The sequence below is a fragment of the Pelophylax lessonae genome, assembly GCF_965119305.1.
Source record: "Pelophylax lessonae genome assembly, chromosome: 7".
NCBI lineage: Eukaryota > Metazoa > Chordata > Amphibia > Anura > Ranidae > Pelophylax > Pelophylax lessonae.
This window is the reverse complement of record NC_138774.1, coordinates 56,161,191-56,449,548: the sequence shown is the minus strand read 5'-3', so window position 1 is coordinate 56,449,548 and position 288,358 is coordinate 56,161,191. Positions and strand designations below refer to the sequence as shown.

At 44.7% G+C, this 288,358-nt stretch overlaps 2 protein-coding genes across 4 annotated transcripts; one reads left to right on the top strand and one right to left on the bottom strand.

The window, feature by feature from the left end:
• Positions 1-97,734: 97,734 nt before the first annotated feature.
• Positions 97,735-243,110, top strand: MAP3K10 (mitogen-activated protein kinase kinase kinase 10). Of its 3 annotated transcripts, none has more exons than XM_082263621.1 (12): positions 97,735-97,857; positions 97,955-98,039; positions 100,801-101,881; positions 164,978-165,158; positions 173,032-173,180; positions 180,749-180,924; positions 183,034-183,274; positions 206,290-206,412; positions 210,126-210,264; positions 225,650-225,762; positions 235,696-236,418; positions 242,198-243,110. In XM_082263621.1, exons 3-12 carry the CDS (start codon positions 101,140-101,142, stop codon positions 242,590-242,592), a joined length of 2,982 nt encoding a protein of 993 aa, XP_082119747.1. In that variant the 5' UTR covers positions 97,735-97,857; positions 97,955-98,039; positions 100,801-101,139; the 3' UTR covers positions 242,593-243,110. The 3 variants fall into 3 exon arrangements, with proteins under 3 accessions (XP_082119747.1, XP_082119746.1, XP_082119748.1); XM_082263622.1 differs by having other exon boundaries at positions 97,785-97,811; XM_082263620.1 differs by having other exon boundaries at positions 97,744-98,039.
• A 15,277-nt stretch (positions 243,111-258,387) lies between these two features.
• On the bottom strand, positions 258,388-280,930 carry TTC9B (tetratricopeptide repeat domain 9B). The gene is made up of 3 exons (XM_082262504.1): positions 280,347-280,930; positions 269,826-270,008; positions 258,388-259,369 (listed from the first exon to the last, which is right to left on the bottom strand). Exons 1-3 carry the CDS (start codon positions 280,705-280,707, stop codon positions 259,275-259,277), a joined length of 639 nt encoding a protein of 212 aa, XP_082118630.1. The 5' UTR covers positions 280,708-280,930; the 3' UTR covers positions 258,388-259,274.
• Positions 280,931-288,358: the final 7,428 nt, after the last annotated feature.

The window sequence follows — 288,358 nt, the reverse complement described above, 5'->3', positions numbered from 1 at the left end:
TAGCTCTTGAGCCTACTACCATCTATCATCTGCACTGCTGCATAGATTGCTAGCTCTCCTGTCTACTACTATCTATCCTTGCACTGGGTTAGTCTATCCTGTAATTGTCATCTGCTGTCCTCACCACCTGTTAGCATACTCGATACTAACCTATCTGCATTCCTAAATACCATCTTGAACTCTCCTATACAAACCTATCAAGTGATTACCATCCTTGTCACTGTTCACACCTGTCCCTTCAGCACATCACCTTCATACTATCATATACATCCTATCACTCCAGGAACATCTCATTGAGTGTATATATATCTGTATGTTGAAGCTGACAGGCCCACGGTGATGAGTCCTGGAGAGTTGGATCTGGTATTCAACACATCTCTACATGACTACTGAGTGGAGATTTTGCAGCTGCAAATCCAGCCTATACTAAAAACGCAGGAGCGTTACAAGATGTCGGAGTATAGGCTACCTACTACTAGAGCTAGATCAGAGGACATTTCTGCCAGAACACATGTACTCTGGTACAGGTTACCTATTATTAGAGCTAGAACAGAGACCCTTTCTGCAAGAACAGGTGTAGTGTACAGGCTACCTACTACTAGAGTTAGAACAGTATACCCTGCTTGGAATCTGAGGACTAGACATTTATCCTCTATGCTCAAAAACTGGTGATTTACCACAATCATCACCTATGAGGTTCTCTAGCTAGAAGCCCCACTATATCATCCATATTGAGGACTACATGTTCCAGACCTGTATTAAGGCCAAGGGTTGGCTCTCTAAGGTCTTAGTGCTACCTGCTCCCTCCATATAGGTGGCGTTCTCTCCTCTTTTATGCCTCTGAAACATAATGATATTGCACATTATGATATGATGGGCAAGATTACAGATTCTTTCAAACTTTGTTTTTCACTGAAACATGGCATTTCTACATACAACACCACTTGATTGACTATATGATACTCCTCATACCCCTGATGAAGGAGACGTGAACTCTCTGAAACACGTTGGGTGGAGGAAGATTCATCATATTTTTATACATTTCACTGCTAGTGTATTAGTAGCCTAGTTAGCCATGTCTCTTCTTTTTATATGTTGATGTACCAATAAATTATGTTTTTACGCATTCCATTTCTCATATATATTTTTGTAATTCAAGTGCCTTAAAAGTCCCCAAAAAATAGGGGAATTTCTCTGTCTGTATAGAGTTAGAACAGAGGCCGTTTCTGCCAGAACAGACATTGAGGTACAGGTCACTTGCTACTAGAACTAGAATAAAAGCCATTTCTACCAGAACACATTCAGGAGTACAGGCTACTTAGTACTAGAGCTAGAACCTAGACCATGGCTGCCAGAACAGATGTCAGAATACAGGCTACCTACTACTAGAGTAAAAGCAGAGGCAGTTTTTGCCAGAACACATGTCAGAGTACAAGTTACCTACTACCAGAGCTAGAACAGAGGTAATTTCTGCCATAGCAGTTCTCCTTACAATATCCAGGAAATATAGGACCTCGAGTAATGCTTTCAGCCGCAGAATTCCTGGGACTATAAAGAATAGATGATAAGAAGGTAGACGGTCTTGAGCTGCGCCATGGTAGAAAAACCTTAGTGCAACCATTCTCAATCAGGACTCTATGAAACGTTAGGATTTCTCCAGAGCTTGTTGGGGGATCCTTGATCTGTGGATGTTTGGCCTCCCAGTTGATGGTACCTGCATAGGAACGTCAATCAGCAGTATGACACCATTGTTTTTTTTCTATCTGGAAGGGTGTCTTTTTGACGACTAATGTAAGGCAGACTACCCACCTAAGGCCAACTGACCACCAATGTAAGAGTCATTTTTCCTATTGACCCTTAAAGAATTGGTTTTCCCTGAGACCTGGAAATTATTTCAAGGGTCCTGTAGGGTAAAAAGGTTGAGAAAGGCTGATTTAGAGCGTTGTTTTTTATCCCAGTCACCAGCTGAGAGTTTTAACATTTAGAGGGAATCCTAGTATAGCCTGTAGGGCAGTTGTTAATGAAATAAAAAGAATTCAAAACATGAAACCACATGTTCCAAACCTTAATCCAGAGAATGGTGCGGTCTGTGAGTACTATAAAAGGCCTATTCAAAGTGTCACTGACAGCCTATTCATGCAAAGAACTCCCAGCCACCATGATGAGCAAAGAAATGATTCAATGGAATGCAAAGGTAAGCTATTTCTTTACAAGTAGGGCATTTTAATATATGATTTACTAACACGTTCATTGTGGTCCTTAAAAAAAAAACTATGGCTAAAATATTTTTCTAGTTTTTGATAGTGTGGGGAAGCATTAGAACCTCTGCCATGTTCCTATAGTTGTTTGTGCAAGAGTCACAACAGGAAGAGAGAGGAAAGATCCACAAACCAAGGGGAAATCTCATACTTGTGTCAAGTGGACAATAATCCCTATTGGGAGATTTTCACTCTTATCTTCTTTAAGAATGAACTGTAACACATTTAGATCTTGCTTCACTTTCTGTCCCTTGATAGTAATGTAAATCACAGAACCCCCTGATTACTAATGGGGTTACTTCAGCCAGAGGACCAATAGAGACAGTTTAAAGTTGAATTCCAGGAATTATATTTTTGCATACCTACGTTGGGCCAGCTTGGATACATACCCATAAATATCCTTATCTGGGGAGCTGCTGGGGATACTGAAAATCACTCTAGTAGTCTACTGAGAGCTCTGATCTTCTGATCTTGGTCCTGATCTGGGCTGGCTTCTGGGCGAGAGGCTTTCCCCTGCACCACGACCACAGGGGTGGGGGCACTCGCTCAGTACCTACACCATTAATAGAACGCATTTTGTTTTTTTTAATCAATACAAGGTATTTACTGATTGGCCGAGTTGGAGATGAAGAGTGGTGACATCGCGATCCCTACTTTCTCCAGTCAGAGAACGTATTGTGCTCATTGACAAAATACTGTACAAGACGCTATAGGAATGGCAAAGGTGCTGAGTGAGTGGCAGAGGGGAAGCTGCTCACAGAGAACCTAGAAGATCAGGCTACTACAATAATTTACAATATTCTGGTCTTCTGGTAGTCAGATATGCATATTTGCATGGAGCCATGCTGGCCCAATGTAATTATGCAAAAAATATTATTCCTAGGGCTTCAGCTTAAAAGTGGAAGAAAAGGCCTAATCTATTTATTCTTAAATATCTTTCCTACCCCCTCCTTGTACCTATCCTGCCTAAACTGTATTAAAAAGATTATTTATTATTTTTATACAGGTTGGGTGGGATAGGTAGGTGAAGGGGGAAAGAACATTTTTAAGAATAGTTAGATTTGGGCTTTTCTTCCACTTTAAGAAGGTCATAGGGTAGTGGCTGTCAGGTAGGTGCACACTTGATGTCATACTGTGTGCAATGGAATGCTTCATAAGCTGGGTGGCAGTTCATGAGGCAGGGCCTTGAGAATCCTGCTTTACAACAGGCAGGGCATCTCTTAGAAATCAGTCTACGGCCCCTCCGAAAATTATATTTTTCGCTAAAATGCACATGGGGAGGGGGCCCAAACAGCAGGGGGTGTTGGTGTAGATGCTGATCCTTGTATAAAAGGGTAAATCACAAGAGTAGGCAATAAGGCAGTACAGCTGGCCCTCCTGCTCGGCCCTTTTTGAACTAACCAGTACAGGAGGGCTGACTGTACTGCCTTATCAGTGGCCCTGACAACAGTGTGAAACTTTGCCTCTGTGCAGGAACTTCCTGTAATGAAGACTGGTCACTGCTGCTCTCTCTCCTTGTGCAGAGTGACTGATTATGTCTCCACCCCCTTCTGTAGTTTTCTGCAGGCCGCCTGTAGTGGTTGGGGCTGTTGGATCCCTTCCACAGCTTTGTTTTCTGCACAGGCTATGAACAGCCCAGTAAGAATGTCACTGCTACTTTCACAAGGGAATATCTAGTGTTTCAAAGGCATTTGGTGCACGCAAAGTAGATTTTTATCCTTTGTGGCTATTGAGGGATAATCACCAATCAGCCATAACATTATGATGACCCACCTATAATTGAGGAGATCCCCTTTTGTTGCCAAAACAGCCCCTTTTGCCACCAAAACAACCCTGACCCCTCATGGCATGGATGCCACCATACCTCTTAATGTATGCTGTGGTATCTGGTGCCAAGCAGTCCCTTTATGTCCTGTAAGTTGCGACGTGGCGCCTCCATGGATCCGACCTGTTTTTCAAGCACATTCCACAGATGCTTAATTGGATTTAGATCTGGAAAAATTGAAGGCCAGGTCAACACCTCAAACTCATTGTTGTGTTCCTCAAACCATTCTTGAACCATTTTTGCAGTGTGGCAGGGCACAATATCCTATTGAAAGAGGCCACTGCCATCAGGGAATACCGCTCCCATGAAGGGGTATACTTGGGTTGCAACAATGTTTAGGTAGGTGGCATGTGCCAAGTAACATCCACATGAATAGCAGGACCAAAGGTTTCCCGGCAGGAACAAAGCTTTCCCAGCAGAACATTGCCCAAAGCATCACACTGCCTCCACTGGCTTATCTTCTTCCCATACTGCTTCCTGGAACTATCTCTTCTCCAGCTAAATGATGCACACGCACCCGGACATCCCTATGATGTACAAAAGAAAACATAATTCATCAGACCAGGCCACCTTCTTCCATGAATCCATGGTCCAGCCCAGATGTTCACATGCCCATTGTAGGTGTGAACACAGGTCAGCATGGGCACCCTGACTGCTCTGCGGCTATGTGCCATCATTTGAAACAAACTGTGATGCCCATTTTTTTCTGCTTTCAACACATCAGTTTCGTGGACAGCATGATCACTTGCTGCCTAATATATCACGCCAACTTTCATATGCCACTGTAACGAAATAATCAATGGTATTCACTTTACCTGACAATGACCTTAAAGTTATGGCTGATTGCTGTATATTTACCTTTATTTTTTGAATACTGTATATACTGTATAGTGATTTGGGTTTCTCAAGCGATATGTAGCACAGGACAAGATAGATGCTAACTAGCAAAGTACTCCTACAAACTACTTTCAAAATGTTGGCAACTAAGTATAGTGTGGTTGGGAGTGTTTAGGGGGCTTTTGTAGGCTTATTCTCCTTTGTCTGCACATGAAGAACAGAGAAATGAACACTGGGCATTTGGCAACCACACTTGGCAGCTGTGTTTTTCTATGTGATCTTTCTTTGTCTCACTTGGTTTGCAGAATTTTGTAACTATAATTGTGAAGGATGGCCCAATTCTCACATGAAGTATTTTTAAATGTTGGAATGAACTGTATAACAGCTGCGAATAAAACAATACAATGTTGCCCTAAAACCTATCAAGCACCAGTTCTTTTTCTGTTCGGTTTTGTCGGTTCAAGACTATTTTTACCAAGAGCATCGCAAAGGATAAAGAACGGTTTAAAGAATTCGGCTTGCAAAAAAATCATTTTACTGATTAACCCCTTCATGCCGACGTAATGCAAATATGCGGCCTTCTGCTTCAAGGGGATGTACCAGGGTGATGCCTGCAGCTGCAGGCATCACCCCGGTACCATTTTTTTTGAGCCGACGGTCGGCTTTCTCGTAATAACAATCGATGCTGCTAATCAGCCGCTCGGTTGTTATAACAAGCAGCAAGAGGGGACGTCCCCTCCCTCCCGCCACCTGCCGCGGCTCACCTGGCTTCTCCTATCCCACTGGGACGCCCGAGCGACCAGCCGACATGCCCACCGGCTGGCTGGAGACCCGAACAAAGCCAGAATCATCTTTGATCGAGTCTTAGATCTAGTAACCTGGAAGCGATGTCATGACATCACTTCTGGTTAACTGGAGCCTTGAAGGCGGCAGATTTGAAAACATACATAAGTTGCGCCCGCAAATGTAAACGGTGTTCAGGCCACACATGTGAGGTTTCGCCACATTCGTTAGAGTGAGAGCAATAATTCTAGCACTAGATCTTTAAACTCGTAACCATTCAAAGTTTTTTGAAGATTTGTAAGTATCGTAGTTCGTCGCCATTCCACCAGTGTGTGCAATTTTAAATCATGACATGTTAGGTATCTTTTTACTCAGCCTAACATCATCTTTTACATTATCCAAAAAAATTTAGCAACTTTTTCTGTTTTTTTTTTTAAATTCAGGAAAGTATATTTTTTCCCAAATAAATTTAATTTGAAAGATCGTTGCGCAAATACAGTGTGACATGATATATTGCAACAACCACCATTTTATTCTCTAGTGTCTCTGCTAAAAAAAATGTATATAATGTTTGGGGGTTCTGAGTGATTTACTAGCGAAAAATACTGATTTTAACTTGTAAGCAACACGTATCAGAAAAAGGCTTAGTCTTCTAGAGGTTAAAATACATAACTGCTAAAATAGGAGGGATTTGCACTCTAGTTCATTTAGTAAATACTAAATAAGCCCAAAGTAAGCCTTTGGATATTGAAAGTACAACACACACCCAAAGAAACTTCGTCAAAGTGCTCTGTGTGTATATAGTATGCCCTCTCCTTCTAGCACTTGCTGGCAATTATCAAATATGAATTACAGCCCGGAGTTGCTGTGTGGATACATCTGCCGTAAAAGCTGCTGCTGCCAAAAAACAGTCCGTTTTAACACTTTTTTTTTAAATACAAACAGTTTAGACACAAAATAACATTGGTACATTTTCAGCCATTCTTTTTCATTCAGCTGCAGATCAAAGGGATGTTTCGATCTGCATATTTCAGTTAAAGCAACCTAACAAGTCACAGTTAGACATGTGCAATTCGTTTCGGTCCGAATGTAAATTTGGACCAATTTTTGGTTATTCAGAGATTTGGATGTATCCGAATCTCTGAATGAAATAGTAATGCATTTCGTGGAAGTTCGTTTAATTTCATTTATTTTATTTGTCTTCTAATGAATTCCAAATTTTTGAACCATTCGAATTCAGATTGGTCGAAAGATGATCTACCAATTCCAATTCTGTGTGAAGATTAGCTGGTTGTTAAGGAGTGGGTTGGGAAGTGAGCCGCTGTGTCCTTAACAACCGATGATTCATCAGCTGTCAGCGGGCTTCCACACAGAGAGCTGAAATGTAAACAAAAAAATGCCGGCACTAGAAAATTTGTAAAAAAAAAAGGGGGGTCCCCCCAAAATCCATACCAGCCCCTTATCCAAGCATGCAGCCCGGCAGGTCAGGAAAGGGGGGGAACAAGGACAGTCCGCCCTCCAGAACCATACCAGGCCACATTCCACTTGCCCTCAACATAGGGGAGTGCTTTGGGGCAGGAAGGCTAAAGCACCTTGTCCTATGTTAATGGGGACAAGGGCCTCTTCCCCACAACCCTGGGAAGTGGTTGTGGGGGTCTGCGAGTGGGGGGCTTATTGGAATCTGAAAGCCCACTTTAACAAGGGGGCCCCAGATCCCAGCCCCCTATGTGAATGAGTAGGGGGTACCCCTACCCATTTACCAAAAAAAGTGTAAAGAGTGAATAAAGACAAGTTTTTGACAATACCTTTATTAAAAAAAGAAAAATGTCAATCACATTGCCCACTGCACCGCCAGACCCAAAAAAAGAAAAAGAAACCCTCTGGCCTCGTTAAACGCTCCCGCCGACTACCTGCTCCTCCTGCTGACATTTCTTAAATAGCGAAGGTGCGAAGTCATCCGATGATGTCATCGGATGACTCCGTCCCCTTGTGACATCATTGCCCCGGTCAGTGATGTTACCAAGAGCCCCCCTCTGCCCCAGAGCACCTCCCCCATGTTGCCATGGGGGCATGTGGCCTAGTATGGTTCAGGAGGGGGGGTTGCTCGCTCATCCCCTCCCTTTCCTGACCTGCCAGGCTGCATGCTCAGATAAGGGTCTAGTATGGATTTTGGGGGGATCCCACAACGTTTGTTTTTTTTTTTTTAATTTTGGCATGGGGTTCTCATTATGGTTCAGGAGATGGGGGGCCCCTCACTCGTCCCCCCTCCTTTCCTGACCTGCCAGGCTGCATGCTCGGATAAGGGCCTGGTATGGATTGGGGGGACCCTACGCTGTTTAATTTTTTTGTTTTTTCTATGGCTGACATTCTTTTGCTTACATTTCAGCTCTCAGCGGGGAAGCCCGCTGACAGCTGATGAGTCATCAATTGCTAAGGATGCGGCGGTAGGCTTCCTGGCCCGCTCCTTAACAACTAGCTATTTTTTATGCAGAATTTGAATCAGTTGATAATTTTTTGACGGATCCGAATTCCAAAAATGTGAAATTTGTTAGAAAACAAATAAACGAAATAAAACAAAACAAAGCGAAAACTAAACTAATCCTGAAATGAATCAATTAACTAAAACGGAAAATTCCTATCATACTTACCGTAATTTTCCTTTCCTGGCAGTCTCCATGGCAGCCTACGTGTGGGTTAACCCCGCCTCCTCTCCAATGGTATAGGACCCCCCTCTATAAATTTCAGCTTGCAGGCACAGCCAGTGTTCCATATCTTAGCCGAATCCAAGACCAGAGGGTGGGAACTCCGGCTGCCATGGAGACCACCAGGAAAGGAAAATTACGGTAAGTATGATAGGAATTTTCCGTTTTCCTGGCAGTCTCCATGGCAGCCTACGTGTGGGAAATAACTAGCCCAAACCACACGGGTGGGAATGTTTCAAATCAAATTTTACTTCAAATTATTAGCAGACAAAACAGTCAAGCCAAAATTAACTGAAGATAAGGAGGCTGGCTCCACACAATAATGTGTCATGAACGTATTTACAGAAGACCATGAAGCTGCTCTGCAGACTACTTCTGGTGCAACATGATGTGAAGCCGCCCAGGACGTTGAGATGCTTCTCGTCGAGTGGGCTGTCACCGCCTCCGGAGGAGCCAAACCCTCTACACAGTAAGCTCGCTGAATGGCAGACACAATCCAGGCCGCAATGGACCTTGACGAGGCCCGTTTCCCTCTATTCTTGCCTGAGAAAAGGACGAAGAGATTATCCGATTGTCTGAAAGAAGACGTTGACTGGAGATATTCCATAAGAGTTTTCCCTACATCCAAGGGATGAGGTTCATTATCCTCTGAAGAACGAAAGGTAGGAAGTACAATCTCCTGGTTCTCATGAAAAACCGATGATACCTTCGGATTGGAATTGAGCATCGGAATTAGGACTACTCGGTCCGGGAAAAACGTGAGAAAAGGTTCTTTATAACCAAGAGAACTGATCTCAGAAACTCTTTTAGCTGAAGTGATTGCTACTAAAAGGGCTGTTTTAATGGTAAAATCTTTAATGGAGTCCGACAAACTAGATCTTGAAAGAACGTTAAGGACAAGGGGAAGGTCCCATTTTGGGAACCTTGGCTTCCTCTGAGGTCTGAGTCTGACCGCACCTTTGAAGAATTGTTGTATGAGTATATGCTTGGCCCAGGAGAACCCTGAGAACACCGATAAGGCTGATATTTGCACCCTGAGAGTCCCAACTGATAGGGACTTATCCAGACCTGCTTGAAGGAACTTCAGGACTTCTTGAACTCCGAAATTCAGGGAATGATTTCCCTCCGGGTACGTGAATTCCAAGAATCTAGACCAGACTCTACAGTAAACTCTGTTCGTGCTAGGTCTCCTAGAGTTCATTAAAGTAGGGATTGCCCCAGGAGGGCATCCGAGTGACTCCAACCTCTCCCTCTCAAGAACCAGACCGTTAACCTGAGCAAGGCGGGGCAGGGGTGTAATGTTGTTCCCTGCGAGAGAAGGTCTGGTTTGATGGGCAGGGGAATCGGGCTCCGATAGCTGAGTTGCAGGAGAAGTGGGAACCAGGGCCTGTTCGGCCAGTGAGGGGCTACCATGACGATCTCCACATCTTCCGCTTGGAGTCTCTGAAGAAATCTGAGGATGATGGGAAATGGGGGAAAAGCATATGCCCTGCTGAATTCCCATCTGTCGGTCAGAGCATCCGTTCCGCATGCTTGGTGACACTTGCTGCGTGTGAAGTACCGGACTAGCTTGTGGTTGCATGGAGATGCAAACAGGTCTACTTCTGGTGAGACCCCTAGGGACAGAATCCACTTGAATGAGTCTATGTGGAGAGACCACTCGTTGTGATTCAACTGAACTCTGGAAAGGAAATCTGCCTGAACATTCTGTGGCCCCGGAATGTAGGCCGCCGAGATGTTGGACAGATGGGCTTGGGCCCATGTCATGATTGGGTCTACTTCTTGAAGAAGGGAGAGACTCCTGGTACCGCCCTGTCTTTTCACATAAGCCACTGCCGTGGTGTTGTCCATTCGAAGAAGTACGGATTTGCCTTCTATTAGATGATGGAAAGCTTGAAGAGCTAGAAAAGCCGCACGAAGCTCCAGGACGTTGGAAACCGGGGAGTGGGCTTGCGGGGGCCATTTCCCTTGAGCCACCTCTGTCATGCAATGGGCTCCCCAGCCAGAGTTGCTGGCGTTGGTTGTAAGGATGACCCATGTGATGGGGACTAGAGAATGGCAATTGAGCAGGTTTTTGCGTTGGAGCCACCAAAATAAGCTGCTCCTCATGCTGTGGGAAATAAAGATATGCTGATCGTGATCTTCCGGATTCCACTGCCGAAGGAAGCCCCTCTGAAAGGGCCGCATTCGCCACAGTGACCATAGGGGCCGTCGAGACCATTGTGCCGATGATCTTGAGACACTGGGATGCCGTCAGAAAAGAGGATGAGAGGGCTGGAAGGATCCTCTCCCGAACCACCGGGATTTTCTCTAGAGGCAGAGAAAGTGTATTCTGAACGGTGTTGAATTGAGCCCCTAGATAGACCAGATGTTGAGAGGGCTCCAGATGACTTTTTTGAAGATTCAACAACCATCCGAACTCCATGAGAGTTGTAGTGACCAGGTCCCTGTGGAACAAAAGTTGATCCCGGTCTTGTGACAACAGTAGAAGATCGTCCAAGTAGTGATGTAGACGTACACCCTTTGTTCTGATTAGAGCCACCACAGCTAGAAGGACCTTGGAAAACACCCTTGGGGATGTGGACAGGCCAAAAGGAAGGCAGATGAACTGGAAGTGTTGATGTTCTACCGCGAAACGAAGGTACTTGTGGAAGTTTACTGCTATAGGCACATGGAAATACGCGTCTTTGAGATCTATTGACACTAGCCAGTCTCCTGGAAGTACTGCTTTCTGGATAGTAGATAAGGTTTCCATTTTGAACTTTTCGTTCTTGATGAACCTGTTGAGATAGGTGAGATCTATCACAGGGCGCCAGGATCCATTCTTCTTCTGTACTAGAAAGAGGGGCGAGTACACGCCTTGGAATCTTTCCTGCACGGGCGCCGGAATTATTGCGCCCTGAGCTACCAAAGTGCTTACATAGTCGAGCAAAACGTTTCTTTTCTCGTCCTGAGAAGGCAAGCGAGTGGGAATAAATCTGGACACGGGATCTGTTGAGAAAGTCCATGTGTGTCCTGTGGACACTGTCCTGATGGTCCAGAAGTCTGAGATTGAGGCCGCCCAGACACGCTGAAAGTGGAGCAGGCGTGCCCCCACCTGGCATGTCTGAACGGGCCCAATCTCAAAAGGACTTCGAGGTTTCTTGACCGGAAGGTGCTGAGCCTCTGACCGGCTTACGAGAGGATGCTTGGCTGCTCTTCCAATTTCTCCTGTAATCTCGCCCAGGCCTATATGAGCGGGCATCCTTTGATCGCTCTGCAAACTGCTTTCTTGGTTGCTGCTTCTTAGGGCCAAAGAGGCGCCTATCTTGGGGAAGGAGACCTGACTTTCCACCCGTCACTTTAGTAATCGCATTATCCAATTTGTTTCCAAATAAAGAGGAACCTTCAAAAGGGATTTTGCACCAAGCCTGTTTAGAGGCTGGGTCTGCCAGCCAGGGACGCAACCACAGGGCCCGTTTGGCTGTGACAGAAGCCAACATGGATCTGGATAAGAGACGTAACACATCAATGGATGCTTCTCCAAGAAACACAGAAGCTAACTTCAGTTCCTGAACAGGAGAGTTCTCTACTGCATCTTCAGACACACTTCTTAATTTTAGTTCAACATCAGAAACCCAGGTTTCCATGGCCTTAGACATGGCTGCTAGTGCTAGCACAGGTTTACAAGCCGCACCGGCTGTGACATAAATTCTTTTTAAATCCAAGTCCATCTTCCTATCCAGAGGGTCTTTAAAGGACACTGCATTATCCAGCGGGAGTGTAACGTGTTTAGCCAGTCTGGAAACTGCAGCATCAACCAGAGGAGCTGATTCCAGGTGACTGACTTCTTCCGATTTAAAAGGATACAACTTGGACAGTTTGGAGGATAAGGAGGTCTTGCTGTCCCCTTTACTCCACTCTTCTAGGATGACATCCTTCAATTCTGACAGGAGCGGAAAGTTTAGCCGCTCTTTCCCCAAATGTTTGAAAAACCTTCTCTGTTTTACCTGTGGGGTACTGGGATCTTCCCATTTCAGAGCCTCTTTGACTGCTCTTATGAGAGGTGCAACAAGGGCAAAATCAAAACCCCCAACTGCACCTTCCTCTTCTTCCGAATCGCTCTCTGAGGATTTCCCGGAAGTGAAGCTTGGCTGAGAGGGACCTTGCTCTTCAGGAGCATCAGCAGGAGAGCTGGGAGTAGCAGATCCAGGTGTGGGACTAGCATTCCACTCCTTCATGGATTGTTGGACAATCCGTTTCACCAGGGATTCCAATCTCTGATCTTCAGACTCTCTTTCACCAGCTGCACGAGCGAAACAGGGCTCGCAAAGGGACTTGTCCTCCGGGACATGCGCCCCACAACCCCAACAGGCTCTCTGGGCCGTATGGCTACTGTGGCGGTGTGTGCGGTGTCTGGAGGAGGAATGTGAGCGTCTCCTCTCATGTCTGCTCCCTGATGGAGACTCACGGCGTCTTGACCTTGAAGATGATTCTCTTCGTGGCCTGACAGGGTCTCTTTCTTGACCAGACCTGGAGGAGCTGGGAGAAAGAGAAATCCAGGGAGACACAGGATTTAGCCATGAATCATGAGCCAGCATCCCTCCCTTCATATCCCTCTAAATGTACCAGCACTCACCTGTTGTGAGAGGGCTGGCCACAAGAGGGCGGTGAAGCAGGATCCATGTTTCAGGCAAAACCACAAACTCACTAGGAAGTAGAGCATACAGGGATCACTACAAAGCAATAAGGAACATTCAGGTGTTGTCCTAATATGCATCCAACCGCTCTCCCCCCCCCCCTGCATACCACAAAAAGGTATGCAGCATCCGGTCCCCACATACCTGGTAAACAAACGGACAAGGTACCGGGAAGACGTCGCTATGCCCACAGTGCATTCCCAAATGCTCTGGAGCTGACAGGCGTTTAAATTTTCGCGCCAGGATGACGTCAGCGATGGCCGGCCGTGATCGCAAGTGCGCATGCGCGGACCAGGCCTCGCTTCCGATCGCGGCGAAGTGCGCATGCGCAGGCAGCGAGCGGAGCTCCATTACCACACAGCGCATGCGTCCGCCGGACTGAGCGGAGGGGAAGCAGGAAGGAGATGGCTGGAACGCACGGAGCGTTCCAGCCGCCATTGGGCCACCAGGGATAGCAAAGAAAGATAGTTTGGAGACAAACAAACATAACAAAAACACTGCCATGGAGGAGACAAATCTTCAGACCCTGTCAGGATATCCGTCGGCCATCCGAAGCACCGCACAGTTATCAGCCAAAGGGGATTTTGAAATGTCACTCACCCGCCCGTGGCTGGGCCCTGGACATAGACACCGACTTTTCATTCTGAGGTAAGCCGACCAAATTCCAACAGGAAATAATCCAAATAGTTGATCCTTGGAGGAGGACAAAAAAGGAACACTGGCTGTGCCTGCAAGCTGAAATTTATAGAGGGGGGTCCTATACCATTGGAGAGGAGGCGGGGTTAACCCACACGTAGGCTGCCATGGAGACTGCCAGGAAATAAGTATTATTTTAACAAAAAATAATTCTGCATGTCTAATCACAATATATATTTTTTAATTAACATTTGTTTCTATTCAATCACATATGTGCATCATCAATGTGTATCATCAATGCTTCCTCAGGATCCACTTGCCACTATTTCAGAAGGATATGGTACACGATACATCATCTATATTGAATAACACATGTGATACAACACCAACAATTGTAATTTTACATCATTGCAAAACATGCATCACAGGAGGAAATGGACTGATGAACGTTGTAATGTTGTGCTTTATCATCCGATTGTCTATATGGGATCATCCCCACCCTTTGTAATGTATGTCCATGTCACCGTTCCTGGTTTTGTGCCGTCCTCCATTTTCCTTATAAGGCAATATTCATGATTGTATGGACATGTACATTTGTAATACTTGTCTAACATACGGTAGCTTTGTCTCTTTGTGGTTATTGTCTGTATTTTTTATCATGTGAAAAACGAATAAACACATATTTACCTCTTAAATTATACACAATCTCAAGGCACCCCATCCTAAAATGTAAAAGAAATAAACTATTATTTTTACTTAATGCAGTGGTATCAACACACATAGGACACCCAACAATAAAGATGATTTATTTTTAGAAATATACCTCTGTATACTAGTACTGACTAGTATTCCAGTGTTTCTTCTCTCTCTCAGTCTCTCTGCCTCATTCAGGTAATGTGACCCCAGTGCCGATGGAGAGTGGCAAACAAGGACGTTCTAAGATGCCCGATGTCCACCTTATCCACCTATGGAATAATTTGTTGTTATGCCAGCAGCCAGCCCGCACAGTGCCTATGGTTGTACAGCTGCACCAATAAAACCTGTGGCTTTGCGTAACATAAAATGGCAGGTTTGATCCACCCGGTGGCTTGCTAACAATTTTTTGGACAATTTGGGGCAATTTTTGGGCATTTTTTTGCAAAGACACCTCTGAAGAACCCAGAAGGCAGCCCAGGGTGGTTAAAAAAGGATAAAGGTCTGATATAATTAGGGGAATCTGGGAGCTGCAATTTAGTTTTTTTGTAATTCTTTATTGTATATTTCTAACAGTTGACAATAATGAAAATAAAAAGGAAAATCAAATAAAGAAACATCTGTTACAAAATGTTATCGGTGTCCTTGAAAATAATTGTTGCTATGGTAGGCTGTAGAGACAGTTGTAAAGGACGGGTCAGGAAGTCATTCGGTAAGAAGGCATTTTGTTTTGTACAGAACACAACATAAGTGTCAATAAAGTCCAAACATAAATAAAAAGAGTAATAGGACCCGTAGGACAGCAAGTATCAGCAACTTTTTACAAGAGGATTTTTCAGGGTCCAGATAACATTGTAATATATTTGTCAGTAGAGTGGGTACTAACTACCCATGGAGTTAAGTAGTTAGGAGGAGAGAAAAAAAGAAAAGGAACTGTAATTTGACAGCAATTTAACCAGTTTAGGACCACCCATATATACTGCAGCAGGGTGGCCCTGCTGCGCAAAATCACGTACATGTACGTAATTTTGTGCATGAGATGTAGGGGGCGCCTGCGTGCCGCCGGAGTGCCACTCCTGCTGTGATTGGACACAGCGGAGGCAATCAGCGGGTCCGATTGCCGTGATGGCTGCCGGGACCCGCCGATCATTCGGCTGAATGACAGAATGGCGATCTGCCTATGTAAACAAGGCAGACTACTCTTCTGTCAGGGAGTAAAAGAGAGAGAGCACACTTAACCCCTTGATCGCCCCTCGTGTTAACCTCTTCATTGCCAGTGTAATTTATACAGTGACAGTGCATTTTTTTTAGCACAGATCACTGTATTGGTGTCACTGGTGCCCAAAAAGTGTTGTCACTTAGTGTCAGATTTGTCCTCCGCAATGTTGCAGTGCTGCGGAAAATTGCTGATCACCGCCATTACTAGTAAAAACAATAAAAAATAAAAAGTCTATAAATCTATCCCCTAGTTTGTAGACGCGATAACTTTTGCGCAAACCAATCAATATACAGTTATTCAAATTTTTCACCACAAATATGTAGCAGAATACATATTGGCCTAAATTGATTAAAAAAATTAGATTTTTTAAAAATGTTATTGGATATGTTTTATAGCAGAAAGTAAAATATATTGTTTTTTTTTTTTTAATTGTTCTTTTTGCTCATTCAAAAAATGCAAATACAACAGTTCACAGGAAGGGTCAAAGCACGGTATTTAAAAAATAAACATATACAGTATACTCACCTCTATGCTGCAGCTATCCACTGTGGCTGGGGATTTGGATTTTACCGCCACCCCCACCTGGCGTCCTAAGGCAGCTGCCTGAGCAGCCTTATGCTGGTGCTGGCCCTGTGTGCTCACTCAGTTTGCGGTCTTAGAGGCGGCGCCAGCATAAGGCTGCTCAGGCAGCTGCCTTAGGATGCAAGGAGGGGGTTGCGGTAAAATCCAAATCCCCAGCCACTTGCTGGGGATTTAGACGGGACCACTGATAACTGGGTAGCACCTGTACTAGCCTGGGGAACTGATCCCCTGTGTGTCTTTCCCTGCAACAACTGACAGTTTCTCCTCCTTTCCCTCCTGCTGGCTTTCAGTGGCTGCAGGGAGAGAAATACAGGGGATTGGTTCTGTAATTACCCTCCCGTTGCACCAATCACCCTCTCTGTGCAAAACACACCTTCACCTGTGTAGACAGAAATCCTTGCACCGACCCTACGATCACATGACCGCTGATCACTCAGTTCTCGGTCTTCTCAGAGCAGAGAGTGGTGACTGTTAGTCATCAATTCTTGCTCTACTGCTCACTGGAGTGGTCCAGGTGCAGATGGTTCTCAGCTGCCCATTGAGAAGCGGAGCCAGCTGTCAATCAGGCAGCTGGGTGGATCGCGACAAAATTGTTGGGATCTTTCCAGAGCCTAGAGCACCTCCACCGAGTCAGCTGACAGCAGGCTATACCCACTGTTGGCTGATTCTGGGTCACAGAATAGCAAAGCTAAGTGCACTCCTGTGACCAACAAGAGAAGTATGACCAAAAAAAAGCTTTGACCATACTTTCCTTTCAATGCAACTCTGCATTGCTAGTGTTTTACTTTAGGCATTGCTAAAATTGTTACTCCCCGCAAAACTGAATTTTAGAAAAAACATTTCTGCTCTGGCCCATGTCCATTAGCACAGTGCCCCCCCCCCCCCTTCAATTAATTTGACAATCCCTAGAATATTCGCTTACAAAATGGCCATTACTGTTTTTTAACATTCTGCTCCTATTGACTTCAGTGGGGATTCAGATTCGCCAACCAAACTTTAGATGTGTTTGCCAAACCTGCCTGAACTGAACCCAGGTACATTCAACTCATCACTGTCTGAGACCTATTTTAAATTGCAGGTCAGTGCAATTTCAGGTGCTACTTGAAAGGCATCTGTGTGGCTTCATGCACAGATGTCTATTGAAGTTGCACCGGAAATCGGCAAAAGTAGTGCAGAAACTACTTCTGCAAATTGGTGCGTTACCGCAAAGTCAGCATCGCACCGATTGGAACTATAACATTCCCCGGAATAGGCTACGACTTGTCATGCAGTTTTACCTGTCAAATCACATGACAAATCGCTCCAAAGTGAACAAGGGCTTACAGCCACTTTAATTGCATGTGTTTTTTCAATCACTGTCTATTCTGACTCCAACTGTTGTAATAGTGACTTATCCCTTGCTGAGACCTCTATGTCTGGCCTGTATAAGCAGATATAATCACCGCAGACAGTCGTTATCAGATAGCTGAACTCACCAAAACACATCTTTTTCAATCCACGTAGGTTTTATTGACCACAGCATTTACAGCAGACAACAAGATGCAGTAGATGATTGAAAGACAGTATTTCCCAGGTCAAAACATGGTAATGTGTTCCCGGATGCGAGCAGATTGCATGAGGCCTATACAGAAGTGGCCATCATCATCCCCACAAGGAAGAACATCACAGGCGGGAGGGAACACAGAAGAGAAAGGCAGAAAGGGCAGGTACAACAACCAAAACAACCACAAGATGGCAGTATAATAACCAATAATATAGACATTACCATAACATATATTATATCTTACACATAAGTGTAGCAGCACACTTTCATTTAAAACACACAAACCAGGCAGATTCACCTGCAGTGAATGATTGTTGAATGCCAGATCCACTTGCTATAAAATGTTGCTCTGGTTAAGGTAGGTATAAAACAATAGTATTTCTTGGAAAAAGCTCTTTAAAGATGCCATGTACTGGTTAAAAGTGTTGCATAAACATCTTCAGCAAAATGATTAGCATGAAATTACAAACTATTTAAACCCCTATAACATACAAATATAAACTGTTAACTTAAAAGGGGCTTTTGTAAGACAATGGGATCCTAAATAATACAGCCCAGACTTCCACCATTTCATTTTCAGAACCGTGAACAATCATTTTATTTTGCAATGTCTTACTTTTTTGTGTACTAAAAACCTGAATAGGACTACACAATTCTGCTGAACAGAATATGGGTTTATTAAAGTTCAGTCCGCAAAACAGAGAATATGTGCACATAGACTTATTTAGAACTCCAAATTTTACTATGCTAAGCCATGAAAGATGGTAGGTATATTTCCAGAACACATATGGAATTAATAAATGAAGACTGTCTACCTTTTAATTAGTAGGGACACAGGAGTGCCTGGTGCAGTTCCCCGGTTCGGACAAGAGGTGTCACCATAGCTAGTTATAGGAGTAAGTTCAGGGACCCCTTGGTGCAAGTAGGCAGTGTAGTCACCTAGATAGCCACTAGAGGTCCCCAGAGTAGTAATTGTGGGTGATGCTAGGAAGTCCTGCCCCTAATCAGTTTTCTTTTTGTCATCTCTATCCCATTGGGGATATCTTCCTTCACTTCCTGTCCCATAGCCAAACAGGAAGTGAGAGAAAATCCCTCCAAAGTGAGGGAATCCCTGGAACAACTGTGCCCATTGGAATATTTCCCCTCTATTTCTGTTACAGTGACAACCCACAATTTGGGATATTCTTTCACTTTTCCCTCTCTGTGATAACAGTAAACAGGACAAATAGGGTGAATCACCCTAATGTGGGCCAAGACAGCAATAGAAACCTGGCAGAGGTTTTAATCTATCTCTACCCCATCCAAAACAAGAAAAAAAAAAAAAACTTGCCTTTAGTTATATTTAAAGAGGAAGTAAACCCTCCTCGGACACTTTTACCTATAGGTAAGCCTATAATAAGGCTTACCTATAGGTACTGTAAATATCTCCTAAACATGCACAGTTTAGGAGATATTTACCTTACATGCAGCCAGTGACGTCACTGGCGCATGCGCTCTGAAGGAACGGCCACTGGTGCCGTTCCTTCAGACCCCCGTGCCGTGACTGTCGGCTCCCACGCGTATGCGCGGGAGTGACGTCACCGCGGCTCCGGCCAATCAGATGGCCGGATGCCGCGATCCCGGAAGACGGGCGACTGGACATGTCGCCCGTCATACAGGTAAGCGGGCGGCACGGCGGGGGCTCGTTCTGAGGTAAGTATTGCATAATGAGCTAGTATGCGATGCATACTAGCTCATTATGGGTTTCTCTTACAGGTAGCCAAAAAAAAAAGTCGGACGGGTTTACAACCTCTTTAATTACACAAATTAGCAATGAATTTATTTGATGGCACTGCAATATTAAAAAATGGACAGCAGGTGTCAGTATTATACTGCTCACAGAATCTGACAAATCCTCCTAGGGATATACAGAATCAGATATTAGGTTGTGTATTATGGTAATTCTTAAATTGCAGGAAAAAGTAGAATATTTTAAAAACACTGAGATTTTTTTAATTGCAGATCTGTAATAAAGATAAATAACTTGGAACAATCATAATAACAATTATTTTTTTCAGTAGCAGGAGACGCGCAGGGATCTAAGCTAGAAGTTTATGGTGTTAAAGGGAAGCTGTCAGGATAGAAATATAGCACTGCTGTGTCAGTATTCAATTATTCCCTGAACTGGTCTTGCTTAGCCTGAATCCCAAATCCCATAAACCTGACTATTTCCATGCCAAGCTCTTGATTCTTCCATACTGAGTATTAAGACGCATCTTCTCTATAATAGAATAGTGTCTTGAAATTCATTGTCAAGCTGTGCTACATATTATGTATTCTTAGCACAATTATCACACATATCACAAGGTATGGTCCTATTGGTTGTGTGCCCTATTTAGAAGAATTACAGGATAATCTGCTTGATAAGATTTGTATGAGCCCTTAAGGTTTTGTTTTAGCCCAAGACTTTGCAGTGAATAATTTTCCCTTTGCTGATGTGAAAATACTTCAGCTGGATTCTCAAATCTATACAAAAGTTCAAGTATAACTAACCACAAACTTTTTATGTTTGTTTTGGAGAGGGACTAGAACACCTGTCAGGATTTTCTTGCTGTCTGTGCCATCTGTGTCCCATTGGGGACACCTCGCTTCACTTCCTGTCCCATAGCCAAAACAGGAAATGAGAGAAAATCCCTCTAAAGTGAGGGAATCCCTGGAACAAGTGTTCATTATTACAAAATGGGTGAAATACAAGCATATGAAATAATCTCATATATGTGAATGCACAGTAGTGCAATAATATCACCAAATCAAATCAGTGATCTAACTATACAAAAATTTATAGTGTGAAAACAAAATGAAGAAGTCCCATAACTGTCCTCTTTGAAAAATAATAATTCCATATGGAAAAAATAGACCCCCAGTGAAATCCGGTTAGGATAGGTCACCAAAAAACTCCATCACCGCTGTGTGTAATTTCCGACCCACTCCCATCAAATGGCAACTCACCAAATATTATTGCCCCCCATTCTCATGGTTGGGCAAATAAGCTAGACAAATCGACTGATGAAAGATTCCTTGGTAAGCCAATCCACTTCTCCACCCCTCTTGCAGTAGATATACAGTGGGTACGGAAAGTATTCAGACCCCTTTAAATTTTTCACTCTTTGTTGTATTGCAGCCATTTGCTAAAATCATTTAAGTTCATTCTTCTTCCTCATGAATGTACACATAGCACCCCATACTGACAGAAAAACACAGAATTGTTGACATTGTTGCAGATTTATTAAAAAAGAAAAACTGAAATATCACATGGTCCTAAGTATTCAGACCCTTTGCTCAGTATTTAGTAGAAGCCCCCTTTTGATCTAATACAGCCAGGAGTCTTTTTGGGAAAGATGCAACAAGTCTTTCACACCTGGATTTGGGGATCCTCTGCCATTCCTCCTTGCAGATCCTCTCCAGTTCTGTCAGGTTGGATGGTAAACGTTGGTGGACAGCCATTTTTAGGTCTCTCCAGAGATGCTCAATTGGGTTTAAGTCAGGGCTCTGGCTGGCCATTCAAGAACAGTCACGGAGTTGTTGTGAAGCCACTCCTTCGTTATTTTAGCTGTGTGCTTAGGGTCATTGTCTTGTTGGAAGGTAAACCTTCGGCCCAGTCTGAGGTCCAGAGCACTCTGGAGAAGGTTTTTGTCCAGGATATCCCTGTACTTGGCCGCATTCATCGTTCCCTCGATTGCAACCAGTCGTCCTGTCCCTGCAGCTGAAAAACACCCCCACAGCATGATGCTGCCACCACCATGCTTCACTGTTGGGACTGTATTGGACAGGTGATGAGCAGTGCCTGGTTTTCTCCACACATACCGCTTAGAATTAAGGCCAAAAAGTTCTATTTTGGTCTCATCAGACCAGAGAATCTTATTTCTCACCATCTTGGAGTCCTTCAGGTGTTTTTTAGCAAACTCCATGCGGGCTTTCATGTGTCTTACACTGAGGAGAGGCTTCCGTCGGGCCACTCTGCCATAAAGCCCCGACTGGTGGAGGGCTGCAGTGATGGTTGACTTTCTACAACTTTCTTCCATCTCCTGACTGCATCTCTGGAGCTCAGCCACAGTGATCTTTGGGTTCTTCTTTACCTCTCTCACCAAGGCTCTTCTCCCCCGATAGCTCAGTTTGGCCGGACGGCCAGCTCTAGGAAGGGTTCTGGTCGTCCCAAACGTCTTCCATTTGAGGATTATGGAGGCCACTGTGCTCTTAGGAACCTTAAGTGCAGCAGAAATCTTTTTGTAACCTTGGCCAGATCCGTGCCTTGCCACAATTCTGTCTCTGAGCTCTTCAGGCAGTTCCTTTGACCTCATGATTCTCATTTGCTCTGACATGCATTGTGATCTGGAAGGTCTTATATAGACAGGTGTGTGGCTTTCCTAATCAAGTCCAATCAGTATAATCAAACACAGCTGGACTCAAATGAAGGTGTAGAACCATCTCAAGGATGATCAGAAGAAATGGAAAGCACCTGAGTTAAATATATGAGTGTCACAGCAAAGGGTCTGAATACTTAGGACCATGTGATATTTCAGTTTTTCTTTTTTAATAAATCTGCAACAATGTCAACAATTCTGTGTTTTTCTGTCAGTATGGGGTGCTATGTGTACATTCATGAGGAAGAAGAATGAACTTAAATGATTTTAGCAAATGGCTGCAATATAACAAAGAGTGAAGAATTTAAGGGGGTCTGAAAACTTTCCGTACCCACTGTACACAGTGGATATAAAAAGTCTATACACCCCTGTTAAAACGTCAGGTTTCTGTGAAAAAAAAATGAGAAAAAGATAAATCATTTCAGAACTTTTTCTACCTTTAATGTGACCTATAAATCTTACAACTCAGTTGAACACCAAACAAAATCTTTTAGGTGGAGGGAAGTAAAAACCAAAAACTAAAATAATATGGTTGCATAAGTATGCACACCCTTATACTAATACTTTGTTGAAGCACCTTTTTATTTTACTGCAGCACTTAGTCTATTCCTGTTCCAGTGACAACCCACAATTTTTATATATTCTTTCACTTTTCCCTCTCGGTAATAACAGTAAACAGGACAAACAGGGTGAATCACCCTAATGGGGGCCAAGACAGCAATAGAAACCTGGCAGAGGTTCTAATCTATCTCTGACCCATCCAAAACTAAAAAAAAAAAAAAAAAAAAAAAAAAAAGTCTTACTTTTAGTTGTATTAAAAAAAATCTCTAAAATAATATGGTTGCAAAAGTGTGCACACCCTTATACTAATACTTTGTTGAAGCACCTTTTTATTTTACTGCAGCCCTTAGTCCTTTTGGGTATGAGTCTATCAGCATAGCACATCTTGACTTAGCCATATTTGCATACTTTTCTTTGTAAAAACACTCCAAATCTGTGAGATTTGCGAGGACAACTCCTGTGCGCAGCCCTCTTCAGATCAACCAACAGATTTTCAATGGGATTCAGGTCTGGGCTCTGGCTGGGCCATTATAAAACTTTAATCCTCTTCTGGTGAAGCCATTCCTTTGTTGATTTGGATGTATGCTTTGGGTCGTTGTCATGCTAAAAGACTGTACATCTATGGGTATACTTAAAATAGAAAGGCTCCACTTGTGTAATATTGTCAAAGCTCAATCTTTTATTAGAAACAACATCCAATCCACTCACGTTAAAAACTTGTATCAAACATTGTAATGCTCATGACATAATCAGACGATTGTGGGGAGTGACTGTACGGCAGCCGTAATCATCGTGCTACCATAGTGAGAGCGAGTGGCGCTCCCCGAATGGTAATAAGCCAGCATGGAGGAGGTGAGACTAATGGGAATCCTCTGATTATGTCATGAGCATTACAATGTTTGATACAAGTTTTTACCTTGCGAGTGGATTGGATTGGTTGTTTTTAGTAAAAGATTGAGCTTTAACAATATTACACTAGTGGAGCCTTGCTCTTTTATGTATACCCACGGATGTATATACTGTATCTACTGCAAGAGGGGTGGAGAAGTGGATTGGCTTACTAGGGAATCTTTCATCAGTCGATTTGTCTAGCTTATTTGCCCAACTATGAGAATGGGGGGCAATAATATTTGGTGAGTTGCCACCTGATAGGAGTGGGTTGGAAATGACACACAGCGGTGGCGGAGTTTTTTGGGGACCAACTTAACTGGATTTCACTGGGGTCTATTTTTTCCATTTGGAATTATTATTTTTCAAAGAGGACAGTTATGGGACTTCTTCAGTTTTTTTTTCCGCTGTAAATTTTTGTATATTTAGATCACTGATTATATTTGATGATATTATTGTGCTACTGTGGATTCACATGGATGATATTATTTCAGTAGCAGCATTTGTTGTACTATTGTTTCACAATTTACTTTGATTATTTTCAGAGCACGGGTGATTTTAATTTTAATATAAGTGTTCATTATTATTAGGAAGATTCACCCTCTCTATATGTCCCAGTGTCCGCTAGCATCATCATCTCAATTGTGGGTTGTCACCAAAACAGGGATAGAGGGGGCATCTTCCAATGGGGATGCTAGTTCTGTAGATAACCAGAGATTCAATCACTTTTTAAGGGTTTCCTCTCACTTCCTGTTTTGGCTATGGGACAGGAAGTGAAGGTAAATCTCAATGGGACACAGATGGCAAAAAAACCTGACAGGGGTTATAACCAATGTTCCCTCTAATTTTTTACTGTGCTGAGCAAAAAAAAAATTTCTGAGCGCAAAGCTTTAGACTGAGCAATTTCATCAAAAATCTCCCAATCAATGCAGAGTGCCCACAGCATTGCCCCCAATCAATGCAGAGTGCCCACAGCATTGCCCCCAATCAATGCAGAGTGCCCACAGCATTGCCCCCAATCAATGCAGAGTGCCCATAGCATTGCCCCCAATCAATGCAGAGTGCCCACAGCATTGCCCCCAATCAATGCAGAGTGCCAGCGTTCCCCCTGCGAGACCCCCCCCCCAGCGAGACCCGTGCACTTACCTCACGGCAGCTTCTCTTCGGTCCCCGCGTCCCCCAGTCTCTTCAGTCCTCCCGCCTCCTCCTCAGCCAATGGCATGGGGTTTGCCTTTTGGCCAATCAGGAAGCGGGAGTACCCGCTCCCTGATTAGCCAGGAGGAGGATCCGTGTGACAATAGCGAATTGTCACACAATGGGCGGGCTCGGGGCGCACTGCTCTGTTCCCCGGCCGCCACAGTAAAATAATGTAAAGTTCCTCGTGGCTGCGCGGTCTGAATTTTTGTGCTGCGCGGGACCTTTAATTAGACTGTGCGTCCGCGCATGCGCGCAGCTTAACCACTTTACCACCGGAGGATTTTGCTGTCTTCCGTCCAGGCCACTTTTTGCGATTCGGCGCTGTGCGACTTCAACTGACAATTGCGCGGTCGTGCGACGCCGTACCCAAACAAAATTTACGTCCTTTTTTTCCCACAAACAGAGCTTTCTTTTGGTGGTATTTGATCACCTGTGCGATTTTTACTTTTTGCGCTATAAACAAAAAAAGAGCGTTTATTTTGAAAAAATAACAATATTTTTAACATTTTTTTATATGAAATTCCCCCCAAAAAAGATGTAAAAACCAATTTTTTTTAAAATTTTTGGCCAATTTGTTTTATGTTACATATGTTTGGTAAAAAAAATCGCAATAAGCGTATTTTGATTGGTTTGCGCAAAAGTTATTGCGTTTACTAACAAAGGGAAAGATTTCTGTCATTTTTGGTGTTTTTTTTTTAACGCGTAATGGCGGCGATCTGCGATTTTTTTTGCGGGACTGCGACATTGCGGCGGACAGATCGGACCCTTGACTGACATTTTTGACACTTTTGGGGCTACCAGTGACATTACTGCAGTAATCAGTGCTATATATATGCACTGTTACTGTAAAAATGACACTGGCAGGGAAGGGGTTAATTTTATTGGAGAGGGAGGGGTTAATGTATGCCTGGTGCTTACTGACGTGTAGGGGGGGAGGTGACTGTGTGAGTCATGGACAGATCGGATGTCCAGCTATGCTGAACAGTCCGATCTGTCACTCCCTGTCACTATGGAGATCCGCCCCCTGTGTTTACACACAGCGGGCGGATCTCCAGACTCGATCCCCGACGATCGGGTAAGAGCAGCGGCGATCGCCGCTGCTCCTCCCCTGGCCCGACTCCCGCTGTGAATGAAAACAGCGGGAGCGAGCCTCCGGCGGCGCGCAAGCGCCGCCCAGAAGGGGGAGTGTCCAACGACGTTAATACTACGTCGCTGGACGATAACGAACCACTCTGCCGCAGTAGTATTACTGTGAGCGGTTCTAAAGTGGTTAAAGGGAACATTGGTTATAACCCTCCTTTACTCTATCCAAAATGAAAAAATATGTTTTGCCTTTAGTTCTACTTTCAGGCTCCCACAAAAAAAGCAAAATGGTTAATCCATCATCAGCATACCAAGCTGGCCCCTAGTGTGTACCTGTTTATAGGCCTTAATTATAATCTCCTCCGGAACATGGACTGATATGAATTGACTATATTTGTAAATCACTTTGGAATTCTTCATTGCAATATAAATGAATAATATACACACTGCAGTATTTTTGGCTTTTTTTTGGGGGGGTGCTTGACTGTACGTTTTGGTCTTTGCCAAATGCTCTGCATATACAGGGTCTAAAAGTGTATACAGAACCAAATGTCTTGATTCAAAAACATTACAGTGGTGAGGCATTGCAGTCTAAATGCTCTCTTCCGCCTAAGTACTATTTGTTCGGGATCTGCTGGTGGACAACTGTGATGGGAGGGCCGTCCAGCCATGGTCAGAATGCTGCCCAAAAAAAAAGCCATGTGTGACTGCCCTGAGATTAAGTAATATTAGCTAAAGATCATTGACATGATTAAGAAAATAATGGAATGCACATTGGGTTGGGACTCCTCTATATTTCTCCAGGGCATGGTGGACAATGTCAATAATCATAAATCCATAGCCTTTTCTTTTTATCTTTTTCTCTGCATGTTATGCAAGTAAAAATTATTCCTTTGTTGCAAACTTTCCAACCCTCTAAAGATTTCAGCGTGGAAGACACGTATTAATAAAACCTTATCTGACACAAACTCACCTATATGGGCTATAATTGTGCAGACAAGTTTGGAAAAAAAACTGATCAGGCTGATAGGTGAACAAATCAGACATATTTACCTTCCCTCCCTGGGACAAAGATGGTGGACTTGCCTGTTCCATAAAACAAAAAATACAATAAAACAATATAAGAACACGGTAGTGCCTTATTTAATAAATGTGGCAAAAAGGGCAATACTAAAAAAGTGGCTAGACCCTGAATGTCCTACGACGAAGGAATGGTTAAAAATAATAGAATATATTCCCAAAATGGAATATCTGAGAAGCAGTAGAAAAGAGCAGACAGAAAAATGTTTCACTGTATAGGAAAGATGGGGAGAATTCAAGAAAACGAGGAAATATGCAGAGGTATGTAAGGAACACGACATGAAGGGGGGAGACAGAGAAAAGAGAAGAAGGAATTGAATAAAGGGGCAAAATATGGGAAATGGGGGGGGGGGGGGATAAAGAGGGTTATATGTAAATGTGTAACTATAAGATATATGTAATATTTATTAACCTTTTTGTATATGGAAAATTAGATAAAGGAAAAGTAAATAAAAATCAGACATAATTAATCCCTCTTAGAATATGGTCTTATCCAGCCTTTCCCAACCATGGTTCCTCCAGAGGTTGTTAGGGGTTCCTTGAGCAATTCATAATCTCTGACTCTCAGAAAAGTGACCACTGACACCAATTATACCTTTAGTTTTCTAAAGGAGGGAATTCTTCCTACTGACTACTAGTTTATTGTGGTTCTTCTCCCAATGACCACTAGTGTAGGTTGATTCTTCTCCCAATGACCACCGGTGTAAGGTGATTCTTCCACCTGTGGAGGAAGATGTGTGCAGAGGTGGGGGGATCCTGAACTCTGTACTGTGTACGTAACGCACTCCTGATCCCTGCACTCTGTATGTAGCGCACTCCTGAACCCTGCATTGTGTACGTAACACACTCCTGATCCCTGAACTCTGTACATAGCGCACTCCTGAACCCTGCACTGTGTACGTAACGCACTCCTGAACTCAGAACGTAATGCACTTCTGAACTCTGTACTTAATGCACTCCCGATCCCTGCATTGTGTACGTAGCGCACTCCTGATCCCTGCACTCAGTACGTAGCGCACTCCTGATCTCCACACTCTGTACATAGCGCACTCCTGATTCCTGCACTCTGTATGTAGTACACTCCTGATTCCTGCACTCTCTACATAGGGCACTTCTGATCCCTTCACACTGTATGTAGCGCACTCCTGAATTAAATGCAGAGAAAATTATTTATGATAATAAAGAGTAGAAACATAGTCCTACAGATACAATCGGCCATTTGAGGGCAACCATACTGCTGATGCGGCCCCCGATGAATTTGAGTTTGACACCCCTGCACTACACCTTATCCTTGCTCTCCAAAAAGAATCCAAACACATCCAATACTTATAGGTCGTGTAATCTATTTATCATTAAATCATTTCTTACTGTAATTTTCTGCCTCCTTGTAATGTTCTCCATGATCTTCAGAACCTCTCCTTTTTACTCTCAATTCTGTTTGTTTGGAATGGTCAGTGCCCATCAGTTTCAGTCATGTGCACTGCCCTATGCACAACACAAATCCCATAGTCCATAGTCCATCTTAGGAGTGAGCAAGAGAAGTTGGCTATGTTCCTATATACTGTACATTGAGACCATGGAAAGCAAACGTAGCTACCCCCTAACAGGAAGTCAGATCACAGCAAAAAGCAAAAAAAGGAATTTGGAGATTTGGAGGCGGCTGAGAGCAATAGAAGGGACTTTTCTGAGTTAAGAATACATACTTGAATAGAATTTTTCTTTTATAACCACTTGCTGACATCGCTATAACCGAAAGACGTGCTACAGTGCGGTCGTCCAGTTCTGGGAGGGTATCAATAGACATTCTCCTAGAAGCCCGCCCCCTGCGCCTCCTGCGGCATGAATCAGGTGCACTCTGTGACCGCTGTGCCTTTTGGACACAGCTGATCACAAATCGGGGTAAAGGTCCAATTTACATCTGATCACATGTAAACAGAGTTGCCTGTTATCAGCAGCCCTTTCCCCCCACACTATGTTTGTGGGAGGAAAGGAGAGCTGTCACCCGGCAAGCCTATCAACACATTGTTTACACTGATAATCAGGGCCCTGATTATCAGTGCAGCCCCATCAGTACCAATTAGTGCCCATCAGTGCAACCTATAAGTGCCCATCAGTGCCCCCTCATCAATTCTGCCTATCAGTGCCCATCAGTGCAACCATTTAGTGCCCAACAGTCCCACCTATCAGTGCTGGCTATCAGTGCCCATCAGTGCTGCCTTTTAGTGCATCATCATTAGTGCCTTCTCATCAGTGCCCATCAGTGCCACCTATCAGTGCCGCCTAACATTGCAGCCTCAACAGTGCCTCCTCATTAGTGCCACCTCTTCAGTGCTGCCTCATCAGTGCCACCTATTAGTGCCCATCAGTGCTGCCTATCAGTGCAGCCTCATCAGTTCCTCCTCATCAGTGCCCCTCAGTACTGTCTATCATTGCAGCCCCATCAGTGCCACCTCATGAGTGCTCATCAGTGCCGCCTCATCAGTTCCCATCAGTGCAGCCTATTCGTGCCCATCAGTACAGCCTATCAGTGCAGTCTCATCAGCGCACATCAGTAAAGAAGAAAAATTACTTATTTGCAAAATTTTATAACAGAAACTAGGAAAACGTACGTTTACATGCATCTAATAGCTGAGAATATACCTTCCATCTTTGCAGCCAACCTATTCAGAAGCTGGACAACTCACTGTAGATATCTTTGAAGCCAACTTATTCTGACTAGTTGCTGAAGAATAGGATGGAAAGAGCAGAAATGTGGGTGTTCTGAAATCTTCAACAAGTATCATTAAATATACCTGGAGAAGTAATGGGTGAATGAGGAATATGGGGGTTTTAGGCATGATGAACATTTGTCAGAAGAAGTCACTAATAAAGTAGAGTAGTGTTCTCCAAACTGTGGCCGCTGGCTGGGTGTGGCCCTTTGCTTGCCTTTATCTGGCCCTTGGGGCACTATTTCACCAACTGACACCATTGATGGAGCACCATTCTCCTTCTAGGGATACTGACACCATCAATGGGGTACTATTCTCACTGATATCAACAAAGGGGACTATTTTTCCCATTAGAACCAATAATGAGGCACTGATGCCAGGGCATTTTCTAGTCCCACTGGCAGGGCCGGTTTTAGATAAAGTGTGGCCCTGGGCAAACCTAAAAGTGGGGCCCCAAATTTTTTTATATTCTACCAAAAATATAGGCGCATTTAATCATTTAGCCAAATAAAACATACAACTACATGAAAATATGCTTTAATTAAATAACATTAAATAGAATAAATAAGAAATCAAGTGAGCTTTGCGCACCTTCACAAATCAGATCACCCCAATTCCTGCACCTTCACACCTCAGACCACCCCAATTTCTGCACCTTCACACCTCAGGCCACTCCAATTTCTGCACCTTCACACCTCAGGCCACCCCAATTTCTGCACCTTCACACCTCAGATCACCCCAATTTCTGCACCTTCACACCTCAGACCACCCCAATTCCTGCACCTTCACACCTCAGACCACCCCAATTCCTGCACCTTCACACCTCAGACCACCCCAATTCCTGCACCTTCACACCTCAGACCACCCCAATTCCTGCACCTTCACACCTCAGACCACCCCAATTCCTGCACCTTCACACCTCAGACCACCCCAATTCCTGCACCTTCACACCTCAGGTCACCCCAATTTCTGCACCTTCACACCTCAGGTCACCCCAATTTCTGCACCTTCACACCTCAGGTCACCCCAATTTCTGCACCTTCACACCTCAGACCACCCCAATTCCTGCACCTTCACACCTCAGACCACCCCAATTCCTGCACCTTCACACCTCAGACCACCCCAATTTCTGCACCTTCACACCTCAGATCACCCCAATTCCTGCACCTTCACACCTCAGGCCACCCCAATTTCTGCACCTTCACACCTCAGATCACCCCAATTTCTGCACCTTCACACCTCAGACCACCCCAATTCCTGCACCTTCACACCTCAGACCACCCCAATTCCTGCACCTTCACACCTCAGGTCACCCCAATTTCTGCACCTTCACACCTCAGACCACCCCAATTTCTGCACCTTCACACCTCAGACCACCCCAATTTCTGCACCTTCACACCTCAGACCACCCCAATTTCTGCACCTTCACACCTCAGACCACCCCAATTTCTGCACCTTCACACCTCAGACCACCCCAATTTCTGCACCTTCACACCTCAGGCCACCCCAATTTCTGCACCTTCACACCTCAGGCCACCCCAATTTCTGCACCTTCACACCTCAGGCCACCCCAATTTCTGCACCTTCACACCTCAGGCCACCCCAATTTCTGCACCTTCACACCTCAGGCCACCCCAATTTCTGCACCTTCACACCTCAGGTCACCCCAATTTCTGCACCTTCACACATCAGACCACCCCAATTTCTGCACCTTCACACCTCAGGTCACCCCAATTTCTGCACCTTCACACCTCAGACCACCCCAATTTCTGCACCTTCACACCTCAGATCAGCCCCTGGTAGGCTGGCACTGGCAGCAACAATTTTATTCAAATCAGGATTTCTTCTGCAAATAGGCTGGCATCAAAGTCAGACAATTACCAAAACCAATGTCATCATGACACATGATCAAAAAAATGAGGAAAAATAAGGATGTCTTCTGCAAATAGCCTGGCAGTGACATCATCAGATCAGACAAGGCACTGGCAGGCATTGTACTAGACTAGTACTATGCCTGGCTGCCAGTACCAGGCCAGCCTATTTGCAAAAGAAATCCTGATTTGAATTAAATTGTTGCTGCCAGTGCCAGTATATTTGCAGAAGAAATCCTGATTTCTTTGAATAAAATTGTTGCTGCCAGTGCCAGCCCAGCCTATTTGCAAAATAAATCCCCAAGTAGAAGTCACTCCTCTCTCCAGTCCTCCACTTACCTTGGGTGTGCTGTGTGGTGTGGCTGCAGAGTGTTCCCGCTGGACATAGTACAGGAGATGGTCAGAGACTGCAAACATGATACAAGAGATGGTCAGAGACTACGGACCTGATACAAGAGATGGTCAGAGACTGAGGACATGATACAGGAGATGGTCAGAGACTGAGGACATGATACAGGAGATGGTCAGAGACTGAGGACATGATACAGGAGATGGTCAGAGACTGAGGACATGATACAGGAGATGGTCAGAGACTGAGGACATGATACAGGAGATGGTCAGAGACTGAGGACATGATACAGGAGATGGTCAGAGACTGAGGACATGATACAGGAGATGGTCAGAGACTGAGGACATGATACAGGAGATGGTCAGAGACTGAGGACATGATACAGGAGATGGTCAGAGACTGAGGACATGATACAGGAGATGGTCAGAGACTGAGGACATGATACAGGAGATGGTCAGAGACTGAGGACATGATACAGGAGATGGTCAGAGACTGAGGACATGATACAGGAGATGGTCAGAGACTGAGGACATGATACAGGAGATGGTCAGAGACTGAGGACATGATACAGGAGATGGTCAGAGACTGAGGGCATGATACAGGAGATGGTCAGAGACTGAGGGCATGATACAGGAGATGGTCAGAGACTGAGGACATGATACAGGAGATGGTCAGAGACTGAGGACATGATACAGGAGATGGTCAGAGACTGAGGACATGATACAGGAGATGGTCAGAGACTGAGGGCATGATACAGGAGATGGCCAGAGACTGAGGGCATGATACAGGAGAAGGCCAGAGACTGCGGGCATGATACAGGAGATGGTCAGAGACTGAGGGCATGATACAGGAGATGGTCAGAGACTGAGGGCATGATACAGGAGATGGTCAGAGACTGAGGGCATGATACAGGAGATGGTCAGAGACTGAGGGCATGATACAGGAGATGGTCAGAGACTGAGGGCATGATACAGGAGATGGTCAGAGACTGAGGGCATGATACAGGAGATGGTCAGAGACTGAGGGCATGATACAGGAGATGGTCAGAGACTGAGGGCACGATACAGGAGATGGTCAGAGACTGAGGGCACGATACAGGAGATGGTCAGAGACTGAGGGCACGATACAGGAGATGGTCAGAGACTGAGGGCACGATACAGGAGATGGTCAGAGACTGAGGGCACGATACAGGAGATGGTCAGAGACTGAGGGCACGATACAGGAGATGGTCAGAGACTGAGGGCACAATACAGGAGATGGTCAGAGACTGAGGGCACGATACAGGAGATGGTCAGAGACTGAGGGCACGATACAGGAGATGGTCAGAGACTGAGGGCACGATACAGGAGATGGCCAGAGACTGAGGGCATGATACAGGAGAAGGCCAGAGACTACGGGCATGATACAGGAGATGGTCAGAGACTGAGGGCACGATACAGGAGATGGTCAGAGACTGAGGGCATGATACAGGAGATGGTCAGAGACTGAGGGCATGATACAGGAGATGGTCAGAGACTGAGGGCATGATACAGGAGATGGTCAGAGACTGAGGGCATGATACAGGAGATGGTCAGAGACTGAGGGCATGATACAGGAGATGGCCAGAGACTGAGGGCATGATACAGGAGAAGGCCAGAGACTGCGGGCATGATACAGGAGATGGTCAGAGACTGAGGGCATGATACAGGAGATGGTCAGAGACTGAGGGCATGATACAGGAGATGGTCAGAGACTGAGGGCATGATACAGGAGATGGTCAGAGACTGAGGGCATGATACAGGAGATGGTCAGAGACTGAGGGCATGATACAGGAGATGGTCAGAGACTGAGGGCATGATACAGGAGATGGTCAGAGACTGAGGGCACGATACAGTAGACGGTCAGAGAGTGCAGACGTGATACAGTAGATGGTCAGAGACTGCAGACATGATACAGGAGATGGTCAGAGACTGCAGACGTGATACAAGAACTGGTCAGAGACTGCAGACGTGATACAAGCGATGGTCAGAGACTGCAGACATAGTACAGGAGATGGTCCAGAGACTGCGGATGTGATACAAGAGAAGGTCAGAGACTGCAGACATGATAGAATATAGAAGGACACTAGGGGGGCTGGAGAGCACAGGGAAAGCAGATAGCACTGGAGGAGCTGAAGGGCAAGGGGGGGGGGGAACTGGAGAGAATTAAGGGGGGGTTTGGAAAGCATTGCAGGGGGGTTGGAAGGCGCAGGGTGTGGATAGCACTGGGGGGGGGGTTGGTGGGCAGGGAAAACCAGGGGGATGGAAAGCATGGGGGGGACTGGAAATCACTTAGGGGGGAGCCAGGGAGCACAGGGGGGTGGAGAGCACTGGGGGAGCTGAAAAGCACTGTGGGGACTTGAAGAGCACGGGGGGCTAAAGAGTACAGGGGGTTTAAGAGCACTGGGGATGGGGGCTACGATCACTGGGGACGGGGGCTACGATCACTGGGGACGGGGGCTACGATCACTGGGGACGGGGGCTACGATCACTGGGGACGGGGGCTACGATCACAACACTGGGGGGGGGGGCTAAGAACATGGGGGAGCTAAGATCACTGTGGGGGGCAGTAAAAGAAGTTGAATAGGAGGGGGATGGGACAGCTCAGCTGCATATAGAGAAATTGATATTTCCATATCTCTCCTGCAGCCGCAGAAGGGAGGAGAAGAATCCATCCATCCAGCGGCATAAGGAGACATCAAATCCTCTCTATATGCAGCCGAGCCGCCCCACCCCCCTCCTATTCAGCACAGGCTGCAGTGGCAGTCACTTACCTTCTCTCCCCGCAGCCGCCCCCCCCCCCCCCCCCCGAGCAGCCCGAAGTCGGGCTGAAGGAGCTCCCATCTACTGAGGCTTCAGTGATCATCGGCGGCCGCGCGGGAAGGAACACACAGACACACACTGACTACTTGACTTCCGGACCGGCTCCGCGGCCAATCAGCCTTCTGCTCAGGGGGGGGTGTGACCCACACCCCCCCTGAACAGAAGGCTGATTGGCCGCGGAGCCGGTGTAGCTGGCAAGTACACCGGGAATGTCTTCTAGTGTCTGTGAGTGAATCTGATGACTCAGCGCTGTCATCAGATTCTGCCCGGTCCGGCCCTGGCTGACAGTGACACGGGGCCCCTGGACATTCGGGGGCCCTGGGCATTTGCCCAGTTTGCCCCCCCCCTAACGCCGGCCCTGCCCACTGGCCAGAGTCCAGCTCCTCTAAAGCCTGAAGGACAATAAACTGATCCTTTGCTTAGAAAGTTTGGAGACCCCTGAATTAGAGGAAGTGGTGCTGATGAGTGGATGGAGTTCTGCTTGCAATAGATATGAAAGTGAAGTGATGAAATAAGCTAGGGAATACTAAAGAGTTCCAGACTAGGTGTTTTTTTAATTTATTTTGTAATTGGTGAGTATTTAAAGCATTTATTCCGGCTGCATAATGGGAGAAGTCTCGGATGTAGGGGTAGAAAGTAGTAATAACAAGGGAGGATGACGGACGCAGATCATTTGCAGATCTGAAATCATGATATGCTATGGGATCTGGCAATTTATCCACTATCCAGTGATTCTACCACTCATTTCCACTTCTGCTTGACTGAAATGTAAGAGATGGCTTGTGGCAGCTTAGTGCAAGCATGTGCTGCAAGGTTTTGGACAGAGAGATACAAGACAAATACAAGAGCCTGTTCTACAGCAACGGGAAGCCAACTTTGCTGATTTGCATTTACACAAAATGAAGGGGAGTTTTACATTGCTATCCTCCAGCATGACAAAGAGCTCTCTGTCATAGGAACAATGCAAACTTTAGTGTATTCTTCATTTAAGAAAGACACTGAAGATGATCGGTAGAATTTCATGGCGAGCCCATAGAGGAGTAGGCCTCCTATATCAAAGTATCAAAGTAATGGAAATATGAACTGTCTGCACTAGCTCAAAGAAACTAATCACATGCTTCCTTTCATTTTCCACATGATCTTTCTGATTTCTATGGAGTAACTTTTTTCCAGGCATCCTGATCAATGAGGTTCCTTGTTCTTAGTACAAGCTGTATAAAGCTAACATGTAGGCAGGTGCAGTCTATTTTCCCCACTGCAGGTGGTGCTCAACTGCAGCGGCATTGCAGAGGGAGAGGAAGTCAAGAGAAACCTAGTTTCTCTATGGTTTCCTGGGTCGAGCGGGCAGCTATTTGATTGCATGCTAGTGCCCCATATGACTTTGTTGGCCATCTTGGGTCGGGCAGAGTCTGCTTAAGACCATGGCTCCCGGGCTTGGCACACATTTTGTGTGTAACTAGAGTAGGGACATATCTCCCGGGTGTCAGGGAGAGTGTCTAGCATCAGGGAAAAGTTCCAGAGGAGTAGGGAACCTACGCTCCTGGAAGACTCCCCATTTGGGTACAAACCAGCCAGGCCGCATTCCGCTCCTTGAGACAGATGCTGTTGGCATTCCTGAGACCTTCTGCTACTAATACATCACTGTTACATCCTGGGATTGCTCCTTAATTACAATATATTCCCTTTACTCTGCACCTGGACTCTGAGTGTTTTCTGTCATCGCACCCCACTGCACCTACCCTCACTTGGCGTTGTCGGCAGGATTTGAACCTGCATGGGGCAACACCTATGGATTTCTATTTTATAGCATTCAAAACTGTAAGGTATAATTAACAATATGATCTGGCTTCAGGATGCTGAAATCAGGTTTTGCAAGAAAGTCAACCCATTGAGCAGTTTTTGTGACAATGGGTGAAACTCAGTCCACGGACAGTAGAGGTTTTCTAGGGGACCATAATATTTCTAAGCCTTGGAGGCCCTTAGGACCCGTATTGTTTCAGCAAATTGGATCTTGGTAAAATCAGATGCCAATCTTTCTATTTAGAAAGGGAACAAGAGTGCCTTCTTAAGTGCACCACATATACCATGTTGTGTAGAAAACCATGATGGATCCCAAACCAGTCGAGGTTGGATATGAGTCCACCACTTGTCGATGCCTAGTGCTATTAGGCACATTATAACTTTCCTATCTGCTGCAAGTTAGTTGATGTGACTGATCATGAATCTAACTTGTGCTAATAGGATCAGTAATCAGACCTGTGTTTCCTTTCTTCAAGAATATTATACATAGGATATATGGAACATCAAGAAGGAAGAGACAAGATCATTATGATGATAGGTACTAACACAGAGCAGATAATGAACACATAAACATTAAAAAAAATCTCTTTATACCAAGCTATTATTAGAGCTAGGGATGAGGATGTTAAACAACGTTTTGTACAAATGATAATAGTTGTACATTTGTATTGTCACCCTCCTAGGTAGGTGCTAGAGAGAGAATATAGTTTTGGATCTTTTCTGCTTACCAGAGAGATTGCCAGGTAAATCTATATTGCTCTCTGCCTAGCAGAGAGCAGGATCTGTTAGTGAGGTCTGTTAATGGTACTCAGGTGCAGCTCAGTCTGTCTGAAGTGTTTCACACTGGTCCAATAGGGAGGCATATTGGACAGTGGAATGAAACATGACAAATGAGTGCACAGGCATTTAGTATAGCCCTGGTGATTGGCAGAGCAAATTGCCTTGGTGCATGCTGAGATACTGTTTAAATAACAAGAGCACATATTTCAGTTGGGGAGTGGGGTCCCGGAGTGAGGGGTGGCTGTCCCTCCTCTGTAGAAGTAGCCATGTGGCCTCAAGTGGTCGACCTGAGGGCCGAAGAGTCAGAGAGGAGCTGAACTCGGAGGTCCTGCAGAGCTGACTGGAAGGGAGACACTGGAAAGGCTCTGATTCTGCATATAGTGAGTAAAGATCTGTGTCACGGGGCCTGTCCTGAGAGGGCAATCCCTTCAGCGAGAAGAGTCAGTGAACGGGTGTCAGTCAAAGGGATGCTAGTAGAGATTGTCCTGAAGATAAAATAGTTGCAACAAGTCTGCTGCTAGAGAGAGCAAGAAGCCTTAATTCCTCCATACTAGTGGCAGTATGGTTAAAGCAGTGTGTCTGCTTCCACAAATAACCTGATGAGGCCAAGTGAGAGTTGTCCTTATCGACTGTAGATAGTTCCAGTTGGAATATCCCACTATTCCCTTCCCCCATCCAAGTCCCACAATAAATATAAAACTAAAACCCCTGGGCTGTTTATTGAGTAAGGAGCCATTGGGAGTAAGGATGGGTGTGTGAACTGTCCCTAAGTGACTGTCCGCAGGTAATCAGAGGAGGCCCAAGAAGTCATCATACAGCAAACCCTATGGGGACAATACTACATCAATAAAAAATAACCATAAGAAAATAGAATAATGAAAAGCAAGGAAAATACATGTAAGGGGTAGAGACATGAAGAAGGAGAAGAGATGGAGAAGAAGAGGACAAAGAAAAAGGAGAGCACAAAGAGAAGGACCAGAGGACAAAGAGAAAACAAAGAGATGGAGTAGGAAAAGACAAAGAGGTGTAGTAGGAAAGGATATAGAGACAAAACTAAAGGACAAAAATACAGCGCCGTGGAAAAGTATTTTCCCCTTCCTGATTTTTTAAGTTTTTGCATATTTGTCACACTTAAATTATTCAGATCATCAAATAATTACCCTCCCCCCTTGCTAAATCATGAATGAACTGTGATTAAGCACATTTTTTGGAAAGCGGAGTTAAATTTCCCTTGCCATGCCCAGGCCTGATTACTTTCAGACCTGTTGAATCAAGAAATCACTTAAAGAGAAGCTGTCTGACAAAGTGAAGCACGCTAAGATCTTAAAAAGCAACACATCATGTCGCCATCTAAAGGAATAAAAAACCAGAGTAATTGACATGTATCAGCCTGTAAAGGGTTACAAAGCCATTTCTAATGCTTTGGGACTCCAGTTAACTTTGGTGAGAGACATTATTCACAAATGGAGAAAACTTGGAACAGCAATGAACCTTCCTAGGAGTGGCCTACCAAAATTACTCCAAGAGCACAATGACAACTCAACCAGGAAATCATTAACTTATTATTATTGTATTTGAACATTCCTACTCTTGAGTGCATTTCTAGAGTCTTATTGCTATAGCCCCTCTTGATTTGTAACCCCGAAGTTTGTGTTCTGTTTTTGGTTGGATGTACCTTGATTTTTAGGTCACGGCATACTGACGTCATCGGATTGCGACCGGAGAGTGCGGACGAGCAGAGCCGTCCGGCCGGCGGCTGCTATCCTTTGCTCTCACATTCCTGGTCTCTTGTAAGTTTATTTGCTTTTATTCAATAAATATTTTAAATGGTTTTACGCTATGGGAGCCTTTCTCTTTTTATGTTGGTGAACACCCTTACTATCTTTGGAAACATCTGAGATACAGCACTACAGATCAAGGGTCAGTTCCCTGGATGTTTGGTGTACCTTACAGGCTTGATTAATACCTCTATGCGGTAAGAGGCGACCCCTACCGGTGTGAACTGGTACTGGCCCTTGAGTGGTACACTGGATTGTGTTTGGCACACTTTGGCTAGCCTTTTATCTCCATATGGTAAGAGGCGAATCCAGCTGGTGGTGGTTCAGCACGCAACATTCACATTATCGTCTTTTCTTTCACTTAGGCTACCAATTTATTTTTGCTTGGTAAGAGGCGACTCTAGCTGGTGCACGACTTATTTTATTTACGGTGTTAACCCCTATCATACATTGGTAAGGGGTATTTATCACATAAATCTCTCTCTTTTTTGCATGGTTTTTAACTTTTATAATAACTTCAACCGTTGTTAGTGAGCAATCACACTGGTGGAGGTCATTTTACACTCAAACCCTTCATTCAACGAACACAGAGGTGTTTTAGTCACTATAATTTTTGTGTGTTGGGTTTTACGCTATTGCGTTCTTTATTTTACTTTCATGATCCAACGACCATTGAGGTAATCGATCACATGGGTCTGGATCTACTGTCAAGGTGACAAGATTTTACCTAGAGAGTCTGCCTTTATCTTACCTCATTTTGGTAAGCATATACCCTTAAGGGAGTCTGGTCCTGGAATATATTCTCATTCACTGTTTGGACTTTATGGACTTTACATCTCCATTGTTCACATTATAGCGCGACTTGATTTACAAATATTTATTAGGGTGTGGTCACACTTGAAGTTGCTGCTGCATATTTCTGTTTCCTTTAGCGCGGTTATTATTCCTTTATATACCTTGATTTTTGTATTTCCTTTGTTTTGCAAATAAATAAAAACTTTTCTGTTAAAAAAAAAAAAAGAACTGCAGGCCTCACTTGCCTCAGTTAAAGTCAGTGTTCATGATTCAACAATAAGAAAAGGACTGGGCAAAAATGGCATCTATGGGAGAGTTCCAAAGCCAAAGCCATGGCTGATCAAAAAGAATACAAAGGCTCATTTCACATTTGCCAAAAAACTTCTTGATTATCTCCAAGACTTTTGGGCAAATCTTCTGCAGATTGATAAGAAAAAAGTTGAACTTTTTGGAAGGTGTGCATCCCGTTACATCTGGTGTAAAACTAACACAGCATTTCATAAAAAGAACATACTGTAATAGCAACAGTGAAACATGGTGGTGGTAGTGTGATGGTCTGGGGTTGCTTTGCCGCTTCAGGACCTGCATGACTTGCATAATTTATGCAACCTTGAATTCTGCACTCTATCAGAAAATCCTGATGGGGGAATTTCCGGCCATCAGTTCGTGACCTCAAGCTCAAGCGCACTTGGGTTATGCAGCAGGATAATGATCTGAAACACAACAGCAAGTTCACCTCTGAAAGGCTCAAAAAAAAAAAAAAATGTGGGTTTTGGAGTGGTTTAGTCAATGTCCGGACTCAAATCTGATAGAGTTGTGGCATGACCTTAAACAGGCCTTTCATGCTTGTAAACCTTCCAATGTGGCTGAATTAAAACAATTCTGCAAACAAGAGTGAGCCAAAGTTCCTCCACAGCGATGTGAAAGACTCATTGCCAGTTATCGCAAACACTTGATTGCAGTTGTTGCCGCCAAGTGTGGCACAACCAGGTATTAGGTTTAGGGGACAAATACTTTTTTAACACAGAGCCAGGCAGCTTTTTTCCCCGTAATAAATGTAATCATCATTTAAAAATTGCATTTTGTATTTACACAGCTTATCTTTGTGTAGTATTAAATGTGTTTGATGATCTGAATCATATAAGCAGACTTGTATAAAGTACTCTAAATTTCTACTTGAGTAAAAGTACAAGTGCTCGATCAAAAAATTACTTGAGTAGAAGTAGAAGTGCTCGCAGAAAAAGTTACTTAAGTAGAAGTACTAAAGTATTCAGCATTTTTTTTACTTAAGTATTGCAAGTAGTTTTTTCAAAAAATTTGCTACTTAAGTACTAAAAGTAAAAAGTACCAGTAGTTATAAAAAAAAAATGCTACTCAAGTACTGAAAGTAGAAGTACAAGTACTGTGTTATGTAGTTATTAAAGAAAGAAGTCAAAAGTATGAACATCATATTGTTTTTATTATTTCAAATGATTTATTCAAATGATTAACCTGTGTTTGTTAGTAGTTTCTTGATGCACTTTAAGCGCTGTAGCACCATTTATTTGTTTGTTTCATATTTTCTTTTTATTGGAAAGATTTGGTATAGCAGCTTTTATTATACACAGCCTTCATTTTTGTATGCGCTGATTTACAAATGACATTATACACATTTTTTTGAGCTTTATGCAACCTGCCATCTACTGTTCTGGCAGTGGTAATTTTTTTAAAAGTAACGAGTAACTATGCAGCACAAAAAAAAATACTTGAGTAGAAGTATTGAAATCATAGAAAAAATGTAGTGAAGTAAAAGTAGAAGTAGGAGAAAAAAATTCTACTCTAGGAAAGTACAGATACCGCATTTCGGTACTTAAGTACAGTACTTAAGTAGTTCTACTTCGTTACTATACATCTCTGCATATAAGTGTGACAAATATGCAAGAAAACAAAATCAGGAAGGGGCAAATACATGTTTTTTTTACAGCACTGTGTGTAGTAGGAGATAACACAACAAAGGAAGAGAAAAGAACACATAAAAGGAGGAGAGGAAGGCAAACAATTTGGAGTATAGGATAAATAGAATGCAGAGGAGAGATGAGGCAGAAAGAGAGGAGGAAAGGAAGGCGGAGAAGGTAGAAGGGATAAGTGAAAGAGTAGGAGACAAGAAAAAATGGCGAAGGAGAGAGCCAAGAGAAGGAGGTGAAGCAGAAAAAGAGATGGAACAGAAAATGAGGAAGGAGGAAAAGACAAAGAAAAAAAGTAGCAGAAGACAAAGAGATGGAAGGAGTGGGGGAAAGGGGAGAGCAGTAGATGGAGGAAAAGACAAAAAGAAGGAGAGGACAAAAAGGAGGGGGAGATGACAAAGAGAAAGAAAGACAAGGAAGGTGGAATCAGGGCTGGCCCAAGACATTGTGCTGCCTGGGTCCAAAAATGAAATTCTGCCCCCCACCCCCTCAAAAAAAAAAAAACACGCCCACCAAAAAGCCCCCACATCCATTTTTTTTATATAAATATAAAATGTTGAAAATATTATATATACTGTTAACTTCTTATACATACCTCACCACCGAACCGGTCCACCAAACACCTGCTGTCTGTCCTCAGTCCTCCTGTCACTCCTGTGTCTGGCGTAGTCACCGCCTAAGAAGTTCCAACCTACCTTGATTGAGATGGAGTGCACTGATGTCTGACGTAATTGCGCACACCACGATTACGCAAGGGACATTCCCTGGAGGAGACGCTCCCCCTCCTCATACTCATCAGTTTGAACTACAGGCAGCAGTATGAGAAGGGGAATAGCCACCCATAATGCGCTGCAAACTGATGACACACAAAACTGCTGGAAACAAAATATTGGACGTCAATTTGATGCCCATCTCAAAGTGCTGCCTGGGTCCAATGGACCCAGCGGGACCCATTGTAGGGCTGGCCCTGGCTGGAATGAAGGAGGAGAGAAGAAGAGGGAGAAAACAAAAGAAGGAGGAAAAGTTGAGAACAAATTGGAGAAGGGGAAGAAGAGGACAAAATGAGGGAGGAGAAGAAAACAAAGAACAGATGAGAGGAGGAAAGGAAGCAAGAAAACAAAAATACAAAAAAAAAAAAAATGAGAAGAGGATAAAGAGGAGGAGGAAATAGCAAAGAGAATGAAAGATCAAAGGAGATGCAAGGAAGGTGGAGAGAAGGAGAAGAGAAGGAGTGGGAGAGAAAAAAGGAGGCTAGGACAAAGGGAAGGCAGAGGAGAGATGAAGCAAGGAGAGCGGAGAGGAGGAAGAAAGGGAGGAGAAGGTAGAGGGGATAAGTGAAGGATGAGGAGACAAGAAGGAGTGAAGAAGGAGAGAGTCATAAGAAAGAGGCGAAGAATAGAAAGAGATGTAACAGAAAATGAAGAAGTAGAAGACAAAGAGAAGACAAGGAGAAGGAGGAGCAGAAGACAAAGAGAGAGAGAAGGAGAGGAAAGAGGATAGAGGTAGATGTAGGCGATAGCAAAAAGAAGGTGAGGATAAAGAGGAGGATGAGATGATAAAGAGAAGGAAAGGCAAGGAAGGTGGAGTGAAGGGGGAAAGAAAGAGAGAGCGAGAACAAAATAGAAAAGTAGAGAACAAAGAGAAGGAGATGAAGAGGACAAAGGGAGGAAGAAGGAGAAGAGGCCAAAGATAATAAAAAGATAAAGTACTGTTCTAGCTGTTATATGAACCATGATCCAGAGAATTTATTTATTTTTTTAACCCAAGGCAGTGCAAATCCTGAAAGAAATAAACCTGTAAGTGAACACAAGAAAGTGCACTTAGGGGTGTGCTTTGTTCCCCCCAAAGGCGCAGGACCTCTACCCTGATCCCCTAGGTCACAAGGCTCCTGACAGGGATAAAGGGTTTCCAATGGTCTGCCTAGCTAGAAGGCTTGGCAGACCCTGTTCATCTAGGTCAGCCGAAGTCAGCCATCGCATACTTCGCTGAGGGGCTCTCCCAAAGAGAGAACCGCCAGGGGCAGAGGAGGAAGGAGCCTGAGGGCCACACATCCTCCCCCTAAACTTCAGGGCAAGCCCGAGGACTCACCCCCTCCATCTTAGTGAGAAAAAAAACTCACACATACAGTAAGTGATAGTGACAAAACGGGGGAGAAAATAAATAAAAATAAATAAGTGGCCATGCATGCTGCACTGGCTGGGCCCTGAGGCCTGGTAACAAAAATTTCCCCGGACTTTAGCCAAAAGGCCCAGCCCCAAAAGGCACAGTGCAGTGTTTGGAGCTGTGAACATGTGTTGGTTCACCCATTGGGGTCCCACACCCAAGTGTTACTAAGAGCCCCACTGGGGTGACCACTCCCAGAGGGCTCAGACACCGTAAACTCTCTGCCTTACCAGCCCATGGCCAGACACGGTAGGCCGCTCAAACCAGCAGGTAATGGACCCTTCCAGCTATCTCGGGGAGAATTTACTCCCGGCCCACGAATACCTATGGGTGCTCCAGTTTCAATGCCTGCCAGTAATAACTTTCTAGGTCTCCATCACTCCAGCAGGTTTGCAAAGCCACCACCCAACCTAAGTCAGGTTAGACGATAGCACAGCGCCCCCACTGGATCACTGATAAGAACAGATACTACACTTGATCCCCAGTGAAGGGAACTCTTAAGGCGTCAGCATACCAAGACATTTAGGACAATTTCATGCCCCCATCCTTAGTGATGAACTAGAGCAGAGACTGCGAGCCAGGCCTTCTTGTCCAACATCAGTGCCTGACCTCACAAATGCTCTTCTGGAAGAATGGTCAAACATTCCCATAGACACACTCCTAAACCTTGTGGACAGCCTTCCCAGAAGAGTTGAAGCTGTTATAGCTGCAAAGGTTGGACCAACCCAATATTGAACCCTACGGACTAAGACTGGGATGCCATTAAAGTTCATGTGCGTGTAAAGGCAGGCGTCCCAATACTTTTGACAATATAGCCTATCTCCTTAGTCCCAGACTGTCTATGCAGTACAGTCATCTGCTGATTTGGCACCATACACAGGCAGCTTAACTCTTCAATACGAAAGAGAAGTTGAATCCAACACAATTTTACTTCAGCTATTTGCAGTATAGAGGAAGTTTTAAAGTCTTTTGAAGTGTAAGAAGACAATTGACCTTCCTAAAGTGATTATAAAGGCTCCATTTATTTAAAATTAAAATAACAAACATGTAAAACTTACCTGCTCTGTACAATGTTTTTGCACAGAAGCAGCCCCGATCCTCTTGTTCTTGGGTCCCCCGCCGGCGCTCCTGGATACTTACTCCCACTGAGTGCCCCAAAAGCAACCCGCTTGCTAAGGGGGCACTCCTACGTGCTTGCTCCCTAACCCCGCTCTGTGTGTTTATTGACACACAGAGCACAGTTGGCCCCGTCCACCACTCCTCACTGGCTGTGACTGGCAGCAGCAGGAGCCAATGGCTGCCACAGCTGTGTCTGAGCCAATAAGGAGGGAGAAAGCCGAGATCAGCTCATGTAAGTATAGGGGGGGGGGGGGGGCTGGGAGGGGAGCTGCATGCAGAAAGTTTTTTACCTTCATGCAGAGAACCTTCTGCCTTTACAACCACTTAAAATTCCTTCCCTGTGAATACCTAACATTGACTGAGGAAACAAAAAGAAATGGGGACGGTCTAGCTAGGAGTAAACTAACTAGCACTAAACAGGAGGGGGGAAGGAGAAAGATACCAACATCATATTAGTAAACAAATTCCAGTGTCCCGGTTCACACTAGAGCGACTAGGGCGACTTGGTCACCTGACAAGTCGCGGTGGGTCGCCTGCCATAGATTAGCACAGGACCCGTTCTAATAGGAGCAACACAAGTCGCTCCGACTTAGAAAAAGCGTCCTGTACTACTTTGGAGCGACCTGGAGGCGACCTGCATAGACTTCAATGATATGAAGTCCGTGCATGTCGCACCGAGGTCGCGGTGCACAGATCGCCCCAGCAAGTAGCGTCGCCCCTATGTGAACGGGGTCTAAATGTCAGCAAACTGCAGAAAACTGATAACCTATTGAGGTTTAATACAAGACATAAAAAAATTACATAAAATGGGGCAGAACAAATACTACTTCTATTACTACTATTTCACAGCTCAGCTTTGCAGTATTTAATTTGTCACCTAGGTGGGGTTACATTCATCAGAGTCAGAGAAATTATATATAAAGATGAGTAGCGCAACCCACGTAGGACCCGCAGAAGAAATGGTATCCCCCCACCCTGCACAGCCAGGCACATCGAATTTCCACAGGCACACTAGAGACAGGAAACAGTCCAGTACTTGTTTTTGTATTTTTATTGAGGGGACAAAGCTTGGATGGGGAGTAGGGGTATTATGGGATGTCCACTTGACTTCAGAAAACTTCAGGGACAACTCCCCTTTAGGCTCTGTTCACATCTTGACATCCCGGATCCCGAAACACCCGGAAATCGCAGGACGCCCATGCGATTCCCGTCACTTCCAATGGCACCCCAAACGCGGTGCGATTTGTCGCCCGATGAATCCCACAAACAGAATCGCGGGACGCCTGTCGTCCAAAAAAAGTACTTGTTTTGGGCGACAGGCGTCCCGCAATTTTGTTTGCGCAATTTTACCCCGATTTGTCGAGCGACAAGCGTGGCAAGATCGCACCACATTTGGAGTGCTATTGGAAGTGACGGGAAATGCACTGGTGTCCCGCGATTTGCTGTGATTTGGGATTGCGGGCAGAATCCCTGCGATTCTGCCTGTGATCCCAAATCGCGGCAAATCACAATCCGGGACGCCAAGATGTGAACGGAGCCTATTTATTTTTTGCGCTATAAACAAAAAAAGAGTGACACTTTTGAAAAAATAACAATATTTTTCACATATTTTTATATGAAATTCTCAAAAAAAAATCAAAAAATCTAAATTTTTTAAAGTTTTAGGCCAATTTGTTTTCTGTTACATATTTTTGGTAAAAAAAATCGCAATAAGCGTATTTTGATTGGTTTGCGCAAAATGTATTGCGTTTAATAACTACGGGAAAGAGTTATGTCATTTTTATTGTTTTTTTTTAACGAGTAATGGCGGCGATCTGCGATTTTTTTGCGGCACTGCGACATTGCGGCGGACAGATCGGACCCCTGACTGACATTTTTGACACTTTTGGGAGTACCAGTGACATTACTACAGTAATCAGTGCTATATATATGCACTGTTACTGTAAAAATGACACAGGCAGGGAAGGGGTTAACTTTATTGATGATCAGTGGGTTAAATGTATCCCTAGGGGCGTGATTCTAACTGTGGGGGGGGGCGTGGCTTGTGATGTAACCACAGAGACATACGATCCTACATAGCAGGATCGTATGATCTCTGCAGTTACACCAGGGAGAATGACAGGCAGCTTTGTTTACATCAGCCGTCTGCCTTTCTCCCTCTCCAGCGGGAGATCGCGAGTGGCCGGCAGACATCGGAGGCGCCAGTCACTCGCGCAGGGATGTCAGGGAACGAGCGGGGGCGGGAGCGCGCCCCCCGCGGCACGCGCTCGCCCCCTACAGGCTCCTGGACGAGCAACGTAGTACTACGTCGGTTTGCCCAGGAGGACCAGACTGCCGCAGTAAATGTACTTGCGGCGGTCGGCAAGTGGTTAAGAGGTGCCCACCCCCTGCCAGCCCACCTGGGCACCAATGCTCCAAGCAGCTCCTCCTAAACTCCCTCCTCTACTTCTGGAAGCTTCCCCAAGGTTCCAGAGAGCATAGAGTGACCCTGATTCAACCCACGCCATACTCTCAGCCAAGCCAATTTACCTACACTAACAACTATATATATCTAGCACACTAGAGGATGCTACAGATCTATATATACACTTGCTCAGCAGAGGCTTTCCAATAATGCTATTTTGGTGTGGTGTGGATTCAATACACCTTAACGTGTCATTATGCCATGACGTCCTGCCACCTGGCTTGCTATGCAATGTGTGGAATGTCAGATTGTGTTGGTATGTGGTTTATTGCAGTCTTGTCTTATGACGGGAAGGTGTGGCTCTGGACCTGAAGAGGTTTGAACTGGAATTATGAGATTGCAGAAAAGCCTGAAATTGTAGTTTCATCTTGCAATAAAGGGACTTTTTGAGAATTATTTTTTTTTCTGTCTACCAGCTATGGATCCCTGACATTCACAAGATGTTGACATATGGGCCTTACTGGCCATATACAACAGAAGAGAGCAACCAAAGTAAGAAACACACCTTGCACCCACCTGACTGCATTGGGTGGACAAGCAGCCAAACCCTCAAGTTAGAGCACTGTCATGTGGGAGGTAGGAAAGTGAGTCACATGGTCTAGGCAGCTGAGGGGAACAGTGGGGAAGTAAAGGAAAGGTGCATGTTTGAAGATGGAATGGCTGGATGTTGGGAAGCTAATACTTGCCCTGGATGGGCAAGGCATTGGTTGACCTAAAACCTTACATTAGTAAGCACCTGCTGTAGTTTCTCAGTTTGGTCACTAGATGGCCACATTACTAATCAGTGAATCTTGCCTATCAGAGCTGCTTGAATTAAAGCGGAGTTCCGGCTACAAAATCGACATAATCGATTTTGGGCCATCCGCTTGCTATTGGTCACCTGAAAAAGAAATGGATAGTTAATTTTTATTTTTTTTTGTTTACTTACCTTGTTATTGAAGAAAAATATACTCACCTTTCTTCCACTTCCTCCCTCTGCGGCCGCGGCCCGCGCCGTCACTTCCTCTTTGCATTGATTCCTAGGAGCTGAACGTCATCGCTCCCAGGAATCAATGCACCTGCATCGGCCCCCGCTCGTCACTTCTGGTGAGGGCGCTCATTCCCTGCTAAATAGCTTCTGGACATGCCCAGAAGCTGTGGAGGGATGACGCGCCTGCACCGGAAGTGACGAGCGGGGCCGCTGCCGGCGCATTCTGGGAGAAGAGGACATGGAAGAGGACGCAGAAGAGGACGCGCTGGCTTCAGCTGCCCACACCCGAGATGGAGAAGAAATTTTCAAGGTAATTATTTCTTCTAAAAGGTAAGTGCAACCCAGGACAGTACAGAGGCTACTCATTGTGGAATGTACTAGCCCTGACTGTCCCGGGGGTATTTTTATTGAAAAAAAAATGTTATGGCCGGAACTCTGCTTTAAAGCAGTTCTTCAGCCCCCCCCCCCCCAAAAAAAAAAATAAATAAAAAAAAATAAAAGTCAGCAACTACGAATACTGTACTTTAAGTAAAAGAACACTTACCTATCCAGGTATCCTGCGCTGTCCTTACCCGGGCTGTTTCTTCACCGGTGTTCAGGACCCTGGTGATCTCAGGGAAGCCAACTTTGACTCCTTGCAGCTTCACAGCAAGTTTCCCACCACGCTGTGAAAGGCCGCACAGCTTTCTGGGACCGGTGATGTGTCCTAAGAGGCTGTGGGCAGATAGGAGGGGGAGCAACTTGCATAACCTAGGCGATCCACGCAGAAGTGGGAGCGGGTGCCTGTCAAAACCATGTACCCACTCCACCCCCGACAAAAAGTAAATATCCAGAAGTTTAAAAGGAGGTAGTGGGGGAACATAAAAGCGGAACTCTCTTTTTTGGGGGAAGTTGCTCTTTAAAGTGGGTATATACTCAAATGGTGATTTTAAAGTCTTGTTTTATTCTATGAAAATAATATTCATGCTATACTTACCTGCACTGCTGCAGTGGATTTCCACAGAGCAGCCTGGATCCTCCTCTTCTCAGGCTCCTTTCCGGTACTCATGGCCCCTCCCTCCTACTGAGTGCCCCCAAAGCGAGCAGCTTGCCATGGGGGCACCCGAGCCGAGCTGTAGCTCTGTGTATCCATTTAGACATGGAGCTGCGCTTCAGTCCCACCACCTCTTTCCTCATTGGCTAACTGATTGACAGCAGCGGAAGCCAATGGCTGTGTCTCAGCCAATCAGGAGGGAGAGTCCCGGACAGCCTAGACACTCGTGGACATCGCTGGATAGAGAGGGGGCTCACGTAAGTATTAGTGGGTTCTGGGGGGCTGCTGCACACAGATGGCGTAGTATCTTAATGCATAGAATGCATTAAGATAAAAAAACCTTCTGCCTTTAGAACCACTTTAATGCATTCTCTGCATCTGGGTAAAAAACTTTCAAATATCTGTTCCCCCCACTTCCCTTCCTAAAACTTACCTCTCTTAATCCAGTGCTGTCCCTATCTTTCAGCATCTCTGTGCCTTGTTCCTAGTGTATCACACCCCCTAAGGAGCCACAAGTAGAAAGGGATCCCCCACCCGGCACACCACATTTTCACAGCACACTTGAGTCAAAGAACAGGTCAATGCTTTATTTTAATGAGGGGAATAAACTTGGATAGGGATTAGGGTATTATGGGATGCCCACTTGACTTTCAGCAAAGAACTCTTTAAGGATACAACTTTATACAGTCCATATATACTATATACAGTATTTCTCCTCTGCCTCCTGCACACAGCTTGATTGCAGAACTACAACTCCCAGGACCAGCTGGGACACTATTGGGTGATCTGACAAAAAGGCTCAGTTAGATTGGTAGCAAAAGCCCTTTCCAGGCAGGGACCGCGGGCCTCTTCTTTTTATAGCAAATTTCTAGTGCCCAGCTGTCCTCCTGTGGCTACTTATACCAGCACCACCTCTTCAGGTATTGCCAGCCCACCTGGCTGCAGCTGCCCTTTTCTCTAGCCCTCTTGGCTAAGCTTCCACAGTCCTCCCAGACTGACTCTGCATTCATCCCAAACTGCTCTCACCCAGTCCTCTTAGGCATGCCTCTCAGTCCTCTCTGACTGTATCACTCATCAGCTCACCTGGTTGACTCCCTCCCTGGAAATTTGCCCGCCAGTGTTCTCCTGCGTGTTCTCCTGCTGTCCTCCATCTGCTCCTGTGCCTCTGGTCAGAACATCTCTGTGTCACGAAGAGGGTCCCTTCCACACCCGAGCCCAGGCTTGAGTTAACCCCCCGCAGACTAGGGGGCTACCCTCAAGTGCCACTGACAGCCTAACACTCCATCTCCAACTCCCACCCGCACTCCACTGCCCCAGCTGGGCTGACCCGAAGTATTTGAGGGGCCTGCCCCCTGCCAACCCATCTGTTGGGGATTGGTTAGGGCCCCCATGAATACTCCAGACAGCCCCTCTTTACCTTCACTCTCATCCTTCTAGAATCTTCTTAAAGTTTCCAGAAGTAGTGAAAGGTCAGAAGTTCAGCCTGTGAGTCATCCAGCCCTCTCTGAGCCACTTACCTGACCAGATTAATAAAATAACAAGCCTGACAATTTTCCTACACTAACAAAACCAATTCTAGCACACTAGAGGGTGCTACACTAGTCTTATAGGTGACTCCCATTGCTGTCATTTAAATCCTATGAGGAAGGAATGGGGGACGGGGTTGAGCCACACTTATTGTGTCTATGGACGCACACAGCCCGGCTCGGGACAGCACCCGCACAGGTGTCACCATAGCACAGGGAAGGAGGAGCAGAGGGTGTCAGCAGGGGAATCCAGATGAGGAGGTAGGCAGACATGGGAGTAAGTCACACATGTGCAAGTCACAAGCAAGTCTCAAGTCTTAACCTTCAAGTCTCAAGCAAGTCCCAAGTTACTGTGGCGAAAAGCAAGCAAGTCAAGTCGAGTCCCTGCTAGAAGTCAAGCAAGTCAAGTCATTTATTTTGGTCAAGTCCCAAATCAAGTCAAAACACTGATCTACCCCAATTTCCACCTTTAAATCAGTTAAGTCAGTGGTCAGGAAAGCTTTTGTTTTATTTTCAACATTAACAAAACTGCTTAGTGCTTTATTCTTGGTATATTAAAGAAACACTTTGAATGGCCAAACAGCTCAAAATCCTCCGTCCGGTCATGTTTCAACACCACAGTAACTAAAAACATGTTAATTATTTCCATTGTTAAACAGCCAGTGTCCTAAAAATCAGAACACACTGAGGTGTTTTAAGTGACTGTGGTGTCAGAAACATAACAGGCACATTAATTTTGCTTTAACAAATCTTCACAAAATGCAAATATTTAATAATTTAAAAAATTAAAGTCATTTCGAGTCATATGTCTCAAGTCAAAGTCAAGTCTCAAGTCGAGTCTTTTATTAATTTTAATCAAGCAAGTTTTAAGTCCTCAAGTTGGTGACTTAATTCTGACTTAAGTCAAGTCATGTGATTCAAGTTCCCCACCTCTGGAGGTAGGTACTGCTCTGTGCAATACCATTCCTCAGAGCAGATAAGTATAACTTCTCTTTATTTTAATTAAAAAGAAAAATAGCCTGTACAACAACTTGAAGTGCCCCTGCCCCGCCATCAGTAAGATACTTTGGGAATGAAAGATGATATACAGCTTGGGAGAGGCCCCAGGAGAGCAGAGTATAGGTGTGTAGACAGGTGCAGTTAACTTGTCTGCCACTAGTTGGTTCTGTCCCCATTGTACCATGGTAAAGGGAAAAGTTATAAGCAGATGTTAGCTCCTCTTTTTTTAGAGAAGTTCTTCCTCTGGTCTGGGGTATGAGAGCAAGATCCCCCAGAGCTGCTAAGATGTAGTCTCCTGCAGAGTTGAACTAAAGGGCCCTTTGCGGAGCTGAAATCTCAGGCAAGGTGGAACAGAACACAGAAGGAAGGCTATAGTCACCCTGACTCTTTGTGTGAGGTAGGTTTTGAGCAGGATGTAAAAGGTCTTTTAGGCCAGGCCAGAGGTCCCTGATGTGAGTAGTTGTGAAGCCTGGAAATGATTGTGCCATCTGGGAGCATGCCTGGCTGGGTAGAGCTATGGAAGTGACACTGGGAGAGACTGGTATACGGCTCCTTGATCTTACTTGGTGAAGGAAGCTGAATACTGTGGACCTAGTATACATAGGGAAGTTGTCCCAAATCTGTGGTGCTCCCAAGGAAAGGAGTTGTTATGGGAAGATGGTTTACAGATTATGTGCTGGCAATCCGCACCTAAATGACAGCTGCAGAATGTCTGCTTCTGTGTTTGGTGTTCTGTGCCAAAGAATTCTATTACTATGTCAAATGTGATGTCAGATGTCACACCTGTCTTCGGGAAGTTACAGTAGAGTGCGGAAAATGTATTTCATGTGTTGGTATTCCTTTATTCTTGAATATTTAGGTCAACGGCCATGGATGTTGTGAGTGGGTCTATAGCCAGGAGTTGACGCAACATGGCAGAGGGTACCATCAGCAGAAGATGGGAAGATGTTTTATACAAGAAGAAGCGAGGCGGGGACTTGAACCGTTTGGTACCAACAGTCAGTCAATCACAAGCTCCCTCACAAGTTGCCAATGAGTGGGACAGCATCCTGTGTTCTTATGTCTGGAGGCCTAGAGACATAACACCATGTAAGCAAGAAGCCATCTTCATTCTAGCTTCCCTGTAGGGGGAAAGCCAAAGGACTTTTTTTTTTGAAAATGTGACTGTTAGCATCCCTTGAGGGAGTGTTGGGAGTATGGACATTCCTCCTTCGCTGGTAGCAGGTCTCTTGGTTCTCAGCTTTTCTCTACATTTGAACCGTTTAACTTAGTAAAAAAGCAAAAGAGGTTTGATGTGTGGACTACTTCCTTCATCTAACCTATATAGGGACATCTCCTAGAAATGGCCCTATACAATGGGGTCATGGCGGGATCTGTTGATGGCTAACCTTGGAACTGGTATAGAAGGACTCCAGGGAGTACTGGTTAGACCAGGTTGGATTGCTCTGCAGGCATTCCATAAAGTTATAAGCAATGGGATCCTTTGGGCCCCATTGGATCAGGGTAACCACCCAAGCGCTGGGCAGAAATAGGTTAAAGAGTCAATGTGTTTAGAAAATATACCAAAGGGTATATTCCCCGCGCCTAATGGAGTGTGGGGATGATAGTATAATCGTATAAATTTAAAATGAGAAGCAGCAGCTATAGAAATGGAGATGGAGAAATATCAGTAATAAGCTTCTATCAAGGCTACCTACGGCGCTTGCTATTGTTAATACCGCCCTTAAACCTTATACAATGTAAACAATAATATGACTTATTTCAAAAATAAATAATATTCGTGAATGTATACACATCTAGTTCACCAAAGGGTTAAATAATAATACTCCAATATAGTATACACATCTAATACATCAATGGGTTGAATAATAGTACTCCAATATAATAGTGCAGATGAATATTGGGAGTCTGGTATGTAATAAAAATAAAAATAAAAAGGGTACCAACTTTTTTTGATAATAGTGCAGATAGTGGATAAATTAATATATCAACTGTGATGCCTTAATGAAAAAATGCACGTGACTTAAATGGTTAAATCAAGTCCATATAAAGTGACTGTAGTGACAGAGTTTCAAAAAATATTCCTCCTGCAAATATGCTCATCCAATATATTCAAGGTGCAGGTGCTCAGTGTGGGTGTCAGGAAAGGAATCACCATTCAGCAGCAATAGATCGCCGGATGCAGAGCAGGTGTGTCACCACGCCCATCTCCCCAGCCCTGGCCCTATATAAGACGCTCTTCCGGTGTGCTCAGTGCTGGTTTATCGTCAGCTCCTGTACCCGTGACCTGTCCGTTTACCTGTGTTCCTGTTTTGACCCGGCTTGCTTCTTTGACCTGTCTGCATCTTCTCCCTTGATCGACCTTGGCTTGCCTGACCACTCTTTGCTCTGACACCCCTGCTGGATCTCCTGTGTACCGACCTTGGCTTGGATCTCACGGACTCTCTCTTGTCTTGCCCCTTTGCTACCTTCCACTTGGCTCATTACTTCCGGACTGATTAACTGTGTATGACCCTCGGCCTGGCATTAACCTTGTGTCTTTTTCCACTGAGCACCTTTAGATCTCCTGGAAGCGGTCCTGGGTGTCCATACCATACCATCCATCCATCCGGATTTCACCAGCATCCAGTGCTCCTTGGGACGTGTCATCTCCTGTCTCACCTCCAGGGGTGATCCGCACCGAGCTGCAAGGGAAGCCCTCTCAGCACTTCGGCCTCAACCAAGGTACCTGACAGCATAAACCAGCCATGTCAGAGGCCGACAGAGGTGCTTCCCCACTCGAGGCTTTATGCCAACAGGTTTCAGCCCTAACCCAAGCCGTACAAAGACTGCAAGATGGCTACTTCCAACTGGAAGGTCGGGTAGTAAACCTAGCCGGCTCATCTCTTCCGAATGATCCTAATCAGCCTGCCACTAGCTCTTTACCGGCTCCTTCTCAACCGGATCAAGCTAGCTCCGCCCATTCAGCTTCAGCTCCGCCACCAGAGCCACGGGTGCCCACGCCTGAACGCTTCCGTGGGGAGCGAAGGAAATTTAGGGCTTTCAAAAATGCCTGTTTATTATATTTGGCTCTTCAGCCCAGGACCTTCTCCTCGGAATCCATTAAAGTGGGGTTTATAATCTCCTTATTAGCTGAAGAACCCCAGACTTGGGCACACAACCTCCTTGAACAGAAGAGTCCTACCTTGAACTCAGTAAGCTCCTTTTTTGAGGCCATGGCCCAGCTATATGAAGATCCTCAGCGCACGGTCACAGCAGAGTCTGCTTTACATGCCTTACAGCAGAATAAACGCCCGGCCGAGGACTACACTGTAGACTTCCGTAGATGGGCAGCCGACACGGACTGGAATGAGGCGGCATTGAAATACCAGTACCGTCATGGCCTCTCTGAAGCTCTAAAAGATGAGCTTGCTCGGATAGAGACACCTGCATCCCTGGAAGACTTGATCTCTCTAGCCATCCAAATGGACAGGCGTCTGTGGGAACGACGCTCAGAACGCCTCCAGGGGGCCCGAGCTTCTTGGGTGATGCCTAAGGTCCCGTTTGCCGCCTCTCCTCCCCCTGCACCAGCTATGAATGCCTCTGCGGACGGTGAACCCATGCAGATTGGACTAATTCGTTCCTCCCTAACACCCGAAGAGAGACAACGTCGCTGCCAGGCTAACCTCTGTCTATACTGTGGAGCCTCCGGCCACTTCCTCCGCAACTGCCCCGTGAGGCCCAGTAAGTGCTATTCACGGTCTGTCTTGAACTGTCAGGTCTCTGAGCCATCCCCTGCTCACCTTATCCTTCCTATCTCCTTACAGGTAGCAGAAGAGAAGATCCAGCTCACGGCAATTGTTGACTCCGGAGCTTGCAGTTGTTTTCTGGATTGTACACTAGCAAGGAAACTGGGGGTCCCCCTACAAATTAAGGAGCAACGGCTTCAAGTCTTTCTGGCCGACGGGTCCCTGCCTAGTTCCGGACCTGTGACAAGAGAAACCTATCCGGTACTCACTACCACAAACTCGGGCCATCAAGAGCTCCTCCGCTTTGATGTCTTGTCCTCTCCCTTATTCCCGGTTATCCTAGGCCTTCCATGGCTCCAGGCTCATAACCCACAAATTGACTGGGTGAAGAAGAGGATTTCCTTCTCGTCCAAATATTGCCTGGACCATTGCTTTCCCCCTGGACCCAACGCTCCTGCCACATGTCTGGCCGTTCAGCCAGCCCTAGACCTTCCTGAAGACATTCCCGCAGCCTATCAGGACTTTAGGGATGTATTCGACAAAAAAAAGGCTGATGCTCTACCCCCTCACAGGCCCTACGACTGCCCCATTGAGCTTCTTCCAGGAGCCGAGATCCCTTTTGGAAGAATATTTCCCTTATCTGAGAAGGAATTAGAAACTCTTCGGACTTATGTCAACGAGAACCTGGAAAAGGGGTTCATCCGGCCCTCGTCCTCCCCAGCTGGCGCTGGAATCTTCTTTGTTGAGAAAAAAGATGGCACGTTAAGACCCTGTGTTGATTACCGGGAACTCAACAAAGTTACCATCAAAAATCGTTATCCTCTCCCCTTGATTCCAGAATTGTTCCAGCGCTTCCGGTCTGCCCGGGTCTTTACCAAATTAGACCTCCGAGGAGCGTACAACCTTATTCGCATCCGAGAAGGGGATGAGTGGAAAACGGCGTTTAGAACCCGTTTCGGCCACTTCGAATATCTGGTCATGCCCTTCGGGCTATGTAATGCCCCGGCCACATTTCAACATCTAGTCAATGACATTTTTCGAGAGTTCCTGGACAACTTTTTAATCGTGTACCTAGATGACATCTTGGTCTTCTCCTCCACTCTGGAACTCCACCGGATTCATGTCAAAAAAGTATTAACCACCTTAAGGAAACATGGGCTCTATGTGAAACTGGAAAAATGTGAATTTGAGAGGAAGTCCATCCAGTTCCTAGGGCTTATTATTTCAACTGAGGGTGTCTCTATGGATCCACAAAAAGTAAAAGCCATTTTGGAGTGGCCAGCCCCCACTGATAAGAAGGGAGTTCAGCGATTTGTGGGCTTCGCTAACTTCTACAGAAGATTCATAAAGGGATTCTCAACAATTATCGCACCCATCACCCAACTAACGCGCCAGCAGATTCGCTTCCGCTGGTCACCGGAGGCTCAGTCAGCTTTTGATAAATTAAAAAGCCTGTTTGTGACCGCACCTATTCTTCAACACCCCGACCCGGTCTTACCTTATATTCTCGAAGTGGATGCTTCGGAAGTAGCCACAGGGGCTATTCTGTCCCAGCGACAAGGCCCGAAGACCCTGCTACACCCAGTAGCTTTCTTCTCTCGGAAAATGTCACCCCCAGAGAAGAACTACGATGTGGGGGATCGGGAACTTCTGGCTATTAAATGTGCTCTAGAAGAATGGAGGTACCTGCTTGAAGGCGCGGCACACCCTATCATGATATTCACGGATCACAAGAATCTAGAGTATCTCAGGACTGCTAGACGCCTAAGACCTCGGCAAGCCCGGTGGGCTCTATTCTTTTCACGCTTTAATTTCCATATTACCTACAGACCAGGATCTAAGAATGGAAAGGCGGACGCCCTGTCCCGAATGTTTCCGGATACTCCCAGCACAACGGAGCCCAATACCATCCTATCAGCTCAAAACTTTTTTCTAATTCACACTGACCTACAGTCCACAATTCAGCAAGCCTCTACTCAATGTACTGAACTCGAAGCCGGTTCTCTAAATAAACGGGAAGGATTCCTCTGGCACCAGGGAAAAATTTTTGTTCCTACACAAGTGAGATTGTTGGTCCTTAAAACCTTTCACGACCACAAACTCGCTGGACATTTCGGGGTAAAAAAGACCTATGAACTTATCCAACGCCGCTTCTGGTGGCCTAAGCTACATCAGGACTGCAGAAGCTATGTAAATTCCTGCATCACGTGCCAACGTAACAAAGGGGCTAAAGTCAAATCATGGGGCCTGTTAAGACCATTGCCGATTCCCGAGCAGCCCTGGAAAGGTCTGTCTATGGACTTTATAGTTGAGCTACCACCCTCAGAGGGGTTTTCCACCATCTTGGTAGTCGTGGACCGACTCTCAAAAATGGCTCACTTCTTGCCCATGAGGGGCACTCCCTCCGCCCTGGAAACAGCCAACACATTTATCAAAGAGGTGGTCAGGCTACATGGACTTCCAAATAATATAGTGTCAGACCGAGGTGTTCAATTCACCTCTAGATTTTGGAAGGAGCTCTGCAAGTCCTTGTCGGTTGAAGTGTCCCTGTCATCTGCTTACCATCCACAAAGTAATGGGCAAACAGAGAGAACCAATCAAACCCTGGAACAGTACCTCCGATGTTTTTGCACCAGCTCTCAGGACGACTGGACCTCCCTGCTTCCATGCGCAGAATTTGCCTACAATAATTCCATACACGCCGCAACCAACCAAACCCCGTTTTGGGCTAATTATGGCTTTCATCCTTCTTTTTTGCCTAACTTGGATCAGGAAATAACGGTTCCCGCAGTCCATGATCGGCTAGCAGCCATTAAAACTAATTTCCAGTTGTTACGAGACAATATTCATAAAGCACAACAGGACTATAAGAAATTCTTTGACCTCAAACGGAGGGAGAACCCAGTGTACAAAGTTGGAGATCGAGTTTGGCTCTCTTCAATTAATTTGAAATTATCCTGCCCGTCCAAGAAATTGGGGCCAAGATTCATCGGTCCTTTTCAGGTCAAGAGAGTGGTGAATCCTGTGGCCTTTGAATTGGCCTTGCCCGGCTCTTTCAAAATTCATCCAGTATTTCATGCCTCGCTACTTAAGCCAGCGGTACCAAGCCCCTTCCCGGGAAGAGAAGAGGTACCACCTCCTCCAGTTTCAGTAGAAGGGGAGCCTGAATTTGAGGTTGAGAATATCTTGGATTGTCGACAAAGAGGCAACCGTACTCAATACTTGATTAAATGGAAAGGATATCCTCCGGAGGACAATTCATGGGAACCATTGAGTAACATCCACGCCCCTAAACTTTTGAGAGAATTTCACAAAAAATTTCCAGAAAAACATGGTCGTTGGGCATCCAGAGGCTGCCCCTCAGGGGGGGGCACTGTCAGGAAAGGAATCACCATTCAGCAGCAATAGATCGCCGGATGCAGAGCAGGTGTGTCACCACGCCCATCTCCCCAGCCCTGGCCCTATATAAGACGCTCTTCCGGTGTGCTCAGTGCTGGTTTATCGTCAGCTCCTGTACCCGTGACCTGTCCGTTTACCTGTGTTCCTGTTTTGACCCGGCTTGCTTCTTTGACCTGTCTGCATCTTCTCCCTTGATCGACCTTGGCTTGCCTGACCACTCTTTGCTCTGACACCCCTGCTGGATCTCCTGTGTACCGACCTTGGCTTGGATCTCACGGACTCTCTCTTGTCTTGCCCCTTTGCTACCTTCCACTTGGCTCATTACTTCCGGACTGATTAACTGTGTATGACCCTCGGCCTGGCATTAACCTTGTGTCTTTTTCCACTGAGCACCTTTAGATCTCCTGGAAGCGGTCCTGGGTGTCCATACCATACCATCCATCCATCCGGATTTCACCAGCATCCAGTGCTCCTTGGGACGTGTCATCTCCTGTCTCACCTCCAGGGGTGATCCGCACCGAGCTGCAAGGGAAGCCCTCTCAGCACTTCGGCCTCAACCAAGGTACCTGACAGTGGGTAATATCCAGTCCGCTTTGTGACATAAATGTGTCTCAATTTCCTCTCCACCGCGGTAGGATAAGGTTGGGTAACTTACCAAATAGAGTGGGTTTCGTATGCTTTATAGCACCAAGACCACTTATGCTTATGTAGCCCCCCAGGCCAATATAAATCCTCCCGTGGCTCTCCAATAGTGGGATGGATGGGGTGGTATGCGATTCCTCCTCTCCTCTTACCGCATCACATGTGGGGCCAGGGTACAAGAAAAAGCTCCGGATAGTGTAGTATTTAAAACACTTTTATTCCCATTCCATGGGTAAAATGGCAAAACTGAATTAATAACACAAGCAGTTAAAGGCATTATAAACCTTCCAACCTGCCTTTTGTGTTTTTCAACTGCATGACATGTGCATTGATCATGTTGTTTCATGGTGCCATTTGTTGGCCTGTACACACAACCTATAGCAGAGTAAATCTTCACATTTCAGTGTCAGAAGTTCTGTTTGTGTTCAAACATGAGGCATGCAGCATGGCACTGCAAAGCTTAACTCATGACCTTTGTCTGTAGTCTGAGAACTTACACTTCCTGTGAAGATACTATACTGTATATCCCACAATCCCTGGGCCTCTGGATCTACTGTTCTTCAGGTGAGAACTAAACAGTAATTAATTAGATATGACATGCAGGCAGAGTAATGAAGGATTGAGATGTGTTTCATCACATTAGTAGTCCCACATTTGTAAAGAAACAAAATTTTTAGGCGTTGATCGAACGCTGTGTGACCAGGAGCAAGAAGTTGCCTGTCCATTTAGAAAATAGGGACAAGCTAGGTGAACGAATACATGGACATGAGGAATCGATCAGCCACAGCACTACAAACTGCAGCTCATCATTACAAGGTAAGGCAAACAAAAGACGCAGGGAACAAAGCTACATTAATACCTACAGTAGTTTAACCACTTGCCGTCTGCTCACTTGAGCACTAATGCGGCAAAGTGGTTCGTTATCATCTGGCGACGTAGACCTACGTCGCCAGACCCTCCCCTTTCTCGCGCCGCCGGAGGCTCGCTCCCGCTGTATTCAGTCACAGCGGGAGTCGGGCCAGGGGAGGAGCAGCGGCGATCGCCGCTGCTCTTCCCCAATCGTCGGGGAATCGAGTGTGGAGATCCGCCTGCTTGTGTAAACACAAGCGGGCGGATCTCCTAAGTGACAGGCAGGGTCAGATTGCAGGGTTCAGCATAGCTGAACCCTCAATCTGTCCTTGTGTCACTCAGTCACCTCCCCCCACACACGTCAGTAAGCACCAGGCATACATTAACCCCTCCCTCTCCAGTAAAATTAACCCCTTCCCTGCCAGTGTAATTTTTACAGTAACATAAGTAAGTGCATATATATAGCACTGATTACTGCAGTAATGTCACTGGTACCCCCAAAAGTGTCAAAAATGTCAGTCAAGGGTCCGATCTGTCCGCCGCAATGTCGCAGTCCCGCAAAAAAAATCGCAGATCGCCGCCATTACTCGTTAAAAAAAAAACACCAAAAATTACAGAAATCTTTCCCTTAGTTAGTAAACGCAATAACTTTTGGGCAAACCTATCAAAATACGCTTATTGTGATTTTTTACCAAACATAGGTAGCAGAAAACAAATTGGCCAAAAATTTAAAAAAATTTTGATTTTTACATTTTTTTTGGGGGAATTTCATATAAAAAAATGTGAAAAATATTGTTATTTTTTCAAAATTTACGTTCTATTTTTGTTTATAGCGCAAAAAGTAAAAATCGCACAGGTGATCAAATACCACCAAAAGAAAGCTCTGTTTGTGGGAAAAAAAGGACGTCAATTTAGTTTAGGTATAGCGTCGCATGACCGCGCAATTGTCCGTTAAAGTCACGCAGTGCCGAATCGCAAAATAGGGCCTGGTCTTTGAGCAGCCAAATCCTACATTTTGTTTGGGTACGGCGTCGCACGACCGCGCAATTGTCAGTTAAAGTCGCACAGTGCCGAATCACAAAAAGTGGCCCAGACGTAAGACAGCAAAATCTTCCAGTGGTAAAGTGGTTAAACAACAAAGACATTTAAAAGTGTACAATGCCTTTAAATTATATATATAAAAAAAACTCTTGCAAGTGTACTACTATTTCTTGTATTCTATTTTGATTGATGCTAAATAAAACTCAACATTAAATTAAATACAACTGAACACATGTCATAAGTGCCTGCAGACAGCCTAAACATCTGCTTACATCAATTCTGGGCATTCACATAGCTTACGGATATGTGGATCTAGACAACTTGTTGTTTGCATTTAAAGACCAATCACTCCGTACAAAGGGCTCAAATAACCCTACATGACAGTGAACTCCAGGTACATGCCTTTAATTTTCTCTGAATGCTCTAAATTACTGCAATGCATAGAAGCTGTTATTGAGTTGTATTCTACACATGTTTTATTGTAATCCATGAAGTGCACTTAAAGGGCATCAAGAAAAAAGTCAAAACCTTGATAGAGCCCATATAAACTGTATAATCTTTATATTAAAGTGGATATATGTTCTAATATCCTTAGCCCATCCTGCCCTTCTTGGCACTGTTAATATCATATATGAGGTGTGACAATTTAATTCTCAGAATGCCTTGGTATAGCATTATGGTGGGGAGTAACACGGGCATTTGTGCTCAAGCATGTTCTGACATTTTTTAACCTGCACTCGTCTGGGTCACAGAACCAGTTGACCCAGTCTTTATGGAGTAGGAGAAGAAAAAACATGTGTGTTTGCATTGCGCTGTTGAGGGAAAATGAGTGACAGGAATCTGGAGCAGCGGATTAACTTTTTAAAGTAAATTTTTGCGTGAAAATTGGCAAAGGTGTGAGTGAAACTTTAAAACAGAAGTATGGGAATTTTTTTTTTTTTTTTTAGAATAATACTTACCTAGGTGGATGCAGCATCGGTCCAATGCTGCATTTGTCCCCTACCAGCTGTAAGACTGAGAACCGAGCGATCAAACACAGCTGATCGCTCGGTTCTCAGAGCTCCCTGAGCAGAGAGCTGATGGCTGTCAGTTACCGCTGTCTGCTCTTCCCCTTCTGCACTCACTGGAGCGCTAGGCTGTGAAGGGGGCGGGAGCAGCTGGCTCAGGCTTTCAGCAGCTCAGTGAGAGGCTGAGCCAGGTGCCGATCCAGGGTTGTGGGCAGATCATGATCATATTGTCGTGACCTTGCCCAAACCTGGACCAGCTCTGTGACATCAGCCAACAGCGAGCTTCAGCTGAAAGCTGTCTGCTGAAAACAGATCACAGGAGTGTAGAACGAACTGCACTCCTGTGATCCACAGGAGAAGTACAGCCAAATAAGCTTTGGCTGTACTACTTTAACTTTGTTAAAACAGGCCTATGGTGAACATTCCATGAAGAAATCAAGTATTTTTGAATGGTATAGGCGATTTAGGGTAGGGCAGCCAGGAACTTAAGTCCATAATAACGTAAGTGGATAGTGGATAGCCAAAAATGCAAAGGACCGATGAAAATGTGGACAGAGTGTGAATGGGAATCTGTTCGGGGGAAAGGACCAGAACTCTGGGCTGACAAGTAGAGTTTAAACCACGATAATGCTCCTGCACATGACGCGTTAAGTTTTCGCGAGTTCCTGGCCCAGAAATCCATTTAGAAACTTAATCAACCACCTTATTTTCCTGACTTAGCTCCCTGCCACATTTGGCTGTTTCCAAATGTAAAAAATGCATTAAAAGGACACAGATTTAATGACATTCTGGACATACATAGTGCCGTAACAAAGATACTGTGCAGCATTCGGGAAAACGAATACCAGGCATGATTCTGGCAATGGTCATCTAGAAAAGTGCATCACTTAATAAGGGGACTACTTTGAAGGTGACAACAGTCACACTAGTGTATAGGTAACCAAACATTTTTTTTACAGGCCATTCACACCTCATACAAATGGCAATGGAGCAACCTAAAAACCTATCTGAAGTCATTCACACCTCATACATATGGCAATGGAGCAACCTAAAAACCTATCTGAAGTTGGCTGGCTGAAGTGACTGCTATGGAATTCCTCAATTATCAATCAGAGGACTAGATGCCAAGGTTTTGGTCACATGGACTCAAGGTAAGTCACGGAGGAAACAAATTATTCAGAAACTCAGAGCACTAATTCTCATCTCCTAGCTTTTATTGATTACACATATTGACACTTGTTCACATGATTGCATTGAAGGGATCTTTTTGAGGCAAGTATTTAAGCTGCTTTTTTGCCATATACACACTTTTCTTTGTGCACTGGTGCACAGTTATGTTGGAACAGGAAGGACCATCCCCAAACTCTTCTTACAAAGTTGGGAGCATGAAATTGTCCAAAATGTTTTGGTATGCTGACACCTTAAGAGTTCCTTTCACTGGAACTAAGGGGCCAAGCCTAACCCCTGAAAGACAACCCCACACCATAATCCCCCTTTCACTAAATGATTTGGACCAGTACCCAAAGCATGGTCCACAAAGACATGGATGAGCGAGCTTGGGGTGTAGGAACTTGACTGGCCTGCACAGAGTCCTGACCTCAATCCGATAGAACACCTTTGGAATGAAGTAGAGCATAGATTGCGAGCCAGGCATTCTCATCCACATCAGTGCCTGTACTCACAAATACGCTTCTGGAAGAATGGTCAAACATTCCCATAGACACACTCCTAAACCTTGTGGACAGGCTTCCCAGAAGAGTTTAAGCTAATATAGCTGCAAAGGCCAACTCAATATTGAACTCTACGAACAAAGACTGGGATGCCTTTAAAGTTCATGGGGTATACTTATAGTAAAGGTTCAATGGTAGTAAATAGAAAGTTAAATGTAAGGGTCACCTACCCTCATTGGCACTCTCACAGTTGCACCCCTTGCTAAGCTCTTTAAGCCTACCTTCACATTGGTCTGATTTGACATGCGATTTGACATGTCAAATTGCATGTCAAATCGGAGGCAATTGCCGGCAATAGCACTGTCACAATCAGTGCGACGCTGGCTTTGCGGAGCCGCACCGATTCTCAAAAGTAGCTTCTGTACTACTTTTGGCAATTTGTGGGGGCAAATTCCATAGACTTCTGTAAAGGAACCCGCACAGATGTCTGTGAAATCGCCCGCAAAGTCGAACTGAAATGCCGACTTGAAATTTCAAAACGGCCCCAGTGTGAACCTGGGCTAAAACGTATTAGCTCGAAGGCACTTTTAGGCACAATAACTACTGGCAAATTGAAAGCAACATTTTGTGCAACAAAACAACAATTTTCTCAGACTTAGTGCTGATTTAAAAATATTTGTCAATATTATTAATTCATAAATTGATCAATTTATTTGGTTTGTGGAAGGGAGAAGTCAGAAGAGGGCAGTTGAAAGATTTTAACAGCATGTTTAAAGTATTGATTTATCGATATCAGTTTTTCGTTGCCGATACCGATATTTTGGCCATTGCTGGCTTGCTGGAACACTGTGGTGGGTGGCTGGCTTGGGGTCACCCTGTTGTGTTGGTGGCTGGCTTAGTGTCACTCACCTTGGCCTTTTGTGGGTGGCTGGCTTGCTGAAACACTGTGTGGTGGCTGCTGGCTGGCTTGGTGTCACCTGGGTGGCTGGTTTGCTCGCTGGAACCCTGTTGTAGGGTGGCTGGCTGGCTGCTGGCACCTTGTTGTGGGGTGGGTGGATAGATGCTGGCCTGGCACCCTGTTGTTATGTTAAAGTTACCAGAAAAAAGTCCCATCTATCGAACAAAAAACTAATAATAGTAGCGCAGATAGTTCAAATGGCAATCCTCCACACAGAAGAAATAAATGTCCCTTTAAATTTTCTTATGCAGAGTCTCTTAAATTTCTCTCCACCAAATGGGAATACTAGTGAGTTTACGGGGTCACCACACCACACATCCTCCACCTTGGTGCTAAATAAGGGGGGTGGCAACTCACCAGACAGCGTAGCCCACCTATTCTCATAGGATAGGCAATAAGGCAAAGAACACAAATCTCCTCCGATCAAATTAAGGCAGCCGACTGTGTCTTTCCCTGTAGCTTGTCTTTTAAGGCGATACCTTCTCCTTACAGCAATCCTCCCATTCATCACAGTTGGAAAGATAAGAAAATGGAAACCGCACTAGCGTAATATTGTCTAAAATCCACACGTTTATTCACCAAAATCAAATCAAAATGTACTCACAAACAAAGTGCATAAATAAGCCTTCAATCTCTTGTGGACAGTATCACGGATACACCGATCGGTGCTGTAGGTCTGGCTCACCCTCTCCACGCTGATGCTCCGGACCACGCCAGCCTCCGTAGGTGTCACCGATCACTTCCTGGTCGCCGTTCCTGGCACCCTGTTGTTGTGGGTTGGATGGCTGGCGGCTGGCACCCTTTGGTGGGTGGCTGAGGTCAGGGTCTGTGGGTGGATGGCAGGCACTGTGACCAGACTTCAGCTGGCTGCACAGTGCACATGAGGCTGTCCGAGGTGTGGGAGGCAGTCTTACAAGGCAGAACGTGTGCAGCGCAACATACGCAGTGACGTCACTAAAATATCGGCAATATCGGTAACTTCAGAGGCCTATTCCGATATATCGGGGAAAATGTATATCGGCCCCCGATATATCGGTGTTGCAGATAATCGGTCGATCTCTAGTTTAAAGCATGCAGATTAGTCTTGCTTAACCAGGGTTACTCCAGAGATTGCTAGGAATTCCTTGAGCAATGGGCAATTTCTGCCTCTCAGATAAGGAACCATTGACAACACTGATCTTTTTTAGCTAACTGCAAGGGAGCATTTCTCCCACTGACTACCAATGTAAGGAGCAACTTACCCACTGACCATCAATGGAACGAGCATTTGTCCCAGTGACCAACAATATAAGTAACAGCTTACCCACTAACCACCAGTGTGAGGAGAGTTCTTCTCAGTGACCATCACACCAATGCACAAAGAGTGCTTAACCTTGTGCAGCAAACACAAAGAAAAACAAAAACTGAACACCAGGTGGGAGGTTTCCAGGAGCCAAAATCAAATTTTGTTGTGTGCACCCCTAGGCCACAAGCTTTGAATGTTAATAGCTCCAACAAATGTAATAAGATAAACACATGTATAATATATACTACATACTCACATGTTGATCTTAAAGGGAATAGGACAACGGTTAATAGACTACCAGTATTTTTCTGAAGGAGGCCAGCAACGGCAATGTCTGTACTTCTCTTGTGACCAAGGCTGAATTTAACATTAGGCACAGTAGGCCTGTGTTTATAGGTTGAAAAGGCTACATAATGTTTCCCCTCATCTTTAGAATAGAGTCATCTCATATATGTAGCACTGTCCTCGTAGGGCTTGCTGTATGATGACTTGTTGGGCCTCCTCTCATTACCTGCACAGTCACTTAGGGTACAGTTCACACATTCATCCTTACTCCCAATGGCTTGTTACTCAATTAACAGTCCAGGGTTTTTTTTTTGTATTTATTGTGGAACTCAGAGGGGAGAAGGGAATAGTGGGATACTAAAACTGGAACTATTTTATAGTTGATAAGGACAACTCTCACTTGGCCTCACCAGTCACACTGCTTTGACCATACTGCCAAGTGTATGGAAATGGTTAGGTCCCCTTGCTCTCTCTCCAGCAACAGACTTGATGAACTACATTATCTTCAGGATACTCTCCAGCATCCCCTTTACTGAAACCCGTCCACTGACTCTTCTAGCTTCAGGCCCCCCTCAGGACAGGCCCCTTGACACAGATCTATACTCACTGTATGTAGAATCAGATCCTTCCAGTGTCTCCCTTCCAGTCAGCTTTGCAGAACCTCCGGGTTCAGTTCCTCTCTAGCTTTTAAGCCCTCAGGTCGACTACCTGAGGCCGCATGGCAACTTCTACAGAGGAAAAGGGAGCCGTCCCCTCCCTCCGGGACTCTGCTCTCCAGCTGAAAGACCCCAAGCACATGTGCCCTAGGCATTTATACAATATGACAGCATGCACCGAGGCACTTTCCTCTGCGAATCACCAGGGCTGTACTAAATACCTGTGCACTCATTTGTCAGGTTTCCTCTCACTGTCCAATATGCCTCCCTACTGGACCAATGTGAAACACTTCAGACAAACTGAGCTGCACCTTAGCACCATGAGCAGACCTCACTAGCAGATCCTACTCTAGGCAGATAACAATATAGATTTCCCTGGCAATCCTTCTGGTAAGCAGAAAGGATCCAAAGCTATACTCTCTCTCTCTAGCATCTACCTGGCAGGGTGCTACATATAGGTTTATTACATATAGTCACAATATTCTAAGCCAGGTTAGGACCAATAAAACAATAAAATGCTCTGTGTAAAAGATATGATCGTAGAAGAAGAATTAGCGTTGCTTCAGGCACCAAAGGTGTGTCTACAAGCTACAGTGAAGAAAACCCACTTAGTCTCCACTCATGACAAATGTATTTTAAATCTCATATGCTTATACTGATGGAAGGACAGCAGTTCAGGGGAAGATTATATTGTACCTTATGGAGTGGGTCATGGTGGAGGTCCCATTGCCTTATAAGCACAACCAGTTCCAAGACAGAACACATCTCTCCAGGATCCACACTGACATACCTTACCCATAACTACCACTGATTCTGGGAGTTGGGCAACTGTAACCTCCAATACTGGGCAGGAGTGTTAAATGTACCAGGTAGCAGCTGACTGGCTTCCTTTTCAGTTGTACATTTACATAGCTACATAGGAATGAAATGTGATAAAATAGTCAAATAGCCTGCTGCCTTTTTGAAACTTTGCTAGCCTAGGCTTTACCTTGCTTACCTTTTACCTAGATCTGGATGCCAGCCATATTGAAGGTAAGGGAGAGACACATGTGACTTCTGTGACCAGAGCATATAGTGGGGGGCCTGATGGGATGGTCCAAAAGAAGGGTGGGTAAGGTGTGTGTTTAATTTTCTTATTTCTGTTCCAGCTGAAAGATCTTCAGATACCTACATCGAGACAGTTTTTCAATTGGTCGCAGCCATCATCCATTCATTCAAACACTCACCTGTTCATCTAGACTTGGTGACAATCTGTCATTGACCAGGTTTAGGTATTCTTCTGCTGTCCCTGGGGCTGTGCCTTTAAATAACTGAAGCTAAGATGTTACTGCAGCTTTTTTAGCCCACCTTACAGCAGACTGACCCTCCCTACCACCATGCAATTTTTATATTTAAGCATTTGTTGCAGTCGTATTATTAGGGATGGTAAAAAAGTGTAAAGCTTAAGAGACGAGTTGAAATAATTTGGTTCTTTGAATGTTGAGCCTGTGCTGTTATATCTGGGCTGACATCTGGTGGTTATAATATGATGCAGTTATAAACGAAGTGGGTAACCCCATAATAAACACTGTTTGGTTCAATCTATGGTTGTGCTTTATTTATGCACAATGATTATGTTGTTTAATATTTTCATATCATGTGACATCCTTTGAGCCATTGAATGTATTGATAAAAGTAGATATGGAGCCAACCTGAAGAGCTGTAAAGGAATACACAGGACAACTTGTAGGCAGGTGCAATCTACTTTTTCCACTGCAGGTGGCGCACAACTGCAGCAGCATTGCAGGGGGAGAGGAAGTCAAGAGGAACATGGTTCCCCTATGGTTTCCTGGGTCACTGGGGGAGCTATCTGGTTGGATGATGCCACCCCATGTGCTTCTGGTGGCCATCTTTGGTCAGGCAGAGTCCCTGGCTTCTGGGCTTGGCATGCATTTCGCGTATGGGTAATGTAGGGACAGGTCATCCACCTGACAGGGACAGTGATTAGTAGCAGGGAGAGGTTCCAGATGGATAGGGAAAGGATAGGGACACGCCATTCTTCCTGGACACCTCCCCTTTTGGGTATGGACCAGCCTGGCCACATTGTGCCCCTAAAGAAAGGTGCTGTTGGCACATCTGAGACCTGCTGCACTACATATCACTGTTATATACCGTGATTGTTCCTGGTGGAGTTCTTTCCTGCTGTGTTTGTTGTGAATGACTTGATTCTACATTATTGCAAGTTCTGTTCTCTGCAACTGGACTCTGAGTGTGTCACATACCAGGTGTGAGGCCAAGGTGCTGAGAGGGCTCCGCTTGCAGCTAAGGGCAGCGCACCCCTGAAGGTGGTACAGGGAATGCAGTGTCCAAACAATGATTTGCCAGTTACTGTGGTCTAATGAACTGCTCACCGGAAGGTGGCTGGAACAGGCAGGATGCACTGTAGGGCAGGTGTGCTTGAGTTGCACTAGGTGTATTTGTCAGTAGAGCAGACCGGGAACAGAACCAGTAGCTAGGCCAGGGGTCATACACAGGAGATCAGTCAGTAGCAGATTCAGATAGCATAACTGGAACAAGCTGGGGTCAAACACGGGTATACGGGTAGTAGCAGAGTTGGTGAGGCAAGCTGGGATCAAACAAAATGGAGCAGGCAGGAGCAGAGTCAGAAGTACAAGCCAGAGGTCAAACCAGGAGATTAGGATAAGCAGGTCAAGGCAAGCCAGGTCAGTAGTGGGAGGTCCAAAACTCAGGATATATAGGAGCACAGAAAACACAGGGGAGCTGACGATAATCCAGCAATGGGCGGGGGAGGGGTTTTAGGCTCCTGATCATGTGATCACTGTGACAGCCAATTGTGGTATTCAATGTGATCAGCTGACCTATTTTGATTCAGCTTAAGGGACGCAGGGATTGGCCGAAAAGGGGATAAGAAGAGATTTGCGATTTTGAGAGAGGAGGTGTCTAGGAATGAGATAGTGAAAAGAAGCTGGGGAAGATGAAGGTCTGTACTAAAAAGTCCAGGTTTTTAATTCTCCCTTGTACATGATTGGGTATTTAAAGTGGTTGTAAAGCCTCAAGATTTTTCACCTTCTATTCTATGCATTAAGGTGAAAAACTGTCTGTGCTGCAGCTCCCCCAGAACCCCCCCCCCTTTTTCTTACATGAGCCCGATCCGATCCAGCGGTGTGCATGAGCACAGAGGTTCCAGATGTTATCTCTCTCCTCATTGGACAGATTGGCCATTGGCTCCCACTGCTGTCAATTAAATCCAGTGATGCGAGGGGGCAGGGCTGAGTCTCGCTGTCTGTGTCAATGGACGCAGCAGCAGGACTCGGGAGTGAGCCCGCACGGGTGCCCCCAAGGAACGCAGCTTTCGGTTGGGGCACCTGATGAAGAGGAGGGGCCTGGAGCGCCGGCGGGGCACCCCAGAAGAAGAGGATCAGGGCTGTTCTGTGCAAATTGATTGCACAGAGCAGGTAAGTATAGGCATGTTTGTTATTTTTATTAAAAAAAAAAAACAAGTGTTTTCAAAAAGAACATAGCTTCACCTTTTTTACTAAGCTTAGAGAACATTTACTTAAAAAAATTAAAAATACCCTTTTTATTGTAAAGATTCAGAGTATTTCTTTAGTAAATCAGCCTCACTTACTCCACCATGAAGCTATCTTTTTAAACAATCTGTTCACTGGAATTATTTGTTTTCCAATTACTATTATTACATATTACATGTTTTTTTTTTTTTGTATATGATGCATTTTGTAGGTATAGAATGCCAGCTTTGTCCACTTGTAGAAAAAATAGCTAGTTAGGTGCTCCGGACTGGGGGCTAGAGTTAACTTCATTTCCGGGGTTTTTCTTTTGGTGGGATCTTTGGATCCAACCCTCTGCTCCTATGGTTATAAAAAGGGATAGTGGTCCAGGGCCCACAGAGAGTTCCCCTGAGAGGGTTTCCTTGAGGGAGTCTGAGAGCCTCTGAGAGATATGAAACCCACACACCAACCTTGGGATTTGCCCGAAGAAACATGCTGCTAAAAAATGCCACTAATGGACCCTGTATTACACATGGACTTTACATTTGCAGGTATGCAGGGGGCAGCACATAGCCTGAGTAGGTGTACTGATTAGGGTTCTAGGAAGAGACTGCTTCCATCTGTTAGACCCTGCAATGTTTTTGCCCTTTCATCCAGTAAATTGTTGGACTTTGCCTTCTGCCTGGTCTGAAGTTATTATAAGGAGTACTATACAAATAATCAGCAAATTTCTGTAGTTTTGAGTCATTACCATATTGGGGTATTGTAACAGATCCCCAATACTTGGACCAAGTATTTCTGTCTTAGGTCTCCATAATCTCACGTGATGCAGTGACCTGGCCCCTCAATTCCCCCCCAAACATCAGCCTAAGCTTGATGAAGGGTAAAATAAAAAACACTTTATTCACCAACTCACTTCCAATATATACAGTCTCATGAGTTTGATTTCATTATCATATGCAAATGTAATTATATACAGAACATAGTTAACATACCTTGGCCTTCTGGAAAGAGACAATAGGTGAATGAAACTGCAACATTATCATAATAATTTCAACAAACAACAAGCCCAAAACATAGCCGAATACACATTCCTAGAAGTGTGAACACACTTCACCTCTAAACAGATGAAAGCAGAAGACATAGGCTCTCAGACTGCCCGTCTCCATTTTCAACACACCTTATTATAACTATCAATACACATCTTCACAGTAGACGTCATTAGCATCTCTTTAGTCTCTCAATGTGTGGAGAAGTCCTCTGCTGCAACAGGCAGCTTTAGGCCTGTAACATTGATCCCAGTCGGAGTCTGTATCTTGGGGTGACATGGATTTGAGTCCAAAGCAACACTACTCCCATGGTCCTCCAGGATATACCCCCACACAGAGGTGCACTCCCCTACAAACCAGGGCCCGTAGTCTGTGGTCAGGAGGCTGGCCTCCACACTCCTCCAGTAGCCCCTGGCGAATGTCCCAGCAAATGGGCGTTCGTCACAGGTATGAAGAGACAGAACTTAAGAGTCACCCTGGTGCAGTACAGCAAGTGGTTACCAAGGGTAATGGAAGTCAAAAGTCATTTACTGCAGCCTGATGATACGTGTACGTGTTACTGGTGGAATGACCTCTAGCAGTGAGGGAGATGTCGCCACTCTCTACGCCATGTTCTTTCTCCCATAGCAATGGGAATGGAACTGCACTGCAGAATTATCCATCCTGTACAGAGGTACGGAAGTTCAAGAGTCAAGTGAACATATAGGTACATGGCGATGCCCTATTCCGCTTCTGGAAACGCTAGTGGAAAACATTGGGCAGGTGGATGTGGACAAAGCTCAGTGTTTCCCTCCTATTTGCAAGTCTACAGTGAGAGTGTACATTGTCACGGGGACCTGAGGGTTAACTGGAGAACAGGTATGATGCAAATGTCCATTGTGTACGTTTATCTCGAAAAGTGGAGACCCGCCTTAAGGTTGGGTATTCCCCAATGGCAGCCTCAGCCTTGTCCCAGGGCAGTGCTAGAAACAGCACACAGTAAAGGTACCCCACATGTGAAGTAAAGATCCTGTTACAGAGGCTTTGCATAGCCCAGAAGAACCCACCCCAGAGTAGGCCTTCTATGTGACCCACACTTGGCACCCAACGAGGAGGGAAATATGGAGGAGGTACCACTTGCCTACCCCACAAGCTCAGTTCAGCAGGAAATCCATGAAGATGTTTCCTGCTGAAGTAGAGCAGATTGGGGCAGATGTTACTTTTGTCACATGTGTACCTGTTTAGTTTTTGTCTACACTTGTAGACCTTTCTGGGCCCATGTTAAATCTATGGGCGGCCAGATGAAAATGAACTTGCATCTACGTACATCAGGCTACCTTTAGATCCATCATGTTTAGATATGGAAAAACAGAAAAGGATGCATAATAACAGAAAAAAATCCTCTTCCTTTTTTTGTTTGACCTGGATGGACTCAGAAGCTCCATAAGCATAGGCTTACCTGGAGCTTCGATTCAAATGCACCTGTCTTTTTTTCTCCCATGTGAAAGGACCCCTAACATTGGTAAAGTTTGCTGCAAAAATGTGTGTTGTGCCTCCCTTCTGGCTGTAATAACTCAATTAAAGAGCACTCCATAGGAGAAAGCTAAGTATCTGATGGCACTGCTGAACAGGTAGGCTGGGTTTAGTAATTTTACCGTCTGCTCACAGAAGAGTTAATAATACGTAGAAGTGCTTGGGTGTAGCTATAGTGACCTGAAGACTGGCGGAATGTGGAGGAACCTGCTCCTACCAATAGCGACAGAGTAAAGTTTCTGTCTGACCGAAACTAGGTCCCTTTAACGTGGAACTGAGCATGACAAAAATACTTTGCAACGTGGCAGAGGATTAAGAAGTCTACTGTTGCCCTTTCCTGGGCTAGATAAGCTGTGGGAAAAAATAAGCCTCTGTGGAATTTGTTTATGTTGTTTAGTCACATGTGTAAAATAGGTTACAGTATCCTTACTATTTATTAGAAAAGAATATCTTAAAGGGGACTGAACATGAAATATATTTTAAAAGTGGGCCGAGCATCAGATAGATAATTTTTTATTTTAAATTGGACCTAGCATGAAATACAGTGGCAAGTAAAAGTATGTGAACCCATTGGAATTAATGGGTCACAGCAATAGACAAACGCTACCCTTCGCATCGAAGTAAATCCACCGCAGACTGACTTCAGAAAAAAGAAAATGCGCCTTGTAGAGTGGCCCAGTCAGAGCCCAGACCTCAACCCCATATCAATGCTGTGGAATGACCTCAAGAGAGCCGTGCACACCAGAAATCCTACAAATGTGTCTGAGCTGAAGCAGTTTTGTGAAGAGGACTCGTCCTCCTGAACGCTGTGCAGGTCTGATCCAGAGCTACCGAAAGCGCTTGCTTGAAGTCACTGCTGTCAAAGGAGGTTCAACCAGCTATTAACACTATGGGTTAACTTACTTTTTCCTCCAGCACTGTAAATGTTTAATGGGCACGTTCAATAAAGACACAAGAAATTAGAATTGTTTGTGTGTGTTATCAGCTTAAGCACATTGGGGTTGATTTACTAAAGGCAAATAGACCGTGCAATTGCTCCAGAGCTTAGTAAATAAGGGGGAGCTCTGCTCACTTCCATCATCCAATCATGTGCAGGCCAAAATGCCATTTTTAAATTTTCCTTGCATCTGATTGGATATTCCTTTTAAAATGAAGCTTTGCCAACCCGTGCCAATCAGTGCTGCCTGTCAGTGCCCAACAGTGCTGCCTGTCAGTGCCTATCAATGACCATCAGTTCCACCTATTAGTGTCCATCAGTGCCGCCTATCAATGACCGTCAATGCCGCCTATCAGTGCCCGTCAGTGCCGCCAATCAGTGTCCATCAGTTCCGCCTATCAATGCTGATCAGTCCCGCCTATCAGTGCAGCCTCATCAGTACCCATAAGTGCAGCCTATCAGTGCCCATCAGTGAAGGAAACAAATTACTTATTAACAAACTTTTATAACAGAAACTAAGAAAAACATTTTTTTTTTCAAAATGTTTGGTCTTTTTTCGTTTGTTTAGCAAAAAATAAAAGATCCTATGGTGCTTAAAAACAACCTAAAGAAAGCTCTATCTGTCTCAAAAAACATTAACATTTTCGTTTGGGTACAGTGTTGCATGACCGCGCAATTGTCATTCAAAGTGTGACAGTGCTGAAAGCTGAAAATTGGCCTTGACAGGAAGGGGGTAAAAGTGCCCAGTAGATGGATGCCTCTGTTCTGTAGGTGAGGGGAATATGTATACTGTGTATATGTATAAATGTTCCACTTGAAGGTCAGTTTAAAATGTTTTTTTTTTTTTGCGTAGGCCAGAGGTTCATATTTCCAGTTTGAAGGCCACAATGTATATTTTACAAAAATTTGCAGGCCAAAAAAAAATATATCAGTTTGTATAAATGAATAAGTCCCCTCTTACATCAGAGTCCCTCTTCTATCACAGTCTCCCCTTACATCAAGGTCCCCATCAGAGTCTTCCTAACACCAGAGTCCCCCTTACATCAGAGCCCCCATCGAAGTCCTCCTTACATCAGGGCCCCTTCATACATCAGTGTCCCCCCTTACATCTGAGTACCCCTTACCACTTTTAGGCTTACAGCTTGACTGTAGCAGCAGGGTGGGAGGCGGGGAGCAGAGCAGGTCTGGACGGATATGATCTCAGTTCAATTGAGAGGGAGGCCTGTGCAGTGGAGGGGGAATTTTGGGGTTGGGGGTAGAAGCAGAGACCATTGGCAACCTTTGCTGACCTGAATCCTCAATCTGCACATATTGAGGACACACCACTGACCCTAGCTGACGGCCAGGTTAAATCTCTTAGTGGACCAGATGACATCCACAGAGGCTCGATTCACACCTATGCATGTTGCTTTTGAGCGTTTCAGCAGTGCTTTTTGCTGTGCTTGCCACATTTTTGGACACGCATTTTTGATTATTTCTTTCTTTTTATTTGGCCAATTTGTTCTTGGGCAGATTAAATTATGCAAAAACGCATCAAAAACGCGCTAAAAACACACTACATGCTATTCTGCTGCTTCTCCGTTGAAGTCTATTGAAACAAAACAAGTAGCATTTTGTATTTAAAGAAGTCCCTGACCCTTTCCAAAAACACAAAGGCAAAAAAAAAAAAAAATGCATTGATGTGAATGTGTTCCATAGGACCGTGTTAAAAATAATGTCCTGCGTTTCTGCAAAAAGCATAAAAAAAGCATTAGTGTGAACCGAGCCTAACACTTGAGTCCATTCAGGTCCCGAAAAAAAATTGGGAAAGGTCTGCATCCTTTTCTGTTTTTCCAGACCTAAATGTGACAGATCGGAGGTAACATCCAACCACCCATAGAGCCAACCTGGGTCTGGAAAGCTCCAGTATTAAAATGCAGAAAAAAAGCGGATGGGCACCGGTGTCACAAATGTGACACTTGTCCTGTTCTGCTCCAATTCATTAGGATATGTGTTCAGAGATCCCCCTGCTGATCGGACCTGATGGTACCCTGTTTAAAGGGGCCTAAATTTACAGATCTGCATGAAGAAATTCCTAAATCTGCATCAGTCCAGGTATTCGATTTTGGCTTGGGTGATATCTGAAGATAGATGGCTCCATCCATACAGGAGGAAAAGATGAAGGCATTGTCAGGGGGAGTACTGTGATCTCTCTGAGAAGTAAAAAATACGGAGTGCTAGGGGATTATTTATTTAAACTGAAGCGTGCAAATTCTGGTGAAGCTCTGCACAGAAACCAATCAGTTTCCAGATTTTATTGCCAAAGCTTAATTGAACAAGCTGAAGTTAGAAGCTGATTGGTTACCATGCACAGCTGCACCAGATTCTGAGTTCTCCAGTTATAGTAAATCAAACCCTTATGCCCCGTACACACATGCAGATTATCTGAAGACTTTTGTCTGCAGACTTACCAAAACCATATAATATGAAGTCAAACCTAAACACTTTCAATTTGTATGCAATCCGGCAGGCCCTTGCACTACATAGAAAAGGTAAAGCCCCGTACACACGTACCGATGGTCGGCTTACAAATGTTCCTCTTTTCTCCCCGGGATGTCGGTGTCTGCTGAAAAGTGCAAAGACAGCACAAGGACAGCACAAGAATTTTGTCCGCCGACTGCAGAAGTGATGTCATGTAATGGTTAACTTTCCCTGTGTTTTCTATTTTCTGAGCATGCCCAGTCTTGCAAATCTGCGGTCTGTCGGCCGAATTGTGTACTGACAGGCGAACAATCGTCCGTTCTGGTGTCGGCATACAAATATTTTCATGTTTGCACGAAAGACTTTTGTCCGCGGATTGTGCGCAGACATCTGTCGGAGGCACCATACTAACACGCGTACAATCGGCAGATCCTTCGTCCACCGACGTTTGTATGCCGACGATCGGTACGTGTGTACGGGCCTTTAGTCTGCAGACAAAAGTCTTCAGATAATCTGCACGTGTGTATGGGGCATTAGGCCCCTTTCACACAGGGAGTCTGTCAGGCAGACTCCGTTATTCTCAACGGGGGATCGATCTGCCATAACCCCTGCTGAGCAGGATGGCAGCTGTGTCTCCTGCATATTTTTAGCACTGATTACTGTAGTAATGTCACTGGTCCCCCCAAAAGTGTCAAAAATGTAAGTTAGGGGATCTGTCCGCCGCAATGTCGCAGATCGCCGCCATTACTAGTAAAAAAAAAAAAAAACCAATAAAAATGACATAAATCTTTCACATAGTTAGTAGACACGATAACTTTTGTGCAAACAAATCAAAATGCGCTTATTGCGATTTTTTTTACCAAAAATATGTAGCAGAAAACAAATTGGCCTAAAATGTTAAAAAATTTAGATTTTTACACTTTTTTTTAGAAAAATATTGTTTTTTTTTTTTTTTCAAAATTGTCGCTCTTTTTTTGTTTATAGTGCAAAAAATAAAAATTGCAGAGGTGATCAAATACCACCAAAAGAAAGCTCTATTTATGGGAAAAAAGGACGTAAATTTCGTTTGGGTACAGCGTTGCACGACCGCATAATTGTCCATAAAATTAACGCAGTGCCAAATCACAAAACCTGGTCATTAAGGGGGCAAATCCTTCCGGTCTTAAAGTGGTTAAAAATGTACAGTGGCAAGAAAGAGAGAATCCCCTAGAAATAACTGGATTTCTGCAGTGATTTGCCATAAAATGTCAAAAGAATCAGATCCTCATCTAAATCCCAAAAGACAAACACAATGGGGTTGATTTACTAAAGGTAGGTAAGTAGACTGTGCACTTTGCAAGTGCAGTTGCTCCAGACCTTAGAAATGGGGTGAAGCTTCTCTTTGCAAAGAATACCCAATCACATGGAAGGAAAATGAAAAAAAAAATTGCTTCTCCTCATTTACTAAGCTCTGGAGCAACTGCACTTTCAAAGTGCATAATCTACTTGCCTTGCCTTTCCTTGTTTTTTCTTCATTTTCCAAAATAAATGAGAGCTGCAAAATACTCACCATGCATCTTAGCAAATACCCTGGGGTGTCTACTTTTTGAAAAGTGGTCATTTGGGGGGGTTGTGCTATCTTGGCATTTCATGGCCTTCAAAACTGTGATAGGTAGTGAGGAGTGAAATCAACAATTTACGCCCTTAGAAAGCCTGAAGATGGGGATTGGTTTTCGGGGTTCTGTACGCGGCTAGACTGCCAAAAAGTCTCACACATGGGGTATCCTTGTACTCAGGAGAAGCAGCAGAATGTATTTTGGGGTTTCATTTCACATATACCCATGGCATGTGTGAGCAATATATCATTAAGTGACAACTTTGTGTAAAAAAACAAAAAAATAATTTTCCCAAAACTTGTGGCAAAATATAAAATATTCCATGGACTCACCATGCCTCTCAGCAAATAGCTTGGAGTGTCTACTTTGCAAAATGGAGTCATTTGTGGGGGTTTGGTGCTATCTTGAAATTTCAGGGCCTCTGAAACTGTGACAGGTAGTGCGGAGGTAAAAAAAAAGCAATTTACGCCATTAGAAAACCTGAAGGTGGTGATTAGCTTTCGGGGTCCCGTACACAGCTAGGGTCCCAAAAAGTCACACACATGTGGTATCCCTAAAGCATCAGAATGTATTTTGGGGTGTCATTTCACATATACCCATGGCATGCCTGAGCAATATATCATTTAGTGACAATTTGTGTAAAAAAACAAACAAAAAAAAAACCAAAATGTCACCTTCCCAAAACTTAGGGCAAAATATAAAATACTCCATGGACACAATATGCCTCTCAGCAAATAGCTTTGGGTGTCTACTTTCCAAAAAGGGGTAATTTGGGGGGTGTTTGAACAGTCCTGGCATTTTATGCTCAATCTTAGCCACACATCACCCATTCTTCTAACCATTTGAAAACCAAGCCTTTTCTGTGACTTTTTGTTTACATGAAAAAATATTTTTTTTTACTAGAAAATTACTTTGAACCCCCAAACATTATATATTTTTTTAAAGCAGAGGCCCTACAGAACAAAATGATGGATGTTGCAAATTTTTTTGTCACACGGTATTTGCGCAAAGATTTTCCAAACGCAATTTCTGCGAAAAAAAAAAATGTTTTTTAAAATTGAATGCACAAATACACTATATAATTCCTAATTGTTTGGTAAAATTTAAAAGATGATCTTATGCCGAGTACATAGATACCAAACATGACATACTTTAAAAATTGTGCTTGCCCGTGCAGCGGCAACAAACTACGTACATTTTTAAAAGCCTTTAAAAGTCTTTACAGGTTACCACTTTGGACTTACAGAGGAAGTCTACTGCAAGAATTACTGCCCTCAAGCTGGCGTTCGTGGCGATACCTCACATGCATGCTGCAATTGCGGTTTACATATGACACTAGACCAAAGCTTGCGTGCGCCTTTGCGCGCAAGCATGGGGGGACAGGGGGGCTTGATTTTTTTATTTTTTTCAATTTTATTTTGCTTTTTTTATGTTATTTTGACACCTTTCCTTTCAATTTTTTTTTTAATAATTTTTATTGTTATCACAGTGAATATAAATATTCCCTATGATAGCAATCTGTAGTGACAGGTACTCTTTTTTTAAAAAAAATTGGGGTCTTTTAGACTCTAGATCTCTCCTCTGACCTAAAAGCATCTGACCACACCAAGATTGATGTGATAAGATGCCTTCCCAATGGCGCTGTTTATTTCTGGCGAAACAGAAGTCATAAAATGCTCGTAGCTTCCGGTATCTTAGGCTATAGAGATGATTGGAGCCATTCTCGTCTCCAATCAGCTCTATGGTTAGATAATTGAACCACCAGCTGCACTCTCGGGTTAACCGGTGGGACAGGAGAGCCCGATAAAAAATGCGAAAGGAGACGGGAGGGGTCTAGTGGCTAATTATCTGCTAGGATCACTTTTACATGTAAGCCGACTGCTGGCTATATAAAAACGATACCAAGATGATGCCTAAATCTGCAGGCATCATCCTGGTATAACCACTCAAAGTCCAGCAATGTACCAGTACATTGCTGGTCCTTGTTTGGCATATATTGTAGTTTTTTTTTTTTTTTTTTTTCATGCAGCCTGTGGGCTGAACGAAAAAAAGAGAACCTAACATAAATCTCTGCAAGAAAATTGTGTAGTATACCCACCAAAACATCCAAACCCACTTTCTAATGATGGGTATACATGACAAATTTCATGTATACCTCATTTTTTTTTAACTGCGGTGGGGAAATCACCTCCTACAGCGCTGCCATCAGAGGTGTCCATATATGCTGAGCGCAAACGCTGTTTGTGTCAGAATATATAAAATCAGTGTGGCAGCTGATGAGTGTACCTGCAAAGCAAACTGGTTAACAAAAGAATAGAAAGAATAGATTACATTGGTACCTGAAAATTAAAAAATGGTTACCAATGAAAAACAGTAACAAAGTACAGTAAAAGTAAAGTAGGAAGAGTAGAAGTAGAAGAGCAGAGTAAGAACAGAAAAATAACTCAAACGACAACTATTTTTGGCTTTTTTATTTGTAATTTTTTTTGTAATTTTTTTATTTACACTTTTTTTTTCTTAAACGGAACTGCAACATTCCAGGTTAGGGTCTCTCAAAATGACGATAGCCATCGAAAACATCTTTCGAGACCCTGTGTTAGTGTGCCCTACACTGTGTCGTGCTGTACCCTACGCTAATAATCCACTAGTGTGTGGTAGCGACGGAAACAGTCTCCGATGCAAAGACCATGTTGGTCAGGACAGTCGGGACAATAATAGCGGGTGTCACGCCTAAATCCGCGCGTGCTAAAGAACCCCCCATCTTATTTGGGGGTTTCTTTTGGTAGGGTTACGTGGGAGGACTTGTGGAAAGTGCCTCTCATGCAGCCGTCTCACTGCATCTGGTAGGGGAAGTTGGGCAGGAGCACCTCCTAGATACAGGTAGCCTCTGATGATCTCTTCCTGGAATTCTAGGAAGGATCCAGTTCGTCCTGAAGCTTTGTATAGCACAAAGGCGTTCAGCATAGCCAATTGGAATAAATAAACAGACACTTTTTTGTACCAGCGTCTGGCTTTACGGGCAACTAAGTACGGCGCTAAAAGCTGGTCTTTAAGGTCCACCCCTCCCATATTAATGTTATAGTCGTGGACACAGAGGGGTTTTTCCAAAACACCAGTTGCCGTATGAATTTGGACGATCGTGTCTGCGTGAAGGGAGGACAGAAGGAAAACATTCCGTGTATCCCTCCCCTTCACTGCAAGCAATTTGTCCATTTTCAAGCAGGCTCTCTCCCCCCGACTAAGACGGGACTCTACAAGCCGTTGGGGGAAGCCCCGGCGATTAGGTCGCACGGTGCCACATGCGCCAATTTGTAATTCGAGCAGGTGACTAAATAGTGGCACGCTTGAATAAAAATTGTCCATGTACAAATGGTACCCCTTTCCGAATAAGGGTGACACCAAGTCCCAAACTATCTTGCCGCTGCTCCCTATGTAGTCTGGGCAGTTGGGGAGCTCTACAGTGCTATCTTTTCCCTCATAGACCCGGAAACTAATTGTATAGCCTGTGAACCTGTCACACAGCTTATACAGCTTGACCCCATACCTGGAACACTTGCTGGAGAGATACTGCTTGATAGAAAGGCGGCCAGTAAACTTAATCAGGGACTCATCAACGCAGACAACTTGTTGGGGGGTAAACAAGGCTGCAAACCGCTGATTGAAGTGGTTTACGAGGGGCTGAATTTTGTGGAGCCAGTCATATCCAGGGTCTCCCCGAGGACGACAGAGTTCATTGTCGTTGAATTGCAAGAACTGCAGAATTTGCTCGTATCTCGTCCTGGACATGAAAGTAGAGAACACGCGCATATGGTGAATTAGGTTAGTGGACCAATATAACCACAACTCGCTCCTTTTGGTTATGCCCATGTTAAGGGAAAGGTTCAGAAAGGTTTTAAGCTCGGAAACCGTTATAGGTTTCCAGCCAAATTGTCTGGCAAGGGACGAATTTGGGTTGACGGCGATGAATTGACCAGCATATAAATTGCTTTGGTTCACAATAGATCTGAAAAGATCTTCCGTGAAAAACAGCTCATAAAATTCAGGGGAGTAAAATTGGCTGTTTCCACATGGATTCCAGGTTGGGCAGTGAATGGGGGAAGTACGGGCACTGCAGAATCAGTGGACTGCCAATTAGGATATGCCAGCGCATCAGGGCCCTAGGGCACTATGGGCTCTATGGGCCTGTCTTTGAATTTGCGGTGGCTGCGGGCCACTACTTGTGCTAGCCACCGCACCAGCTTGAACTGCACTTATGGGACTCGCCATGTCACCAAGTGTTACTGCGGTGCTAGTATGTCTAGGTCCAGGGTGTACTAGGCCGCTGGTGCTTGCCAGTTCACCAGAAGTGTGAGCGGCACTAGTACCGACACTCTGCTCCATACGAGCATCCTGCAATTCCTGCACCTCAGCAACTCCAGAATGAGTCGGGTACGCCTGGTTCTAACAGGGACCCATCTGTCGTCGGAGCTATCTGTCAGGGAGCCACTGCTGTCTACATGCTTGTATACTGACCCTGATTGTGCCAGTGAAGCTTCCCCATCGCTCTCATCTGACATGGTCAGTATGCTGTAGGCCTCTTCACTAGTGTACCTTCGTTTGGACATTTTAGCAACTAAATTTACAGGTACAGTAGTGTGACTCACAGGTAAAAAACACATGGTTGTCAAGGACTATTTGGTCGCTACAAAAAAAACTGCTAGTGCTAGCAGAGATCAGGCCTGACTCTGCTAACGCAGCGTTTTTTTGTGTTGTGTTTTTTGGAAGTGACAGTAATCTATTGATTACTGCACTTGCCTGGGTGGAGTGGGCTGGGCAGAGGGGCTAAACGCAGATGCTGGCAGGTGTCGTGACCGATCCTGCTAACGCTGCGTTTTGAGAACCGTAAACTATTGGAACGCTAGTATAGTTCTGATCAGATCAAAGATATTGATCCGTTCAGATACTATACTATTGATGGAGGTGTATGTGTGTGTGTGTGTGTGTGTATGTGGTAATCAAGGGGTTAACTAGTATTTCTAACTATGCGGCGGGGATATGCGCTGTCCTAGACTGACACTAACGCTAACTAATGTCACCTGTGACACTAATAATAGTGATCAGAAAAAAACTGTACACTATAAAAGTGACACTGTGACAGGGCAATGAAGGGGTTAACTGTGGGTGATCAGGGGGTTAAATCTTTATTGGGGGTGGCAGGTATCCTAAGCCTAAAAGTAACGGTCGCAAGCGCTAAACCAAGTCACAAGTCACACTAATACAGAAATATAGACAGATGCTATATACTGTCTATAGTGTGCAATGTGACAGGGGGTGTAGGGGTTAACTGGGGGTGAACAGGGGGTTAAATCTTTATTGGGGGTGGCTGGGACCCTAAACCTACTTGGGACAGAAACTCACTAGCTAACGCTAACTGAAGTCACAATCACACTAATACAGAAATACAGAAAACCACTATATTACCTGTATATAGTGTGCAATGTGACAGGGGGAAGGGGTTAGATAAAGCGCATCAAACAAGACATGTGCAAGCATTTACTTTTGAGATCTATGTGTGTGTGTAAAGGTTACTTTTTTTTTTTAGCAGTAGGCATTTGGGTTCTTATGTATCAATGGGGGAGATTTACTAAGACTCTGGTGCAGAATCTGGTGCAGCTCTGCATAGTAACCAATGAGCTTCCAGGTTTTATGAGCTTAACCCCTTGCCTACTGGGCACTTTTACCCCCTCCCTGCCCAGGCCAATTTTCTGCTTTCAGGGCTCTCACACTTTGAATGACAATTGCACGGTCATGCAACACTGTACCCGTAAGAATATTTTTTATCATTTTTTTTTTCACACAAATAGAGCTTTTATTTGATGGTATTTAATCACCACTGGGGGTTTTTTTTACTAAATAAACAAATAAAGAGTGAAAATTAAAAAAAAAAACGTTTTTTTATAGTTAAAAAAGTTTGCAAACAGGAAATTTTCTCCTTCACTGATGTGCGCTGATGAGGCTGCACTGATGGGCACTGAGGAAGAGGCACTAATGAGGCTGCACTGATAGTCGGCACTGATAGGTGGCACTGATAGGTGACACTGATGAAGAGGTACTGGTGAGCACTGATTTGCAGCACTGGTGGACACTGATTGGCAGCACTGGTGGGCATTGATTGGCAGCACTGGTGGGCACAGATTGGTGGCACTGGTGGGACGTCACAGATAATCAGTACACTGATCATCAATGTACATGTCCCTTTTACACAAGTCAGTTATCGGCTCTCTTCCCCTCTCCTTATGCGGTCAGTGTGAGGAAAGGAATGCCGATAACCAGTTTCTGTGTACATCCGTGATCAGCTGTGATTGGACATAGCTAATCACGTGGTAAAGAGCTGCTGATTGGTGGAGGATACTGCCATCACAGAGCACAATGCCCTGCCTCCCAGCAATAGCCAGCTGCGCTGTAGCTATAATTGGGCTATAGCACGGTCAGCAAGTGGGTAATTGAACAAGCTGAAGTTAGAAGCTGATACTATGCACAGCTACACCAGATTCTGTGTGCTCCAGTTGCTCCAGTTTTAGTAATTCCCCCCCCCCCCCCAATATGCGTTTCCTTTGACATATATTTTTTTCCTTTGACATATATTTTTCACCTAAAATTTGCAGTGCAGAGAGTTAACCGCCATTAACCAAGGCTTGTTAAAGCGTAATTACCTTCTCAAAAATGCTCATCTCCTCATTCCTGCGATGCGGCGGTTAATCCCTTTCTGGCCGCTGTTATCTTCTCCCCAGCTACTTCTGGGGGCCAGGTTTTCGGCCTCTTGATTGGCCAGCCAGAGAATGCTGTTATCCTGTGCATATACACGGGAGTCCTTATTTCCAGCACAGCCCGAGTGTGTTGGGAATGTACACAGAGCTGTGCATGCACAGCTCAGTGTGCATTCAATAGAGGACTGTGGGAGTGCTATTAATTGTTAATGGCACCTCCTCACATGGGAAACTGTGGCGCAGTTTTGAATATGCAAAACCGCATAATGGCGAACACCATGCGGTTATGTATGGCCGTGTTTTAAAAAACAGGGTAAGGGACAGTTTTCCTGCTAAAAACTAAATGGGCTGCTGTAAATGTGCAAATTGATGTGAATGTACAATATCTATGTAAAGCACTGCGTAAATTGACAGCGCTATATAAGTACCTGTAATAAATCAATAAAAAAATGTGAGCAGCACCATCTGCAATAGTGTGAACCAACCTAATACATGTTGCCAAATTTGCAATGCATTTTGATCTGCTTCTATAGACTTCTATGGGCCTCCCAACGCATTAAACAAAAGAACAAAACTGGTATGATGTGTTTTTCAAAATGCACTGCACTGCCGCACTGAGATGGGAACAGGCACTATTTTTTTTTTTTTATAGGGATTTGGACACGTGTTTTAGCATCCTGCAACACATGTATTGAAACGCAACAGTGTAAATGATTCTGAAAGCAATTTCAGCATTTATTGTGATTTCTCTGTTTAAAAAAGCTACAATAAAAATATCAATAAAAATATCAATAATAATAATAAGAATAATTATTAATAGGAAGAATGATTAATATTATTCTACAATAAAAATAACAATAATCAAAATAATAATAATAATTAGTATTCCACTGATTTCTTTTTGTTTAACTACTTACCAACCGCCCGCCGTGTATTTACTGCGGCAGTTTGGCTCTATTGCGCGAAACGACGTACCTGTATGTCGCTTTGTTCAATAGCCACTAGATGGCGCGATTGGCTAGAGGGGATGTCAATCAGCTGGTCCTGCGGACTCAACGTCTGCCGGCCACCTGCGATCATTCCCGGGAGAGGCATGTAAACAAGGCAGATCACCGTTCTGCATTCTAAGCTAGGTAGGAACTCTGATCTCTGTCTTCCCCCAATCAGTGCAACCCCCCCCCCCCCACAGTTAGTATTCACCTCCTAGGGACACATTTAACCCTTTGTTTGCCACTGATGTTAATTTCCCTGCCAGTGTCATTAGTACAGTGACAGTGCATTTTTATTTAGCACAGATCACTGTATTGGTGTCACTGGTCCACAAAAAGTGTCAAAAGCATCAGTTAGATGTTCGATTTGTCTGGCCCTTTAAAAATTGCTGATCGCATAGTTAAAAAAAAAATCCATAAAAATATTCCATCGTTTGTAGACGCTCTAATTTTTGATCAAACCAATCAATTTATAAATAAATTAGATTTTTTACATTTTTTTTTTAATTGGATATGTTTTATAGCAGAAAGTAAAAAATATATATATATTTTTTTAAATTGTCGGACATTTTTGTTTATAGAGCAAAAAATATAAAAAGGCAGGGGTGATCAAATACCACCAAAAGAAAGCTCTATTTGTGGGGAAAAAAGGACATCGATTTCATTTGGGTACAGCGTCGAACGACCGTGCAATTGTCAAAATAACGCAGTGCCGTATCGCAAAAAATGGCCTGGTCATTAGGGGGGAAACCCTTCTGGTCAGAAGTGGTTAAAAAAATTACAATAAAGATAACAACAAAAATAATACCAATAATGATTAATAATAATATCAATTGTCATTATTATTCTAGTGACGCTGATCTTGGATTGGATTGGGTGCAGTTATCACTTCTGTCATTAGATGTCGCCCCTCCGGCAGCCTGTACTCATCCACCTGTTCAGAGAGCAGTGAGCACAGCCCTCCAGCCTTCTCCATTGTTTGCATTCACCTGCTATGCATTGACACAGGATGGAGCTGCTCCATTCCCAGCCTGCCCATCACCACCCCCTGCACTCAGCAATCCCAGCCAAGACTACACCTCCCAGAAGGCTATGCTCTGCCAGGGGAGGACCCAGCTCACTGTCTGTTCCTGAGCAAAGGTTGTTCATTAGGGAAGCAGGTTGTATGTTGGGGATGTATTCAGGGTTACATGAGATCAGATAGGAGGAGAGCAGGCTCACTACTAATCCACATTGCAGAGGAGGGCAGGGCTAATTGCATCTCTAATTAGACTTTTTTTGGACCATTGCAATTATCTGTCCTGCTGATAAGGAAGTTTCTTTCCATGGCTGTCCAGCTCAGCCAGTTTCTGGCAGTTAACCCTTTACCGTAGGTACCCTGTGTCTGTGACCAGGACAGACTTTGTCTCTGGACATTTTACTATTAGGGCTCATTCACATGTGCAGCAGTTCTTGCTGCCCCTCTGAAAAAAGATTTGTGGTGGATTGCTTTTTAGAGGGCGTTCGACATACTGTAAATGCTGCACCATCACGTGCATTGCATGCAATTGCAGGGCAGCCCCATAGACTTGCATATGTTGTGTTTGGCAGCGGTATGAGATGCTGCTTAATTTTCGCCTTGACATGTGTACAGTCCTGAGTGGCTGCATGCTCCGGCTCAGGCGGGAGGTTGGGGTGTAAAACTATAGCTAAAATACCTGGTTCTAACGCCCCCTAGCCACACATGTAAACAAAGTCTTGGGAAATCCTTATTTTTTTTTGCATCCACCCGTTATTATTACCATCCCAAAGGCAGTGGGGCTCGAGAGCGAGCGTGCATGAGTACCCCCCTTAGCAAGCAGATTGCTATGGGGGCACTCAGCAGGAGGAGCCAGGAGTGGTGGTGGGGGAGGATTGGGGCGGCTTCTCTAAGCAAAACCAATACAAGCAGCAGGTAAGTATTACCTGTTTATTTATTTTTTTTAAGTGATACTAAGTCCTTTTTTGGTTTGTTTTTTAAAAATAACAAACGTCATACTTACCTCCTCTGTGCAGTGGCTTTGCACAGAGCAGCCCGGATCCTCCTCTTCTCAGATCCCTTGCTGGCACTCGTTACCCCTTCCTTGTACTGAGTGCCCCCAAAGCAACCAGCATGTTGGCGCTCCTTCCTCCTGCAGCTCTGTGTGTCCGCCCCCTCCGTCTCCTGATTGGCTCACTGGCTGTGATTGACAGCTGAAGGAGCCAATAGCTCCTTCTGCTGCCAAAAGCCAATCAGAAGTGCGAGTCCCCGGAGAGACAAGGCTCTCTTGGACATCGCTGGATAGAGAGGGAGCTCAGGTAAGTAATAGGGGGGTCTGGGGGGCTGCTGCACACTGAAGGTTCTTCATGCATAGAATGGTAAAAAACATTGTGCCTTTACATCCACTGTAAGGTAAAAAAAACTTTGTGTATTTAGCCCCCCACCACCCTTTAGGCTGGGTTCACAAATGTGCAGCCGTGGGTTTGTGCCTGGGGTCCGGTGTATGCCTGTTCACCGGTTCAGAGAAAAGATATACAAACCCCAATAGCTTTTACATGTACCCAGAATTTGTAGTGTTCACTGGTTCAGGTCCGAATTTTTGCCTGAATTCGTACCTGAACCTAAACAAAAACAGGCACAAGACCCTTCTGCAATCCGCCCTGGACCTGTGTGAACCGACTCCATTGAGGGTCGGTCACACTCGCCTGTCATGCGAATTGGATGTGGGAAAACCAGCATTCAATTCGCACATATGTGATCCCGGCCACATACTTACCTGAGCCCGATCTCTATCCAGCGCTGTGCACAGGATCAGTGGCTCTCCCCTCTCTCCCTCAATAGACGAGAAGCCAGCTGTGAGAGCTATTGGCTCCTGCTTCTGTCAATCACAGCCAGTGAGGAGAGAGCAGGGGCGGAGCTTAGCGCTCTGTTTATGTGTCAATGGACACATACAGTAAGACCCCTTTCACACTTGTGGGACCTGCCCGCAATTTTTTGCAGTGATTGTGCCATGACTTTGACGCGATTTTTACGCGACTTTGACTGGACTTGAACAATGCCTGTGTAATGTTGAGGTCTATGGACCTCAAGTCACATCAAAGTCAGACCAAAGTAGTGCAGGGACTACTTTGAAGTCGCTGCAACTTGAAATCGCACAGATATGAACGGTACTCATTGGAAATCCTGGGGTACGACCAGGGGCTGACTGGCAACTTTCAGCCCAGGGGGCAAGTACAAACCAGAGGCCCATGGTGCTTTTTCCCATTCTCCCTTTCCTGGCCTCCTCCTGATGCCCAATCCAGGCTAAAGCTCCGCTCCAGGTGCCCTCTACTCACTGGTTCCTGACCTGGCCACCAGGGTGGAGCTGGGACAGCTTGGTTGGGAGTGACCAGGGGAGGGGAGTCTCCAGTGGGGCATGGAACTGGCCTCAGCTCCGACACAGTTTACACCATCCATATTAGGGGGGGGGGAGGCCTGCACTCTGTCCTTGTCATCATTCCGCACTCAGTAGGTCAGAGGTGGGGACTTTTTACTTCTCTTCACCAGGAATCCTTTAGGCATGTCTGTGGAAGAAGCAGTGCAGCCTTTTTACGGGACATCAGAGCGCCCCGGGGGGCAATTGCCCCCCTGGCCCAGTCCTCCTCTGGGTACGACTTGTCATGGGAATTTGCAATTCCAAGTCACACATGTTAAAGGGGCCTAAAGGAGACTTGGGAGCAAGCCCACATAAGTGGCTTGCTATGAGGGCACTCAGCAAGAGGGAGGAGCCAGGAGTAATGGCAGGGGATCCCAGAAGAAGAAGATTGGGGCTCCTCTGTGCAAAACCATTGCACAGAGCAGGTAAGTACATGTTTATGAGTTTAAATAAAAATCCTTTAGAAACATTTTAAAGTAGCATTTTTTTTTTTCATTTTGGTTACAGCAAAGGAGGGTTTTATCCCCTGTCAGTTTTTTTGTCCTCATTGGGGAGATCCCCCTTCACTTCCTGTCACATAACCACAACAGGAAATGAGAGAAAATCCCTCCAAAGTGAGGGAATCCTAAGCCTCGCCGAAACTAGTGTCCCCATTGGAAGATTTCCCTTCATTTCCTGTTCTGGTGTCAACCCAAAATGTGGGATTTTCTATCACTCACTATGATAACGGTGAACAGGACCAATAAAGAGGGTGAATCTCCCTAAAGGGGACACAGACAGTAATAAACCTGACGGGTTCTAATCCCTCTCTGCTCTATCCAAAGCAGTTGCTGTACCACTGTCTGAGAGAAGATCCACCACAGATCACTCTTCAGAGACCAGTGCAGGTGTAAAGCAGGCCATACATTAAGCAATTTTCTTTCCTGCAACCAGGTTGCAGGAAAGAAAGTCGCTTGATTCCCCAATCAACACAGTCGATGTTGCTGGAGGAATCCCTCCCATGGAGCCCTTGTGTTCTGACAGCGACAGGTTTCCCAGCCAGCAGAGTGCAATGAATACCCGCTGAACTGGCAGAATTTCGATCCATCTATGGTCGGCTTAAGGCTCCGTTCACACTAATGCGATTTTTCTGCTTTTTGCAGAAACACAGAGCATTACTTTTAACATGGGTTGCTATGGAACACGTTCACATCAATGCTTTTTTGTATCGTTTATGCGTTTATCGAAAGGGTCAGGGACTTTTTTAAACGCAAAGCGGTACTTTATCTGCTCTTTTGGTTCAATAGACTTCAATGGAGATGCTGCAAAAATGCATGTAGTGTGTTTTTGATGCCTTTTGCATTATTTGATCTGCTCAACAAAAAATTGGCAAAATAAAAAGAAAAAAAAACATAAAAAAGCAAAACACATCAAAAACATTTAAAAATGCGTGTCCGATAACGCAGAAAGCACAGCAGAAATGCTCAAAGGCAACATGCACTGATGTGAATAGAGCCTAAACCCTTGTTCACATTGAACGCAGGTTTGTAATAATTTCAAACCTGCATTTCAGTGCGACTTCGGGGGCGATTTGAATCACATCTACGCCGGGTTTATGCACAGAAGTCTATTGAAATCGCCCCCGAAGTCGCCAAAAGTAGTGCAGGAACTGCTTTTAAAATCGGTGCTGCGCCACAAAGTCGGCATCGCACCAATTGTGACGCTGACGTTGCCGGCAATAGGCTGCGATTTGACATGTCAAAACGCGCCAATGTGAACAGGGGCTAATTGAGTCCTTAGGTCTGCCAACTACGAATGCTTGATTGAATTGATTGGATATTATAGGAAGGCGTTGTTACATTACAAAGTTTTCGTAAATCTAAAGTTGATTGTATGGTCAGGTTGTAGCATGTATGGAGACCCTTAACCGAGTCATCCATTTTTTGCATCATTAATGTCCCAGCTGTGACATGCGATTTTCATTCTGCAATCGAAAGTACCTGATCCAACATTTTTCGATTGACAGAACTTAAATTTGTTGACTCGTCTATGGCCTGCTTTTGGCTTTGCTCACATATATGTGGTTTCCCCGCAGTTGCGTTTGCTCGTGCACAGCAGCCTATTCATTTGCTGTACCCATTGAAAACGCAGGAAAAGGGTCCCTGCAGCTTTTCAGAAAACGTGGCTGCAGGAAAACCACATAGTGCAGTCTGGTTCCCAGTGCCGGAGACTCTGGCTCTGTGCTGTGGACTCCAGGGTGTAGGGGTGCCATTAGGATTAATGATACCCACACCGGTCCTAAACAGCATCACATCTTTGGTGTGGGACTGGGAAAGCGTGCAAAGCCTTCAGCTGATTTCACACTGACGCATTATTGCTGTGTTTTTTATGCAATCCCTTTAAATGGGACTCTTCACACCACTGCTCTGCGGGTGTGATGCGTTTGAAAAGCCCTGCATGCTGCATCTTTGGTGTGGTTTTTGAAAACCACACCAAAAACGCAGCTCCCCATTTTAAAATAAATAGAAAACGCTGCAAAATGCATAAAAGAATGCACCTGGGTAGTAGGCACCCAAAAAACGCACTGGAAATGCATCAAAAAGGCGGCAAAACCACGTGTTTTAAAAAACGCAGCTCCCCATTTAAAATAAATAGAAAACGCTGCAAAATGCATAAATGAAAACGCAACTGCGTTTTGTGGTGCATTTTTTTCGAGTCACATGTCCATGCTTCACAGGTCCATGCTGGGTAATAGGCACCCAAAAAACGCACTGGAAATGCATTAAAAAAGTGGCAAAAGCCCAGAGCGGTGTGTAGACAGCCTTAGTCATCCATTGCTGCTCTTCCATATTTAATTCAAGCCGTATTACTGGCACAACCGAGCTTCTAAATTTGCCCGTGTAGCTTATGCCCGCCATCTATGGAAATATCAATGTGAAGACTTGTGTTGATGCCATGATGGGATATAGAGATTGGATGTTTTTTGTTAGGCTGGATGTCACTGGGAATGTGCTCCGTGATTCGGTGCGATGCAATTTTCAGCCCATTCAGTTAAAATCGCACTGGATCACACCAAAAATCATGCTGTAATCACATGGTGCAGGCGATCGTTTGCTATCTGCATTTGGGGTGTTGCTTAGGAATCCATTGACACCGTAGCAGATCACACCCTGTGAGTTTGAAGTGGGGTGTGCGCAGATCCCAAACATTTGCCTGTCCTGGATCGCATGGTACAGCAGCACCATGTGATCTGGTTACAGCTTGTTTTTGGTGCGATTTCAACTGAATGGGGTGAAAATTGCATTGCCCGTTGTGAACCGGAACTCACCCCCTGTTCACATTGGAGGCAGGTTTGAAATCGTGCGAGTTCAGCCAAAGTCGCCAAAAGTAGTGCAGGAAATACTTTTGGAAATCTGTGCGGTGCCGCAAAGTCAGGGTCGTACCAGTTTGGACGATGCCATTGTCGGCAATAGGCTGCAATTTGGCATGCGATTTGCCATGTCAAATTGCATGTCAAATCACCCCAATGTGAACATGGGCTAAAGGAGATTGTACGGTCAGATTTTTTAGTGTATGATCAGTTCAAGCATTATTTTAGAAGGTAAGTGCCATTGCAGATTCATGAATCAGATCCATGGACATGCAGTGCGATGCGTTTATGTAATGTCATGTCATGTTATGTAATGTCGTGTCATGTTATGTTATGCTATGTTTGCGGTCCCTGCAGTAGCTGACTCAGTTGTATGATTTAGATCAGGGATTTCTAAACAAAGGGCCAGTTTGCTGTCCTTCAGACATTAGGGGAACCGGACTGTGACTAGTGGAAGTAGAATCAGTGGGAGTAAACAATGCCCCATCTTTGGTGTCAGTGAGAGGAATTGTGCCCCATCATTGGTGTCATTGGGTGCAAAGAATCATGCGCCATCCTTGATGTCACTGTTAGGAACTGTGCCCCATCTTTGGTGCCACTGGGAGGAATTGTGCCCCATCTTTGGTGCCACTGGGAGGAATTGTGCCCCATTGTTGGTGCCACTGGGAGGAACTGTGCCCCATTGTTGGTGCCACTGGGAGGAACTGTGTCACTGGGAGGAACTGTGCCCCATCTGTGTCACTGGGAGAAACTGTGCCCCATCTGTGTCACTGAGAGGAACTGTGCCCCATTGTTGGTGTCACTGGGAGAGACTGTGCCCCATTGTTGGTGTCACTGGGAGGGACTGTGCCCCATTGTTTGTGTCACTGGGAGGGACTGTGCCCCATTGTTTGTGTCACTGGGAGGGACTGTGCCCCATTGTTTGTGTCACTGGGAAGGACTGTGCCCCATTGTTTGTGTCACTGGGAAGGACTGTGCCCCATTGTTTGTGTCACTGGGAAGGACTGTGCCCCATTGTTTGTGTCACTGGGAAGGACTGTGCCCCATTGTTTGTGTCACTGGAAGGAACTGTGCCCCATTGTTTGTGTCACTGGGAAGGACTGTGTCCCATAGTTTTTGTCACTGGGAAGGACTGTGCCCCATCGCTGGTGTCACTGGGAAGGACTGTGCCCTGTTGCTGATGTCGCTGGGAGGAACTGTGCCCCATCTGTGTCACTGGGAGGTACCGTGCCCTGTCTGTGTCACTGGGAGGTACCGTGCCCCGTCTGTGTCACTGGGAGGTACCGTGCCCCTTCTGTGTCACTGGGAGGTACCGTGCCCCATCTGTGTCACTGGGAGGGACTGCGCCCCATCTGTGTCACTGGGAGGAACTGTGCCCCATCGTTGGTGTCACTGGGAGGGACTGCGCCCCATCTGTGTCACTGGGATGAACTGCGCCCCATCGTTGGTGTCACTGGGAGGGACTTTGCCCTATCTGTGTCACTGGGAGGGACTGTGCACCATCATTGGTGTCACTGGGAGGAACAGTGCCCCATCTGTTTCACTGGGAGGAACAGTGCCCCATCTGTTTCACTGGGAGTAGCTGTGCCCCATCTGTTTCACTGGGTTGAACTGTGCCCCATCATTGGTGTCACTGAGAGGGACTGTGCCCCATCGTTGGTGTCACTGGGAGGGACTGCGCCCCATCTGTGTCACTGGGATGAACTGCGCCCCATCGTTGGTGTCACTGGGATGAACTGCGCCCCATCGTTGGTGTCACTGGGAGGGACTGTGCACCATCATTGGTGTCACTGGGAGGAACTGTGCCCCGTCTGTTTCACTGGGAGGAACAGTGCCCCATCTGTTTCACTGGGAGTAGCTGTGCCCCATCTGTTTCACTGGGTTGAACTGTGCCCCATCATTGGTGTCACTGAGAGGGACTGTGCCCCATCATTGGTGTCACTGGGAGGGACTGTGCCCTGTCATTGGTGTAACTGGGAGGAACTGTGCCCCATAGTTGATGCCACTGGGAGGGGCTGTGCCCCATCGTTGTTGTCAGTGGGTGAAAATATTGCCCAAGGACCTGCATCCGGCCACCGGGCCTCATTTTGGAGACCACTGTTTTATAGTAGATGTCTTGCCAAACGTAATTAATAAGCAAAGAGCAAACTGCTAAGTGCAGTAACCCATAGCAACCAATCTATATTTGCTGTCAACAAGCCTGTGTACAAGGGGGGGGGGGACGTGGGTTGATATGTGGTAAAAAAAAATAGGTAATTGATCCACGTTTTTACCTCCTGCCACGACTGCCCACCTACCAGCAGACATGGTGGACACTCAGGTCTGTTTACATTGCCATGATTGCGATGCCTTGCGGCAATTTTATCTCGGCATGTTGAGTATGATGGGCAGCACCACCTGTCAAACTTGTCCATATGGCCTCATGAACACAAGACGTTTTACAATCCCTCCTAGACGCCTTTCCTCCTGGCAGTGGCATTTTGGGTGAAAAAACGCTTGACGCCTGTAAACGCATGTAATGCATTTAGGCACGGCAAGCGTTTGGGTATTAATTCAATTCATTGGTCAGAATAATATTTATTCTGGCCATTGAAGTGAATTAATGCTCAGATGCTAAATGCACCTAATGTTAACACGCATTTAGGTGCTTTTACTGGCGTTTTTTCTGTCAAAATGCCGCTAAACCTGGACACCCTGGCAATTTCTAAGACATTTATTTTATTCCTGCCTCTAAACTCTTAGGTGTACGTGGACACATAGGTAAGCATTCAGGGGCGTTTAGAGGCAGAAAAACCCAAATTAGCAGACACCCCTAGGAGCAGCGCCAAAATCATCAGTGTGCATGAGGCCTGAAAGTAAATGGTACTGTGCTGCATCCGCGTGCCAAACACAGCTTTAGCAGTCGTTTCATGTAAAATCCCCTATTTCTATTGGCATACAAGCTAGGGGGCCATATTGCCTCTTGAATCATTGTTTCCAGCTCTAAGCCACCTCTGAAAAGCCTCTTTTACATTGCTGGTGCGGGGGAAGGGGCGCAGTAAAATCAGGCTGTTGAGCTGTGGTTTTACCACGTCTCAACTTCCCACCTGAACCCTATAATACAGCCGGAGGAGGCTGTTCACGTGCCCTAGCTGCGGCAAATAGAATACAGTATTTTGAGTTGACAGGTGGCACCGCCTGTCTAAGGGCTCAATCGCCTCCAGGACTGCCAGGATACTCCTATGGTGCTGGATGACCTGATGGCGTCTGCATATGCCTGGCTGACGTGTTTCGAGGGAGAACCCTCTTTTTCAGAGCCAAGTACTTTTGACTCTGAAGAAGAGGGTTCTCCCTCGAAACGCGTCATTCAGGCATATGCAGACGCCATTACGTCATCCAGCACCATAGGAGTATCCTGGCAGTCCTGGAGGCGATTGGTTTCATTTTCCTTGCATGTGTGCTATCATCATGCGTTTGTGAGTACAATGTATGCTTTTTTTGGATTTTATTACATTTTTAGGTGGTAATGCACAAAGTTGGTGCACCCTTCTCTTGTTGTTGTTTTTCAGTATTTGGATACTCTTGGTCCTGAGGGGGAAGCAAGACCCTAGGGGGTGGTAACAAAGACCACACAAGACCTCTCGCCTTCCCAAATACCACTTGAGCGCAGGAGAGATACTGTTTTGGATTGGCCAGTGTAAATGAGCCCAAACTCCACCATTCAAGTCAATGGGGTGCACTGCAAACGCTTGGCTCGTGGTTGCTGCACGTTAGTCCCATTGAAAATTGCCATTTAGCAAGCAAAAAAAAAAAAGGGGGGGGGGGGGTAGGATTGAGGAAGCAGCACGATCTAAATGCATGACAGCAGCTGCTTAGCTGGACTCTGAAAGGCGACCCACCATGAATCGCTTTTCAGAAAATGGGCAAGTGTAATTGCTTTTCAGAAGTGTCATGTGAATGGACCCTAACTATTATACTGAAATGTAATAATTTAATTATTATTATACAGGATTTATATAGCGCCAACCATTTGCACAGCGCTCTACAATTTAAAGGGAGATCCTACAGTTACCATACAGTTCTTTAGAAGAGGGATCAGAGGACCCTGCTCGTAAGAGCTTGCAATCTAAAAGGGAGAGGCAAGTGACACAAAAGGTAACTCCCTGTATATAAATGAATGAAATATATTTATATTTACTGTATATAAAGTATAATAAATATAATGTATGTAAAAATATAAAGTACTTAGAAACGAATGAAATATATTTATATAAATAATATGGAATAAATATATTAAGTATAATAATAAATATAAAGTATATTATATTAATATAAGCTGTAATATTTATATACGTGTATAATAATAGTAATAATAATGAGGGATTGCAGGGACGTGCAAGATACCAGTATGTGTGTTGTATAACAAATGACAATGATCTCTGACATGTCACATTGACAGTGCTTGTTTTATTGAAAGCTTCCTGGGCCTGCAGAGAGCACACGGCACAGCCTGCTGGTCACAATGTGCAATTGTCTGGTTGCAGCACAGACAAAACTACAGCTCCCACAATGCAGTGCGGCAGAGGCAGGGAGGTGAGGGGGGTGGCTGTGTATCTGTTCTGCCTGGAACAGCTGACAGCCTGTGTAAGGTGAATGGAAACCATTACCCTGGGAAAAGGGGCTGAATTCCTGCAGGTGATGGGGGGGACGTCTCTCATCTGCACCTTGTCCTGGAGGGGGGACACACCATGATGCTGCAGACATTATGATAACTGTAATGATGTTTTCACAGGAAAGATACCGGCTGCTATTGCTGATCCTTCCATGCTGCATCTCTGTGTAGGCTGGGTGCAAGGCTCTTGGAATGAACCTAGCAGGTGAGCATTCATCACAATCGTGTATTTTTATTGCCTTTCATTTATAGTAAAGACCGGGGATGAAAGTCATCTGTAGTGGCATTGTATCCTAATAATACTATCCATTTGCAGATTTGTCTGTATTCGCTACAGAAACCTGCACTGTCTTATTTTCTCCTGAAAATAAATAGGACAAATAAGACAGTCCTCTAGTCCAGAGGCGATCTCTCTATATTAGATACAATATCCATCCCAGATCCTATCTGGATAATAATATCTACTCTGGAGATCTCTGTGAAACCAGATCAATAATATCTAGCCAGCAGATCTTTGAGTATTGAATGTATGAAGCAGCACTGTCCTGATAATATCCAGTCAGCAGATATCTTTATTAGATATAGAAGGTGCCAGTTCTAGTCGTGATAAAACTGTCCAATTAGAAAATCTCTATTCGATATCGGAACCAGCACTGGATGATCCTGCCTTGGTAATGATGGTTGGTTGCAGGTTCTTCTATGTTCTGGCTGATCCAGTCTTGTTACTGATGTTTAGTTAGATATTTTTCCATGTTCTGGCTGATCCGGTCTTGTTACTGATGTTTAGTTACCGTTCTTCAATGTTCTGGCTGATCCAGTCTTGTTACTGATGGTTAGTTACTGGTTCTTCCATGTTCTGGCTGATCTGGTCTCGTTATTGATGGTTAGTTACGGGTTCTTCTATGTTCTGGCTGATCCAGTCTTGTTAATGATGGTTAGTTAGAGGTTCTTCCATATTCTGGCTGATCTGGCCTTGTTAATGAGGATTAATTTGAGGTTCTTCCATGTTCTGGCTGATCTGGTCTTGTTACTGATGGTTAGTTACGGGTTCTTCCATGATCTGGTCTTGTTACGGGTTCTTCCATGTTCTGGCTGATCCGGTCTTGTTAATGATGGTTAGTTAGAGGTTCTTCCATATTCTGGCTGATCTGGCCTTGTTAATGAGGATTAGTTGGAGGTTCTTCCATGTTCTGGCTGATCTGGTCTTGTTACTGATGGTTAGTTACGGTTCTTCCACGTTCTGGCTGATCTGGTCTTGTTACTGATGGTTAGTTACGGGTTCTTCCATGATCTGGTCTTGTTACGGGTTCTTCCATGTTCTGGCTGATCCGGTCTTGTTAATGATGGTTAGTTAGAGATTCTTCCATATTCTGGCTGATCTGGCCTTGTTAATGAGGATTAGTTGGAGGTTCTTCCATGTTCTGGCTGATCTGGTCTTGTTACTGATGGTTAGTTACGGGTTCTTCCATGATCTGGTCTTGTTACGGGTTCTTCCATGTTCTGGCTGATCCGGTCTTGTTAATGATGGTTAGTTAGAGGTTCTTCCATATTATGGCTGATCCCGGCCTTGTTATTGAGGATTAGTTGGAGGTTCTATCATGTTCTGGCTGATCCGGTCTTGTTACTGATGTTTAGTTATGGTTCTGGCTGATCTGGTCTTGTTACTGATGGTTAGTTACGGGTTCTTCCATGTTCTGGTGATCTGGTCTTGTTACGGGTTCTTCCATGTTCTGGCTGATCCGGTCTTGTTAATGATGGTTAGTTAGAGGTTCTTCCATATTCTGGCTGATACGGCCTTGTTAATGAGGATTAGTTGGAGGTTCTTCCATGTTCTGGCTGATCCGGTCTTGTTACTGATGTTTAGTTACGGTTCTTCTATGTTCTGGCTGATCTGGTCTTGTTGCTGATGGTTATTTACGGGTTCTTCCATGTTCTGGTGATCTGGTCTTGTTACGGGTTCATCCATGTTCTGGCTGATCCGGTCTTGTTAATGATGGTTAGTTAGAGATTCTTCCATATTCTGGCTGATCTGGCCTTGTTAATGCGGATTCGTTGGAGGTTCTTCCATGTTCTGGCTGATCTGGTCTTGTTACTGATGGTTAGTTACGGGTTCTTCCATGATCTGGTCTTGTTACGGGTTCTTCCATGTTCTGGCTGATCCGGTCTTGTTAATGATGGTTAGTTAGAGGTTCTTCCATATTCTGGCTGATCCCGGCCTTGTTATTGAGGATTAGTTGGAGGTTCTATCATGTTCTGGCTGATCCGGTCTTGTTACTGATGTTTAGTTACGGTTCTGGCTGATCTGGTCTTGTTACTGATGGTTAGTTACGGGTTCTTCCATGTTCTGGTGATCTGGTCTTGTTACGGGTTCTTCCATGTTCTGTCTGATCCGGCCTTATTAATGATGGTTAATTAGAGGTTCTTCCATGTTCTGGCTTATCTGGTCTTGTTAAATGATGGTTAGTTCTTACATATCCTAAATGATCCAGTCTTATTAATAATGGTTACGTAGAAGTTCTTCAATGTTCTGGATGATCCAGTCTTGTTACTGATAATTAAAAGTTCTTCCATGTTCTGGATGATCCTGTTCTTGACTGTTTGCCTACCATTCAGGAGGACTTGTAGTTCTACATAGTAACATTTGAGGCATCCCGAAGATCTCTGTATGTTCGGTATCTCACAAATGTAACCTTAATCCTTAACTCGAAGCTGTGTGACAGGTAGACCTGCCAGTGTCACACACTAGCATCGTATTTCTTTAGATCAAATAAACAAAGACATGGCGTTAACTCTTTCCCAAGGTTGATGCCACAACTGAAGAAGCTGTAGGCCAGCAAACATACAGGTAAACACAAGAACTCTGACATTAGTTGTGGACAAACAAGAAAAAATAAAAGTATTCATTTGAAGTTGTATCTGATAGTTGTACTGAGGATTTACCTTCTGATTTTCCTTATCCCTTACAGTTTCTGTTTGAAGCTCAAGGCTTGCTGCTCCAGGATTATAAGACAGTTGAGCCACTTTTTTTTTTTTTTTAAGTCCTCTTTCAACGCTGACGCACCTGAAAAGTTTGGACAACGTGACGTGGTCTTGCTCAACTATGAAACCTATTTACTAAGCAGAATGTTTCTGTTTTACAGTGGATGGTAAGATGACTGATGGAGATGTTTCATGGGTTGTTCGGGAACCATTTCATGGACACCTGGTCTTGGACATCTTTAAATGTCTTTATAATGGATACATGGTTTTTGTCCATTCTTCGGATTACCATGGAGTGAACTAGTATCCTACCTTAAGCAGCAGGTATGGATGGCCTTCCAAAACCTGAGCCTATGTTGTGGCAAAGCACTAAAGACCCAAAGGAAAATGGGATGTGGCATGAGGTACAGAGTTACGAGGTGTCCAACCCTTTGTGGACAGCCGTTTTTGACTACGAGGCCACAGCAGAAGAAGAATTGACGTTGCGGAGGGGGGACCTGGTAGAGATCCTCTCCAAGGATGCTACAGTCTCCGGAGATGAGGGTTGGTGGACAGGAAAGGTTAGAGACAAAGTGGGCATATTTCCTAGTAACTATGTGGTCAGTGACCTTAAGTATACCACTTTGCAGAATGCTCCAAGGGACTTCCCACACCCACTTCAAATAAAGTTTGAAGAGCTGGAGTTCGAGGAGATCATTGGTGTAGGGGGTTTCGGGAAGGTCTACAAGGGAATATGGAGAGAAGAGGAGGTGGCAGTTAAGGCGGTACGTCACGACCCTGATGAAGACATTAGTGTCACAGCTGAAAATGTCAGGCAAGAGGCCAAGCTCTTTTGCATGCTACGACACCCCAACATTATAGCTTTGAAAGGAGTGTGCTTGACACCCCCCCATCTATGCCTAGTCATGGAGTTTGCCCGAGGGGGACCATTACACCGGGCTCTGGCAGGAAAAAAGGTCCCAGCTCATGTATTGGTCAACTGGGCAGTGCAAATCGCTCGAGGCATGAAGTATCTTCATGAAGAGGCAATCGTACCTATCATCCACAGAGACCTGAAGTCCAGCAACAGTAAGTATTCACTTAGAAAAATGTTTATTGGTGTCTTGAATGGTATTTTACTTTAGGGTGAATACTGCTACTCCCTGTGCTCAAAGACGCCCAGTTAAACTATTCCTATTTAAATGGTTCAGGCAATAAGTCAAATCTTGAAGGGCAAGTTCATTTCATTAACCAAAAATGTTCTGTTTCAAAGTTATACATTTAGCGTCTACTTCAGAGATTCTCAACCAGGGTTCCGTAAAACCCTAGGGTTCTTCCAGAGGTTGGTAGGGGTTCCTTGAGCTGCCTCCATGGTTCCGGGTCTAATGCAACTTGGCAGAACCAGTGTGATGACACCAGTGAACATTCAGCTGTCTGTGGCATTCAGACCACCACTGTAAAAATTGAATTATTCCTATTGACCACCAATGCAAGTGGCATTCTTCCCCCTGACCCCTGTTGAATTAATTTTAGCAGGGGTTCCCTAAAACCAAAAAATTATTTTGAGGTTTCTTCTGGTGTAAGACGGGTGAGAAACGCTGATTCACTTAGTCGCTGTAACAATTGTCCATTGGTATATCATTTTGTAATATAGTCTTACGATAGGACTTACTGCTACTGTAGTCTTCGCTGAGGTTGGCTTAGCACCTTTGCGTTTCGGTAATGTTCGTTAAAACCTGCTCTTTTATGTGTGCTACTGCTACATGGTAACAAGCAACTTATTTGCTTCACCCAATGCAGTATACAGTAACAACAAACACACCTGCACTACAACGCTCAGATGTGGATGCTATATGCGCATTGATGCCTTATGTTGCATTGGTGTGTGTTGGCAACCTATTCAGAGTAAATAGGCTGCTTTAAAACAATTTGTGTAAACATGCTAAGGATTAAAACAACCATTCTCTACCAGGGTTCCTCCAGAGGTTGCTAGGGGTTCCTTCATCTGTTGTTGATTGTCTTTCCATTTGATGATGTCTGCTTAGTCCCAGGACCAACTCCACTTGGTAACATAAGAGGAATGACAACAATTATCTTTTTAGCTATCTGCAAGGGTGGCATTATGACTACAATGTAAGGGGGGCATCTTCCCACTGTCCCCTGATGAATTGGTTTTAGCAAGGGTTCCCTGACAGCTGAAAATTATTTCAAGGGTTCTTCTGGGGGTGAAACAGATGAGAAATGCTGGATTAAAGCAAAGCATTAAAAGAGACGAAGGGCAGGATAAGGTAAACTACGACCTTCATATGTAAGACACAGCAGACAAGCACTGCCTGACCAAACCTTACCAAGCCTGCTGGTGCACTTGTTGGCACTGCTGCAAACTCAGTAATGTTGCTAGGCCCTGATGCAGATTTTTAGGGACTATAGTGGACCTTTTTGTATCCTAAGGCTTAATTTAGAAGGAAAGGGATCTTTATTTTTTGCCATGGGACTGTTATTTTGCAAACCTCACTGAACTCAGCTAAAAATAACTGTTACGCTTTTGTAAATAAGGATCCTTATCCTGATGTGTTATCTTTGTAAACTTAGTTTATAGTTTTCAACTTACAACTGATATTGTTTCACCTTGCCTTACCCACCAGTAAGAATTAAAGTGGAACAAAAGGCTTAATGCTCACCTGTCCAACGGTCTGGCACCAGCATCTTCCTCTGAGTGCCGGTCTTTGGGTTTCTTCATTTGCCGGTGGAGGATGATGTCACTCCTACAGATACAATCAAAGGAGCTGGCACTTCGGTATATATTGCATTTAGACAATCTTTAATAGCAGGGGGTGAAATTACGCGTTTCATCCCCTAAGGGTCTTACTCATAACCATGCGCAGGAGTCATTCATCTCGGCATTCAGAGAACGGCCTGGCACTGTAAGCTGAGCTGCGAATGCACAGCTCACTTTACAGTGCCGAAAAAAACAGTGAACAGGCAGGTAGGTGCATTTTATTGCAGAAGAGACCGTGTATATCTGTTCTGCAATAAAAGCATGCCTGCTCACTGTTTCTTACAGTGGAACTTCAGTTCTGCTTTAAGCCTGCGCTGGAAAATGACAAATTTTATTGGTGGCTTTGAGAAAATAAGGGATCATTGGTGGCTTCATGTAAGGGCTCATGCACATGGGCGCTTTTGCCTATATAGTCTAAAATATGGCTGTATTCTGGTGCCTTGGAAGCAGAGGTGGTGCATACAGTCCACTGCCAGCAGCCCTGTAAAATTAATGACAGGCTAAAATATGTGGCGTCTGTATGTGGTTTTGAGCAGTATCAACGTTCAGGGCCGTATGTAATAATCGGGGGGGACGTATGTCCTGAATGCAGAAATTCCGCTCTTGGGCTTTACATTCCTCCACTTGAGTACCTACAGGAACAGTGCACAGCCGCCGCGTATGTCAGCCTGTCATTAATTTTAACAGGGCAGCTGACCATGGGCTGTACACACCACCTGTGTCTCCTGGGCACCAGATTACACCCAGTTTAGATACTATATGGGCAAATGTGTCCATGTGCATATGAAATTAAAGTGCATATGAAATTAAAGTGCTGCCTAAGGGCAGACCCTCTAAGATACTTGTTGATAGCTTTAATACCCCAAAAAGCTTTTTCCGTGCCCTTCTCTTATTGGGCTTTTACTTTATTACTGAAGCCTGACGTCCTCTGATTTTAAGGCTAAGCTGTGACGATGCCAATCCGATGTCCAGCCAGACTGCCCAAGTGACCAGTATAGGCAATCTCACTAGACAGGCAGGGGTATTTGGTGGAGCCATCAAATCAGGGAAAGTCAAACCTTAGTATCAAAGTGAAACTAAATCAGAGAGGGTTAAAGAGAGGCTTTATTCTTTACTCCTATGCAGGGCATTTCATTTTAAAGGTTTGGAAATGTGTAATGTTGAAATTAAAGAGACACTGTCACCTTGCCAATTTAGGTCAAGGTCTGTACGGAGGGTACCCCCCCCCCCCCCCCCACCTTACCTGTGCTCAATCAATGCTCCCTCCTTCGTCACAGCCACTGCATGTCAGCTGGTGTTGGATACTAGGGTTGTCACTCCCTTAGTCCTATGATAGTATTTTAGCCTAGCGATTGGCTGCCATACCCAGATATTGTCACATTGGAGGTTGACATGCTCCTTCTTACTCTGGAGCAGTGGTCTCCAAACTGCAGCCTGAGGGACAGATGTGGCCCTATGCTTGCCTTTATCCGGCCCTTGGGACATTTTTCCACCTACTGATACACTACTTCTCCCACTGATATCAACAAAGGGGCATAATTTTTTCCTGCTACTGGCATCAATAATGTGGCATTATTGATCCCATTGATGCCAATGATGGGGCGCTTTTCCTCCCAATGACAACAATGATGGGGCATTATTCCTCCCACTGACACCAAAGATGGGACACTATTCCTCCCACTGACACCAAAAATGGGACACTATTCCTCCCACTGATTCCAACAATGGGGCATAACTCCTGCTATTGGTATCAACAATGGGGCACTATTTCTCCCATTGATTCTAGTGATGGGCACTATTCCTCCCACTGCCACCAATGATGGGGCACTGATTCTCCTACTGACACCAACAATGGGGCATTATTCCTCCCACAGACAACAAAGATGGGACACTATTCCTCCCACTGATTTCAGCAATGGAGCATAATTCCTGCTACTGGCATCCACAGTGGGGCACTATTTCTCCCATTGATGCCAATGACTGGGCACTATTTCTCTAGCTGACACCAACGATGGGGCACTATTTCTCCCACTGACACCAAAAATGGGGCACTATTCATACCACTGGCACTAACGATGGGGCACTATTCCTCCTCCTAATACCCACGATGAATTGTATACTTCCATTGTTGCCAGGACAATTTCTACTCCCGATGGCCCCCCTAAAGTCTGAAGGACAGTAATCTGGAGCATCAGGGATTGTTGTAGCCAATTAACCGGCAGAAGAGCACTGGAAAAAGAATATCAGTAGGTTAGTAGGGGCCCTAAATGGGCCAGGTGACAGTTCTGACTGCCCTGTGAGCTCTGTATTTTTCTATTAATCCCATGCTTAGATAAATGGGCTGCTATTGCTACCCTCCTTCTGAAATTACTAGTTGCCTGATTGTCATACTGATCCAGCAGCTTCCAATACCTTCTGGGTCACTAATGTGGAACAAAGCATGCAGCATGTGATGTTAGAGCGAAATTACTATTCTTGCTCACTTGTTCTTGGTCATTGACTTTGAAAATCCTAAAGCCAATGGATTGGCATGACAGCCAGGCAACTGGCAATTTCAGAGGGAGAGATAATTGCAGCCTTTTTTATTTTATTAGTAACGCATTTGATCCCAGCTGAGCAGGCCACCAATAGTCAGGGGGGTCCTTGTGGTAAAATCCAGACTGCTAGTCTGGGCCTAAGAAAAACTTTACCGTTGCTGCAGCTTTTTTTTCCCCTGGAACTGTGAGGGACGGAGTCCTTTTATTACCAAGGACAGCACTGGCCCTTTATATTTCCATACAGACATGGTCCTCTGCTATAGCCTATGCATACTCAGAAATGAAATGTTAAGTACAACCCAGAGGTCAATTCCTGAGATTATTTACCGGCGTTGGCGTTGGCGTGACTTTAGACTTTTCTTGCCTTTTACACGGTTGTGTGCGGAGTTTATTATAGCATGGAATGTATACAATGTTGGTTTCATTGTAATAAGGAAACACACTACTGTGTATATATTTTATTACCAATAGACATTGATGTCAAGTCCCCCATCTTGGAGTGATATTTTCAGAATTCCAGCCTGTTGAATGTGAACTCCAGGCTGACGACAAATAAAATTGTCTTAATGCAGTTTGTTCATCCTTTGAAATAAATGAAACATATTTTACATACAATTATCATAACTACCTTCCTTCCTTCCTGTCATCTCCTGCACAGCTGCACTCAGACTCAAGGAGGGAGGGGCCACTCTAAGAGCCAATCAGATTGAGCAGCTAGCACATATGCTGATTGGGGACATGCTGACCGGAAGAGAGATCCGAGTGAGCGGAGCTGATGACTCTCTAACACGTTGTTGCTTCTTCATTGTCCAATCAGCAAGCTGCAGAAGGGACGCCTCTGTATTCTTTAAAACAGAACGAATCCCTTCAATCTTTTACAGCCAAGGAAGCCGCCATCTTGGTCTTGTTTGATCTGCAGTTGCCTTGGTGCTGCACATGTGATCAGCTATGACACCAGCCATTTAATTGGCTTGACAGGTCAGGAGAGAGCACAAGCAACTGTGACAGTTATTATTTACAGCGTGTCCTAAATATGAACTGTTTTGGAAAGCAGTTAAAGCGGATCCCCCCCCCCCCCCCTCCAAAAATGAAAATTCAGCAGCTACACATACAGTAGCTGCTGACCTTTAATATTAGGACACTTACCTGTCCTGGAGTCCAGTGATGTCGGCACCGCAGCTGATATTTCCATCTGCTGTCGGGTGCTGCCGCCGCCATCGCCGATAAGGGAACCCGGCAGTGAAGCCTTGCGGCTTCACAGGCGGGTCCCTACTGCGCATGCGTGAAGCACGCTGCGTATTCGGATTGGCTCGGTGGCGGAGGGTAGAAGGAGGGGCCCAAACTTCGCCGCGGCACCTTTTCCAGGAAGTGGGGAAGGGTACCTGTCAAAAACAGGTCCTCCCCCCTGAAAGGTGCCAAATGTGGCACCGGAGGGGGGGGGGAGAGGAAGCAAATGAGTGGAAGTTCCACATTTGGGTGGAACTCCACTTTAAATTGATGGGTTTAGTTCTGCTTTAAATCTAAGCCCTTGTTCACATTAAAGTGGTTGTAAACCCACTTTAAATACTTTTACCTATAGATAAGCCTATATTAAGGCTTACCTATAGGTGCTATAAATATCTCCTAAACTTATGTTTACTTTTCCACTGTTATGCCTTTCTAAATAAAATATTTGAAAAAAATATATATATATCTCCTAAACATGCACCGTTTAGCAGATATTTACAGTGCATGCAGCTGATGACGTCATCGGCGCATGCGCTCTGAAGGAACGGCCACCTGTGCCGTTCTTCAGAGCCCTATGCCGTGAACAGAATGCGCGGGAGTTATTGAAATCGCGCCTCCGGCCAATCAGATGGCCGGAGGACGCGATCCAGGAAGCAGGATGGCCAAACATGTCGGCCGTCCTGTCGTTAGTTTTTAGGTAAGTACTTCATAATGAGCTAGTATGCGATGCATACAAGCTCATTATGCCTTTGTCTTTACAGGTTTTTTTTTTTTTTTTCACTTTTTTTTTCCAGAGGGTTTACTTCCTCTTTAAATGCGGCTTTAAAATCATCCAACTTCACCTGAAACCGCACGATTTCAAAGCCGCATGTCAGTGCGACTTTGAAGACATCTGTGCGGCTTCATGCACAGATGTCTATTCAAGTCACATTCTAAATCACCAAAAGTAGTGAAGGAACTACTTTTTTAAATCGATGTGGCACTGCAAAATTGGAGTCGCATCAATTTGAACATGGCCATTGCTGACAATAGGGTGCGACTTGGTATGCGATTTGGCTTGTCAAATCGCATGTCAAGTCGCTCCAATGTGAACAAGGGCTTAGGACTCATTCACAGGGTATTTTAGTGCCAACAGTGCGAAGAATCCAGAGTATTCCTTCTGTTTTTCTTAGGTGGATGTGGATGGTTGCGACCACCCAGCTTGTACAGGGCAATGATAGGCAGGCTGATGGTGTCCCCAGCTGTCTGTGGATGTTCATGTGTAATTGCACAGTTAGGGATTTCCTGCAGATGGGACAGATGATCACCCTTGGATGCTGTTTGTGTCTAGGATCTGTTCCTAACTGCAGGTAGTCACTCCCCAAACAGCTGCAGCCTGTCATTGCTTTGTACAGGCTGAGCGGGTGCAACTCCACATTCACCTGTGAGTCCAGCCGCAGGAATACACTGGATTCTTCCCACAGCTGGCTCTAAAGGTCTAAGGGCCCATTCAGATTTGTGCATTGCGATAACACGGGCTAAAACAAGAATGGTGTAGAATGCCATTGCTGACCTCCTCTTTAGGTTCCATCCAAGCGATTTTACTCGGGTTTTTTTTCAGGCATTTTTTTAAAAACCTTTTTACAAGCATTTTTAAAGCGTTTTTAAAAAATGTATTATAAGCATTTTACCGCTTCAGGCATTTTTATTTAGCCAATAGAAAACACTAGGGGGAGGAGGAAATTATGGGGGGGGGGGGGGGTTGAGCTGCTATTTGAGCAGAAAATGCTCATAAAACGCTCAAGTCAGGCGTTTCTATTGAAGTCTATGGGGCCAAAAACTCTTGTAACCTGCCAAAAATAAGCTCATGTGTTTTTTTTTTTTTTTTTTTTTGAGCGAAAGGCGTTTTGTTTCAGGTGACAGAACGCTCAGATGTGAACAGGATCCATTAAAAATTAATGGGATTTGGCTTGCTGAGCGTTTTAGAGCTTCAAGCAGAAAATCGCTCAGGTGTGACTGGGGCCTAAGAAAATGATAGTTACCTGGCTGTAATGATCTGCCATCATAGGCATGCGCAAAGGGTGTGCCAGAGGTGCCTGTGCACACCCTAATCACCCCATGTGGGGCCGATGCCCCCTGTTTCCCCCTCCAGTGCTACCAGCTTCCCTCCTCTTCTCTTCGGCTGGCTGCGGCAGGGGATGTTTCAGGATGGAGAATGGGGGAAGGGGCCAGGAAATATTTTATTTCCTGGCCCCTTCTTTTTCATAATGAACACAGTGAGTGATCAGTACCAATCACGCCTGTGTTCATTCTGAAATGAAGTTTGTGAATAAACAGGAAGCCTCTCAGCACAGAGCACTTCCCATTCATTCACTGTCCAGTGCAGCTGAGGCTGCAGAGAAAAGGACTGGGGAATGTCTGTCCTCCACTGAGTCCCTTTCTCAGTCTCAAAATGAGACATCAGGGGTCTGTTTAGACCAGTGGTTTCCAAACTGCCGCCCGGGAGCCAGATGAGACCAGTGAAGGGGCACAATTCCTCCCAATTACACCAACAATGGGGCACAATTCCTCCCACTGACACCAATGATGGGGCAGAATTCCTCAGACTTGCATCAACAATGGGGCACAACTTCTCCCACTATCACCAATGAAGAAGCACCAGTTCTCCCAATGACACCAACATTGGTCCCAATGATACCAAGGATGGGGCACAATTCCTCCCAATGACACTTACAATTGAGCTCAATGACACCAATGGAGCACAATTCCTCTCACTGACACCAAAGATGGGGCATTGTTTTGTTACTATTTGAGGTTGGGACCTTTTCCACTCTCAACGCTAACAGTTCAGCCCCCCCCTAAAGTCTGAGGGACAGACAGCAAAACTGGACCCCTGTTTAGAAAGTTTGGAGACCCCTGGTTTAGACCCTTGATATATATATCACCAAAGTCCCCCAACAGGGCTCCTTAAAAAAATGTAAATAAAAAATGATGTTGTAAAAAATAATTAAAAAAACAATAAAAATAAAAATTACCGACACCGTCCACTGCTCTACTGACTCCAATCTCTCCTCTACTGACACCGTCCACTGCCCTACTGACACCAATCTCTCCTCTACTGACACCGTCCACTGCCCTACTGACACCAATCTCTCCTCTACTGACACCGTCCTCTGTCCTACTGACACCAATCTCTCCTCTACTGACACCGTCCTCTGTCCTACTGGCACCGATCTCTCCTCTACTGACACCGTCCTCTGTCCTACTGGCACCAATCTCTCCTCTACTGACACTGTCCACTGCCCTACTGACACCAATCTCTCCTCTACTGTACCGCAGATTTCATGTCCACCGGCACCTGCTGATCATTAGGCAGAGAGCCAGAATGGTGATCAGCTATAAGTTGCTGATCGCCTCTATTACTAGTAAAAAATAAATAAAAATTCCATAAAAATATCTCATCTCATAGTTTGTAGACGCTATAACTTTTGCGCAAATCAATATATCAATATACGCTTACTGGGATTTTTTTTTTTACCAAAAATATGTAGCAGAATACATATTGGCCTATATTGGTGAAGAAATTGAATTTTTTTTTTCTCCCTTTTTGTTTTTTTTTTGTATTGGATGTGTTTTTTATATCAGTAAGTAAAAAATTTTTTTTTTTTTTTTTCAAAACTGTTGCTCTTTTTTTGTTTATAGTGCAAAAAATAAGAAACCCGCAGAGGTGATCAAATAGCACCAAAAGAAAGCTCTATTTGTGGGGAAAAAATGGACATCAATTTTATTTGGGCACAGCGTCGCACAACTGTGCAATTGTCAGTTAAAGTAAAGCAGTGCTGTATCACAAAAAATGGCCTGGTCATGAAGGGGGGTACATTTTCCAGAGGTCAAGTGGTTAAACATGAACGTGAAGGGAGACTTTTGACTATGATTATCACTTATTATGGCAGAAGGCCTCAGGCCAACTCTCAGATGTGGACCACGCAACTCACTGGCCATCCATCATACACAGAACACCAATAAAAAACAAATTCTGAATTATTAAAACCACCTTTTCTGGCCTCAGGCACATTGGTTTCTTGTAAATGCTGTTTCCCCTGACCGGAGGAAATCAGTGTTATAAACTCACCTGAGCTGCCTTTTTTTTTTAAACCAGTTTAGGTGAGTTTAGCAGTGTTTGGAGTTTGGGTGTTTATGAATTTCATTGGCTAGAATTTTAATTTATTCTGGCCATTGGAAAAAAATTCTGCAGTGCTAAACGCGCTTAACGTTTAGGTGTGTTTAACAGCGTTCAGCTTGTGGTCAAAATTCCCTCTCCTGAACGCAATTACAGGGTGTCCGGAAAACATCCTCTAAACTCCCCTGCTACTAAACTGCTAAAAACATCCATGTGTGCATAGGATAACATTAGGGGTGTTCAGGGGTAGAAAACAAAAACGCCCAAACTCACAAAAACCTGACTTTAAAGAGGTTGTAAACCCATTCAATTTTTTTTTTTTTTTTGCAACCTGTAAGAGAAACACATAATGAGCTAGTATGCATCACATACTAGCTCATTATGAAATACTTACCTTAGAACGAGCCCCCGCCGTCCCGCCCGCTTACCTGTATGACAGGCGACATGTCCAGTCGCCCGTCTTCCGGGATTGCGGCATCCGGCCATCTGATTGACCGGAGCCACGGTGACGTCACTCCAGCGCACACGCGCGGGAGCCGACAGTCACGGCACAGGGCTCTGAAGGAACGGCACCAGCGGCCGTTCCTTCAGAGCGCATGTGCCAGTGATGTCACTGGCTGCATGTAAGGTAAATATCTCCTAAACCGTACATGTTTAGGAGATATTTACAGTACCTATAGGTAAGCCTTATCATAGGTTTACCTATAGGTAAAAGTGTCAGAGGAGGGTTTACTTCCTCTTTAACTGCAGCACTGTGCACAAGGCCTTAGGCTCTAGGCCTCATGCACACTGGACGTTATAAAAACCCCAGTAGCTTTAGCTGTAGAATGAGTTTCGTAGCATTTTTGCAGTAGCGTTTTTTCAGCGTTATTTTTAGCTGTAGCGTTATTTCGTTTTTTTAGCAAAACTATACTCCAACAAAAGCTTAAGGCTCAAAAAAGCTGATAAACGCCAATAGTCATTTTTCAGCGTTTTCTTTTTTTTTTTTTTTATAGCATTTTAAAGCTTTTATCAGAGTTAGGGCCCTTTCACACGGGCGATCCGCATGTCCGTTTATCATCCTATTTTTTTGCGGGTGATATACGGACATAATGTATGTCAATGGCATTACGGATGTCAGCGGAATACCATCCGATTTTCGTCCTTCCAGTTCTGTTCCGTTTTTTGGAACGGAACAGAACCCTATTTTTGTTCCGTTTAAAAAAACGGAACGGATGCAAAATCAGATGTCAGCGGAGTTTTTCAAACATGTCAGTTAGTGTCAGATTGTCCACTGAATTATCTCAGTCCTGCTATAAGTCGCTGATCGCTACCATTGCTAGTATAAAAATAAATAAATAAAAGTATCAGTATATATAGCCTAGTTTGTAGATGCAATAACTTTTGCTCAAACCAAGCAATATACGCTTATTGGGATTTTTTTTCAGATTGTCCACCGCAATATCTCACTCTTGCTAGAAGTCACTGATTACCGCCATTACTAGTATAAATAAAATAAAAATTCCAGTTTATATCCAATAGTTTGTAGGCTCTATAAATTTTGCACAAACCAGTCCTTATACCTTATTGGAATTTGTTTTACCAAAAACTGGTAGCAGAATACATATTGGCCTAAATTTGTGAAGAAATTCGATTTTTTTTTTTTACATTTTTTTTGTTGGATGTGTTTTATAGCAGAAAGTAAATAAATAACATCTGGTTTTTTCAAAATTGACCGTCTTTTTTTTGTTTAGGCTCCGTTCACATGTAGGCGTTTTGGGGGATTTTTGGGGAGTTTTTCTGCTCTAGTATCAGCTCTCAAAACGCCCAACAAGACAAATCCTATTCATTTCAATGGCCCCTGTTCACATCTGAGCGTTTTGACGCTGTAAGCAAAACGCCCAACGCTCAAAAAAGTACATGAGCTTCTTTTTGGGCAGATTACAGGCGTTTTCCAGTGGTCTCTATTCAATCTAAAAACGCCTGCACAAAAAACGCCTGTAAAAATGCCTGTAAATCGCGGTAAAATCGCGGTAAAAATGCGGTAAAAAACGCGCGAAAACGCTACGCTCAGGTGTGAATGTAGCCTTATAGCTCAAAAAAAAAAAAAAAAAAAACAGTGATGATTAATCAAAAGAAAGCTTTATTTGTGGGAAAGTAAGCAACACAATATGGTTTAACCACTTCAAGACCTCCCACTGTGTATATACATGGCTACTTTGATTGTAAATACCGGGGTTATGGCAGCAGATAGCTGCCATAACCCCAGTATTTTTTTTACACGGCGGGCTATCCGCTTTCACATAAAAGTGGTGCCAGAAGCAGATTCGCCACGGGATAACTTTTATGGGCGATGGGAGAGGTGTCCACCCCCCTCCCTCCTCTTCCCGGTAGTTTTCCCTGCTTACCGGAGCTGTCGGTAGCGGGGAAATAGATCCGATCCACACTCCTGATGGGCAGGTAGTCGAATAAAGGGCAAGTTTGCCCCCACTCGACTTTATGCCTTTGAAGGACCGGAGCAACATCAAACATCACTTCCACCCAACGGCCTTAAAGGTCCAATTTTTTTTTTTTTTTTTTTTTTTTTTTATTGCTTTGAAGTGTAAATGTGAGATCTGAGGTCTTTTTTTTACCCCAGATCTCACATTAAAGAGGGCCTGTCCAGCTTTTTTCTACTACAAAGGATGTTTACATTCCTTGTAATAGGAATAAAAGTGATCAAAGAAATTCTTTTCAAAAAGACAGTGTAAAAATAATGTAGCACTGCCCCCTAGGGAGCTGCTGAGATTGGATTCCCCTGGGTTACCCATAGCAACAGTCTGTAGAAATGTATCACTTTAATGCTGGGCTCAGACAATGAACAGTCCAGGGGATTTGTTTTTTTTTTTTTTGTGTTTTTATTTTGAATTGGGATGGGAGAAGGGATGAGTGGGATACTCCAACTATGAACTATGCACAATTCTGAGGACAATTAACTGCAGTGTGTGCGGCAAGGTCTCTGCTTCACCTTGCCACTGAAGTGAAGATAGATGAATATTCTCCTGTTAAAATTACTCTTCAGGGTCTCAACTTGGCACCCCCTTTCTCTCTAGCTATGTGTGCTAGTCCCTGTCCACTGACTCTCACCGGAGTGGTTCCCTTCCTGGGCAGACCCCTGGTACTCACGGACACTGTTTTTCCTCAGGTTGCTCTGCCGCTTGATCCACAGTCAGTATCCTCTGGACCTCCTGGCTCAGCACCACACTTCTGGTCCACTAGGCCGACTGCCTGTGACCACTTTCCACACTGACAGGAGGAGAGACAGCCGTCGCCCTCCTCTTGGGACTTGGCTTCCCACCCAAAGACACCCTATCACATGTGCCCTTGGCTTTTATGACCTATCCCAGGATGCACCACTCTTGTGCCACTGCCAACCCGCTGGGACAGCCACAAAAACCTGTGTGTCACTGGCTGAGTTTCCTCGTCCAACAGGCTCCCCTGTTGGATACAGTGGGGACACTCCTTCAGACCAGGTGAATCACACATGGACAAATGTAACAGACCTAACTATTGATCAGGCTCCCCTGATAAGCAGGCAGAGAAAAGACTATGCTTTTCCTAGCACCTATCTAGGAGGGTGCTACAATTAAAAAAAAAATAAAAGGTAAAATAAATAAGTAAAAAAAAAAAATAGGGTCCTCGGGGAAATTAAACAATTCTCTGCAAGTATCTTTTTTTTTTTTTTTACTGGAAACCCATATAACGCATCATACAAATGTAAGACTATATTCAAAAGATCACCCGATTTGGTACTACGGAGACGACACAACTAAACGAGCAAAGGGACTGGCAATAGGATTTGCAAAAGAAGTAAAAGTCTCTCTAGAGGAGAGAATAACGGACCCGGGAAGGGCGCCTTATGTTCTTACAGGGGAAGTGTGCACCCTGGCGAACATATACTGTCCAAATAAAAACTCGACAGGTTACCTGAATAGAGTGGTGGAGAAGTTAATGGACTTTAAAAAAGAATTAGCAATATTAGCTGGAGATTTTAATTTTGTATGAACCCACAAATAGACAGTACGTCATATGCACTGGAGAAGGATGGTCATCAACTGCGAAAAGTGAGGAAAAAATGATATCAAGCACAGTTGGTAGATGTATGGAGAGTACAACACCCAGGGGTTTAGGACTATACATTTAATTCACCAGTGCATGGGACGTATTCCAGATTGGATTATATTATGCTAGATCACAAACTCTAAGGCCTAATGCACACAAGGCATTTTTACAGCTGCTTTTGGGAGCGTCAGGCGTTTTTTTTTTTTTTTGCAGCTTAAAAACCACCCTCCATGTTACTCTATGGCCTCATGCACACATAGGCTTTTAGGAGCTGTAAGTGGCGTGGCATAGGCCTTTTTAAGCTATACAAAAAACCGAGGGTCAGTGCGTTCTGGAGCAGCAGCATTAAGCTGTAAAAACGCCTGACGCTGCTAAAGGCCGCATGCAGCGTTAGGCGTTTGGTTGGGAAATACAGCGTTAAGGCGTTAGGTTGGAAAATAGAAGAGAGCAGAGAGACTGCTAAATGCGAATGCTGCTAAACGTGGCTAAAGCGTGCATTAACGCCAATACAAAACGCTTCTAAAAGCATGTTTTTCCTGACGTCAGGACTGCCTTTGCAGCTCTTTTATTCAAATGCTCCGTGTGCATGAGGCCTTAGACTTCGTAAAAACATCCATTGAAATAAAATCTATATCAGACCATGCACCAGTTATAATAAAAATAAAATTATTGGAAACTCAGAATAGGATAAGTAATTGGAAAACAAACAAAGATTTGCTACGAGAGAAAGAGGTAAAAAATAAAATAAAAGAACTACAACAATATTTTCTGTTTGATGAAATGCCAGGGTTATCGAAGGCCACCATTTGGGAGGCACATAAGGCCTACATAAGGGAAATCCTGATTGCTATAGATGATAAAAAGAAAAGGGAAAGAATAAGTATAATGTAAACTATACACAGAAATATATGAATTAGAACAAACCCATAAAAAAAACACCAGATATAGGTCTTGATCCTAAAGAGAGAGGAACTAAAAGAGTTAATGGAGCAAGAGACAAGGAAAGTATTCAAGAGTGGCCATAGATCGATATAAATGGGCGAAAAAAACCTGGGAAATGTCTTGTAAGAATTTAAAAAAAATAAGAAATTGAGGAATTTTATAGGGAAAATGAAAAACAAAAAAGGGGGAAATGGTTTATTCAACATCAAAAATTGCAGAAGTTTTCCAAAATTATTATAGCTCCTTATACAGAAACAGAAATAACAAGATCACAAAAAAAAAACAGAAATATATTAAAGTAGCAAATCTACCTAGAGTACCAGCAGAAAAATTACATTTATTAGAAGAACCGATAATGAAAGAATAAATTGAATTAGCGTTAAAAAACACAGCAACTAAAAATAAACCGGGGGGGGGGGGGGCGTCACCAGATTTTAAAAGATATTATAATGCCATTGTATTATCACGAATGGTATTGTGGACTAACACAAACAGCGATTAAGCGTTGGTACCAATTGAAAACACATTGGGTAAAGGCTAGTACACACTATAAGAAAATTGGGTGAACATTTTCATCCAAAGAATTGTCGTACGAATTTTCGTTCATCGGTTTCGATTTGCAATGAAACCGCAAGGAAAATTTGGACGATCATTCTCCTGATTTTCTTATAGTATGTACCCCATTTAACCACTTGCCGGCCGCCGCAAGTAGATATACTGCGGCGGTCAGCCCCTCACAGGCACAGTGACGTCCCGCGCGGTCACGGACTCCCCCCGCTCGCGTGACCGGCGGACCCGATGTCCGCCGGTCACTCGGCGATCGTTGGGGGAGAGGGAGAAAGGCAGGCGGCTAGTGTAAACAAGCCGCCTGTCATTCTCCCCTGTGTAGAAACAATGATCATACGGTTCTACTATGTAGGACCGTTGATCATTGTTCCTACACTTCAAGCCACAGCTAATCACAGTAAGAATCACGCCCCTAGGGACACAGAAAGCCCCTCCCTCTCAAATAAAGGTAACCCCTTCACTACCAGTGTATTTTTACAGTAACAGTGCATATGTATAGCACTGATTACTGTAGAAATGTCACTGGTAACCCCAAAAATGTCAGTCAAGGGTCCGATCTGTCCGCCGTAATGTTGCAGTACCGCAAAAAAATCGCAGATCGCCGCCATTACGCGTTAAAAAAAAAAACAACAAAAATGACAAAAATCTTTCCCTTTGTTAGTAAACGCGATAACTTTTGCGCAAACCAATCAAAATACGCTTTTTGCGATTTTTTTTTTTTTTTTTTACCAAACATATATAGCATAAAACAAATTGGCCGAAAATTTAAAAAAATTTTGATTTTTAAATTTTTTTTGGGGAATTTCATATAAAAAAATGTGAAAAATATTGTTATTTTTGCAAAATTGTCGCTCTTTTTTTGTTTATAGCGCATGATCAAAAAATCGCACAGGTGATCAAATACCACCAAAAGAAAGCTCTGTTTGTTTGAAAAAAAGGACGTTAAATTAGTTTAGGTACAGCGTCGCACGACCGCGCCATTGTCCGTTAAAGTCACGCAGTGCCGAATCGCAAAATACCCCCTGGTCAGGAAGGGGGTAAAATCTTCCGGGGCTTAAGTGGTTAAAAACACGATGAGGAGATAATATGTGGGTTCCACAGAAATAAAGAAAATTAGATGTAAACACCCACGATTTGACTAGAAATGTGTTTCAGGATTTGGGATTCTATATATAGACAATTTAAATGGGATTATAACTCGCCTTTAATTTCACTCACGGGGACAAAATATTTTTTACCGGGAATGAGGACACAATTTGGGGAGTGGAATGTAGATAAAAAGGCACAGTTAATAAATATAATGGAAAAGGGGGAGTTACTTTCATATAATGATTTGAAACACAAAAGAGATTTAATGATTTTGAATGAATGGCGGTACTAAGACATTTTGTAACTTCGATACCCCAGCCCATCAGATCAGAAAAGGATCTCTTTCCATTGGAACAATAGTGTAACTCGCAATCAAAACTAAAACACACCATGTCCCAGATATATAGAATATTAACGGAGCCAGCAGAGCCAAGAATGCCGCCATACATTGAGAAGTGGGAAAGAGATGTGGGGAGACGATTAGAGGAAGAGCAATTAAATAAAGTGTTGAGGGCCGTTCATGAAGATATAAACTCGATTGAGTTGAATTATAAATGTTTGGCCAGATGGTACATGACCCCTGTGAGAGCACACAAATGTAAGTCAGAGATATTTCCACTGTGTTGGAGAGGGTGTGATTTGAGGGGCACTATGGGGCATATATAATGGAGTGCCCAAAGATAAGGGAGTACTGGCAGAGTGTGCGGCAATATATAAAAGAGATCACAGATACTGAGATTGCTGATAACCCATGGGCATGGCTATTTCATAAGACAAAAAACACAATAGGACGGTACAGGAAAACGTTAGTGCCATACTTATTGAATGCCGCAAAGGGTGTAATACCAAAAATATGGCGAGAGCCAGAAAGCCGAACGATAAGAGTGGTTTAAAAGAATAGAATATCTATATGAAATGCAGTTTTTAGGTAGTTGTGAAGAGGGTCGTGCAGAGGGGGTTTAACACTTCCCGACCACCCGCCGCCTATTTACTGCGGCAGGGTGGCTCTCCTGCGCAACCGACGTAGGTCTACCTCGGTCACGTGCGGGAAGTTAGGGGGCTTCCCCACTCGGCAGCGGGGAAGCCGATGCACCGGTCAGGCGGCTTTGATTGCCGCATGACACCCGTGATCGCTCCCCGCTGAGAGAGGACGGTCGGCTGTTGTAAACACAGCTGACTGTTCTTCTCCCTGAAATGATCACAGAGCTCATGTGATCCTTCTATATAGGATCGCATGTCTCTATGGTCATTTCACAAGACACGTCCCCCCCCCCCCCCCCCCACAGTTAGAATCACTCCCCTAGGGTCACATTCAAGCCATTAATCACCCATATGGTTAACCCTTACCCTGCCAGTGTCATTATTACAGTAACAGTGCATGTCACTGGTACCCCCAAAAGTGTCAAAAATGTCAGTTAGGGGTCTGATCGGTCCGCCGTAATGTCGCAGTCCCACAAAAATAATCGCAGATAGCCGCCATTACTAGTAAAAATTAAATGTTTTCATCAATTTATGCCAACTTGTTTTCGTCTACATATTTTTGGCAAAAAAACCCCCCAATAAGTGTAATTTGATTGGTTTGCGCAAAAGTTATAGTGTCTACAAATGATGCGATTTATTTTTATGGAATTTTATTTATTTTTTTTTTTACTAGTAATTGCGGCGATCACCGATTTTTAGCGCAAATGCGACATTGTAGCGGACAGATTGGACGCTTTTGACACTTTTTGGGGACCAGTAACATTATTACAGTGATCATTGCTAAAATGACAAAAAAAATACACTTTCACTGCACTAATGACACTGGCAGGGAAGGGGTTAAAATGGGGGGGGGGGGGGTTGAAGGGTTAAGTGTGTCCCTAGGGGGTGCTTACTGACTGTGGTAGGGCAGAGGTTGCAGTGATTGGGGGAAGGCAGAGATCCGGGTTTCTGCTTATCAGGAACACAAGATCTCCATCTTGTTTACATAGGCAGATCGACGTTCTGCCTCTCCCAGAGATGATCACGGGTGGGCGGTGGACATCAGCAATTGCGCCATCTAGTGGCTATTGAATTAAATGGCGTACAGATACGCCGTTTCGCGCAGTAGCGCGACTTTGCCGCAGTATATACACAAGGGCTGGTCAGCAAGTGGTTAAATAAAAAAATTTAAAAAGTTGCCTAGCCCGCGTGACAACGCAGCCCACTGCCTATTGCATGAATAAGCCCTAAATCTGAATCTTTCAGTAAAATATCTAAAAACTTTTTGTCTCTGGCCAGCAGCTGTGCTTATCTTATTTACTTTTTTTTTTTTTTCTAACTTTATGTAAGGTGTCACAAAATAACAAAAGTCTCAGCACAGCAGCTTGTTGTGACATGTACTGCTGTGCAATGCACTGCAATAAAATGATACCTGCGTCTATTTATTGCAGCGCGCGCCAACGCAGCGCTTTGGTGTGGATGTGCCCTATTAAAAGCAAGGCCTTTTTGCCTTGTCTATGCGTTTTGTCTGCATTGGACATTGGTATGAATCTGTTTATATCTACTTTTAGCTGAGCAAGCCACCCCACTGATACTAGTAGCCGAACCCACATCATTCCGCCCCCAGAATGTCACCATGACGAGGTTTGGTTGTGGAAGAGTTTGATGTGTTATTCTGAGATCCTCAATGACAGCTGAGCCGCTCACACCTATCACTCCCACATCTTCTCCTCGCTGTGCTGCCATGGAAACAGTCAAACAGTAGAGGCCTACAATGCTAAACAAGACCTAAACATAATACTCCCAAAATACCCGTCTAAGTCATACAGTCCATATATATAGTGTTAGTCTGGAGTTCTGCTTTAGGAACCACATACTTTTATAACCACTTGACCTCCGGAAGATTTACCCCCCCCCCCCCTTCCCTTCATGACCTGGACTTTTTTGCACTGCATTACTTTAAGGGCTCTTTCACACGGGCGATCCGATCAGATCCGCCTGTCAGTTTTTTAGGCGGATCTGATCGGATCCTCCATGCAGCTCTATGGGGCAGCGGGTGTCAGCGGAGACACCTCCGCTGACACCCGCTGACATCCGCATCCGATCCTGTCCGTGAAATCTGGACGGATGGAAACCCTATTTTTCCATCCGTTCAGTAATCGGATCGGATCGGGTGAGAGCGGACAGGCGGTCCGCTCTCATCCGATCCCCCATAGAGGGCAGCGGGGGCTGAGACACCTCCCTCTCCGCTCTGCAAGCGGAGATGGAGCTGTCACCTGCCGGCTCAGCGGGGATCGTGGATTGATCCCGGCTGAGCAACACGGATCCGCCTACGAACCGTGTGAAAGAGCCCTTACACAGCCTTTTTCAACCAGGGTGCCATGGGGTTTCTTCAGGGATGCCTTGGCAAAAGGCCTAATAATTGCCCCAAAATTATATACAATCTGGCTTGTGGATAAAGCTGCCTTTTAGTTACACAAAGCCACAGGTTTCATTGGGCACCATTACAAACTTCTTGAGGGCACCTTAGCTAAATGATGGAGACATTTTGAGGGAGAAGAGAAACATTGGAATACTAGTCAGTACCAGTTTGAAAAAGTGGAAGAATAAATCACTTCTAACGTTGGGTTTCCTACTTGTGTGGATGTTGCTGTGTTATGCAAAACAAATAGAATCGTTTTTACATTTTAGAATTGGGTGCCTCGAGACTGTCCATCATTTTTAAAGGGTGCCTTGACTAAAAAAAGTTTGAGAAACACTGCTTTAGAGCCGGTTCACATACAGGCGACTCGACTTGCCGGGGCGACCTGTGAAGTCGCGGTGCACAGCGCGCACCGCGACCTCGGAGCGAAATGCACGGACTTCATATCATTGAAGTCAATGCAGGTGGCTCCGAGGTCGCCCCAAAGTAGTACAGGACCCTTTTTCTAAGTTGGAGCGACTTGTGTCGCTCCTATTAGAACGGATCCTGTGCTAATCTATGGCAGGCGACCCACGCCCCAGTGTGAACCGGCTCTTATCTGACAATTATGTGGTCATGCAACGCTGTACATAAATTACATTTATGTCATTGTTTTTCCTACAAATATTTTTGTAACGCTATAAACAAAAAAGACCGACAATTTAGAAAAAAAAAAACGTTTTACATTTTTTTCAATCTGCTATAAAACGTATCTAATAATGTAAAAAATCGAATTTCCTCATAAATTTAGACAAAACGTATCTGCTACATATTTTTGGTAAAACAAATCCCAATAAGGTATATTAATTGGTTTGTGCAAAAGTTATAGTGTCTACAAACTATTGGATATACACTGGGATTTTTATTTTATTTATACTGGTAATGGCGGCAGTCAGCGACTTATAGCAAGACTGCAATATTATGGCGGACTATCTGACACTAACTGACACTTGTGATACTTTGTGGGAACCAGTGACACGTATACAGTGATCAGTGCTAAAAATATACACTGTCACTGTACTACTAACACTGGCTGGGAAGAGGATTAACATCTAGGGCAGTGGTCTCCATACTTTGGCCCAAGGACCAAATGTGTCTCTTGTGTCTGGCCTTTGTAGCATTATTCTTTCCCACTGTCAACAACAGGGGGGACATAGTTCTTGCCACTGACACCCACATTGGGGCACTATTACTCCCATTGATGCCAATGATGGGGCACTATTCCTTCAACTGACTCCAATGATGGGGCATTATTCCTCCCACTGATACCAATGATGGGGCACTATTCCTCCCACTGATACCAATGATGGGGCATTATTCCTCCCACTAACATCAATAATGGGGCACTATTCCTCCCGCTGACACCAATAATAGGGCACTATTCCTCCCACTGATACCAATGATGGGACACCATTCCTCCCACTGATACCAATGATGGGACACCATTCCTACCACTGATACCAATGATTGGGCACTATTCCTCCCACTGACACCAATAATGGGGCATTATTCCTCCCACTGATACCAGTGCTGAGATTCTATTCCTCCCACTGACACTAATAATGGGGCAATATTCCTTCCACTGACACTAATAATGGGGCAATATTCCTCTCACTGATACCAATGATTGGGTACTGTTCCTCCCGCTGATACCAATGATAGGGCATTATTCCTCCCATTAATACTAATGATTGGGCACTATTCCTTCCATTAATACCAACGATTGGGCACTTTTCCTCCCACTGATACCAATGATTGGCGCTATTCCTCCCACTGACACCAATAATGGGGCACTGTTCCTTCCGCTGATACCAATGATAGGACACTATTCCTCCCACTGATACCAATGGTTGGCACTATTCCTCCCACTGACACACCAACAATTGGGTACTGCCCCACCCCCCCCATACCACAAAAAATGGGGAATTGTTTACTCCCACTAATGCCAGGACATTTTTACTCCCCACTTGCCACAGTCAGGCTGCTCTACAGTTTGAAGGACAGTAAACTGGCCCTTTGCTTAGACAGTTTGAAGACCCCTTATTTAGGACGATGTGTGCCTAGCCAGTGTTTGTGTGCATAGTGTACTGCCTTCACTAAGGAATGTGCTAGATTTTATTCCTTACTTTGCAGGGAAACCTAATCCAGCACATCCCGGTTGACAGGACAGAGCTCTGCTTTGTTTACATAGGCAGAGCTCCATCTAGTGTGTCACTTAGATGCTCAGCAGGTGCCGGTGGACATCCATTAGCCAACACATCCTGATCGGCTTCTGCTGTGACTAATCACAGCAGAAGCGGCGCGGCCCCTACTCAGAAGTGCAGTAAGGCTCGGTTCACACTTATGCAATGCGGGATGGCTGCGAATTCGCAGCCTGATCCCGCATCGCAAACGCACCCCCGGCAGTTCACATTGCCATATGCGATACGCTGGGGGTGTCAATATAATCTTAACGACACCCCCAGTTTGATCGCATATCGCAGTGCGATCTTGCAGTTCGCACAGGATCGGATCGCACAAGTGTGAACCGCTGTGCGATCCGATCCTGATGCGGCTGCAAAAAAGGGTCATGTGCGTGTTTGCTGCGGGTGCGGTGCGAATTTAGCCATACAAAGTGTATGGCTAAACTCGCACCGCACAGCCGATCGCATGTAACGAAGGAGCAGTGCGCTCCGATATTACATGCGATCGGCGCAGCCGCATCAGTGTGAACCGGGACTAAAAATGTGCCTCAACCATCTATGTGTAAACAAACCCTAAAAGGGTATATTTACATCACATGTGCTGGGGTTTGTTTGTGAGCAAATTCTCAATGTAACAACCAAAAAGTACCGGTTTCTTATGAATGAAGTTCACACCCGCACTTGGCTTTTCGTTTGATCTGCGCTGAAAAAAAGTATGGCATATACTACTTTTTTAAGCACAACGCAATGCTGTCAAATGCACAGAAACGTTTATAAACACAATGCGCTGCAAGGCAAATCAAGGCAAGAAAGACAAAAAACTCAGCACCTGTAAAATGCACGCCAATTACAGCACATTGCAAAAAAAACGCAACACGCAAGCAGTAATGGATGCACTGTGGTGGGAATGCGCCCTAAGGGTTTGTTCATACAGTACATATGGCTATATTGCCACCCCTCTAAAAAACGTTCCATCAAAATGGTGACCCACCGCACAGCAACTGCATCCACCGTTTATATATGTGGGCGCCACTTGTGTATGCGTTCGCTTCTGCACTCGAGCTCAGAGGGACGGGGCGCTTTAACATTTTTTTATTTTTTTATTTTATTTTTTATTTTTACACTGTCCCTTTAAAAAATGTTTTTTTGATTACTTTTATTCCTATTACAAGGAATGTAAACATCCATTGTAATAGAAGTTAGCAGGACAGGTCCTCTTTGATGTGAGATCTGGGGTCAAAAAGATCTCACATCTACACTTAAAAGCAATCAAAAAAATGCAATTTTTTAAAATAAAAAACAAAACAAAAATTGGCTGTTTAAGGCCGTTGGGCGGAAGCGAAGTCTGACGTCGCTCCGATCCTCCAAGGCCATAGAGTCGAGTGGTGGCCATCTTGCCCTTACTCGACTTCCTGCTCAGCACCTCCGAGCACCGGATTGTTTTTCCCCGCTATAGACTGCTCCGGTAAGCGGGAAAAACGACCGGGAAGCGGTGGGAGGGGCACCTCTTCCGCTGCCCATAAAAGTGATCCTACGGCGAATCCGCCACTGGGACCACATTTATGTGAGAGGACCGCCGGCCGTGTAGAAAAATATTGGGGTTATGGCCGCTATCTTCTGCCATAACACTGGTATTGAATGTCAAGGTAGCGACGTAAATACACGGTGAGGGGTCCAGGAAGTTTATTTTGGAAGCAATACAAGAGACACTAAGTGCCGGTTCACACTGATCCCACTTGTCAGGCGACTTGGTCGTCTGACAAGTAGCTTCCAATGCTGTGCAATGGAACCGTTCTAATCAGAGCGACTCAAGTCGCTCCGAGTTAGAAAAAGGTTCCTGCACTATTTTTTTGCAAAGTCTGAGCGACTTGCATTGACTTCCATTATGAGAAGTCGTCGCAAGCCGCGCCGAAGTCGCGGTGCACGGGTGACTTCATTAGTCGCCCGAAGTTGGGGCGACTTTGAGTCGGATCAGTGTGAACCGAAACTTAAGCATTTTATTTATACCCTTCATTTGGAATTTCATTGTACATGGAATAATATTGTGATGGATTGTATGAATGAATTGAATGTAAAAGGGAACATTTTATTGTATATTAAGGTTATTAGGAAAGAAGGGTGTACTGTAATACTAGATTCTCATTTGTGGAAAGTGCAAACATTTTTTTGCACATTTGGCATCATTTTTATTTTAGGTTTTAGGGGGTTTTATTATTGTTTATTTACAGCAGGGGGAGGTGCATTGTAGTGCCAAACTTACATTTTCGTACGTTTAGTATAAAGTTTTGTTTTTTCATCTTTTATATTTATTCAGATGAGATTGATTTGTTAATTTGGTCACAGCAATGGGAGGTGTTTTGTGGCGCCGCACCTATATATATTTATCTATATAGTAAAGTGGTTCTTCCCCCATTTAAAAAATGATTCTGTTCTGCCCCACTTTAAAAAAAATTCTGGTTATGCTTAAAGGGTTAGTTCATCTTTACCAAAAACTGCCTATGCAGGTAAGAAGCGTCTGTAGATGAAAACAAACTGTGCAGCTCAGACTAAAACTGAATAATTGTTATAGGTGTAGGCCATTTACGTACCTCATGAAGCCTGACTGGAAAACTCCCAGGATGTTGCTAAGTGAGGCCTAGTCATTACTGCTCACCTTCTCCATACTTGCAACTGTCCCGTTTTTCCTGTGACAGTTCCTGGAAATAGGAGCCTGTCCCGGGTAATTTACATTGTCCCTGGAAGCGCTGTTAATCGGGCTGCCCGTAAATGTTACGCAGAAGTAGTGCAGCTGAATGGGAGACTTATTCCAACTCTGCTACTTTAGCCTTAAGTTTGAAATTCCCTTTTTAATTTCCTGTAATTCTCTCTATATTGAGTAGAACCTATAATCTGATAAGTGGGCGGGGATTAAGTATGCAGAGTGGGTGGAGCTTCAGGAAAGTGGGTGTGGTAAGTAATTGGTAGCTGTGCTGCAAAGTATCCCTGGAACTTTTTTTCAAATGTTGGCAACTATGCTTCTCCATCACAGGATGGGGCTTTATCTCTGATGCAGATCCCCTCACATGCTCTTTCTCCCCTGTTGCAGTAGCTCTGAGCTCAGTGTTTGAAAGCTCACTTCTGTGATGGTGGAGGTGAGCATTAATGACTAGGCCTCACTTAGCAACGTCCTTGGAGTATTCCAGTCAGGCTTCATAAAGTTTGTAAATATGGGGTGCAGGCTATTTACGTACTTCATGAAACCTGACTGGAATACTCCCAGAACATGGCTAAGTGAGGCCTAGTCATTAATGCTCACCTCCACCATCACAGAAGTGAGCTCTAAAATGCTGCGCTCAGAGCTACTGCAACAGGGGAGAGAAAGTGTATGTGAAGGGGTTTAGAATGCGAGAAAAAGCTCACTGTTGTGGAGGTGAGCAGGAACAACTAGGAACAACTAGGCCTCATTTAGCAACATCCTGGGAGTATTCCAGTCAGACTTCAATAAATGGCCTACACCTATAGCAAATGCATTATATAACTTTCTCTGTCGCTCATTGACAGATGCAGTCCTCTTGATTAATATCAAATTGGGTTATGCTGCCCTCTACAGGAGTAGGACACTAGGCAGAAGAAAACGTTCTGGCCACACCTTAGGGGCAGTCCCAGAGGGTATATCCTCTCTCCCTCTGCTACAGGATGTCAGTTTTTTTCTGTCTAGTCAGGAGTAAGGACCTAAGTTCCTTGCTGGGATCTTTTGGTCCTGGCAAGGTTTTTTCTTTTTAGGCAGCTTTTTTCTCCAGTTGTTCCTGTGAGATCTACAAGCAATTTTGCCGGATCTGGGCGACGGGCTGGATTTTGAGGTCCAGTGGTCACCCCAGCCGGCCTACAAGCGCGTGCAAAGTCCAGCTCCGCGCTGGATCGGCCGCGACACTTTTAAAAAATCATGCTGGAGCTGGGCGACGGGCTGGATGTTAAGATCTAGTGGTCACCCCAGTCAGCCAACGAGCGCATGCAGGCCCTAGCTCCGCGCTGGGTCGGCTGCGACATAGTCCCACTGGACGGGGACTGACCCTGCGAGTTAAACGTCTCGCCAGGACGCCGACGACCAGCTGGAAACTGAGTCGCGACGTCCGTATTGGTCGTCAGCCCCCCCACCTCGGTGGAGAGGGGTTCTGTTAGGAGTGGGTGCCCGCCGGTTCCGGTATGGTGAGTAGTATGTTCCCCCTCTCCCCTGTCGGGTTTTGGGAATGGACACGGGCCCCTCTGTGGATGGTCGGACCCTCTTGATCCCGGGTCCCCCTCTATCCTATAGCATGTGTCTCAGATCTCCCTCTTGAGTGTGAATTGGTGAATAAGAACCAGGAGGCTTGGTTTGGGAGCTGACTATCGGATAGTCACTGTAAGAGTGGGCACTGTAAAGGGACCATGACTGAGGTCAGGCGCTGGCATTACTGTTTAAGATTGCCATGTAAGAGGGTGATATGATCCTACCTTATACATAAGGTTGCAGGTACCTGGACTACTGCCATCCGCCGCCGCCATCCTCCCGCAGGCCGCACTAGACATATGCCGGTTTTCGGTAATTCGATATATCGCGGTATTGCATAGCCACGGTATTGTTATTGTGGCATTTTTAAAATACCGAGTTCCTCTGTCAAGTCTGCCTGACTTGTGAATTGATACATTTCAGTGAGCTGGATGACTCATTCACTCACTCAGCTAACACCTTTCAGCATTAAGTCTCCTAACTATAAACAAAAATGATTACATTTGTATCTTTTCCTTCCCTCTGCCAGGGAGAAAGGAAGTTTAACCTCTTAAAGACTGGATCTTTTTCTGACACTTGCTGTTTGCAAGTTAAAATCAGTTTTTTTTTTGCTAGAAAAGTACTTAGAACCCCCAAACATTTTATATATTTTTTTAGCAGAGACCCTACAGAATAAAATGGCGATTGTTGTAATATTTTATGTCACACTGTATTTGAGCAGCAGTCTTTCAAACGCAATTAATAGACTTTAATGAATAAAAAAAAAAAAAAAAACGGAACAGCAAAGTTATCCCAATTTTTTTTTGTTACACAGAGAATCGCGATCTTTATTCCAAGCTAAAAAATCGTGATTCTCATTTTGGCCAGAATCGTGCAGCTCTAATATATATATATATATATATACATATATATATATATACACACACACACACGCATAGCAGCCCACATTACATTATTATATAGCCATCAAGCAGTGTCTGGCCTACCTGGTGATGACTGGTCCTGGCGCTCTGATCCGATGGCCTGGTCTTTAAAGGGGCAAATCCTTGCGATCCAGAAGTGGTTAAACCTGCAGGAGGACCGGTGTTTTTATCTATTAATGACTTTACTATTGCTTTAGGCCTGGTTCACATGTATGCGGGTTGGTGGTTCACATGTATGCGGGTTGGTGGTTCACATGTATGCGGGTTGGTGGTTCACATGTATGCGGGTTGGCGGTTCACATGTATGCGGGTTGGCGGCCCACATTTGCACAGGCATAGCAGCCCATTGATGTGAATGGGCTTGAGCTGCTATGCCTGCGTTTTCAGCTGAAAAAAGGTGCATGCAGAATTTAAAAAAATGCAGTGGCCATGAAATCCATCCTTCTTTTGCACCATGCGACTTACCTGCCGTTGCTGCACACGCAAACTGTTTTTAAATGCCGTGCCCACGTATACAAAAAATGCAGAAAGCTTGCCAGAGCAGGAACTGCAGGTTAGTCGCATGGTGCAAAAGCAGGATGGATTTCAAGGCCACTGAATTTTAAAAAAATGCTGCATGCACCTTTTTTCTGCGGAAAATGAGGGCATAGCAGCCCGTTCAAATCAATGGGCTGCTATGCCTGTGCAAATGTGGGCCGCCAACCCGCATACATGTGAACCGCCAACCCGCATACATGTGAACCACCAACCCGCATACATGTGAACCACCAACCCGCATACATGTGAACCGCCAACCCGCATACATGTGAACCAGGCCTAAAGCAATAGTAAAGTAATTTATAAACAACACCTCCTTCAGGTTTAACCACATCTTGACCACAAGGATTTGCCTCTTAATGACCAGGCCATCGGATCGGAGCCGAGCGCCAGGACCAGTTATCACCAGTTAGGCCAGACACTGCTTGATGACCTATTTTAGGCCTGGTTCACAGAGTCTGTACTGACTGACTATATAATAATGTGCATAAGTGAACCAAAGCCCCTAAATTCAGCAATGAAATTGAAGTGAGGTGGAAATTTAATAATTTAAATTTAATAATAGAATACCGTGATAATACCGTATACCGTGGCAAAACCTTAATCAATTAATCGCAGCATGAAAATCTGATACCGTCACAAGCCTAGGCCGCACACCTCCCGCAGACCGCACAGGGCCTTCCTTCCGCAGGCCGCGCGTTTTAGCAGGCCGCCGCCAGCTTTCCACAGGCGCAGGCCGCCGCCATCCTCCCGCAGGTCGCGCGGGGCCGCCATCTTGGCGTAGCCTCGTGTCTCCTGCATGGGGACGGACATTTTGGAGACGCCCAGCTACCTTGAGGAGTAGCAGGGGCAGCGTCGGAAGGCGTGTAAAGGGGCGGAGCCGCCTCCTTTACCCGGGAAAACGATCCACAAAACTTCCAGTCTGTAAAGGACAGCGCTGAGAGCAGTTTGGTAGAAGCTTCTGTGCATCAGGCGGTGAGCCCTTGGGGTCTCTCTCTCTCTGTGGGGGTCCGAAGCAGGTAACACTGAGGGGCGCTGTTGCGCTGGGGGATTACAAAAAAAAAAAGGAGTTTTTTTCTTTTGCAATTTTTTGTTTGCTGGCAAGGGTCTTGGATTAATCATGGACCCTGCCACACATGTATCCCCACCTGATCCCCTCGAGGTGGCCGCAGGACCCTCCAGTGCCCCACTTATGATTGATGCATTGTCAGCAGTTTTGGAGTCTTTTGTATCCCGGGTGGAGGTGGCCTGTCAGGGACGGGGGGCAAGAAAGCAACCCCGCCTACCCCTATCTCATCTGACACGTCAGATACGGATCCTGAGCTTGTCACTGCAGCTGCAGGTCCCTCTTCTGGGGCTGCTGTCTCGGGTACGGTCTCCTCAGACAGTGAGGAGGACGTTTCTGCCTCCACCATAGCACAAGAAGAAGCGTTGGTGGATGCACTAGTTGTGTCTCTCCGGGAAACCTTAAATCTTGAGGTTACACCGGTAGAGGTAGCTGATACTGAAATTCCTTTTGGTACTATTAAGCCTACCAAAATGGCGAAGGTTTTTCCCTTGCCCAAATGTTTTGGTAATTTAATTAAAGAAGAATGGGGTCGTCCGAAACGAACCCCTGCTATTTCCAAACGCATTGCTAGGCGCTATCCGTTTGAGGAATCCCTCCTTAAAAGATGGACGGTACCACCATTGGTGGACTCACCGATTTCCAGACTAAATAAAGCCACTGTTATCCCGTTGGAGGACGCTCCGTCCTTTAGGGATCCGGTGGATCGTAAGGTGGAAGCGGAATCCCGCTCCATCTTTTCCCTGATAGGGTCAGCCTTCAGGCCAGTGATTGCCATTGGTTTAGTTTCACAAATTGTTACGCCGTGACCTAGAGGGGAGAAGTATCCGCTCGGCAGTATCAGATCTGCTGGAGCAGATGATACAAGGGCTACAGTTCATCTGTGACGCCGCCCTGGACGCCACTCCATTGTTTCGATCACTTCCACCGGTGCGATTCTTCCCTTCCAATATTCGACTATCCCCGGATCGCTTAAAAGCTTTTCGGGGGGCAGTAATAGACTTGATGCAACAAGGAGTGGTAGTTCGAAGTGGCCAGCAATCCTCGTTGGGCGGAACGGGTTGTTCCGGCTCTCTCCGCGGGATTCATTCCGGGGGTGGAAAATTGGCAGACAGATTATCTCAGCCGTCAGATTCTGGATCAAGGGGAATGGTCTCTTCATCCAGAGGTATGTCACCAGCTGTGCCTTCATTGGGGCACCCCGGATGTGGATCTGTTGGCATCTTGGCTCAACAGGAAGGTGCGGAGGTTTGTGGCCCGCTCCCGAGATCCTCTAGCGGACGCAGCAGACGCGCTGGTCGCCCCGTTGGGACAGTATCAGCTACTGTATGCCTTCCCTCCTCTCAAGTTGCTGCCAAAACTTCCTCGCAGGATAGAGGTGGAGGGAATTCCAGTTATCCTGGTAGCTCCGGACTGGCCTCTTCGACCCTGGTACGCCGACTTGGTCAGGCAGGTCGCGGACGCTCCTTGGGGACTTCCTCTCAGGGAGGATCTGCTATCTCAGGGATCAATCTTCCATCCTGCTTTACAATCGCTGGCTTTAACGGCCTGGCTATTGAGACCCAGGTGCTGAAGGACAAGGGATTGTCAACTTCAGTTATTCCTACTCTAATTAAAGCAAGTAAAGCGACTTCCAGAAAGACCTATCATCGCACATGGAAGTCTTATATTGCGTGGTGTGAATCCCTTGGATTTCCTCCACGTGCTTATTCGGTGACCCGAATCTTGGCTTTTCTGCAGCAGGGGGTTGAGCAGAACCTGGCCTTAAGTACTATCAAGGGTCAGGTTTCGGCGTTAGCAATCTTCTTTCAGAAACCTTTGGCTACTCATTCCTTGGTGCGGAATTTCATCCAGGGGGTGCGGCACCTGGCTCCGCCAGTGCGCGCGCCTTTACCGCCCTGGGATCTTAATTTGGTGTTGTCGGTTCTTCAGAAACCTCCCTTTGAAGATATTAGGGAGATTCCCTTGCTTACGTTATCCCAGAAGGTGGCCTTCTTGGTGGCCATCACTTCTGCACGCAGGGTGTCAGAACTGGCCGCATTATCTTGTCGTTCCCCATATCTGGTGGTTCATAGGGAGAAGGTGGTTCTTCGTCCGAATCCTTCCTTCCTAAAGTCGTCTCAGAGTTTCATCTGAATGAAGATATTGTGTTACCTTCACTGTGTCCTAAGCCCAGTCATCCTCGGGAGTTTGCGTTACATTCCTTGGATGTGGTTCGGGCAATCAGGGTATACTTGAAAACTACGGACTCGTTTCGTAAGACCCTAAAAAGGGGTTGCCTGCATCTGCCGCGACTATCTCCAGATGGATCAGACAGACGGTGGTACAGGCTTATTCTATTAAGGGTCGGAATCCTCCGTTCCCTGTTAAGGCGCACTCCACTCGGGCGCTTAGTGCTTCCTGGGCCTTCCGCCATCAGGCGTCAGTGGTCCAGGTTTGCAAGGCGGCTACCTGGTCGTCGGTTCATACCTTTACAAAATTCTATAAAGTTGATGTGATGGCATCGTCGGATGCCTCTTTTGGCCGCAAGGTTCTGCCGGCCGCAATTTGAGGAGACCGTTGGTCTACCTCGAGGGTTTTTTTCTGTTGGGTTTTCAGTTGAGTGTCATCCTTTTGTCTGATGAGCCTTTAAGATTTCTAGTCGGCACCGGTTGGGCCTTCTAGATTGGATTTTGATTTCCGTTATCCCACCCCTCATTTGTGGCACTGCTTTGGGACGTCCCAATTTGATATTAATCAAGAGGACTGCGTCTGTCAATGAGCGACAGAGAAAAATGGATTTTTGTAAAATCTTACCGTAAAATCCTTTTCTCTTAAGGTCATTGACAGACGCAGTACCCGCCCCTCTATTTTTGAGTTGGGTTGAGTTAAATTCTCTGACACTGCTTTGTGACATAACTGACATCCTGTAGCAGAGGGAGAGAGGATATACCCTCTGGGACTGCCCCTAAGGTGTGGCCAGAACGTTTTCTTCTGCTTAGTGTCCTACTCCTGTAGAGGGCAGCATAACCCAATTTGATATTAATCAAGAGGACTGCGTCTGTCAATGAGCTTAAGAGAAAAGGATTTTACGGTAAGATTTTACAAAAATCCATTTTTAGTCAGAGTTGCACAGTTTGTTTTTATCTACAGACATCCCTTACGCTGCATAGACAGTTTTTTGTAAAGGTGAACTAACCCGCCTCCGGAAGATTTACCTGCTTTCCTGACCAGGCCATTTTTTGTAATACAGCACTATGTTATATTAACTGACAATTGCGTGGTCATGTGACGCTGTCCTAAAAATAAAATTTATGTCTTATTTTTTCCCACAAATAGAGCTTTTTTTTTTTGGTGGTACAGTATTTGATCACCTTTGCATTTTTTATTTTTTACGCTATAAACCAAAAAACCTGACAATTTAAAAAAAAAAAAAATATGTTTTACTTTCTGCTATAAAACCTATCCAATAAAAATATTTAAAAAAAAAATGAATTTCTTCATCAATTTAGGCCAATATGTATTCTGCTACGTATTTTTGGTAACAAAAATCCCAGTAAGCGTATATTGATTGGTTTGCGCAAAAGTTATACCATCTACAAACTGTGGGATATTTTTGTTTTTATTTTTTACTAGTATTGGCGGCAATCGCGACTTATAGCAGGACTGCGATATTGTGGCGGACAATTTGGACACTAACTGATACTTTTGACACTTTTTGGGGACCAGTGACACTAAATGCCAGTTCACACTGCCATATGCGATACGCTGGGGGTGTCAATGTAATCTTAACGACACCCCCAGTTTGATCGCATATCGCAGTGCGATCGTGCAGTTCGCACAGGATCGGATCGCACAAGTGTGAACCGCTGTGCGATCCGATCCTGATGCGGCAGCAAAAATGCCTCCTGTGCATGTTTGCTGCGGGTGCGATGCGAATTTAGCCATACAAACTGTATGGCTAAACTCGCACTGCACAGCTGATCGCATGTAATGTCGGAGCAGTGCGCTCCGACATTACATGCGAACCCCGCACACACACAAGTGTGAACCGGGGCTTAGTGCCGGTTCACACTAATACGACTTGTCAGGCGACTTGGTCAGCCTAGCAAGTCGTGCACAGTCACGGTCATTGAGTAGTACAGGATCGGTTCTAATAGGAGCGACACAAGTCGCTCCGACTTGGAAAAAGGGTCCTGTACTACTTCGGGGCGACCTGGAGGCAACTTGCATTGACATTCATTTTATGAAGTCCGTGCAAGTCGCGCTGCACGCGACTTCACAGGTCGCCCCCTAAGTCGGAGCGACCTAGTGTGAACCAGCACTTATACAGTGATCAGTGGTAAAAATATGCACTGTTACTGTACTAATGACACTGGCTGGGAAGGGGTTAACAAGAGAGGCGATCAAAGGGTTAACTGTATGCCTAGGTAGTGATTTTGTGTACAGGGTGGGAAGTGCTTTTACTAAGGGAAAGCATAGATCTGTGTCCCTGCTTTGCAGGAACACAGGTTCCATGCCTTCTGAACTGACAGATCGCCATTCTGCCTGTGTACTAAACAATCAGCGGGTGATGGCGCACATCGAGGCCATGGTACCCGCTGCTGGGCTCCAGCTGTGTGTGATCAAAGTGGGAGCGAGCCGCCGGTGGCGGCGCACATGTGTGTGCCCTACCCAGTAGAGCCAGATCACATATATATGTGTGTGTGTGTGTGTTTCGGCACACAGCTGATGACCTGTAGCATTAAAACTGCTATAGGGCAATCAGCAAGAGGTTAAAAACCTTCTGTTTTTTTTTCTTTGCATAGGCAAAAATTACATATGGGGGGGCCCCCCTGTGCAGACTGCTGCCATTCTCTTCCAGTCTGTGGAACCTGTAGAAGCCCGTGGAGGTATTTGCATGCTTGAGAGGGAGCAGGATGTTGTCATGACTCTCTGCCAGGTTCCATAGACCGGCAGAGAACTGCAGAGGCCTGCACAAGCATGGGGGAATCAATCTCAAGATGGTGGCATGGGAGAAGAGCGGCGCAGGGAGAAATTTGGCTGGCTGAAGTTTCTATTTTTTAACCACTTCAGCTCCAGAAGGTTTTTCCCCAGTTCTGACCGGAGCACTTTTTGCAATTTGGCACTGCGCTACTTTAACTGGTAATTCGACGGTCATGCGACGCTGTACCCAAACAAAATGTATGTCCTTTTTTCCCCACAAACAGAGCTTTCTTTTGTTGGTATTTGATCACAACTGGGATTTTTATTTTTTGCTATATAAACATACATTTAGGCCAAAATGTATTCAGCCACATGTATTGCGTTAAAAAAAAATTCAATAAGCATATATTTATTGGTTTGCGAAAAAATTCAATAAGCATATATTTATTGGTTTGCGAAAAAGTTATAACGTTTACAAACTATGGTACATTTGCTTGAATTCACGCAGCTTTTACTTTCTGACTTCCTCTCTCAATTCTTAAAGTGCTAAAATGGCAGGGCAGTCCAACCCTCCTCCACCTCTCCCAAGGTACCCCTTTTTGGAAAGAAGACACCCCAAGGAATTTTCTGAGAAGCATGTTGAGCCCGTTGAATATTATATTATATTTTTTTTATATAATATTTTTTTTGCCACAAGTGATTGAAAAATGACAAAAAAAAAAAAAAAGAATTGTCACTGAAACTATATTTTGCTCACATGCCATTGATATATGTGGAATTACACCCCAAAATACATTCTGCTGCTACTCTTGATTACAGGAGTACCTCATGTGTGAGACTTTTTGGCAGTCTAGCCATGTACAGGACCCCAAAAACCAATCACTGCCTTCAGAACTTAAAAGGCCAGAAATTGCTCATTTCACTTCCTCACTACCTGTCACAGTTTCAAAGGCCCTGAAATGTCAAAAAAGCACAACCCCCCCACCCCCACCCCAAATGACCCCATTTTAGAAAGTAGACACCCCAAGCTATTTGCTGAGAGGCATGTTGAGTCAATGGAATATTTTATATTTTGCCACAAGTTTTTTTTTTTTTATTTCAATGACACAAAGTTGTCATTGAAATTTATATATTGCTCGCACATGCCATGGATATATGTGAAATGACACCCCAAAATACATTCTGCTGCTTCTCCTGAGCCGTGTACAGGACCCTGAAAACCAATCACTGCCTTCAGGCCTTCTAAGGGCATAAATTGTTGATTTCCCTCCTCACTACCTAGCACAGTTTCGAAGGCCATGAAATGCCAAGATAGCACAAACCCCCCCCCCCCCCCCAATTACCCTTTTTCAGGAAGTAGACACCCCAATCTATTTGCTGAGAGGCATATTGAGTATTGTACAGATCTCACTTTTTGTTACAAAGTTTTGAAATTTTGAAAAAAGAAAAAAAAATAAATTTCACTTTTCTTTCTTCATTTTCCAAAGCAAATGAGAGCTGCAAAATACTCACCATGCCTCTTAGGAAATACCTTGGGGTGTCTACTTTCCGAAAAGGGGTCATTTGGAGGGGGTTTGTGCTGTCTTGGCATTTCATGGCCTCCGAAACTGCGATAGGTAGTGAGGATGAAATCAACAATTTACGCCTGAAGGCGTTGATTGGTTTTCGGGGGTCCAGTACACAGCTAGGCTCCCAGAAATTCGCACACGTGGTATCCCTGTACTCCAGAGAAGCAGCAGAATGCATTTTGGGGTGTAATCCCACATATACCCATGGCATGTGTGAGCATATATAATTTAGTGGCAACATTGTGTAAATAAATAAATAAATTTTTTCCAAAACTTGTGGCAAAATATAAAATATTCTTTGGACTCAACATGCCTCTCAGCAAATAGCTTGGGATGTCTACTTTCCAAAAAGGGGTCATTTGAGGGAGTTTTGAACTGTCCTGGCATTTTATGCCAAATATTAGAAGCTTATGCCACACATCACCCACTCTTCTAATCATTTGAAGAAAAAGCCCTTTTTGACACTTTGTTTACATGAACAAATTTTATTTTTTTTGCTAGAAAAAAAAAGCAAAGCAAAGGCCCTACAGGTTAAAAAGGTGGGCGTTGCAAACTTTTTTTTTTCACACAGTATTTGCAAAGCGAATTTCCAAACAAAAAAAAAACACCACTTTTTTTAATTTTAATGCACAAAAGCTCACTATATAGCCCAAAGCATGTGAGCACGGGGGGGAGGACAGAAGTGCTTTTTTTTGTTTTTTTACACTGTACCTTTTTTTTTTTTTTTTTTTTTTTTTTTTTATAAATTTTATTGTTATCACAGGAAATGTAAACATCCCCTATGATAGCAATAGGAAGTGACAGGTGTTCTTTTGTAAAAAAAATTGGGGTCTATTAGACTCTAGATCTCTCCTCTGCCCTTAAAGCATCTGACCACACCAAGATCAGTCTGATGAGATGTTTTCCTGATTTCTCAATGGCGCTGTTTATATCTGGCAAAACCAAAGTCATGAAATGCTCACAGCTTCCGGTTTCATAGGCCATAGAGATGGTTGGAGCCGTTCTGATCTCCTATATGCTCTATGGTCAGCTGGCGAAACCATCGGTTGCATTCTCGGGTTCCCCGGTGGGACAGGAGAGTCCGAGAAAACCATGGAAGGCAGGGGGGGGGGGAGGGGGAGTCGTCCCCTTCCCACTGCTTGTAAAAGCAGTCTAGCAGCTAATTAGCTGCTAGTTTTGCTTGTCCAAAAAAGCCGACCACCGGCTGAAAAAAACGATACCAAGATGATGTCTAAACCTGCCAGTATCATTCCGATATAACCACTCAAGGTCGAGCAACATACCAGTACGTTGCTGGTCCTTGTTGGGTATATATTGTAATGTTCTTTTTTTTCATGCAGCCTGTGAGCTGAACAAAAAAAGAGAACCTAACCGATTCCTTAATTCACATAGATCGATAGGTGGTATGACCACCATTAGAATGCCGCCCTGCATTCACCCACCCACTTCTAATGATGGGCATACATAACAGATTCCTCCATTCACATAGATTGATGTGGTTGAAGAAATCTCTGCCAAGAAAAGTGAATAAAAATATATGGCGAAGCATAGGGGAGATCCGCCCTCTGTGTGAACCCCATCCTCTTTTTCGGCGTATATGCTTTTTTTTTTTTTAACTTTGGTGGTGAAATCACCTCCTACAGCGCTGGAGTCGCTGATTTTACGTATTATGAGAGCCATCCCTGTTGCTGTCAAAGTAAACAAATTGGTGCTGCAGCTGAATGGCGTACCTGCAAAGCAAAGAGTGGTTAATATTAAAACACAGTAACAGTACAATAAAACAGTAGAAGGGCATACCTTCAAAGCAAACCAATGGTTCACAATAAAACGCCATAACAATGAAACGTTACAGTATAGCATAAAATACAGTAAAACAGTAAAAACAATAAAATGACAACTATTTTGGGCTTTTTTAATTAATTTTTTTTTTTTTAATTTTGTATGGGGTTTTTTTTTTTTTTTTTTGTCTCTATTTTTTTACACTTTTTTTGTAACTTTAAACGTTCCAGGTTAGGGTCTCTCAAAATGTGATAGCCATCTAACATCTTTCGAGACCCTGTGTGAAAGGGTCAACAGAAACAGTCACTGATGCAGAGACCAGGTACGTCAGGACCAGAGGAACAAAAATAGCAGGTGTCACGCCTATATCCTTGCTTGCTACAGACACTGCATCTTTTTTGGGGTGCTCTTTGGGTAGGAGTACCGGGGAGGACATCTGGAAAATTCCTCTCATGCAGCTGGCTCACTGCATCGCGATTGGGAAATTGGGCCACAGCACCTTCTGGATACAGAAGGGCTGTGATCTCTTCCTGGAATTTTAGGAAGGATCAACTTCTTTCTGACGCATTGTATAGTACATAAGCGCTAAAAAGAGCCAGTTGGAATAAGTATACAGACAGGGCCAGTGCTTGACTATTTTGCGCCCTAGACAAGATCAGCTACTCACACCTTCCCGAAAAAAAATAAACAAAGGCTCTAAATGCAGCCTGTACAGGAATGCTCTCTCCCCTCCTTCCCATCATTGGCTCTGTGTGCAAACTTACTGGGGATCTGGGAAGAAGTGATGTTGGGTGCAGCATGGCTTGTGCAGCACCTCCTTGGCTGGATACCCCTTCTTCATGGATTGGCTGAAGTTTGCAGGAGAAGGCTTCCCCCTGCAATCCTGCAGGGGTATGTGGAAAGTCGGTGCAGTGTGTGGGGAACAGAGCAGCCATCAGAAATTTTGGGGTCTCCTTCACAACTTTAGGCCTGGGCACCTGACCCCCTTTCACAACTTACATCAAGGTCCCCAAAGCACCCCCCCTTACATCAGAGTCCCCAGAGTTCACCCCTACAACAGAGACCCCCCTTTCATTAGAATCTCCAAAGTCTTCCCTTACATTAGTATTCCAAAGTCTCCCCCCTTGCATCAGGGTCCCCATAGCCCCCACTTACATCAGGGTCTCCAAAGTCTCCCAGGCTGTGGCTTCGCCCTAGGCAGCAGTGCGCCCTAGGCGGATTCCTAGTTCGCCTAGTGGTAGCACTGGCCCTGTATACAGATACTTTTGTACCAGCTTCTGGCCCGTAAGGGGCAACTAAGTACGGCCCCATCATCTGGTCGTTGAAGTCCACCTCTCTCATTTTATGTAAACCAGGAAACTACATGTATAGCCTGTTTCGCTGTCACAGAGCAGACCCCATATCTGGCAAGCTTGCTGGGGAGAAAATTTTTGAAAGAAAGGCGGCCGGAAAACTTAATCAGGGACTCATCAACGCAGACAGCTTGTTGGGGGATTAACAAGGCTGCAAATTTTTGGTTGAAGTGATTTACGACGCCGAATTTTTGTGAAGCCCGTCATATTCAGGGCCACCCCGAGGGTAATTGTCATTGAAGTGCATAAACCCTAATATTTGCTTGTATCTAGTCGTGGCTATGGCAGCAGAGAACACGGGCATATGATGAATTGGGTCAGTGGATCAAAATGATCGCAACTCACTCTTTTTAGTAATGCCCATGTTGAGGGATAGACCCAGAAAGGTCCTAAATTCGGGAACCATTATAGGTTTCCAGCCAAATTGTCTGGCAAGGGTAAAATTTGGGTTTGCGGCGATTTAAATTGATTAGCATACAAATTGTTATGGTCCACAATAGATCTGTACAGATCTTCACTGAAGAGCAGCTCAAAAAAATCAAGGGGAGTAAAATCGGCTGTGTCCACCTGAATTACGGGTTGGCCAGTGAATGGGGGAAGTACGGGCGCTGCAGAATCTGTGGGCAGCCAATCAGGATTTGCAAGCGCATCAGGAAGGACACTATGGGTCCAGAGTGCCCCCACTCTGGATGAAGGAGCACAGAGGGCACCTTTGGACAGCAGCACTGTCAGTTTCAGGGGAGGGGAGTGTGAAATGGACTAGCAGATTTAGATAGACCAACAAATTGAAGCCAAACTCCAGGTATTAATTTATAATTAGTTACAGAAAACAGTTTTTTTTTCTTTTGGGATAAAAGCTTTACATAAATAAAAGCTGATCATTTTAATTACCCCTGCCAGTGTTAAATAGTTTGTCTCAACCCTGTAACGTCTGCAGGAGAGCTGGATTCTTCCCACTGATCCCCAATGTAAGGAACATTCTTCCCACTGACCACCAATGTAAGGAACATTCTTCCCACTGACCACCAATGTAAGGAACATTCTTCTTACTGACCAACAATGTAAGGAACATTCTTCCCACTGACCACCAATGTAAGGAACATTCTTCCCACTGACCACTAATTTAAGGAACATTCTTCCCACTGACCACTAATGTAAGGAGCATTCTTCCCACTGACCCCCAATGTAAGGGACATTCTTCCCACTGACCCCCAATGTAAGGGACATTCTTCCTGCTAATCACCATTGTAAGAGGCATGCTTCCCGCTTCCCGCTGATCACCAGCTGATTACGAACATTCTTACCACTGACCATCAAAGTAAGGAGAATTCTTCCCACTGAGCCCCAATGCAAGGAACATACTTCCCAATGACCACCAATGTAAGGAGCATTCTTCCCACTGACCACCAAAGTAAGGAGCATTCTTCCCATTAATCCCCAATGTAAGAAGCGTTCTTCCCACTGACCACCAATGTAAGGGGCATTCTTCCCAGTGACCCCCCAAAGTCAGGATCATACTTCCCAATTACCACCAATGTAAAGGGCATTATTTCCCACTGACCCCCAATGTAAGGAGCATTCTTCCCATGAATCCCCAATGTAAGAAGCATTCTTCCCACTGACCTCCAAAGTAAGGAGCATTCTTCCCATTAATCCCCAATGTAAAAAGCGTTCTTCCCACTGACCACCAATGTAAGGGGCATTCTTCCCAGTGACCCCCCAATGCAAGGAACATACTTCCCAATGACCACCAATGTAAAGGGCATTCTTTCCCACTGACCCCCAATGTAAGGAGCATTCTTCCCATGAATCCCCAATGTAAGAAGCATTCTTCTCACTGACCACCAATGTAAAGGGCATTCTTCCCACTGAACCCCAATGCAAGGAACATACTTCCCAATGACCACCAATGCAAGGAACATACTTCCCAATGACCACCAATGTAAAGGGCATTCTTTCCCACTGACCCCCAATGTAAGGAGCATTCTTCCCATGAATCCCCAATGTAAGAAGCATTCTTCCCACTGACCACCAATGTAAAGGGCATTCTTCCCACTGAACCCCAATGCAAGGAACATACTTCCCAATGACCACCAATGTAAAGGGCATTCTTTCCCACTGACCACCAATGTAAGGAGCATTCTTCCCATGAATCCCCAATGTAAGAAGCATTCTTCCCACTGACCACCAATGTAAAGGGCATTCTTCCCACTGAACCCCAATGCAAGGAACATACTTCCCAATGACCACCAATGTAAGGAGCATTCTTCCCACTGACCACCAAAGTAAGGAGCATTCTTCCCATTAATCCCCAATGTGAGAAGCATTCTTCCCACTGACCACCAATGTAAGGGGCATTCTTCCCACTGACCACCAATGTAAGGGGCATTCTTCCATTGACCATCGCACATCATGAGCTGTAGGCATGTTATTAGAATTCCCTAAAGCCTCATACACATAATGAGATTTTTGGACGAATGATTGTCCATCTCTGTTTTTTTTTTTTTTGCATGCTAGTCTCATATCGGAATTAAGAGGTTACTAAACGTACGAAAATTCTCATATGACAGACTGCAACTTGGGAGGTGATATAATGTGTTGTATTGTAATGTAATGTATTATTTGTTGTGAGCATGCGTAGTGTTGCTTTTTGATTTCCTTTTTTCAGACAAATTCTGTACTAATTAAACAAATACGTACAGAGTTCTGGAATCATATAAGAAAAATGTTCGTGTTTGTCCCTTCAGATAATTTCAGATGAACTGTTGTGATCGGCTCTCAAAAGCTGTGTACTAACGATCAGATTATCGTACGATCTCTTCAAAACCAGTATTTTTTCTCTGATTTTCTCATTGTACTAGCCATAAAACCGGAATTTATTTTTTTCAAGGGTTCCTCCACGTTAAAAAGGTTAAGAAAGACTGTTGTAGATCCAGTTGGCGTCCATTTTCATTTGTACTTGGCCTGTCCCCGTGTAATAATGACATTCCTGCGTCCTGTTTCTAGTAAACATTTGGACTACGCAGATTTAGTGTTTATTATGGCAGAAGGCCCGGTGCCAGCTCTCAGGTGTGACCTTTATGATATTGATCTACTTTCGGTTCACTGTACACATGGGTCACATGCATTAGTGTGAGCAGGAGTCTTTCCTTGATGGGCCCCAGTATACTAGGAAGACATTGGACTTTTTGGAATTAATGATGCAAAGTTCATTAAAGGCCGTTTTGTAGCTTGAAGCTAGAAGGAAGAAAAAATCAATTATTTTATATGGAGTTTGTTCTCATCTCTACTCCAAGTCGCCTAAAGCTCAAAACATTTCTGGAGCTTTTTTTTGGAGCTCAAATTAGGCGGATTTGCAAGTTTTTGGCACGTTTTTATTCCCATAGAAATTAATGGAAATGTGTGATTTGCGTATTTTTATGCATGTTTTTCTGCTCACAATGAAAAAATATTAAAAAACATAGTAATAAAATATGAATAAATAAATGTAAAATAAATACACAAATAACTAAAAATCATTATAAATAAATAATATAAATGAATAACATATAATAATAATTAATAACCCCCTTACCTTAAAAAAATTTAATAACTGTTATTTTTTTTTTTTTTTTTTAAGGTTAGGGGTTAATTATGTACCTATTCTTACATAGTATTTATATATTTATGATTATTTTTAAATATTTTACATTTATTTGTTCATTTTTTATTAGTAGTAGTATTACCACCCTAACAAAAAAATACAAATAAATAATAACCTCTAATTTTAACCTTACTCTGACCCCTTACTCCAACAAAATAAAAGCAATAATAAAAATAAAAACTAATGGAAAAGCTAAAAAACCTACCAACAAATGATGCAACAGATGATAGTTTTCTCTACTGGCTAATAGACGCCAACGCTCAAAAACACTGTTAAAAAAAAACGCCCAAATTGCACATAAAAACATGCAAAAAAAAAATGCTGTAAAAATGCTCAAAGATGTTACACTCAGGTGTGAATGCAGCCCAAAATAACCAATCACAACTGATTTTTCCTGGAGCCAGGTAGGTAGTTGTGTTCTGATTTATTGCTAGGGATACCATACCTGCCAATTTATCCTGTTTTATTGAAAAGGTCTCAAGCATTCTATTATATCATAACTGCATTTCCCTTTAGATGTATTTCTGAGTTTGGCATGTGTCTGTTAGGCCTCATGCACACAAGATGTTTTTTCCTCCCTGGGCGCCATTGTTCTAGGGGAGGAAAACGCAGCCTAAAAAATGCGCCTGAAGCTGCGTTGTGCATGCCCACTCTTGCATGTTTATGTTTGGCATTAATGCATTCTGTTGGCCAGAACATTAACCTATTCTAGTCATTAGAATGTGTTAATGCACAAACAACCGAATGTGCACAAACACATCAAGCATAGGTACAGTATATACACATTTGGCCTTTTTTTTCTCCCAGACGCACCTTCTCTGAACGCAAAAGTGATCGCTTTTTTTCTGCCTGTAAATGCCTATGTGTGCATGGACACATAGGCTAACCTAGAACAGTGTTTTAACGACAAGTAAAAAAAAGTCAAGTGCCTTTAAAGGCGGCATTTTTGATGGCCTGTGTGCATGAGGTCTCATGGTGCCACCCGGCAAGGTGCAGTAGTCGAAGTACCAGTTGGTCCTCACCAGAGCTATTGATGGTGGGCGATGGGCAGAAAAGCCAAGTCCTAGGGGGTCACCGGTCTTCTTTGCTGCAAGCTGGCACCAGGTCATGGATTGTCCCACAAAGGGGGTTGCTGGGGCAGAGGGGCTACAGTGTAGAGACAGTGTACAATGCAATAGATAAGAGAATAGTTGGGTCCAGGCAGAGGATGTGGCAGGTGCAGGTATGAGAGTAGTCAGGGCCTGTCAGGGGGTCTAGACATGCAAAAGAGTATTTGGGTCAATTCAGGGAAGTGGTGATTGTTACAGTTCTTTAGCTCTCAGGTAGCTGGCAATAATACACAGCATCAGCTCAAAGACTGGAGCTTAAAGCATTCTTAAATGCAACATTTTTTTAAAATTAAAATAATAAACATGTTACAGTCACCTGCTCTGTGCAGTGATATTACACAGAGCGGCCTCCCCCGTGATCATGGCTCCTCCACTTCTGTGTCTGCCCCCATAGCAAGTGCTTGCTATGTGAGCAGACGTCTGGGCTTGCTACCGAGCCGGGCTATGTGTTTCCATAGACACAGACAGCGCCGGATTGGCCCCGCCCCCCCACTCCCTTCTCACAGAAGTTTGACTGCTAGCAGCAGGAGCCAATGGCTGCTTCTGTGCCTCTGAGGAAAGAGAGAGCAGCAATGTTGCTCTCAGGCACAGCGCTGGATCAAAAGAGGAGCCAGGTAAGTATTTGGGGAATGGCTTGGGGGATCTAAAACTGGAATGTTTGAGCCAAGTTGAACCGGGTTTCTGCCGCCCCTTAACCTCAGCCCTCTTTTGTTGCAGAAGCAGCAGCCAGGGGCGTACACATGCTGTGGCTGCAATACTTTGCTTTTGGCATTTAGGGGGTTAAATGGGTAGTGAGGAGGCAATAAAAGACCAAATGCTCTCTGAAGAGAGTTTCAAACGCAGATTGCTCTTCAAAACCTGATATATATATATATATATATATATATGTGTGTGTATGTATACACACACACACACTATATTGTCAAAAGTATTGGGACGCCTGCCTTTACACCACATGCACTTCAATGGCATCCCAGTCTTAGTCCGTAGGGTTTAATATTAAGTTGGCCCACCCTTTTTGCAGCTATAACAGCTTCAACTCTCCTGTCTCTGTCCACAAGGTTTAGGAGTGTGTCTATGGGAATGTTTGACCATTCTTTCAGAAGCGCATTTGTGAGGTCAGGCGCTGATGTTGGAGAGAAGGCCTGGCTCGCAGTCTCCGCTCTAATTCATCCCAAAGGTGTTCTATCGGGGTGAGGTCAGGACTCTGTGTAGGCAAGACAGGTTCCACCACCCCATACTCGCTCATCCATGTCTTTTTGGACCTTGCTTTGTGTACTGGTGTGGTGTGCAGTCATGTTGGAACAGGAAGGGGCCCTCCCCAAACTGTTCCCACAAAGTTGGGAGCACGAAATGGTCCAAAATGTCTTGCAATGCTGACGCCTTAAGAGTTCTCTTTACTGGAACTAAGGGGCCAAGCCCAACCCCTGAAAAACAACCCCACACCATAATTCCCCCCCCCCCCCCACCACCACCACCACCACCACCAAATGATTTGGGCCAATGCGCAAAGCAAGGTCCATGGATGAGCGAGTTTGGGGTGGAGAACCTTGACTGGCCTGCACAGAGTGATTATGTTTTTTTAAATAATTGTTCATTTTATTAATTTGGGAGGGGGGTGATTATATGATTTTTATGATTTTTTTTTTTTGCGATGTGCTGCAGGTGCCAGTACGTTGGTAACGGCACTCCAAATACAGAATGCAAACGCAGTGCATTTATGGACACCAGGTTTGGCGGCACGGTTTTAAAAAGTAGTGCTTGCATTACCTTTTTAGCGATTTCAGCCCATTCAATAATAATTGGGCGGAAAATGGCACTGCGGGGTAATACACAGTAATTGCACAGGAACGCAGTGCGTACCTGTGCGATTCTGGTGTAAAGCAGCCCTAAATCCTGACATTTTTGGGAGCACAGGAGGCACAGGTGAGGTCTCTAGCCCAGTTCAGCAAGAATTCAGCATCCTGAGCATATGTCCCTTAGCGTGAGTGCCGCGTCCAGCCGCCACATATTTCCAAACTAGATTTTAAGTATATGGTTGGATCGTACAGAAAGTTTAATTAGTGCTTTGGTTCCAAATCAATCTTCCAATCTTATTTTCCTTGCAGTAAATCGATCAGCAATACAGATGTATTAGAAATTTTTCCAAGTATGGCCGCCATAAGAGTTTGTCTGAATGGCCGATAGACATGTTCAGAAGCTTGTCTTTCATTTTCCTGTCTATGGCCGGTCTCAGGCAGGACGCAATGGTTATCCGCACATCAAGGTGTAGTGGTGTGGGGGGAGGTGTGTCCTCTGGCCTGTTCTAGTATCAGTACAAGCTGACTTTTCACACACTCCTCTCTGCAGAAACCTGTTTGACTTTCTCCTTTGTAGTCTGTCCCAGCATTAACCCCTTCCCTGCCTCGGCATCCATTCCTTTTATTGGCACTCTTCATGGCGGCTTTCTTCTCCTGTCGGAGTGTGCAAACAAATTGGAGGCTGCTTGTTGTTTGATCAGTGCCCAGGAGAAATGGAAAGCGGTACAGAAAGCGAATTGCTGATTTTATTAAGCTGCCGACAAGGGTTAATGGCCTTCCTGTCATTTGTGTATACCCGTCCTGTATTTTGCATGAATGTTCTACACAGCTGTGTGTGTGTGTCGGTGTGCCTGAACAACCTGAATATCTGGATGGGAATAGCTTGGCTAAAATTGAAAACTCTTTTAAACAGGGTGGATAAAAATCAATGATTTTATTTAAAAAAATTAAAAAATCAGATTTTTTTTTAAATTTTAAATCGATTTTTTTTTTTATTTTATTTTTTTTATCAAATTTATTTAAAAAAAAAAGCTTTTGGAGTAAAAATTTAAAGATAGTTTTCTATTTAAGTTACATTATTATTTAGTTTATTTAGCATGAAAGGGAGCTTAGTTATGTAGCACAAGGCTGTATATTCTGTAATATTTAAATTTTTGGTAAACTCAGTCAATGAATCCAAGCTCTGCAAGCTGAGATAACATGCACTGCATTGATGAATTCACACAATTTCACAGTAACCATGAGATAAAACAAAGTTCAGGAATATTCCTTTATCCCATTGTTTTGTAAATCTATGTACACTACAAACTGTATGATTGAATCGGTTCTGATATCGCTGTTTTACCAACCTGACAGCTTATTATTCTAAATAGGAAATCGTAATTTTGTTTGCAAATATTAAAGATTCTAACTACCAGCAAGAATAATTCCTTATTTAACCACTTAAGCCCCGGAAGATTTTACCCCCTTCCTGACCAGGGGGTATTTTGCGATTCGGCACTGCGTGACTTTAACGGATAATTGCGCGGTCGTGCGACGCTGTACCTAAACGAATTTGACGTCCTTTTTTCTCTATCGCTCATTGACAGACGTAGTCTTCTTGATTCTCAAGAGCTGGGTTATGTTGTCTCCGCAGGAGTAGGACTAGGCAGAAAGACAAAACGTTCTGGCTCCACCTTAGGGGCAGTCCCTGAGGGTATATCCTCCCTCTCTCTGCTACAGGGAATCAGTTTTTTTCTGTCTAGTCAGGAGTAAGGACCTAAGTTCCTTGCTGGGATCTTTTGGTCCTGGCAAGACTTTTTTCTTTAAGAAAAAGACATTTTTTAGGTAGTTTTTCTCCAGTGTTTTTCCTGTGAGATCTTCAAGCAAAAATGCCGGACTGGGCGACACTTGTGGTCACCCCAGCCGGCCTACGAGCGCGCGCAGACCATGGCATTGCGCTTGGTCGGCCGCGACATATTCAAGTAAGTATGCGGGGCCGGGCGACGGGCTGGATGTTGAGATCCAGTGGTCACCCCGGTTTCTGCCTACGAGCGCGTGCAGACCAGAGCTCCGCGCTGGGTCGGCCGCGACGGAGTCCCAGTGAAGGGACTGACTTTGCGAGTTAAAAGTCTCGCTTGGACGCCAGGTACCAGAGAGTCGAGGCGTCCGGAGTGGTCCACAAACCCCCACCCCGGTGGAAAGGGTATTGTGAAGAGAGGGTGCCTGTCGGTTCGGTATGGTGAGTAAACGTTCCCTTTTTTCCTCGTTATGAGGCAGAATGTATTATGGGCCCCTCCATATATGGTCAGTATATATCTGATACTTACAAGTCCCCCTTGTAATACAGCATGTGTTTGTGGGAAGTGGACTTGGTTTAAGAGCTAACACTCTACCCAGCAGACTGTAACATTACAGCAGACATAGGAGGTATAATCCTACCTTATGTGTAGTGTATCTTCTGTAGATCCATATATCGCCTCTTAGCAGAGATGCAGGTGGATGTGCTGGGAAAACGATTTTGGCGGTCCGCCGCCATTTTGCCGTAGACCGAATGCATGTATGTCCTCAGGTCACGCCGGCCGCCATGTTTTTGGAGTCTTATGTATCTTCTATGGGGGCGGCCATGTTTTGTGAGCCCAGCTACCTCGTGGAGAGCTGGGAACGCCGGAAGGCGTACACAGGGGGCGGAGCCACGCCTTCTACCCGGGAAAAAGCAAACAGCTCCTTCCAGTCTGTGTAAGACAGACGCTGACTGCAGTTGGTTGGAAACTGCTCTGCATCGGTTGGTGAGCCTTGGGGGTCCCTCTCTCTCTCTCTGTGGGATCGAGAAGCAGGTACTCTGAGGGGCGCTATTGCGCTAGGGGGAGACACACAAAAAAAAAAAAAAAAAAAAAGTTTTTTTGTTTTGCTGGCAAAGGTGTCCTGTATTAACATGGACCCTGCCACTCATGTATCTCCTCCGGATCCCCTCGAGGGGTCTGCGGGATCCTCCAGCACCCCATTGACAATTGAATCATTGTCAGCTATTATGGAAACTTTTGTGTCCCGGGTGGAAGTGGCTTGTCAGGGACAGGGCGCAAGAAAGCGACCCCCGCCTAACCCCTTATTATCTGAAACCTCGGATTCAGACTCTGAGCCTATTTCTGCAGTTGCAGGTACTTCATCTGGGATTGGTGTCTCGGGTCCTGTCTCTTCAGACAGTGAGGAGGATGTTTCGGCATCCGCCATAGCCCGAGAGGAAGCGTTGGTAAACGCACTCATTGTATCTGTTCAAGAGACCTTAAGGTTACAGGGTATTCCATCAGAAATAGCTGAAACTGAAATCCCTTTTGGGACTAAAAAACGCATCAAAGTGGCGAAGGTTTTTCCATTGCCCAAATGTTTTGGCAATCCAATCGAAGAAGAATGGCGTCTGCCAAAACGCACTTTTACTATTTCTAAACGCATTGACAGGCGTTATCCGTTTGAGGAAACCCTTATTAAGAAATGGACAGAACCACCTGTGGTGGATTCACCAATTGCTAGATTGAATAAAGCCACGGTTATTCCTTTAGAAGACGCTCCGTCTTTTAAAGATCCAGTGGATCGCAAGATAGAAGCTATGTCTCGCACCATGTTTTCCTTGATTGGATCAGCTTTCAGACCTATAATAGCTATTGGTCTGGTTTCGCAGGCTGTAACTGAATGGACCAAGTGGTTACGCCGGGACTTAGAAGAGGTCCCTCAGGCGGTATCAGATTTGTTGGAACAAATGATACAGGGGTTACAGTTTGTGTGTGATGCGGCGTTAGACGCCACTCCATTATTGGCGCGAGCATCAGTCTCAGCAGTGGTTCTCAGGCGTACACTGTGGCTAAAAGGTTGGTTAGCCGACCAAGGTTCCAAAAAAGCATTGGCTAATATCCCCTTTTCAGGAGAGCGTCTATTTGGAGCCAACTTAGATGAGATCATTAAAGATCTCACGGGTGGAAAGAGCACCTTTTTACCGCAAAATTTTAAAGGTAGAGGAACTCGTCAAAGACGAGGGCGTTCTTTTTCTGCTCACAAGAGGTTTTTTCGTCCCGCGGGTGAAAAAACTAAGTCCTCCAAAGCTCCTGCAGGAGGCGTCAGGGGTCGTTGGTCGGGCAAGCAAAAGCCCGCCCCCTCCAGACCTGAAGATAAACCATCCAAAGCCTGAAGGTGCGCCCCCACCCATAACTGGGGTGGGGGGACGTCTTCGCCGGTTCCCGGATCCATGGCTTTCCAGAATCCCGGACAAATGGGTTTGCGAAGTCATAAGGTCAGGGTACAAGATCGAGTTTCGACCTCTCCCACCGGCACGATTCTTCCCTTCCAATATCCGACTATCCGCAGATCGTTTAGAAGATCTGCGGAGAGCAGTCACAGATTTACTACAACAAGGAGTGGTAGTCCACGTTCCTTGGACAGAACGGTTTCAAGGGTTTTATTCAAACCTGTTTACAATACCCAGGAAAGAGGGCAAAGTGCGTCCAATTCTGGACTTAAGAGCACTCAATTCTTTCGTCAACATAAGAAGATTCAGAATGGAGTCCATTCGCACGGTAGCAGCCTTCCTGCATCCAGGGGATGTCCTAGCGTCCATAGACATCAAGGACGCATATCTTCACATTCCCATTTTCGCAGGACATCAGCGGTTTCCACGCTTTTCCGTAGAGGAGAACCACTATCAGTTTGTGGCGTTACCTTTCGGTCTCGCCACGGCTCCGCGGGTCTTCACAAAGGTGTTAGCCCCAATGTTGGCACTTCTGCGCCAAAGAGGTATATCGATCCTTGGTTACCTAGACGATCTTCTGCTTCATGCAGAGTCTCCTCAGACCTTGCTACAAAACATAGAAATTACTATGATTTCTTTACAGGAATTCGGGTGGCTGGTGAACCAGCAAAAGTCATTTCTGGTTCCCACCCAGAGGCTCGAATATCTGGGTCTAATTCTAGACACAGTCAGGACAAGAGTTTTTCTTCCGGTAGGGAAACTCCGAAAGATTCAATCAGCAGTCCAGTTGTTACTGTCCAACAGCTGGTCTTCCCTTCGGACTTGCATGAGGGTTCTGGGGTTGATGGTGGCTTCGTTCGAAGCAGTCCCATTTGCCCAGTCCCATACCCGAATTCTTCAGCAAGAGATTCTTCTCAGATGGAATCGGAATCCGGAATCCCTGGACAATCAGATCCGATTGAGCAAACAGACCAGAGAGTCTCTGGTCTGGTGGCTTCGGTCTCCGATGCTCAGCCAGGGAAAGTCATTTCTGCCAATATATTGGACGATAGTGACCACGGATGCCAGTCTATCCGGATGGGGAGGAATTCTCGGTCAGTTATCTGTCCAGGGACTTTGGTCCCCGGAAGAATCCAAGTTGCCGATAAATGTATTGGAACTGAGAGCGATCAGACTTTGTCTGATTCACTGGACCGAGCAGCTCCAGGGCAGCCCGGTTCGGATCCAGTCGGACAATGCCACGGCCGTGGCTTATGTCAATCACCAGGGGGGCACCAAGAGTGTCCGAGCGGCCAAAGAAGTGGCTTGCATTCTTCGCTGGGCGGAACGATTTGTTCCAGCAATCTCTGCGGTGTTCATTCCGGGGGTGGAGAATTGGCAGGCAGATTATCTCAGCCGTCAGACCCTGGATCAGGGGGAATGGTCCCTCCATCCAGACGTTTTCCACCAGTTGTGCCTACGGTGGGGCACCCCGGATGTGGATCTGTTGGCATCACGATTCAACAGGAAAGTTCAGAGATTCGTGGCTCGCTCCCGCGATCCTCTAGCAGAAACCGCAGACGCACTGATCGCCCCGTGGGGGCAAAACCAGCTAATATATGCCTTCCCTCCTCTCGCGTTACTGCCAAGACTTCTTCGCAGGGTAGAGGAGGAAGGAATCCCAGTAATCCTGGTAGCTCCGGACTGGCCTCGTCGAGCTTGGTACGCCGACATGGTCAGACTGGTGGCGGACGTCCCGTGGAGACTTCCTCTCAGGGAGGATCTACTGTCTCAGGGACCGATCTTCCATCCTGCTTTACGATCGCTGGCTTTAACGGCCTGGCTATTGAGACCCAGGTGCTGAAGGACAAAGGTTTGTCGGCTTCAGTTATTCCTACTCTAGTTGAAGCAAGGAAAGCGACTTCCAGGAAGATTTATCATCGCACATGGAAGTCCTACATTGCATGGTGTGAACCTTTGGGGTTCCGTCCTCGGTCTTATTCGATTAGTCGAATATTGGCTTTTCTGCAACAAGGGGTTGAGCAGAAACTGGCCTTGAGTACTATCAAGGGTCAGGTCTCAGCATTAGCCATCTTCTTTCAGAAGCCTTTGGCTACTCATTCCTTGGTGCGGAACTTCATCCAGGGGGTGCGACATCTGGCTCCGCCAGTGCACGCGCCGTTACCCCCCTGGGATCTTAATTTAGTGTTGTCGGTTCTTCAGAAACCTCCCTTTGAAGATATTAGGGAGATTCCTCTACCCACGTTGTCCCAGAAGGTGGCCTTCTTGGTGGCTATTACTTCTGCACGCAGGGTGTCAGAACTGGCCGCATTATCTTGTCGTTCACCATATCTGGTGGTTCATAGAGATAAGGTGGTTCTTCGTCCGAATCCATCCTTCCTACCAAAAGTGGTTTCAGAATTTCATCTGAATGAAGAAATTGTATTACCTTCCCTGTGTCCTAAGCCCAGTCATCCTCGGGAGTTTGCTTTACACTCCTTGGATGTGGTCCGGGCGATCAGGGTATACTTGAAAACGACAGACTCGTTTCGCAAGTCGGATTCACTTTTTGTGATCCCAGATGGACCCAAAAAGGGGTTGCCTGCATCTGCCGCGACCATTTCCAGATGGATCAGACAGACGGTAGTACAGGCTTATTCTATTAAGGGTCGGGAGCCCCCGTTCCCTGTTAAGGCGCACTCCACTCGGGCACTTAGTGCGTCATGGGCCTTTCGCCATCAGGCGTCAGTGGTCCAGGTGTGCAAGGCGGCTACCTGGTCGTCGGTGCATACCTTTACTAAACATTATAAAGTTGATGTAATGGCATCGTCTGATGCCTCGTTTGGCCGCAAGGTTTTGCAGGCCGCAATTTGAGGAGACCAGTGGTCTACCTCGAGGGTTTTTTCCGTTGGAAAATTTTTCTTTAGTCTCATTCTTTGTTTATAATGAGCCTTTAAAACTTCTAGTTTGGCACCAGTTGGGCCTTCTAGATTGGATTCGATTTTGTCAATCCCACCCCTCATTTGTGGCACTGCTTCTGGATGTCCCAGCTCTTGAGAATCAAGAAGACTACGTCTGTCAATGAGCGATAGAGAAAAATGGATTTTTGTAAGATCTTACCGTAAAATCCTTTTCTCTTAAGCTCATTGACAGACGTAGTACCCGCCCCTCTATCATTGAGTTGGGTTGGGTTAAATTCTCTGTACTGCTTTAAAACAGAACTGATTCCCTGTAGCAGAGAGAGGGAGGATATACCCTCAGGGACTGCCCCTAAGGTGGAGCCAGAACGTTTTGTCTTTCTGCCTAGTCCTACTCCTGCGGAGACAACATAACCCAGCTCTTGAGAATCAAGAAGACTACGTCTGTCAATGAGCTTAAGAGAAAAGGATTTTACAGTAAGATCTTACAAAAATCCATTTTTTCCCACAAACAGAGCTTTCTTTTGATGGTATTTGATCACCTGTGCGATTTTTTGATCACGCGCTATAAACAAAAAAAGAGCGTCAATTTTGCAAAAATAACAATATTTTTCACATTTTTTTATATGAAATTCCCCCAAAAAAAAAAGTAAAAATCAAAATTTTTTAAAATTTTCGGCCAATTTGTTTTATGCTACATATGTTTGGTAAAAAAAATCGCAAAAAGCGTATTTTGATTGGTTTGCGCAAAAGTTATCGCGTTTACTAACAAAGGGAAAGATTTTTGTCATTTTTGGTGTTTTTTTTTTTAACGCGTAATGGCGGCGATCTGCGATTTTTTTTTTTTGTGGTACTGCGACATTGGGGCGGACAGATCGGACCCTTGACTGACATTTGTGACACTTTTGGGGTTACCAGTGACATTTCTACAGTAATCAGTGCTATACATATGCACTGTTACTGTAAAAATACACTGGTTGTGAAGGGGTTAACTTTATTTGGAAGGGAGGGGCTGTGTGTATCCCTAGGGGCGTGCTTTCTACTGTGATTGGCTGTGGCTTGAGCTGTAAGGACACTGATCAACGGATCTACATACTAGATCCGTTTTATCAGTGTCTTTACAGCGAGGAGAATGACAGGTGGCTTGTTTACACAAGCTGCCTGACATTCTCCCTCTCCCCCGCCGATCGCCGAGTGACCGGTGGACATCGGGTCCGCTGGTCACACGCGCGGGGGGGTCCGTGACCACGCGGGAGCGGGAGCGCGCCTCCGGGGGCGCGCGCTCGCTCCCTAGACCCTCACAAGCTAGTGACGTAGCCCTATGTCACTTTGCCTGTGAGGGGCTGACTGCCGACGTAGATCGGCGTTAGGCAGTCGGCAAGTGGTTAAAGAGCACCTCTCATTTCAGATCCATCGTGGCAGCGCCTGTTAGCGGGCATCCACTCACCTGCTGCCGCCACATCCCTCGTTTTGTTGTGTCACTGCTGCATCACCAGCTGTACCATTAAAGTGAATGGGACTGTCAGTGAGTCAACAGCGGGTCACAGGAAGAGTGGCTGCAGCCCAGAGATGACTGTTGCTCTTTAAAAATGATGATTTAAATCCAGTTGATTTAAATCAAGCCTTTTTACTAGTGATGTTAATTTATGATTTAAATTGTGATTTAAATCAAATCCACCCTGGTCAGAAAAGGCAGGAGAAATGCCAACTAAAACAAATCTTGTCTTATTCAGTAAAACAGAAAGCCCGGTGATTTTAATACCACATAGGAACCAATCAGATTTCAGCATACATCATGAAAGGGTGAAGCATGCTTGCTGGGACACACTTCCTTTACATCCAATCACCTTGGGCAGCACTTTTCCCTGGCAGTACTACTAGGGTCATTGGTTTGAATCCCAACCATGGCACTACCTGCATGTTCTCCCTGTGTTTTCTTGGGTTTCCTCCGGGTACTCCGGTTTTCTCCCACACACCAAGGACATGCTGGTAAGTAAATTGTCTCTAGTCTAAATTGGCCCTAGTATGTGTATGTATGAATGTGAGTTAGTCCTCATGCACACAGGATGTTTAAAACGCCAGCGCTGCTGCCAGGAAAAAGCAGCTGTAAAAACATGCTTTTAGGCACGTTTTTGGCTAGCGTTTATGGGCGTTTATGCACATTTTTTGGCATTAGCGTTACAGTAAAAACACTCCCTATAATATAAAAACTCCAAAAGCGTTTAGCAGTGTTTTGCGTTTTTAATACTCAACAGCCTCTGCTCCTGGACACTCAGACTGTCGTCTTTTTTTTTCTACAGCCCCTAAATGCTTATGCCTCCAAATGCCCCTAAAAGTTTGTGTGCATGGACACATAGGCAAACATGGAGGGGCGTTTAGAGGCAGGAAAAAAAAAAAACATCAGATGCCCTTAACAGATGCTGTAAAATGTCCTGTGTGCAGTAGCCCTTAGGGTCCTTAGATTGTAGGCTACTTGAGTGCAGGGACTGATGTGAATGCACAATACTGTATGTAAAGCGCTGTGTGAATTGTCAACGCTATATAAGTACCTGTAAAAAAAAAAACAAAATAAATCTTGACTGGCTTTCAGTGGTTACATGATAAAGAACTGGTCCCACCGGCTCCCAATCATTGGTTGAAATGGAGAAAGCATAGTGCTCTCTGCTACAAATTTATAAAAACACTCACATGCTGAAGAAGCCTATGATATATTGTAGCTTGTATAGGTGGGAGGAGTCGGTACCCGTGATGTCACTATTCACCTTTGTATCAGCGTAATGAGCTGAATACACGTGTGTTTTACACATATTTATGTGAGTGTTATTATTCCTTGATCCATTATTTAATACATTTGTAGCAGAGAGCACTATGGTTTCTCCATTTCTATTTTTTGGTATATCATATAATTATTCGAGATCTAAGAAGTGGAGTAGAGTTATCCAGGGATGCCATTAGAGGAGTGTTCCAGGATCATCATAGGTGGAGTTCACTGAGGCTTTGTGTGACTCTGTGGTGGGGTCATCTCTTGGAGGTGAGTATGCCCTTTTTTCGGAGGTGGTGGGCACCAAACACATTGAATCTCTTTTAAGGACTGTCACGTTGTTTGTTTCACTACGGTGGAATTTTAATATTTAGGACTGTTAAACTGTTTGTTAAATTGTTTATATTTGAGGCGCTGTTTAGTTAGAAAACTGTTAAATTATACAGTGAAATAGGGAAAAAATACACACATATAGTGATGAATAAATAAAATTAGATGATAATTAAAATGTCCATATCAAACAAATTAATTCAATCCCCAACAGTGATAAGTGTTCAATATCTTCCTTAAATAAAAGTGCTTGTATACAGTGCTCCTCCACCCGTGTACAAACAGGCCACTCACCAGAAGGCTAAGGGCCTCCAAGACCCAGCTCACTTAAATTGGAACCTTTCACTCTTGGGATCATCTTGAAAGCCTCCGATGCTGATAATCAGACCTATGGTATTGCCCCCCCTGGGCTATGATAAGGAAGTTGTATGCTTGTTTCTCTATCGCTCATTGACAGACGTAGTCTTCTTGATTCTCAAGAGCTGGGTTATGTTGTCTCCGCAGGAGTAGGACTAGGCAGAAAGACAAAACGTTCTGGCTCCACCTTAGGGGCAGTCCCTGAGGGTATATCCTCCCTCTCTCTGCTACAGGGAATCAGTTTTTTTCTGTCTAGTCAGGAGTAAGGACCTAAGTTCCTTGCTGGGATCTTTTGGTCCTGGCAAGACTTTTTTCTTTAGAAAAAGACATTTTTTAGGTAGTTTTTCTCCAGTGTTTTTTTTCCTGTGAGATCTTCAAGCAAAAACGCCGGACTGGGCGACACTTGTGGTCACCCCAGCCGGCCTACGAGCGCGCGCAGACCATTGCATTGCGCTTGGTCGGCCGCGACACATTCAAGTAAGTATGCGGGGCCGGGCGACGGGCTGGATGTTGAGATCCAGTGGTCACTCCGGTTTCTGCCTACGAGTGCGTGCAGACCAGAGCTCCGCGCTGGGTCGGCCGCGACGGAGTCCCAGTGGAGGGACTGACCTTGCGAGTTAAAAGTCTCGCTTGGACGCCAGGAACCAGAGAGTCGAGGCGTCCGGAGTGGTCCACAACCCCCCACCCCGGTGGAGAGGGTATTGTGAAGAGAGGGTGCCTGTCGGTTTGGTATGGTGAGTAAACGTCCCCTTTTTTCTTTCCTCGTTATGAGGCAGTATGAATTATGGGCCCCTCCATACATGGTCAGTATATATCTGATACTAAAAAGTCCCCCTTGTAAATACAGTATGTGTTTGTGGGAAGTGGACTTGGTTTGAGAGCTAACACTCTACCCAGCAGACTGTAACATTACAGCAGACATAGGAGGTATAATCCTACCTTATTTGTAGTGTATCTCCTGTAGATCCATATATCGCCACTTAGCAGAGATGCAGGTGGATGTGCTGGGAAAACGATTTCGGCGGTCCGCCGCCATTTTGCCGTAGACCAAGTGCATGTATGTCCTCAGGTCACGCCGGCCGCCATGTTTTTGGAGTCTTATGTCTCTTCTATGGGGGCGGCCATGTTTCATGAGCCCAGCTACCTCGTGGAGAGCTGGGAACGCCGGAAGGCGTACACAGGGGGCGGAGCCACGTCCTTCTACCCGGGAAAAAGCAACAGCTCCTTCCAGTCTGTAAAAGACAGACGCTGACTGCAGTTGGTTGGAAACTTCACTGCATCGGTTGGTGAGCCTTGGGGGTCCCTCTCTCTCTCTCTGTGGGGATCGAGAAGCAGGTACTCTGAGGGGCGCTATTGCGCTAGGGGGAGACACACAAAAAAAAAAAAGTTTTTTTGTTTTTGCTGGCAAAGGTGTCCTGAATTAACATGGACCCTGCCACTCATGTATCTCCTCCGGATCCCCTCGAGGGGTCTGCAGGATCCTCCAGCACCCCACTGACGATTGAATCATTGTCAGCTATTATGGAAACTTTTGTGTCCCGGGTGGAAGTGGCTTGTCAGGGACAGGGCGCAAGAAAGCGACCCCCGCCTAACCCCTTATTATCTGAAACCTCGGATTCAGACTCTGAGCCTATTTCTGCAGTTGCAGGTACTTCATCTGGGATTGGTGTCTCGGGTACTGTCTCTTCAGACAGCGAGGAGGATGTTTCGGCATCAGCCATAGCCAGAGAGGAAGCGTTGGTAAACGCACTCATTGTATCTGTTCAAGAAACCTTAAGATTACAGGGTATTCCATCGGAAATAGCTGAAACTGAAATCCCTTTTGGGACTAAAAAACGCATCAAAGTGGCGAAGGTTTTTCCATTGCCCAAATGTTTTGGCAATCCAATCGAAGAAGAATGGCGTCTGCCAAAACGCACTTTTACTATTTCTAAACGCATTAACAGGCGTTATCCGTTTGAGGAAACCCTCATTAAGAAATGGACAGAGCCACCTGTGGTGGATTCACCAATTGCTAGATTGAATAAAGCCACGGTTATTCCTCTAGAAGACGCTCCGTCTTTTAAAGATCCAGTGGATCGCAAGATAGAAGCTATGTCTCGCACCATGTTTTCCTTGATTGGATCAGCTTTCAGACCTATAATAGCTATTGGTCTGGTTTCGCAGGCTGTAACTGAATGGACCAAGTGGTTACGCCGGGACTTAGAAGAGGTCCCTCAGGCGGTATCAGATTTGTTGGAACAAATGATACAGGGGTTACAGTTTGTGTGTGATGCGGCGTTAGACGCCACTCCATTATTGGCGCGAGCATCAGTCTCAGCAGTGGTTCTCAGGCGTACACTGTGGCTAAAAGGTTGGTTAGCCGACCAAGGTTCCAAAAAAGCATTGGCTAATATCCCCTTTTTAGGAGAGCGTCTATTTGGAGCCAACTTAGATGAGATCATTAAGGATCTCACGGGTGGAAAGAGCACCTTTGTACCGCAAAATTTTAAAGGTAAAGGAACTCGTCAAAGACGAGGGCCTTCCTTTTCTGCTCACAAGAGGTTTTTTCGTCCCGCGGGTGAAAAAATTAAGTCCTCCAAAGCTCCTTCAGGAGGCGTCAGGGGTCGTTGGTCGGGCAAGCAAAAGCCCGCCCCCTCCAGATCTGAAGATAAACCGTCCAAAGCCTGAAGGTGCGCCCCCACCCATAACTGGGGTGGGGGGACGTCTTCGCCGGTTCCCGGATCCATGGCTTTCCAGAATCCCGGACAAGTGGGTTTGCGAAGTCATAAGGTCAGGGTACAAGATCGAGTTTCGATCTCTCCCACCGGCGCGATTCTTCCCTTCCAATATTCGACTATCCCCGGATCGTTTAGAAGATCTGCGGAGAGCAGTCACAGATTTACTACAACAAGGAGTGGTAGTCCACGTTCCTTGGACAGAACGGTTTCAAGGGTTTTATTCAAACCTATTTACAATACCCAGGAAAGAGGGCAAAGTGCGTCCAATTCTGGACTTAAGGTCACTCAATTCTTTTGTCAACATAAGAAGATTCAGAATGGAGTCCATTCGCACAGTAGCAGCCTTCCTGCATCCAGGGGATGTCCTAGCGTCCATAGACATCAAGGACGCATATCTTCACATTCCCATTTTCGCAGGACATCAGCGGTTTCTACGCTTTTCCGTAGAAGAGAACCACTATCAGTTTGTGGCGTTACCTTTCGGTCTCGCCACGGCTCCGCGGGTCTTCACGAAGGTGTTGGTCCCAATGTTGGCACTTCTGCGCCAAAGAGGCATATCGATTCTTGGTTACCTAGACGATCTTCTGCTTCATGCAGAGTCTCCTCAGACCTTGCTACAAAACATAGAAATGACTATGATTTCTTTACAGGAATTCGGGTGGCTGGTGAACCAGCAAAAGTCATTTCTGGTTCCCACCCAGAGGCTCGAATATCTGGGTCTAATTCTAGACACAGTCAGGACAAGAGTTTTCCTTCCGGTAGGGAAACTCCGAAAGATTCAATCAGCAGTCCAGTTGTTACTGTCCAACAGCTGGTCTTCCCTTCGGACTTGCATGAGGGTTCTGGGGTTGATGGTGGCTTCCTTCGAAGCAGTCCCATTTGCCCAGTCCCATACCCGAATTCTTCAGCAAGAGATTCTTCTCAGATGGAATCGGAATCCGGAATCCCTGGACAATCAGATCCGATTGAGCAAACAGACCAGAGAGTCTCTGGTCTGGTGGCTTCGGTCTCCGATGCTCAGCCAGGGAAAGTCATTTCTGCCAATATATTGGACGATAGTGACCACGGATGCCAGTCTATCCGGATGGGGAGGAATTCTCGGTCAGTTATCTGTCCAGGGACTTTGGTCCCCGGAAGAATCCAGGTTACCGATAAATGTATTGGAACTGAGAGCGATCAGACTTTGTCTGATTCACTGGACCGAGCAGATCCAGAGCAGCCCGGTTCGGATCCAGTCGGACAATGCCACGGCCGTGGCTTATGTCAATCACCAGGGGGGCACCAAGAGTGTCCGAGCGGCCAAAGAAGTGGCTTGCATTCTTCGCTGGGTGGAACGATTTGTTCCAGCGATCTCTGCAGTGTTCATTCCGGGGGTGGAGAATTGGCAGGCAGATTATCTCAGCCGTCAGACTCTGGATCAGGGGGAATGGTCCCTCCATCCAGCGTTTTCCACCAGTTGTGCCTACGGTGGGGCACCCCGGATGTGGATCTGTTGGCATCACGATTCAACAGGAAAGTTCAGAGATTCGTGGCTCGCTCCCGCGATCCTCTAGCAGAGACCGCAGACGCACTGATCGCCCCGTGGGGGCAATACCAGCTAATGTATGCCTTCCCTCCTCTCGCGTTACTGCCAAGACTTCTTCGCAGGATAGAGGAGGAAGGAATTCCAGTAATTCTGGTAGTTCCGGACTGGCCTCGTCGAGCTTGGTACGCCGACGTGGTCAGACTGGTGGCGGACGTCCCGTGGAGACTTCCTCTCAGGGAGGACCTACTGTCTCAGGGACCGATCTTCCATCCTGCTTTACGATCGCTGGCTTTAACGGCCTGGCTATTGAGACCCAGGTGCTGAAGGACAAAGGTTTGTCAGCTTCAGTTATTCCTACTCTAGTTGAAGCAAGGAAAGCGACTTCCAGAAAGATTTATCATCGTACATGGAAGTCCTACATTGCATGGTGTGAACCTCTGGGGTTCCGTCCACGGTCTTATTCGATTAGTCGAATATTAGCTTTTCTGCAACAAGGGGTTGAGCAGAAACTGGCCTTGAGTACTATCAAGGGTCAGGTCTCAGCATTAGCTATCTTCTTTCAGAAGCCTTTGGCTACTCATTCCTTGGTGCGGAATTTCATCCAGGGGGTGCGACATCTGGCTCCGCCAGTGCGCGCGCCGTTACCACCCTGGGATCTTAATTTAGTGTTGTCGGTTCTTCAGAAACCTCCCTTTGAAGATATTAGGGAGATTCCTCTACCTACGTTGTCCCAGAAGGTGGCCTTCTTGGTGGCTATTACTTCTGCACGCAGGGTGTCAGAACTGGCCGCATTATCTTGTCGTTCACCATATCTGGTGGTTCATAGAGATAAGGTGGTTCTTCGTCCGAATCCATCCTTCCTACCAAAAGTGGTTTCAGAATTTCATCTGAATGAAGAAATTGTGTTACCTTCTCTGTGTCCTAAGCCCAGTCATCCTCGGGAGTTTGCTTTACACTCCTTGGATGTGGTCCGGGCGATCAGGGTATACTTGAAAACGACAGACTCGTTTCGCAAGACGGATTCACTTTTTGTGATCCCGGATGGACCCAAAAAGGGGTTGCCTGCATCTGCCGCGACCATTTCCAGATGGATCAGACAGACGGTAGTACAGGCTTATTCTATTAAGGGTCGGGAGCCCCCGTTCCCTGTTAAGGCGCACTCCACTCGGGCGCTTGGGCCTTTCGCCATCAGGCGTCAGTGGTCCAGGTGTGCAAGGCGGCTACCTGGTCGTCGGTGCATACCTTTACAAAACATTATAAAGTTGATGTAATGGCATCATCTGATGCCGTGTTTGGCCGCAAGGTTTTGCAGGCCGCCATTTGAGGAGACCAGTGGTCTGCCTCGAGGGTTTTTTTCCGTTGGAAATTTTTCTTTTGAGTCTCATTCTTTGTTTATAATGAGCCTTTAAAACTTCTAGTTTGGCACCGGTTGGGCCTTCTATATTGGATTTGATTTTTGTCAATCCCACCCCTCATTTGTGGCACTGCTTCTGGATGTCCCAGCTCTTGAGAATCAAGAAGACTACGTCTGTCAATGAGCGATAGAGAAAAATGGATTTTTGTAAGATCTTACCGTAAAATCCTTTTCTCTTAAGCTCATTGACAGACGTAGTACCCGCCCCTCTATCATTGAGTTGGGTTGGGTTAAATTCTCTGTTACTGCTTTAGAACAGAACTGATTCCCTGTAGCAGAGAGAGGGAGGATATACCCTCAGGGACTGCCCCTAAGGTGGAGCCAGAACGTTTTGGCTTTCTGCCTAGTCCTACTCCTGCGGAGACAACATAACCCAGCTCTTGAGAATCAAGAAGACTACGTCTGTCAATGAGCTTAAGAGAAAAGGATTTTACGGTAAGATCTTACAAAAATCCATTTTTTTCCAGCAGAAATTTAGTGATGCCAGGAATTCCACAAAAATATAAAATAGACGAACAACCGTACATCATCGTCTTTATTGTGTGAAAATAAAAAATATAAATAGATGTTGCACTTACATATGTCGGTGCCTAACAGCAGCACTGCTTGATACAGCTCAAGTTTAGCTTGGAACGCCGCTCAATGCCGGCGTGCGTTCCAACTGAATTCCACTGGGTTGGATGTGACGTAACCAGAAGTGCCGCTGTAACTAGTTACAGCGGCACCTCCGGTTACGTCCTATCTTACCCGGTGGAACACAGTTGGAACGCACGCCGGCACTAAGCGGCGTTCCAAGCTAAACTTGAGCTGTATCAAGCAGTGCCGCTGTTAGGCACCGACATATGTAAGTGCAACATCTATTTATATTTTTTAATTTCACACAATAAAGACGATATTGCGCAATTATTCGTCTATTTTATATTTTTGGGGAATTTCTGGCATCTCTCAATTCCTGCTGGAAAAACGAGCATACAACTTCCTTATCATAGCCCAGGGGGGCAATACCATAGGTCTGGTTTTCACCATCGGAGGCTTTCAAGGTGATCCCAAGAGTGAAAGGCTCCAATTTAAGTGAGCTGGGTTTTGGAGGCCCTTAGCCTTCTGGTGAGTGGCCTGTTTGTACATGGGTGGAAGAGCACTATATACAAGCAATTTTATAGGAAGATATTGAACACTTATCACTGTTGGTGAATCAAAGAATTTGTTTGATATGGACATCTTAATTATCATCTAATTTTATTTATTCATCACTGTATGTGTGTATTTTTTCTCAATTTCACTGTATTATTTCAGTTTTCTAACTAAACAGCGCCTCAAATATAAACACTTTCACATTATTTTGGTACTTACCAAAATTGACGGCTGCTGACCCCAAGATACTAAACAAATTCACGATCAGGTGGTGCCATATTCTGTATATTTTTTTTGTTATACTATTTGTACTACACTAGCTATTCTAGCTATGGGACTATGTTTATTTCTTATTTTTATTTAAATTTGTGATTGCGCTGCACTTCTATTTTATATTTTTGTTTTGGAAGTTTAATGGACACACTTTTAGCAGCAGTTCTTACCTTGGTTATTTAGGTAATGACAGTAATGTTAATAATTTGGACACATATTTGAGTGGTTGTTTGTGCTGATTATATTTCACAAATCATTGCATTTGTGGTCAGAGAGTAGAATGCCCCTTAAAGATAACTCAAGTGATCATTGGTGTCAGTGTTTACTCATCTGAGAGGCAGAAATTGCTCATTTGATCAAAGAATCCCTAGCAACCTATGGAGGAACCCATGGGTTCTAGCTTCAAAATAATCCTGGTTAAGAAAGGCTGATCTAAGGTAAGTATTTATTTATTTATTTATTTATTTATTTATTTTATTAGTGCCCTTTTTTGTTTCCTCCCTCTGTGCACTCCGTTCTGTTCTTCTATCATCCTGTTCCTTGTCAAAACATTTGCATGATGCTTAGCTCAGAACAATGCTCTTGGTGTCATCAGGACAAGAAATTAAAGTTAATCTTTTAAATGCTCTTATTTTCTCTCCCTATTGCAGTCCTAATACTTGAGAAGATCGAGAACAATGACTTATTTAATAAAACCTTGAAGATCACAGACTTTGGTCTGGCCAGGGAATGGCAGAAGACCACGAAGATGAGTGCTGCAGGTACCTACGCTTGGATGGCCCCAGAAGTGATTCGTCTCTCTCTCTTTTCCAAGAGTAGCGATGTGTGGAGGTAATGGGGCTTAACATTGTTATCAATATACTCTGAACTTAATTAAAGTTTACCATAATGTCTCTGTTAACTGTATGCTTTGTTCTTGCCATTTCTCATGTCTCAATATTAAAGCATCAGAGACCACAGTAAAGATGTAGCCCATTGTATGAGGTGCAGAAAACCCATAGTAATTAATCCACATTCTTTTTTCAATTAGTCTTCTGGAAACTGACAGGTTATCGGTTGTTATGGGTTAATCCACTGAACCCATTGCTCTTGGCAGTGCTTTACTGAATAAGAATCTATTGTACCCCAACAGTATTAAGACCCGGTTCACACTACTCCGACTTGGGACGCGACTTGTGCGACCTCAAGTCGCCCCAAGTCTCTTGTCATTACAAATTCAATGTAAATGAATGAGAGCCGTCTTAATATGCACTACTGAAGTCATTCTGACTTCAGAAAAGGTTCCTGTACTACTTCAAGGCGACCTCTATCCGACTTGTGCACATAGACTTCAGTGGGAGTCGCCTCTAAGTCGGATCCTTATCTATTTTCAAGCGACTGTGATCAGACTTTCCAGGAAGAAGAAAAAGATTACCCAGGCATTCCCCACAGACAAAGTCGCCTATCATTTAAGTCTCTTCAAAGTCACGCTAAAAAGTCGCTCCTTCATGGGGTGACTTTCTGGTCGCGGTAGTGTGAACCGGCTCTAGATGCCTAACTCCAACATAAACTATTTAAACAATTTTGGGCAGGGAGGGGTAGCAATTGAACCATTTTCAGGTCTCCGCTAAGGTCTGTGACACCATTGGATTGATTTGTCTTCACCCCCTGCGACAAAACATTTTTTTCCATAAAAAAGGGTACCAACCTCTGTCAGGTTATTTCTGTCCCAGTGACTACTGCTCTATTCATTTCTTCTCTTCTTTTAAAGACTCTTTCTAAATATTCCCACCACACATATTCCTATGCAAGGCATGAAGTAAGATGGTGCTTAACCAAGTGCCAGCAGGTTGACTACAGCCGTGGCCAAATGTTTTGGGAATGACACAAATATAAATTTTAACAAAGTCTGCTGCCTCAGTTTTTATGAAGGCAATTTGCATATACTCCAGAATGTTATGAAGAGTGATCAGAATAATTGAAATTAATTACAAAGTCCTTCTTTGCCATTAAAATTAACTTAATGTCCACTGTATTTGTTAAGAAGGCTTCAGGGTGCCCAAGAAAGTCCAGCAAGTACCAGGTCAGTCTCCTACAGTTGATACAGCTGCCGGATCGGGGCACCACCGATTTGCTAAAAGATGGCAGCAGGCAGGTGTGAGTGCATCTGCATGCACAGTGAGGGGATAGACTTTTGGAGGATGGCCTGGTGGCAAGAAGGGCAGCAAAAAAGCCAATTCTCTCCTGGAAAAAACATCAAGGACAGAGTGATATTCTGCAAAAGGTACAGGGATTGGTGTGCTGGGGCCTGGGGTAAAGTCATTTTCTCTGATTAATCCCCTTTCCGATTGTTTGGAACATCTGGAAAAAAATCTTGTGCATAGAAGAAAAGGCACTACCATCAATCCTGTGTCATGACAACAGTAAAGCATCCTGAGACCATTCATGTGTGGGGATGCTTTTCAGCCAAGGGAGTCACTCAAAAATTTGCCTAAGAACACAGCCATTAATAAAGAATGGTACAAAAACATCCTCCGAGAGCAACTTCTCCCAACCATCCAAGAACAGTTTGGTGAGGAACAATGCCTTTTCCAGCATGATGGAGCACCTTGCCAGAAGTGATAACTAAGTTGCTTTGGGAACAAAACATTGAAATTTTGAGTCCATGGCCAGGAAACTCCCCAATCCTTAAGTGGCAGGTGAACAAAAAAAGCCCCGCACAAGTTCTGACAAACTCCGAGCATTGATTATGCAAGAATGGGCTGCCATCAGTCAGGATGTGGCCCAGAAGTTGATTGACACCAAGCCAGGGCTATTTTCAGAGGTCTGGAAAAAGAAGGGTCAACGCTGCAAATATTGACTCTTTGCATACACTTAATGCAATTGTCAATAAAAGCCTTTTACACTTTATATATACATTCACACTAAGTGCCGGTTCACACTGGGGCGACCTGTGAGGCGACCTGGTCGCCTCACAGGTCGCCGCAGGTCGCCTCCCATAGGGAAGCTGCGGACCCGTTCTAATAGGAGCGACACAAGTCGCTCCGACCTAGAAAAAGGGTCCGGAGCTTCTTTGGGGCGACCAGGAGGCGACCGCCATAGACTTCAATGTTATGAAGTCCATGGCGGCTGCTCCGAGGTCGCGGCGCGCTGCTCGCACTGCGATCTCGGAGGTCGCCCCTGCAAGTAGCGTCGCGGTAATGTGAACCGGCACTTAAAATGCTTGCAATTATACTTCAGTATACCATAGTAACATCTGACAAAAAGATCTAAAAACACAAGCAGCAGACTTTGTGAAAATTAATATTTGTGTCATTCTCAAAGCTTTTGGCCATGACTGTAGTATCAGCAAGGACCTAAATGTATGTCGCTAGCACATCATGGATCCTTCATAGTCCAATTTTTATTTAAAGTGATCATATTACAATAAGTGCAGATACAATGTTTTAAGGTCATGTAGGACCTCAAGCTTTGAAATATTACTCCTTCATTTAGTTTGATGTGATTGCTTTAAAGGATTACTGAACTTTGTAAGCTGTGCCGCCCCCCTTAAAAAAAAAAGCAGGCACAGGACAAATGACTGGTCACCAGTATTGCCTGTGGTCTCCCGGCATCTAACCTTTCCCCATAACTGGCTTGTCATGCCTTGTTCTGTACTGAGTCTCTATGTGGAATCAGCCATGTTGGTAGAGGCAGGGCTTTGATCCATGTCAGAGTCTCCAGCAAGAACAGTGAGCAGCACAGTAGTGACCTCCCCAAATCTCACTTCAAATCTCCTGAGACCAATAGTTAGAGGCAGCAGTGCCTAGGCATACTCACATACCAAGAAATGTATTGCTGTTTTAGGCACTGTTAAAGTGGTTATAAAACCTAAACATTTTTTACCCTAATTCATTCCTTGCATTAACCACTTTACCTCTGGAAGGTTTACCCCCCTTCATGACAGGCCATTTTTTGCGATACAGCACTGCGTTACTTTAACTGGCAATTGGGCAATCATGCAACATTGTACCTAAGCAAAATTTAGGTCCTTTTTTACCCACAAATAGAACTTTCTTTTGGTGGTATTTGATCACCTCTGCGGATTTTATTTCTTGCGCGATAAACACAACAAGATCAACAATTTTGGAAAAAAAAAACAATATTTTTTTACTTTCTGGTATAAGACATATCCAAAAAATTTAAAAAATCTAATTTCTTCATCAGTTTAGGTCAATATGTATTCTGCTACATATTTTTGGTAAATAAAAATCCCAGTAAGCGTATATCTATCGGTTTGCGCAAAAGTTATAGCGTCTACAAACTATGGGATCTTTTTATTTATTTTTATTTTTTACTAGTAGAAGCGGCAGTCAGTGACCTATAGCGGGACTGCGATTTTGTGGTGGACATTCAGGACCCTAACTGACACTTCTGACACTTTTTGGGGACCAGTGACACTAATACAGTGATCAGTGCTAAAAAATATGCACGATCACTGTACTAATGACACTGACTGCGAAGGTGTTAACATCCGGGGCGATCAAAGGGTTCAATGAGTGCCTGACCTGTGCTTTACTACTGTTCGGGAGTTGCTTGTACTAGGGAAAGTCATGGATCAGTGCCCCTGCTTAGCAGAGACACAGGATCCATGTCTTCTGTAGTGACAGAACGGCGATCTGCCTTGTTTACATAGGAAGACAGCTGTTCTGCCTGTGTGCCGAAGCATCGGCCGGTGCTGGCGGACATAGAGTCCGCCGTACCTGCCAGACCGCTCCCGCTGTGTCTAATCACAGAGGGTGTGGGCCACCGGTGGCATGCTCCCCAGATTTGGAAGTGCAAGATCAGACTATGTACGGTGCAGGGAATCCCCTTTGCCACCGTATATATACAGTATACAGTCGGCAAGCAGTTAAGGTGAAAAAATTCTTTAGACATTAGTATCCCCCCTCCCCCCCCCCATTATTCTTACCCGAGCCCTCATTCGATCGAGCACTGTGCACGTCTGCAGCTCTTCTCTCCCCTCTCTTCTTAGTCTTGGTGGCTTTGTTGAGGCAGCGGAAGCCAACGGCTGCTACTCCTGTCAATCAAAGCCAATGACAATGGTTTGGGGGGGCAGGGCCGAGTCCCGTTGTCTGTATCAATTTTTTTTTTTTTCCAAATATTTTATTTTAGAAAAGGAACAACAGCTGAGAGACAATCTGTAAAACATTATGCACACGTATCCAAAGCAGGATCAACATAATATAGAAACTTTAAACCATAACATCACATTGAACAAAAAAGACGGACCTGGCCTAGGCCAAGAATCCAGCCCTAGAGTCGGGTAAAGTGCGAACACCTCTGCCCAAAGTCACGGATAACCAGGCCCCATGTAAACAGGTAGAGGAGCTGGAACGTATAGGAGGGAAAGATTTTTCCCGACCGTTGCTCCCAAATTTTTTCACAGAAAGAGAAAAGGGAATTGAAAGCAGAGCCCTAGACAGGGCGACAAACAAGAACAACAAGAAGGGATGACGGAAAGGATGGGACAGGAGGGGGGGGGGGGAAAGAACCAGATGGGGCAGATCCCGGCATGGACAGACCCACGGGCACACCCGGTGTAGTAATCAGCCACACATCAGAGACTTGCCCTTATCGGATAATACAAAGACATTCCAGTAACCCCAAATCCTATCGTATCGTTCCTTGCGATGCTGCCTCGTGAGGGTGAGGTTCTCCATTCTGTTAATGTCTTCCATCCTGCGCATACAGTCCCCAATAGACGGTACTCTAGTTGTCTTCCAGAGCACTGGGATGCAAGCCCTCGCAGCGCTCAAAACGTGAGGGACAATTGACTTTTTACATCGTGAGACAGGTACTGAGGAAACCTGGAGCAAAAAGAACTCCGGGGTATCCGGGATTTCCTGGTCCGATAATTCCCCCAAAAGGGCCCGGACGTCACGCCAGAAGGGTCGTATCCGAGGACAGGACCAGAAGACATGGAGTATCGTACATACGTCACCCTGACACCTCCAGCATCGGTCCGTCGTACCGGGGAAGAACTTGCTTAAAAGAGAAGGAACCCTATACCATCGGGTGAGGATTTTGTAGTTCAACTCCTGCAATTTCGCGCAGGTTGGAGTCTTCAAGGCCAGGGTGTATATTTTCATCCGCTGCGCCGGTGTGAGATGCAGCTGAAGGTCTCTTTCCCACTTACCCAACCCGGGCAGGACATAGTCCTCCCCCGGAGTAATCAGTAAACTGTAGGACTTGGACAGTGTGCCCGGCAGGTTTCCAGCTCCCACGCAATAATCCTCAAATGGGGTAAGGTCTCTGGAAAAAGACGAAGGGTCCGGCAAAGAGTGAAGGTAGTGGTGTATCTGAGCAGCGTGCCAGAACCCCAACATATAGGGGCCACTAGCCGACATCAATTCCTCTATCGTCGGCCATCGAGACCCCCTGAGGAAGTGGGTGTCTGTATCAATTTTTATGGGGTCACTTGGCAGGGGGAGGAGCCAGGAGCGCTGGCGGGCGAATTGAGAAGAGGAGGTTCAGGGCCGCTCTGTGCAATTCCAAGGCACACAACTAGTAAGCACCAGTAAGCATGAACCTGTTTGTTTTTTAGAAAACACGTTAACATTTCTAGATGTTCCCTCTAACGTAAAAAAAAATCTTTACTTTGTGAGTTTTGTTTGATTTTAAATAAATGCTTGGACTTTTTATTATGGATCCATGGTGTACAGGCGATGTATACTCTTTTCTCTTGCGTTATCACAGACTGTCTCAAAGACAAGAAATTAGATGAAATCCTCCCAAAAGGACCTTGGTCAGCAGTAAAAACTTGGTAGGAGTATTTACTCTTCCAAAGTCAATCGTAAACCAAAAAAAAAAAGTTTTGGCTGGAACTGGACTTCAGCAATATTTCTACAGTAGAAGACCAGACACACATTCTCCGTACTATCACAGAAATGAGTAAATGATCATGAGAATGCTGCGTCTCTGGTAGGACGTTTTTGTAAATGAGTTGCCAGTTAGTTTGTCCTTGGCCCTAAACAACTTGACTGAATGTACCAAGGAGATACTTCTCCGAGGTTCATTCATCTGTGGAAGAGTGCAGGATAGCTGAGATCCAACGCTGTGTCATATAAAGCACATAAAGCATACTTTGCCTACAGTTTAACAACCTATACAGTAAATCGAAATTAAAACAAATTATCACTGATCTTTAATTTTTCTGGGAATGGTAGTGTATATATTCATGGATCAGCAAGGTAGGTAGATATTACAGCATTCCCCTTATCTACAAGTCACCGGTCATACAGGCTGCGCCAGTAACTCCTTCTTATGCCCTAAAGCAGAACCATCAGCCATTTTAAACCAAATACAAGTCCTGCATATCAGCAGGCACTACAAGGATATATATATTTTTTCGGTGTGCCCCTTTGACCTTGTTTCACTTTTTTACCAAGGACTTGATCTCTCTACCTTGGAATACAACCTTGACCCTGGAGTTAAGTTGGCAGTGGGTGGACAAGGTGTATTTATGAAGTTGCGAAAGCTGAGCATGGAGTAACCAAGTACACCCAGGGTCAGATTAGCACACATAATAGGCTTTTCTGTATGGTCAAGGTAAAAACACCTGTCGTTGGGCAGAAGCTCCCTTTTTAAAATGTAACAATGGCTAAATAGTTTGCTTTGAGGTCATGGAAAGAAGTATCCAACAATCCCTTCTTAATGCTGTGTAGAGGTTTATTGAATATCAGATATACAAAGCAGTCAAAGTTTGTCCTTCACTTGGATGTTTTTCAAGCTTTCACATAAAACCTTGTATCAGTCAAAAATTGCATTTACCTTGAAAAATAGCATTGCTTTTTTGAAACAGAATACATTAACATTTTCACAATTCCAACCCAAGAATAGGTTTTTTTCTCCTTTTGGAGGAGTAAGTGGAGTAATTTTGTTGTTCATCAAGATTTTTTGGTTTATATGCTATATGGCTTTACGTTTATGGACCAATGCACCTAGCTAAAGATATCTGGACATCCCTTCAAATTATTGAGTTCAGGTGCTACTGATAATGCTAGAGCATACAAAGAAATTCATTTTAGACAGTTGTGCTCTTCTAACCTTATTGTAACAAATTGGGGAAGGCTATTTTCTGTTCCAGTATGACTGTGCCCATGTGCACAAAGTCTGCTTCGTAAAGACATGGTTTGATGAATTTGGTGTGGACAAACTGGAGCTGCCTTCATAGAGCGCTGAACGTAACCCTATCAAAAACATTTGGGGAGATGAATTGGAATGTAGATGGCGAGGCAAGTCTTTTCAACTAACACCAGTATCTGACATCACAAATGCTCTTTTGGCTAAATAAGCACAAATTCCCACAGACCCAAAATCTTGTGGAAAGCCCTCTCAGAAAAATGATTTATATTATAGCTGAAAGAGAGGCTGTGGCTTTGAATAATTTTGGAATGGGATGTGCACCAAGCTCAGGTGTTATGGTCAGGTATCTATGAAAGTTTAACCATATGGTATAGCAAGGATGCAGGACAAAATATGGAGCCAACTAGTCATGTTGCACGCAAGTTTAACCATATGATATAGCAGGGATGCAGGACAGAAAATGGAGCCAACTATTCATGTTGCACATTAGTCCTCATCATTGCAAACAATGTCAAATATAGCTTCTCTGGAGACTGTGAAATTTGCTGTCTGTCGTGTGACAGGTCAGAATACTTAGTATTTTCTTTTTGATTTTCAGTTTTGGCGTTCTCCTCTGGGAACTGCTGACCGGGGAAGTTCCATATCGGGAAATTGATGCTCTAGCTGTTGCCTATGGGGTTGCAATGAACAAACTGACACTACCAATTCCATCAACTTGTCCGGACCCATTTGTTCAAATCCTGGAAGGTAATCAGATTTTATCACCTTTGATTATATCACAAACATTTACAAGAGAACTGTAGGCAAATATAAACAACTTCCATTTAATCCAGTCATGTTCATTGAAACATTCTGTTTGCTTATTTCGTTCAGGACTTTTTTATTTTTAGTCAGATAAAAGTGAAATATAGCATGTTAATTTTTAGAATTCTTTTTTTCATTTTAGTAAGCAGGAGGTTTCACATGTTGTTTAGTTCCTCCATGCCAACTGTTGTAAAAAGCTCAATAGCTCAAGCTGAAACTAGTTAGAGGTTAATGAGTCAGAGCAGTGTCTCATCCCATGTTTCTGTTCACTTGCTTAGGGTAAGCTTTTCGTTTTGTCAACCTAAGCCTGTTTCTGCGCTAACCCATATTGCCCTGAGACTCTTTTGTCATAAGCTAAATATATGTTTGGAACTGAATTTCAGTTTACTAGCTGAATCGATCAAACAGGACCTACAAAGGTGGGACAGAGGAGTATTTATCTGGTTCAACTACAAAATCATCATGAAAATGAATATGTTACCAGGTTTATTATATTTTCAGGCCCTTCCAATAAAAACTTCCAACAGGATTTCCAAAAGACTTGAGAACTAGGTTTCTAATAATTGTCTGGGTGGGAAATCTGCACAAATCGATCTATCTTGACTCTACCAAAGAGAAGTAGGGTAAAGGGCTTCACTGATCTGACCAAATATCACGAGGCAACTCACCTGAATAGACTGTTTGATAGATGCACTCAAGCCTATTACAAACTATAGGTCAGTTTTGATCAGGCTCTGATCAAACCTCCACTAGCTGGACTTCCGTGGCTTCCCAACCAACCAGATACCACATCAATTAATGAACATCCATACATAGCAGCTACTTTCCAAACACTTCACACTGAGGTTCGGACTCGGTCCCTATCACCATCACCTAGCCCTGTGTTACCTGCCCTAGGATCAGGAGAACTTGGGCATAGCTGATCAGATCTTCAATTTAATACTCTCCTACAGAAGGTGCTCTTTCATCCAATCCATTTATCTTTGTACAACTGCCCACTAACTTGCATTCATATCTCATTTGGATTCTTTATGTAGAGTCAGTTGACTATCTATCTCTGTGACCTCCTGGAGGCTTATAAGACTTTTTGTGTCCCCACTTTCTTAGAGCAACTTGCTCTCGACAGGACTTCCATAAGACACCCCTTGTTACTTTTTGATTTCTTCTTGACTGACAAGACTGAAAGGTGACCTGCGGACTAATTTCTCCCAAGCTCAAAAAGGACTGTATGGTCTTTGCGCATAAATCCTCCATAGCTTGTAAATATGAAGAGGGTAGTTAAAAAAACTCCTAGCCAGATGGTATAGGACCCCTAAGGTCCTCCATTGGATGTTCCCTCCGGTATCTAAATGCATCCCAGCAATGTGGAAACAAAACTCGCTTCCCTCTGTAACACAATGGCTAGCAAGGATCACAGAGATCCAACAGATGTAAAACCTCACAATGGTCCTGAAAGATCAAGATGAGAAAAATTGGCAAATTTGGACACCATGGTTTGTCTATAAAGATCAAATATCTTTAACATCTTCGTAGGGGTTCACTGTGGGCCCTCTACTCCTATCTAAATCGTAGGACTAGTCTTGTATGCAGAAAGAGGATGGGCTATCTAGACAACCCATCCTTTTCCCCTCCTCCACCCCCTCCCTATATTATCTCAATGCCCATAAACACCAACTCCTCCCTGTTTCTTTTTCCTTCACTTTTTCTGTATTTCAACATTTTTCTTAATCATTTTCCTTTTACCTTTACCCCTATGTGTTATATGACTTCTAAAGAATAAATAAACTTTAGAGAAATGACAGTCGTAAACTCTCTACAGTAAATTGTCCTTAGTCCGCGTTAAACCCACACAAGCATTGTACTTTACATATCTGTTATCTAATGTCATTGCCATTTTTCTGGACTGTCTTTTTCTCTTAAATAAAAAATATATAAATATAAATTTGAAAACCAAAAATGATATTTTATAATATTATCATTATGATATATGCATACACATGCCCCCTAGACATTTTGAGTAATGGAAGCAGCTCTATTAGACTGTGATGGAGTATTTGTACATGGGGGTGGTCACCTACATCAGGGTTGGACCGCTGATATATACTGTATGTCTGGTTTGGGAAGTGTCAGCATTCCCCTCTCAGCCCTATGTGATAAAGTCTGAGAATTATAACAATGGATGGGGATTAGTTTGTGAATGATCTACAATACATGGAAGTGAATATGTTTTCTTGGTCCTCCAGGTGGCATTGGATGGATACAGCCTGAAATAGATTCTACATTCTAACAAGTTATACTGCTCAATTTTTGCTAGCACTGCTACTAAAAAATAATAAATAAAATGGACCCCCCCCCCCCCCCAGACCAAATGCTCTTTTAGTCTAGAGGGGTATAAATAAGACTAGAAGTTCCTGCCATCCATACAACTGGTCCCTTGCAGCGTCCTCTCTAAGTCGCTCTCAGCTGGTGTTAACAACTCACCTCCTTCACATACAATGTAGGGTTAATAGCCCTGCACTGTAGGTAATGACACCAAAGGCACTTTTCCACTGCAAGTACCAGCTCGGCTCTACTCGGCCCTGCTTGGCCCAGTTTGCTTTTCCACTGCTGGTACCGCATGGTACGTTGTTGGAACAGTTCGGTACGGTATGGTACGGTATGGTTTGCTTTTCCACTAAAGTAGTACTAAAGTTAAGTGAGTGGGATAACAACGATTCTCTGACCAATCAGTGGCTAGTAGTGACTGCATGCAAAGGATTGTGGTATATGGTACCGGGTATGGTACGTCTTGGAACCACAATCGAGGTGGTACTGTTTTTGAGAGCCGTACCGTTCGGTTCCATGCAGTGGAAAAGCGCCGCCGTACCGTACCGTACCAAACCGTTCCTACACCGTACCATGCGGTACCAGCAGTGGAAAAGCACAAAAGCGAGCCGAACTGTTCGGTTCCATGCAGTGGAAAAGCGCCAAAAGAGACTGCCCAGGGACCGGAGCTTCAGGCAAAACTGAAAAGCGCTAGAGCCTGCTGAGCCTAGGGATTGGATAAGAAATACAGCTTTCTCTTGCGTCCTCTGACAGTCGCCGCCCATCCATATTAGCCTTCACTAATGGGTAATGGCGTCCTCTGCAGGAGTAAGCTAGGCAGTTAGAAATGTTAATAAAAAACTCTTCTATACTTAGAAACACCTCTAGGGTGCCGTCCCCAGCCATTATCCTGATCCAGTTACCACTGGTCCTTAGTTTTATGCTGCCTAGCGTAGGAGTAGGCTAGCTCTCCTGGCCAGGACCTAGCGTCTCGGTTTTTCTTTGGTTTTTTTTCTAAAAATATGTATTTTTCTTCTAAAATAGGTTTTTATTTCTCTCACTATCACTAGTTAGTCAGGGACTATTTCCTTGGATGTGGTCCGGGCGGTCAGGGTTTACCTGTCTGCCACGGAATCTGTTCGGCAGTCTGATTCCATGTTTGTTCTTCCTGAAGGGCTCGGCCGCGTCCGCGGCAACCTTTTCTAGGTGGATCAGACAGACGATTGTTTGGGCCTATTCCGTTGAGGGTCAGGTTCCTCCTTTTTTCCTGTAAAGGCCTTTTCTTCTATAGCCGTCAGCGCCTCTTGGGTTTTTCGCCATCAGACTTCTGTGGCTCAGGAGTGCAAAGCGGCGACCTGTTCGTCTGTGCATTCTTTCATAAAATTCTACAGAATTGATGTATTGGCATCCTCTGATGCTTCCTTTGGCCGCAAAGTTTTGAGTACGGCGGTTGTTTGCAGAGACATATTTTTTTCTGTCTCTTCCTTGGGGTGTTTTTTCATTACCTTTTCAGTTGGTTGCGTCTTCCCACCCCTCACACCTGCACTGCTTTGGGACATCCCAATAGTGAAGGCTAATATGGATGGGCGGCGACTGTCGGAGGACGCAAGAGAAAATATAATTTTTGTAAGAATTTACTGTAAAATTATTTTCTCTGAGTCCTCTGACAGTCGCCGCCCCTCTGTTTTTTTGGATCTGGGGGTTATTGCCTTCCGGTACTGCTTGCTACAAACTGAGGACCAGTGGTACCTGGATCAGGATAATGGCTGGGGACAGCCCCCTAGAGGTATTATCTAAGTATAGAAAAGTATTTTATTAACATTTCTAACTGCCTAGCTTACTCCTGCAGAGGGCGCCATTACCCAATAGTGAAGCCTAATATGGATGGGCAGCGACTGTCAGAGGACTCAGAAAAAATAATTTTACGGTAAGTTCTTAAAAAAATTCTATTTTTCCATGTATCCTTCGACTAAATGCACATTTAACCCCTACTGTGCTGGAGGCCCCACTGCAAGAGTATATTTTGTCTGGAGTTCAACCTTAGGTTCTTCTTATTAGCACATAGGTTTACTTTAGGGCAAAGAACAAACTGAAGAAACCCACAGCAGCTAATTGGAAATCACCTCTTAATTTGATTTGGTAAAACATTTATTTTGTTGCTGTGGGTCGATTTAGGATTATCAAATTGGGATTTACAATTTTACAACAGAACAATTTTCTTTTGAACATTGATGGCACTGCCCGATTCTGCCACATCTTATCAGCTAATGATAGCAGTTCTACAGTCAAAGCAAGGAATCTACGTTAGAAGAGAAGACATAGGATACTCACCTATGGCTGCTATCTATGTGTCCTACCTTTGCTCCGTTCTTGTGCTGTAGTCTCCATCAGCATATTCAGTATTCAACACTGCTAGAAGTGTCAGATGCCTGTACCTCAGCCATACAGTGTGATAGGGGTTGGAGGAAGGGACCACAGAATGCAATGGGGGAAACGGCATCTAACATGCCCAGAAGTGTGTTTTATGGCACTTTTCCACTGCAAGTACTGGCTCTGCTCCACTCGGCCCTGCTTGGCTCTGTTTGGTTTTCCACTGCATGATACCGCATGGTACGGTGTTGGAACAGTTCGGTACGGTTTGCTTTTCCACTTAAGTAAAGTGGGTGGGATAACAATGATTCTCTGACCATTCAGTGGCTAGTAGTGACAAACAGTCAAGGCTGCATGCAAAGGATTGTGGGATATGGTACCGGTATGGCCCTCTTGGAACCACAACTGAGGTGGTACTGTTTAAGCAAGCCGTACCGTTCAGTTCCATGTAGTGGAAAAGCGCCGCCGTACCATACTGAACCGTTCCAACACCGTACCATGTGGTACCATGCCGTGGAAAAGCACAAAAGCGAGCCGAACCATTCGGTTCCATGCAGTGGAAAAGCGCCAATATACTGCAGAGTCTTTGGCAAGCTTAACTGTTCTAAGGAGTAAAGAACAGTAGCACAAGCAGCAGGACCGGTAAGTATTCAATAGGTGCACCTTTTAAATTTTTTTAATTTTAGAGACAGAGTCACTTTAAAGAGACTATGGGGTAGATTTACTAAAGATGGTGCACTCAGAATCTGGTGCAGCTTTGTATGGTAGCCCACAGCTTCTAAGCTCAGGTTGTTCAATTAAGCTTTGGCAATAAACCTGGAAGCTGATAGGTTTCTATGCAGAAGTGAGCCTGAATTTGCACCCTCCAGCTTTAGTAAATAAACCTGTATGTCTGGTCTTTAAAGTTTTTTAAAACCATTAGCTCGCTGCATTATGTGTAATAGGTGTATTTTCCTCTATCTGGTGGCCACAGAAAGTCTTTTTGGCATTTGGCTCTTCTGAGAGTGTTGGGTGCTTTTGTCCATCAGCAGGGGTGTTGGGGGGATTGAATTGTAGAGGGTAAACAGAATTCCAACACTCTCAGATACTTTGAATGCCAAAGACACTGATGGAGGCTATACGACTGGATTGAAAGGGAAGTAGGGCACACAAGCCACAAACTAAAGGCCCGTACACACGATAAGAAAATCTTAAGGGAAATTTCGTCTGACGACCGATCTGCCGATTTTCGGATTGTTAGTATGGTGCTTTCGACAGCCGACTCCTAATTTTCGGCTGACAAAATCCTGATGTGCAGGCTATAAAATTTTTGTTGTCCGTAATACAACGTCCGATTTTCGTCTCATTAGTACAGATTTCGACGGAAAAAAATCTTAAGAGCAAGACTAGGCATGCTCAGAGACGAAAGAACACATACAAAGCAATCCAACACATGACATCACTTCTGAAGTAGAATTCTGTCGTACGGGAAAATTCGTATGAAAATAACCTCTTCACTTTCCACATCAGACTAGCATGCCACAAAAAACGGACGACAGATCTTTCGATAATCTGATCGCGTGTACGGGGCTTAACTCTTCTTTTATAGATGACCGTCTGTTCAGGGTAACATGTTTTTAATTTATGCTGTATATGGTATGCCTTTAGGAAAAGAAATAACTGCAGCGCTAAACCATAAATTGACAAGGTGAAAATCTCATAAATAGGTATGATATGAATCATCCAATTTAAACATATGAAATGTGATTATATATAAAAATTCAAAAAACTTAGAAAATATATATAAGTGAAAAGGGGGACCAAACCTAAGCGGAGGAAAATCGCGTTTTCTGGAACGTGAGTCCCTGTTACTCTCCTTGGAGAAGCTGTGTGAATTCCTACCCTTGATATCCGGAGATCCAGCCACGTTGGGGGACATCTATATGTTTCAGCCTGTATGACCCATTTACTTTACTGTAATTTAGGTTAATACGTTCCGGTGAGCACATTTATATCACGTTGGTCTGGGGATTTTCTTGGTTCACTATCACCTCATGATTTTTGTGGATGACATGTTTTCACTTTGGACTATGTTTCACATGCATTAATGTGCTAATCACTGGACTTACATTTTTTTCACTTATATATATTTTCTAACTTTTTAGAATTTTTTATTTATGATCACATTTCATATGTTTAAATTGGATGATTCATATCATACCTATTTATTTATGAGATTTTCCCCTTGTCAATTTATGGCTTAGCGCTGCACGTTATTTATTTTCCTATATTTATACAAGGAGTGTGGTGTCAGCAGCTTGTTCCATTTTACTTAATTTAATCATCACTTGGTTAGCGCAGTTGGATATTTTTATCGCTACACGAATATGGTATGCCTTTGTTGTAGAATTTCATCGGCAATTTGATTCAGTTACTGTAGTTTGCAATACAGTAAGCCCCCCTCCATTGCGGGGGTTACGTTCCGGACCCAGCCGCGAAAAGTGAAATTCCGCAAAATAGAAAAACCCCTATTAAAATGCATTGTAGGCATGTTTATTTTACTGTCACTGTACGTGTAAAAGCATTTTAAGGTCTTTAAACACACTTTTAAAACAATAGAAACTCATTTAAACACATAAAAGATACTAAGAGACAGAGCAAGAGCTATGGAAAACACAAAAATATTTCATTTTTAATGATTTATATAGTAAAATAACATTACAAAAAAAAACGCGAATTACCGGGACCGCAAAAACTGAACCGCGATGGAGCGGGGGATTACTGTATACTGTACCTGCCAGTATTCAGATCTTTGTTATAACATTAAACAATTTTAAGGTCTGTGATTTTGGTTACAGCATGTTGGAACCCTGATCCTCACAGCCGCCCCTCCTTCTCCACCATTTTGGATCTGCTGACCACCATAGAGCAATCGGCCATGTTTCAGATGCCCTTGGAATCCTTCCATTCCCTGCAGGAAGACTGGAGACTGGAGATTCATCAGATGTTCGATGAACTCAGAACCAAAGAGAAGGTGATTAGAGATGTGTATTTACTGAACATATAGTAGAGATTTGAATGCTGTATACAGTTTAGTACTTGGGTGTGTGATCACATGGACAACCTGAGCCGCACATGATTTTGTGCTTACATCATTTATTTTTAATTTCTTAAAAAGGAAGTACATTATTTTCAGCAAACACAGATTTAGCGTTATTACTGTTATTTAGGTGTCATGCTGCTCTAGGCACAGCTGACTTGTGACGCTCAATTTGTGACGCTCCAGACTCTAATCCCATTAACCACCTAAGGACCGGAAGGTTTTACCCCCTTAATGACCAGGCCATTTTATGTGGTATGGCACTGCATTCATTTACCTGACAGTTGCGCAGTTCGTGCAAAGTTGTACCCAAAAAAAAAAATTGATGTCCGTTTTTCCCCCAAATAGAGCTTTCTTTTGGTGGTATTTGATAGCCTCTGTGATTTTTATTTTTTGCGCTATAAACAACAAAAAGAGCGACAATTCTGAAAAAAAATAATAATAATAACCGCAGCCTGGATGCTACCCTTTGTTTGCATTTATCTGGCCTTGGGGCATTGTCCCTTCCACCCATATGAGGCATTATTTTTGTCACTGTAAGGCCTCTTGCACACGATACTCCTGTTTGAGCATCTTGCAGCTTGAAAAAGCTCATTACAGCTTTTTTTTTTTTTCTGAGCTAAAATACAGCCCATTAATTGTAATGTGCCTGTGCACATAGGTGCATAAACAAGCGCTGTGCATTCTTCAGTGAGAACAAAATAGAAAAATCTGCATTTTTGGTCAGTAATTTAAGCCTCAATGCATGCAAATACTTGCAAATACATACAAAAATAAAGGTCTGGAAAAAGTAGTTGCTCAAACAGGAGTATTGTGTGCAAGAGGCCAAAAGGAGATGCTCACACAGGAGTATCGTGTGAAAGAGGCCTTACAAGGCACCATTCCTCCCACTGACACCAATGATACGGCACCATTCCTCCCACTGGCACCAATGATGGGGCACTATTCTTCCCACTGGCACCAATGATGAGGCACCATTCTTCCCACTGGCACCAATGATACGGCACCATTCCTCCCACTGGCACCAATGATGGGGCACCATTCTTCCCACTGGCACCAAAGATACGGCACCATTCCTCCCACTGGCACCAATGATGGGGCACTATTCTTCCCACTGACACCAATGATAAAGCACCACTCCTTCCACGAACGCCAATGATGGGACACTGTTCCTCTCACTGATTTAAACAATTGGACACTATTTCTCCCACTAATACAAATGATGGGGCACTATTCCTCCCCCTACTGACCACAGGTGCTATGTATTTTGGTTACTCCAAATAACCACCAAGCCTGAGGAATTTTGGTTTATTTACTAAAGCTGGAGAGTGCAAAATCAGGTTCACTTCTGCAAAGAAACCAATCCGATTCTAATCTCAGCTTGTTCAATTAGATTTTGACAATAATCACCTGGAAGATGATTGGTTTCTATGCATACAGATTTTGCACTCTCTAGCTTTAGTAAAGGCAATTGAGTACTGTCCGTGATACTTTCTTTATTTGCACTAACATACAATTTTTCAGGACAAGCTTTCGGGTATGTCCCCTTCATCAAGATCCAAGCAGTACTGTTGGATCTTGATGAAGGGGACATACCCCGAAAGCTTGTCCTGAAAAATTGTATGTTAGTGCAAATAAAAAAAGTAGAACGGACAGTACTCAATTGTCTCTGTCGCAAGTGCACTAATACGGCTACAATGACCTCTAGCTTTAGTAAATAAACCCAATCGTCTTCTCCCACAAATACTGGGGCAGTTTTTACTCCAACTGGCCATACTCCGGCCCTCCTGAAGTCTGAAGAACCATACATTGGCCTTTTGTTTAGAAAGTTTGGAGACCCCTGATCTATAATATGTTTTGTGACTCCTATCAACATCCATTGCATTCACTTCTCCCTATATTCTGCAGAGGTTGACCTAAAACTGATAAAACTTTCGAACTTTGACACAATAGTGTTAAATTAATAGCATTACCAGGTCGCAGAATACTTTGGCTTGTTGCATGGATTTGCTGTTAAAAGTTGCTAACCTTGCATCCTATTAGGAGCTGCGTAGTCGGGAGGAGGAGCTGGTGCGTGCAGCTGAGGAGCAGAAGACCCTGGAGGAAATGCTTCGCAGGCGGGAACAAGAGCTGGCGGAGAGAGAGTTTGACATTGTGGAGCGGGAGCTAAATATCATCATGTACCAAATGTACCAGGAGAAACCCAAGGTGAAAAAACGGAAGGGCAATTTCAAGAAGAATCGTCTGAAGCACAAGGATGGCAATCGGATCAGCTTACCCTCAGGTAGACTGAAAAGTGGTGGTGTAACCATTCTTATTGCTCTGGAATTGAAGATGTATGTGATTGGTTGTTTTAGGCAACAAGAGCAGTTCTTCTTTCAGTTAGACATTTAGTCAGTTTACCCATTAAAAAAGGTTTCTTTTGATATTGGATAGTGTTGGTAAGGGCTGTGCTGTGTTCCCAGTGGTCTGATATGTGTGTAATAGCACTGGAAATATGTAAGTAGAATTTAATTAAAATATGGAATTATTCATAGTTACATAGTTACATAGTAGGTGAGGTTGAATAAAGACAATAGTCCATCCAGTTCAACCTGTGTAGGTGTGTGTGACTGTAATCATCTAACATAGCCCTCAATCTCCTGATCCTTGAGATGTAAGTCTAAGAGTCTTTTGAAAGTCACCATACTACCCGCAGAAACCACCTCTTGTGGTAGACAATTCCACAATCTTGTAGCCCTAACAGTAAAGAACCCCCCACGTTGCCTGAGGTTAAAACGCTTCTCCTCTAATCGCATTGTATGTCCTCGAGTCCTCATGCAATTCCTTCGAATGAACAGCTTTTCTTCTAAGCTGAGATCCCCATTAAGATATTTATAAATTGCTATCATGTCCCCTCTCAGACGTCTTTTCTCCAGGGAAAATAAATCGAGCGATTGCAGCCGCTCTTCATAGGTAAGGTCCTCCAACCCCCTAATCAGTTTAGTTGCCCTTCTCTGGACTTTCTCCAGCTCCAACACATCCCTCCTGAGGACTGGCGACCAGAACTGGACAGAATACTCCAGATGCGGTCGGACCAGAGTTTTATAAAGTGGAAGGATTATAGTCTTATCTCTGGAATACATCCCTTTCTTTATGCATGCTAATATTCTGTTGGCTTTGGAAGCTGCCGCTTGGCATTGCATGCTGTTGCCTAATCTATCATCAACTAAGACTCCCAGATCCTTCTCCATTTTTGATTCCCCCAAGGGTTCCCCTCCTAACGTGTATTGTGTTTTTATGTTTTTGGTCCCCAAGTGCAAAACCTTACACTTCTCCACATTAAACCTCATTTGCCATGTCGTTGCCCACTCCGTAATTTTGTCCAGGTCATTCTGTAGGATATCTGCTTCATGCTGTGCAGTTATTGCCCTGGCCAATTTTGTGTCATCTGCAAAAACTGATAACGAACTACTGATCCCGTCCTCAATGCTGTTTATGAATAAATTGAACAAGGTTGGTCCCAGGACTGAGCCCTGGGGCACCCCGCTTACTACCTCAGACCAGTCTGAGTATGCGCTGTTTATTACTACCCTTTGGACACGGCCTTTTAGCCAATTCCGTATCCAAGAGCAAACCCTGCTGTCGATACCTGCAGACCTTATTTTATAAATTAAGCGCTTGTGGGGAACTGTATCAAACGCCTTAGCGAAATCCAAGTACACCACATCCACTGGTCTCCCCCTATCTAGCTCACAGCTCACTTCCTCGTAGAATGCTAAGAGATTGGTTTGACAAGATCGCCCATTTGTAAACCCGTGCTGGTTACTACTGATGATGTTGTTATCTTTAGCATACTCTACGATATAGTCCCTTATCATCCCCTCCAAAAGTTTACATATTATTGATGTCAGACTGACAGGCCTATAATTTCCCGGGATATGTCTCTGGCCCTTTTTGAATATCGGAATCACGTTAGCCTTCCTCCAATCCCCTGGTACATCTCCTGTCCTAATACTGAATAAAGTGCATTTTCCTCGACAAAGTTTAAATTGTGGTCAAGGTAGGTGCCCTGTTCTGGGCCTAGGCTGTTGCCTCTCTGGTCATGATACACAACAGATAGACAGCTTCTGGGTATGTGCTTAGGAGTACCTACTACCAACTTGAATCTTGCTTGAAATTCAATTTAAAGTTTTGTTTGGTAAGGACATCAATACAGCCAATGTATTTTTGGCGAAAGGATTCCTCCTCCTTTATGTATATTATATTTACTTGTTGTAAACTTTATTTTTGCATTGCTTAAATTATTTCCTACTTCAAGGCAAATAATGTTATATATCCCAGGAGTCTTCGGGAGAGGAGGTAGGGTTCTCAGCTCAGCCCATGCCTGGGCTGAGGGCAGATGGATTCCAGGAAGTAAATGCTTCATGAATCATCTGCTCTATATTAAAGGGGGTTGTGGTGCGCTTCTGGGTGTTCAAGAGGGTATTAATACCCTCTTGAACACCCAGAAGCGCACCACAACCCCCTTTAATATTGACACTCACAACTGTTTTATAGTACCAGTTACCGTGGGGCAGCATCAGGGTGACTAAATAAATCCAGGATAGCGCAGGAACCACATTTTATATAAATCATCTGCTCTAGCTCAAGATGGCCACAGCAATAAATGCCAGGGGGGGTTTTTTAAAACGATTTTTCAGCAAAATAAAGCATTGAGACACGGATAGATGAAGGATTTGTTTTGAATATTAAAAATGAATTCAATAGCATTTTTGTTTGTTTTTTTTTTTGCTTAGATGCAGTGCAGTTCCTCTTTAAATACTCTTCTTATATTTGGAGAGTTATGATTAAGTTGTATTAATCCTCCACCATCAACTGTTAATTTTTGGTTTTGCTGGAGTCAGCCTGCCTGTAACTGCAGACTTGCTTCAGACGCTTCAATATGAAGTCCCAGTGGCCTGAAATACTCCAGGGAAAGATCTCCTCCCCTTCCAGCTGATGCCCAACACAGTTTAAAATCTGGTTTCACAGCTATACGCTCTGATGCTTTGGGATCTACTGTGAATAATATTAATAAGGTGAAAAATCAATGTATAGAAACTTGACGTCAGGCCAGTATGTGTATTAAAGCATTTATCTGAACACCCTTCTTTTACATGTGCCTGGCAGTACTCAGTATAAATTGGGAGCACTAAATGCTTCCATTAGCCATCTGTGTGTATGACCCTTAAAGCCAATCATACACAATTTGATTATACTATCTTTGTACAGTCTGCTTTATTGCCAAGTCCTACCTAAACAGTCATTTTTATCCAATCAGGCACACCCATGTACTGCCTAAGTGTGGGTAGACCCCATGGGGGTTGTTCAGTTATCTTGCATGTATGATTAGCCTAAGCAGCAAAGAAGCATTTTCTAGTAGTAATACCAACTAGACAAAATATACCTATGTGGACCAGTACACCTCCCCCTACCCTCAGCACTTCACGGGTTAGATACTCATTTATTTTAGGTAAAAAGGTGGAAGATAGGGTACTCTGGATGACAAGGAGACTTTCTCAAACAGTACATAAATGGCCCTTATGAAATTGGATATATGGAGGTGTAGTAAGGTGATGTACCACGTTAGCACTTCAAGAGAGGAAAGCTCACTCTAATAAAACAAAACAGAGAGAGCAAAGGACAAAGAGAAGGTGCTTCTAAGTACAATATTCAGAACTTTTAATAACAAAGACCGGTTAAAAACACTTACAAAATATATGTGGTATGAAAGCTCATCATAAGGCTGTAGCGTCCAGCGGGATGCCTCCTGGGTATTGTTACAGCTGCAGATGGAAGGCCAGCTGACCAGCAGTGGAGAGCAGTGTATTCCTAATCCAGGAAGGAGAGCCGCGCTTTCAGGGCCAGCGTGGAACGCAGGTACCCGGAAGTGACGTCAAAGGGGGCAGTGACGCGTTTCGGAGCAGGTGGGCCGCTCCTTCTTCATGATCATCGCAATATAGGTGCATAGGGATAAGGTGCATTGCGTGCCTTTTATATCTGGCTCTAGCAGGCCCCTTTCATTCATGCAACGCAGTGTCCTCTCTTAGGTGCTTCTGGCCCTTGTTGCAAGATCAACTCCCCACATACAGGGCAAGGTTAACAACTTTGAAATGTATCTTATAATGCAGAGGGACTCCCCCAAAGAGAAAAAAGGTAAATAATACCTTATCCCTAAGCAATGAAACCTTAAATGATTAAAGCCCTGAACCCTAGCAATGAACCCTTGAATGATTAGTGCCCTGAACAGTCCCTCACTCGCCCATCATGTACATCCAAGGGTTGTTGTACAGTCTCCTCTTTACTACCTTTTATAAGTCAGGATATTGCTGCTCTCCATAGAAATGAGTGGAAGACCAAATGAAATAATTCAATCTCTGATTGCTAATAATGATAGGATAATTTATGTGCTATATACAGTACATACCAATTATTGCATGAAATGGCAGATTAGGTGATGTCATCTGCATGTGCCTATATGTTTAAAAATAAAAAATATAACATACAATGAGGGAAACAAGTATTTAATCCCCTGTTGATTTTGTATGTTTGCCCACTGAAAAATAAATTATCAGTCTATAATTTTAATGGTAGGTTTTTTAACAGTGAGAGACAGAACAACTAAAAATATCCAGAAAAACACATTTCAAAAAAGTTTTAAATTGATTTGCATTTTAATGAGTGGAATACTTATTTGATCCCCTATCAATCAGCAAGATTTCTGGCTCCCAGGTGTCTTCTATACAGGTAACAAGCTGAGATTAGGAGCACTCTCTTAAAGAGAGTGCTCCTAATCTCAGCTTGTTACCTGTATAAAAGACACCTGTCCACAGAAGCAATCAATCCGTTTCTAATCTCTCTACTATGGCCAAGACCAAAGAGCTGTCCAAGGATTGTGGGGACAAGATTGTAGACCTACACAAGGCTGGAATTGGCCCCAAGACTATCGCCAAGTAGCTTGGTGAGAGGGTGACAACAGTTGGTGCGATTATTCCCAAATGGAAGAAACACTAAACAACTGTAAATTTTTCTCGGTCTGGGGCACAATGCATGATCTCACCTTGTGGAGTTTCAATGACCATGAGAATGGTGAGTAATCAGCCCAGAACTACACGGGAGAATCTTGTCAATGATCTCAAGGCAACTGAGACCATAGTCACGAGGAAAACAATTGGTAACGCACTACGCCATGAAGGACTGAAATCCTGCAGTGCCCGCAAGGTCCCCCTGCTCAAGAAAGCACATGTACAGGCCCATCTGAAGTTTGCTAATGAACATCTGAATGATTCAGAGGAGAACTGGGTGAAAGTGTTGTGGTCAGATGAGACAAAAATCAAGCTCTTTGGCATCAACTTAACTCGCCATGTTTGGAGGAGGAGGAATGCTGCCTATGACCCCAGGAACACTATCCCCACCTTAAAACATGGAGGTGGAAACATTATGCTTTGGGGGATGTTTTTCTTGTAAGGGGACAGGACAACTTCACCGCATCAAAGGGACGATGGACAGGGCCATGTACTGTCAAATCTTGGGTGAGAACCTCCTTCCCTCCAGGGCATTACAAATGGGTTACGGATGGATATTCCAGCATGACAATAACCCAAAATACACAGCTAAGGCAACAAAGGAGTGGCTCAAGAATAAGCACATTAAGTTCCTGGGGTGGCCTAGACAGTCTCCAGACCTTAATCCTATGGAAAATATGTGGAGGGAGCCGAAGGTTCGAGTTACCAATCGTCCGCCTCAAAACCTTATTGACTTAGAGAGGATCTGCAAAGAGGAGTGGGACAAAATCCCTCCTGAGATGTGTGCAAACCTGTTGGCCAACCACAAGAAACATCTGACCTCTGTGATTGAAGAGTTTTGTGAAGAGTTTTGCCACCAAGTACTAAGTCATGTTTTGCGAAGAGGATCAAATACCTTTTTCACTCATTAAAATGCAAATCAATCTATGACTTTTTTTAAATGCGTTTTTTCTGGATATTTTTGTTGTTGTTCTGTCTCTCACTGTTAAAATCAACCTACCATTAAAATTATAGACTATTATTTCTTTGTCAGTGGGCAAACATACAAAATCAGCAGGGGATCAAATACTCTTTTCCCCTCAATGTCTGCAATTGATCACTACAATACTTCCATATTGCCCATGTTTTATGGGTAGGATGGTGGGAACCTGCTGCAGCAAGGAATAAGGTAAGTATTGCACCTTATGAAAACTTTGTATAATTCCTTGAGTTCAGCTTCAAGCGAATTTCTTGTCATATTGCACTTTGCACATCCTCGTTGCACATGCATTGTGTGACTGAATAGGCCATATTGTGTTTCATTTGTAAAGGCAAATAGCACAGTGCAGCTGCTCTAGTATTTATACATGTGCATCATTTTTTTTTTTTTTTTATTTGTACCAATTCTGTCACTGCTTTAGTGTCGGTTCACACTATGGCGACACAACTTCGGGGCGACTTAAAGAAGTCGCTGTGCACCGTGACTTCGGCGCCACTTTCTCCGACTTCACATAATGGAAGTCAATGCAAGTCGCTCCGACTTTGTCCAAAAGTAGTGCAGGAACCTTTTTCTAAGTCGGAGCAACTTGAGTCGCTCCTATTAGAACGGTTCCAATTGCACAGCACGGTCCGCGACTTGTCAGGCGACCAAGTCGCCTGACAAGTCGGAACAGTGTGAACCGGCACTTAGGGTCCTTTCACACAAACGATATGATCTGATCCGTCTGTCAGTTTTTTAGGCGGATCTGATCGGATGCTCCATGCATCCCTATGGGGCAGCGGATGTCAGCGGAGACATCTCCGGTTTTTGTCATGCTGGGCTATCTGATTCCAATCCTGTCCGTGAAATCCGGACAGATAGAAAACCTATTTTCCATCCGTCCAGCGGATTGGATGGGATTGGATGAGAACGGATAGCTGGTCCGTTCTCATCCGATTCCCCCATAGAGAACAGCGGGGATCTGACAGCTCTGTCTCCACACACAGAGCGGAGAGGGAACTGTCATCCGCCTGCTCAGCGGGGATCGGCGGATCGATCCCCCGCTGAGCAGCACGGAGTCCGCCGACCATGTAAAAAGACCCTTAGAAGAAAAATACAGGCAGGTGACAGGGAACTGTGATGTGTTTATTCACTGGTGGATGGGACAAAATATGATTGTTAGCTTGTGTATGTGGACATTTGTTCGCTTCAGATCTGCTTTTTTTCCTATACAGGTCAATTAGAATAGAAAGCCGCTTAATGCATCTTGAAGCTGCTTGAAAATCCGAAGCTCCTCTGAAGAAACTCAAATAGATCTCTGTGGTGTCTGAGTCTGATCTCAAATGTATCAAATTCAGATGCACCTGATCCAACAAGATCCACTGAAAGCAGACGTATGGCGATAGGTTCACCATCCGTCCAGTGGGTTGGATCAGATGACAATCGGGTGGAAACGGACATGCAGTCCATTTCCATTTGACTGCCCCATAGTGGAGATCTGGCTCTGTCCCTATCTGTTCTGCATAGCGGAGCAGACACAAAGCTGTCATCCACCAGCTAAGCGGGGATCAGGGAAAAGATCACCCGCTGAGCAGGTAGATTCTGCTCGAATGGATCTGCCCCGTATGACAGAGGCCTAAAGTATATGTAAACCCTCACCTTGTAAAACAACCCATTAAGTCTAAAATACATGTAGCACTGCCCCCTAGAGGACTGCTGAGAATTACACTTTTGGGATTCCCCTGGGTTACCCTTGGCAACTGATAGCAAATAAACGGCATTTAAAGTTCTTGGCTCAGTCAATAATCAATCCAAGGGGATGTTGTTTTTTTTTTTTGTATATTATTTAGAACTTGGATAGGGGAAGGGATGAGTGGGATGCTCCAACTAGTAACTATGCACAAATCTGAGGACAACTGACTGTAGAATGCGGCAAGGCCACTGCTTCACCTTGCCACTGAAGTGAAGATAAGATTACTGTTCCCACTTGAATATTCTCTTCAGGGTTAATAACTTGGCTTCCCCTTTACTCTCAATGCCTGTGTGCTGACACCCATCTGCTGACTCTAGCCACTGGAGTGGTCCCCTTCCTGGGCAGACCCCTTGGCAAGCTTCCCTGTACTCACAGACACTGTTTTTCCAGAGTTGCTCTGCCTTCACCTCCACAGTCAGCTTCACTGGACCTCTGGGTTCAGCCACACTTTTTGGTTCACTAGGCCGACTGCCTGTGACCACCTTTACAGCTGCAGAAGAGGAGACAGCCATCACCTTCCTTCTGGGACTTGGCTTCCTGCCCAAAGACCCCCTGTCACATGCGCCCTTGGCTTTTATAGTCTATCCCAGGATGCACCACTGTCTGTGCTAACCCACTGGGACAGCCACAAAAGCCTGTGTGTCACTGGCTGGGTTTCCTCCACTGTGCAACAGGCTTCCCTATTGGATGCAGTGGGGACACTCCCTCAGCCCAGATGACTCACACCCTGGACACATGCAACAGGCCTAACTACGAATCCTGTTCCCTGATAAGCAGAAGAGCCACAAGGTTTTACCTGTCACTCTCCTGATAGGTAGCATATTTTACTTTGCCTGCTTATCTAGCACCTACCTAGGAGGGTGCTACATACATATCAAAGGTAAAACATTTGTGTCTAGATATAAAAAAAAACATTGTAAATACCTTTCCCCCCCTTTTTTTTTATAAGTGATCACATAACCTCTGTTCTCAGCTGCATAAGCAACTCAGAGAGCTGGGGGAGGAGAAACTGCGTTCACCGATCTTCCCATTGAATGGCTGTGCGGGGAGAAGGGGGGGTTGTCAGGACAAGTCTGATCATTGGAAGAGAGCAGGCTGAGTTCCCAGAATAGCTATAGAACTGACCACGCTGTGCTCTCATGCCTTGTGTGGTCAGTTTTTAATAGGAAAGCAGAGGGACTGGCAGGATCGCCAGGGATTTCACATACCTTCTCATACAAGTGCATTCTACAGCATGCACATATCAGGAATATGAAATGCTGGGGTAACATTCCCTTTAACACATGCCACATTTTTATCTACAGAAACCTACGAGTTCCTGCCCTGAACTCTTTTATCTGCTCAGCCATATGTTCCAGTGTACTCCACCCCCCTGTATCTGCACACGTGGCCCATTGGTTGAACATTATTTGTGGTTCTATCAGTCACATTGATTTACATTTAATGTGCATTTTTTAGCAGCTGTCATTCCCTTGTCATGTGCAAGGTCATTCATTCTACATTATATAATCTCTAGAAATAATAATATGCAAACGTTATCCAATGTGTTCCCCTGATATAAGCTGATGGCACAGGTGTACAGCAGGGTTTCCTTTAAAGAGGACCCCCCCCTCCACAAAAATGGCAGTAATATCCAATACAATGTACCTAATCAAGTGCATGCTGCTTTTCTTTTCAATTGTGTGGTTTTCAGGCTGCCTCCGTCTGTGTGGTCGGGGCAACATCACTATTATTTTCGGGAAAACAAGGAAGTGAACACATAAAGTTAAAGTGAGTGTAAAGTCAGAAAGTTTATTATCTTAATGCATTCTGTGCATTAGGATAAAAAGCCTTCTGTGTGTAGCAGCCCCCCTAACACTTACCTGAGCCCCCTCTCGATCCAGCGCTGTTGCAGGAGTGTCTCAGCTGTCTGGGGATTCCCTCCTCGTTGACTGAGATGGCAGCGTGGTGCCATTGGCTCCTGCTGCTGTCAATCAAAATCATTGAGCAAATGAACAGAGAGAGGGGGGCGGGGTTGGGCTGCAGCTCCATGTCTGAATGGACACACAGAGTTGTGGCTCGGGTGCCCCCATAGCAAGCTGTTTGCTGTCTTGGCACTCAAAAGGAGGAGGGGCCAGAAGAGCCAAGGAGGGACCCGAGAAGAGGAGGATCGGGGTTGCTCTGCGCAAAACCAACTGCACAGAGGCGGTAGGTATAACATGTTAGTGTTTTTTAACAAAACAAAAAAAACGAGACTTTAACATCACTTTAAAGTGTTTGTAAACCCTCACATACTGTATACCCAGTGAAGCCACTGGCCTCAGGTGATACACAGAGTTGAAACTGATCCTCCTATATAAGTTGTACCTGTTTATCTGCTGTCTACCCTCCTCTGGACTTTGAACGGGTGTAGAATTCATAAAGCTTGTCTGAGAGTTCAGAAAAAAGGGGGTGGAGAGCTGAAATTACACTCTGCAGAGCTTAGTGAGGAGAGCTCTGAGAGCTAATTGGAGGGAAGAGACCCTCCCCCCCCCTCCCCACACAGGAACAGAATTGAGGTGGTTAATCACAGGCTGTGTACTGGACGTCCCTTCCCCATCACCTTTTTTCTTATTGTAGAATAGGAAAATATATGTGATTCAAAAAATATACCCGGAAGCTTCCATCAATTTTTTTTGGGAAGTCCTAAAGCAAATTTCAAAAATTATTATAACAATCTGAGATGCCTCAGATTGTTTATAATAATTTTTTACCTTTTTTCTCTTGCTGTCAGGAAAACTTGACAGAAATGATTCATGCTGATGGCAGAGGAATGGAGCAGCAGACAGAAATTACACTTAGTGCTCTGGATTGAGACAAGAACACACTGTAGAGGGATATGCTTTGTTCGTATTTCATGTCTGAGGTTTACAACCACTTTATATCAAAAATGTGTTTTTCTGAACAAGGGGATAAGCAACTATTTTCCCAGTACCAGAGTCCTGTGTATTCTTCTTGAATCTTGGTGTTCTTTGTGTATTTCTTCCAGATCTGTGCAGTAATCCAGTGTGAGACTTCCCCTCTGTGCAGGAGCGTCCTGTAATAAAGACCGCTCACTGCTGCTCTCTCTCCTTGTACAGGGTGACTGGTCTTGTCTCCACCCACTCCTGGTGTTTTTTCTGCACGCAGCCGGTAGTGGGTGGGGCCTGCTTGGCTCCTCCCACAGCTTTGCTCTCTCTGCACAGGCTTTGTACAGCACTAATATTAATGGCACTGGTACGTTTACTTTGTAGTATCTTGGTTGCAAAGGATTTTGGTGCACACAAAGTGGATTTATATAGGTTTTGGTTCAGATTTCAGATATTCTGAAAGCCACGGGTGGCGGCTGCCAGAATACAATAGCATAGTGATCATGTATGTTCAGTGACTATTGGATTGTTTAGCGTTAAATAACTCTTGTGTAATTCGTGCACGACTTAAATTATTTATTTTTGAATATTGTTATTGAATTAAATAGAGATATAGATTGGCCACTAGAGGGAGAAAACTGTTTATAATTTCTCTGCCTCTTTTCTAACAACTGCTGAGATAGGATTATCAGCCACATGGGGAGAGCATTGTTTTCAATAACACAGCTGACTTACAGACTTGTACAGGAGCAGTAAAGCAAACCACTGTGTAGCTCAAGTAGCAAGCAGAACTTGCATTTTGTAATGAGCAAATATGGCTGCCCCTATGTACATATTTACTTACAAACCAATTAAGGAAATAGAAAGTAGATGTACAGAAGAGAAATCCAAATCAAATTAATATTTGGTGTGACCACCATTTACCTTCAAAACAACATAGTTTCTTCCAGATAGAACCCACAACTCGGCGGGTAGGTTATTCTAAACATCTTGGAGAACTAACCACAGTTCTTCTCTGGATGTCTGCTGCCTCAGACCCTTCCGTCTCTTCAGACTCTTCTTCACAGACTCAATGATGTTGAGACCAGGGCTCTGTGGGGGCCAAACCATCCCTTCCAGGACTCCTTGTTCTTCCATGCATTGGGCATAGAAACAAGGCTAAGCGACTCAACTATGCATGAAAATATAGGAACTGGGGTGTAGAAAAATGGCAGCAGCTGCTCTGAACTGATGAGTCAAAATGTGAAATATTTGGCTGTAGCAGAAGGCAGTTTGGTGAAGGGTTGGAGAACGGTGCAATAATGGGCATCTGCAGGCAACTGTGAAGCATGGTGGAGATTCCTTGCAAGTTTGGGGATGCATTTCTGCAAATGAAGTTGGACATTTGGTCAGGATTAATGGTGTCCTCAATGCTGAAAAATACATGCAGCTACTTTTTCCATCATGCCATATCATCAGGGAGGCGTGTGATTGACCCCAAATTTATTCTGCAGCAGGACAACAAGCCCAAATATACAGCCAATGTCATTAAGAACTGTCTTCAGTGTAAAGAAGAACAAGGAGTCCTGAAAGTGATGATTTGGCCCCCACAGAGCCCTGATCTCAGCATCATGGAGTCTGTGTGGAATTAAATGAAGAGACAGAAGGATTTGAGGCAGCGAACATCCACAGAAGATCTGTGATTTATTTCTCCAAGATATTTGGAACAACCTACCTGCTGAGTTCCTTCAAAAACTGTGTGCCTAGAAGAATTGATGCTGTTTTGAAGGCAAGGAGTGGACACACCAAATATTGATTTATTTGGATTTCTCGTCTGTCCATTTACTTTTCATTTTGTTCATTGATAAAAATAAATTATTAACACTTCTATTTCTGGAAGCATTCTTTATTTACAGCATTTTTTCACACCTGCCTAAGACTTTTGCACAGTAGCGTATATCTAAAAAGACATTGACTAGACATAATGAAATGGCTTATTATGAAGAATACATCTGAAGCTGAGTAAAAGGCCTTAATACATTATCAGTACACAGCCGATGTAATCATTTCTGTACCATGTCTTGCCCAAGTGTGACTGCCTTGTGTCCTTACAGTGCATGGAAGAATATAATTACCTGCATTGGGCTATTACAGGAGATTGACCGGTCCCCTTGGGCCAAAGCCTACTTTATAATTATTAATGTACCTGCAGCAGGCACCATTGATCCATTTATGGAGCTCTGTAAGGATATACATAAAGTAACAAATGGCAGCCTTAAATGCCATTCCAGCATTATCTTTAAGAAGAAGCCTTCATCAGCGGTCACAGAAAAGCTGTATGGACAAAATAATGAAAACTCCTAACAATCGGACTATATGAAGGATATTATCAACATAGGGACTGGATCTTACAACATTCAGATTTGCCGAGCCTTGGTCACAGAGATGCCAATCCAGTTTTTGATTGATTTTTAGGCTATGCTTTTGCGGCATTTGACATTTTTGTAAACTCTGTCCCTATTGGAGAAGTTTGAATTATTATGATTATTATTATTATTATTATTATTAATAATATTATAGAGACTGTAATGCCTCGTTTCCACTGAGTGGTACGGTACGGTACGCAATTTTTGCTGTTTCCATTGTCAAAAGTTGTAAATGGTACCCTAATTCCGAACCGTACTGTACCACTTTTTTGGTATCCTTTCGTTGGGGTACCAAGCACATTAGTACCGTACCAACAGGGTGGAGCAATACTGTTAAGGTACTGTTGAGCTTAAGTACTGTTGGCAGTGGAAACGCAACCCTGATGAAGGTGTACCGTACCGAACCGTACTGAACTGTTCCCAACCTTACCGTACCGCTCAGTGGAAACGAGGCATTAGTTACCTTATGTTGCTTTGAAAACTTAGACATCAAAGTGCTAATTGCCACAGCACTTTCAGGTCTCTGGGCGGTCAAATATGTGTGTGGGGGTTTAAAAACGGGCGGCTGAGCCGTGCTTTTACTGCCCCTGGCCAGTCACCTGAAGTGTAAAATACCAGCTGAATGTGGCTGTTCGCATGCCACAGCCTCAAACATAGCGCCCGCAGCAATTTTAACTCCGAGTACAGAATTTAATAGGCATATGCAAATATAACGCCTCCTCACTGCCTGTCAAATGCCCTCTGAAAAGCAATCCGAACATGGATCTCTCTGCAAAGGGCACTACAATCCACAGCGAGTGTGGAAGAACCCACATGTCTTGCAAGGCATATGGGCTCTTTAGGCATGCATCCCTCCCCATTTGTGGTGTGGGAATAAGAGATCACAGAGCTCCTCAACGCTCTACATAAATACTGAATGGAGGAGAGATGGAAAACCACTACTCATGTGAACATAAGATTATTGTCAGAAGCGTATGCACTCCTGCTCCGTCATAGCTGCTGGTTCCAGCATCCTGGTTTTGGCTATTGCATTCTCCCTTGTTTGTCTTGTCCACCTGCAAGCAGATTGATGGAGACCAGATCTGATTTAAGCCAGCCAAACCTTCAGTCTCGTACTTGTGATAGTGTGTTAGAGTGTGTAACACTTGATCAAGCTCCCTGTTTGTCTGCCCTGCTCTGCTAGATTGGATTTCCCTGTGTATGACCTTGGATTAGATAACGACTATTCTCTAAACTCTGCCTGCCTTTTACCTGGACTGTCATTGAACCACTCTGCCTGTCTGCCAACCGCGAGTACATGTTTGCTGTGCTCAGTTCGCGTCTGCCCTGGAGTGGTAGCCAAGCACTATAGCCGTGTGTATAAGTCCTGGGGGGCAAAAGAGGACCGATGGGCCTGCTTGCCTTATGGGAAAGAGGGCTGGGGGCAACCGAGGACTGAGGACCGATGGGCCTACTTGCCTTATGGGAAAGAGGTGAAGAACAAAGTAGCCAGCTATAGTGTCTGACCAAGTAGAAATGAGAGCACAAAGACCGCTCTGGTGTAAGAAAGTCCTCACAATCAGAAGGGTGCTGGTTAGGTCCGTAGTCCCGACAGCTGTACAATTAAGAAGTAGGCAACCGCACACCAACTTGAGAGTGATAGTAGATGATAAAAACCATTTATTGGAAATCCATAACGACAAACCAGAGACAGGAGGGCAAAAAAACAGTTGACGCGATCCACGAAACTATGTTCGCTTAGTCATAACACGGTTATGACTAAGCGAATATAGTTTCGTGAAACGCGTTAACTGTTTTTTTGCCCTCCTGTCTCTGGTTTGTCGTTATGGATTTTATGGATTTTCAATAAATGTTTTTTATCATCTACTATCACTTTCAAGTTGGTGTGCGGTTGCCTACTTCTTACACAGGCTCGATTATTTGCTGAAGAGATTTGCAAACTGACCTGACAAGTTCAGGAATTGTCTGTGCATGTAAACACACCTCCAGCAATAACACAGGAGCAAGAACCCAAGGTTAATCTGCCTGATCATTTTTCTGGTGACCCCCATATGTTTTCCAACTTTAAAAATAGTTGTATGCTATACTTTAAATTTTAGCCACGTTCTTCTGGTTCTAAAGCACATCGAAATAACCTAATTATTACATTGCTGCAGGGGGACCCTCAGTCTTGGGCTTTTAGTTTCCCCACAGATGACCCAGAAGCTTTTTTCCAGGCCCTGGGTTTACTCTATTATGATCCTGACAGTGCTGAAACTAACCCTAGGTCATTACATCAGCATAAATACACAGTTGAACAATACTATTCTGAATTCCGCCGCTGGGCACCTGACTTGGGGTGGAATGACCCAGCTCTAAGAAGCCAGTTCAGGTTAGGCTTATCAGGCTCCATCAAAGACTGCTTAGTACACTGCTCTGAACCAAAGTTGTTGAATGAAACCATGCAAGTAGCCATCCATATGAACAGGCGTTTATGGGAAAGGCATACAGAGAGGTTTGTTTCTTTGGCCCCTAGTAAGCTGCTCACTTCTTATTCATCAGAGTACTCTCAACCTCTCCGGGAGGAGGAGCCCATGCAAATTGGCGCTACTCATTTTTTCTCTGGGGAAAAGGCTAGAAGAAGATCTCAGGGACTCTGCTTATATTGTGGAAACCATGGACACTATGCCGGGAAACGGCAAGCGTCTAGTACGGGTGGTGTCTGCTTCTTTAGATTATACAGTGCCAGGTTCCCCCCAAGATAAATTATTTGTTTCTGCACAACTTAGATACAATTGGAGGGGCAAAGTGGGACTTTAGAGGTGCAAATAATGGAGAAAAATCTGGATTTTCATATAAAATAACATTTTATTACACATAGAGGACAGTAGACATGACAAAAACACTTTTAAAATGATAAAAGCACAAGAAAGCACTCGATTATGTCAACTCTACATGTTTCGCCATCTTCATAATGGCTTCTTCAGGAGTTTGATAGACATTTCTCGAGAGTGAACATTCTAGATTTACAAAAGAAAGATGATGAAAGTAACAAGCAAAAGAAGGGCATACATCAATGGACCTATATTGAATGCCCAAAATACAATTTTAGCATAATCAACATTTGAACATGAACAGAGTATATATTATACCTTGGAAAAGCCTGGACCCTTAAATGTCAGGGATAGCCGTGGCGCGGATACAGGGATAGGAATGGGAGAGGGGGGAAGGGGAGGCGGAGAAACCAGATCCTTTTAGGTTGTCCCATAGAGGAGATGTGAGCCAAGCCAGAAATGGCAAAAAAGGAGATGGCGGCTAAAAAATGGGAAAAAGTTGTATGAGATTCATAGATACATAAAGTTGGAATAAAATATATTCAAATTTTGAATTCACAGTAAATTTACCCTTTTATTTCAAGATTGATGAAACAATAAGCTTGAAAAGACCTCTTTGATGATCATATAGGAATTAATACAAGCACCCTGTCAAGCTAGGGGAGGATGATCCCAATAGGAAAATATTCAATATTTCCTAGAAGATTTAAACAGAGACGTGAGAGAGAGGAAGGGAAACCTTAGGTCCATGATCCATAGGTGAAATACCTATAGCAACACATGATAGAAAGATATATGTATACAAAATATTCACCCTTATGGTCCAATGTCGCCCATGCAGGTCACCCCGTGAATCCGGTGGTTTTAAGGCATTGAGTCACAGATATAATGTAAAACTGTGTCCACATAAGAGAAATCCCATGTGAATTGCCTATTGTAAAGAGCCCCCACGGTCCTCTCTCAAACGAGAAGCTATGTAAAAAAGGAAAACAGAATTTGTCCATAAATTGTTTTATCCTTGACGATATTCAGAGTCAGTGCTTGAAATAGGGAAAATCGCCATTACCGCATGTGTCTCCGTCAAACGTCCTGCTCCCCGGTGGTCCAGTGGAGTGCTGAATCGACATGCTGGCATTTATACATCTCCTCCACTTCCCCGGCGTCTGACGTCACCGAGGGAGTGAGAGCGAAGTGCTCCAGACCGTCCAATGAGAACCCGCCAATGGCGTGCGTCATTAAGACGCGACGGCATCACATGACAGGCCGGAAGCGAGGAAGGCAAACATCCGGTCCGGCTATCTGTCACGATCGAACAAGAAAGGAGTGTCCCCAATGAAGGGAGACCAAGAGAAAAGTGCCGATTATCGGAAAGAGCCTGTAAAAGTACTTAAGGAAGGTCCCTATTGCAGACTTTAGAAGTAGAGAAACAAAACAGATTACAACATGGACCATTAAGAGCTACATTCCTATACAAAGGAACAAATCGACATTATAGTGAATCTTATAGGGGGCAAGCCAAATAGATCCCTCAATGCATAAATACAATTGCTCAAATGGAAATACCATGTTGTGTCTAAATATACGTTAAATACCGCATAACAATAGTGGAATTAGCACAGATTGAAAAACAAGGTTACAAGGATTCTTTGAAACTGGTTAAGGGTTCAAATTCAAAAGGGTGGTCTGGAAAAAGGGCGGTGCCCCCATTCCCCAGTCCGGAACCTATGGTCTAGGAAAACAACAGGACACCGCGGGTGCCCATGTGGGGCAACAAATGGGGCAGGAAATTAATATTACACTCCGCCCCCATCCCCCCCCCCCCACACAACATCGCCACCCCATCACAGCATCCACAATGTCACGTCCAGTTCCCGACCAGGGCCAGGTGTTTTAATTATTAAACAAACTTTCTGTTCAGTTTTGACAGATGATAAACACCTGTAAAATACAATTATCAAAGAAGAGATACAACATAAACAAATTCATATATACATAATACATTAGTAAAAGCTGATTGCATGACAAGAATCATGCATTCAATTATTCAGCCTACAGCTTAATCAAATAAGGAAAAGCCGAAAAAATCACAGAAGATATTTTCCTAGCCAAGAAAGGGTTTGAAACTTATGGACTCATTTATACCAGGATACTGAGTGGCTGATAAATTGAATATCCATTTAGTTTCACATTGCAATAAATTTTTATCTACACTCCCTCCACGTTCATTAAGTGGGATGTGTTCTAGGGCAAAAAAAGTCATCATTCTATCATTGAAGCCATGGTAAAGACCCATATGAAGACTGATAGGGCTTTCAAATTTTTTATTTCTAACAAGTTTGACATGATCTCTGACACGATTGAAGAAGGGCCTCTTAGTCTTTCCAATATAGAAAGCTTGGCAGTTACAGTACATTATATACACAACGCCAACAGTTTGACAATTGGAGTAAAAATTGGGTCTGTATATTTTGCCATTAGGAAGAGTGATCTCGCTCGCATTTGATAAATATTTACAAAAGTTACATCTTTTGCAGGGATGAGTACCTGTCAAGGATTTTTTGGGTTTTTCAAGAGAGGTATAATGGCTGTGGACCAATTGATCTTTCAATGATCGAGATCTTTTAAAAGTTATTTGGGGACGGTTTCCAATATGTTTGGATACTTTTTCATCAGCCTCAAGGAGATACCAGAACTTTTTCAGGATGGAGCGCACTTGGTCATGTTGGCCAGAATAGCGTGTAACCAATCGCACTCCACCAAAGTCATTTTTCTTTTTTGTACCAAAAATCAGATAATTTCTATCAGATTTTTTGGCTCTATGATATGATTTCTTTAAGCAGGCCTTGCTATAGCCTCTAGATAGAAGCCGTCTTTGCAAATTTTTTGCCTCTATCTCAAAATCCTCCAACCTAGTACAATTCCGCCGTAATCTAAGATATTGACTAAACGGTATGCTAGATATTAACGGTTGGGGGTGCGAGCTGTCTGCTTTCAAAATTGTATTGCCCGCTGTAGTTTTGCGGAACAAGGTAGAGCCTAGGGTACCATCCTCATTGACATATATTTTAATATCCAAAAAGTCCAGATACTTTTGACTATACACAAAGGTGAATTTCAAATTGAAATCATTGAATTTCAAAACCTCAAAGAACTCCAATAGCGAGGTCAATGACCCTGTCCAAATCATAAAAATGTCATCAATGAATCTTCTCCAGAGGAGGACCTCCGAAAGAAGATATTCAAGGTCCTCCCTGGAGAAAAGATCTCGCTCCCATCCCCCCAGGTGCAGGTTGGCATAGGAGGGGGCACACTTGGTCCCCATAGCCACCCCCTGCACCTGGAGGTAATGGGAGCCATTGAATACAAAAACGTTGTTAGTTAGAATGAATCTAAGAAGTGAGGTAATGAAGGCATTATAATCCTCTGAGGACCCTCCTCTTTCTGATAGGAAGCCCTCCACAACTCTGACCCCACAGTGATGTGGGATGGAGTTGTAGAGGGCTTCAACATCAATACCTACTAGCCAAGCACCCTCAGGGATCCGGATCCCATCAATGGCTTTGATGAGATCACTGGTGTCCCGAATATACGAGGGTAAGGCTAGCACATGGGGACGCAAGTAATCATCAACTAATTGGCTAGCTCGTTCAGTCAAACTCCCATTGCCGGAAACAATGGGCCTACCAGGAGGTTTTTTAAATTTTTATGAACCTTGGGTAAGGCATACATAGTGGGGGTCTTTGGGTTTTTTACATCCAAAAACTCCCATGTTTTTTAATTAATTAATGCTCTAGAGTAGGCTTCAAAAATAAGTTGGCGATAGCTGATGACTAATCTAGTTAGATAAGTTTCTGACATTTTTCGATACCAATCTTTGTTATTCAGAATATCTAAAACCATTGCTTCATATCCTGTGGTGTTCATCACAACAACGTTTCCCCCCTTGTCCGATGGTTTTATTGTCAAGGAGGGATCGTTCCGAAGTGATTCAATTGCCCTGATAAGTTCTGCCAAGTTTGCTGTTCAGCTTTCATAGATTCTGGTGCCGCTAGCAATTTTTTTGATAGGAATCCTAGTACTATGTCCACAGATTCCCTTGACTAATGTGCACAGACCCTTTTCAGTCTTCGCTTTTGCTAACTCCCCCTTGTCCATGGCCCTGGCCACCTTGTGCACTGCAACTCTGACCATTGTAGAATTTCATAGGAAGACAATCAACTTCTATTTGATGACATCTCCTTCCTATACCCTTATCTTAGGTTATTCTTGGCTTAGACTCCATAACCCGCACATAGCTTGGGCTACAGGGGAGATTAGGTCCTGGTGTCTTTATTACAGTCATATTCAGATTTTGGTCATGACAATTTTTCTAAGTGTGACTCCAGTTTGTATAACCCTTTGCCTTTATATGACCCTATTGTAGCTAAAGACACTGACACATTTATTGATTCTTCTACAGGCTTCCTCTCTAGCCAATTGCCACAGTCTGAATCTTTTCCTCCTAGAGGCCGAACTTACCCGCTGTCTCGCAGCCTTGTGCCCTGTGTCAGGGGCGTGACTACAGGGGTTGCAATTGCAACCGGGCCCCATGTTCCAGGGGGCCTGTGGGGCTCCCCTGTACACCTGAATAGGATGGTGGCGGGGGCAGCATGTCAAGAAATCACTGTCCTCCTTTTTCCTCCTGTAGCTGCAGGAGGAAAATGGAGGAGATTGGTTCCTCTATATGCTGCCCCCGCCATTCCTCCTATCCAGTTCACTTGTATTCTGCTGTATCTGCCCACCCCCCCCACTGTGCTGCCCCCCCCCCCCCCCTCACTGTGCTCCCTCCCCTCTCCTGTGGGCTGCTGCAGAGATGTGTCACAATAGAGAACCAGGAAGGGGGTCGGTAAATATGTAATTTACCAGCTCCTTCCTTTTCTGAATGGGCAGAGACATAGTCAGTGACATTGTAAAAAAATAAAATAAAATTATAAAAATAATACAATTAAAATACCAAAAAATAAAAACTACTGACACCAGTGGGTGAACTTCCAGGATCGCAAAGGTCACACTTGGCATGCCACCACTTTGGGGAGGACGCAAGATGGTAGGAAGGGGGCCCACTGCAGAACTTGTGAAAGGGTCTTTGCTGTGGGACCGTAATAAAGGGTCCCACAATGAGAGTAAAGGGCCCTAGGACCAGTAGGCTGCCAGGGGTCTGGGGGCCCTTCATGGTTTCTTGCACCGGGGCCCAGAAGGTTCTAGTTACGCCTCTTCCCTGTGTTGAAAGTTCCTCCAAGTTTTACAGTATCTTACCTCCAGCACAAGTAATGGGGGCCTTTTCCCTTCACCTTTTTAACTGTTAAAAGGCTCTGTCTTGTGTTCCGCCCATTCTACCCCCTGGAAAGCTGTTTATTCCCCTCCACCTTAGGCATAAGGTGCTTTCAGAAGCACAGAACGCTAAGATGACTGGGCACCCAGGGATTACTAAAAAAATTTCTTTGGTTTATTGCAGGCTTTGGTGGCCCTCTCTCCCCTGTTCTTATGTAAAGGCTTGCAATACCTGTGCTTGCTCTAAGTCCTCAAAAGTCAAGCCCTCTGTATTACCCCTACCTTTGCCTGTCCCTATACACCCTTGGACACACATCCAGGCTAACTTGTCCTCAAGTTCTGCTGCCTCTACACCTTATGATGCGGTCCAGTCTATCTCTACACCTTATTATGGTTTAGCTAATGCCAATTGAGCCTCCTGCTTTTTCATATTTGGGACTTTCAGTAACCTGGCCTTACCCTACTGCAACTACATCTGATCAAACTTGTAAGAAGTTCCATTCATCCTTTGGATAGACTGCCTCGTTCGGCCAGGTGGGGCCTCCGACCTTTTCTTCAAGCCTTTCTGCATCCAGCCTGTGTTCCAGCTATCCAGCTTAAATCCTGTGACATGTCACCTGCTAACCAGCCTGACCTCGCTGATCCCTTGATCTTTTCCCAGCCTGATGGCCCTGTGCTGGATGTCCAGCTTGTCTGTAAGGGCCTGGGGGCCCTTCCACAGTGGGGGCGAAAGACAGGAGCCTATGCGCTCCTGCTCTATCATAGCTGCTGGTTCCAGCATCCTGGTTTTGGCTATGGTATTTTCATTGTCTGTCTTGTCCACCTACAAGGTGATTAATTGTGTCCAGACTCTGGGTGGATATCAAGTCTGATTTAGGCAAGCCAAACCTTTGGGGCTCTTTCACACGGGCGTTCCAATCAGATCCGCCTGTCAGTTTTTTCAGCGGATCTGATCGGATGCCCTATTCAGCCCTATGGAGCAGCGGATGTCAGCGGTGACATGTCCGCTGACACCCGCTGCCATCCGCATGTGATCCTGTCTGTGAAATCCGGATGGATGGAAACCCTATTTTCCATCCGTCCTGAGGATGGGATCGGATGAGAGCAGACAGGCGGTCCGCTCTCATCCGATTACCCATAGAAAGCAGCGGGGCTCCACACAGTGCGGAGACGGAGCTGTCATCCGCCGGCTCAGCGGGGATCGGCGGATTGATCCCCGCAGTGCAGAGCACGGTCCGCAATGGAATGCGGACCGTGTGAAAGGGGCCTTAGTCTCATGCTTTTGATAGTGTGTTAGAGTGTGTAATACTGGATCAAGCTCCCTGTTTATCTGCCCTTCTCTGCTAGATTAGATTTCCCTGTGTATGACCTTGGATTGGATAATGACCATTCTCTGAACTCTGCCTGCCTTTTACCTGGACTGTCATTGCACCACTCTGCCTGTCTGCCAGCTGCAAGTACCTGTTTGCTTTGCTCAGTTTGCGCCTGCCCTGGCGTGGTAGCCAAGCACTAAAGAATTGTGTATCAGTTCTAGGGGCAACCAAGGATGGGTAGGCCTGCTTGTCTTATGAGAAAGGGGGCTGCTATAGGTGAAGAACATAGTGGCCAGCTATAATGTCTGACCGCCTACATTTTGGAGTAAGCGTGACAATTATACCTTAGAATATGTATGAAGAGTAGTAAAGTAGACATTGTAAGTAACAGTTTGAATTATGAAACACATGTAACCATGCATAGCTTAGGGCCCCGCTCTAGACAGACATTCAAAAGGTCCAGTGAATCCCACTGTTGGGTGCAGGCGGAAAAAGGAGCCCATTCCAGCTCTATGCAACACCTGGGAAGAAAAGATGAAATCGTCACACACCAGAACAGCCTGAGTGCAGGATCTGTAAACACAACTTCAACCCTGCTCCATCCAGGCCGAGACCCTGACATGTTTTACCCCATCTACAGGGCTTAAAAATGGCTCTATGACCAAGCCCTGTGTGAGGGCGAAATGCGTTGGGTTTGCGTTCTACATTGAGCCGTGTTTACTGGTCCAGCACTTGGGCTGTGCTGGTGTGTGGCGGTTTAATAATTTCTTCCCAGATGAAACACAATTTTATTTTTTTTTTAAACTGCCTTAACTATTTTGGTTCTGTCTGCAGGATTTGAACACAAGATCACCGTACAGGCATCACCGACTCTGGACAAGTGCAAAGGTCAGGGGTCAAGTAGCTACAGCCCCCCTGGGAGCCCTCTGATTATCCCAAGACTCCGAGCCATTCGATGTGAGTTTTCAACCATATGCAGAAAAAATAAGTGTTAATTAATTTATATACATTATATGCAAGCCTTTAAGGCTTCTATTTATAAAAAATGTGTATAGCCATTTTTCCAGCGAATCTTCATGTACATTCCTTCTGAATGGGGTAAAAATGAATGTCCTTTAAGCTATTTTCTACTCTGAGCGAATGTTATTTTATTATGGACAGTGGGGAAATACCGCATAATGGCCACTAGATGAAGACGAGGAGCATAAGCAATATATTTGTTTTTGTAACAAGCGTTACAGTGTAACGATTCTAGAGAATGCTAGAGGGAAATAAATAAATGTGACCAATGGTTACAGATTCCTTCTGGATCAGTAAAAATTTGTTCTGTGGGTGGCCCTGTTGGTTCAACAAAAATAAACCGGTCCCAATGCAGAGACCGGGCCATTTTCAATTAGTTACAGTTGTGTATACTGAAAAAAAAAAGTTCTACCTTTTTAATCGTAGCGCATTGCAATGCAGTAGACCACATCGCAACCCACTACGTTAACTAAAGGTTGAATTTTCTTTTTCAATAAAGTTTAATTTACAGCGAGTCAACACTACTCCCTTTATAGTAACACATCAGCAGGCTTGTGTTAATTAAAAAAAAATGCAGGTGTGAATGGCGAGCGACTCAGTGTGCAGAAGGGAAGCTGCCCAGCACAGGACCCTGAAGATCGCAGCTATTACTGTAGTAGTGCTGACTACTTAAGTGGTTGTCGGTTTCCCTAGCCACCCCTCAGGTATGATACAGTATATGCAGAATTACATTGTGCTAAGCGGGACCAATGTAAGTATGTAATACAGATTATACCTGGAATTCAGCTTTAAACCAACAGAAGGAGCTCCAGACCAATCTCCTAAAGGAGTCTAGAACAGCTTAAATGGTTCAAAAAAAAAAATCTGACGCATTTCAGAGGCTAAATATGCTTCATTAGGGCTTCAAGTAAAATGCAAATTTTAACCATGGTAAAAATTGTTATGGGATATCCACTTATAAATGTTGCCTTAAAACTAGTGTATTATGAACAAAAACAAAATATGTCTTGTATATACAGTATCTCACAAAAGTGAGTACACCCCTAGCATTTTTGTAAATATTTTAGTATATCTTTTCATGTGACAACACTGAAGAAATGACACTTTGCTACAATGTAAAGTAGTGAGTGTACAGCTTGTATAACAGTGTAAATTTGCTGTCCCCCCAAAATAATTCAACACACAGCCATTATTGTCTAAACCGCTGGGAACAAAAGTGAATACACCCCTAAGTGACAATATTCAAATTGGGCCCAATTAGCCATTTTCCCTCCCTGGTGTCATGTGACTCGTTACTGTTACAAGGTGTCAGGTGTAATGGGGAGCAGGTGTGTAAATGTGGTGTTGTCGCTCTCACTCTCTCATACTGGTCACTGGAAGTTCAACATGGCACCTCATGGCAAAGAACTCACTGAGGATCTGAAAAAATAATTGTTGCTCTACATAAAGATGGCCTAGGCTATAAGAAGATTGCCAAGACCCTGAAACTGAGCTGCAGCACAGTGGCCAGAACCATACAGCGGTTTACCAGGACAGGTTCCACTCAGAACAGGCCTCGCCATGGTCAACCAAAGAAATTGAGTGAACGTGCTCCGCGTCATATCCAGAGGTTGTCTTTGGAAAATAGATGAATGAGCGCTGCCAGCATTGCTGCAGAGGTTTAAGGGGTGGGGGGTCAGCCTGTCAGTGCTCAGACCATATGCCGCACACTGCATCAAATTGGTCTGCATGGCTGTCATCCCAGAAGGAAGCCTCTTCTAAAGATGATGCACAAGAAAGAAAGCCCGCAAATAGTTGCTGAAGACAAGCAGACTAAGGACATGGATTACTAGCACCACGTCCTGTGGTCTGATGAGACCAAGATATACATATTCAGTTCAGATGGTGTCAAGCGTGTGTGGCGGCAACCAAGTGAGGAGTATAAAAACGTGTGTCTTGCCTACAGTCAAGCATGGTGGTGGTAGTGTCATGGTCTGGGGCTGCATGAGTGCTGCCGGCACTGGGGAGCTAAAGTTCATTGAGGGAACCGTGAATGCCAACATGTACAGTAACATACAGAAGCAGAGCATGATCCCCTCCCTTTGGAGACTGACCTGCAAGGCAGCATTCCAACATAACGACCCCAAACACACCTCCAAGACAAACACTGCCTTGCTAAAGAAGATGAGGGTAAATATGATGGACTGGCCAAGCAAGTCTCCAGACCTAAACCCTATTGCCCATCTGTGGGGCATCCTAAAATAGAAGGTGGAGGAGCGCAAGGTCTCGAACATCCACCAGCTCCGTGATGTCGTCATGGAGAAGTGAAGGAGGACTCCAGTGGTAACCTGTGAAGCTCTGGTGAACTCCATGCCCAAGAGGGTTAAGGCAGTGCTGGAAAATAATGATGGCCACACAAAATATTGACACTTTGGGCCCAAGTTGGACATATTCACTTAGTGGTGTACTCACTTTTGTTGCCAGCAGATCCTCCGCTCCTCTCCACAGCTAGACTGACCCTCTGCTCCTCTAGGCAGTTAGACTGATCCTCTGCTTCTCCCTGCAGCTAGACCAATCCTCTGTTCCTCCCCACAGCTAGACTGATCCTCCATTTCTCCCTGCAGCTTGACTGATCCTTCCTTCCTCCCCGCAGCTAGACCGTTCCTCCATTCCTCCTGCAGCTAGACCAATCCTTCGTTCCTCGCTGCAGCTGCACTGATCCTCCGCTCCTTTCCGCAGCTAGAATGATCCTCCACTTCTCTCCGCAGCTAGACTGATCCTCCGCTTCTCTCCACAACTAGACTGATTCTCCGCTCCTCTTTGCAGCTAGATTTATTCTTCGCTCTTCTCCGTAGCTAGACTGATCCTCCGCTTCTCCCCACAGCTAGACCAATCCTCTAATTCTCTCCACAGCAACCCTGATTCTCTGTTTCTCCCCACAGCTAGATTGACCCGCCGTTCCTCCCGGCAGCTAGACTGATCCTCTTCTCCTCTCCGCAGCTAGACTGATGCTCCACTCCTTTCCACAGCTAGACCGATCCTCCTTTCCCCCCTGCAGTTAGACTGCACCTCTGCTCCTCACCCGCACCTAGACCGATCCTCTGCCTCTCCCCGCACCTATACCGATCCTCTGCCTCTCCCCGCACCTAGACCGATCCTCTGCCTCTCCCCACAGCTAGACCGATCCTCTGCCTCTCCACGCAGCTAGACCGATCCTCTGCCTCACCCCTGCAGCTAGACCGAACTTCTATTTCTCCCCGCAGCTAAACTGATCCTCCCCATAGTTAGACCAATCCTCCACTCCTCCCCGCAGCTACAGTGGTCCCTGCAGTGTCTGCACCCACGCAGTCTAGGGTCCTGACATCATCAAGCCCAGAGCACAGTCCATAGCCTTACTCTGGATGGGAGGACACAGAGGCACCTGCAGGGGGAGAATCAGGTAAGTAAAACTGGTTCTCCTCTCCCCTGGACAAAACAAGCCCCATTGCAAGGGATACATTTTATTTTATTTTGCCCAGAGTTGAGCTTTAAGGAAATGTTTTGTCTTTATTTTATTCAAAGCACAAGGTTTATATTTTTGGTATATTGACACTAGTCTTGTATTCTGTTGTCATAAATGTAGGATTTCTTCTAGAACCAAACAATGTGACTTCTTTTGTGTTCTATCCCAGTGACCCCCGTGGATGGCAGTAAGACCTGGGGGCGAAGCTCCGTGCAGAAAAAAGAAGAGGTGACTTCGACCAAGAAAAAAGGGAGGACATGGGGCCCAAGTTCTACCCAGCCAAAGGAGAGAGTCGGCGGAGAGGAAAGGTGACCATCCATTCAAATTCAATTGCTGAATTCATTCATAGAAGGGTCACTCTACATATATTAGGAGCAATTCTTTAAAGCCTTTGCAACACTTTAGTGGATGTCATGTTCATGCTAGAATGTTCTTCACCATATTCGTGTGTTTTCTTGCTTTTTTTTTATTCTCTTCGGTCCAGTGCGCACACTTGAAACTAAACACCAAGTGCAATAAAAAAGTTAGCACACAAATCCCCCGGCTGCAAGACTCCTGAAGGGGACTGGGGTACTCATGGTCTGCCTAGCCAAAACCAGGCAGACCCCATTCTTCAGGGGACCTACTAAGGCAAGGTTCATCCAAGTACTAGAAGGGGCTCCTCTAAAGGAAGACACCATATGGTCATGTGCCCTCCCCCCTAAGACTTTCAGGGCCAGTCTGAGGACCTACACCCTACTAATTGGGAGTGAGTAAAGTGCATTGTGCTGTGCAAAAAGTGTGATAATAAATGAGAGCTATGTGTGCCAAAGTGCTAGACTATGGCGGGCTTTCTGGCTGGTATAAAAAATTCCTCTGGTCTCAGCCAAATCGCCCAGTCCAGGAGGCAGGTGTGAAAATAGTGTTCTATTGGGTTGAGGTGAGGACTCTGTGCAGGCCAGTCAAGTTCCTCCACCCCAAACTCTCTCATCCATGTCTTTATGGACCTTATTTTGTGCACTGGTCCAAATCATTTGGTGGGGGGTGATTATGTTGTGGGGTTGTGGGAACAGTTTGGAGTTGGCCCTTCCTGTTCCAACATGACTGCGCACCAATTCATCCCACAGGTGTATTATCGGGGGTTGAGGTCAGGCTGTGCAGGCCAGTCAAGTTTTTCCACCCCAAACTTGTTAATCCGTGTCTTTATGGACCTTGTTTGTGCACTGGTGTATATTTGAACAGGAAGGGGCCATCCCCAAACTGTTCCCACAAAATTGGGAGCATGAAGTTGTCCAAAATGTCTTGGTATGCTGATGCCTTAGGAGTTCCCTTCACTGGAACTCAGGGGCCAAGCGCAACCCTTGAAAAAGATCCCACACCATAATCACTCCCTCCACCAAATGATTTGGACCAGTGCACAAAATCATTTAGTGGAGGTGTGATTATGTTGTGGGGCTGTGGGTACAGTTTGGGGTTGGCCCTTCCTGTTCCAACATGACTGCGCACCAGTGCACAAAGCAAGGTCCATAAAGACATGGATGAGCGAGTTTGGGGTGGGGAACTTGTCCTGACCTCAACCCGATAGAACACCTTTGGGATGAATTAGAGCAGAGACTGCGAGTCAGGCCTTCTCGTTCAACATCGGTGCCTGTCCTCAAAAATACGCTACTGGAAGAATTGTCAAACATCCTCACAGACAGACTCCTAAACCTTGTTGACAGCCTTCCTAGAAGAGCCGAAGCTATTATAGCTGCAAAGGGTGAGCCAACTCAATATTGAACCCTATGGATAAAGACTGGGATGACATGCATGTAAAGGCAGGCATCCCAATACTTTTGGTAATAAAGTCACAAAGCACAGGCTGGCAAGAATGCCAGAGCCAACACTCACACACAATCAGTTGAAGGTCTGGGAAAGAGCAGTGCAATGTGTGTTTAAGTGCATCGCATTGTGTTCTTTCTTTTCTTAATTTTTTCTTCAGATGTCTTTGCAATGTCAAAATGAGTAGGCTGCAATGTGTACAAATATACGTTATGATGAGCCTTGGGTTGAAAAATTGCATACTGTATGCATTTTTCCTCACCGCACTGCTCGGCACCCGGGGCAAAACTGACACGTTGGTTCACTCTATCTGCACGTAAAAGGCTGCATTTTACTATGCAGTTAGTGTCGGTTCTTACGTTCTTGCCAATTTGTGCCTTGTCGCATTTTATTTGTTTCAATGCACCCAGAATTGCAGACAAGAATGGAGCTGCTAATGAGCTGCAGTGCGGGATGAAAAAATGCAGACATGTTGCAGATGCATATAAGTATTCGCCAGCACGCCATGGATCTTGCATAGCAGTCCAAAATACTTTTTATTGCAAAAGGATCACATCACATCAGGATAAGTGCAATGTTTCGGAGCCACGCAGGACCTTTTCATAAGGCATGTGATGACCATGATCATCACGTGCCTGACGAAGGGGTCCTGCTTGGCTCCGAAACGTTGCACTTATCCTGATGTGATGTGATGTGATCCTTTTGCAATAAAAAGTATTTTGGACTGCTATGCAAGATCCATGGTGTGCTGGCGAACATGTTTACTTAGCTGTGACGTATCCAGTGTCCAGCTGGTGATCGCTGCAGCACCCATAACAGATGTGCCTATATACAGGAATGGGTGTGATGGGAATATGAACTATTAGATTATGTTGCAGATGCAGTCTTGCAGTGACTGGCTTTGATCTAATGCAGAAAAATGTCAGTCACCCCAAGTAGTGTAATGGAGCCCTAAGCCCTGGTTCACACTAAATGCTGCTTTGAAATAGTGCGACACACAGCCATTAATGTCTAAACCGCTGACAACAAAAGTGAATACACCCCTAAGTGCAAATGTCAAAATTGGGCCCAAAGTCTCAATATTTTGTGTGGCCACCATTATTTTCCAGCACTGCCTAAACCCTCTTGGGCATGGAGTTCACCAGAGCTTCACAGGTTGCCACTCGAGTCCTCTTCCACTCCTCCATGATGACATCATGGAGCTGGTGGATGTTAGAGACCTTCCGTTTGAGGATGCCCCACAGATGCTCAATAGGATTTAGGTCTGGAGACATGCTTGGCCAGTCCATCAACTTTACCCTCAGCTTCTTTAGCAAGGCAGTGGTCGTCTTGGAGGGGTGTTTGGGGTCGTTCTCATGTTGGAATACAACATGGTCTCAGAAGGGAGGGGATCATGCTCTGCTTCAGTATGTCACAGTACATGTTGGTATTCATGGTTCCCTCAATGAACTGTAGCTCTTCAGTACTGGCAGCACTCATGCAGCCCAAGACCATGACACTCCCACCACCATGCTTGACTCGTAGGCAAGACACACTTGTCTTTGTACTCCTCATCTGGTTGCTACCACACATGCTTGACACCATCTTAACCAAATAAGTTTATCTTGGTCTCATCAGACCACAGGACATGGTTCCAGTAATCCATGTCCTTAGCCTGCTTGCCTTCAGAAAACTGTTTGCAGGCTTTCTTGTGCATCATCTTTAGAAGAGGCTTCCTTCTGTGTGCGGCGTATTGTCTGAGCACTGACAGGCTGACCCCCCACCCCGTCAACCTCTGCAGCAATGCTGGCAGCACTCATACATCTATTTTCCAAAGACAACCTCTGGATATGATGCTGAGCATGTGCACTCAACTTCCTTGGTCGACCATGGTGAGGCCTGTTCTAAGTGGAACCTGTCCTCTTAAACCGCTGTGTGGATTTGGCCACCGTGCTGCAGCTCAGTTTAAGGGTCTTGGCAATCTTCTTATAGCCTAGGCCAGTGATGGCGAACCTTGGCACCCCAGATGTTTTGGAACTACATTTTCCATGATGCTCAACTACACTGCAGAGTGCATGAGCATCATGGGAAATGTAGTTCCAAAACATCTTGTGTGCCAAGGTTGGCCATCACTGGCCTAGGCCATCTTTATGTAGAGCAACAATTCTTTTTTTTCAGATCCTCAGAGAGTTCTTTGCCATGAGGTGCCATGTTGAACTTCCAGTGACCAGTATTAGAGAGTAAGAGCGATAACACCAAATTTCTCTATCGCTCATTGACAGACGTAGTCCTCAGTGATACAGCACCTTCGGGTTATGTTGCCTCCACAGGAGCAGGACTAGACAGGAAATTAAAATGCTCTGGCCACACCCTAGGGGCAGTCCCAGAGGGTATATCCTCTCTCTCTCTGCCTCAGCAAATCAGTTATTTTCTGTCTAGTTAGGAGTAAGGACCTAGATACCTTGCTGGGATCTTCGGTCCTGGCAAGATTTTTTTCTTAAAAAGATTTTTTAGACAGCTTTTTTTCTCCAGTGTTCCTGTGAGATCTTCAAGCAAGAAAGCTGAACTGGGTGACTGGCTGGATGTTGAGATCCGGTGGTCACCCCAGTTCAGCCTACGAGCGCGTGCAGGCCATAGCTCCGTGCTGGGTCGGCCGAGACAAAGTCCCATTAAGGGACTGACCCCGCGAGTTAAACGTCTCGCTGAAACGCCAAAGACCATGAATCACGGCGTCCGTATTGGTCGACAGCCCTCCCGCCCCGGTGGAGAGGGGTACTGTCAGGAGCTGGTGCCCGCCTGGTTCCGGTATGGTGAGTAGTATGTTCCCCCTTTTCCCCCTGACGGGTCTTGTGGTGAACGCGGGCCCCTCTCTGTATGGTAAGATAGAGTCCCCCTCTATCCTATAACATGGCACAGATCCCCCTACTTTGAGTGTGATTTTATGTGCAAAAAGCCAGGAGGCTTGGTTTGGGAGCTAACAATCTAATTGTATACATGTTTAAAAGATTGTAATCAGTGGCAGTCTGGGAATCTTACTGTGATAAGAATAAGGTACCTACCAGTCAGAAGCCACGGACATGTAGACTGCCTTCCTAGTCAAATCTCCAGCTATAGCAGGCCTTCCGAACGGCCATGAGGTCCGCCAGGGCCGGTACCGCCAACCACGCCAAAAATCCCCATGCAGAGATAGTGTTGTGTGCCCTGCAGCACACCGCTATTCGGTACAGGCCGCCGCCATTTTTTTTGCTGGATTGCACGAGCCGCCATTTTGGCGTAGCCTCGTGTCTCCAGCATGGGGGCGGCCATGTTTGAGGTGATCCAAACACCTCGTGGAGCTAGGGGAGGCGCCGGAAGGCGTGCAGAGGGGCGGAGCCGCCTCCTTTCTTCCTGGGCAGCCAGCCAAAAGACTTCCTGTTTGTCAAGACAGCGCTGTAACCTGTTGCAGTTAAACTCTGAGCATCAAGTGGTGAGCCTGGGGGTCTATCTCTCTCTCTCTCTCTCTCTCGATCGATAGGGATCCCTAGCAGGTAACACTAAGGGGCTTTTGTGGCGCTGGGGGTCTGTGGAAAAAAAAAAAAAAAAAGTTTTTTATTTTTGAATTATATTATCCGGGAAGTTACTGGAATAATCATGGACCCTGCCACACAAATTCCCCCACCTGTTTCCCTCGAGGGGGCCACGGGACCCGCCGGTGCACAGAGTGTAGAGGCATTTACAGCAATTTTGGAGTCTATGGTGGCTCGGGTGGAGGCGGCCTGTCAGGGACGAGGGTCAAGGAAGCGACCCCCGCCTACCCCTATATTATCTGACACCTCTGACTCAGATTCAGAGATGGTCACTGCAGTTGCAGGTCCCTCTACAAGGGCTGTTACCTCAGGTAAAGCTCCCTCAGACAGTGAGGAGGACGTTTCTTCTCCCGCTATAATTCAGGAAGAAGCATTGGTGGACGCACTAGTTGTGGCAGTGCAGGAAACCTTAAAACTTGAGGTTTTACCGGCAGAAGCAACTGATACAGAGATTCCTTTTGGTACTAACAAGCCCATCAAAACGGTGAAGGTTTTTCCTGTACCCAAGTGTTTTGGTAATAAGATTAAAGGAGAATGGGAGCATTCTAAACGTACCTTTACTATTTCCAAGCGTATTGCTAGACGCTATCCGTTTGAGGAATCCATCATTAAGAAATGGACGGTACCACCAGTGGTGGATCCACCTATTTCCAGGCTGAATAAAGCCACGGTTATCCCAGTGGAGGACACTTCGTCCTTTAAGGATCCGGTGGATCGAAAGATGGAAGCAGAGTCCCGCACCATCTTCTCTCTGATAGGGTCAGCATTTAGACCAGTAATTGTTATTGGTCTAGTTTCCCAGACACTTACGGAATGGGCGAGATTGGTACGCCAAGACCTTAGGGGAAAAGATATTCCCCAGGTAACATCTGTTTTAATGGAACAGATTATACAAGGGCTACAGTTTATCTGTGACGCAGCCTTGGACACTACTCCCCTATTAGGGCATGCATCTATGTCAGCGGTAATCCTCAGACGTGTGCTGTGGTTAAAATGCTGGTCAGCTGACCTAGGTTCCAAAAAGACCTTGACGAATCTCCCCTTTCAGGGGAATCGTCTATTTGGGGCCACCCTAGATGAAATCATTAAGGATGCCACTGGGGGCAAGAGCACTTTTTTGCCACAGGCTGCTAAAGCTAAGGGACCTCGCAACAAGCGAGGACCTTTCTTTACCGCCCATAAAGGGTTCGCACGCCCGGCTGGAACAAGCGGGAAAGGCAAGACTCCTCCAGGAGGGTTCAAGAAAGGCTGGTCGGACAAACAGAGGACCAACTCAGCCAAACCCGAAGCAAAGGAGTACACAGCCTGAAGGTGCGCCCCCACCCGGTTTGAGGGTGGGGGGACGTTTTCACCGGTATTCAGGACATTAGATCGAGCATCAACTACTACTACCGGTGCGATTCTTCCCTTCCAACATTTAAGTACTACAGGGAGCGGTAGTCACCGTTCCCTGAATAGATCTTTTCCTTTACCTTTTCCTAAGATTAGTCTCAATTCCCCACAGGAACCGGATCTGGTTGACCAGACAGGCCAAGAAGCCTCTAGCCGGGTGACTTCGGTCCCTGAGGTTCAACCAGAAAAGATCACCCTTCCTGATAGCAATCAGGTATCTGATAAATGTGTGGGAACAGAAAACGACCAGACTTTCTCGGATGGTCGGGGCCAGATAGCTCTAGGGACGCCTGGTTCAGATCCAGTCAGCACCAGTGGTCCTAGAAATTCTAGGCTGGCCTCGTCAAGCCGGCCTGGCCGACTTGGACAGGCTAGTCGCAGACGTTCCGTGGGAACTTCGTCTCAGGGAGTGTCTGTGGTCTCAAGGACCAATTTACCATTGTGCTTTACAGTCGCTGGTTTTAATGGCCTGGCCATTGAGACCCAAGTACTGAAGGACAGAGGTTTGTCAGCTTCAGTCATTCCTACCCTTATTAAAGCAAGGAAAGCGACTTCCAGCAAGGTCTATTATCACACATGGAAGACTTATATTGCGTGGTGCGAATCTTTAGGATTTCCTCCACGTACCTATTCGGTGACTCGAATATTGGCTTTTTTGCAACAAGGGGTTGAGCAGAAGCTAGCTTTGAGCACCATCAAGGGTCAAGTTTCAGCATTAGCAATCTTCTTTCAGAAACCTTTAGCTACCAAGTCCTTGGTGCGGAATTTCATCCAGGGGGTGCGGCACCTGGCTCCACCAGTCCGCGCGCCCTTACCGCCCTGGGATCTTAATTTAGTTTTGTCGGTTCTACAGAAACCTCCCTTTGAAAACATCAGGGAGATTCCCTTGTTTACTTTATCCCAGAAGGTGGCCTTCTTGGTGGCTATCACTTCTGCTCGCAGGGTGTCAGAACTGGCTGCATTATCATGCCAGTCCCCATACCTAGTGATTCATAGGGATAAGGTAGTACTTCATCCTAAGCCATCCTTTCTTCCTAAGGTGGTTTCAGAATTTCATCTGAATGAAGATATTGTACTACCTTCCTTGTGTCCTCAGCCCAAGCATCATCGGGAACATGCGTTGCATTCCTTGGATGTGGTTCGGGCAATCAGAGTATACCTGAAAGCTACGGAATCATTCCGTAAGACGGATTCACTTTTTGTGATCACGGATGGCCCCAGAAAGGGTTTGCCTGCACCTGCCGCGACCATTGCCAAATGGATTAGACAGACGGTGGTACAGGCTTATTCTATTAAGGGTCAGAGTCCTCCGTTCCCTGTTAGGGCGCACTCCACTCGAGCGCTCAGTACTTCCTGGGCCTTTCGCCATCAGGCGTCAGTGGTCCAGGTATGTAAGGCGGCCACCTGGTCGTCGGTACATACCTTTACAAAATTCTATAAAATTGATGTGACGGCATCGGCGGATGCCTCATTTGGCCGCAAGGTTTTGCAAGCCGCAATTTGAGGAGACCGGTGGTCTACCTCGAGAGTTTTTTTCTGTTTGAAAAATTTCTTTTTTGTTGAGTCTCATCATTAAGGATGAGCATTGTAAACTTCTAGTTGGCACCGGTTGGGCCTTCTAGATTGGGATTTGTTTTCTATTTTCCCACCCCTCATTTGTGATACTGCTCTGGGACGTCCCGAAGGTGCTGTATCACCGAGGACTATGTCTGTCAATGAGCGATAGAGAAAAATTGATTTTTGTAAAATCTTACCGTAAAATCCTTTTCTCTTAGCTTATTGACAGACGTAGTCCCCGCCCCTCTGTTTTGGAGTTGGGTTGGGTTAAAATCTCTAAAGACTGCTTTTTGACATAACTGATTTGCTGAGGCAGAGAGAGAGAGGATATACCCTCTGGGACTGCCCCTAGGGTGTGGCCAGAGCATTTTAATTTCCTGTCTAGTCCTGCTCCTGTGGAGGCAACATAACCCGAAGGTGCTGTATCACCGAGGACTACGTCTGTCAATGAGCTAAGAGAAAAGGATTTTACGGTAAGATTTTACAAAAATCCATTTTTAACACACCTGTTCCCTAGTCACACCTGAGACCTTATAACAGGAATGAGTCACATGACACCAGGGAGGGGAAATGGCTAATTGGGCCCAATTTGGACATTTTCACTTAGGGGAGTACTCACTTTTGTTGCCAGAGGTTTAGACATTAATGGCTGTGTGTTAAGTTATATTGAGGGGACAGCAAATGCACACTGTTATACAAGCTGTACATTCATTACTTTACATTGTAGCAAAGTGTCATTTCTTCAGTGTTGTCACATGGAAAGATATAATAAAATATTTACAAAAATGTGAGGGGTGTACTCACTTTTGTGAGATACTGTACACTGAAACCATATCCTGATTCGTCACCTAAATATACTAATTTCACCTAGAAAATGATTTCATTAGATGTATCAACCAGTTTTGCTCTTTGTTGCTCAGAACATGGCCTAGAAAGGTCCCTGGGATGCTATGACAGCTAACAGAAAAATGTCTGCATCTGCCTTCACACTCCGGAGCATCCCTCCAATTACTGGCTCCCGTTTTAAACCCAGTGTGTCTGGTGTGGGGGTGTGTGTGGCCCCTGTCCAATCCGCTATCACTTCACACGGAGAAAATTGAGCCCTTTTAGGACACGCAGGAAGCAGTGGGAGGTGGGGGGAATTTTTACTCTTTTCACAAACCTGCAGCTGTGGTCGGGTGGAATTGTAATTATGACTTTTACTTGTTCTGCATTCTCTAAGAACGTCCAGGGAGGTAACTATATATACATTCTCTGTAGATGGCCGCAAGAAAGGATGGACTTCATGACTAGATACAAAAAAATACATTTTATGGTCTATACTTGTACTAATAAAATAAACGGAAACCTAAAAGTATACCAAACAATTATCTTATATATATTGTCTTTACTGTTCGGATAATACCTTTTCACGGTGTAATGCAAATTCTCCTACAGCTTAACTTAACCTACCTTTTTCATATGTTCTACCGGTAAAATAATATTTTCTTTGTTTTCTTTTTACTATTTTCCTCTTAACCGTTATCCAGTCTTCGCAAATCTGGCCACTATTTAGAATATTGCTCTATGTGTATGTGTATATGTATAATATATATATACACACACACACACACACACATAATACACTGCTCAAGAAAAATTAAAGGAACACACTTTTTAATCAGACTATAGAATCAAGTCAATTACTCTCCTGGGATATTGATCTGGTCAGTTAAGTAGCAGAGGGGGTTGTTAATCAGTTTCAGCTGCTGTGTTGTTTATAAAATTAACAACAGGTGCACTAGATGGGTAAAAATGAGACAACCTCCAAAACAGGAATGGTTTTAGGCCCCTTTCACACAGGCGGACCGTTCAGATTCGCCTGTCCGTTTTTTTGGCTGATCTGAACGATCCCCCATCTCTATGGGGGATCGGATGTCAGCGGAGACATGTCCGCTGACATCCGATCCGATGCCTCAAATCTGGACGGATGGAAACCCTATTTTCCATCCGTCCTATGGAGGTTGCACAGGCATTCCAACTCCTCCAAGATGGCAAATCAATACGTGTTATTGCCAGAAGGTTTGCTGTGTCTCCCAGTCTCAAAATTGGCATTTGCCATTGAATACCAGAATTGGTAGGTCCGCCACTGGCGCCCTGTGCTTATCACAGATGAGAGCAGGTTCACCCTGAGCACATGTGACAGACGTGAAAGGGTCTGGAGAAGCGGTGGAGAACGTTAAGTTGCAGGTAACATCGTTCAGCATGACTGGTTTGGTGGTGGATCAGTGATGGTCTGGGGAGGCATATCCATGGAGGGACGCCCAGATCTCTACAGGCTAGACAATGGCACCCTGACTGCCATTAGGTATTGGGATGAAATCTTTGGACCCATTGTCAGACCCTATGTTGATGCAGTGGGTCCTGGGTTCCTCCTGGTGCATGACAATGCCCAGCCTCATGTGGCAAGAGTATGCAGCCAGTTTCTGGAGGATGATGGAATTGATACCACTAAATGGCCCTCACACTCGCCTGACCAAAAACCAATAGAACACCTCTGGGACATTATGTTTTGGTCCATCTGATGCCACCAGGTTGCACCTCAATCTGTTCAAGAGCTCAGTGATGCCCTGGTCCAGATCTGGGAGGAAATTCCCCAGGACACCATCCGTTGTTTCATTAGGGGCATTCCCCCATGTTGTCAGGCACGCATACAAGCACGTGGGGGCCATACAAACTACTGAATACCATTTTGAGTTGCTGCAATGAAATTTAAGCAAAATGAACTAGCCCGCTGCATCATTTTTTCACTTTGATTTTCGGGGTGTCTTTGAATTCAGCCCTCTGTAGGGTGATAATTTTCATCAAGCGATATGGGATCCTTTGCTTTCTAACACATTACCAAGTCCATATCAGTATAGATATCCAGCATGATATTTTTCCTCATTGAGTTCTGATGTGTTTTCAAAGTGTTCCTTTAAATATTTTGAGCAGTGTGTGTGTTTGTATGTATGTATGAATATATATAGTATCTCACAAAAGTGAGTACACCCCTCACATTTTTTAGTTACATAGTTAGTGAGGTTGAAAAAAGACATCAGTCCATCCAGTTCAGCCTATGATGCGTGTGTGTGTTTGCTTTTAACCGTACATTGTATACCCCTGTATGTTGTGGTCTTTAAGGTGCTCATCTAATAGTTTTTTGAAACTATCGATGCTCCCTGCTGATACGACTGCTTGTGGAAGAGAATTCCACATCCTTACCGTTCTTACAGTGAAGAACCCCTTACGCACTTTAAGGTTAAACCGCCTTTCCTCTAGTTTTAGTGAGTGGCCACGTGTCTTATTGTATCTCCTTTCTCTGAATAGTTTGTTCCTTATGCTCGGGTCACCAGTACAGTATTTGTACATTGATATCATATCCCCCTCAATCGTCTTTTCTCCAGAGAGAAAAGGTTCAGTGCTTGTAGTCTTTCCTCATAGCTGATGTCCTCCATTCCCCTAATTATTTTTGTTGCCCTTCTCTGGACTTTCTCCAGCATACTCCAGATGTGGCCGGACCAGAGTCTTGTAGAGTGGGAGAGTAATCTCTTTATTTCTGGAGTGAATCCCCTTTTTTATACATCCCAGTATTCTGTTGGCTTTGCTTGCGGCGGCTTGGCATTGCATGCCACTGCCAAGCTTGTTGTCTACCAGTACCCCTTTTCCATCTTAGACTCACCCAGAGGTTCCCCCCCTAGTGAGTAGCTTGCTTTCTGGTTTCTGGCCCCCAAGTGCATTACTTTACATTTATCAACATTAAACCTCATCTGCCATGTAGTTGCCCACCCCGTTATTTTGTTCAGGTCTGCTTGTAAGGTTTCCACATCCTGCATAGAAGATATTGGCATGCTTAATTTAGTATCATCCGCAAATACTGAGATTGTACTAGATATCCCCTCCTCTAGATCATTTATGAACAAATTAAACAGAATTGGTCCCAGGACAGAACCCTGGGGGACCCCACTTTCCACACCCGCCCAATCCGAGTACTCCCCATTAATCACCACCCTCTGTACTCTCCCCTGGAGCCAGTTCTCTATCCAGGTACTCACCTTCTGATCCATACCTACCTTCCTTAGTTTGTACAGTAATCGTTTGTGGGGAACGGTGTCAAAGGCCTTTGCAAAGTCCAGATACACCACATCCACAGGCTTACCTTTATCTAGGTGGCAGCTCACTTCATCGTAGAAGGTTAATAGATTGGTTTGGCAAGAACGATTTTTCATGAATCCATGCTGATTACTACTTATAATACCGTTTTCATTACTAAAGTCTTGTATGTGGTCCCTTAACATCCCCTCCAAAATTTTGCAGACTACAGATGTTAGGCTGACCGGCCTATAGTTACCCGGGATATATCTCGGCCCCTTCTTAAATATTGGTACCACGTTGGCTTTTTTCCAATCAGCTGGCACCATACCTGTCTGTAAACTATCCTTAAAGATCAAGAATAATGGTCTGGCAATCACCTGGCTGAGCTCATTAAGAACCCTCGGGTGCAAGCCATCAGGTCCCGGGGATTTATTTATGTTAAGTTTCTCTAGTTTAGCTCTAAGTCTATCTTCTGTTAACCATGGCGGCACTTCCTGAGGTGTATTATTTAGTTCGGCCTTACAAGCTGGGTTCGTGTAGCCCCCTGATTCTTTTGTGAAGACTGAAGAGAAGAAATTATTTAACACTTCCGCCTTTTCTCTGTCCTCAGTGGCCATATTTCCTTTATCATCTTTTATGGGGCCAATGTGTTCTGGCCTCGCTTTCTCACTGTTTATATACTTAAAGAACTTCTTGGGGTTCTTTTTACTCTCCTCCGATATATGTCTCTCGTGTTCTATTTTAGCCGCCCTGATTTCATCTTTACATTTCTTATTACACTCTTTGTAATGCTTAAATGTTGCCAATGACCCCTCAGTCTTGTATTTTTTGAAGGCCTTTTCTTTAGCACTAATATACATTTTATAAATGTACATTTTGTAAATATTTTATTATATCTTTTCATGTGACAACACTGAAGAAATTACACTTTGCTACAATGTAAAGTAGTGAGTGTACAGCTTCTATAACAGTGTAAATTTTCTGTCCCCTCAAAATAACTCAACACACAGCCATTAATGTCTAAACTGATGGCAACAAAAGTGAGTACACCCCTAAGTGAAAATGTCCAAATTGGGCCCCCAGTGTCAATATTTTGTGTGGCCACCATTTTTTTTCCAGCACTGCCTTAACCCTCTTGAGCATGGAGTTCACCAGAATTTCACAGGTTGCCACTGGAATCCTCTTCCACTCCTCCATGACGACATCACGGAGCTGGTGGATGTTTGAGACCTTTAGAAAAAAAGTAAAAAAATCATTTTTTACTTAAAAAGAAAAAAAAAAAGAAAAAATGTAGAGTGAATACATTTAATTTATTACTCACTCTGAGACTAAAGGCCCGTACACATGATAAAATCAGAAGTAAAATTTCGTCCAGCGAACGATCTGCCGATTTTCGGATCATTCGTATAGAGCTTTCGACAGCCGATTGCGACTTTTTGTACGACAAAAGCTGAATGTGCAGGCCTTAAATGTATTATCGTCCGATTATTGTTTAATCAGTACAGTTTTCGGTCGAAAAAAATCGTAAGAGCAAGACTACGCTTGCTCGGAAGCGAAAGAATACAAAACAATTCAACACATGACATCACTTCTGAAGTGGAATTCTGTCGTACGAGCATTTTTGTATGAAAATAACCTCTTTACTTTCCATATGAGACTAGCATGCAACAAAAAAACGGACAAAAATTTGTCCGATAATCTAATTGAGTATACGAGGCTTTAGGACAATTGAATCAGATGTTGCTTATTTGGTTAAATGCCTAATTGGTTCTTGGTAGACTATTATATAATTGGATTGAAATAAGGTTGTCATTTATATATGTTCCTACCCGAGGAAGGGTGTGAACGATTATAGCCTGAAACTGTTGTAATGGAACATTTTGCCATTTGTATATATGGACTGGCGCTGGACTGTGAGTAAAATGTGACTGAAGCAAAGGTCCATAAAGTGCATAGGAAGCAAATAGTGAAAAAACACTTACATAAGGTGCTGCCAAACTGAACTCAGAATGGCGGCTGGACCTCAGGCATATATACAAGCTAAACGGCCGTTTTGCGCCACGGGCATCATCGGGAGCAGAATGCTCCATAATGTGCCGCATCATCAGGAGCAGTGTGCTCCTGATGATGCCCATTGTGCAAAACCGCCATTGAGCTTGTATATATGCCTGAGGTCCAGCCGCCATTCTGAGTTCAGTTTGGCAGCACCTTATGTAAGTGTTTTTTCACTATTTGCTTCCTATGCGCTTTATGGACCTTTGCTTCAGTCACATTTTACTCACAGTCTAACCGCCAGTCCACTGCATAGTCTTGCGACCTGTTGATGCGAGTCAAGGTCACTTTTTAATTTTGAATATATTTGTTGTTTTTTTAATCTTTGGTACAATAAATACTACACTATGAGTATTTTCTCTTGCGTTTGGTGCTTTATTCTGCCTGGCTCATTGAGAGTCCCCTGATGGCCTCATCATAACTTTTGGGAGATTCATTACATCTAAGGCCCCTTTCACACATGCCTTTCCATTGGCGGACTCCGTTTTTCTCAGCGGGGGATCGATCCGCCAATCCCCCGCTGAGCAGGCGGATGCCAGCTCTGTCTCTGTGCTGTGTGCAGAGACAGAGCTGTCGGGTCCCCACTCTTCTCTATGGGGGAATCGGATGAGAATGGACCGCCTGTCCATTATCTTCCGATCCGAAAAGACGGATGGAAAATAGGGTTTTCATCCGTCCGGATTTGACGGACAGGATCAGATGTCAGCGGACATGTCTCCGCTGACATCTGATGCCCCATAGAGATGCATGGGGCATCCGTTCAGATCCGCCTGAATAACTGACAGGCGCATCTGAATGGTCCGGTCCGCAAGTGTGAAAGGGGCCTTACCATTCAACATTGATAACCAGAGGAAATGCACTAGTAGCTGGAGGCTTTATTACTGTCCTATAATATAGACAGCAATTGGTTCTGATGAGTTTGCATTTCAGCTATAAGGTGAAGGCAAGACATCAGGGGTGACACCTGAGAATATTTTTTGCACTTGGATTTGTTACAATGGATATATTGATCATTATGTGCCGCCCTTTAGTGATATCAGGGGCTGCAATTCAGGCCTCCTTTAGCTCCTACGTTGACAGCCACTGCCTTATACCCTCGCCATTGTTTAGAGGGTGGGGGGGGGGGGGTCTTCCTATGAGTAGGCAACCAGTAAACTAGTAGAATTCTGTGTCCTTATGATATGGTCACCTTCTTCCATCCTGTGCATTAAAGCATTCTTTGTCATCCTCACAGGCTGAAGGCACTTGGAGAAGGCAGCAAGCAGTGGTCTAACAGTGCCCCTAACCTTGGAAAGTCACCTAAACACACACCTATTAGTGTGGGTTTTGCAAGTCTGACAGAAATGGGTAAGATTCAAACACTAAATAAAGAACTGATATCTATTAAACTGGGATAAGGAAAATCTTTATTTAGCCCCCGTTTACATGGGGACGACTTGACCTGTCAAATTGCTTGCCAAATCGCCGCCTATTGCCGGCAACATCACTGCCTGAATCGGTGCGACACTGATTTTGCGGCGCCACAACGATTCCCAAAAGTAGTTCCTTCACTACTTTTGGTGACTTCAGGGCAGTGGCGGACGGTGTGTTGGGGGGCGCAGGGGCGCCGCCCCCTCCCCGTCCATGCGTCCGGCCCCCTAATCTGCATGCACGCCGGACGCATGAAGCTTAATGGGGTTTTTTTTTTTTTTTTAGATCACCTGATTAGAGCCCACACTGCATTGAAGGGGGCACGCACGCTGGTCTCTGCATTGATGGGGGCACGCTGTGGCACTCTGCAATGATTGGGGGCACGCTGTGGCGCTCTGCATTGATTGGGGGGGCATGCTGTGGCACTCTGCATTGATTGGGGGCATGCTGTGGCACTCTGCAATGATTGGGGGGCACGCTGTGGCACTCTGCATTGATTGGGGGCATGCTGTGGCGCTCTGCATTGATTGGGGGCTTGCTGTGGCGCTCTGCATTGATGGGGGCATGCTGTGGCACTCTGCATTGATTGGGGGGATGCTGGGGCACTCTGCATTGATTGGGGGCACCCTGTGGCATTCTGCATTGATGGGGGCATGCTGTGGCACTCTGCATTGATTGGGGGGCATGCTGTGGCACTCTGCATTGATTGGGGGGCACGCTGTGGCACTCTGCATCGATTGGGGGCACGCTGTGACGCTCTGCATTGATTGGGGGCACGCTGTGACGCTCTGCATTGATTGGGGGCACGCTGTCGCATTCTGCATTGATTGGGGGCACGCTGGTCACTCATTTTTCTGTTTGCGCCCCCCAAAAAATTTTGAGCATCAGCCGCCACTGCTTCAGGGGCAGTTTCAATAGACATCTGTGCATGAACCCACACAGATGTCTCTCAAATCGCCCCCGAACCTGCACTGAAATGCCTATTTGAAATTGTGCGAGTACAGCTGAACCCGCACAATTTTAAACCCGCATTTTAGGGCTCTTTCACACATGGAGTCCATTCCCCCATAGAGATGAATGGGGACCTGACAGCTGTGTCTCCGCACACAGCACGGAGAACAGCTGTCATCCTCCTGCTCAGCGGGGGGATTGGCGGATCGATCCCCCGCTGAGAAAAACGGAGTCCGTCCGACGGACTCCATGTGTGAAAGAGCCCTTAGTGTGAACCTAGACTTAAGAAGGGGAATGACTTTATGCAGAACAGGTGCAGTGCGTGAATTTGCCTTATAGTCAGATTAATCTAACAGCTTGCAGTTTCTGTAATAAGTTCTCCCTCTAGTGGTCAGTTTTAGTTTTGCATCTAATTATGTCTAAGTGAGTGAGTGAATTTCAGCCTGGTCCTAATGAACTGATAGAAATCCCATAAGTAGGTAGCACTGTCACCACCCTCCTGCCTGACATAATACAATGGCAAAATTGAAGGAGCTGGATGGAAACTTTACAGCCGAACAGTGGCTACATCCTTTCAGATGCACCTGCTGTTCAGGTACTCTGACAGCCGCTAGCTATCAGAATATAGTAGGAGCAGCAGGAGATTTGTCCATCTGTGCTGTACAGCAAGGGTGGAGAAATAATTATTATTATATAGGATTTTTTATAGCGCCAACAGTTTGCGCAGCACTTACAATGTGAGGGCAGATAGTGCAGTTAAAATACGATATACATACGCATACATGTTTAATTTAATGGACGTCATACAGTCAGCCAAGCACCAGCCAGAATTTGGGATGTTTGGAAGGACCCTGAGGCTGGGAAGGAGCCTAATTTCCTTGGCAGTATGTCTACACAGGTCCTGGATGCTGCAGTCCGGATGCCCCATAATGAGCCCATTGCCATTGACTTGGCCCATGCTCACCATGCAGAATCTCATTCTTTCTTACTGTCCATATTTGTATGCTCTTTCGCTCTACCCTCTATGACCTGCACTTAAAAAGAAATTACATGAGCTTCTGCTTGACGATTTGCATCTTGGCCGGTTCAGGAGGAACTAGCTGAGACTCGAACCGTGTATGGGCAGGCTGATTGAACCCAAGTTGATTGATCAATCAACTTGGGTACAACCAGCCTGTCCGATTTTTTATGCAGTTATTCCCTAGCAAAATTCACTGTGTGTTCACCCTGCTGGGACAGCTCCTCCGCCAAGAGAACACAATGGCTCTGCGGGAAGTATTTTCCCCATCGACACTGACTGCGCAGATGGGGGAATGGACCGATTTTCTTTCCTGCAGCCCATGGTTGCAAGAAAGAAAATCCCACCTTCTATGGCGAGCTTAGACTTTAATGGGTGTGCTGCAAACGGGTGACACACATGAAAAACTCCCCTTCTCCCTTAGAACCTCCCCTTGCGCAGCCCAGGAAACAAACTCCTGAAGCTTGATACAATTGCAAAAATACTTACCGAGTTCTTGGAAATCACCTGGAAATCACTAGGAATACTCTGTGATCAGGTGTGAGTGCAGAGTAAGGCAGGCCATACATGGTTAATTTTCTTTCAGACAGCCAGCAGGTTCAACAAAAGAAAATGAATTGATTCCCCCATCTACACATTTGGCTGGTAAATCCCTCATACTGAGATACTGCATTGTGATAATGGGGAGGCTTCCCAACCATCAGAATGCACTCATCAGCGCCACTGGCTGTAGCCGGCAATACTGATCAAGTAAAAATTTTGCGACAGTATAGAGAGATTGACTTCTGTACAACCAGCTTGTCTATAAATTCTGGTCTCTACTGAACCGGCAGAATATCAATCCATCTATGGCCGGGTTAAGGTGCATGCCAGGAGACTGCTGTTTTTAGTCTTTACTATTTGGTGATAATAAAGGGGATCCTATACTAGTATATTACAGTTAAAATAAGTCAGTGTGTACAAATCCTTCAACTCGAGTTCTAAATGTATGTTTTGCATATTATTCCTTCTTTAATAAAATGAGTATATGAGTGGCGTACCAAAGTGCTGATGATCCATTGTTTCAGTTCCTGTTCCTGCAGTCCGGGGTTTTGCACTTCGCAGGGTGAGCCTTGGGTGACAATACACAGCTAACCACCTATGAGTGTTTTCTGGATGCTTGGCTGCATTGCATTCATTCATTTGGTAGACGACACTGGGAAATGTTAAATTAAATATCCATATGAACCCTATTTTGCATGTTTTTCTATCACCTTAAGTGCCGGTCTGATATGCAAATCACATGCGATGCCTGTGCATTTCAAATTCAGCCATACAGATTCTATGGCTGAATTTGCATCGCATTCGGACCAAAGTCGCACAGGACCCTTTTTTTTGGTCCACACCAGAATCGGATTGCATGGGTGCTCACACCTATGGGATCCGATGCATGTCCGAATTGACAGTTCGCACTGCGATATGTGAACTGATCTGGGGGTGTTGTTAACTCTGTATTGACACCCCCAGCGATTCGCATATGGCAGTGTGAACTGCCTGCAAGTCGAGTGCGATGCGGGAACTCGCAGTGGATTTGCAGGGTTCCTGAATCGTATATGTGTGAACCGGGACTAAAGCTCAACTCCAGGAAATCTGAAAATCTTCCCTTGTAGTGCGCTGAGCCCGCACTGCTAGGGTTTACTGCTCCATTAGTCTAGAGGAGAGGAGAAGCACTTTTACTTACCTAAACCTCTGCTCCCCTGGCTGATGGAACTCCCCCATGCCCTATACCAGTGAGGGCGCACCTTGGCACCCCAGATGTTTTGGAACTACATTTAATGCTCAACTACACTGCATAGTTACATAGTTAGGTTGAAAAAAAAGACACAAGTCCATCTGGCTCAACCAATAAAAAAAAAAAGTGAGTGCATGAGCATCATGGGAAATGTAGTTCCAAAACATCTGGGGTGCCAAGGTTCCCCTTCACTGCCCGATACTGTCCCTTGGCATCATCATGTCCAGTGTGGGGCTATGAACCCTGCAATATACTTGATTGGGGGTCAGCAACCCGTAGATCACGGCCAGGTGACTGGTAGATCGTGGTCTGGGTCTGCTGACCCACCACCCTAGAGCATCAGAGTGCAATGCAGAGGGGCTACTAGTGAAGTTGGAGCTGTAGTAGGGAGCAAGAGTCGCAGAAACCGATCCCTCCTCTGTAGTGCTGGCTCCTGTCCCATACGGAGTAATACCAACTGCACTCCACCTCTTATCCTGACCAGCGGTCTCCAGAGTAGTGCCAGCAACAGGATAGAGATCTTCAGGTCAGTGTGAAGCAATACACTGGGCATAATAATATAGAGCTGTTTTCACACTGATGTGCTGTGGTTTATCCACACTGTGGAGGCAATGCAATGTACCTGCAGCTTTCCTGTGGGTTTGCTGTATTTAGCCATAGACTTCTATTATATCCTGCGGGTTTGGTGTACTTTAAATGCAGGTGTTTTGGTTCGCTTTTTAGAAAGTGTTCCACACCTACAGGAAATAATAGAAATCTTTGGCAAAGCGCTGCTAACCCAGGAAAGTCGCAGATGCACTGCGCTGCACCCACGGTGCAGGTAAACCGCAGCACATCAGGTTGAAAGCAGCCTCAGAACAGTAAGGGTTTATTTACATTTGTAGTTTGGGGGGGTGGTAAAACCTCAGTTGGGATGTGTTTTTACCACCCCCACACCAACCGTACCCGCTTTAGCTGCAGGGGCCAGGGGTATACACATGTTGCAGTCGTAGCAATAATTATACACCCTGTCATGGTTGGTGGCTGTAGCACCTGTCAAGCATGACCCATTAAAGTGAATGAGGGCACTCTGCAAGTGCCCTGCAACCTTGTGCAGTACAGCGAACACGGGGTTAAAGCAGGCAGCGTTGTGTTGCCCTCTCACCACCGGCTTTAACCCCTTGGACCCCTCAGAAGCATGCAGTTGTGAGGTGCTTGCAGAGCGGCCCCATTTGCTTGAATGGGTCGCGATTAGCAGGCAGTAACACCCACCAAAAGCAACAGGGGGCCCTATCCCTGCTGCGGCAGCAGCTAAAGGGGGTAGGGACTGGAGGTGGTAAGATGGTGGTGGTAAAACTGCGACTCAACCGCAGGCTTTTACCACCACCCCAACTTTGTGTGAACAAGCCCTAAGGGTGCCGCTGCCGAATGCAACTAAGGGCTCATTCACATGTGCAGCAGGCACTACTGCTCCTCTAAAAAGCGATCCGAGTGTGTTTGACAGGTGTTCAGATATGTTGCCTCCTCACCACCTGTTTTAAACCCATGATTGCTGTGCAATGCATGCGATTGTGACACAATAGTACAGCAATTAGAAGTTTAAATCAGAAGTGAGGAGGCAACACTGTGCCCGGTGATCTTTGACTTCTCCTATGTTGTTCAGGTCAGTGTTAATTTTGTCGACTAAAACCAACTAAAACGTTTTCGTCGACTAAAACTTAAACAATTCAGATGACTAAAATGCGACTAAAACTAAAAATGGCATTTTAGTCAAAAGACTATAACTAAAACTAAATCAAAATTTGCTGCCAAAATTAACACTGGTGCATGCTGAAAGCTTAATACCACCATAAATAATAATATTAGATTTTTCACTCCAGGACCAGCAGTAGTATATAATGAGTTTGGAAATTGTAGAGAAATGCTTCAATAATGCATTACAAATTACAATTGAACTACACCCATTCCATTATAGATGACTAAAATGAGTTTTAGTCGACTAAAATGTACTGGAGTTTTAGTCGACTAAATACGACTAAAACTAAAACACTTGCAGAAGACTAAAATGGGACTAAAACTAAAATGCCATTTTAGTCCTAAGACTAAAACTAAAACTAAATTGAAATTTGCTGCCAAAATTAACACTGGTTCAGGTAGATCTTCACCTCTTTGAGGTTGCCTACCCCTGCAATCTTGATGGTTTTAGAACCTAAGACCGCTGAAGCATAGGGGAGAAGACGCTCTTGGGACCGGTCTAGCAACGTGGAGAATCGGATCAGTAGATCTTCTTTTCTGTGTCTCCTAGACCTAAATCAGCAATTGGCACTTTCAGTGTGGACGCAGCCCCACTGTAAGGGATCATTTTTAAATTTGGAGTTGAGCTTTGATGCAAGATCCTGGTTGATTATGGCTTTTATATGATGTGTCACAGGACTATGCTGCTTTGCCTTTCTGGAAGTGCTTGCATACGTTGCAGTGATTGTCAGGTGTGCACATGCTCAGTGCCAGAGGAAAGCTTTAGGGCATTTGCACAATGTACTAATGTATAAACCTTAGTCATTCCTGGCAGGAATAACACAAGGATGGGCTGTGTAGCACTTGTGCCTATATTTGCATATGCGTACACAGGTGTAAACATTTTTCTGGCTTTATTTTAATCAAAGGAGTGTGGTGTGTGTGCACATATACTGTATGTATGCATTTGCACGTATGCACGTAAAAATACTGACCAACAACACAGATTTTTTTTTTTACACTAATCTGTACACAGAAATGTTTATGAGCCTGTGTGTACATCCCCATTGAAAGCAAAGGGCTGCATTTAAGTCAGTAAAAAATAAAATGCCTGAATACATGGCATTTTTAGGTGTATATGTACAAGAGTCCTTACAATGCTAGGGAAAGACAGTGTGAAGGAATGATGTGCCTCCAGATATATTTAAAGACCACAGAAAGTTGCTTAATAGACTTTAAAGGGTCTGTGTATACAATATTTTCACCCAATTTTCACTGAGGATTCACAGATTTTCTAATGGGCTTTAATTTTATTTATGTACAGGTATTTCTCTAGCACTGTCAGTTCATGTAGAGCTTTTACTTTGTACAGTACATTCACATCCATCCCTGTGTTCAAGAGCTTACAATCTAAGGTCCTCATTTCACATACATACATACAAACATACACAATTTAGACAAGAGCAAATTAACCTACCAGAATGTCTTTTGGAGTGGAAACCCATGCAAGCACAGGGGGAACCTGCAAACTCCATGCAGGTAGTGTCTTGGTTGGCATTTGAACCAGGGACCCCACTGCTGCAAAGCAGAAGTGCTAACCACTAAGGCACCATGTTGTACTGAGAATGCATTTAAAAAGTGAGTGAATCTTGGGTAAAAACATTTTAACCTCCGTAATGCCTCTACTGCCAATTTGTTTTAACAGTAAGTTCCTGGAAGATTATTATCATCCTTTTAGCTTCAGTACTTACTAAGTGACTTTGCAGCCACAGCCAGAATACCCTACCTGTACAGTGCATCCAGAAAGTATTCGCAGCGCTTAACTTTTTCCACATTTTGTTATGTTATAGCCTTATTCCAAAATGGATTAACTTCATTATTTTCCTTCAAAATTCTACAAACAATGCCCCATAATGACAACATGAAAGCAGGGCCGTCTTTAACACAGGGCAAAAGGGGCATGTGCCCCGGGCCCAGTTATTGTTGTGAGGTCCAAAGCAGCTGCCTCTTGAGCCTGCACTGCCTGCAAAAAGTTGATAAGTGAATTCAGGACGGCCCAGGAAAATGTTTGCCCAGGGTCCAATCAATATTAAAGACAGCCCTGCATGAAAGAAGTCTGTTTGAAATCTTTGCAAATTTATTAAAAATAAAAACTCACATGTGCATAAGTCACAGTCTTTGCCATGACACTTAAAATTGAGCTCAGATGCATCCTGTTTCCACTGATCATCCTTGAGATGCTTCCACAACTTGAGTGGAGCCCACCTGTGATAAATTCAGTTGATTGGACATTATTTGGAAAGGCACACACCTGTCTATATAAGGTCCCACAGTTAACACTGCATGTCAGAGCACAAACCAAGCCATGAAGTCCAATAAATTGTTTGTAGACCTCCGAGACAGGATTGTATTGAGGCACAGATTTGGCGAAGGGTACAGAAAAATGTCTGTAACATTGAAGGTCCCAATGAGCACAGTGGCCTCCATCATCCATAAATGGAAGATCTTTGGAACCACCAGGACTCTTCCTTCAGCATACCATCCGGCCAAACTGAGCGATCGAGGGAGAAGGGCCTTAGTCAGGGAGGTGACGAAGAACCTGATAGTCACTCTGACAGAGCTCCAGCATTTCTCTATAGAGAGATAAGAACCTTCCAGAAGAACAACCATTTCTGCAACACTCAACCAATCAGGCCTGTATGGTAGAGTGGCCAGACAGAAGCCAATCCTCCGTAAAAGGTACATGACAGCTTACCTGGAGTTTGCAAAAAGGCACCTGAAGGTCTCTGACCTTGAGAAACAAAATTCTCTGGTCTAATGAAACAAAGATTAAACTCTTAGGCAAGCATCATGTCTGGAAGAAACCAGGTGACGTTCATCCCCTGGCCAATACTATCCCTACAGTGCAGCATTGTGGGGACAGCATCATGCTGAGGGAAAGTTTTTTTGCGACAGGAACTGGGAGACTAGTCAGGATCGAGGGAAAGATGAATACAGCAATGTACAGAGACATCCAGGATTGATAACCTACTCCAGAACGCTCTGGATCTCCAGGTGCGAAGGTTCATCTCCCAACAGGACAACGACCCTAAGCACACAGCCAGGATAACAAAGGAGTGGCTATGGGACAATTCTGTGAATGTCCTTGAGTAGCCCAGCCAGAGTCCAGACTTGAACCAGATTACACATCTCTGGACAGATCTGAAAATGTGCACCAATGCTCCCCATCCAACCTGATGGAGCTTGAGAGATCCTGCAAAGAAGAATGGGAGAAGCTGCCCAAAAATAGGTGTGCCAAGCATCCTACTCAAAAAGACTTGGAGCTTTAATTGGTGCCAAAGGTGCTTTAACAAAGTATTGAGCAAAGGCTGTGAATACTTATGTACATGTATTTTTTTTGTATATTTATTTTTAATAAATTTGCAAGGATTTCACACAAACTTCTTTCACATTGCCATTATGGGCAATTGTTTGTAGATTTTTGAGGAAAATTTCATTCATTTTGGAATAAGGCTGTAACCTAACAAAATGTGGAAATAGTGAAGCTCTGTGAATACTTTCCAGATGCACTGTATGTTTTGTTTCTTGCCAGATACATACTAAGTAATGAAAGTGACCCTTCTCTCTCCTCGCAAACAGCATTTACTCAAATTCTCTGTCTCCCGTGGTGCTCTTTTTAGCTGCTGGCACGGGGAAACAAAGCCCTGTGTAAGCTCCAAACTGACTTGTTGGAGCTTACACAGGGCTAAGGACTCCTTCCCCACCCCCCATGTGACAGCATGGGGCCAATCACAAGGCACTTAGCACTGTCACATGGGAGAGGAGGAGTTAGTCACATGGTCACTCATACTAGGGACTGCCTGGGTATTTCACTTTGTTCCCAATTGCCAAAAGGTGCTGCGTGGGGGAGTGAGGATAGGTAAGTATATGCTGCTGGGGAAGGGTGGGGTTAGGGGACTATTTATTTTGTTTGCCCTGCATGGCCAATGGAAAGGATCTCTTTAAACAGCTTCATAAATAGGTCAGTACTTGTATTAAATAATTGTTTTTTCTATAGCACTTTAATTTCTTCGGCCTCAATGCTTTTATGTGCTGTTGGGGTAGATAGTCACCCATATTGGCCACAGTCAGTAGAATATCACACTAGGACCCATGTTTAGACAGGAGCCAATTAACTTACCAGCATTTCTTTGGAGCTTGGGAGGAGAACAAGAATACCCAGAATAAACCCACTCAAGCACAGGGAGGACATGCAAACTCCATAGTTAGTGTCCACAGATAGTGTCCTGAAGAGGACTCAAACTAAAGACCCTCGTGTTGCGAGGTAGAAGCGCTAACCATTAGGTCACTGTGTTGATATGTGCTGTTAGCACCCATATATCATGTTCACTTTTACCTTTAAATTTTTTCATTCCAGAGGAATATGTGGATAATGAAGGCTCTGTTCCCCAATCCCCATACTCCACACAGTCCTACCTCACTCTGCCCCTCCAGTCTGATGCCAGGAGTAATAATGAAGACTCCAGTCTTTCTGCAGCATCATCTTCGGACAGTCCCAAGCGCAACTCTCAATCCCGCAGAAAGAGTGAACTGGTGTTGCTGGGATGCGCATCTCTTCTGGCAGCTGTAGCACTCGGGAGTGATCTTGCAGAGTTGGTGCCCCAAGAAGAGAAAAGAAAGGGCATTTTTCAATGGGCAGCAAGGGGCATGAAGCGTAGTGGTAATTCTCCAAGCCACTCCATGTCTAAAGAGGAGCCAGTCATCCCTCCCAGTTCGGTCACGCTCATCTCATTGTCTTCCATCTCAGACTGTAACTCCACCAGGTCTCTTATACGCTCAGATAGTGATGACACTGGACTGGCCAATGAGAACGTACCCCGCGGGCAGCTCGCGGAAGAGGCGCCCAGTAGAGAGCTGTCTGCCTCTGGCCGGAACCCATTAGTGGACTACAAAGTGGAAAGTTTTAAGAGGGACCCCCGACAGTCATTGACTCCCACTCACGTCACAGCCACCAGAGCTAACGCCACCGCCACCAGGGGTCACAGAAGGACACCATCAGATGGGGCCATACGGCAGGTGACACCAGGTCATAGACGTTCACCTTCAGATGGCAGCACACCGCCACAGCTGTGTGACACTGGTCAGTATGCTTTAGTTCTTTTTGTCATGTTGGCAATATTGGTACACAATTTAATTTAATTTTGTTGTTTGATAATTCATTTGAAGTCCTTTATATCTATTTTTGTATAGAATGAGTGAAAATACCTAAATCTGCAATCAACCTTACTTTTATCCAATTCACGGCAGCATTGACACTAGCAGAAGTTTGAGCCGCACTGTTAGTCAATCAGAGCTCCACTCCTTTGCATGGTGCTGTCAGTCAGCAGTTTGCTCAATAATATTTGTAGATGGGCAGGTTTCTGATCATGCAATATAGCTATATATTATATTATAATATACTTATAATATACTAATTATAATATACTTATAATATACTAATACTTATAATATATATAAGTCTCATAAAGTAAACCGAAAGCTTCTGTCTTCCCTGAATGAGACAAATTCTCCTTCCCTTGTATCTCACACGTTCCCCCTCCCAGACACTGCAGCTTACAGTGGGAGGGTTTCAGCAACAGAAGCAGTTCTGTCAGTCCAGGTGGTGATTGATATGTTTTCCGATTGGTGAATGTGATCAGTGACAAGGCTGACAGGCACACCTCCTACAACATTTTTTTCATTTCACTGTAGTGCAAGCAAGCAGAGCCAGTAGCAACTTTGCTCTGAAGGGGAGCAATGCAGCATTGCTGACCCCCCCATCACAGGAAGCCACATTAGGGGGAGGCATTCATGGGATTTTGCCGTGGCGAGGGGCCCAGCAAAAGCTGTAAGTGCATATATACTTTTGATTTGGTGCTGCAGCACAGATGTTTTCATGGGGGAGCCAAAGTTCTACTTTACCAACTTCACCTCCGGAAGATTTACCCCCCTTCATGACCGGGTCATGTTTTGCAATACGGCACTGCATTATTTTAACTGACAACAGCACGGTCATGCGACACAGTACCCAACTAAAATTTATGTTCTTTTTTTCCCCACAAATAGAGCTTTTTTTTTTTTTTGGTATTTGATCCCCTCTGCATTTTTTGCGCTAGAAACAAAGAACGACTGACACTTTCTGCTTTAAAACACGTGCAATAAAAAAAATGTAAAAAATCGAATTTCTTCATAAATGTAGGCCAATATGTTTTCTGCTACATATATTTGGTAAAAAAAAAAAATCCCAATAGGCGTATATTGATTGTTTTGCGCAAAAGTTATACCATCTACAAACTATGGGATATTTTTATTTAGATTTTTTTTACTAGTAATGGTGGCAATCAGTGACTTATAGCGGGACTGCGATATTGCGGCGGACAAATCGGACACCTAACTGACGCTTTTTTGGGGACCAGTAACATTATTACAGTGATCAGTGCTAAACATATACACTGTCACTGTACTAATGATACTGGGTGATCAAAAGGTTAACTATGCGCCTTTCTAGTGTGAGGGGAAGTGCTTTTACTAATAGAAGACATAGTTACATAGTTATATAGTCAGGTTGAAAAAAGACACAAGTCCATCTGGCTCAACCAATAAAAAAAAAAATAGAAATACAGTAATGAAAACCCAACCATACAATCCCATATACACAATCCTATACCCACAGTTGATCCAGAGGAAGGCAAAAAAAAACCCAGCAAAGCATGATCCAATTTGCTACAGCAGGGAAAAAAAATTCCTTCCTGATCCCCCGAGAGGCAATCAGATATTCCCTGGATCAACTTTACCTATAAATATTAGTACCCATTTATATTATGTACACCCAGGAAAGACTCCAGGCCTTTTTTAAAGAAATCTACTGAGCTGGCCAGAACCACCTCTGGAGGGAGTCTATTCCACATTTTCACAGCTCTTACAGTGAAGAAACCTTTTCTTATTTGGAGACGAAATCTGTTTTTCTCTAGACGTAAAGAGTGCCCCCCTTGTCCTCTGTGTTGACCTTAAAGTGAACAACTCAACACCAAGTTCACTATGTGGACCCCTTATGTATTTATACATGGATCGGTGTTCCTGCTTTCCAGAAACACAGGATCCATTCTGTACTGACAGAATGACAATCTGCCATGTTTACATACAGTAGGCTGATCACCATTCTGTCAGCTTAACGAATGGTCGGCAGGTCCCGTAAAATCACAGCGGGAGCAAACTGTTGGCGGTGTGCACTCACGCCCAAAACGTGGAACTGCAGAATCGTGTGTGTGTGTGTGTATGTATATATATGTGATTTTGCACAGCATGGCCGCCCTGTAGCAGTAAATATGCTATAGGGCAGTTGGAAAATGGTTAACCTCTTGCCAACCACAGCAAGTAAGGCAGGCTGTAATGCCCAGACATTACACATATCCAATCATGGCAGCGTGAATTTGTGTGCTGAGAGCATACTCACTAAATACTAATTGCACACTCCCAGCACACTGTCTGAGCTGTCACCGATAGCTCTCACTCAAAAGTTCCTATCAGGAGCCAGCAGGATGGGCTCCAGATCATGTGACCAATGTGAGAGCCAGTCACAGAGGTCCCATGTTACAGAAGCCACGCCACTTCCCAGGAATGAAAGCACAAAAAAAAAAAAACCTTTTCCACCTGCAAGGCAGTGTTATAATGTGCTATAATACATCGTATACTAGCACATTATGTAACACTTACCCTAAAATTAAGCCCTCCGGTGGCGAGCTGTCACCACTGACAGGGTTTCCATCTGGGTTCATAGGCTTCGGTCCTTTGAATGTCCGAGCCGCAATGACATCACTCCCATGCATGCACGCTGGAGTCACTGTTTACGGACAGGGCCCATACCCATGCTGTTCCTTCAGAGGGCATGCGCTGGTGACATCACTGGCAGCTTTACAAGTAAATATCTCCTGAATGGTGCACGTTTAGGAAACATTTACAGCACCTACAGGTAAGCCTTATCATAGGCTTACTACTACTTTAACCACTTTACCCCCGTTCACTTTGCTGCTACTGCAGCAAAGTGGCTCGTTACCGTCCAGCGACGTAGATCTGCGGCGCGCGCGCCGCCGGAGGCTCGCTCCCGCTGTTTTCAGTCACAGCGGGAGTCGGGCCAGGGGAGGAGCAGCGGCGATCGCCGCTGCTCTTACCCGATCGTCGGGGATCTAGTGTGGAGATCCGCCCGCTGTGTTTACACATCTCTGAAGTGACAGGCAGGGTCAGATTGCAGGGTTCAGCATAGTTGAACCCTCGATCTGTCCTTGTGTCACTCAGTCACCTCCCCCCCCACACGTCAGTAAGCACCAGGCATACATTAACCCCTCCCTCTCCAATAAAATTAACCCCTTCCCTGCCAGTGTCATTTTTACAGTAACAGTGCATATATATATAGCACTGGTTACTGCAGTAATGTCACTGGTACCCCCAAAAGTGTCAAAAATGTCAGTCAAGGGTCCGATCTGTCCGCCGCAATGTCGCAGTCCCGCAAAAAAAATCGCAGATCGCCGCCATTACCCGTTAAAAAAAAAAACACCAAAAATTACAGAAATCTTTCCCTTTGTTAGTAAACGCAATAACTTTTGCGCAAACCAATCAAAATACACTTATTGTGATTTTTTTTACCAAACATAGGTAGCAGAAAACAAATTAGCCAAAAATTAAAAAAAAAATAGATTTTTACATTTTTTGGGGGGAATTTCATATAAAAAAATTTGAAAAATATTTTTATTTTTTCAAAATAAACGCTATTTTTTTGTTTATAGCGCAAAAAGTAAAAATCGCACAGGTGATCAAATACCACCAAAAGAAAGCTCTGTTTGTGGGGAAAAAAGGACATAAATTTTGTTTGGGTACAGCGTCGCACGACTGCGCAATTGTCAGTTAAAGTCGCACAGCGCCGAATCGCAAAAAGTGTCCTGGACGTAAGACAGCAAAATCCTCCGGTGGTAAAGTGGTTAAAGCCCACTTAAAGGGTCATCAAGAAGTGGTGTTAAGTGGTTAGGAACTGTGTCAGGGAATGTATATATACCATATGCTTTAGTACCCAGTGGCAATCATTATGCCCCATTGACTTGTCTTGACTTTTATGTTAATGCTAGGCTCCCTGTACACTTCAATAAACCTCAGTGGTGAGTTATAAAGACTATTAATGCACCACTATTACTATAATTTTATATATTTTATATACCTTGTAGTTACATATTACTACAGCAAGAGAACCCAAGCAAAAATCTATGCCGCACGAAAAGCCATGCACTTAAAGCGGATCTTCACTGCAACTGACCACCACAAACCAAAAACACAATTTAATTCATTTTTAATATTCAAAGCAAACTCCCCCATCCATCCATGTCTCTATGCTTTATTTTGTTGTCAAATCACTTTAAATAACAACCCTCTGGCATTTTATAGCTGTGGCCATCTTGAATATGGGCAAATGTTTAATGTAGCATTTACTTCTTGGAATCCATCTGCCCTAAGCTCAAGCATGCATGCTGGAGGGTGTGCTTAGCTGAGAAAACCTCTCCTCCTGTCCTGAAGACTACTGGGATATACAACGACATTTGCCTAGGCAGGAAACCAGTAACTGAAGAAATGTAACAAAAAAAAAAGTTTAAAACAAGTAAAAATAATATACTTTCCTATCTATTTACTAATGCTAGCAGCATGACAGTTACAAATAATTAACATTGATTGAGCAAGTAAAGCTCCACACAAAAGTGGACCTATCATCAGATAGATATTTTTATGTTAAGCGGATGTATGGTAGGTATTGTGTAGGTTTAACACTTACAGGTAGTTATTCGATCTCACTGATCTCAGTACTCCTGACAGTGCCTTTATATGCTTTAATCTTCAGAAGAATGGTGCCATCTTTGTTAAGGTATTATCCAGGGTCATCATTTACTTCCTGGGTGGAGATACTGGCTCAGAGATGACCTGATCATCTAAATCTTAGTGCCTGTTCAGTTCTTGGCTATGTCCAAAATTCTCCCACCTTGCAACTTGCTACAAAGTTAGTGTTACAGTCTGACCAGTAGGGCAGAGGAGACTGAGAAAATGCTTTCTCCTGCCTGCAGCAGACTAAAGCCTCGTACACACGCAATGATTATCGGCCGACCGATCGGCCGACTTTTGTCCAGTGTTGTTGTGTTAGTTGAAATGGGCTCTAGACTGCACACGAATTTTCTCGGCCAACAAAAATCTACTTCAGAAGTGATGTCATGTGATGGTATACTTTCCGTGTGTTTTTTCTTCTCTGAGCATGCCCAGTCTTCCTCATCAGATTTTTGTCTGCCGAAATCTGTACTGACTGACGGAAAATCGGCCGTTGTGGTGAAATTTTATAGCCTGCACACCAGATTTTATTCGGCCGAAAAGTCGGTTGTCGAAAGCATCATACTAACAAGCCGAAAATCGGCTGATCGGACGTTGGCTGAAAATTCACGGCCAATAATCGATGCGTGTGTATGAGGCATAAGGACATCATCTCAGCCTAGGCAAAGTTACTTGACTGAAGCTCAAGAACGGCTTTTTAATGGTAAAAGGGTCAAGCTTTCAAGCCTTTTTAAAAAACGGTATTGTTGATCTAAATTGTGGCATGCCAGAAATGTATTAATTTAGGCCTGGTTCACATATGTGTGGCTTCAGGTTTTTTCCTGGGGTCTGGTGTGTGTTTGTTCACCGATCCAGGTGCAATTCAAGTCCGAATGTTTGCCTGAATTCCCACCTGAACCGGATGTGAACCCAGCCTGAGACTTATAAAGTTACTTAAGTGTCTTCTTTGAACAGTGAGTTTGATCTACTTGTCCTAATCTGTGCTGGTTTAGTATGAATAATTTGTTTTGGTTTTTCTCCCATAGGTTCCAAAGATCACACTCCTTTCCCACTTTTGCCAGACCCCCGCTTCGTATTTCCCCCTCCTGCGCGACGTAAAAACCAAGAGAAGGATTCCGCAGTTGAAAGACCCACCACCCTAGAATTTGCCCCCAGGCCTCGTCCTTCTGCCGGCCGCCCAAGACTAGATCCTTGGAAATTTGTGTCCCTTTCTCGGACTCACAGCTCATCTCCACCAGGCAGCGGAGGGGATGCAAGCTCGAGTGGATCTACAGATGGTGTTCAGGTGGGAGGTGCAGAGGAGACCCTTCTGGACATGGAGGTGGAAGGACAAAGATTGGACAGCACTGTCCCGCTGTGTGGGGGAGAGATTCGGCCACAGATTGACCCTTATTATAATTTGGGGGCAGATGTTTCTTAATGTAATAGTCTGCTGGATCAGAGCATTATCTGAAGGAAAGAAGCAACCCTTATGAATGTATTATGAAGTTGTAAATCAACGGGTAAAAAAATTATATTCTTAACTGAATAAACAAAGCGGGGTTCCCCCACTATAGTCAGTTAAAAATGAAGGTGTCAGTAAGCGAATACTCAACTGCAGGCTTAAGAAACAACCAACTCGTCTTACGGCTATGTTCCTCATGGTTACTCTATGGGCCCCTCTGTAGTTGAGGATTTGATTTTTATTTCTGTGAAAACGACTGAGCCTCCGCTTGCCTCACCTGTGTTTACAGCTTCTCCTTATCACCTTCCCTGTTGGGGGGGAAAGCTTAGTAGATTCTGCTGGACCCTGGGATGTCACTGGTTTAGTCTGCGTATAGCACGGCAATAGATAAGGGTCTTGTCAGTTCTAGTAACTTAAAGGGTGACAGACCCACCATAACTTGCTCCATCATTGTCTTAATGGTGACCGAAGTATTAATAAAGAATTTGACCACTCTCCCTTTGCAGTGTATGTGGCATAAATGCATGTACAACAGCGCTATGTGGTTATCCTACAGATTCAAGAACTTTCTAGTCAGCTGCTTTAGAAATCCAAGTGCCAATGTGCAAAAACACCCTTCTACGGTGATGCTTCCCAGTGATTGGCTCCTCAGCTCTTACAACTTTTTTTTTTTTGTGGTGGTCTCTTAGAGGTTCACCTTGGAATACCTGGAAGGTCTTTAAAGTGTTTGTCTAGCCAAACTTTTTTCTAGTCTTGGATAGAATGTAAAACGGTTGGAACCCTGTTGTGGTTTTATTGCTGTCCAGGACTCCACTGGCAAGATTCACCCTCTTCAGCAGGTTCACAAGCTTTTGCACACAAGTGCTTAAAGCTGAATTCCAGGTATGAATGTTTTTACATAGCTGCATTCATCCTGCTTAGAACAATGTAAAAAGAGCAAATGACTCCTGCGCTTGAGGGGTGGCCTTGCGGCTGGTATCCTGAAAATGCGATTTAGGTCGATTTGTAGTAAATTCAGGCTGTGCTGCCACTCTCAACGGGTCATGGTAACCCAAAGCAGATACTGGAAAAGAGAAATGGACAGAGGGCGCACCAGCCTGGCGCATTATCTTTAAAACAATTTATTGTAATAGACATGTATACACATTATACTCACAAAATGATTATGAAATACGGGCAATAAGCAGTGAGGGACCACCAGGGGTCTCCACTGGTCATCCTCAGCTGCCGCAGGCCGTGGAAGGATGTAGACCTCCAAAAAAACGGCTTACGCGTTTCGGGATGTTCCCCCTTCATCAGAGTTCTGATGAAGGGGGAACACCCCGAAACGGGTAAGCGTTTTTTTTTGCGGCAGCTGAGGATGCCCAGTGGAGACCCCTGGTGGTCCCTTATTGCCCGTGTTTCATAATCGTTTTGTGAGTATAATGTGTATACAAGATAATGTATTTAAAGATAATGCGCTAGGCTGGTGCGCCCTCTGTCCATTTCTCTTTTCCAGTTAGAACAATGTAAGTATGTATGTGCCATACCTGTGGAATCCATGTGCAAATCATTGTAGTAGGCACCACTACTACAATGATTTCCACTAGCTTCCAGGTTCCGTGCGAGCAGCTCCTCTGTTGCAGTCTAAATGCAGGAGGTCGCTTGTTCAGCATGGGCGCCATTCAGCAAACACTTTGCATTTGCTCAATGAATGTAAAGCATTTTCTGATTGGATGAGATGGCGAAGCGAGGTGGTCACAATCTCTATCTGGTCCAATGAGACATGTTGTATTTATTGAGAAAATGCAAAAGTGTTCCCTAAGGCTCGGTTAACCCTGCTGCGATGGCAAAGAGTATGACTTTGTCTGCAACTTTGCCCTGCTACTTCCTTCCAACGTGATCTGACTTGGATGCTATTTAGGAGCTTGTAGAAGGATTGAAATCGCACCCAAGTCAGATCAATGTAGTGCAGGAACCTTTTCTAAAGTCGGAGCGACTTGTGTAGGATCAGTTAAGACGGCTCTCAATAGGGAAACATTGAATTTGACATGTCAGGTGACTTGGGGTCTCACAAGTCGGATCCCATGTCACAGCTGTGTGAACCGACCCTGAATGGCGCCCATGCCGAGCTGGCGACCTTCTGTGTTTACGAAGCAGCAAGGGCAGCCCCTTGGTACGAGACCTGGAAGCTAGTAGAGATCACTGTAGTAGCGGCACCTACTACAGTGATTTCCAGCTTCCACTGGGACCCTACAGGCATGGCACATACATGCTTACATTGGTCCAAGCTTGATCATAGTAATTATATAAAAATTGCCAATCCTGGAAGTTAGCTTTCAAGAAGTCTCTCTTCCATTTTTATGGATGTGTTCTGTTCCCCAGGGACAAAGTTTATGTAGTACCTTGTCCCATCTTTCTATGTGCTGGCTAAGACTAGCTGTGGGGTTGAATAGGGTACCCCTTCTCCCTTCATGGCTGTCCGACAACACAGCTAGCAAGGAGATGGCTGCCTTGACAGATGGCCATTTTCTCTGTCTCCAAGCACTTGCCCACTTGCCTGGAACATTTTATCTGAGATGCACCTACCCCCCTCCCCTGGCTTTCTATTGCATTGTAAGTGAACAAAAAAATAATTAACCAAAATGAAAAGCAAGCATTGAAAATACCCAATTTTTACCTCCATTGAGTTAAGTTCATGACATGGTCTCCTTAAGGTGCTCCGGCTTGGGCAAAGCCTTAGAACTGGTGGACATGCCGCAAAATGTACATTGAGACATTATTCCCTGGTGGCAGCAGTTCTAAATGTTTCCCTTCAGATTCACCCTCTCTGTTTGTCTTGGTGACCCATTCTAGGACAGAAAGTAATGGGAAATCCAAAATGTTATGGTTGTCACCAAAACAGGAGGAGGTGAGGAAGAGCTTTCTATGGGGACACCGTGCCAGTGACTACAGTCTACTACAATTGTTTGTGCACCAGTTGTTTGGTGTATTGAGCAATAAATCAATGTTGACTTAATATTATAACTGTAACTGTTCTGCAGGATAATCTGGTAGCACTGCCATGGTAGTAAAAAAACAACATGGAGATACTCAGGACTATAACCGGCCTTAAAGAAGGCTTGTAGGGGAGAAGAATGGAGGCTGCCATTCCTGACCTTCTAAAAATGCTCTTTGCTTGGCTTTCTCTAGCTGTCTACTGACCTAAAACGAGTCAAATAGATCAGGAGAGTCAAAACTCCTAGTTTGCCCACTTATTCGGATTCAGTAATGGTTGGTTAACACCAGAACCAAGTGTGGGAAAGGCACCTTTCGCACTGCCTTTGCAATCCGCTTCAGGTGTCAATGTAATGTTAACAGCAACCCAATGGCAGATCGCAAATGTAGTGCATTTGTGGGCACCTAATTATATGGTACCTCAGTACCATGTGATTTGGTGCAGCACGTTTTTTTTTAAGCAGTACATGCACTACTAAAGCGAGCCATAGACGGTTCAAATCTCGGCCGGATCAGCAGGGACCAGCTGAGGTTTGAATCATGTATGGGCAGGCCCATAGCCGCTAGCAATAATTACTACGTGTTCTCGCAGCCAGAATCGCTTCCCCTGCCCCCCCCTGCTGGGAGAACACAATAGCTCCACAGGAGGGATTCCCCCATTAATACTGACTGTATTGACGGAGTAATCAAGCGATTTTATTTCCTGTAACCCATGGTTGCAGGAAAGAAAATTGCTCCATCTTTGGCCGGCTTAACTCCGCATTCAGGTGCAATTTCAGCCCATTCAAATGAATGGGCAGCAAAATCACACAGCAGGGGAACGTGCAGAAATAGCACAGGAACCCGGCACACAAACTCGGTGTCAACCTGCCTTAGGTCAAAAAATACTTGGTGGTCCCCAGTGGCAACCCCCATACTTCTTTACCACGGGCTTATTTTAAAGTGTATATAAAGCTAAAACCTTTTGTTTTAATTAGATTGTAAGCTCCTTGAGGGCAGAGACTGATGTGAATGTACAATTTATTTGTAGAGCACTGCGTAAATTGACAGCGCTGCATAAGTAACTTTTGATAGGGTAGAGAATGGGTAAATTTTGATAGGGTCCAGAATGGGTAAAACCCCTGCCATGTTTTTTTGTGTCTGTGGCTTGTCAGGAAGATTTCCTTTCACTTCCTGTCCATAGACACAACACAAACTGACGGGATAAACCATTTAGACTGTTGTCACCAGATCAGGTTAACCAATAGAGGATTTACCCTCACCTTCTGATCCTGTGACAACTCAAAAAGTTTGAGGTTTCTATCACTTTTGGTGCCAGAGACAGTGGTCACCAGGGTCAATAATGAGGGTGAATCTTTCCATTGGGGACAAAAACAGAAATTAAAACAGATAGGGGTTCTAACCTTTCCACACTCTATCCAATATTAAAAATGTTTAGATACACTTATTTTGTGATGCAAAAAGATAGAGGGAAAGCCAATGCTCTACCAATGGGGTATGAGACGTATGGGGTGGAGTGAATATGTAAAATCTAAATAAATCGAAATGTGTGAACAAATATATGATCTGCTGAAAGAGCAGCCAATTGTGTAGTGTCTCCACGTACTTAATGCAATAAGGATAATATAAGAATCAGCGCTACTTTCTCAATGGGCAAAAAGCCCACTGTGATAAATGTAGAATTCCTAATGTGTTCAAATAATACCTTCAATGTGTATAAAAAAATCACATAACCATAATAGCTGAACAAAAATTGAGTGCCAGTGCAAACTGAATAAAACAATGAAGAGTTTCATAATCCACTAATAATGTGCCATCCACAATAAATATATAATGAGAAGATAACAATCATATAAAAGTGTCCATGTGCAAGGTGCAAAAAAATAAATATATTGCACTAATAGTGAAAAAACGTCATAGCGGCAAAGTGTCCATGTCCACAGTGCAAAATATTGATGAATCAAAAAAAGGTGCTTCAAATGTATAAACAATTGGCTTTTTGCCCATTGAGAAAGTAGCGCCAATTCTTATATTATCCTTATTGCAATTGTGATGCAACTGCTTCCAATACATGCGGTGTGGCAGGATTTCCCCTAAAAAACAGACCTTCAGAAGACAAAATAAAATGTGGCTCAGCTACCTGATTTTACCACCACCTATGTGAACAAGACCGGGGGTTAGTCAAAATATATTTGTATTTATATATTTTTATCTGTTTTTTTTTTTTCCTTCTACCTTGCCACAACAGTCATATGTATCAATCAATTTGTGCCCAGCCACCACGCTTCCATTTTCTAAAATATGTCATCAATGGCCAGCTTCTTCTTCCGACTTCCTTTGGCAACCCACCAGTGAGGCTTCTCCAAATCTGGGGCATGGACCCCATAAGATCTGGGAAGCCTGGTATTGAAGAATAACAAGCCATCCCAAAACACATACACGCATCTACCAGATCACATACAGCGCATGCACCATAAAAGATCCGACCTGGTCTGTTATGCTTCAATAACAGGACACCCCAGATCTAATATGCCGTATGCAGTTGGGGCCGGTTCGTTGAAAGGGGGCATGTACGCTGGTCACTGCATTGAAAGGGGGCATGTACGCTGGTCACTGCAGTGAAGGGGGCATGTATGCTGGTCACTACATTGAAAGGAGACATGTACGCTGGTCACTACATTGAAAGGAGACATGTACGCTGGTCACTACATTGAAAGGAGACATGTACGCTGGTCACTACATTGAAGGGGGCATGTATGCTGGTCACTACATTGAAAGGGGGCATGTATGCTGGTCACTGCATTGAAAGGAGACATGTACGCTGGTCACTACATTGAAAGGGGGTATGTACGCTGGTCACTACATTGAAAGAGGGCATGTATGCTGGTCACTGCATTGAAAGGAGACATGTACGCTGGTCACTGCATTGAAAGGAGACATGTACGCTGGTCACTACATTGAAAGGGGGCATGTATGCTGGTCACTGCATTGAAGGGGGCATGTATGCTGGTCACTGCATTGAAAGGGGGCATGTATGCTGGTCACTACATTGAAAGGAGACATGTATGCTGGTCACTACATTGAAAGGAGACATGTATGCTGGTCACTACATTGAAAGGAGACATGTACGCTGGTCACTACATTGAAAGGGGGCATGTATGCTGGTCACTGCATTGAAAGGAGACATGTACGCTGGTCACTACATTGAAAGGAGACATGTATGCTGGTCACTACATTGAAAGGAGACATGTACGCTGGTCACTACATTGAAAGGGGGCATGTATGCTGGTCACTGCATTGAAAGGAGACATGTACGCTGGTCACTACATTGAAAGGGGGCATGTATGCTGGTCACTGCATTGAAAGGAGACATGTACGCTGGTCACTGCATTGAAAGGAGACATGTACGCTGGTCACTACATTGAAAGGGGGTATGTACGCTGGTCACTACATTGAAAGGAGACATGTATGCTGGTCACTGCATTGAAAGGAGACATGTACGCTGGTCACTACATTGAAAGGGGGCATGTATGCTGGTCACTGCATTGAAGGGGGCATGTATGCTGGTCACTGCATTGAAAGGGGGCATGTACACTGGTCACTGTTTTGAAGGGGGCACACTGGTCACTGTTTTGAAGGGGGCACACTGGTCACTGTGCATTGAAAGGGGGCACGCTGGTCTCTCTGCATTGAAAGGGGGCACGCTGGTCTCTCTGCATTGAAAGGGGGCACACTATACCTTAATTACTGAAGGCCCCTTTCACACTTTTGCAACCTCAAAGTCACGCAATTTTTTACAGCGTTTTTTTGCCGCAAAGCAATGCCTATTACATTTTTCTGTATGCGCCCCACCCCCCCAAAAAAATTTTGAGCACCAGCCGCCACTGCCCGTATGCAAGAAGAGATCAGGTTAGAGTTCTCAGATGCACTGGTGACGTCACCTTCCCAAGGGACACCTATGTGGTCAGGGTTTTGTTACCAGTGCCTCAGAATATTTAGGAAATACGCAAATAAAATGTACATTTACCAAAAAAGTATTTGATTTTCAAGATGACTTTTATGACATTTATGGATAGGCATGCACTATTCAGTTTTGTGTTTGGGGGTCAAAGATAATAGAACTTTAAACTGTTTAATATATAATTTTAATGAATCTTATTTATGGAGTTATTTTCTGGACCTAGTGTGATTTGTATAGTTATGTTGTAATGTAGTCCACTGCCTAGAACAGGTCGGGAACTGTTTGTATACAGATATGATTTGGAGTATCTGTAGATGAGGCAGATATTTGTATGGTTCTGAAAAACTAAGCAGTCATTTTTTTTTTAAATTCCAGTGCTTTGATTATATTTAAGCTTGATTGTTCCATTGATGAGGAGATTGCCAACCAGTATATAATAGCTGCTGGAGAACTACAAGACCCAGCATCCCCATGGGTCAAAGCATGTATATGGTCAGCCAGGGATATCTATAAATCTGCAAGTTTTGCTGCTATAAAGGGTCTGCTGTTTATATGAAATCATTTGTTGAAGTCCCCTTGGGCAGCATTCCATAGAGACATACAACAACTTTAGGATTTGGTGGACAACACATTCCAAAACCATGGGCCATAAAAAAACATTGGCCCCCATCTGTGGCTATAACAGTCTCCATGCTTCTGGGAAGGCTTTCCACAAGATTTTGCTATGCTTCTGTGGGAATTTGTGCCCATTTAGCCAAAACAGCCTTTGTAAGGTCATCACCTGAGGATGGTTAAAGTGATACTAAACTCACACTGTTTAATTTACATTGTCCCTTCCATTTCTGTATATGGATGACCGCACTGTAATTATTTTAATAAAAAAAAAAAAAACATCTTAAAGTGATTGTAAACGATCACCTTTTAAAACAACCCACTCTGATGTAGTGCCGGTTCACACTACCGTGACTTGTCAGGCGACTTGGTTGCCTGACAAGTCGCGGGCCATTCTGTGCTACGGGCACCGTTCTAATAGGAGCGACTCAAGACTTAGAAAAAGGTTCCTGCACTACTTTTGACAGAAGTCGGAGCGACTTGCATTGACTTCCATTATGTGAAGTCCGTGCAAGTCGCGCCGAAGTCGCGGTGCACGGCGACTTCACAGGTCGCCCCCGAAGTCGTGTCGCCATAAGGGTGAACCTACTCTAAAATAGAAATAAGAGGAAAAACATTTTTGTATGAATATATAAAAAAAACAATATAAATACCCTTTTTACCTTTTTTTCATAGGGGGATCACATTCCCTCTGTTCTCAGCTGCATAAGAGCTGAGGGGAGGAGAAGCAGCAGCCCACTGAGCTTCCCAGTGAAAGACTGTGGAGTGGGGGCGTGTCAGGAAAAGTCTGAATATTAGAGGAGAGCATACAGAGTTCCCAGCATTGCTAGAGAACTGACCACGCTGCGCTCTCCTGCTTAGTGTGGTCAGTTTTTAATAGAAAAGCAAGGGGACTAGCAGGAACACCAGGGATTACACACAAAGGAAGCAATACAAAGAGAAAAATGATTATTTCTCATGCAAGTACATGGTGCAGCAGGCACATATCAGGAATATAAAGTGTTGGGGTAACAAACACTTTAAATCGGATTTCCAGTAATTTTTTTGTTTTTTAAAAGTCAGCAGCTACAAAAACTGTAGCTGCTGACTTTTAATAAACAGCCAATCACCTGTCCCATGATCTAGCGGTGTACTCACCACAGTGGTGTTCTTTCCGTGTCCTCCCTCGGCAGTGTCTGCATCTGTACTATGGGCACCCAGCTGCAACAGCTTACGGCTGCACAGCCGGGTGCCCACTGCGCATGTGCGAGCAACACTGCACTCTGTGACTGGTCCCGACTAAGTCTTCTAGGACCTGTCATGTGTCCCAGAAGGCTTCGGGAAGGAGAACTTCAGCTTCTAATCGCGAAGGCGCCAGAACGGAAGTGGGAGCATGTACCTGTCAAAATCGGGTACCTGCTCCCCCCCCCCCCCCCCCCGCCTCCCCAAAAGCTCAGTTTGACAAACAGGAGCCGAGGAGGAGTTCCACTTTTGGGTGGAACTCAACTTTATGTACCTTTTTCCTAATCCATATACAGCGGCCACATGACCCAGCTCTCTCCCAGTCTGTCTGCAGGGAAACCTAAACAGGAGGGGCTTTTAGTCCTCTGCTACTGGTCATGTTAAAAAAAAAAAATGCCTTTAGGATACAGTAAAAATAAATAATGTCAATAAACTGTTTTATCTCGTTATGCAAATATATATTTAACATCAAATATTATTTTTTGACAGTAACATGGTGTGGACGGATTTCTGCCAGTCACAGGCTGTGTCACGCCCTTCCAGCCTGTGTCTTAGAGTAAGAGGGAGGTGATTCCTCCATTAATCTACATGTAATATCCCACCTCTATTGTGTTTAGCTGGTCAGTGGGCATGGAGAAGAAGGGAGGAATTGGGATGTCATTTACCACTGTGTATACGCCCACATGTGTGACTCTATAGTCACATGGGCTGCTCAGATGTGATAGGGAGGAAATTCTCAGCATAGAAACTCACTGAAAACTGAGCATGTGCAGAGTTGCTACCAATGCTGCAAAATCCCAAGCTGAATTGGGGACATGGACAGAAGGACTAGATAGAGAGCAGCAGGACCAAACCAGTTTTTTTGCAGAATACAGAAAACGAATCTCAGTGACTGAGTATGAACAGCATGTAACTTTTATTGAAAGTTTTTTTTTTATGAAGTGGGTTTAGTGACACTTTAAAGAGGAACTTTTCCCAGGCATGTGGAAATATAAAGTCAGCAACTACAAATATTACAAAAATGTACTTTTTAGAAACTGATACTTAACAGCCCAAGAAGTCCAGATCTGTTTTGTTTTAAACCAATTCTTCTTAGTGCTTCTGATCTTCTACTTTGCCATGTTGGTTTTGGGAGCTGGATGTCACTTCCTAAAGATTCATAGCCGGCCCCCCTACTGCACAGTGGACTGCTGTAGCCTCCTGGGATGTGTAATGTTACCCCAGGAGTCTACATGTGCAAGCCAAGGCACCATCATCCTAGGTGAATACTGGGTCCCCCCACCAAAAAAAAAAAAAAAACAGCTGTGCCAGGGGCTGAGGGAAGTAAGATTAGAAGGGTAACTTTCATTTTTGGGTGAAAGGTAGCTTTAAGAATCTTGGTTCACAATTGACAGCAATGATGTTTAACAGGTTTGAGGTCAGAGCTCTGTGCAGGCCAAATGAGTTCCTCTACACCACAGGTGTCAAACACAAGGCCCGCGGGCCAAATGCGGCCCCCCAGGCCATTTCATGTGGCCCTCCCACCTCTCATGCAGCTGTGGCAGCCCCCTTGTCTCTGCCCCCACCTTTTCTCTGTAGTCGGCAGCAGAGAGGACAGAACTCCTTTGCCAGATCCTGCACTACTCTGTGCAGCTGCAGAAAGGCTTGTCTTTGCCCCCCCCCCCTCCTCCTCAGCAGTCCGCATTAGAGAGGAGGGCAGAACTCCTCCTATAGATCCTGCACCTCTCTGTGCAGCCGCAACACCACCTTGTCTCTGCCTCCCCTGGTCTCAGCATTCAACAGACTCTGGAAGCTGACTCCAGCCCTCCTCTGGTTCTCCTCCAGACCCTGCACTTCTTCCCAGATCCACCCTCTGGTAAGGGGATGCATTGTGATGTAAGGAAAGGGTGGTTGACTCTTGACTTCTCATGTAAGAGTGAAAGGGGGTGTGGGGTGCTCTGGACATCTAATCTTACAGATATAACCGGCCCTTTGAGGGAAACCATAATGCTGATGCGGCCCACGATGGAAGTGGAGTTTGACACCCCTGCTCTACACCAAACCCATCATGCTTGTCTTTATGGAGCTACATAGGAGCACAGTCATGCTGAAACAGAAAAGGGCCTTCACCAAGCTATTATCACAAGGCTGGAAGCACACAACTGTCTGCAATACTTTTTTATTATGTAGTACTAAGAGTTTGTTCACACTACTGCGCGGTAACGTGTTCATGAATGCGTCTTGCAATGAGGGCCCAGTAATCCTTAATGACACCACCTTCCTTCTGAATGCATTCCCAAAAATGCTGCATACACCTGTTTTTGGTGTGTTAAGGAAATTAGTCAGTCCATCTAAATGATGCACGTTAACCACTTAAGCCCCGGAAGATTTTACCCCCTTCCTGACCAGGGGGTTTTTTGCGATTTTTTACTGCGTGACTTTAACGGACAATTGCGCGGTCGTGCGACGCTGTGCCTAAACGAATTTCACGTCCTTTTTTTCCCACAAACAGAGCTTTCTTTTGGTGGTATTTGATCACCTGTGTGATTTTTTGATCATGCGCTATAAACAAAAAAAGAGCGTAATTTTTGCAAAAATAACAATATTTTTCACTTTTTTTTATATGAAATTCCCCCAAAAAATAATGTAAAAATCAAAATTTTTTAACATTTTCGGCCAATTTGTTTTATGCTACATACGTTTGGTAAAAAAAATCGCAAAAAGCGTATTTTGATTTGGTTTGCGCAAAAGTTATCGCGTTTACTAACAAAGGGAAACATTTTTGTCATTTTTAGTGTTTTTTTTTTTTTTTAATGAGTAATGGCGGCGATCTGCGATTTTTTTTTTTTGCGGTACTGCGACATTGCGGCGGACAGATCGGACCCTTGACTGACATTTTTGACACTTTTGGGGTTACCAGTGACCTTACTGCAGTAATCAGTGCTATATATATGCACTGTTACTGCAAAAATGACACTGGCAGTGAAGGGGTTAACTGTATTGGACAGGGAGGGGTTAAGTGTGTCCTAGGGGCGTGATTCTAACTGTAGTGGGACAATGCTATTGGTGTAAAAACAAAGATCAACGGTTCTACATAGTAGAACCGTCTGATCTGCATTTTTACACAGGGAGAATGACAGGCGGCTTGTTTACATAAGCCGCTCTGTCTTTCTCCCGCTGTACCGGCGATCGTAGTGTGACCGGCGGACATCGGTCGCCCGCTATTGGCTCTAATAGCAGTGACAGGCGAGTGACGTAGATCTACGTCACTCTGCCTGGCCGGGGATGACTGCCGCAGTAAATATACTGTGCGCAGTCGGCAACCGGTTAACACAGCACAACAGTGTGGATGGGCCTTAACAGTACTCTTCACCAGAAGTACCTGATCTCAATCATTTGGAGGGGTGCCCAGATCATTTTGGCTGTTTTTGTAGGAGCCTGTACAAAGTGGGATGCAAGTAATGTAATAACTGAAATTAATTTGACTCTGTGTATGTAGTACCACCTTCCTCTTGTTTCAAGAGGGTCTGCATCAAAAGGGTCATCCGCAACATTGGCCTGTGCCAAAGTCCTTTCAAACAGAATACTATTCACAAAGTGAATGACTTCATTACCTTCATTTACATTTTAAAAAAACATTTGATTAAATATGAGATATGGAAAATGCTTAGGTGCTAACAATTTTATGGTTTTGATGGCAAGGGTGGGGGCATTGCTGTTTTTTTTTTCCCAATCTTCTATCCCTGTATGCAAGTGTTCACATAAGGAAATAACTTATTGCATTTTGAAATATTAAATATTCTGAACAGTGTTACATGTGCGCTTTATGAACATTTTGGTGATGATTTGATTGGTTAATTTGAATAGTGACCACTTATGTAATTTCCACCAGTTTTTATGCAAATAGGGCCCCTTTCACAGAGGTTTTCTGGCAGTATGTTTTTGATTTGTGATTACATGGATCAAAAACAGACTTCAGTTTAATCCTATGGATGGCCAGAGGTGAGGAAATATGCATCCGCCTACATCCTGGTCTCTCAAGTCCATTGGACTGTATGTAAAATGTTTGCGTTCTGCTTTTGTCTGCTTTTATTGACCTTATATAGATGAGCACACATCCACTTACATCCGGTCATCCATAGGGGTTACATGGGCCTCTTTCTGCTCCATTTCAAAATGGAGGAAAAATTGTAACCGAGATGGATGTTGCATATGTGACATCTGTTTCCGTCCTGATCTGATACAGTAGGAGACCGATCAGATGGTGCCTGTGTGAAATGGAACTTAGTCTTTCTAAAGAGACCCTTTTAGATCTCTAAACAAATCAAACTGGTATTGCCCTGCAATAAAGAGGTAGTATACTGATTTTTCCGGTAGCCTAGATGTCCTGCCAGGGTCTGTCTCTTCAGCATTCAAAAGTTCTGGTACTGTTGGACACATTTGTCTACCGCCAAGCATTGTGGTTCCTTTCTCCTACTCCTGTGTCCCTGTTGAGACAAAGGGTTCGGAGGACACCTTTGTCTCCTGTCACATGCTGTGGTTCCATTCTCCGACCCCTATATCCCTGCTGAGTCCTGTAGTGGCAAAGGGTTTGGTGGACACCTTTGTCTCCCACCAAGCGCTGTAGTCCCTTTCTCCAATGCCTACATACTTGCTGAGTCCTGTAGTAAAAAGGGAACGGGGAAAACCTTTGTCTCTCTTCACACATTGTGGTTCCATTCACTGTTAAATCCTATTTCATTTTGTAGGACACCTTTCTCTGGCGCCACATGGTGTGGTTCCAAGCTTTGACCCCTACATCCCTGCTAAGTCCTGTAATGACAAAGGGTTCAGAATACACCTTTGTCTCCTACCACATGTTGTGGTTCCATTCGCTGACCCCTATAACCCTGCTGAGTCCTGTAGTGATAAAGGGTTTGGAGTACACCTTTCTCTTCCACCAAGCGTTGTGGTTCCTTCCTCCATTGCCTATGTACCTGTTTAGTCCTGTAGTGAAAAGGGAACCTGCCAACTACCTAAGAGGGATAAAGACAAAAAGTGTGGCACATTTTTGGGCATGGACAATTAGGTGGGTGTTGATTCACAGTGTATGGTTTGTAGTATACCACCTTTACCTGTTTGCTTTGCTATGGTTTAGACAAAATAGGGCATGGAGATACACAGAAGAGATGGTGGGAGTAATATAAGCTCCATTGTTGGTGTCAGTGCCAGAAATAATAACACCCAGCATGTGTCAGGGAAAGCAATAACTCCCAGCAATAATAATTACCACCAACATTGGTGTTCAATAGTTTCACTTACCTAAGCCTCCGATCCAGCAAAGTTGCCTCTCTCACCCGCTGCTGCTGGAAATATAATTTTCCTTTCGGGCAGCAGATTACTCCGCCAAAGAGAGGAGCAAGACCACACAATTGGAGGCTGTGTTCTGGAATGCACATCCAAGTGTAAAGTCCCGTACACACGTACCGATTGACGGCCGAACGAACGGCCGTCTTTTGTCCGGTGCTGTCCTGTCGGTTGAAAAGTGATAAAGACTGCACACGAATTTTGTCGGCCAACAACAGCCGACTGCAGAAGTGATGTAATGTGATTGGTTAACTTTCCGTGTGTTTTTTCTTCTCTGAGCATGCCCAGTCTTGCTCATCTGCTGTTTGTCGGCCGAATTCTGTACTGACTGAGGAACAATCGACCGTTCTGGTGTTTGGCCAACAAAAATTTTAAAGTCTGCACGCCAGATTCTGTTTCGGCCGAAAAGTCGCAGTCGGTTGTCGGAAGCATCATAACAAGCCGACAATCGGCCGATCAGTCGGTGGCCGAATATTTACGGCCGACAATCAGTGCGTGTGTACGGGGCTTTAGCCTCCTGGTGGCACAGTAGCTGTGATGAGAGAGCACAATTAAATTTTGGGATTGCTATAGCAAATCCAAGCACATCCAATGCCCAACAACCCCCACCGCCAGAGCTGCCACTGATTGGATGATATTAAGTTGGCTAAAGCAGTGTGTATTAAACAAATTCCATGCTTTTTTCTTATTGAAAATGTATGTTTTTTCAATACGGTTTTGCATCTGGTGCTAATCTCCTTCAGCTTCTTTCACAAAAATCCCATCTACAGTGTTGTTACTCATCATTGTTCTGAATCCAGCTTCTTTATTGTGACAGCCATAGGCCATTCCTGTGCAATGCATGTTGGCACCAGGTGCGTATGTGAGAGGATGACAACGGAAAAGCACAACTGCAAGATTGTTGTCACTCCACAAGAGAAAGTGCTTGAACAAGAGGCTAAAGATTTTAAAGTTCTAACAACTATTAAAACAATAGAGTTTTTATATGACAGTTGATAATTGGATTTGCATTTAATTTAAATCTAAACAAATAACCTTTAGGTCTCTTTCAGATCGACAGCAGTGCTTAATTTTCTCTGAAAAGTGATCCACACCTTGCGTGAGCACAGCGCTGGATCCTGGTACAGGTAAGAGTCTGATTATCAAAAATCAGCTGTTACAGTTTTTGTAGCTGCTGACTTTTAATTTTCAGAAAACCGACTGGAGCTCCTCTTTAACTCCTGTGCAAAAATTTTCATTGAAATATATTCCTCAATAGTCACAAAGTATATGAATCCACTTTCTATGCACCTAATCCCTTTGAAAAACCTAGGTATTACGTTGTAAGTGTAGCAATGACCTAGCTAGTGCAATGATTAGAGCTGTGGGAGGGGCCCAGCAGACCCACCCACTAAACGCCGTCTGCAGAAATCTATAGGAGGGGGCGGAGACAAGACCAGTCACCCTGAACAAGTAAAGAGAGCAGCAGTCAGCGGTCTTTATTACAGGAAGGAAAAGCTTTACACTGGATTACTGCATAGATCAGGAAGAAATGCACAAAGTGCACCAAGATTCATATAAAAATACACATGAATATATTAAGACAATATGTGCCTACCTTGGAATTGAGCTTTCATTTTTGTGACAGTGGGGTATCACTTGTTTTCGGCTCCTAATGAATTATATGCAGACACAGGCTTTGTTTAATCTTTATTTACAAAAAGAAAGTCCTACACAACATCCTCATAATTCTGAGACCAAAGGTCAAGCTACGATTTCACTTAGTATGGCGTGGGGGAGCATGTCTGTCTTGGATATGGTTCCTGCTGATGCTGAAAGTGCAGAGCGTTCAATGCGGCAGTCGTAAGGTGCGGAGGCGATATATTGGATCAGGCATCACATGTACATCCACTGTTCTGCAAAGGTCTTCATCATTCCTATGAGAAACTTTGAAATTGAAGACAATGCGATATTTCGCATTGAGGGGTTCTCCGAGCACAGGTGTGGGTATGTATGATGGATTCAGAATCATTATCTTGTAGAGGGGTTTATAGATGGTAGTACACTCTCCAGATCATGTTATAGGATTATGTAACCCATTGGCATCCATGATGCTATTATGGCAGCGACCAGCAGGGGTCAATGTGTCACCATGGGGAAGTTCCTTTTTCTCATAGGCTGATAGGAAGAATGATAGTGTAAAGTTGGGGCATTCTTTAAATCAACATGCTGCATCCAGAGCAATACTGAGCATGACCCGTTCTCTCCAATGATAAGTATATCTATATATATATATATATATATATATTTATCAATGTTCTAGATATATATATATATATACACATACTTGTGCTGCATGCATTGACACATTATAGGTAGTCGAGAGGCAAATATATAAAATGATTCATATAATTTATATAAAGTGCCAGAGCTGCATTTTTATTTTTCTATATTGCCGTCTCCTTGTAGGAAGGAGACTGGTGAGGTTTGTACCGGGCGATGCTCAGTATCAGCCACCATCCCTTGACTCACGGGATCGTGAGATACGAGCCTGGTGGAAGTGGGGATTGGGGGCCAGGTTGCGCTATCCAATCACCTCCTTCAATCCTTTCCTCTCCCGTTGATTTGACCGCTGCACTTTCATCTCTGTCAGCTGGATGTAACGGAGGACGTTGGTATCTGGGGGAGAAGGAAAGTATTGGTTTTAGGTTAAGTAAAAATTCCATTATTTAAGATGGACACACACAAGCCAATCCCTGAGTTGAGATATAGTTGTTGGATATACTGTATATGTTGAGAGTGTGGAGGTGTGGAGTGTGGAGTTTATCTTCTGCATCCCCCAATTCCATCTCAAAAGATCAACCCCCTAAGGCCCTGGTGCCTAACATAAGGCAAAAAGGCCACATACAGCCCTTTGACAACACCAGCAGTCAATGGTGGAAGCACTTCTTTGTAAAGAGGCTATAATGACGGTGATCTCCAGCAATCTTATGTAGTATGTCCACAGTCTCTGACTATCTCCTGCAATATGTCTTCAGGCTTGAAACCACCCCTGTTGCATGTGTGCAGTCTCTGATTGTCTTCTCTTGTGTTTTTGCAGTCTCTTATAGTCTCCTCTATTCTGAAGTTTCTGATTGTCTCCTCTATTCTGAAGTTTGATTGTCTCCTCTAGTTTGTCTGAGGTTTCTGATCGTCTCGTTTAGTAGGTCTGAAGTCTCTGATCGTCTCCTTCCGCATATCTGAGGTCTCTGATCGTCTCCTCTAGTAGGTCTAAAGTCTCTGATCGTCTCCTCCAGTTGGTCTGAAGTCTCTGATCGTCTCCTCTAGTAGCTCTAAGGTCTCTGATCATCTCCTAGTATGCCTGACATCTCTGATTGCCTCCTCTAGTATGTCTGAAGACTCTGATTGTCTCCACTAGTATGTCTGAGGTTTCTGATCATCTCCTTTTAGTATGTCTGAGGTCTCTGATGGTCTCTTTTAGTAGGTCTGAAATCTTTGATCGTCTCCTCCAGCATGCCTGAGGTCTCTGATCATCTCCTTTAGTATGCCTGAGAACTCTGTTAGTCTCTTCTAGTAGGTCTGATTTCTTCTGATCATGTCCCCTAGTAGGTGTGAGGTCTCTGACCATAGTCTAATAGCCTGATATCTCTGATTGTCTCCTCTGGTATGCCTGATGTCTCTGATCGTCTCCTCTATTATGCCTGAGGTCTCTGATCATCTCCTCCAGCATGCCTGAGGTCTCTGATCGTCTCCTCTAGTACGTCTGAAGTCTCTGATTGTCTCCTCTAGTAGGTCTGAGTTTTCTAATTGTCTCCTCTAGTATGTGTGACGTCTTTGATCGTCTCCTCTAGTATGCCCTAAGCAGCTGATCGTCTCCTCTAGTATGCCTGAGGTCTCTGATTGTCTCCTCTAGTAGGTCTGAGGTCTCTGATCTTCTCCTCTAGTATACCTGTACAAGCAGGATAGGAATTGGGCATCACACATACCTATATAGCATCAAGGGGTATGCAGTTCATGTATAGTCATTAGTCTGGTGTAGTTAAGTTGATGGCTGAAATAGATGACACACAGGGCCTGCTCAGCTGCAGAGGGAAGTCAGCTCTGAACGTGGGAATAAAAACAAAAAGCAGAGCGCCTCTAAGTGTTATCAGTTTAATTAGAAGGGTAAAGCAGGTACATGAAAACTGCTCACATTTAAAACAGTATAAAATAGCTCATTCAGAAGGGCGCCCTGCTCCTCAGTACAACCGGCGCCAACAGACAGGGGAGCCCAGCATGACAGATCCAGCAGCCAATCGCACAACGCGTTTCCGAGCGTGCGCAGTAGCCTCACAGGGCGTGACTGTCAGTGGGCTCCCCTGTCTGTTGGCGCCGAATGTACTGAGGAGCAGGGTGCCCTTCTAAAGCCGCCGGCCATCCTACCAAACGGTCCCTCGGCTCACCAGGCATCTCCCAGAGGAACAGAATACCTTCCTGAAGCCGCCGGCCATCCTACTATCTGGTCTCTTGGCCCTCCAGGCATCTCCCTCCTTCACCATCCCCTGCGCCACCTCTTGGAGCCACAACATCCAGCAGTGGACCCCTGTGTTCCTGCAGACCACCTAACAGAGGAGTTATTTTATACTGTTTTAAATGTGAGCAGTTTTCCTGTACCTGCCTTACCCTTCTAATTAAAATGATAACACTTAGAGGTGCTCTGCTTTTTGTTTTTATTTCTAGTATACCTGTGGTCTCTAATCGTCTCCTCTAGTAAGTCTGAAGTCTCCAATTGTCTCCTCTAGTAGGTCTGAGATCTCTGATCGTCTCCTCGATTAGGTCTGAGGTCTCTAATCGTTTCCTCTAGTATGCCTTAGGTCTCTGATCGTCTCCTCTGGTATGCATGAGGTCTCCAATCTTCTCCTCTAGTATGCCTAAAGGTCTCTGATCATCTCCTCTAGTATGCCTGAGGTCTTTGATCATCTCCTCTAGGAAGTCTGTAGTCTCTGATCGTCTCCTCCAGCATGCCTGAGGTCTCTGATTGATTGTCTCCTCTAGTACATCTGAGTTCTCTAATCTTCTTCTCCTCTAGTATGCCTGACGTCTTTGATTATTTTCTCTAGTATGCCTGAGATCTCTGATCATCTCCTCCAGAAAGTCTGAGGTCTCTGATTGATTGTCTCCTCTAGTACGTCTGAGTTCTCTAATCTTCTTCTCCTCTAGCCACTTAAGCCCCGGAGGATTTGGCTGCTAAACGACCAGAGGGCATTTTGCGATTCGGCACTGCGTGACTTTAACGGACAATTGCGCGGTCGTGCGACGCTGTACCGAAACGAATTTGGCGTCCTTTTTTTCCCACAAACAGAGCTTTCTTTTGGTGGTATTTGATCACCTGTGCGATTTTTTGATCACGCGCTATAAACAAAAAAAGAGCGTAAATTTTGCAAAAATAGCAATATTTTTCCCTTTTTTTTATATGAAATTCCCCCAAAAAAAAATGTAAAAATCAAAATTTTTTAATATTTTCGGCCAATTTGTTTTATGCTACCTATGTTTGGTAAAAAAAATCGCAAAAAGCGTATTTTGATTGGTTTGCGCAAAAGTTATTGCGTTTACTAACAAAGGGAAAGATTTTTGTCATTTTTGTTGTTTTTTTTTTTAACGCGTAATGGCGGCGATCTGCGATTTTTTTTTGCGGTACTGCGACATTGCGGCGGACAGATCGGACCCTTGACTGACATTTTTGACACTTTTGGGGTTACCAGTGACATTTCTACAGTAATCAGTGCTATACATATGCACTGTTACTGTAAAAATGCACTGGTAGTGAAGGGGTTAACTTTATTTGAGAGGGAGGGGCTGTGTGTGTCCCTAGGGGCGTGATTCTAACTGTGATTGGCTGTGGCTTCAACTGTATGCAGAGTGATCAATGGATCTACATAGTAGATCCATGTGATCAGCTCTCATACAGAGAGGAGAATGACAGGCAGCTTGTTTACACAAGCTGCCTGACTATCTCCCTCTCCCCCGCCGATCGCAGAGTGGCCGGCGGCGATCGGGTCCGCCGGTCACGCGCGCGGGGGGGTCCGTGACCACGCGGGAGCGGGAGCGCGCCTCCGGCGGCGCGCGCTCGCTCCCTAAACCCTCACAGGCGAGCGACGTAGACCTACGTCACTTTGCCTGTGAGGGGCTGACCGCCCACGTAGATAGTCGTGCGGCGGTCGGCAAGTGGCTAGTATGCCTGACGTCTTTGATTACTTTCTCTAGTATGCCTGACGTCTTTGATTATTTTCTCTAGTATGCCTGAGATCTCCGATCATCTCCTCCAGTAAGTCTGAAGTCGTCTCCTCTAGTAATCCTGAGGTCTCTGATCATCTCTAGTAGGTCTGAGGTCTCTAAACATCTCCTCTAGTAGATCAGAGGTCTCTGACCATCTCCACTAGTAGGTCTGAGGTCTCTGAACGTCTCCTAGTAAGTGTTTGGTCTCTGATCTTCTCCTCTAGTTGGTCTGAGGTCGTCTCCTCTAGTATGCCTGAGGTCTCTTATCGTCTCCTCTAGTATGCCTGAGGTCTCTGATCCTCTCCTCTAGTAGGTCTGAGGTCTCTGATTGTCTTCTCTAGTAGGTCTGAAGTGTCTGATCGTCTCCTCCAGCATGCCTGAGGTCTGTGATTGTCATCTTTAGTATGCCTGGGGTCTCTGATCGTCCCCTTTAGTAGGTCTGAAGTCTCTGATTGTCTCCTCTAGTAGGTCTGAGGTCTCTGTTCGTCTTCTCTAGTAAGTCTGAAGTCTCTGATTGTCTCCTCTACTAGGTCTGAAATCTCTGATCATCTCCTCTAGCAGGTGTGAGGTTTCTGATCATCTCCTAGTATGCCTGCCATCTCTGATCGTCTCCTCCAGTATGCCTGATGTCTCTGATCGTCTCCTCTATAATGCCTGATGTCTCTGATCGTCTCTTCTAGTAGGTGGGAAGTCTCTGATAGTCTCTTCTAATAGGTCTGAGGTCTGTGATTGTCTCCTCTAGTAGATCTGAAATCTCTGATCGTCTCCTCTAGTATGCCTGAGGTCTCTGATCGTCTCCTCTAATAAGTCTGAAGTCTCTGATCGTCTCCTCTAGTAGGTCTGAGTTCTCTAATTGTCTCCTTTAGTATGCCTGACATCTTTGATCATGTTATCTAGTATGCCTAAGATCTCTGATCGTCTCCTCTAGTAAGTCTGAGGTCTCTGATCGTCTCTTTAGTAGGTCTGAGGTCTCTGGCCGTCTCCTCTAGTAGGTCTGAGGTTTCTGAATGTCTCCTCTAGTAAGTCTGAATTCTCTGAACGTCTCCTCTAGTAGGTCTGAAATCTCTGATCGTATCCTCTAGTCTCCTCTAGTAGGTCTGAGGTCTCTGATTGATTGTCCCATCTAGTAGGTCGGAAGTCTCTGATCGTTTCCTCTAGAAGCTCTGAATTCTCTGATTGTCTTAATCTAGTAGGTCTGAAGTCTCTGATCATTTCCTCTAGTATGCCTGAGGTCTCTTATCGTCTCCTCTAGTAAGTCTGAGGTCTCTGAATGATTGTCTCCTCTAGTAGATCTGAGGTCTCTGATCATCTCCTCTAGTAGGTCTGAGGTCTCTGATTGTCTTCTCTAGTAGGTCTGATGTCTCTGATTGTCTCCTCTAGTAGGTCTGAGGTCTCTGAATGTCTCCTCTGGTAGGTCTGAGGTCTCTGATTGTCTTCTCTAGTAGGTCTGATGTCTCTGATTGTCTCCTCTAGTAGGTCTGAGGTCTCTGAATGTCTCCTCTGGTAAGTCTGAATTCTCTGATCGTCACCTCTAGTAGGTCTAATGTCTCTAACCGTCTCCTCTAGTAGGTCTGAGGTCTCTGATAGTCTTCTCTAGTGGGTCTGAGGCCTCTGATCATCTCCTCTACTATGCCTGAGGTCTCTGATCGTCTCCTCTAGTATGCTTGAGGTCTCTGATTGATCGTCTCCTCTAGTAGGTCTGAGGTCTTTGATTGTCTCCTCTAGTAGGTCTTAGGTCTCCGATCGTCTCCTCTAGTAGGTCTGAGGTCTCTGATTATCTTCTCTTGTAGGTCTAATTCCTCTGATCACCTCCTCTAGTATGCTTGAGGTCTCTAAATGATTGTCTCCTCTAGTAGGTCGGAGTTCTCTGATCGTCTCCTCTAGTAAGTCTGAAGTCTCTGATTGTCTCCTCTAGTAGGTCTGAGGTCTCTGTTCGTCTTCTCTAGTAAGTCTGAAGTCTCTGATTGTCTCCTAGTAGGTCTGAGGTTTCTGATTGTCTCCTCTGGTAGGTCTGAGGTCTCTGATCATCTTCTCTAGTAGGTCTGATGTCTCTAATCGTCTCCTCTAGTAGGTCTGAGGTCTCTGAATGTCTCCTCTAGTAAGTCTGAATTCTCTGATCGTCTCCTCTAGTAGGTGTGATGTTTCTAATCGTCTCCTCTAGTAAGTCTGAGGTCTCTGATCGTCTTCTCTAGTGGGTCTGAGGTCTTTGATCATCTCCTCTAGTATGCCTGAGGTCTCTGATCATCTCCTCTGGTATGCCTGAGGTCTCTGATCAATCTCTCTGATTGATCGTCTCCTCTAGTAGGTCTGAGGTCTTTGATCGTCTCATCTAGTAGGTCTGAATTCTCTGATCGTCTCCTCTAGTAGGTCTGAGGTCTCTGATCATCTTCTCTAGTAGGTCTGATATCTCTAATCGTCTCCTCTAGTAGGTCTAAGGTCTCTGATCGTCTCCTCTAGTAGGTCTGAGGTATCTGATCGTCTTCTCTAGTGGGTCTGAGGTCTTTGATCATCTCCTCTAGTATGCTTGAATTCTCTGATTGATCGTCTCCTCTAGTAGGTCTGAGGTCTTTGATCGTCTCTTCTAGTAGATCTGAGGTCTCTGATCGTCTCCTCTTGTAGGTCTGAGGTCTTTTATTGTCTCCTCTAGTAGGTCTGAGGTCTCTGATCATCTCCTCAAGTAGGTCTGAGGTCTCTGATCATCTTCTCAAGTAGGTCTAATTCCGCGATCGTCTCCTCTAGCATGCCTGAGGTCTCTAAATGATTGTCTCCTCAAGTAGGTCTGAGGTCTCTGCTCTTCTCCTCAAGTAGCTCTGAGGTCTCTGCTCTTCTCCTCAAGTAGCTCTGAGGTCTCTGATCTTCACCTCAAGTAGGTCTGAGGTCTCTGATCGTCTACTCTAGTAAGTCTGAGGTCTCTGATTGTCTCCTCTTGTAGGTCTGAGGTCTCTGATCGTTTCCTCTAGATGGTATGCTCGAGGTCTCTGATCATCTCCTCTAGTGAGTCTGAAGTCATTGATAGCCTTCCCTCAATTACTAAATGTTATGCATGGTTCTTTGGAGCTGTTGATGATCACAACTAAGGTCCCCTACACCGTGTAAGTTGACCACTTTCATTCCCTATTATCCCACTGTATGTAGGAACATAACCAATCTCTCTTACTCGTAACTGAAATATTCTACGAACTATAGACTATGGGATTTGTGGTGTGCATTGAGAAGTGCACATGACCGCAGCTAACTGCTCATTGCACACAAACACAAGTGAGGGGGAGAAAGAAAGGCTCAGGGGGGGATGTTACTTTACAGAAACACAGTAAGAAACAATTTAATCAAAAATAGGCAAGGTCCATAAAGACATGGATGAGCGAGATTGGGGTGGAGGAACTTGACTGGCCTGCACTGTCCTGACTTCAACCCGGTAGAATACTTTTGGGATGAATTAGAGCGGAGACTGCAAGCCAAGCCTTCTCATCCACATCTGTGCCTGACCTCACATGTGCTCTTCTGGAAGAATGGTCAAACATTCCCATAGACACACTTCTAAACCTTGTGGACAGTCATCTCAGAAGAAGAGTTGAAGCTGTTCTAGCTGCAAAGGGTGGGCCAACTTAATTGTGAACCCTACGGACTAAGACTGGGATGCCATTAACGTTTATGTGCGCGTGTAAAGGCAGGTGTCCTAATACGTTTGACAATATAGTGTATATATTGATGCATATTTTTGCAGTTCTGAGATTTCTAATTTGATCTGAGAAAAACATTTGAACACACTTTTTATTTTTTTCACTTTAACTATTTTTTTTTTACATTGTGTTATATAAGGTTGCGAAAAACCCAGCGCTACTTTATTCACAATTATATAATAGATAAGTATTTGTTTCCTATTATCTGCTCCTTTATCAGCTAAGAATAATAGGAAAACATGAATCAAGAAAATACTGCATTATGGCCACTAGATGGAGCTGACGATCCGATTACAGGAAGTCCCCTACATATGAGCTTTCAAAGATTCGATTTTTTTTTTTTTCGTTCAACCCAGCAGGTTAAATAAAAAAAAAAAAACTGACAGATCGCCGTACCAGCAGAAGCAATGTTGGGTCCGCAACCTCCCCAGCTGTGCTATTGTGTTCTGACAGAGGGACTTCCCCCGTCAGAATAAACTGATCAGCGCTTGCAGCCTTTGTCTGAAAGCACTGATCTCTATTGGACTTACAAATGAGCTTCCAAAACAGAACTAACTTGTTCGTAAGTTGGGGACTTAAGCTGGCCATACACTAGCCAAAAAATCGTTCAAAATCTTTTTCGAAAAACAAACAATCGGCCGTGAGAGCAGGCGATCGTGCCATCATGTAATGACCGAATTTCGAACGATAAATCGTTCAATTGAAATTTTTTTTTTTAGTTTGTCACATATGCGCAGTGCAAACAGTCCGGCCGAGAAACACATTAACCTTTCAATTCATCATTCGTTCGGCAGAATTTTCCAAACTGTTCCTTCAATTGTTCGGCTCTGAAAAGTTAAAAACTATTTTCTATTTGTGCCCATTAACTGGATGAAAAACGAATGATCAGACCAAATGACAGATTTTCGAACGATTTTTCGGCTAGTGTATGGCCAGCATTACTGTAAATAAGTATATTTGTATTTCTATCAGCTCCATCTAGTGGCCACAAGTTAGTATTTTCCTGATTCATTCTTTTCTATATGAATAAAAAAAAAAAAAAATTTCACCTGGAGTGAGAACAGTCTAATATTATCTGTTTTTATCCCATTTGCTCAGAACAATTGTACATGGAGTTTCACTGTTCTATACATTTTATTTATTTATTTTATAAATACGGGCGCATCTCATAAATTTAGAATATCATCAAAAAAGTTAATTTCAATAATTTAATTCAAAAAGTGAAACTCATATATATTATATAGATGTGTTACACACAGAGTGATCTATTTAAAGCATTTCTTTCTTTTTATTTTGATGATTATGGCTTACAGATAGTGAAAACCCAAAATTCAGTTTCTCAGAAAATTAGAATATTACATAAGACCAATAAAAAAATAAAAAAGGATGTTTAATACAGAAATGTTGGCTTACTGAAAAGTATTTCCATGTACAGTATAGTATATTATATGTTCTCAATACTTCGGGGCTCCTTTTGCATGAATTACTGCATCAATGTGGCATTTAAAGCAAAGCCTTTATTTTCAGGACAGGATTGACCCGGGGACATTGCCTCCCCCCCCCCCCCCATATATTCATTGAGGGGGCGGTACTAGCAGTTAGACATGCTGTTCATTGCGTTCCAAATAAATATTCGGACAAATTTTTAGTTATTCAGATATATCCAAATATCCGAATTGCAGTATAAACAAATATTACTGAATTCTCAAAATAACTAAACAAAATTTTGAATTTGAATTTCGAAAATTGAAATTTGAATCGAATTTTACATCGAATTCCAGTTGAATTCGAACAGTAACCATATTTCTGAAATCAAAGACTGTGTGTGTTACCATTTTGAAATTATACTGTTTTTGTTTAGCCAAAGATGATTTAAAGAGTCATTGTAATCATTTGATGAAGATTTTTCTTTTGATCCCTCACTTTACCACATTCGAATTGAAAAAAAAATCTAAAGTTTTAGACGCGACCGATCCAAAATTTATCCATTCAAATGTTTTGAATAAAAAAAAAAAAAAATCTGTAAATTCGAAGAAAAATTGAAAAAGACATAAAACGACTTCCGAATATGAATTTACCACTTCCCGACCACCCGCCGCCTATTGACTGCGGCAGGGTGGCTCTCCTGCGCAAACCGACGTAGGTCTACGTCGGTCGCACGCGGGAAGCTAGGGGGTGAGCGGGCACCGCCGGCGCTCTTCCGCCCCCACTCGGCAGCGGGGAAGCCGATGCACGGGTCAGGCGGCTCCGATTACCGCCTGACACCTGCGATCGTTTCCCGCTGAGAGAGGACGGTCAGCCGTTGTAAACACACCTGACCGTTCTTCTTCCTGAAATGATCACAGAATGCCTGTAATCCTTCTATATAGGATCACATGTCTCTATGGTCATTTCACAAGCCACGCCCCCCCACAGTTAGAATCACTCCCCTAGGCTCACATTTAACCCATTGATCACCCATAGAGTTAACCCCTTCCCTGCAAGTGTCATTATTACAGTAACGGTGCATATTTTTATCACTGATTACTGCAGTAATGTCACTGGTACCCCCAAAAGTGTCAAAAATGTCAGTCAGGGGTCCGATCTGTCCGCCACAATGTCGCAGTCCCGTTAAAAATCGCAGATCGCCGCCATTACTAGTTAAAAAAAAAAAACAATAAAAATGACATAAATCTTTCCCGTAGTTGGTAGACGCGATAACTTTTGCGCAAACCAATCAAAATACGCTTATTGCGATTTTTTTTTTTTTTTTTTTACCAAAAATATGTAATAGAAAACAATTTGGCCTAAAAAAAATGTAAAAAAATTTAGATTTAAAATTTTTTTTTTGGGGAATGTCATATAGCAGAATGTGAAAAATATTGTTTTTTTTTTTTTTTTTTTTAATTTTCGCTCTTTTTTTGTTTATAGCGCAAAAAAAAAAAAAATCGCACAGGTGATCAAATACCACCAAAAGAAAGCTCTGTTTGTGGGAAAAAAAATAAATCTATTTTATTTGGGTACAGCGTCGCACGACCGCGCAATTGTCCGTTAAAGTAACGCAGTGCCGAATCGCAAAATAGGGCCTGGTCATTAAGGGGGCAAATCCTTCCGGTCCAGAAGTGGTTAAGGGAATTTAACGGAACAAAATAATTAGACTAACAAATCTAAATGAAACAAATGTTTTTGGTCATGCACATGTCTGCTAGCAGTGGTCTTACCTGTTGGCTCTCGGCTGCGTGCTTCTTTGAGATAGAGAAGGGCATTGCCGTAATCCCCCAGGTGGTAGAATGCGATGCCGGCTCGGTACGTGGCTTTGAAGTTGCTATTCTGTTTCTCCAGCACCTTCAGGCAGTATTCCTTCACTCGCTCGTAATTCACCAGCTCTGACTGCAGTAAGCAGGCTGAGGAGACAGCAATTGTCAGGGGAGAATGAGACAAATCCAGAGCTTCATCACTTCATAATGGGACAAACACAAAGGGAGAAATGAGCCCCCCCCCCACCCCACCAGGTGAACCGCGCCGGAGACAAAAGGATATTTACATGATGTGATGTCAGAACCCCCCCCCCCCACCAGCCCCATGGACATTCGAACATGCAGACACGGGCCAACGTACCAGAGAGTAAAGAACTGATCCAATCGCATTCCCCTGAGCGCTATAATCATCTAAAAAATTTGTAGAAATAAAATCCCCCCCCCAGGTCACCTATATACCCCCGCAGGGATTTCTGCAGATCCAGAGGCATAACTAGAACCTTCAGGGCCCCGGTGCAAGAAACCATGAAAGGCCCCCGGACCCCTGGCAGCCTACTGGTCCTGGGGCCCTTTACTCTCTTTGCGGGGCCCTTTATTACGGTCCCACAGCAAGACCCTTTCACAAGTTCTGCAGTGCGCCCCCTTCCTACCATCTTTGGGCCTCCCCACGGTGGTGGAATGCCAGGGCCCTGGTTGCAAGTGTGACCTTTGTGATCCTGGAAGTTCACCCACTGGTGTCAGTAGTTTTTATTTTTTGGTATTTTAATTGTATTATTTTTATAATTTTATTTTATTTTTTTACAATGTCACTGACTATGACTCTGTCCATTCAGAAAAGGAAGGAGCTGGTAAATTACAGATTAATGAGCCCTTCCTGGTTCTCTATTGTGACATCACCTGCAGCAGCCAGCAAGAGGGGGGGAGGGAGCACAGTGGGGGGGGGGGGGGCAGGGGTAGAACACAGGGGCCCAGAGACAGCAGAACACAAGTGAACTGGATAGGAGGAGTGGCGGGGGCAGCATACAGAGGAACCAATCTCCTCCATTTTCCTCCTGCAGCTACAGGTGGAAAAAGGAGGACAGTCATTTCTCTACATGCTGCCCCCGCAGCCCCTCCTATCCAGGTGTACAGGGGAGCCCCGCACAGGCCCCCTGGAGCATGGGGCCCGGTGTCAATTGCAACCCCTGTAGTTACGCCCCTGTGCAGATCCTTACCTGCTGCTGTTCGGGAGATATTGACATGTGCCTCTTCGGGCCTCTTACAGCTCATTTACATTTGTGTTGCCCTCTGAAGAGTTATTCACCGTAGATTACTCTTCAGAGGGCTTTTGAAAGGAGGAAGCGCCTTATGTGACCATCAGGGCCAGGACAAGGGGTGGGCAGGAGGGACAACTGCCCTGGGTACTGTAGTATCATGTGAAGTGGGTGGGTGCCGCAAGAGATTGGAGATTGGGGGGGGGGAGGGGATTTGTGTTGGAAGGGGGAATTTGGGGGTAAGTATTGTTCTAGGAGGGGGATTTGTTAGGGAGAGGGGATGGGCGAAGGACATTTTTGTTAGGAGGGAAGATTTGGGGGGACGGAAAGGGGTAAGTATTGCTCTAGGAGGGCAAATTTGGGGGGGTGCTAAAAGTGGAGATTTAGGGGGATTTGTGTTGGAAGGGGCGCAATTTGTCCTGGGGGGGGGGGGGTGATGTGTACTAGGAGGGTGGATTTGTGCTAGGATGGTGGGGCATTCCAATTTGGGGGATGGGGGGGGCAAAAATTTGTGCAGATAGGGGGGAAATTCAGCAGGGGGCAGATTTGTACTGAGGGGGGGGGGGTAAGCATGCAGTTTAGTGTTCAGTGTTTATGTGGGGTGGGTTTTTGCTAACACACAATGCTCATATAACTTGTTCGGGGGGGGGGGCACAGTTTGTCATGTTCACCCTGGGCTCTTAATGACCTTGTCCTGGCACTGATTGCCACATGTTTTAACCCCTAAAAGCCCACACCGTTGCCCAACAACTGCATGGATCACACATGGTTGGGGGGTGGTTGTGGCATGACAGTTGAATGGGTCACGTCCAGCGGGCTGTACTGCCCATCGAGTGGGACAGTGGGGACAAATTTTGCTAAGCAGGGAAGCAAAGCATTGAGACAAATATACATCCACAACCGCTGCCTTTGCAATTTTAGAGTATGGTAAAAATGTGGCTTTGTGTTTTTACCACCCTTCCAAACACAAGTATAAACGAGGCCTTAATGTGACTTTTAGCATTTGCATTAGCCTAGCCCTCATATATTCTGCCATTTTGCTTAATATGTTGGTTTCCTTTGGTTGTCAGCTCCATCTAGTGGCCACAACATACTAATGTTTCCTGAAATACCTCAACCAGGTAAATACCGCATTATGGTCACCAGATGGAGCTGACAACCATAGGAAATCAATGGATTACACAAAATACAATCAGAATTTCTGAAGGCTAGGGGAATGCTTGTGACATTCGTCCAACAAGTTTTTTTTATGCATAGACCCCATAGTATTGTAATGAGAAAATCTGCAGTGCCAATATTTCCTTTATGCTTTCATGGACTTAAAAGAGAAGTTCGGCATTTTTTTTTATTTTTTTAAGAATCATACTTTCCTAGGTTGATGCTGCATCTGCCTCCCGCCGGCTCTAACACTGGGAACCGAGCAATCAAACACCGCTAATCTCTCACTTATCTGAGCTCCCTGAGCAGAGACCTGGTGACTGTCAGTCACCGCTCTCTGCTCTGCCCCCTCCCACACTCACCGGAGTGCTGGGCTGTGGAGGGGGTGGGAGCAGCTGGCTCAGGCTCCCAACCTGCCCCAGCCAGGACCGGCTCTGTGACAGCAGCTTCAACCCGCTGTCTGCTGAAATTGGGTCACAGGAGTGCAGATCGAACTGCACTCCTGTGATCCAGGTTTGGCTATACTTGTCCTTTAAATTAACTCACCAACACTTTACAAGAAAGTGTAAGAGAGTTGCCAGTTTGGGTGGGGTTTAGGGATTTTAGGGATTAGATAAAATTGGAACTGTTTTTTCCTCTAGTAATGCTCCTTATAGCAGGGCTCAAACTGGGGGAGGGAAAAGCAGTGCAAAGAGCCAATCAGTTTATTGCAGTGCTTATATGCTAACAAGGAGCATGCTGAAAGGAGGAAAGAGCAGAGTGACAGAGCTGTGCTGCTTCTCCATTCACTGTCCAATCACAGTGGACTGTCCCTGGTTGTGCACTGTGTATGGGCGGTGCCATCTGTTCTTTTACTTATTTAACCACTAGGCGATCATATAACTTAGATATAGGGTGGCAAAGTGGCACGGCGGTGTTGGATCACGTACCTAGTATGTAATCTGACACTTCCGGGCCTGGGGTGTGCACGCGCGCCCCCGGCGGCCCACTCCTGCTGGGATTATATACAGCGGGAGCTGGTCAGCGGGTAGCGTGGACTCGATGTCTGCCGGCACCCGCCGATCCATCGGTACATAGGGAGAATGGCGGTCTATCTATGTAAACATGGCAGATTGCCGTTCTGTCAGTACAGAAAGGCATGGATCCTGTGTTCCTGCAAAGCAGAAATACCAATCCATGTCTTCCCCTAGTAAAAGCACCTCCCCTACAGTAAGTAAACACCAGCTAGGCACACCGTTAGCCCTTTGATTGCCCCTGAAGTTTAACCCCTTCCCAGTCAGTGTCATTAGTACAAACAAAAACATGTAGCAGAATACCTATTGGCCTGAATTGATAAGAAATTTGATTATTTTAACATTTTTTTTATCGGATATGTTTTATAGCAGAAAGTAAAAAATATTGTTTTTTTTTTTGTTTTTTTTTTTTCTAAATTGACGCTCTTTTTTTGTTTATAGCGCTAAAAATAAAACTGCAGGGGTGATCAAATACCACCAAAAGAAAGCTATATTTGTGGGAAAAAATGACATGAATTTTATTTGGTTACAGCGTCGCATGACCGCGCCATTGTCAGTTAAAGCAACACAGTGCTTTTGTGCAAACCAAACAATATACGCTTATTGGGATTTTTTATTTTTTGATTTTTATTTTATTGTATCGCAAAAAATGGCCTGGTCAGGTAGAGGGGTAAATCTTCCAGAGGGCCAGTGGTTAAAGTGCTGTTCAAACGTATGCACTGCATGCGGTGATGTGCATTGCGCCGCATACATGCTGCATCTTTACGCAAAGGGCAGCCTTCAATTTACTAAAGCCCTATGTATCAACAATTACTGTTGTTTTTTTTCTTAGAATAAAATACTCTTTTTAAGGCTCCATTCACACTTGTGAGATTTTCTGATGCAATTTTGGACATCAAAGTCGCATGACAAGTCGCTCCCCATTCTTTTCAATGGCACCTGTTCTAATCAGAGCAATTTAAAAATGCAGCAATTTTGAAAAGGTGTCTGCGCTACTTTGTTGCGACTTGTGATGCGACTTTGATCCATAGAATGTAAAGTCGGATCAAAATCGCACCAAAAGTCGTATCAAAGCCGCGCTTCAAAGTGGCACTGGAAATCCTGCAACTTTGGGGACGCGCTAATGTGAATGGAGCCTTAATGTTTCAAATCTTTTATTTTTTTGCTGCCGATTGCCTCCAGCCTCTTTCAGCCACTTCCTGTCTACATGCAATCGCTCCGGTGTTGGCTGCACATCATGGACCGGCTCCCTGATATCGACAATGGGGGACCATGCCTGGGCAATGTGGACCAGGATTGTAGTTCCCATCAGGGTGACAGGAGCACAAATTCAGGACAGTTGTCACCCTGTAACAGGAAGTTCCTGAATAATGACCACCATGGCAGGATCACTGAGTATTATCTTACAGAAAGCATATTTCAACTTTTGGAAGGTGCAGCGGGCGGCGGGCATCACCCTTTTTGTTTTTTCTATTGTGCGGCACCAAAATGCGTGCTCTATTGTGGCCGTGCGGTTTGGTTTGGTGGTTTCCCCCACCTTGCGAGGGTTAAAGCGGTCCTACCTTGTGAGGACGCCGAAGGCCAGACCCCCAACCCGCGCCACCAGAGAGAAGAGGAGCACCGGCATGCCGGGGTAGGAAGGGGTACGGTGAGTACAACTACCATTTAAAGGCACCCTACACCAAAATGAGCGTTTAACCCTTTCAGTGTGGGGGGAACTCCGCTGCAAAGGTGCTTCTGAATTTTTTAAATTCTGCTGCTTGTGATCCCACCATGAAGGTTCTTGTTCTGGCAGGTGACGGGGTACAGGCTCATGGAGTGACATGGCATACCGCCACCGCTGGAGTGCATGCTTCTAGACAGGAAGTGACTGCAAAGAGGCTGCAGGAGATTCGCAGCACATGGATGAAAAGAAAAAGGGATTAAAAACTACAAACTCTGTATTTTCTACAAGGGAAAAAAAACAGACCCGCAATAATTTAGCAAATGAACTGATGGGGACACCTGACTTAAGGGGTTACTCTGATGTAAGGGGGTCTGTGAGCGGGACCCTAATGTAAGGCAGACTCTGATGGGGACACCTGATGTAAGGAGGACTTAGGTGGGGCCCATATTGTAAGATAACTCCAGTGTAAGGGGGACTTTATTGGGAACACCTGATATAAAGGAGGCTCTGATGGGGACACCTGATGCAAGAGGAACTCAGATTGGGCCCATATTGTAAGGCGGTCTCTGATGGGGAAACCTGATGTAAGGGGGAACTCTGATGTAAGGGGGACTCTGATGGGAAAACCTGATGTAAGGGGGAACTCTGATGGGAAAACCTGATGTAAGGGGGAACTCTGATGTATGGGGGACTCTGATGGGAAAACCTGATGTAAGGGGGAACTCTGATGGGGAAACCTGATGTAAGGGGGAACTCTGATGTAAGGGGGACTCTGATGGGGACATCTGATGTAAGAGAGACTTGGATGGGGACACCTAACATAAGGAGGACTCTGATGTAAAGGAAACTCTGATGGGGACACCTGATGTAAGGAGGACTTAGGTGGGGCCCATATTGTAAGATAACTCCAGTGTAAGGGGGACTTTATTGGGAACACCTGATGTAAAGGAGGCTCTGATGGGGACACCTGATGCAAGAGGAACTCAGATTGGGCCCATATTGTAAGGCGGTCTCTGATGGGGAAACCTGATGTAAGGGGGAACTCTGATGTATGGGGGACTCTGATGGGAAAACCTGATGTAAGGGGGAACTCTGATGGGGAAACCTGATGTAAGGGGGAACTCTGATGTATGGGGGACTCTGATGGGAAAACCTGAAGTAAGGGGGAACTCTGATGGGGAAACCTGATGTAAGGGGGAACTCTGATGGCAAAACCTGATGTAAGGGGGAACTCTGATGGGGAAACCTGATGTAAGGGGGACTCTGATGGGGACATCTGATGTAAGAGAGACTTGGATGGGGACACATAACATAAGGAGGACTCTGATGTAAAAGAAACTCTGATGGGGACACCTGATGTAAGAGGGACTCTGATGGGGGCATCTAAAGTGAGGGGGGACTCTGATGTAACAGGGACTCTGATGGGGACACCTGATGTAAGGGGGGACTCTGATGGGGGCATCTAAAGTAAGGGAGGACTCTGATGTAACAAGGACTTTGATGGGGGACACCTGATGTAAGGGGGGGGGACTCTGATGTAAGGGGGTTCTGATGAGGACATTTGATGTAAGGGGGAACTTTGATGTAAGGGAGACTCTGAGGGGAACATCTAAAGTAAGGGGGGACTCTGATGGGGACACCTGATGTAAGGGGGAACTCTGATGGAAGGAGGACTCTGAGGGAGATCCTGATGTAAGGGGGCTCTGATGGGGACATCTGATGTAAGGGGGCCCCTGATGTAAGAGGGACTCTGATAGGGGCCCATAATGTAAGGGGGGCTCTGATGGGAACCCTAATGTAAGGGGTAAATGTATTCATTTATAAAACAGATTTTCCATTTGGCTGGTAGATATTTGTAAAATATTGGGTGTGACCCTCGTACTGAGAATAGTGGAGCCCCTGAGAGACCGCAATACAACATTTAGCCAGCAGGTGACACTGCAGATAAAATGTAATTGCTTCTGGCAGTTGGACTCAGGCACAGCTCACAGCACATGGCCTGGTGAGTGTGTACACTGGAGGAGCTCACATGTCATTGTACACGGGAGGAGCTCACATGTCAGTGCGTACATAGGAGGAGCTCGCTTGTCATTGTACACGGGAGGAGCTTGAATGTCAGTGCGTACACAGGAAGAGCTTGCATATGAGTGTGTACACTGGAAGAGCTTGCATGTTATTGTACATGGGAGGAGTTTGCATGTGAGTGCGTACACGGGAGGAGCTTGCATGCCAGTGCGTACACGGGAAGAGCTTGCATGTCATTGTACACAGGAGGAGTTCGCATGTGAATGCGCACACGAGAGGAGCTCGCATGTGAGTGCGCACACGAGAGGAGCTCGCATGTGAGTGCGCACACGGGAGGAGCTTGCATGTGAGTGCGTACACGGGAAGAGATCACATGTGAGTTCGTACACGGGAAGAGCTTGCATGTCATTGTACATGGGAGGAGTTTGCATGTGAGTGCATCCACGGGAAGAGCTCGCATGTCAATGTACACAGGAGGAGTTCGCATGTGAATGCGCACACGAGAGGAGCTCGCATGTGAGTGCGTACACGGGAAGAGATCACATGTGAGTGCGTACACGGGAAGAGATCACATGTGAGTGCGTACACGGGAAGAGCTTGCATGTCATTGTACACGGGAGGAGTTTGCATGTAAGTGCGTACATGGGAGGAGCTTGCATGTAAGTGCGTATACACGGGAAGAGCTTACATGTGAGTACGTACACGGGAAGAGCTTGCATGGCATTGTACACGGGAGGAGTTCACATGTGAGTGCGTACACGGGAAGAGCTTACATGTGAGTACGTACACGGGAATAGCTCGCATGGCATTGTACACGGGAGGAGCTTGCATGTGAGTGCGGACACGGGAGGAGCTTGCATGTGAGTGCAGACACGGGAAGAGCTCGCATTTGAGTGCGTACATGGGATCGTATTGACGATCGCTTTACTGGCCAGGAGAAAAATGATAATTAAAAAGATTGTTTTGATGCACCAAACACTTTGCTGTCACATGAACCTGTCAACTTTTCTACAATTCGATTTTCCAACCAGAACAATCAGAATAGTTTTGATTAAATCGATCTGTTCAGGATATGCAGGATTAGAGCAAGCAAAGGGCCGCAGTTTGGAGTCCGTTGGTCTAGTCAATGGCTGTGCAAGGAAATTACTATCACATGGCCACTAGATGGAGCTGATGATCAATGTAAATAAGTATTTATGGTATTTATGTATGATCATTAGTACCATCTAGTGGCCATAATGCAGTATTTTCCTTCACCACTCTTTTTAATGAATGAATAACCTTCGATCTAGGAAGAAAATAGTCTCCGCATTTTTTAACAAGCCCAGTGGAGCCGACCCCTCCCATTATCGGGTGTCAAAGCAGAAGGGAGGTAAATGTGAAGCCTCTGTCACTGCAGGGCGTCACGGGAGGGAACTATGAGATGTAGGCTTATTCAGTAAATTCCACAAATTCAAGTACAGCCAATCGGATACCATTCTGATGACTCAGACCAGTGCATGAGGGATTCCAATTGGCTCCTATAGCTCTTATAGTTACAATACATGTCACAATCTCTGTACAATCAATTTTAGATGTACCAAAACTATGTAATATGGGGACCTACCTTATCTATCCAATCAATTTGTATCCAGTCAGACAGGCCCTTGTACTGCATACCTGTTGGTAGATCTAAAGGCAACAGTACAATCAGATTGCAACATGTGTGGTGAGCTTTAACATGTACAATTACCTTTAGAAATACCAAAAACTATGCAATATGAGGACCTACCCTAAATATCTAACCAATCTGTATCCAGTTGGGCAGGACCTTGCACTATATACTTGTTGGTAGATCTAAAACTCACCCCACATGTTACAATCTGATTGTACAATCTCCTTTAGATCTACCAACAAGTATGTTGTAAAAGTCTAATTGGATAGTTCAGGTAGATCCTCATATTACATAGGTTTGGAAGATCAAAATTTGACTGTACAGAGATTGTATGATCAAATTGTAACCTGTATGATGAGGTGAAAGAAGATTGTATGATCAGATTGTAAGATGTATGGGGAGGTGAAAGGAGATTGTATGATCAGATTGTAAGATGTATGGCGAGGTTAAAGGAGATTGTATGATCATATTGTAAGATGTATGGGGAGGTGAAAGGAGATTGTATGATCAGATTGTAAGATGTATGGGGAGGTAAAAGGAGATTGTATGATCAGATTGTAAGATGTATGGTGAGCTTTATGGTGGATCTATACTAAGGGAATACATAGTCTGCTACTGTTGACTTTCTCTTCCTAAAATGCTCATTGCCTTCCACATCGATGGCACACACGGGGAAGTGAATGTTGATTGATCGTTATTTGATTGTTTGCAGATTCAATCTTTTCGCACGTTGGATTAAAAAAAAATGAAATCGTGTGGCCACCATAAAGGACCTACCTAATCTATCTAATCAATTTTTAACCAATCAGACAGGCCTTTGTTCTGCATAATTGTTGGTAGATCTAAGGTTGGCCATATATATATTTTTTTTCGTTTATTTGCATATTATACCTTTTTCACGCATTTTATACGTGGTTACGCCACATGCATAGGACAGCCTACTGATTTCAATGGGCCACCCTACACACAGCTAAGTAGCTCATGTACCTCTTTATGCGTTTTTTTAACCATGCGCTTGACGCATGTTTTTTCGTGTGACAAATGCGTGCCTTTTTTATGGGTGCAGCTAACAATGAATGGCAATGCAAGCACAACAAATGTATTTTGGGTGTTTCGTAAATGCTAAAGTGTGAATTTGGCCCAAAGTAGATAGTACATTCAGATTGTAATGCGTGTGGTCAGCTATAGGTGGAAAGGAGCGAGGAGACATGTGTTGCAATAAACCACAGCGGCCAATCAGAAATGATCTTCCATTGTCCTAATTGACTCTCTTCAATTTCGGGAAGCTAAATGTCATGGCTTGGCTGGGGGCTCTTCTAAAGAAAAGAAGCCCCGTGAAGATTTCTCCGCCTACTGCAGGGTGACCCAGACAGATGGCAGCTGGGAACATGGAACGGGGCCCCTCCCTCTGCAGGGCCACATAGTAAGACCTTAGGGATGTGCAATTTGTACCACCATCCCGGTCAAACGGGGGATTATGAACCGTGATGGGTCTTCCCGTCCTGCTTCAGGGTGCTACACCCTCCAGCCGCACAGATCAGCAGGCGATGACATTTTTTCTGTCCTCCGTTGGCACACAAAGGGTTAATGAGCGTGTAGGACCCCCAGAACAATGCACAGGGTTAATCTCTTGTCACTTCCACATCAATGAGCCCTCCTCCTCCCCCCGCCCGCCCGGCCACAGCTGCATCCCTCTTCCATGCCTCCACCACCTACCAGTCAGGCTGTCATAACACTCGATCTCCGTGGCCTCCACCCGCACCTTCTGAGCCTCCGTCAACCTGGTGCCAGCTCCGCCATTGGCCTTCCTCTCTTCCCCGTCTTCGTGGACACTCTTGAGCACCAACAGGGCCCGGTGATACTTGCCTATGGCATCCCGGAATTTTTTGTCCTTGTAGCAGCGGTTCCCCTCTGTCTTGAACTCCACCGCTTTCTGGATCCTGGCCTCCACCTCGGGTTCAGGGGCAGCCGGCTGTCTCCCCCCACCTACGCTGCTTTGGTCCCCCATGGCCCTCACTGCTGGTCCATGCTGGGGGTATCCCAGTGCCTGTTCTCTCTGAATGTACGTTCTGTGCATAAGGGATGAATGGCAGAGATGCTGAGGATGCTGGAGGAGGAGGAGGAGAGATGAACCAGAGCATCAGTCTATCCCCCGCTGCATTCTGGGTACCACACAGCCCAGTTTAGTCTCCTTAACCCCTTGAGCATTGCTCCAAGTCAGGGATTTCCACCAGGCAAGTGTCATAGTGAAGGTGATCGGTCTACAGAGAGGGATCCGTCACCGTTTAACGTTTCCTGTCAGCGGTAAAAGATGCGTTAACTATTAATGAAAAGAATCGTCTGTTATTGGCACTATAGTCACAGATTGTATTTCACCAACACACAACCCGTCTTATTTATCAAAGTATAGAAATACAGAGGAAGAGTCCGACTCCAAGATCATTGTAATTGTCTATATAGAAAAAGTCATATAAAAACAGCCAATGTGTTTTTGGGGGCAAAACTATTTACCAAAGTGTCTGAGAGAAGAAACTATTCAGAATAAAATATATATATATAAATATAATTTATGTATGTATATATATATATATATATATATATATATATATATGTATATATATATATATGTATATTATAACAGTGTACATATATAGAGAAAGAGAGAGGGAGGGGGAATGAGGGAGAGAGGGGGAAAGAGAGAGGAAGACAGAAAGAAAGAGGGAGGGGGGGGGAGACAGAGAAAGAGAGAGGGAGACGGAAAGAAAGAGAGAGGGGGGGGGACAGAGAAAGAGAGAGGGAGACGGAAAGAAAGAGAGAGGGGGGGAGATAGAGAAAGAGAGAGGGAGACGGAAAGAAAGAGAGAGGGGGGGGAGACAGAGAAAGAGAGAGGGAGACGGAAAGAAAGAGAGAGGGGGGGAGACAGAGAAAGAGAGAGGGAGACGGAAAGAAAGAGAGAGGGGGGGAGATAGAGAAAGAGAGAGGGAGACGGAAAGAAAGAGAGAGGGGGGGAGACAGAGAAAGAGAGAGGGAGACGGAAAGAAAGAGAGAGGGGGGGGAGACAGAGAAAGAGAGAGGGAGACGGAAAGAAAGAGAGAGGGGGGGGAGACAGAGAAAGAGAGAGGGAGACGGAAAGAAAGAGAGAGGGGGGGGGACAGAGAAAGAGAGAGGGAGACGGAAAGAAAGAGAGAGGGGGGGAGATAGAGAAAGAGAGAGGGAGACGGAAAGAAAGAGAGAGGGGGGGGAGACAGAGAAAGAGAGGGGGGGAGACAGAGAGAGGGAGGCAGAAAGAAAGAGAGGGGGGGGAGAGAGAGGGAGACAGAAAGAAAGAGAGAGGGGGGGAGACAGAGAAAGAGAGAGGGAGACAGAAAGAAAGAAAGAGAGGGGGGGGGAGACAGAGAGAGGGAGACAGAAAGAAAGAGAGTGAGGGGGGGGAGACAGAGAAAGAGAGAGGGAGACGGAAAGAAAGAGAGAGGGGGGGGGACAGAGAAAGAGAGAGGGAGACGGAAAGAAAGAGAGAGGGGGGGAGACAGAGAAAGAGAGAGGGAGACGGAAAGAAAGAGAGAGGGGGGGAGATAGAGAAAGAGAGAGGGAGACGGAAAGAAAGAGAGAGGGGGGGGAGACAGAGAAAGAGAGAGGGAGACGGAAAGAAAGAGAGAGGGGGGGGAGACAGAGAAAGAGAGAGGGAGACGGAAAGAAAGAGAGAGGGGGGGGAGACAGAGAAAGAGAGAGGGAGACGGAAAGAAAGAGAGAGGGGGGGGACAGAGAAAGAGAGAGGGAGACGGAAAGAAAGAGAGAGGGGGGGAGATAGAGAAAGAGAGAGGGAGACGGAAAGAAAGAGAGAGGGGGGGAGACAGAGAAAGAGAGGGGGGGAGACAGAGAGAGGGAGGCAGAAAGAAAGAGAGGGGGGGGAGAGAGAGGGAGACAGAAAGAAAGAGAGAGGGGGGGAGACAGAGAAAGAGAGAGGGAGACAGAAAGAAAGAAAGAGAGGGGGGGGAGACAGAGAGAGGGAGACAGAAAGAAAGAGAGTGAGGGGGGGGAGACAGAGAAAGAGAGAGGGAGACAGAAAGAAAGAGAGAGCGGGAGACAGAGAAAGAGAGAGGGAGACGGAAAGAAAGAGAGAGGGGGGGAGACAGAGAAAGAGAGGGGGAGGGAAAGAAAGAGAGAGGGGGGGAGACAGAGAAAGAGAGAGGGAGACGGAAAGAAAGAGAGAGGGGGGGAGACAGAGAAAGAGAGGGGGGGAGACAGAGAAAGAGAGACGGAGACAGAAAGAAAGAGAGCGAAGGGGGGGGGGAGACAGAGAAAGAGAGAGGGAGACAGAAAGAAAGAGAGGGGGAGGGAGAGAGAGAGGGAGAGACTGAGAAAGAAAGAGAGGGAGACAGAGAAGGAAAGAGAGAGAGGGAGAGAGACCGAGAAAGAAAGAAAGAGAGAGAGGGGGGGAGACAGAGAAAGAGGGGGAGAGGGAGACAGAGAAAGAAAGAGAGAGGGAGGGGGAGGGAGAGAGAGAGGGAGAGACTGAGAAAGAAAGAGAGGGAGACAGAGAAGGAAAGAGAGAGAGGGAGAGAGACAGAGAAAGAAAGAGAGAGGGGGGAGACAGAGAAAGAGGGGGAGAGAGATGGGGGGGGATACATAGAGAGAGAGACAGAGAAAGAAAGGCAGAGAGAGAGACAGAGAAAGAGAGAGGGAGACAGAGAAATAATGAGAGAGGGAGACAGAGGGAGAGACAGAGAGGGAGAGAGAGGGAGACAGAGAAATAAAGAGAGAGGGAGACAGAGATAGTGAGACAGAAAGAGAGGGAGACACAGAGAGAGGGAGAGAGACAGAGAGAGAGAGATCACAGAGCATGCTGAAAAAATACCACAAAATTTGGGATAGAAGGTTAGAAACTGCCTCTACATGCGTGATTGATGAATAAATGACTCTGTAAATTCCTACCTTCTGGGTATATTACAATAGTCAGCGTATATCTCATTTTCACCTATATACTGATCTGAAATGAATATGAAATGGCAACTATTACTAATAGCATTTGTGTTGCTGTTTCTGATATATGTAGTCTGTATGTACTTGGTAACATCTTTCTTTTAAAGAGGAAGTAAACCCTCCTCTGACACTTGTACCTATAGGTACTGTAAATATCTCCTAAACATGTACTGTTTAAGAGATATTTACCTTACATGCAGCCAGTGACGTCACTGGCGCATGCGCTCTGAAGGAACGGCCGCTGGTGCCGTTCCTTCAGAGCCCCGTGCCGTGACCATCGGCTCCCGTGCGACCACTGATCCCGGAAGACGGGCGACTGAACATGTCGCCCGTCAGAGAGGTAAGCGGGCGGCACGGCGGGGGCTCGTTCTAAGGTAAGTATTTCATAATGAGCTAGTATGCGATGCACCTGATTGGTTCGTTGTGCCGCTACTCACGACATGATTGGTTCCCAGTGCCACGCTCACCGCTCAAGAGAACTAGCTGCGGGGCAGACTGAACATGTGGGATGGATGTCAGGCTGTGTTCTTCTAACTTAGGTAAGTCTCTCTGCAAGTGCATTGAAGGGGACATGGCATGCTGGTCACTACATTGATGGGGGGGTACGTTGGTCAATACATTGATGGGGGGGGCATGCTGGTCACTACATTGATGGGGGGGGCACGCTGGTCACTACATTGATGGGGGGGGGGGGTACGCTGGTCACTACATTGATGGGGGGGGCATGCTGGTCACTACATTGATGGGGGGGGGCACGCTGGTCACTACATTGATGGGGGGGGGGGTACGCTGGTCACTACATTGATGGGGGGCATGCTGGTCATTACATTGATGGGGGGGGGGCACGCTGGTCACTACATTGATAGGGGGGGGGTACGCTGGTCACTACATTGATGGAGGGGTATGCTGGTCACTACAAAAGGTAGGTAAGAGACTACTACTGTAGTACTGTCTTACTGTAATAGTGACTGACTGAGTAGTGAGAAGTCTGTAAAGGAAAGGGGATCTATCTTATGGGGAACCTGCCCTTGCCCAATGCCTGGCCTGCTGACTGTAAGGGGGGGATCTATATGGGGGACCTCACCCTGGATTGCTGTAAGGGGGGAATCTATATGGGGGTCCTCACCTCACCCTGGCCTGCTGTAAGGGATATCTATATGGGGGACCAGGTCCCCCATATAGATCCCCCCTTACAGCAGGCCAGGGTGAGGTCCCCTATATAGATCCCCCCTTACAGCAGGCCAGGGTGAGGTGAGGACCCCCATATAGATCCCCCCTTACAGCAGGCCAGGGTGAGGTGAGGTCCCATATAGATCCCCCCTAACAGCAGGCCAGGGTGAGGTGAGGTCCCCCATTAAGATCCCCCTTACAGCAGGCCAGGGTGAGGTGAGGTTCCATCCCCCATATAGATCTCCCCCCTTACAGCAGGCCATGGTAAGGTTAGGTCCCCCATATAGATCCCCCCTTACAGTAGATCAGGGTGAGGTGAGGTCCTGTCCCCCATATAGATCTCCCTCTGTACAGTAGGCCAGGGTGAGGTGACACGCAGCTTCTTCGTGCTCCAAAACATAACACGGCAGCACACACAGGAAACTTATTTTTAGTGTAATTGAACACTTTGTATATTGACCCCCCAAAATAATACCTTGCCACCCCTGTTTTAAAAGTCGAGCTCTGCCACTGCCTACAGCAGCTTTGTGCAACTTTAGATCTCCCGGAAATGGACTTTCCTGACTGGAGACTTCAGAGCACTATTCCCTTACCTCAACGTCCAGAGAGGCGGCGCACAGTATTGTGGAAAACCAGCAAGAAGAACCGTGCTGCCCATGGGGGTCCTAGATCCTCTCCTCCTACCACCTGATTATTTTTCCTGCTAAGTTTGGAAGATTTGACCTTTCCACTCCAAATCATAGAAGATCCCACTTATTTTTCTTATTTAACATTGATTATTTGTTATATTCTTCTGCTGCCCTTGACTCCCACCCAGGGAGGTATATGTTTATGTTATATACTGTACATACACCGCATTGCCGTACGAATGTTATTATTAAGGTTTAGAGGTCAGTGTTGCTCTGGGGGTGAGTAGCTCACATTCCTCTCGTGTTCAGTCACTTTCCCCCACTAGGCCCGTCCTCTTACTGAGGATCACTTTCTGCCCCCTTTTTGGCAGCTTGGGGAAAATTTCTCCCCGTTTAGTGTCGGCATTTATGCCTATCCTTCTGTTTATTTTTGTTGGTGGCTTACAGTTTGATTGGGGGACACCAAGGAAGTGAACTACTCAGTCCACCAGGATGCTTTTAGATTTCTGTGTTGGGGGTGTAAATTATTTTGTTTGACCTTTTCTACCTTGTTGGCCCTTTCCTATGGCTTCTAAACTGATATTATTGTCTTACAATGTGCAGGGACTCTGTTCTCCTCAGTGGAGGGGGTAGGTTGTGGCAGAAACGGCACCATTTGCACCCTATTATATTACTTCAGGAGACGCACTTCCCTGCTTCTTCCACCCCCCCCCCCCCCCCCTGTCTGCTTTTACAAATGTTTAACCAATGGTACCACAGTGTTTCCCCTATCCCTAAAGCGAGAGGGGTTTCCACTGCTATGCATAAAACTTGTCCATTCACTTTACTAGCCTCCAAGATAGGCAGATTCTTGTTCCTCAAAGGTATGCTTCATGGTCAGTAATACACAATTGCTGTTCTTTATGCTCCGAACTCCAGGAGAGTCGTGTTCCTTTCCGCTATTGTAAAGCAGCTCCTTTTTCGAGAAGGCATGGTCTTGCTCAATGGGGACATTAATATAGTTCTAGATCCAGACCTTGATTCCTCCTCTGGCAAGACATCCCTATTATACAGAGCCCTGAAAACATCAGGAAGTTGCTTCGAGAGTTGGAGAACATTCAATGCGAGGGTCAAGGACTTCAGCTATTACTCCAAGATGCATGACACCTACTCCCGATTGGACCTTATTTTTGTTGACCAGTTCTATCTGTTATCACTATGTCCATTGGGTCAATTACCATATCTGATCGTTTCCCCGTGACACTTTCCTTCTCCCTTCCCAATGCACATCAGAGAGAAAACTTGGCAACTTAACCACTTCAGCCCCGGAAGATTTTACCCCCTTCCTGACCAGGGGGTATTTTGCGATTCGGCACTGCGTGACTTTAACGGACAATTGCGCGGTCGTGCGACGCTGTACCTAAACGAATTTGGCGTCCTTTTTTTTCCCACAAACAGAGCTTTCTTTTGGCGGTATTTGATCACCTGTGCGATTTTTTGATCACGCGCTATAAACAAAAAAAGAGCGTAAATTTTGCAAAAATAGCAATATTTTCCCTTTTTTTTTATATGAAATTCCCCCAAAAATAAATGTAAAAATCAAAATTTTTTAATATTTTCGGCCAATTTGTTTTATGCTACCTATGTTTGGTAAAAAAAATCGCAAAAAGCGTATTTTGATTGGTTTGCGCAAAAGTTATTGCGTTTACTAACAAAGGGAAAGATTTTTGTCATTTTTGTTGTTTTTTTTTTTTAACGTGTAATGGCGGCGATCTGCGATTTTTTTTGCGGTACTGCGACAATGCGGCGGACAGATCAGACCCTTGACTGACATTTTTGACACTTTTGGGGTTACCAGTTACATTTCTACAGTAATCAGTGCTATATATATGCACTGTTACTGTAAAAATACACTGGTAGTGAAGGGGTTAACTTTATTTGAGAGGGAGGGGCTGTGTGTGTCCCTAGGGGCGTGCTTCTAACTGTGATTGGCTGGGGCTTCAACTGTATGCAGAGTGATCAATGGATCTACATAGTAGATCCATGTGATCATCTCTCATACAGAGAGGAGAATGACAGGCAGCTTGTTTACACAAGCTGCCTGACTTTCTCCCTCTCCCCCGCCGATCGCAGAGTGGCCGGCGGCGATCGGGTCCGCCGGTCACACGCGCGGGGGGGTCCGTGACCACGCAGGAGCGGGAGCGCGCCTCTGGCGGCGCGCGCTCGCTCCCTAAACCCTCACAGGCGAGCGACGTAGACCTACGTCACTTTGCCTGTGAGGGGCTGACCGCCCACGTAGATAGTCGTGCGGCGGTCGGCAAGTGGTTAATGAGACCCTCCTGGATGATTCGGTTATCTTGGATTCAGTGACAGGCTCCTTACGATATTATTTTAATGCTAACACTTCTGAGGAGGTGTCTACACAGGCGCTTTGGGAAGGCCAGTAATCAGAGGGGAATTGATCGCTCACGGGGCTAGGGTTAAAAAAGAAAAACAACATGAGATTTTAGATTTAATTACTAAAATCCATACTTTGGAAATAAAAGATAAATGTAATTTTGACCCCGCAGATGCTGTGGCTTTGGACACCCTTAGGCAGACTCTGACCCAATGCTTGGAACGCAGGGCAAAGTATAAGTTGCGTTTCTGGGCCCATTGTTTCTATGAGCATGGCAATAAATGTGGAAAGCTAATTTGCTCGTATGTTAGAGAATGGACATGGTGAGAGGCTTGTTGTCTCTTCAATAGTGCAGGGTAAACGGGTCTTTAACTTTGTCTCTATAGCTATGGAATTTCAACCCTTTTATGAGTCCCTCTATAACAGTGATGGCGAACCTTGGCCCCCCAGATGTTTTGTAACTACATTTTCCATGATGCTCAACTACACTGCAGAGTTATGAGCATCATGGGAAATGTAGTTCCAAAACATCTGGGGTGCTAAGGTTCACCATCACTGCTCTATAACATCCA

Bases quoted from the DNA above. Each gene is read 5' to 3' on its own strand.
- MAP3K10 (XM_082263621.1), top strand. From the start codon at position 101,140: ATGGATGGCCTTCCAAAACCTGAGCCTATGTTGTGGCAAAGCACTAAA. The intron at 173,181-180,748 runs GTAATCAGATTT...TTTTGGTTACAG, and splicing joins ATTTGTTCAAATCCTGGAAG to CATGTTGGAACCCTGATCCT. The intron at 225,763-235,695 runs GTAAGATTCAAA...TTTTCATTCCAG, and splicing joins TGCAAGTCTGACAGAAATGG to AGGAATATGTGGATAATGAA.
- TTC9B (XM_082262504.1), bottom strand. From the start codon at position 280,707: ATGCACAGAACGTACATTCAGAGAGAACAGGCACTGGGATACCCCCAG. The intron at 270,009-280,346 runs GTAGGTGGTGGA...CTGTCTCCTCAG, and splicing joins GTGTTATGACAGCCTGACTG to CCTGCTTACTGCAGTCAGAG. The intron at 259,370-269,825 runs GTAAGACCACTG...CTTCTCCCCCAG, and splicing joins ACGCAGCCGAGAGCCAACAG to ATACCAACGTCCTCCGTTAC.